The 268,331-nt window shown below is 35.5% G+C and overlaps 4 protein-coding genes across 5 annotated transcripts; 2 read left to right on the top strand and 2 right to left on the bottom strand.

Moving 5' to 3' along the window:
- The first annotated feature begins 37,693 nt into the window (after positions 1–37,693).
- Positions 37,694–54,411, top strand: Prg4 (proteoglycan 4). Its single transcript, XM_027934942.3, has 11 exons — positions 37,694–37,769; positions 41,145–41,267; positions 42,516–42,635; positions 47,458–47,544; positions 49,630–49,698; positions 50,951–51,028; positions 51,829–51,965; positions 52,201–52,357; positions 52,798–52,995; positions 53,451–53,576; positions 54,299–54,411. The coding sequence occupies exons 1-11, from the start codon at positions 37,694–37,696 to the stop codon at positions 54,394–54,396; spliced, it is 1,269 nt and encodes a 422-aa protein (XP_027790743.1). The 3' UTR covers positions 54,397–54,411.
- Positions 54,412–54,445: 34 nt separating this feature from the next.
- Tpr (translocated promoter region, nuclear basket protein) lies at positions 54,446–114,917 on the bottom strand. The gene is made up of 51 exons (XM_027934943.3): positions 114,559–114,917; positions 113,038–113,142; positions 110,553–110,626; positions 106,352–106,448; positions 104,934–105,037; positions 104,159–104,323; positions 103,483–103,575; positions 103,216–103,296; positions 103,048–103,135; positions 102,003–102,143; positions 101,273–101,364; positions 100,987–101,184; positions 99,091–99,198; positions 97,798–98,024; positions 96,523–96,686; positions 95,932–96,065; positions 95,698–95,846; positions 94,599–94,761; positions 93,212–93,346; positions 92,515–92,655; positions 91,282–91,447; positions 89,983–90,149; positions 88,607–88,759; positions 88,078–88,194; positions 86,604–86,807; positions 86,305–86,489; positions 85,433–85,580; positions 83,710–83,847; positions 83,210–83,341; positions 82,036–82,166; positions 80,639–80,849; positions 79,553–79,696; positions 78,808–79,006; positions 77,796–78,001; positions 77,553–77,614; positions 76,697–76,905; positions 75,125–75,397; positions 74,362–74,510; positions 73,646–73,729; positions 70,260–70,460; positions 69,261–69,392; positions 68,937–69,027; positions 67,059–67,243; positions 65,759–65,827; positions 65,551–65,645; positions 62,716–62,822; positions 59,894–59,989; positions 59,621–59,777; positions 57,678–57,796; positions 55,534–55,629; positions 54,446–54,652 (listed from the first exon to the last, which is right to left on the bottom strand). The coding sequence occupies exons 1-51, from the start codon at positions 114,707–114,709 to the stop codon at positions 54,597–54,599; spliced, it is 7,092 nt and encodes a 2,363-aa protein (XP_027790744.2). The 5' UTR covers positions 114,710–114,917; the 3' UTR covers positions 54,446–54,596.
- Positions 114,918–115,392: 475 nt separating this feature from the next.
- On the top strand, positions 115,393–147,215 carry Odr4 (odr-4 GPCR localization factor homolog). Of its 2 annotated transcripts, XM_027935064.2 has the most exons (14): positions 115,393–115,638; positions 116,896–117,015; positions 119,633–119,767; positions 122,143–122,238; positions 124,780–124,886; positions 126,587–126,623; positions 127,529–127,669; positions 128,371–128,466; positions 129,440–129,508; positions 133,108–133,236; positions 133,948–134,038; positions 135,945–136,130; positions 143,842–143,949; positions 145,259–147,215. In XM_027935064.2, exons 2-14 carry the CDS (start codon positions 116,917–116,919, stop codon positions 145,324–145,326), a joined length of 1,362 nt encoding a protein of 453 aa, XP_027790865.2. In that variant the 5' UTR covers positions 115,393–115,638; positions 116,896–116,916; the 3' UTR covers positions 145,327–147,215. The 2 variants fall into 2 exon arrangements, with proteins under 2 accessions (XP_027790865.2, XP_071456313.1); XM_071600212.1 differs by lacking the exon at positions 115,393–115,638 and having other exon boundaries at positions 116,926–117,015; positions 119,671–119,767.
- Positions 147,216–163,742: 16,527 nt separating this feature from the next.
- Pdc (phosducin) lies at positions 163,743–173,434 on the bottom strand. Its single transcript, XM_027935026.3, has 3 exons — positions 173,368–173,434; positions 168,473–168,618; positions 163,743–164,270 (listed from the first exon to the last, which is right to left on the bottom strand). The coding sequence occupies exons 1-3, from the start codon at positions 173,426–173,428 to the stop codon at positions 163,743–163,745; spliced, it is 735 nt and encodes a 244-aa protein (XP_027790827.1). The 5' UTR covers positions 173,429–173,434.
- Between the last annotated feature and the right edge of the window lie 94,897 nt (positions 173,435–268,331).

Below are 268,331 nucleotides of genomic sequence, written 5' to 3'. Positions count from 1 at the left end.
CATTGTACCCCAGGAGCAGGGGAGAACTAGAACCAGATGGCCTTCACAGAAATTGAAGAGCAGCTTCAAATTATCTTAAAGAACCTAAAACTGGAATCATACACAGGAGCCAGAAAGAGGCCAATGAGAATGACTGCTAGAGAAGGATTAGACTTTCCAAAGACTAATCAATCCTAAAATTTTGCAAATGCAAACCTGGCAGTGGCACCATCGTCCTCATCAAAATAACCAGTCACCAAAGACACCACACAACATGAGTGAAAACCAGCAGCAAAACAGCACGGGGGCTTCAGATAGTGGAGTTACCTTCCACGGACTCAGTAAATGCAGAAAAGGGAAAAAAGTTTGATCTCAGGAGCTTCAGAAAAGAAAGGGAATGGTTAACTGAAATTCTGAATTGTTTCTTCTGTACACAGCAAATGCAGGGCTTGTACCCTCTTCTCTAACCCTTCCTTAGAGCCATTCAAAATTCCAAATAGGATGCCCCTCCTTTCCATCTCTTGCTTATGAGCAAGGGTTCCTTCTGCAATGCCTTCTCCCTCGCTTGTAGCAAATGAAATATGTAAGTCTGACTCCAACTATAAGTGCATTTCTTTTCTTTCTATCTGTTCTTTTGGTACTGGGGATTGAACTCAGGGGAACTCGACTACTGAGCCATATCCCCAGCCCTATTTTGTATTTTATTTAGAGACAGGGTCTCACTGAGTTGCTTAGCACCTTGCTGATGCTGACTTTGAACTCAATATCCTCTTGTCTCAGCCTCCCAAGCCGCTGGGATTACAGGAGAGTGCTACCATGCCTGGCACAAGTGCATTTCTTATCCAGGTTTGGCTGGGGTATTTGACAAAATTCAGTGAAAAAGTTAGGATCATTTCCCCCTACAAAGGATAGGAAAGCTTTGATATGAATTTTTTCCAGCAAATTTAGACCTGGTAATTTGAGAATTACAGAATAATCCCAGCAACTCAGGAGGTTGAGGCAAGAAGACCACAGGTTTGAGGCCAGCCTTGGCAATTTAGAGAGTCCCTAAGCAACTTAGCTATACCCTGTCTCAAAATAAAAATTTTTTTAAAAAGACAGGGTAGCTGGTGATGTAGCCCAGAGTAAAACATCCCTCAGTTAAATTCCTAGTACCCCCCTCCCAAAAAAAAGTTACAGAGTAAGACATTATTTTAATATGATGTGGGTCATCTTAATGGTGCAAGACCTACTGATCACATATCTAAAGAGGTTAATAATAGCAACTACATAATTCAGGAATTATTAACACTGATAAATCAATCTGTTCTTAAGAGTAATTAAAATAACACAGATATCAGATTCTTAGCATACCTAACACAGATGAGGTGGCCCTTGAAGTTTTGTAAAACTCCTTTTCACTTCATATTTTAAGTTGTAATTTAGCAGCTTTAAGATAAACTTGCTTTGATCACTAGTTTGTAATTTATTTCTATGGATACTGAAAAGTAACCTTATTTTACTTTTTAAAATTTTAACTTTGAAGACTTGCCCAATTGAGTTCCAGAGTTAACATTTTCATTACTCCCTGAGCCAATGAAATCAAAATCTCTGGGGACAGAGCTCATATTGTCAATATTTTATCCTAATGTAGTGTACTTTAGGAAAATCTTTAAAATTATAATTCTTTACTTTAGTGGCATTTTGGACACAGGTAAAGAAATCAATTGAATTTTGATTTTACTAATCTGAACTTTTATTTTTAGAAACTATAGTTCATTTTTAAAAATACTTTAAAATTTGAATGACTTATATTTGTAACTATATTTGTTATAAATTCTGTTCTAATTGCTCTATTAACTCTATTTACCCAAGCATATGTTCTGCAATTTTTTCATGCTGCAAGCTTTCCTCATAAGTTAAAATATATAATTGCTATATGATCCTATAATTCCACTCATAGGTATGCATCCAAAATATTGAAAATATGTACTCAAACAAGTATAGGCACACAAATGCTCATAGCCATACTATACACAATAACCGAAACAACCCAAACATCATTAAGGGATAAATGGATAAACAAATGATAATTTATATATACAATGGAAGATTATTCAGGAAGAAATTCGGACAGAAGCTACAAAATGGACAAACCTCAAAAACATTATGCTAAGAGAAAGAAGTTAAACACAAAAATATCATATTTTGTATGGTTATATTCCTTTGATATATCTAGAATAGATAAATCCATGCAGACAGAATCCAGATTGGTGGTTGCCAGGAGCAGGCATTGAAGAGAGACTGGTTAATGGGTAAAGGTTTTTACTTTGGACTCATGGAAATTGTTATGGTTTGGAAATGAGGAGTCCCCCCAAAGTTCCTGTGTTCATACAGAAATATTCAGAGGTGAAATGATTAGATTGTGAGATCTATAACCTAATTAGTCCATCCCAGTTTGAATGGACTAACTGATGGTAACCACAGGCAGGTGGGGCATGGCTGGAAGAGGTGGGTTACTGGGGGTGTGCCCTGGAAGGGTTCATTTTCATTGCCCCCTGCCCCAGTTCCCAAGTTGCCATGAACAGACAGCTTCCCTCCACCACACTCTTCCACCATGAAGTTCTGCCTCACCTTGGGCCCATAGAAATGGGGTTGATTGACCATAAACTAAGCCTCTGAAACTGTGAGCCAAAGTAAACTTTTCCTCCTCCAAGTTGTTTTTGTCAGGTATTTGGTCACAGATGTGAAAACTAACACAAATATTTTTGAAACTAGATAGAGGGGGTGGTTTCACAGAATTGTGAATGTACCAATAGCCACATTAATTGGTTACTTTTATGTTATGTGCATTTTATCCTAGTTAATACATTTTTTAAGAAAAAGTGGTATCTGACTTCCACTTCTCTTTCTGGGAAAGAAGGAGTAGATATGCTTTCTCCATCCTGCCCATGAATATAGCTAAAACCACTGGCTGTTATCTGTACGACAAGGATTAAAAAAAAAAAAAAAAAAGACCCTGAAAGTTGGAGGGGGAGTCAGACTGTGTAGGGATCTTGATTCCTAAAAGAAAAAAAAAAAAAAAAAAAAACAGCAAGTATATTCCCTGTGTCTTTATTTTAGTTCATATAGCTTACACTGCATGGCTGAGACATCAAAAATCAAAGTGACAGAGATGTTAGGATTACCTGGAAAGAGTTTTACAGTATCAAAATTAATAACCAAAAGGAAATTTTAGAACCATAATAACCTCAATTTAAAAAGCTAATAGATGGCATCAACAAGAGAATGGAAGGGATGGGGGAGGGTGGGGGGGAACGTGTCAGCAAATTTGAAGGTAGAATAATAGAAATTACCCAATCTGAACTACAGAGAAAATAGATTGACAAAACATGAATAACGGTTTAAGGACTTGTAGGACTGTAACCAAAAAAAAAAAAAAAAATCTAATGTTCATATCATTGTAGTTCTAGAAGGAAAGGACAAAGAGGAAGACCCTGAAAAGGTATTTGGAAAAACAATGATTGAAAATTTCACAAACTTGGCCAAAGACAAACATAGATTCAATAATTTGAGTGACCTTCAAGAGAATAATCCCAAAGATTATTGAACAACATCTTCAGGATCGGTGTCTCAGTACAAAGTGATTACACATGACACCAAAAACACGACCCATAGAAGAAATAGTTGAGCCAGGCGTGGTGGTGCTTGCCTGAAATCCCAGCAACTTGGGAGGCAGAAGAAGGAGCATCATAAGTTTGAGGCCAGCCTCAGTAATTTAGCAAGGCCCCAAGCAATTCAGCAAGCACTTGTCTCAAAATGAAAAAGGGCTGAGAATGTAGCACAGTAGTAAAGCACCCATGGGTTCAATCCCAATACCAAGAGGAGGAGGAGGAGGAGGGGGAGGGGGAGGGGGAGGGGGAGGGGGAGGGGAGGAAAAAAGGAAGGAAGGAAGGAAGGAAGACCTAGTATATTTTGACAATGGAATACTATGTAGCAATAAAATAAACTACTGATATAAACAATAGTTTCCATGAATCTTTAGGGAATTAAGCTGAATGAACAAAAGTCAATCTCAAAAAGTCATGTTAGGAATAGTAACAAAAACGGCATGGTATTGGCACCAAAGACATCTAGACCAATGGTACAGAATAGAAGACAGAGACAAACCCACATAAATACAGTTATCTCATACTAGACAAAGGTACCAAAAAAAAAAAATACATTGGTGAAAAGATAGCTTATTCAACAAAAGATGCTGGGAAAACTGGGAATCTATGTGTATTTAATTTCATTTTTATGAAATTAAACCTCCCTCTCTCACCCTGCACAAAAATCAACTCAAAGTGGGTCAGACTTACGCACTAGAACAGAGACCCTGCACCTAATAGAATAAAAAGTAGGCCCAATTCTTCACCAGGTCAGCTTAGGACCTGACTTCCTTAACAAGATTCCTAAAGCACAAGAAGTAAAGAAAATAAAATAAAATAAATCAATAAATGTGATGGATTCAAACTCAAAAGCTCCTTCTCAGCAAAGGAAACAATCAATAACATGAAGAGAGAGCCTATGAAATTGGGGAAAATCTTTACCACATGCACCTCAGATATAGCACTAATCTCCAGGATATATAAAGAACTCAAAAAAGTTAACACCAAAACACAAATAACCCAATCAATAAGGGCTAAGGAACTGAATAGATACTTCACAGAAGAAACAATCAACAAACATATGAAAAAATGTTCATCATCTCTAGCAATTAGAGAAATGCAAATCAAAATCACTCAGATTTCATCTCACTCTAGTCAGAATGGCAATTATCAAGAATACAAGCAATAAGAAGTGTTGGTGAGGATGTGGAGGGAAAAGGTACACTTATACATTGCTGGTGAGACTGCAAATTGGTACAACAACTATGGAAAGCAGTATGGAGATTCCTCAGAAAACTTGGAATGGAACCACCATTTGACCCAGGTATCTTCAGTTTATACCTAAAGGACTTAAAAATCAACATACTACAGTGATGCAGCCACATCAATGTTTATAGCAGCACAACTCAATAGCTAAACTATGGAACCAACCTAGATGCCCTTCAACAGACGAATGGATAAAGAAAATGTGGCATATATATATATATATATATATATATATATATATATACACACACACACACACACAATGGAATATTACTTAACCTTAAAGAAGTATGAAATTATGGCATTTGCAGGTAAATAGATGGAGCTGGAGAATATCATGCTAAGCGAAATAAACCAAACTCCAAAAATCAAATACAAAATGTTTTTCTGATAAGCGGATGCTGATCCATAATGGGGGGGGGGGGCGGGAAGAATGAAGAATGCACTATGTACAGTCAGAGGAATGAGAAGTTGTGTACGATGTGTCAAAATGCATTCTGTCATGTGTAACTAGTTAGAACAAATTTTTTTAAAAAGTCATATGCTGCCAGACGCAGTGGCGCACACCTGTAATCACAGTGGTTTGGGAGGCTGAGGCAGGAAGATTGTAAATTCAAAGCCAGTCTCAGCAATGGTGGGGTGCCAAGCAACTCATTGAGACCCTGTCTCTTAATAAAATACAAAATAGGGCTGAGGATGTGGCTGAGTGGTCAAGTGCCCCTGAGTTCAATCCCTAGTACCAAAAAAAAAAAAAGAAGTCATATGCTGGGAAAACCGGGGACAGGAATAGGAAAGACAGTGGAATGAATCTGACATAACATTCCTATGTACATATATGAATACGCTACAATGAATCTCAACATTGTGTACATATAGGAGACTGGGAACCTAATTAAAATAAGATATAGTCTGTGCTTGTATAAATTTATCAAAATAGATTCTACTGTCATGTATAACTAAAAATAAATTTTTAAAAATATACTATGATTTAATTTATAAAACCTTCTTGCAATAACAAAATTATAGAGATGGAGAACAAATAGTGGTTAGATAATGTAGGGAAATGGGGATGGGTGTGACATGAAGGAGAAAGTTGAGATGATGGAATATTTCTGTACAAAGTGACATAGAACCAGAGGTACACAATGTCCCAGTGTTAATCATCTGGGTTTGCATGTTGTGCTGAGTTACAAGTCATGTAAACATAGGGAGAAAATAGATGAAGAGTGTGACCAGGGATTTCTGTACCATCTTTACAACTCCCTCTGAATCTGTAATTATTTAAAAAAAAAAAGTGCTGACCATAACTTGACAATCATTAAGTGTGGAAGAGTTTGTCTTAATTCTACTCTCTAATGATTTAGCATAGCCCTCTGGGGCATTTAGTTGAAATTTGAGTGAATTGCCACTAGATGACACCATTGATTGCATAACCAAACCGTTGGATTATTCCCTCAGGGGTTGAGATATTTTTAGATTTCCACTGTTTTCAAAAACATGTTTTTTAAAAAACATAATATATATTATATAAAATATATACATATATGAGACATAATCACAAAAAATAGACATTATTGCTGTATGTATATACATGACTGCATAGCCAATGTGATTCTGCAACCTGTACTCAGAAAAATAAGAAATTATACTCCATCTGATTCAAATGTATGATATGTCAAGATCATTGTACTGTCATGTGTAACTAATTAAAACAAATAAAAAAATTTACTGTTGATTTTAGGAATATCATTTAATTGCTTCAGGCCTCATTTAATCATATCTTAAAATGTAGAGCTTTATAAAATATTTGATCTCACTAAAAAAAGGGTTTTGGGGGGGGAACATTTACGTATTTCTTTGGAGGTGTTAAAGTTTCTTTGTCGTTAAGATTTTAAGATTGGGTAGTTGAAATCACTAAAGAACTCCGAAGCTGTGGATGCTAAGTAACAAAGCTAGTTACAAACCAACTTTAGATCAAAAGTTATCTGCATGGATCTTCCCTATTTGCCTGTATTAATCATGTTTTTCTGTATTTTATGATTTTTTAAAATTAGTGCATATACATATACTATACATAACTATGAGGGACTCAGTTTTATATATTCATCCGTGCACAGAACATGTGTCTGTTTGCCGATTTCATTCCCCACGCTTCCTCTTGCCCTTGCCACCACTACCCCTTCCTCTCATCTACTGGTCTCCCTTCTACTTCACTGAGATCCCCCTTTTTATTTCTTCTTCTTCTCTAGCTTCTACATATGGGAGAAAACACATATGACCCTTGACTTTCTGAGTCTGGTTTATTTTACCTGGCATGATGTTCTCTAGTTCCACTTACCAGTAAATGACATAATCTCACTCTTCTTCATGGTTGAAAGGACTCCATTGTGTATACAGACCACAATTTCTTTCATCTGTGGGCAGATACCCAGGCTCAGTTCGTTCCATAACTTGGCTATTGTGAAGCGTGCTGCTATAAACATTGCTATGCATGGATCACTACGGTATGCTGACCTTCATTCTTCAGGATAAATACTGAGGTCATGTCATGGTTCCATGTCTTATCTTTTGAGGAATCTCCATACGGATGTCCATAGTGGGTGTACTAACTTGCAGCCCTACCAACAATGGATAAGAGTTCCTTTCCCTTTATTATTTGTATTTTTGAAAATTGCTATTCCAACTGGAGAGAGAGGAAATCTTAGTTTTAATTTGCATTTCACTGATTGCTAAAGACATTGAAAATTTTTTCACATTTGTTGAACATTCATATTTCTTCTTTTGAGAAATGTTTATTTCGTCCATTTGCAAAAATCCAGTGTCTTTATTGGATTCTTTGTTTTTGTTGTCGTTGTTTAAGAGCGTTAAGTGTTTAGAGTTCTTTGTATATTCTGGATGTTTATGATGTTTTTGTATCTTAAAACCATCAACAGAGGAATAGATAAATAAAATGTGGTATATACATAATGGAGTTTTATTCAGCTGTAAAGAAAAATGAAATTATGTTCTTTGTAGGAAAATGGATGGAACTTGAGACCATTATGTTAAGTAAAATAAGTCAAACTCAGAAGGTCAAGAACTTTATATTTTCTCTCATATGTTGAAGAAAGTGGAGAAGAGAAATGTGGGGAGTGATCAAATGAAAACAAAGGGAAATCAGTAGAGGAAAGGGACCAGGAGTTGGGAGGAGAGGAGGGAGTGGGTAAGTGATATTGGCCAAATTATATGGTTACATTGCACACACACATGATGATGTAACAACAAATTCCAACATTATGTACAACTATAATGCACCAATAAGAAAATATGAAAGGAACGGATTTGGGGTTGTGGCTCAGAGGCAGAGCGCTTGCCTAGCATGCATGAGGCACTGGGTTCGATCTTTGACCCCACGTAAAAGTAAAAATAAAATAAATGTATTGTGTTTACCCACAACTAAAAAAGCAATTTTTTTCTCCTAAAGAAATATGGAAGGGAAAAAAAAAACCCACAAACAAAACAAAACACATGCTGGTCTAAGATACTGCCCCTCTAAGAGATGGTAAAGGGCTCACTAAGGGTGTCTTTTCATGTGCAAACCAAGAAATCCCATGAAAGGGAAGAATTAGAAACACTCTGTTAATGGAAACCAGCAAGAATTATTCAAACTAGCCCAATCCTGTAATGTTCACTCCGCCCTGCTTTGAATTTCCGGGAAACTCCTAGAGAGAATCTGGCCTAGACTTTCCCCTCACTCTTGCCTCTTCCTTTTATAAAAGAAATTTCCATTAGTAAAGGTGTTTGTTTCAGGTAGAGGTCGCTCCTAGACAACTTCATTGCCTGTGGCACCTTTTGTCTTCATAAGGAGACAATTCTCTCCTCATCCTCCCATAGCTTCCCACCCCCAGAAGCCTCAAACCCCCATTTCTTTCTGTAGTTCAGGATGCTAATAAGCCTCAGTAGTGAGTCTTACACTTCCAAGACACACCTGTGTGTTTGCTACTGAACTCATTTGCCTGCTAAGTAGTTTTGCCTATCACTGAAGTCACGGATTTTGCAAAAAAGTTTATTCCCAAGGTGGTCAAATGAGCGGAGTAGAAGCCCCCAGACTCAAATCCGCAAGGATAGGGTTTAGGGTTATAATCAAACACAGTGGTTTTGTATGTTGGTGGCTGCAAAGCCAATCAGCATGCAAGGAGATAAAAGTGTAAAAAGAGGCTTACTACTTGCAGCAAGTAAGAACACTGGAGTTATTTGCAAAAACATACTCTCCCCAAACAGAAAATGTGAGTCTTTTATTGGGTAGCCTATACAAATTCATATAGAAAAACATGTAGGTTGGGCTAGGATTGTGGCTCAGCTGTAGAGCGCTCCCCTAGCACGAGCGGGACCCGGGTTCGATGCTCAGCACCACATAAAAAAATAAAAGGCATTGTGTTGTGTCCATCTACACCTAAAAAAATAAATATTTTTTAAAAATATGTAGGGCTGGGCACATTCCTGAGCATGTTCAGTTTAAGGTGTATCTTTCTAAGCATTCTCAGTTGAAGGTCATAGATCATATGTTCAAAAAGAAAAGAGACGAGACAAATGCTTCGGAGCAGAGAGTTTAATATTATATGATGAGCAAAGTTTATGCTAGATTTCCTGAAAGAGAAGAGTGACTTGGTAACTTTGGTTTCTTATAGACTTCCTCCAAGAATTTTAACTGAAACAGAAAGAAAGAAAAACTTTGAAGGTTTGTTAAGAGTCTTTTAAAGGGGCAGCAGCTTTCACCCTGTTTGTGTGGGAGTTTGCTCTTAAGTTGGCTTCACTTAGCAGCTGACATTTATGGCATGAAGAAACAAGGTGCTCTGAGGTGTGGGGAAAGTTACTGACAGTAAGAAACGAAGTACTTGGTGGTCTGCACATGCATAAACAAGATTTTACAGCATAGGATCCATGTTCAGAAAACGGCAGCATTAGCATGATCTGAGTATAATGGGGCTTAAAGGCTGCTTTTTCTAAAAGCACTGATTCTTCACTTGGGCCAGCAAACAGAATGAAAGCTTCACATCTCTGCCTTCATACCGCATCTTTTTCCTTTGCTATCTTACGCTTTGGGTCAGATTCCTGCTCAACTCTGCACATAGACATGTTACTCATTTAAAAGGTGTCTAAAACTGATAATGCAAGATAGATTTGCTCTAAATTTATCTAATATTTGTCCTCCCTTTTCAAAGCTTAAGACACCAAAATAAGAGTAAGATATTTTCAAGATATACAGGGACAGGGCTGGGGTTGTAGCTCAGCGGTAGAGCACTCCTCTAGCATGTGTGAGGCCCTGGATTCGATCCTCAGCACCACATTAAAATAAATAAATAAAATAAAGGCATTGTGTCCAACTACAACTAAAAAATATTTTTGATATACAGGGACATCATGATCAAAAGATTATCAACAACCAGCTTTAGCAACATTATGTTCCAGACCACTGGAGCAACACCTAGAAGTCTCCAGTCATTGCCCAAAACCTGAAGGAGGATACAGTTTGTTGTTGCCCCCTCCTAACTCCATTTTGCTCCTCTGGCCTGTTCTTTCTCTGAATCATTTCTCCAGAAGGGACAAACCCTGCAGGCAATCATCTCTTCAAGGGAACCAGACTGCCACCATCAAGCAATAGCAATTTCCTTGGCACTTAGCAGGATCCCCCCCCCCCCCCCAGCCAGATCCTGAGGCAACGATCAACCAGACCACAATTTCACCAAAACTGCTTTTGTCCTCTGTCCCCGCTAATCCAGGAACTGTTGCTAGCACCTTGAAGAGAGTTTCTTAGGAGGTCACAAGACCCCTACCTTCCGTGTATGGCCAAACTGAAAATAAATACCTTTCCTGTTTTCCTACCACTATCTCTCAAGATTCTCAAGGTGGTGAGCACACAAATCTGGTCTGTTGGGACCAGAGTTAGTCCTCTGGCCTAGGACTCCAGTAACTTGAGGGTGGAGATTTTAACCCTGATACGGGGTCATGCATCAGACACTTGTTCAGGTCCAAGTAAAGGAATTGGTGGCTTCAACCAGTTTGAGCTAGAAAAGGCTATCTCCAAATCCCTAAGAAAATGCTTAGTCATTACCAGGGTGACTATGCATCAGAGATAGTTATAGTAAAGCTAGCAGGGGACTATTATTTTATTTAGGTAAACAACTTCTAAAACCAGTGACGAGAGCAAGAAACAGACAATCAAGTGAAACTAGATTTGTTCAGATTTTCAAAAGAAAGACCATCCTCTTTGGTTTTTACACTTTACAGGGAAAGAATAGTTCCTTCTCTTGCAAGAGAAAATGACTGGAAATGTTGCTCATTGGTACAGCACTTGCCTGGCATGTGGAAGGGCCTGTGTTTGATTCTTGCCCCCCCACAGGAAAAAAAAAAAAAAAACAATTTATTAATTTAATTATGGAGTCTCAATAATTAAACATTTTTCTCTTATCAATCTGTCTTATGTTCTTTTAATTTATAGCCCAAAGAACCTGCAAAAGTAGAGCGAAGTCATTTTTCTCTCCCCTACATTAGCAAGACTGTTCCAGTATCATTTCCTGGTATCTAAAAATCTATATGCAAAACATGACTACTTGAGGCTAACAACTTCACATTTAAAATCTGATGAATCTTTTCAATGAATTTTTATATTTATAATAAATTAGAAAAACATTTCTAAAGGGAAGGAAGTACTAAAATACAAAATAATTAGTTGTCAGAGACATGTGCAAATATATAGAAGAGTTACAACTTTAAGTTTTTATATTGCCTTTGCTTTCTGCCAGTAAAAACAAAATATACTTGGGTTTTGGCTTCTCACAAAACTAACAAATGTTTCTTAATATAAAATAAGTATGAACTATGCTAATATTTTTTCTTTTCATGTAGGCAGAATTCTATAAAATGGTTCCATATCAACCTATGAAATTGGTGTTTGTACTTAACTACCTCTTCATCAATTGTTCTACTGTATGTTGAAAAAGTTCTATTTTTAGTAAAAGATTTTGTAATCTCCTTTATTCAAATAATATGGCCACTTAAAAAGTGAATTAGTTAACAACAAACGAGGGCATGATTACACTTAGATCAAAACCACAGTTCTCAAAAATATTTTGAGAATTAATTGAAAGTGTTTCTATAATCTATAAAATTTGACCTGGGAAAAATCAGATACTCCATAGAAATTTTGAGAATACTGGCAAAAATTGTAAAATCAACTTTTCCAGAACCCTGTAAATTAAACCAAAGGCTTACAACAACACAAGGAATATTTATGCAGAAATCTCATAAACTCAACAATGAAGAGACAACTCAATTTAAAAACAAAGGATTTGAATAATTATTTCTCCAAAGAATATAGAAATGATGGATAAGTATATGGGGGAAAAACATCCTTAGCCATCAGGAAAATTAAAAAAAAAATCAAGACCACAATGACATGTGACATGAAATCACTAGAATGACTGTAATAAAAAATTTAAAAGCACATGATAAGGAGAAATTGGAACCATCATAAATTGCTGGTACCACGGTTCAGCCAGAGCTGGGGGTGTAACTCAGTGGCAGACAGAGCACTTGCCTAACATGAGTGAGATTGAGCCTGACTTCAAGCCTACACATTCACACAAAAATGTGTCCCTGATTGTGCAGAGAAAACAATGCTTATAATCAAAAAGTGGAGAGCCCAAATGTTCTTTCAGTGAGTAGATCCAGCATGGCATTGATTAACCCAGCCTGATTCCCTTAAAATTGGGAGCCATCTTGCCACAAAGACATAAAAAACTAATTTCAGCTTTACTATAAATTACTGCAAATTCTGAAACTGCTTGGAATGCCTGCCCGTGCCTTGAACTCACCCATGCCTGGCTCTCTGACCAGATAGCAGCCCTCTCTGACCAGATAGACGCTTCAACAATCTTGGCCTTCCCTGGCCAGATAACCACCCTCTCTGAGGCTCTAATGACCTTCATAAATTCTGATGTCGGGGCCAGCAAAAATATAAACTGGCCTTTATGTTATGCTCTTCAGAGTTTTGTTATCTGTAACCCCCCTTTGTGTAACTTTCTGGGCTATAAAGCTGGCTGTCTTGTTCCCGTGGTTTTTGTTGGGAGAGGCAGCACAGCCGGTGGAAATAATAAGCTTGATTTTAATTGGAGTCAGTGGTCTTTTCTTTGTGTCGTGGTCTAACAGCATCCCCCTAAAGCATTTTACTACTAAACAACAAAAAGGAATGGAGTACAGGTACATATTACAACATGCACAGACCTTGAGAATACTGTGCTAAACATAAGGAGGCAGACACAAAAGAATGGGTATGATTCTGTTTCTGTGAAGTGTCCAAAATAGGCAGATTCATAAAGACAGAAATTTGAGTAGTGGCTTCCAAAGGTCAAGAAGGGGAAGAAACAGCAAGCGATAAATATTTTCTCAAGTTATACAAGGTGATTGTTTTGGTCTGCTATTTCGCTGCAGTGATTAAAAGACCCGACCAGCACAATTATAGAGAAGGAAAAGTTTGTTTAAGGGCTCACGTTTCAGAGGTCTTAGTCCACAGAAGGCTGGCTCCATTCCTTGGGGTTCAAGGTGAGGCTGAACATCATGGCGGAAGAGTGGGGCAGAGGGAAGCAGCTCACATCACGATCAGAGAACAGAAAGACAGAGACTCCACTCTCCAGATACAAAATATATACCTCCAGCCACACCCCACCTGCCTCCAGTTACCATTCAATCAATCCCATCAGGGCTTAATTCATCGATTAGGTTAAGGCTCTAACACTTATCATTTCTCCTTCAAACCTTCTTGCATTGTCTCACATGTGCGCTTTTGGGGGAGAAATGAAAAGGGTTAGAGCCTTAACCCACATCCAAACCATAACAGTGATGTTTGCATAATTCCATGAATACCCTAAAAACCTTTCAATTGCACAATTTAAAAAGATATATTTCATGGTATGTGAATTATATCTCAATAAAACTACTTTAAAAATTAAAAAGAAGACCTATGCAAAAAATAAATATAGATAGAATTGAGGCAGGAAGCAAGAGGTATACATAATTAAATAGTTTTGGTCAAGCTGTGAAAAATAAAAAGGGAAACCTATGAACTAATTTGATTTATTTGGTAGTGAAACGTATCTATTATAATTAACTTTATGCCACTAAGTATGACTACTCATCTATGTTCCTGATTAAATATCAGTTCATTTTTTAATCCTGACTCAGAAATGTTATTTGTTATAAACTGTGTTCATTGTTTAGCATTATAAAGCTCTTCAAGTTCTGAATTCTTAATTTTGAAACACATCTGGTTCCAGGGATTTTTGAATACTAGATAGAAACCTGAACTTCTATTGATAATCACTAGCATAATTATAAATACTGAACTTCAATTTTGGTTTCCCTCTTGTACCCCCAAACCAGGGAGAACACAAGCCTGTGTAATGTAAATGTGGGTATGAAATTAGTTGGCCTGGAAGCACTCTAGACAATTATGGTGAATAGCCAAATATCTATGCAGAGACTTGATTTCAAGTGGCTTTATAGAGCTGGAGATGGAGCTCAGTGGTACAGCACTTACCTAGCATGCACAAGTTGGTTGTAAACTAGATTTGGTACTTGATTCACAACTCTTGGAATTATTTATTGATATTTGCACCATCTCCTATCTTTAAATATGGCCACAAAGAAACTTTAGCACTTCTAAGAATTGTTTAGAACTTTCTTTTTTCCTATAAAAAGAAACACACACAGACATACATTTGTGCTGGGGACTGAACCCAGGGTTGTGCATGGTAGGAAAGTGCTCTATCATGGAGCTAAACCCCAAACCCACAAAATCTGGGTTTTGTTTGTTTGTTTGTTGTTTTATTTTTGTTTTTAGAGGTGCTGTGAATTGAATGAACCTCAGGCTTCATGCAAACCATGCTAGCACTAAAATGTTTGTCAGTGGGATCAAAAATTTGAAAGCAAAACAAGAACAAACCCAAACACATGTGCAATATGTACATTCTAATGCAAAAATCCTCACTGTGATCTGTAGGACTAATGTTTCTCTTCTGAATCATCAAAGGCATAAAATCTGAAACAATAGAATGCCTTAGGTTGATGTTCCATTACCATTGGAAATGTAGACAGTGTCATATTCAATGCATCAATGATTAAAAAAAGAAAAGAAAAAACCTTGGAGCCCTTAGAGAATCGCCATAAATCATTAGTAATGCTTAGTCTACATTTTTGAAGAAAGTAGATTGAGGTTCAACAAAAACAACAAATTCCAGTAAGAGGATATCTAGTTTTTAATTTGCCTCTTGTCCAGAGTTGAAAGATATAAAGAATCCCTGAAAATACATTTAAACTCAAATGGTTTGGGTACAATAAACGCAGGCCAGTGGTCCTCAAAATGGTCCCTGGATTAGCAACATTAGCATCACCTGGGTGCTTGTTAAAGATGGAAAATCTCAGGCCCACCACAGTCCTGCTGAATCAGAATCTTCAGATTGGGTATGGAACAGCAATTCACGTTTTCACGAGCTTTCCAGGTGACTCTGATGCACGTTAATGTTTAAGAACTACGGGATTATGCAAATGTCCCAACATATTCCAACAAAGATTTGGAAAATGCTTTATATGGCATTCTCCTTATTGAAAGTCATGCTACATATTAAGTGCATATCAAAGTCCCTGCACAGACCTGCAGTAAAGGAAACTGATGACAGCTAAGGAATTTGGGACTGAAGCAGGGCATTACAGTGTCTCCCAGAGCAGTTTTTGCCGTCCAGAAGATGTAACTTCAGTATGCAGAGACCAAATCTCCTTGAAGCTGAGATTTTGAAATTCTTTCAGTGATCATCTGTGTTCTTTTTGCCTTGCTAGGCAGCCGTTGGTCTGATGCAGGGCACATCTGCCTGCCTCTAATGGGGTATGGTAAACTGCTCTGATTCCCAGAGGACCCCAGATTGCTTGGCAGTCTTTCCCTGTGGGAGGGCTTGATTTTTAACTGCTGTTTTCCATAAAAGAAAAGTAGAGATGTGAGTCCAACCAGAAACAAGTTGTAAAGACTCAGATGTTGGCACAGACGGGGTTCATTAGCAATATTCTCAAAGGCCAAAGAAAGTCCACAGTGGAACATTCTCTCTCTTGTTCTCCATCATTTTTTTGTATGATATTCTCTTTTAGTTGTACATCAGATTCAGCCTTGCCCTTTAAACGTCTGTTTAAAATTAAGAAAGCGATTTAAGATTGAAGATTCTGATAGTTATACTGTCTTTTTTTAAAACAAATAATTTACTCCTTCAATCCCAGACTTGAAACTGGTTCCACTATTATCACCTAATCACACTCTATTAAGCAAACAATTTTACTTCCCATTTTCAGCAAATGTTTAGATCATCAGGTTACATTTGACCACCTGCCTTATTATTATTTCCATTATATATCCCTACCTCAGTTTTTTCTTTACACCAAATTTACATATTTTGATTGACATTATGTTTTTAATTGTGTGTGTATTGCCATGTTGCTTTAAATTTTCCAGAACAATTTATACAGAGAAGTTATTTCAAATTATCTCATTCATAAATAATAACCAAGTGCTGTCCCCCCCCCCCTTTGGCATCTTTCACAACTTCGCAAAAATTTTTGAGCATCTACTATATCTGGAACAAGTGGCAGTCACTTTGGATATATAAAAGTATGATATTGCTTTTTACTTCAAGCCTGGGACAATTTGAACAATAAAAAAATAGTGATAGTAATAAATTTGAGCCCATTTAATAGATGGGTTCATTCTGAATGAATAGATATGTACAGAACAGCAGTTTTTCTGCTGTAGCTTGTCTTGAGTTACTCTATTTTATATAGGGCAGGAGCACCATTTTGAGTACAAATACTAAGTACAATAACTTGGCATATTTTTTTTTGTGCAAGTAAACAGCCACTCTCTTCCCAGGACAACCATAAGACACAGATTGATAAATGACTCATTCAAGGTAATAAAAAGTCACCACCTATGAACATTCCAAATTAAATCAGGGATAGACACAAGGACTTGTGGGACCGTGATAGAAATACCAGGTACATGAGTTTGTCAAACACACCAGACCAACGGATGACGCAACCACCTTATCCAAGACCCACAAAAGGAGGCACACCTTGGACTGCAGCATGGCACACCAACCTGTCACCTTGCCATGGATCATTCTAGTGTACACATCATGGCCTCTGCCCAGGAGATTGCCAGCTGACAAACCATCCATTGTCCTGGGAGTCAGGTGGGCATCATTCCCGTGCTGTCCTCACCCTTCCCTCTGACATCCTGGCACTGGGTTCCATGAACCTGACCACCTACAGTGACTTTCATTTGAATTGGCCCTTCCCATTGGCTCCTTGCATTGTCTCTTCAAATTCTACTGTTTCTTTACTCCTTGCAACTTTCTATAATTTAATATTACTGTTTGCTGTGTGATGTGGGTTTTCAAGGTGAAGATAGTTAAGTGTTAGGTGTTGGTAATTAAGATTGAGATGGAACAAATAACTTGTGATTACCACGATCCCAGGTGAAACCCGAGTACTTGGTGAAATAAAGTGAAGAAAATGATTGATGTAGCTTGTCAGTCTGTTGATATTCAATATGTTCTGACATTGTGGAAAGACTCAAATATGTTCATCTATGTTAATAAATTAGCTTGCTCACAACAAGTAAATGAATAAATAAATAATAGGAAAACTCTTCCTTTCAGTAGAATTCCAACTAGTAAATGTAGAAAGAATGAAGTAAGAAATTACTATTTATTGAGCACCAGAATAATAATAGTTTTAGGTAGAGACTACCAATAGATGCTGACACTGGAGAATGAAAGTATAATGAGAGCCAGGCACAGTCACACAAAGCCTGTTATCCCAGTGACTTAGGAGGCTGAGGCAGGAGGATCATAATTCTGAGGCCAGACTCAATAACTTAATCAGACCCTATGTCAAATAAAAAAATTAAATAAGGCTGATGATGCAGTTCAGTCGTAGAGTGCCCTGGCTTCAATCCCTGATATCAAGAAAAAGGAAAGAAAGTATAATGAGAAGCAGAACATGTATATCTTTCCACAAGATACTTATTAATTGCAAAAGAAAATATATAATAATTTTACAATGGAGAAACCTGGCAGATACCACCTTAACCATGTGATCACACTGATATATTGAGAAGTGTTCAATATTTCTTCTGTGGTATTAACAAAACTGCATTACCTAAGCTAAACCAGGAGGAAAAGTCAGACAAATCCAAACTTAGGGAAACTGTAAGAGATAACTAGCCCACACTCATCAAAATTGTCAATGTCATTCATTTAAGTAAAGTTTGAGGAACTTTTCCAAATTAAAACAGAATAGAAATGCATGTGGCGATTAGCATGTAGGAAATCTGAGTGAAAGATGGGAAATCTTTGTATCAGTTCACAACTTATTTGTGTGTCTGAAATTATCTCAAATGAAAAGTTAAAAATGACATTTTATAAAATGGTGTCCTTTTATCAATAAGCTGCTATCAATGTTTTTGAGTTATATCAGTAAACATTTTTCCTCAACAGAGCTTTTTTTTTTTAATTGTTTTTTATTCTTGGCACCAGGGATTGAACTCAGGGGCACTTGGCCACTGAGTCACTTCCCCAGCCCTATTTCGTATTTTTATTTAGAGACAGGGTCTCGTCCCAGTTGCTTAGCACTTTGCCATTGCTGAGGCTGGCTTTGAACTCGTTATCCTCCTGCCTCAGCCTCCTAACCCAATGGGATTACAGGTGTGCACCATCATGCCCAGCAAAGAGCTTTTTATTTTTAATCCAGGCAAGTCATAATAATTTTATTTCCCACATCAAAAGAAAATAATGAAAGAGGAGAAAGAAAAGTGTAGGATTCTGTAGACAAAATACAGCATGTTTTCCATGTTGTCATGCATTTCAATACAGAGATATAAATTTAAGTGAATACCAGTGGTAACATCAAAGAGACAAGTCACAAAAAGACTAACCTGTAATCTGGAATAGCAGAAAACGAGAAGGGTGGGGAGGTTTCAGCTAATTATTTTGGTGATGGTGTAAGTCTATTCATTCAACCTTTCAACAGATTCCTAAGTGCCAAGGCTTGGGAGATGATAGGTTTGGGCAACATGTGAGCACTGTTGTCAGGAGGCTCTCAGTAGTGTGTGTGTGTGTTTGAAGTTTAGGACAGTAACAGGGAAATATTGGCTTATACAGGGCTGTCACAGCGTACATACGAAGCTACTAACCGGATGGCTTCCAGGTGGAGAGGACATCTAAGCAGAGGCTGGAAAGGTCCACATGACTAAATCCTTTGAATCCTCCCAGTACCCCTTCCTTCACCCCAATCATCTTCCTCTCTCAATCTCTGTTCAACTAACAAGCTATAGAATAAGAAGGAAAGATCAGCAACAAGAAGAGAAAGAACAAGCACAATGAAAACTCCCGCTGAGAAAGAGCATGAGGGACTGAAGACCAGAGAGGACTCAGGGGCTAGGTAGGCTGCTAGGGGAGAGAGGAGGGGAAGAGACCATAATACACATCAGTACCAGAATACGAGGGGCCTCCTATTCTATCCTGAGGTGTCTGGACATTATTCAGAGGACAAAGGGGCATGACTACAGAAGATTTGTGTGTGTGTGTGTGTGTGTGTGTGTGTGTGTATAAACATTTTGCATTATGAAGTTTTGTTTTCTGGATCCTTTATCTAAGCAATTTCCTTTCCACAGCACCTTTCCAAGGATCAGAGATCTTCCTAACTTGCTGAACCCTATGGAAACTACACGATTACCTTTATTCCAAGAGGGAGATCAAAGGAGATGATTATGGGGAAGACTCTTCTCTCAGAACATTAGCACTCAGAGACTGTCTCCAGGCTTCCTTCTGGTGTGTCAAGGCCACTAAGGCCAGGGATTTGTGGCAAGGAAATATCTTCCATATTCTCAAAAAATAATGGCAAAATTAATACTTTAGAAAATGTCATGCCTTGTGGGATGGTATAATTGCAATTGCTCACTATAATGTTTGAAGATTTCCAAACTGTGGAAGTTCAGGATCAATTTTGGCTGGCTAAGCTGAAAAGACATAACACTACTCAGAGATTGATGCAAGATTTTTCCATTTAGCCTCTTTTTTAACTAGTTGCCACAGGCACTTCATAAAATTACTCACCAGAGATGGGAATGCTTTTCAATTTTATCTTAAGGGTGCAACTCTACTTCACCAGAAGAAAAAATCAAATTACATTTTACCAGTTTCATAAGACTCTGCCTGTATCAGGCTATGCTAACTAGTGTTTGAAAAAAAAATAAATCCTTCCAAATCTCTATAACATGATTAAAGTTTGTCTCTGGTTCATGGCACAGTCCAGTGCGGGGAGGTTGTGAGGGTTGAATCAGAGTCATTCAGAGATCCAGGATTCTTTCTTGGGAATTGCTCTGCCATCACCCAGGGCTTTGGAGTCTTCTGCTTTGTCCAGAATGAAAGGTGTATAAGTCACTTCTTCCTATAATCCATTTCATGGTCACATGACTGCCCAATTATAAAACATGCTGGTAAGTGCAACCCCTGTTTGTGCCCAGAAAAAGAGAAAACAAATATTCCCTTCCTTCGTTCCCATGTGAAGACTCAAACTAACTGATCTCACATTTCTGATTTATTTCAGGTTCCTTTTTTGTCCCCCTGTGGGGCTAGGGATCCAACCCAGGGCCGACACGTCCTAGGCAGTTGCTTTACCTCTGAGCTACATTGCCAGCCCTATTTCAGTAACAATGTTGTGACAGTTATTGCAACACACTTTTCTTCTCAGATTTGGTGAGTAGGCTATCATTTGGATATTGGTAGGATGTTTTCATGACTTTTATGTTCAGGTCGCAAACATTTAATATGCTTGCTGTGTTAGTCACTTGAGACTGCCATAACAAAGTGCCACAGCCCGGGGGACTTGTAAACAACAGATATGTATTTCTCACCATCTGGAAGCTGAAGTCTGAGATCAGGGTGCTAGCAGAGTTGGGCTCTGACAAGGAACCTCATCCAAATTGCGAGCTGGTATCTTCTCATGGATCCTTGGTGGAAGGAGCACCAGAGCCTTCTGAGGTTTCTTTCCCATTAGTGGGGGCACTAATCTCATTCATGAGAACTCTATTTTCATGGCCTAAATTATCTATCAGAGCTCCCATCTAATACCATCACCTTGTAGGTAGGATTTCAACATCAGAATTTGAGAAGGATCCAAACATTTGGTTTATGACATCTGCATTCTCAAAAATTATTTACTGTTCATACTCATTTAATATGTCAGACAAAAACAGGATTGGCATCTGTAAAACCGGTGTTAACGTATCTTCTATGTCCTTTTTTATTTCTTTAAATAATTTATTTCATTGGAGCATTTGATTTGTATTCTACTTGATGGAATTGAGTCACAATTATGTGACTCAAGAGATTCTTATTATATAGTTAAGCCATAAGTCTAGCTGTAAACTTTATAGCTACCAGTATGAATAATTACTACTTTAACATATATGGATCACAATTATTTATCATCATAATCCCTGTCATAATATATCTGGGGAGGCTATAAAGAATGGAGGAAAGAACCAAAGATTTGGCAGAAGGAAAAACAAACAAACAACAACAAAAAAAGAATCTCCTTTCTACTTCCCGTGAAATTGTCTCAAAAGCTAACAAATATAAAAATATTGTCTGTACAGAATTATTGCATTTGTGTGTGTGTGTGTGTGTGTGTGTGTGAAAAACTACAGAAAAAGTTGAGCTTCACATTTAACTATGGCCTAGGGGTTAGATAGGATTGAAGGAATGTGGAGAATCTAGACGAGATTCTTTGAAAAATTGCACAATGTACTGGTAAACTCCTAGGATGCCAACCTGTATGTTTCTTTCTCTACTTAAAACTCTTTCTGTCAGAAAATGCTGTAATGTTCCATATGATAATTTGTTAAGTCTCTCAAGACAGCTTTTTGGTTTTGTTTTGTTTTTTTACTGTGGATTTTGTGTCACATAAATAAATTAATGAAAACCACAATGAGCTGGGTGCAGTAGCGCACACCTGTAAATCCCAGTGGCTCGAGACTAAGGCAAGAGGATTGCAAGTTCAAAGCCAGGACCAGCAACTTAGAGAGGTACTAAGCAATTCAGAGAGACCCTGTCTCTAGATAAATATTTTTACAAAAGGGCTGGGGATGTGGCTCAGTGGTTGAGTGCCCCTGGGTCCAATTCCTGATACCAAAAAAAAACAATGATAGTGGAAGTTGACTTTCATTAGTGTTCATTATAGAGCTAGTATTGTTCTAAGTGTTTTATCTGCATTAATCCATGTGGGTCATTCTGTTTTTCATCTTCTATAATAGGTTTGGCTGGCACAGGGTGATTAAATAATTCACATAAATTCACACAACTGGTGATTGGTAAAGGCTTCTTTTGAACTACTTTATTATAAGGCTTTTCATACAATATCCTCACTATCTACAGAGGCAGCTTTCAATAGCTTACAAAAGCTTATGAGAGACCACCAAGAAGATTAGGAATTCACAGCTCCCTTCTAGTTCACAGTACAGCAGAATGTCTTCAAAGATTCTATAGAACAAAACAATATCTATATAACCTCATGTGGTGACTTTGTTTATTTTTTACTAAATATGCAAATATAGTATATTTATATTTTTAAGTGTTACAGTACCATATAGTGTATTTGTATTTTAAGTGTTACAGTATTATTTGGATTTGCTTCCAAACTTTATTTTTGTTTCTGTTCATTGTTTTATGAGTATAGAAATAAATTGTCTGGTAGTCAAAAGCCTACTGTAGTCTGCTTCTAATTTTCTGTCTACTGAATTGGTCAGAAGCTGTTTTTCCCAAAGTTTAAAGTCAAGATATGACATCTCACTTATCAATTTCACTCAAGGGGTCATGCTAAAGATTGATATTGTAGTTGTAATTATTGAGTTCCTTGCTTTTTTGAAAATATCATCCTCTCTTTGTTAATGGAACATTTGTTAATATTTAAAAATGCAGATCATGGAAAGGTTCAAAATAATATTCAGGTTACATATGAGAAAAAAAATTAGTTCCAGTTCTAAGCTGAAGCAAAAGTTAATGATCTAATGTGATCAGTGGCTGTATCTGAACAGAAATTGGAATTTTACTTGATAGATTTTAATGAGTTTAAGCAATCCTTTTGTGAACCCCATGTCTATCAATCAACCCTAGAAGCAACCTAATAAACTATAATCTTTGATCCCTTGAAGAGTTTGATTATTTATTTATTTACTATCAGGGCCTTGATCATGCCAAGCACATGCTATATCATTGAGCAAGATCCTCAGTTCTGAGTCTGATTATTTTAGACTACATTTTTAAAATTTCCTTACCCAATCTACAGAGTTTATGCTCTCTTCTTTCACTTTAAGTCTTTCTACCAACAGATAAATCATTCAGTTGGCTTTCCAGAAAACTTTTTCCTTGGAGTGGGCTTGAAGACAAATTTTGATACCTTATAATGATTTTGTCTGAGAAATTGCTTATATTTTTAATGAGGCTTAATGATTTTTATTACCACTCAAATTGGACAGAGAGGGCGAACACTTAAATCTTCGTCAGTCACATTGTTGAATTTACTCATTCCTTTTAACAGGAATGACAGAGCATCTGGGGTAGCTCTATTAAGGGGCCAGGACCTCAGAATGTCTGTCCCTGATGGGAAGAGAGGGGAGGGCCTCTTAAGGGAAAATAGTAGTAGATTCAAAAGTCAGCCCAGTTAGTAAATCCAGGGCACAGTTTGATGTGTGATAGAGAATAGTTCCCCCACCTCCACTCTGTAATCATTAACCCAAAGAGGCAAGGTGAGCTGTCACATTGTCTTCTATTTTATGAAAGATGGCTTATGTAATGCAACTTGTGAAAAACACAGTGTAAAGGTATTAGTCAGCGTTGTGTCACTGGGACCAAAAGACATGACAAGAACAACTTAGAGGAGGAAAAGTTTATTTTGGACTCACAGTTTCGGAGGTCTTAATCCATGGATGGCAGATTCCATTGCCTCTGGGCCTGAGGTGACAGCAGAAGGTGACAGCAGAAGGTGTAGTGGAAGAAACAGCCCAGCTCATGGCAACCAGCAAGCACAGAGTAAAAGAGCAGAAGAGACCGTGCACAGATATAGTCCAAGACCACACCTGCAGTGATCTACTTCTCCAGCCACACTCACCAGCCTATAGTACCAGCAGTCCACTAGAATTAATTCATCAAATGGATTAATCCACTACAGCTCTCATATTTCAATCTTTTCACCTCTGAACGTTGTTGCACTAACACATGAACTCTTTGGGGAACATTCTATCATAGTAAATTTCCCTAGGCATCCTAATTTAAGGATATCCTTTGCCATTCAAGAACCTAGAATGATTTAACTCTAGCTATTCTCTGAGTGACTAGAATAATGTATCTTGACATGAACTATAAAAGTCGTATTTTTCAATATGCATAGGTTTTCAAAAATGCAGGAAAACTCTTTGATGTCTTAAAAATTATTGACTATGACTCTTTGAGACACTGATGGAATAGTTTGGACTCAAAAAATAAAAATAAAACAAAATAAAAAAAAGACACCTCTCCCAACTTCCTAACTTTTCAACATGATTCTTCAGTCTCCATTTAGAAAGGGTTGAAGCAATAGTATCTCCAGGTCTTTCTAGGTTGAAGGGTGCCCATTCCTGGTTGAATGTCCTACAGGTGATGCTCTACCTGGTCAGTCCCCAGTAGGATCTCACTTCCTTCCCGGTCAGTCCTGATCCATTCCCATCCTGAGATTGCTACCAGGTGTAACATTTCCACTCACTATGATTGTTTCAGAACTATCCAAGGGGCTGGGTTATGCCCCACCTCCAACCTGCCAGCCACAAGCCACTGCTTTCCCGGATGCCAGTCTCAGAGTGGTGACTCGTCCTCTCTCCCTTCATCCTCTTCACTGATCATTACTTTTATTATGGTCTATAATTCCCTGCTGGTACTTTCTCTCTAAAGCGAACAGATCCAGAGTTCCCTGCTTTTAAGCAAAATATATAATCCTATTGAGATTTTTCTGATTTCTCTGAGGAATATCCTCCTATAATTTCCATATGCCCCATCTTTGACTTCCACAGGATTCTCTGGTGGGTCTGCCAGACGGCTCGGGTGAGCCCATCAGGTTGTCACAGCAAGCGCAGCAACAGCTGCAAATAATTAGTGCTCTCAATTTCTGAAAAGAAATCTTCTGAAGGAGTGAATGGTTTGGTGAGGTGCCAGGGGCAGGAAGCCTAGACTAGCAATTAGGTCACTCCGTTGAGTCTTTGATTCAAAGGCTTGCTTCCTGTAAGACCCTTGAAAAATCAGAAGAGAGCCCAACTTTCCTTGATGCAATAAAGCAGAAGAAGGATGTCCAGGTGAAATCCTAGGAGCAACGGAAGAAGAAGAATAGCTTATGCCAGAAAATATAAAGTGACCTATTATCCAAAAGTTGCTGTAGTTTGTTGACCAGTTTCCCATCATCTTTTCAATGAGTCATCCTGACCAGTAGACATTATTCCAGTTTATAACAGCGCAACAGTTATAAGAATCACTAACAAAAAAGAAGGAACTGGCCATGATCCACCACCAACAAACCACCCTCACCTTTTTCCCCTTTTACAGCAATTTTCCTGTATCTCAACACTTTCACTTGCTCTTAGAATCATGTCTTTATTGCATGATTAGGTATTATTTTGGTCAAAGATAAAAATAAAATATAAACAAAAATCTGAATCGTTCTTTGTTCTGTCCTATATAACTCAGCCCAGGACTCTATAACTGCATCATGGGACAGACCTACAATCATCCTGGCCAGGACCCCGCACCCAGACAGAGGCCCTGAGGCAGGTGCCAGGGATCTGCACCCTGGTCCTCCAAGTCAGAGATGTTCACTAAACACATTAATTACCTTTAATTATTCCTTAATTTATTAGAGTTATTTATGCTTCCACCCATATCCTTCTTTGTGAGTATAAGCCTCTGAACACAAATCTGATGAAGTATCTTTCCCTAATATTTTATATATCAGGGGTAATCTCATTATTCAGCAACTCCAGGGGTGAAGTATGAGGGACCCCCATATATAGCTTCCCGTTTTGTCCAGGGCCATGCATATATCAAAGAGTATCCACTTTTTAATTTTCCTAATCACTACAATAAATCCACTGATTAAAAGCCTCTGTGAACATCATGGGATTCATTAAAGACTTTGTAAGAAATGGGGAGCGAAGGAGTTATGGGACTTCATGAACCTCCTTGGTCAGTTGCTATCTATCTAAATTCCCTCTTCAGCTTTTACTAATATTCCATCTGAGCTCCTTTCCCCTCACTCTCCTCCAACTGTCCTTGACTCCCTCTGTTTCCTCCTACCTTTCTTTTTTTCTTTTTTTACATGTAAATAAAATTTTAATCATATTAATCTTGTCTCAGGCCACAAAAGTACAGTTAACAAAGATCAAGAATACTCTCCTACAAGTCTACAATCACTGACTGGTTTGTTGTTGTTCTAATCAGTTATACATGACAGCAGAATGTTCTTTGATTCATTGTACACAAATGGAGCACAATTTTTCACCCAAAGGACTTAAAAACAGCATAATACAGTGACAGAGACACATCGATGTTTATAGCAGCACAATTCACAATAGCTAAATTATGGAACCAAATTAAATGCCCTTCAACAGATGAATGGATAAAGAAACTGGTACATATACACAATGGAATATTACTCAACATTAAAAGAATAAAATAATGACATTTGCAGGTAAATGGATGGAGTTGGAAAATATCATGCTAAGCAAAGTAAGCGAATCCCCAAAACCAAAATGTTTTCTCTGATAAGTGGATGCTGAACCATAATGGGGGGTGGGGATGGAATGAATGGAGGAACTACCTTTCTTTTTTATGAAGAGTCCCTGAGTGTTAACTTCCTTCAACTTTGTTGAGGGCTTATTTAAATCTTGCTTCAGTAAGATTGGTCATTCTCTGGAAGACAAGATGGGGGTGCAAGGTAAGTTACAGTTAAAAAAATGATTTTTCCAGATCATAACATCTTTAAAACATGTTTTCTTTGCTTTCTTGTAGTAGCCCAATTTCCTAGATCCAAAAAGTCACAAAATAGCGCAACTAGTTTCCCAAAAGTGTTAGGCGATTCCAAGGTTAGTCTTACTGGCATCCATATAAATTTTTCTACCTGCCCCTCATGTTACTATCTGCCTTCTACCAGATATGTGATAGATGGTTTTGTGCAAGACCAACTCATCTATTTATACCAAGACTTATCTTTTTTGGCTCTTCATTTATTTTCTCCGTAAATCCCTCACATTCCTCTTCTGCAAGAAACATGAAACAGATAAAGGGTAGCAGGAAAGAAATGGGTATTTGGCTACATGCCTCAACTCTGACCTTCTACTTTGATTTCCTTGTAACAAGAACTTACTTTTTAATTTTGCCCACCAATGTCCACTAGGTGACAGGATTAAAGACTTGGCATTTCTGCCTCCATGTTGTACCACCTAGATTCCATGAACTACAGGTCTGATGAATAAATATCTTGGGGCAAGTTAAACCTTGGGGCAACCTCAACAGCAACTTTCTTATCAATGACAAGTTTCTGTCTGACCAACTCTGAGATGATGAAAGATCAGACCACATCTGATCCATCCAGATCCCTGCTTTGACAGCTGTGAAAAGCCTGCAGCTATGCAAACCCCTAGCACTTGATCTCATTCCATTTTCTACAAAACCTCAAAATTATTGTCTGCCCTTGGAAGACAGGGCTAAGGTCATGGGTCTCCTTGTTTTCTGGGTGTAGCTACACCGGTTAAAAGTCCTTTCATGCTTTTCGCCATTATCTTTTCTGTTTTGTCTTGGGGGCAAGTGGCATTACTTGATGTGTTGTACCCCCAGGGTCAGGCCTCTGGTAACATGTTAACATTCATATAGGTAGCAATAATGCTTAAAGATAAGAATAAAATAAGAACCAAAGCACACAGCATATGCTGTTGGGAATGCTGCAGAGGGCAGAGTCTGGCTTTTCTGATTCAGTGGAAGGGTCCTTCAGAAGTCAGTGGGGCACCTATAATTCCAGACACTCCGAAGCAGAAGGATTGTGACTATGAAGCCAACCTGGACAACACAGATTCTGTCTCACAAAAAAAAAAAAAAAAAAAAAAAGAAAGAAAGAAAAAGAAAAAGTAAAGTCACTTGTTTCCCCATACTGTGCCATACCTTATAGGGTTTATAACTCACAGAGGCCCCATCCCTCAGTTCAGTCTCCTGCCTACAGACAAAAGCTGTCAGAGGGAAGAATAACTGTGGAGTATGGATTGGACGTGCCAACTCACTTCCATTGTTGGAAAGAAAAAAGTTTTTTATAATGCCCGTCATTCTGATGACAATCCTATAGTTTCATCCTGATATTTTATCAAACACTGCTTAACAGCCAAATTCTCTGCTAGGTGCTGGGGATGCAAACTTATGTGAGATAATTTCTTTGCCTTTGATGAATTTACATTCTAGACAAACAAGATAATTTATACTTACCAAGAATCATAAGATACATTGTTATCTACAACTGTAATGCACCAATAAAAACATGGTGCATTACAGTTGGAAAGAGAAAAAAAAAACAATCATAAAGATTCACCCCCAAAATTTATTTTAAAGGTAAAATTCAATACCACCTACGTGAAAAAAAAAAGTTTATTACAGCATTACTCATTAGCAAGAATAAAAAAAGAAACAACACGTATAGTGATCAATAATAGAGTGATAGTTAGGTGAGGATTGAAATATCATGCCAACAATAGAAATAATGAATGACCATCAGTGGTAGAACACTTGCCTAGCAAGCACAAGGCCCTGGGTTCAATACCCACCATTGAAAAAGACGAAGTAGGAAGATTAACCCTTAGAATATGCCACTGATTGTACACATAGGATATTCACATCAAATTATGTCTTCATACATCTACTTTGGATAATAATGATCATCACATTCAACCATCATTAATTACCCCATGCCCCCTCCCTTCCCCTCCTACTGCTCTGCCCTATGTAGAGTTCATCTATTCCTCCCATGCTCCCTCTCCCTACTATGAATCAGCCTTGCTCTATATATGTAATAAGAATTGTAATGCATCCCCCTGTTATATATAAATTAAAAAAATAAATAAAATATACCACTGATATTTAATAAATTCAATCTAAAGTATGAAGGCATTAACTTAAATATTTAAGGCATTTTAATATGTATTTTTTTTAGTTGTAGGTGGACACAATACCTTTATTTTATTTTTTATGTAGTGCCAATGATCGAACCCAGTGCCTCACTCTGCCAGCCGAGTGCTCTACCACTGAGCCACAGCCCTAGCCCCTATTATAGGTGTTTTTATAATTAAATAAAAAAGCAGATTAGAGGCTGTAGAGTTACTTGTCATAGTCTATTGAATTTATCAAGGCAGCCCATCTATGAAGAAGGTAGATACACCCATATTTTAAGCTGAAAAAAAATGTTATTTTTTCCCAAAGTTTTCTTGGGACCTTATAGTAATTCATTGTTAGAATTTGAAATATAATCTTAACAGAAATCTATTCCTATAATTTTCAGACAAATATAGGCTGGAATCTTGATCTTGCCACTGTCACAGGAAAAGCTACTGAAATTTTGATACTTGCTTCCTTATTTGTAATATGAGACTAATATAAAAACCTAACTCAATGTTTTTGTGTTATTTTGCTTGTTTTTATTTATTATTGCCTTAATCAAAATATATACCTGATAAGTAACTGAGACTCAATAAATGTTGGTGGAGTGTTGTTCAAATTCTACAATATCCTTGGATTCTTGCAGACTGACTATGACCTTGAGTTTGCCTCCTGGAGATCACAGCTCTTCACTTGTTCTTCAAGGAGGACTTGGGGAAACAGGGCATCTGACTTCCATCCATGTCCCCACTATAAAAGAATTCTCTGCAAAAAGAGCAGAGTAGAAATAAAAGAATGGATAAATTCCCATTTGTCCTATTTCTGCTCTCTATCCCTTCAATCTCAAGGTCTAAGTGATACATAGGAGGAACCCATTGGCTTGATCATAGGAAAGTCCTCCTCCCTAGTCCAAGGGAGAGGCACAGCGAGTGCTAACGTTAGCAGTAACATTTACTCATGAATTCTTTTGACCAGCATCCGTACAGCCACTGGAGATGTAGAGATCCTGTGCCGTCGAGTTCAGCAACAAAGGTCAACAGGGAGAAATGTTGAATTTTACTTTAAGCTTCTGGTTAAGTTTCCTGTATCCAGCTTAATAAAAATTTCACAGAGGCAATTCTTCACAGATGTCTTTCTTGATCCATTTGACAGAAATTAGCTCCCTTTACAAGGAAAGAGATTTAAAAATCATTATTATGCAATGCTGTACAAGCAGCCAAAACTACATTCTACTCAATATCTTTGAAGAGCCTGGTGTTCCTGTTCTGGAATGACTCAATGAACTGTCTCTTGAGAGGTTCTTCTCCTGTCCCACCTATCTGTGGTCTTCCAGCCACACCCAGACCTTACCCCCACTCTCTAAATTTCCTGATTCTCAAGTATTTGTCATACTGAGTTATAATAGCACCCCAAATTCACTCTCACTTAAATTGGTTATGTGGGAATTACTCATGTTGTTGGCTACTGGGAAGTCAGTTTGTCATGATTTTGTCTGAGCTGTCACACATATGGTTCCTTGACATCTGGAATCCAAGAGATGTAGACTTGAATTATCAAAGTGCTATAGTAACACAGATGGCAAAATAGCCATTAGAAGGAAGTCAGTTCACCTAATTTAATCCAAGTAACAACTCTGCAGTTCCAATTGCATAGAAGGAGAAACTATAGTAGCTGTGAAAAGGCTACAAAATGAACAATAGGTAATCCTTCTAGAACCCTAGGATGTTTACGACATTGTGCTGAAGATAGGTATTAGTAAGCGTGAGATGCCATTGGAAATATACCAATACAGTAGTAGAGGTGCACAAAGAAGGTAGATATCAACCCTGGGTGTTACAGCATGTGGGTTATAGAACTGGTTAAAATATGGGCTTTGGAGTCAGGCAGGTGTGGGTTAAAATATTAACTTGATCACTTGCTGACTTTCTATTTGGGATCTTGAGCAAGATACTTACTCTTTATGTGCCCCAGCTGATCTCAAAAGAAAAATGGGTTTAATAATAGTAATTATTATGTCACAAGATTGTGGAGAGGTTCATTCATTTCTTCATTGTAACACAATAAATGCTCAATATGTTTCCTGTTACTAGATTAGTAAAATGGTCAATTAGAAAATGCTTGGAGGGAGGTGATTATAAGGCCATTAAAAAAAAATCTTCCAAAGTTCTTCTGTTTCATGAACCAGCCAGATTGTCAGGAACTAAAAATCAAATAGCTAAAAAGAATGAAAAGGATGAAAAGGGGGAGCTATATCATTTTTCCAATTATAATGATCTGGGGCTACTGTCCTTGTTGCTAGGCATAGGGACCTTTGGAAAGCAGACCACAGGTCACTCATTTGTGAAGAGTTCCCTCAGGTGGGGCTGGCACTTCCTAATCCATCTGCACCACAGTTTGTGCACAGTTCTGAAATCACCATCATAGCCAAAGACACGGAAGACCTGTAATTTATCAAGCACTTGCCATTAATGTTCAACATATTTCTCTAATATTTTACAAATTTCTACAATGCCAAAAATAACAGGAATCATTGCTACTATATTTCAAATTAGAAAAGCGAGGTCTATATAGTCAAGAGAATTGTGGAAACTAATCAGGCAGAAAATTTGGAGACTGAGATTTGAACGAGGGTCTAATTATGCCAAAGCCCTACTCCAGCTGCTCACCGCACTGCCCCTCCTTTTGAATAGTTAAATATTTGGCTCCTTGACTAGTCCAAGAAATTCTGGAAATCAGAGATTTTATCTTGCACATATATGCATTTCCAGCAATTAATACTAAGGTTGGCATACAGTAAGCACTACTTGATAACGTTCACAAAGATTCAATAAATGCACTCATTATTAGAAAATTCAGCACGTCTGAGTTAATGCATTATGATGGCCTCAATATGAATCTTGTTATTGCTCTCATATCCTGTGATCTTGATAAATTCACTCGTTAGTTTGTACAGCTACTTGTAGAGTCTTTAGGATTTTCTGTATACCCAATCATGTCATCTGCCAATAAACGTAGTCCATCTCTTGCTTTTCAATATCAATAGTTCATTACAAACAAACAATTCATTCTTTTACATTGTTGTATGGTATCTTGTTTTTAGAATATAATCCCTTTAAATATTTGAGAATTTCTTTTGATTTCTCTGTTACAATATTTTTAAAGACCTCAAGATAAAGTTATTCAAATAAAATAGGTTTTTTTCCCCTCTTTTTTGTAACTCTCTGAGTACAGACAGTATGTGAATCCTACAAAGACTACTATCTACTATTCCCTAGGTTACTGTCCTTGCCTCGATGGTATGCGTTGGTCACTTCTCTTCATTTCTTTTTTGGTACTGGGGATTGAATTCAGTGACACTTAACCACTAAGCCATATCCCCAGAGTTTTAAATTTTTTATTTAAAGACAGGGTCTCACTCAGTTTCTTAGGACCTCACTGAGTTGCTGAGACTGGCCTTGAACTTGGAGGTGCTGGGATTACAGGTGTGCACCACCATGACTGTCTCATCCTTCATCAGAGAAAACACAGTCAAAAGTCACAATAATTAAAAGGGAAGCTGGGAAATGTAGTTTCTAGAGGAGCAACTAGAAAAACTGAAAAGACTGGGATCAAATATCAGACTACCAGTACCCAAAAGCAAATGCAATAATACTTACAATATCTTCATGGTTAGATTTTTTTTTTTTCTGGTGGTGTTGGGGATTGAACCCAGGACCTTACACATGCTAGGCAATAATGGTAAGACTTTGAAACAACAGCAAAACAAAACAAAATAATCCCTTCCAGTTTGTGAAAATGCCTTGAACAGAAAGGCCAGTAGTTGGGGCTGGGGATGTGGCTCAAGTGGTAGCCGCTCGCCTGGCATGCGTGCGGCCGGGGTTCTATCCTCAGCACCACATACAAACAAAGATGTTGTGTCCGCTGAAAACTAACTAACTAACTAACTAAATATTAAAAAAAAAAAAAAGGCCAGTAGTTGTCCCGGAGTCCTGGAGAGGAGGGAGTTTTCCACCTCTGGAGTGCACTCACCCAGCACTGTGCATAGAATCGGCACAGGAAAAGAACAAGCCTGCATCTGTGATTTTCCCTTGGCATGCTTCAGTTTTTCCTAGGCTGCTGCTGGAAGGAAATGAAACAGACCCAAGATGTGGAAAGGTGGAGAGGTGGAGGGAAGCCACTAGGTACAGACGCTCTGGCTACAGGGCAAGGTGACAGCTAACACACCAAGCAGAAGGGGACGACAGTCTGAGATAATCTAATGCAGAGGAAATATCCTCACACACCTTTGAAGGTTCCCTGGCTGTGCTGCTGCCAAGCACGAAGCAAGACACCTGCGGGCACCATGTGAAAGTCATTCCTAGAAGCACGTGCAGGGTGCGGCCACGTGCATGTCCTCCGTACCCCTCTTTGCTCTCCTCCTCCCAGTTCCTCCGCATCAGAAACGAATCCTGCAATATTTTTTTTCTAATCCCAATTAGATGAGATTTAAGTGAACATCGAGAAAAGGCCTTTAATAGGAAATGAAATTGCAACAGGAAAGCTTATAACCTAATAGGACAATTGTTGTGTGACCAATGAGGAAGGCTAAATGGACCAATACGGAACGGAATGTTTAGTGTAGTTTATGAAAATACATTTAATAGATAACAATATTCTCACACTGCAAGGATAAACTTAAAACAACCTCATTCATTATTCAGTGGAATTAGGCAAATCATAGGTAAATATAATTAGGTATATCTAAAGAGCTAGGTATTTAATAGTGTCTCTCTCTCTCTCTCTCTCTCTCTCTCATTGGGGATAGAACCTAGGGGCACTTTACCACTGAGCCACATCCTCAGTCCTGTTTTTTTTATTTTATTTAGAGACAGGGTCTCACTGAGTTGCTTAGGACCTCGCTGACTTGCTGAGGCTGGTTTTGAACTTGTGATTCTCCTGCCTCAGCCTCCTGAGCTCCTGGGATAACAGGCATGTGCCACTACACTTGCTGTCATTCTTTTTCATACTTTATATAGAGAAAATATATTTGATGACAATGGAATATGTAATGGAAATATTAAGGTTGTAGTTTACATTGGCTATAAATACGTCTGTGCTTATTTTCTTTGTCAGTTTTCCAATCCTGGAACTTGGATTTCAGAAGTAGTGCATAGCTGGATGTGATGGTGGACATCTATAATCCCAGCAATTTGGGAGGTTTAGGCAGGAGGATCGCAAGGTCAAGGCCAGTCTTAGCAATTTAGTGAGGCTCTAAGAAATAACAAGACACTGTCTCAAAATGAAAAATAAAAAGGGCTGGCTCAGTGATTAAGGACCCATGGGTACAATCCCTGTACCCCCCCCCCCCCGCCAAAATGAACAAGTGCATATCAGCCAATCAAGTTAAGAATGTCATTTGCCGTCACTATAAAGAATTTCATACAAAGGAGGAAAATGACAGTATGGATAGATCAAAAGGCAGTAATCAAAGAACAATTTATATATTATTTAAGAATAGGAGCCAGATCAGGTGTGGTTGTGCATGCCTGTAATCCCAGTAGCTTGGGAAGTTGAGTTAAGAAGATCACAAGTTAAAAACCAGCCTTGGTGACTTAGTGAGGCCCTAAGCAAGACCCTATCACAAAATGAAACATAATGAGGGCTGGGGATATAGCTCTGTGGTAAAGCACCCTGGGTTCAATCCCAAGTACAAAAAAAAAAAAAAAAAAAAAAAGTTTTTGCTATAATCCCAGCAGCTCAGGAGGCTGAGGCAGGAAGATCACAAGTTTTTCCAACATTTCTAATAAATAATAAGCAATATTATAGAGGTCTGACTTGAAGGTTACAGAGTTTCTTGTTTCCCTCTATTGACTCCAGTAAACCTAAGAATTAAGATAATTCAGTTCAACTCCATCAATAATTCATAAATATATTATGAATTGATTTATGATTTTAAATAGTAAGAAAGCATCTTGCCAGCTATAACTCCAAAGGAAGAATTTATGATAAAAGCATGGAACAAGAAGTTGGGTCTAGGGGCTGAGGATGTGGCTCAAGCGGTAGCGCGCTCACCTGCCATGCGTGCGGCCCGGGTTCGATCCTCAGCACCATATACTAACAAAGATGTTGTGTCTGCCAAAAACTAAAAAATAAATATTAAAAAAAAAAGAAGTTGGGTCTAAAGAATAGTCACCAGGACTTGGAAAGTTTACTAGAAATCTCTCTGCATGGCTGCTTCAGTCATTTCCATCTTTTTATTCTAAGGACTTAGAGATCTCCATTTCTTCAGACCATGGGTAGAAGTTTACATGTTATTAATCTACTTAGACAGACTTGTAATTTCTGAATTAAAATTTCTAGGAATAGGGAAACATATCAGCCCACTTTAGTTCAAGTTCCTACTTCTAGGCCTGTCAGCTGTCGCTGACGTGGCAAGATCACATATGCAACATATGCAACCAAAACTACAAAATCCTGTCAATGGAGAGGGAGGTCCAGGAGAAAGGAATTCTCAAGAGACGGGAAGAGAAGCTCCAAGTTCTCTTTGTATCTAGCCCAGAAATAAGCATCATGGGAACAAAAGAGATGTTCTTATTATAATCCTTATCCTTAAAAAAATCTCAATCTCATAAACATATATAAATATCAAGGAATAAACTATAGTACAATGATTATGTACTAAGCAATGGTTTTGATCAAAAGAGAGTTGGATATAGTGGCAATAACTCAAAGCTATGGAATCAAGTCTGGGTCTTGGCTCCCAGTCTTCATGGATTCTTGGATGGGTCACAAGTTCTTCAGTTGGGGCACTTCATCTTCTTACGTGTAAGATGTGGATGATTACATTTTACTTAAAGGCATTTCATGATAATTAAATATAGCATCTACCAAACAGAGTACAAGGCAGAATCCAGGCTAGATCAGTTTGAATGCTGAGTGTGTATAAATAGACAACCGTGGTGAAGCACTGGATTATATGTTGGCAATAAAATTAAGATACAGGTATTGGTTGACTTTGGGAAAAATCAAAGTCTTTTGTAGGTGGAAGGCAAAGTTACAGATAATTTCAATGAAACATACTTGTTGCCTGATTTTATATGTGGTTTGGATTGGTCTGGGAAGGTTTGTGGGAGGTGCTAGGACATGAGTGAGACTTGTGTTGTAGGTAAGATTTGAACAGGAACAGATTTGATATTCCATATCAAAATGGGATAAAGCCTGGGGCCAGGCTGATTTAGCTCTGCATGATTGATGGTTCACATTTTCTGTGGCAAGGAAGTTAAATTAGTAATTTAGAAGACTTTTTCAAACACTGCTGGTCTTAAATGGAGCTAAGGGAAATAGCCATATAGTTTTTAAGCAGATGTTTTTTACATGGTAAAGGATACTGGAGCCCACCCTCCCTCTACCTTGCCCTGTGGATGATTTACCTGTAGGTAATTGACAGCATATGTATTCTGTGCTTAGTGGAAACGTGGAAACGAAAACACTCAAGACATGTACATTTGATTTATTGGTACAAATTTAGAAAATTTATGCCACAAGCTAACAGAAGATAAATTTTAATACCATCTTTGCTAGATTTAACTTGGGGAGGAAAAAAAATCTACCAGCTTTTGACTATTTTAAACTTGCTACTTTGATCCATTAGTCAAAGCCAGCCAGAGTGATTTACCATCTCAGGACAATTTGTTCACTTCACTTAGAAATTAGAAATGTGTTTTGGCCAATAAATCTAAATTTATTTTGTAGTAGTCATTTTTCTTAATGGAAGTGTTTTCCAGATGTTGCCTAAGTCTAGTCGTCTGGGCTGTCTTCCAATAAATGAGGAAAGTTTGATTTCATAGGTTGTCACTGTTGATTTTGTCTAACCTTTGGACTAATTGGTTCATCCCAATGTATTTGCACTGATATATAAGACTTCCAGGACATTGGAGAAATTCATCTGTCCTTTCACGGGTAAGTGTCAAAGTTAACTTGCTCTGTGGGATTAAATGTGTTTTCATTTAAGGTGCTTGCTTGAGAAAGATTTATAAGGATAGTAGTTGGAGAGTTTTGAAAAGGATAATATTTATGCAATACACCTGTTGGAAGCCTATAAATTCATATTGAGAGTTAAGGAAAAGTCAGAGTAGTAACTCCACAATGTTTATTAAGTTAAATTTTACTGAAGCTGGTTATTTTGTTTCCCATTGTAGGATTTAAAGGTTACTCTGTAAGTACATGCTATACTTGGAATAGAGTTTTTAAATAAGCCCATTTTCTATTTTGGAGGGTTCTAACATATTAAAGTGCTCAATAATGTGATTGAGGTGACTTGATGACTTGTTCTGCCTAAAAGGAAATGTAGTAATCAAATATTTTCTATAGAATTCCTCATGCTGATTAAAGGTTCAAGAATGGAATGGCTTTATTATTAAACTGCATTTTGAAAGTTACTGAAACATTGGGTATAATGCACACACACATTTATTTGATGGTGAGTTTAAAGAGCATTTTTCTGATACATTTATTTTATTTCCAGTGAGAGTACAGTACCGGAAAACAACCATGGAGTGGAAAATACTACCCATTTGCTTGTTGCTGCTACTTTCTGTTTTTTTGATTCAGCAAGTTTCATCTCAAGGTACCTTAACCATCAAAAATATTTTTATTTAACAACTATTGATGAGCATTCAGTTTTTGATCTTTATGACAAGAAAATGAGTTTCAAAAATTGATATTTGCCTGAGTTTAATATTGAGTATAAACTTAAAGTTATGCAAAACATGTAATATATTTGTAAGTGCTTGGGAATTCTCATCCTTTTCTCCTACATAATGAAATCTTTCAAGAAGTTTTGAACTTTTTTGTTGCTGTTGTTGTGTTTGCAAAGCTGGGGCTGGAACCAAGGGCCTAACACGCATTATACATGTTAGGCAAGTGCTTTACTACTGAGCTGCATCCCAGCTCAGAGTTTTGGTATAAAACAATTTTTGCAGTCATTATTCCTATAGTGCCCCCAAATGTTTAAAAAATTCAGACCTTTACATGGCAAAACTAAGCTGGAACTCTATAATATCTCCAAAATAACTGTAAAGAACATTTTCCCCCTCTATTTTGACAAATTTTTTTCCACCAAGAAAATTATTGTAAGTAACTTAATTTGGCATCTTGTAGACCTAGGTATTATATTATATGAACATTTACAATGTTTGATGTAGCATTTTATTAGTATTAAGCATTCTTTCTTATCAGAATTATTCATCCAAATACGAACTGAAGCATCCACAAATGTCATTTTGTATTATAATATTGAACCATTCATAGTCCTCACCAGAGTCAATCCTAGATGAACAATTTTTGTTATTCATTTTTAGAGAGGGTTAAGATATTTTCAGCTAATCATGTTTGCACAGTTCTCTAGCATAAGCTTTAGGTGGATTAGTGGTAATAGTTCCCAGCTTTAGACTAGCCCCTTCATTCCATTTGATGTACAAAACCCAAGAGAAGAAAAATCAAGACTCAGGATCATTATTGTGAAGTTACATTTCTTTCTTTCTTTTCTTTTCTTTTTTTCTTTTTTCTTTTTGTATTGGAGATTGACTCCAGAGGCACTTAACCACTGAGCCACATCCCCAGCCCTTTTTAGTTATTTTGAGTCAGGGTCATGCTAAGTTGCTTAGGGCCTTGAAAAGTTGCTGAGGCTGGTCTTTAACTTTCGATTCTCCTGCTTCAGCCTCCTGAGTTGCTGGGAATGCTCCATCTCACCCAGCATAAAGTTACCTTTTTTTTTTTTTTTTAAAATTTTTTAGTCTTATTTTTTAGTTGTTGATAGACCTTTATTTTATTTATGTTTATGTGGTGCTGAGAATCAAACCCAGTGCCTCACACATGCCAGGCAAGTGCACTGCCACTGAGCCACAGCCCCAACCCCATGAATTACCTTTTTAAAGTTAACATTACTTTTCTTTTCCTTCCTTCCTTCCTTCCTTCCTTCCTTCCTCCCTCCCTCCTTCCTTCCTTCCTTCCTCCCCCCACCTTTTTTTTTAACCCAGTGGTGCTCTATCATCAAGAATAATCCCAGACCCTTTTATTTTATTTTTTTCTTTTGAGACAATGTCTCATTAAATTATTGAGGCTAGCCTCAAACTTGTGGTCTTCTTGTCCCAGCTGTTCCAAGTAGCTGGAATTCCAGGTGTGTGCCACCATGCCTGGCCAAAGCAGACTTTTCTAGTAAAATAACTAAAATTCTCATGAAATCTGAACAGGAGAGATTATTGCTTGCATAGGTATAGGTGTGGAATCACTCAGATAAGATGAAAAAACACAAGCAAACTAGGTCTAGGGATGTACCTTGGTGGTAGAGTGCTTGCCTAGCAAATGCAAGGCCCTGGATTCCAACCTCAGTACTGAAAAAACACAAACACAGAAAAGCAAATATAAGTATTTAACCTGGAGTGATGGCCAGTCTTGTACCCCTAGACCCTACGCTCTCTCATAATGGTGTTCCAAGATGCACATTACCTAGATCACCCTTTCCTTTCTGATATAATTGCTTGTTCACAGAAAGTTGCACTTTCTTTTGAATAAATAAAATTAGAATTAGTGGTTGTAATTAATAGTAATAAAAATAAAACAGACATATCATCTATGAAAATTAATTTTTTCTGGTAAAGAGAATTGATTTCTTATTTCAGAAATCTGCTAAATGTAAAAGAACAATCTTTTGGTGTTGTTTTGTCTGCTTTTCTTGCCTTCTCAACCTCTTCTCATTCTTTTTTCTTTATATATAATATATGTATTTATATACATACACTATATATGCATTTTTATATATGTGCACATATATATGTATGCAAAAGTTCTGAGAGTTATCCCACTCTTCATTGTTTATTTGCATATTAAGACTTTAACATTCCTGGATTCTCTTTTGAGATTTTTTCAGTGTGTTGCAACATCTCTCTTTGGATTTAGGACATTGCACCTGCCAATTTCTATTGCAGAGATGGATTCCACTGTTACATTCCTGTGGTTCTCTCTCAGGGAGGCTTTTGAAGTGTTGTTTTCCAAATGGCTTTTAGAAATATTTGAGGATAATTATGCTTTTAATACAATTTGCCCAGAAAGACTCTGTTCATAACCTTTATATTCATGCCCAGATGCTATTTCAAGGGTTCTCTGTTGTCCCCACTAAAAAAGGAGAACACCTAGCAAAGTGTGTACTGTCCCAACAAGTTTGCTTTAAACTCATCATTGGGAATAAGAGGCAACGTAACTGGGTAGGAGAAGCTTGGGTTTTAGAATCTGGTATGTCAGAGTTCAAGTTCTGGATGGGTTGTTTACTTAGAGTGACCATATAATTTATTATCCAGGGATAATAATTAATAATAATAATAATAATTATATATATATATATATATATATATATATATATATATATATATATATATAACAACTCTTTTAAGGGATACTTAAAAGAGTTCAAGAGATCAGTGTAAATAATTAGTTGGTCTTTGACCTATTAATAGGTAATTGTCCTATAATATACATTGGAACGATTAAGTAGCTGTGTGCCATTGAGCAAGTTATTAAAATTTCTGTTTTGGCATTTTTTATCCAAAAGGGCTACTAAGACTCTCCTGGAAACATTTTCATAAGCATTAGAGACAATGTATTACTCTGTACCTGGCCCAGAGAGGCTCAATAAATGGAAGCTAGTGGTCATCACAGCCACAGCAGCTGTAGTGGCCGCCCCTCCCCCAGAAATACTGTGCTTCACACAAAGCCCTTACTTTGCCTGGTTGTCAAAGGTGTATTTATCTTTTCAGTCTAGTGAAAAATAAAGGGATATGATCAAGGTTCCATGAGATCCACCATTTGTCATCAATCATAGCCATCATTCTCAACATTTTCCAGTTGATAAAATTTTCCCTCGCCCATTGGCTTTATCTTCCATATTAGTTCTCTCCCTTTCTCAAAGTGGTTTGGCCATGTTTACCCTAGTATTGTATGATTTTAGATGTACCAAGCTGTGCAGGGAGATGTGGGGAAGGGTATTCTAGAGATGCCATCTGCAACTGTGATTATAACTGTCAACACTACATGGAGTGCTGCCCTGACTTCAAGAAAGTCTGCACTGTAGGTAAGTCCCGTCTCTGCTGTCGCGTAGCACTGTTCCCTGAGCCTCCCCTGTGCCCCCTTGCAGTGTGGCTTTCCCTCTGTTTCACTTCCTTTGCTTAAGTGCCTTTCCCTTCACTTGCATAAATGTCGTGGTCACTGTACCTAGGGATGGGATGACAGCCTGTGATGACTGGGGAGTGGAGGGACGCCTGGAAATATGTCACTTGCACTAAATTATTTGACTAACTTCCAGTAAAATGCCTTTGTTTTACATAAAGATTTCATACTGTGACTCAGAAGTCATTAAGTAACTAGCAATGTGTGATCTTTAACTGACACAGGGGTAATTGCTTAGTGATGGGGGCTCTCCATAGTTTCGTCAAAGGGGTTCTTGGGCATACAGTAATCTTGTCTACAACCTGACTTTTTCGTATTACATATTTTTAAATTACCTGAAAAGGACACTCTTAAATTTGAAACACCAGTGTTTAATGATGAGTTTCAGTTAAAACTCAAAGGGTCTGAATTTTAGATTTTGATGGTGTTTCACTTGAACATATTTTGGGCCATTTTGCTATCAACTTCGAAACACTTCAAACTCAATTTATGAAAATTATCATTTTGTAAAAGTCATATTTGCTTTAGAATTTGCATGTGAAGCTGGTGAATATTGTTGTATAGTTTATGTGTTGGGTAAAGAAATGATTTCAGGTAGGCCTTGGTAAGTCTCGTGTACCTCTACCCAAGGCTGATTTTGAAATGAGCAGGCTTCTCTTAACATAGTCCACACCATGAGATTAGGCTGAAATCTTTCAATTCCATACCTTGCGTAGTTACATTATCAATTATTTTTGAGCCTCAACAGTGACTCATTTATATTGAACCAGCTCTTTGGAATATAATCATAAAATTTGAGTGTTCAACTAATTTCAACCTATTACAAAGTAATGGTATTGCGGGGGATGGAAGGAACTCATATGAAAGGTTCCCAGCATTCATATATGTAAATGGCTCAGACAGCCTTAGGGTGTCCCTTAGCAACTTGAAGGACAAGTGACATTTTCCCAAATACCCTCATTTCTTTTTTGACTTAGGTTGTCTCCATTTGGACATCATCCATTGTTTATTAGATGATGTACTTCAAATTCCAAATAAAAGACTTAGAAATGCACCTTTGGAACTCTAGTCAATTATCAGAAGGGAAATGGCTACCAAATGCATAAGTATGCCTTCGTATCATTAATTCATGTGTTTGTTTTGCTCCGGGTAGAGCTTTCCTGTAAAGGTCGCTGCTTCGAGTCCTTTGCGCGAGGGAGGGAGTGTGACTGTGACTCCCAATGTAAGAAGTTTGGCAAGTGCTGTTCCGACTATGAGACTTTCTGTGAAGAAGGTAAGCATCATGGTACCTAGCAATGTTTCTCAGTAGTATAGCCAGATCTGAAGCCCTTAGCTTCACTGATGATGTCTAACCTCAGTGCACCTAAGGTCTTGATTTTATTAATGCATTAGCTGCTTAATAATAATTTTGCTCTACAAAGATGAATTAAAGAAGAAAAATATCTTCCAACAACTGCAGCCCCAGGTATTGCTCCAGGAGCACAAGAGATCGCTGGTTGAGTAATGGAGAAGACAGAGATTGAGTGTACAAGCTTTTTTCCTTCTGATGTGGTTCAATTTCAAGTTAAATCAACAGTAATCAGCTCACTTTGTGATTTCTTGTCTCATCCTAATGGTACTGACTCTACAAAATCGACTGTCCTTTGGGCCTCAGTGTTTGAATACATATTTTGGACAGAATTGACACTTTCAGCTTTTCAACAAATAAATTTATGAACTAGTTTAAGCCACTATGTTTACAGGCAAATCTACTAAGAAGTTGTTAACTGTCAGTTATAGGTAACTTCCCATTCATTCCTCAGGTCCCCTCAGTAGTTTCTATACAATTGCCTGTGAATAATGAAGTCAATAAAAAGAGATAGTTTCTTTTAAAAATCTTCTTCCTTGGTCATAAGTTCTGAAGGAATACTCTGAGTATAATTAAACCCTCCAGATTTTGCAAAAAAAAAAAAAAAAAAAAATTTAAATACACTTACCTAATCGATTACTTTCCATGACTGAATGTTTGCTCTTAAACCATACTTTGTTAAAATGAGGATACCTGAAATTAAAAAATAATAATAATAAATGAACAATAAATAAAAAAGAAAAAGAAAAATGAGGCTATCTGTGGAAGTCATAGTGAAAATAAGCATGTTTATATAATCTTATCATTTTATTTAAACAAGGTTGTACTTCCTGCTTCTTTAGAACAGTGGAGAAACAGTGGAAATTGTTAACCAGCAGAGTTGAGGGATATTTCCTAACTGCTCAGTGTTTTCACTGGAAAGCATTCCAAAAAGAACAGAGACAACACCCATATAATCAAAAATCTCAAAGCTCAGCACTCCTGCAGCTTTCAGAAGGCCCCATGGTGGGAGATACATATTTACTCATTATCCTGATAATGGCTTTGGCTATGAGACAGAAAATACCTAAGAATTTATTTTGGGTGGAGGATGGAGGGAGGGAAGGTGATTAGAGAGTCCTGAAGCCTTGAGAGAACATTTAAATAAGGGCCTTACTTCATGCCACCAAGTGTACAGTACTTGAGGTCTAGGCAGAACTCATGACAAAAACTGATGACAGCAAAGCCAGTCAACTTCAATTACAGAATTCAAGTGGATGTCAGGATCCCCACTGAAAATAAAGGCACCACCTACAGTTTCAGTATTTTGCTTTTAAAAGATGGCAAACTATCCTAAATCTCGCTGTCAAGTTGTTTCAGGGTTTGCTCTAGATACTGCTTATAGGCATCTAGATATCTAGAAATCCTAACAGTTCAAGAACTGAAGGAAGTCATAGCTGTCCAAGTGCTTTTGATGCTATTGAGCTCAAGAAGCTGTTTGGCCAAGATGGCTAACTGGTATGTGGCAGAGCTCTTCCTCTCTGTGGGATACTTGGCATCTTTGGGTGGGAGAAGGAAGATGGAGAGGGAAGTGGTCGGTTCATGGAGCAGTAGAGTTCTGAGATGTTTGGAGGGAGCAGGAGGATGGATCACAGCTCTTCTCTACCAGAGGGCCTCCATTGCTGTTTCCTTACCTTCCAAAAGTCCCTTTCCTTTTCTTCTGGTTTCTATTGATCAAAAATGTTCCAAGTCTTCACTTTTAGACATGAAAAGGAGAAATGTAGTGTATGTGTATATGTTTGTGGGGGCAGATAAAAGGTTAAGAAGATACACATGGAATCATTAACACTTGTTTATCTTTGGGAAGGAAAAGTATAATGTGGAAGTGCGAAATTTTCATAATATTCATGTAGAACTTTGACAATCGAAAACATTAACTGGCATCATTTGATTCAAATACATATGAAAACAAAAAAGTATAATTATTATACTCCTCAAGACCATAAATACTCTGCCATCTGCATGCAGTACTATTTTTATAATCATGGAAGGATGGCATAATGGATGAAGCTCAGAATCATTTTTTTTTTTAAGGTGGGCAAACACCTTCAGAAATCTTGAATAAACATCTCAGTTTGCAGATGAGAAAAGTTCATGAAAGGTTAGCCTATTTGCCCAAGGTCCTAATAGTGCATGCTTAGCACTGGCATATAGGTCTACTGATTCCCGAGACTTTGCTTCTGTTATAACCTACTACAGTTTGAGAATCAATATTTTACAGCAATGCAGCCTCAGAATTAGTTGGTTTGGACTTCTCTGTGTTATGGTCTAGAGCCTTCCTGTACTGGATTTTATCAGCATCTACTCTTGAAGCCAGATGCACCCATGCTTTTTACAGTTAGCATTGCTGATGATCATAAACCAGATGTTAACTGACCTGTCTTGCTTGGCCTCAGTGCACAATCCCACAACACCACCACCTTCAAAGACTGCACCTCCGCCTCCAGGAGCATCTCAAACCATCAAATCAACCTCCAAACGTTCACCCAAATCACCAAAAAAGAAGACTAAGAAAGTTATAGAATCAGAGGAAATAACAGAAGGTAGGAAGAAGACAGAAGGTAACTACAGGAGATTTCCTAGATGAAATAACCTGTAGTGTACCAATATAAAGTATTCTCAGAGGCTAATCTTATGAGTCATGAAAGGCTCATTACACTTTTTGTTTACTCGCTTTAAGTCAGTTTAAACCAAAGTATAAATTACCAGGCATTTATCTACATAGTCTTTTTATATTTACCAAATCCAGTAAGGGTCTAGGTTAAAGTTATAAGAAGGAATAAATCTTGCTGTAAAAAAATGGGGGAAAAAAAGGAACCCATGATTTTCTTTGCAGAGTAATTAACTCCTAAGAAATTTTGGCATATGTGGGAAAGTTGAAAGTCATATTGGTAGTGAGTGGATAAACCCAGGGCATCTTGCTTTCAACAGATGAATTAAAAAGCAGTTGATCATATAATAAAGGCAGAACACAAGCATGTAGATCAGTTATCAGCAGTTCTTACTGTATTTGAACTGGCAACTTTTGTTTTGTTTTGTTTTAAATCATAGTTGGTGTGATCAAACTTTTTATTTTATAGAACATTCTGTTTCTGAAAACCAAGAGTCCTCTTCCTCCTCTTCCTCTTCCTCTTCAACTATTCGGAAAATCAAGTCTTCCAAAAATTCAGCTGCTAATAAAGAATTACAGAAGAAACCCAAAGGTTTGAGCATTGATAAAGATCACAGACTATATCAATGCCATATTAACAATAATTTTTAAGAAGTAATGCGTGTTAGTAGAATGAAGATATTTTCATTATGTGGGGGTGGGGGTACAAAACTTCATAAAAATAATTTTAGAAAGTACCAAATGAATACTTCCTACAGGAAATTAGTGCAAAGCAGCTAAGAAGCCACGCTTGAAAGCAAAAGCTAAGAAGATGCTGTAGCAGTGACTGTGGAACCACAGGATGGCACCAGAGATGACATGTTGTACTGAGATTCCTGTCTACCGATAGTTTTGCTTTCTTTCCCTTCCTCCTCTTTGTGTTTTTGTGTGTCCTCCCCCAGGTTTATCTTATTTAACAAACATTTTTATACTGTTTTAAGTGTTTTACCAATAATCAAGAGCCCTCTTCCTCCTTTCATAAACCTCTTCAGAAAAGCAATATATTGTCCACATTTTACACATACTCTTCATTTTCCTAATAAATTATATCTGGATGATTTTTCCTAGAGAATGTGCTAAAGAATAGGCTCTTATCTCCTGAAAAGAGATTGCCTCTGTTCTTCTCTTTGTTATTTCCTGAAATTCTAAAATATGTTCTTTCTCTAGGAAATACTGAATTTTTAAACTCTTATTTCCTAGGTGGTTGTGAAGCATCCTCTCTAGCCAAATAGCCAGATATTTAGTCTTTGAGTCATTCCAAGAATAGAGATGCACAGAGTAGAAATGCAATACATATCTGTTAAATGGAATTCATCTCAGTGAAGTGCCCTTTGGCTTTGCAGTTCTCCTGTTGGGTAGCTGCTTTGGGAACTCCTTTTTGCTGCTCTGGCATCCTAATCTCCTCTTTTGGGACTGTCAAGTTTAGCTGAGCAGGGGAAAGAGAGCACTAATAGCTCTATGTATGGGAACAGGGCTCAGCAGGAACCTATGGGAAGAATGAGGCCCATTCCCAGAGGCGAGTGCAGAGGCCTCTGAGTTAATGGGTGTAGTGACACAAGTTATTGGAACTAGTTTCCTAGGGGGAAAGGGCAGCACTGTGTAATGAGGAATAAGGGTGGGGGTGGGGAAAGTGAAGAGAAAGAACATTAATGTAAAAAGATGAATTAGTATTATTGATCATTTTGGTGACTTCAGAATGGCTTCAATCTATTCATTTTCTTTCCCTAAAGTAATATTTTGAGCTGGTTATAGTGGCACGAGCCTATAATCCCAGTGACTGGGGGTGTTGAGGCAGTGAGATCACAAGTTTGAGCCTAGTTTCAGCAATTTAGCAAGACCCTGTCTCAAAATTTTTAAAAAAGGACTGGGAATGTAGCCACATACAAAAAGAAAAGCAGAAGAGAGGTTGAATATTACCATTTTATAATAAATTATAAAAGTTAGCAATATGTCCAGAAACACACAACTAGTCAGTGATAAGGATCTTTATGTCACTACTGAAGGGGAAAAGAAAAAAAAAAAACTTAAAAAATAACAAGATGTATGTTTTTTCCTTAGTAAACGATGACAAGAAAAAACCACCTAAAAAGGAACCTAAAAAGGAACCACCAGTTGTGGATGAAGCTGGAAGTGGCCTGGACAGTGGCGATCCCAAGCTCACCCCAACTCCTGACACTCCTACCACTCAAAACAATAAAGTTACCACATCTCCCAAGACTCCAATAATAAAGCCAGAAAGTCTTAAACCCAGTCCTCCGCCTAACTCTGATACATCCCAAAAGACATCTTCCACAGCCAATAAAGAGACAACAGTTGAAACTAAAGAGACTACTGTAACAAACCAACAGACTTCCACTAGTGAGAAACAGAAGACTACTTCAGCTAAGGAGATTCGAAGTGCAGAGAAAACATCTGCTAAAGATTTGGCACCCACACCCGAAGTTCCTGCTAAACCTACACCAAAAGCTGACATTACAACCACCCCCAAGGAACCTGCACCCACCACCACTAAGAAGCCTGCACCCACCACCCCCAAGGAGCCTGCACCCACCACCCCCAAGGAGCCTGCACCCACTACCCCCAAGAAGCCTGCACCCACCACGCCCAAGGAGCCTGCACCCACCACGCCCAAGGAGCCTGCACCCACCACCCCCAAGGAGCCTGCACCCACCACGCCCAAGGAGCCTACACCCACCACCCCCAAGGAGCCTGCACCCACCACGCCCAAGGAGCCTGCACCCACTACTCCCAAGGAGCCTATACCCACCACCCCCAAGGAGCCTGTACCCACCACCACTAAGAAGCCTGCACCCACCACCCCCAAGGAGCCTGCACCCACCACCCCCAAGGAGCCTGCACCCACTACCCCCAAGAAGCCTGCAACCACCACGCCCAAGGAGCCTGCACTCACCACCCCCAAGAAGCCTGCACCCACCACGCCCAAGGAGCCTACACCCACCACCCCCAAGGAGCCTGCACCCACCACGCCCAAGGAGCCTGCACCCACCACCCCTAAGGAGCCTGCATCTACCACCCCTAAGGAGCCTGCACCTACCACCCCCAAAGAGCCTGCACCCACCACCCCCAAGGAGCCTGTACCCACCACCACTAAGAATCCTGTACCTACCACCCCCAAGGAGTCTACCACCACCAAGGATCCTGCACCCACCCCTCCGGAGGAGCCAATACTTACCATACCCAAGGAGCCTGTACCTACTACACCCAAAGAGCCTGCACCTACTACTCCCAAGAAGCCTGCACCCATCCCTCCAGAGGAGCCTGTACTTACCACCCCCAAGGAGCCTGCACCTACTACACCCAAAGAGCCTGCACCTACTACCCCCAAGAAGCCTGCACCCATTCCTCCAGAGGAGCCTGCACCCACCCCCCCCAAGGAATCTGCTCCCACCCCCCCCAAAGAGCCTGCACCCACCCCCCCTGGGGAGCCTGCACCCACCACCCCCAAGGAACCTGCACCCACCACACCCAAAGAGCCTGCACCCACCACCCCCAAGAAGCCTGCTCCTACTACTCCTAAGACACCAGCTCCAGCTACCACCATGGAGCTTCCCACTACCCCCAAGACTCCTGCTGAAGCAACTCCTGAGTTTTCTGCAGGACCCACACCAAAAGCTCCTGACAACAGTGCCAAGGAGCCCACTGTACCAACAACCAAGACTCCTGAAGTGACAACCGCTGCTGTACCTAAGATTACAACAAAAGAGACAGCAACCACAGCAGAAGAAAAAACAACTGAATCCGAAATAGCAAGGACCACCATGCAAGTAACACCCACCACTCAGGATTCATCATTCAAAACTACTACTCTTAAAACAACACCAACTGAAGAGAGTAGGAACGAACCCGAAGAATCCCCTGGACCAGAAGACACAGCTACTGATTCTAAAGCAACAACTCCTAAACCCCAGAAGCCAACCAAAGCACCCAAGAAGCCCACCTCTACAAAAAAGCCACCCAAAGCACCCAAAAAACCCACTCCTACCAAAAAGCCCAGCTCTCCGAAAGGGAAAACACCAAAAACTACACCAACTACCCCCAAGACGACAATACCACCTATCTCTCCAAAAGCCGTGCTCCAAACCACCACCAGCCCTAAGCAAACTCCAGACTCAGAAACAGTTGAAGTTAATCCAAATAATGAAGATGCAGAAGGTGACGGAGGAGAAAAACCACACATGATTCCCAGGCCTCCTGTGCTAACTCCTATAGTTATCCCAGGCACTGATCACATAGTGAGAGGACCCAGTCAAGGCATCAGCTCCCACTCCCTGCTTTTAGGTAATAGAATTACTTTCATTTTAAAAACTGGTAATGTTAATTTATATCTATCTGAACTAGAATGCCCTAATTTAGTATTACTCTGAGATACACATACTATCTAGAGCCCCAAACTTTTTACAGCTTCCCTATAGGTAAGCAGACGAAAAATCCAAGTAAACTTATCCAGTCTTTAGAAAGTCAAGTAATAACCTATGGTTAGGAATTTAGCACATCCTCCTAAAAGTACATAGAATGTCAAAAAAAATTGAGGGCTGGGGATATAGCTCAGTTGATAGAGGGCTTGCCTCCCATACACAAGATCCTGGGTTCAATCCCCAGTACCACACACACACACACACACACACACACACCAAAAAAAAAAAAAAAAAAATCGAGTCTATAAAGAAAGTACAATGCAAAGCAAAAATTCTTACTTCCTTTTTCAAAACAACCCAAAGAGCAATGACTGAAAACATCAGTTCAAACATCCAATAAATGCCTAATTTATATGAAGACCAAGATAAACTTGGGCTGGGGTTCTGGCTCAGTGGTAGAGCGCTTACCTAGCATGTGTGAAGCACTGAGTTCGATTCTCAGCACCACATACAGATAAAATAAAGGTCCATGGACAACTAAAAAATATTTGGGAAAAACAAAGCAAAACAAAAACCTGGCCCAGCCTGGTACAGTGGTGCATACCTGTTATACCAGCCGAGAAAAACTAAGGCAGTAGGGTTGCAAGTTGAAGGTTAGCCTTAGCAATTTTTTGAGACCCTCAGCAACTTAGCAAGACCCTGTTCAAAATTAAAAAAAAAAAAAAAATCAAAAAAGAACTGGGGATGTAGCTCAGTGGTATAACACCCCAAGTTTAATCCCTAGTACCAAAAGAAAAGAAAAACAAAACCAAAAATCAAAACAATTCAACAAGATAACCTGGCCAATCCTGGTTCAAAATGTTTTTTGTTTTTTTTTGAATAGTATCATCCTTAGGTAAGATGGAATCACCTTTTTTTCCCTTTAAAAACAATTTTTAGTTATTGATGGACATTTATTCATTCGTTTATCTGTATGTGTTGCTGAGAAATCAACTCACACATGCTAGGCAAGCTCACTACCACTGAGCCAGCCCCCACCTTTTTTCACTTTTGAAATGTAAATACCTCAAACTGCTTTTTAAGAGCTTGGGTAAGTAGGAAGCAATCCTGTGACAGAGGATTTGAAAAGAACATAGTTTTCTCATTCAGATTACTTTTCTGTTTATTTGTTTTAGATGATACCAATTTATGCAATGGCAGACCAGTAGATGGACTGACTACTCTGCGCAATGGGACATTAGTTGCATTTAGAGGTGAGCTATGTACATACTTCTGTCTCTTCCTATTATTTTAATAGTTACAGCATTTAAGACAGCCAAAGTCTTGAGAGAGTGCTAGCAGGGTTGAACTTTCTAGAGGGGAACTTGATTGATAAACCCACTTTCACAAAGTGAGAATTCGGGAGTAATATCCCAAATATTGGATTAACAAAATCAGACACATGAAGATGTGTGGATACTATTAAGATTTTTCCTACTGTTAATATTTAAACTTCACATATGAAATGACATCAGGATTTGCAGGCTTTGCTCTATCTTTAAAAATAACATCTCACTTGTGATGCTTTCAAAGGAGTCACACTCCTTGTGAAAGAGTACCAAGAGAATAGCAATTACTATGTTTTCTGCAGACCCCCTGCTAGTCCAGTCTTCTTAAAACATATATAGATTAAATTTGAAAAGAAGCAAATCATACATAGAAGTTATGGAAATTTTAGAAGTCATTAAGTTGTTAATCCTTTAATTCTAAAAGATAAAGACACTGAAATCCAGAAAGGTGACTTTCTCTTTAAGTTACAAAGCCAAAAGTCTCTTTCTATAAAAACTATAAAACTGAAATATTTCAAAGCTTAAGTTAAATTTCAGACTTTAAGAATATTTCTACTTGGAAATATTTTAATAAGTCCCTTCTGTATCTTATTATACTTTCAGTCAGACCTATTTAACATAGTCTGTTTTTCTTTATGATTATCACTAAAGTTTTGAAAATTTTGGTTTCTTTGGGGATAGTTTAGTATTCAGCACATAAGTTGCCACATCTTTTTAAATTTTAGGTCATTATTTTTGGATGCTAAATCCATTCACTCCACCACCTCCACCTCGCAGAATTACTGAAGTTTGGGGTATTCCTTCACCCATTGATACTGTTTTTACTAGATGCAACTGTGAAGGAAAAACGTTCTTCTTTAAGGTAACAAAACTATACTGCTACAGAATCAACAAATAGTAACTGCAGTTTATTACAATGTAAATCACCTTAAGCTCCAGTTCAGAAGGGTTCTTCTATTTTAATGAACAGTTCTATCATCAAAATAACACAGCTTGATATTATTAATGGTATTCAAACATTCAATTAAGTTAACATCTTCTCCTTATAACTTAAATTTAAGAATGAGTTAAACATAATTTGCTCTTTTAAATATCAGGATTCTCAGTACTGGCGTTTCACCAATGATGTGCAAGATGCAGGATATCCTAAACAAATTGTAAAGGGATTTGGAGGACTAACCGGAAAAATTGTGGCAGCTCTTTCAGTAGCTAAATATAAGGACAGGCCCGAATCTGTGTATTTTTTCAAGAGAGGTATGTATTATATAATTGACAAAAATTACGAAACATTTTAAAGAATTATTACTTAGTACTGTCATTTATTACTGAGCTTACTGTCAAAAGATATCTTTAATGGCTAGAATAAAATATTTTCAATGAAAAGCTAAAAACTGAGGGCAGTAATAAGTATTTAGATCTCTTGACATGCACATGTAGTTCATCTAAGTTTTCAGGTCACTGAGATAAAGAACATCCTCATTTACTTTTGGTTAGTTTACTTATTCAACATGTATTTCATGATTCAGTGACTGTTTTGCCATTACTAATATCTAACCATATTTTTTTTTTATGAAAAACAAGTTGATTTCCTTCATGCTACAAAAGCTCTTTTCCATCTTTTTCTGGGTGGATTAATATCAACTTTACATATTCTATGGTTTTCATATTCTGTATGGTTTTCTGATATACAACAGGTGGCAATGTTCAGCAGTATGTTTATAAACAGGAACCTGTTAGAAAGTGCACTGGAAGAAGGCCTGCTATAAATTATTCCGTGTATGGAGATGCAGCACAGGTCAGGAGACGTCGCTTTGAACGGGCTATAGGACCTCAAACTCACACCATCAGAATTCACTATACACCTGTTGTTAGAGTTTCTTATCAAGACAAAGGTAACGTTTTAACTGTTTAAAATTCCTAAACCTGAAGTAGACGCACTAGTTCCTTATAAAGTAAACCTTATGAAACACAGATCACACTGCCCTAATAATTTAAGTTTATCGATGCAAAATATATCAATTTGCCTTAGTGAATAATCAAAAACCAGTTTATTCTTTTTATGTGTGGGCAAGGAAAGCAGTTTATTCAAGTTAACCATAGTAAGTGTCATGTATGAAGTACATCTTACCAAGAGCATTCTATACAGATCTGTAATCCTCAAGACAATCTTAAAGGTAGATTATATGCCTATCAGAGGGCAAAAACTGAAGCATTGAAATTAACATCTCACCTAAATAACAGAGCTACTCAGTGAAAACAGATAAAACCCTTTGTTTGTCAAGCTCTTTCTTAGACATTGCTTTTAAGATAATGCTTTTTAATCTGACACCTTTCATTAAAAATGCAGGTACCCTCCATAATGAAGTTAAAATGAGTACGATGTGGAGAGGACTTCCAAATGTGGTTACCTCAGCTATAACACTGCCCAACATTAGACGACCTGATGGATATGACTACTATGCCTTTTCCAAGGGTAAGTCCTTAAGGAAAATCTTAGCTGCTCAAGTTGATCTCACTTGTGAAAATATGAATATAACACCTAGTGCACTGGTGACTGAAGGTGACTTCAGATATAATTCTTATTCTAACTGCTGTTAAGGGGAGATTTTTGCTTTAATTTCAGTTAAACTGTGATGGGACTGAAATCCAGTTCTACTCTACCCTTTGTGATGTTATAACATATCCAATTACTTGGGTAAAACCGATGCCTAAAACAGTATTCTACTTCTATCATCTGGAACATTTAACAGATGCCATGAAATAAGAAGGACATTCCTGAGAAACTAATTTTATTTTGAAAAGTGCAGAAATCTAATTTATTCTTCTTATGATTCTATAATATGAATGGCATCAGAATGTATTTTTTTTTAGTTGTAATTGGACACAATACCTTCATTTTCTTTATTTTTTATGTGGTGATGAGGATCGAATCTAGCACCTCACACGTGCTAGGCAAGTGGTCTACTGCTGAGCCACAACCCCAGCCCCAAAATATATTTTTTAAAAAAGGATAAAATAATTCTTTTTTCAGAAAAACCGTATTCTTAAATGCTTATTTCAAAAAGGAGAGTTGAACACTAAATTAATAAAAACATTTCTGATATTAAAAATGCTAAATGCTATATTTTACATCATCAAGACAATTTAGTTCATATATATTCTTTTTAATTAAAAAATAATTTCTCTTTCATTTAGATCAATACTATAACGTCAATGTGCCCAGTAGAACAGCAAGAGCAGTCACTACTCGTGATGGGAAGACCCTCTCCAAAGTCTGGTACAAATGTCCTTAGACTTACAGGCAAAGGAAGAGCCATCTAATTAAAATGAAGAAAAGGATGATCAATTTTGACATTGAAATACATTTTATTAATAAAGAGTGTTGAGATAAGCATACCAATTTAAATACAAAAATGTTTTTCAACTCGACAACCATTACACTAAAACAGATTTGACAATTTTATTCACAGGAACTATATAGTTTACAAACAATTTAATTAATATTTCCTCTATTTATTCCTCCTCTTCCTCCCATTGCATGGCTTACACCTGTAAAAGGAAACAATAAGAAAGAAAAAGAATAAAAAAAGAGGAATGCTTCAGAACAAAATTTCTTTTCTTTTTCTTTTTGGTACTGGGGATTGAGCCCAAGGGTGCTTAATCACCGAGCCACATCCTCAACTCTTTTTATTCATTATTTTGAGATAGGGCCTTACTAAGTTGCTTAGAGCCTCACTACATTGCTGAGGCTGGCTTTGAACCTTTGATCCTCTTGCTTCAGCCTCTTGGGCTGCTAGAATTATAGGTGTGCACCACCAAGCCCAGCTAGAACACAATTATTTCTTCTTTTTTTTTTTTTTTGGTGGGGGTAGGTACCGGGGATTGAACTCAGAGGTACTCAATCACTGAGCCACATCCCCAGTCCTATTCTGTATTTTATTTAGACACAGGGTCTCACTGAGTTCTTAGGGCTTCGCCTTTGCTGAGGCTGACTTTGAACTCGCAATCCTCCTATCTCGGCCTCTCAAGCCACTAAGATTAATTAAAGTAATGTACCACTGTGCCCGGCCAGAACACAATTATTTTCATTAAAGTATCTAAGCACCATGGATATAAAACTGTTAGTCCCACATGCTTAGTAGAAATCATTAGAATACTTAGATTAATATTTTAATTATATAATTTCAATCTGATAGTTAATCAGAACACATGGAGATATTAAAATTTTACATTTTTGACCAACCACAACAAAGACAAAAGCTTCATTTGTTGTACAGCATAATTATTTTACAATATAAAGTAGTGATGTTACAAATGAACCCTATATACTAGATTTTTCAAATCCGACTTCAGACTTAAGGAAGAAATCAACAAAGAATAAACACACATTCCATTTTATTTCTATGGTACATACATCTGTCTAAATTTACCTCTCTGTCTGTTAAACTGACGACCTCGGACACCTTGTCTCAGTGTTGTCTGAAGTCTCACTCGTCTGAAAGGCTTTGGCTGACTACTGCTAGTATCTAAGAAAACAGAAGAAAAGCAAGTTAAAAAAACTTGTTAAATTTTTAAGAAAGCAGTTATAATGGCAAAAAAAGTTACTAAATGAATATATGGATAAAATAAAGATGTTAGCTTTCAATATTTAAGTTTGCTTTTTAACAACAAAGGGACATTTAACAAACAAAAAATGTTTAAGTAAAACAAAACAAAGCAACCCACTAAATTATAGCAAAAAAGAAAAGGTCTGACTTTTTTCATTCATACCCATGTATCAGACATGGTAGTAAATGCAGGGAGTACATTGTAAAACAAAATGTAAGGTGCTGCAGAGACAGATCATTATTAACACAACATAAGTCCTGTCTGACTCTACTCTTTTTTGAATACCTTCAATCCAATTATTAGTAAATCCTGCAAGCTTAAATTTAAATATATATCCTAAATGGGACTACTTCTTAAAAATTTTCGTCTGTAATCCTGTCCAACCCATCTTTCTTTATCCTGAATTACTGAAATAGCCTCCAAAATTTCTCCTTGTTTCTGTCCATTGCTCATTTCAGTTATATTCTGCAGCCAAACTGACAGTCGATCACGCCATTACTCTATGTGAAGCCATTTGGTAGTTTTCTATACCCGAGAACCCCAAGGCAATCACAAAGATCAATTTGATCTATCCTCCTCACCCCACTGTGTCTCCATTCTGACCTCCTTGCAGACTCTGAACACATCAGACACTACTCGATGTCTTATAAATTTTGCATCTGTGATTTATTTTGATCTCAGAACACTCTTCCACCAACCACTGCACAGCTTTGATCCCCTTCCCCCTTTTTTAGGTCTTCACTAAATCTGTCTTAGTGACACTTTCTGTGAAATTGCCTGGAATATGGCAGACACTCAAGTATTTATTGACCAAATGAATAAGTGCTTGGATGGGGAAGTACAGTTTACATTATCAAAGAAATTTAAAGACATCCTAATTTCATAATGAACAACATATTTTTCTCAGAGAATGCAATCTTAAAAACTAATATCAATTCTACTACTGAGAAAAAACAATTGTCATAGATCATCAAAATATAATTTGGGAGTATAGAACCTCAGTAATTTTGTTAATTATGACAGTTACATTTTTTTGAGTCTTCTGTGTACAAAATATTGATTTGTATAATTTACACACATTATTTCTAATTGTGATATTTCACAATAAGACATCCAGAAATTTAAAGCAGGTTTGCCATAAAATTTGATGTTTCCATGGCAGTTTCAGGATTCTTGCTTTATATAAAAAACTTAAAATGAAAATAATCAGGGTGGACAGAGTATTATATTTCTTAAATAATACAGGTGACTCCCTGCCTGAAAATTTTGAGATAGATATGCTACTATAATGTGTATTTAAGAGTGAAATCTGCAGAGCTGAGCTTCTTGAATTTGCATCCTGGCTTGTCTATCACTTACATGTGACCTTGAGAAGTTATTCAATCTTCCTGTATCTCCGTCTCCACATTTTTAAAACAGTGGGTTTTATACCACACTGGGTTGTTGTGAGAATCAGAAGAGTAAATATTTGTAAGAGACTTAGAATACTGCCTGAAACACAGTCATTGCTCAATAAATGCTGTTTTTTTTTTAAATTACAGAAATACCTTATTACAGAGATGCATAATCAAAAACATAAAAAGCCAAACTCTGTAACCGTTTACTCCAGTAAACTTCAAACATATTTTCTAAAGCAACAAAGCCCCCACCCTTCAACCATCCCTATCACATCTCATGCAGAACCCCACTATGTAGAACAAACAAAAATGAAGCTGCTGGTTCAAACAGTGGCAGTAGGTCTGGAGAACTTGTCCTTAGCACTCTCTCTAGTACATATGTCCCCTATGCCCCTGGAGCACCTCTAAGAGACCCAAAGTTTCTATAGAACATTATGGTGAAACGTGAGTGGGTCCATAGTAGCCATGTTTCTGATTATTAATGCTGGCATACTAGAATAATAATAAATATAAACAAAGTTCCCTTTAATGATAATAAAGTTGTACTGTAATCAAGAGCAGTGACTTACCTACAGAAGAACTGGAAGGAGGATCCTGGCTGGTGGAAGGGAGGTCTGACTCATCAGATGCCTGCACAGGTTCTTCTTCCTGCTGACTATCAATTTCTAGGCCTGCTTCTGAACTAATACTATCAGAAAAAAAAAAAAAAAAAGAAACAAAAATTGATTAGAAGACATAAAATGGATTCTGGAATGTTTCCTAAATTTTTCCTAGATTCTTTTTGATACTCTTTTTTTAACTAAAAATCACAGATTCTGTTAGTAGTCATATACATTTTTTAAAGGGACAGTGGAAAAATGAGCTGTTTTCCTCATTCTTTTTCTCACTAAGACAAGGACATGTTCCAATTTTAGTTTTCGTTTTTCCTTTTCTGAGGAGGGGGACAGTTAACAAGGATGTTTTATATTTTTGACACTTAGCTCTCATATTGATAATCAGCATTGATAATCTATTATATAGATTTTGACAAACCCCAAAATACTTTTTAAGGAAAGCAGAGTACTAAAATAATTCACAAGTCATAAGTTTTATCAATATACCAGTAAACCACCATGGGCTGTCGTTCAGATAAGACAGGTTATGGGGATGTGAAATTCTTTGCTCAATGGCTATAATTCCATCTTTCTATCTCATTCAAAAAACAAGTGAGGGAGATAGAGTGAAAGAATAACGATGTTGAATCTCCTCCAGTTTCATCATCTGCAAATATTCGTACAGTTATTAGTAACAATTTACCTGAGAGACATCTCTGAGGATGGTGTGCCAATGCTGGTGAGATGTAAAGAGCATGGGGCTAAAATCAAGGCTTCAACTCTTACTTAGCATCAGCTGGTTACCCAGGAGTACAGCCTAAGCAAATATATTTTCACACAGCTGAGTCTGATCTTTACCATTTATATTAATGGAAAATAATATTCTGCAGGAATATTGTGTAGATTGGAAATGACATATATAAAGTGGCCTACTGGAAGTATGGAGTTAAAATTAACTAGTGCTCTCAGTAGCATCTGTAACCTCCTGATAATCAAGTAGAGATTAACACAGATCTGTATTATACCTAAAAGACTAGACTTGGCTTATCTGAAATGTTTCAAAATAAAACAAAGTCCTAGCTTTTCCTCAGGAAATTTGGGTTCTACTGCTTCTTATACTTCTGACCATGAAGTAGTTGACCTTTTTCCTTTTATAAAGAACTAGGTTCCAGCTTGAAAGTTAATTTGTCTAGGCTCCTTTCATTAAATTACTCTACTCCCTTTGGATTAAAAAAGAAATACCTGCCATCAAATACTTTCTTTGTAAAGCCTTCTTTATAACTGATGTGTTAAAAATGTTGTAATGTCTTGAAAACTACCAGAAAATCTTTAAATTTTATGAAACCAGTATTTCAGACACCAAAGTCTAAAAGCTCGTAAATAAAGAGTGAGAATTATTTGAGAGCCCACTACTAAATGGAAAGTGAGTCATTTCCTAATATTCCCAATTTTCACAGATAGACTTCTTTCTTGGAGAGCAATTCAAGCAGCTATAACAGAAGGGTACCAGTATTTTTAAAGAAATATTATTTTTATTTACATTATGCAATTTTCAGGGAGATAATGGTCTTAAAAATTGCCTCCTATAACAATCTCCAAGTTCTAAATATACTTTTATATCCAAAATAGCTTTTCAAAATATGTGATTCAGTTTATTTTTTTATGTAGTAAGATGATGTTGAAAACTGAGCACAACAGATGGTTTCCTGGCTAAAAGAAAGTAAGCGTGTAGTCCAGTGGTAAGAGCACTTGCCTCGAAGGTGTGAGGCCGTCAATCCTCAAGTACCACATAAAAATAAGTAAATAAATAAATCTAGATATTTGTGTCCATCTACAACTAAAATATATATTAAAAGAAAAAGTAAACATAAAAATGTAGTGAATTTTAAGCAAGCAAAAACAACAAAACAAACTTTTACCCTTCAGATTCTGCTTCCACAAATACTTCATCTCCATCATCACCAGCTGCTGTTTCGTTTGATGTAGATAAAGTGCCCGTGGATGTCGTCACCATTGGAACAGACTGAGAGGCATGCTCTGAAGCATCAGAGGTGGTACTCTCAGTAAATACAGTTACTTTAAAAAGAAAAGGAATTAAGATCTTAACTTTGTGGTGTATTACATTTTAAGCCAAATATGCTTCCATGTTATCAATAAAACATAAAATCTACTAATCTGTCTTTGATATCTACCTGGGGCTGCTACTTGCAGAGGAGTAGTGGGAACACTTCGACCACCAGGTTCTTCTTCATGAGCTAGGAAGAGGGGTGTTTCATACATTCCTAAACCTGAAGATAATTCTCAGTATTAATGAATGAAAAAACATAAAATTGCCAATATAACAAGTATCTAGGAAAACAGAAACAAGAACTAGCAGAGATGCAAAACTTTGTAGAAGCTCACAATCTAATCATTCCATCTAGCAAAAGCTGAGCTCTCAAAGTTTTAAAAACTCTATAAACACATCCATTAAACTCCCTAGCACTGACTGAAAGTACCTTTAAACAATTAGCCAAAAAAAGAAAATATCTACTTTGCTAACACATATTTGGAACAGTTGGCAAAACAAATTCATTTAGAGGTCAAAAGCACAGAAAATTAAAATATAAATATTTCCAAACTTCTGATACGACTTCGTCAAAAGACAAGACTATGACAATAGATTTATTTGGAAAAACAAGAAGTAATGCAATGGTGACTAATGAAAATGTATATATGTATTTTATGAAGGAAATAGTAAAGTATAAAATAGAAAAAAATAAAAAAGTATGTCATGATTTGAAACTTTCAGAATAATATTTCTTGACAACCACTGATGTTCTCACGACAAAAATACTAACTATTTCAATTTGGGGATTTTTAATGTTCACTTGATCTAGATTTGATTTAAAAAATTGGTGCTATGACCCAGGCGCAGTGGTGCATGCCTGTAATCCCAGTCTGTAGAGGCTGAGGAAGGACAATGGCAAGTTCAAAGCTAGCCTCAGCAATTTAGCAAGTCACCAAGTAACTCAGATCCTGTCTCTAAATAAAACACAAAAAAGGGCTGGGGATGTGTCTCAGTGGTTTAGTGCCCCAGAGTTCAATCCCTGGTACCAAAAAAAAAAAATTAAAAAAAAATTGGTGCCATGTTCTATGTATGCTTTTATAAAAAGAAATAAAAGATTTTAATAACTATATTTTAGAAAAAAAAGCTAATGTTGTGTCTATTAGAATACATCTCATTGTTTTTGTCATTTTTGAAAGTTGATTCTTATTTTTATTTAAAAACCATAAGCTCAAATAAATATTGCTTTGTAGTGAAATATTTAATGAAAAATATTAATAATAATTACAGTGAATTTTTTAATATTTGATATATCACTAGTAACAATGTAATTAACTATAAACAAGCCCTCACATGAAGCATTCTGTAAAAGTTTGTACACTTCAGAATAAACTCAATATATGTCCAGTACTGGAAAACATTAAAAATTTAAGACATCAATAAAAGTGCTTACTTTATCTTGACAAATAGGTATGTCACATCATGTCATAACCTTAAAGGGTTGATGACTAAAAAGAAATACATCATTTATATCCATCCCCTTTCTATTAGACTTGACAGTTGAGACAAACAGATCTTTCATGTGAAAACTATGATGGCAAAGATTTTCAATCATAAAAGGAGTATGAAGTTGACATTGTTATTTCTTTTGAGAGGACCAAAGCCATCTATTAATCTGGATCCAGCAAATGTTATGGTACAAATATGAAAGGCACAAAAGCCACTGACAAATTGCTGGACTGTGATTTCCCACTCAATCCAAAATGTTCTTAACAGTTTCAAACAAATTAATTTTAATGTGTTCTCAACTATTAACTAGTACTATGTTAGAATCTATTCCTCATTCAAGCTGCAAGGTATGAATTATCATCCTCCTTTTTGCTAATGAAACTGAAGGTCAACTAACTGCTCTTAACTAACTGCTAATAAGCAGTGATATTCCAATTTTAAGCTGTTTCTGACTCCCAAAGTCTAAGAAGTCCTAATATACCAAGCCACATAAAAATCTGAAGTTATATGAAGCTAATAACACAATTTCATATTGGAAGAGGCCTGCCATGTTAGATGACATCCTTAATAACCAGGTTAACAGGTTACAGTATATGATTTTTATAAGGACTATAGATTAATCCCTTATGTTGGGTCATTTATTATAAAAGCAGTATTATGTTTTACCTATTCAAAATGCTAGCTCACTTTCCAGAAACACTGTGGGTTGTATGGATTCTAACTGCATTTTAAGGTAATCAATTCTCCCAGTGGCTCAGAAGGCTGAGACAGGAGGATTGAAAGTTGAAAGCTAGCCTCAGCAAATACAAGGCAGTAAGCAACTCAGTGAGATCCTTTTGTCTAAATAAAATACAAAGTAGGATTGAGTATGTGGCTTAGTGGTTGAGTGCCCCTGACTTCAATCCCTGGTACTTCCCTCCCGAAAGTAATCAATTCCAAAATAACATACTTCATATGTGATTAACTACTTTGAGTTGTATTATTTCATATTTTGAACTTTAAAAAAAAAAAAAAAAAACATTAATTGAAAAAAATCTAGTCATGCATCTAACTAGGAATATTACATGTACCAAACTGTAAATATGCTGCGATCCTTACAGCAACTTCAACATGGGTGGTAGTATCTGTGTATATTTACTGGTTTAATTAAATTCCTGAATACTTCCTACATGTATGACACAGCACTAGAAGCCAGAAGAGATATGAATGTAAAAGCTAGTCCTTATGCTAAAAGAAACTGGAATTTTGTTGAAAAGATAATATTTATATGTAAGGCAATATTTAATAAGCAGTAAGTATATAACTTTCTCTGTACATTAGCATAGAGGTTATTTAGGTACCAACTTTTAAAATATTTAAATTTGCTTTATTTATTTAATTTTAAAATACTATACCATAATACCTTAGTACTAAATATAGACAAATCCAGGAAATCTAACGGTTTATGTAGTTGTTTACCTCCTTGAGAAGCAAGTTGGCCAAGATCAGAGTGACTAGAACTTGTCTGTGGCATATCTTCAGGTGGCCCAAACCGGAACCTAGGAACACCAGCTACCTGTGGGGAACTAAATGGACAAAAACTCATTTAAGATGAAATTTAAAGTTACCTGTTAAATTGCAATGGTGGAAAGAATATAGGTAAAAGAATGAATGTCAACAAAATGGTAAGAAAAATTGGTTAAAAAAAAAGATGATAAAGGGTTTCTTACTCATAAAAATACTCTTAAAATATCAGTCACCAGGGCTGGGGCTGTAGCTCAGTGGTGGAGTGCTTGTCTAGCACATGTGAGGCACTGGGTTCGATCCTCAGCACCACATAAAGATAAACAAATAAAATAAAGGCATGCTGTCCATCTACAACTAAAAAAAAATTTATATAAAAAAATCAGTCATCAATGAATTTAGTAATAACATAAACAACCTGTGATTTATTAAACTTTCAGCTCTCTTGAATTATGCTCATTTTTTAATCTGTTAGATATCCCCACGTAGATACGTTGAAAGCAACACACACATAGCAAACATAATAAAAAGTCAGAATGAAATTCTAAGACAAAGTTAATCTCAGCTTTCACCATTTAGTCATAGAAACATCAAGTCACCTGTCTGGCCTGTTCCAGAGTTCACAAGCTGGCTCCCAAAGTTTAGAAAAATTGTAGTATTAGAAGGCTAGAAATCTGCTTTCCCCTTATTCTATCAACACTACTATCCCTTGTCCACAAGCTAGGATATGAAAGAGTATTATTTCCTTTGCCCACTCTTTACCCTATCTTTCCTTAGCTAGCCAGCTATTTTTAATGTTTATAGATATACCTTTATAATAACTATTCTCTTTTCTGTTTGAACACTATTGTTTTTGTCAGAGCCCTTTTATTTCAGGTGGACTTTAAAACTTGTCTCCACATAGTTATCCTCTTATGAAAGAACCCTGAGCTCTCCTGAGCTAATGCCACACATTTCCTGAATAACTGGACCAAATCTCTGCTATGAAAAAAGCTCCCAACTTTTACACGTTCATGTATTGGAGGCTTGGTCCTTAGTGCAGTGATGATGTTGGTGGTGGAATTTTAAGAGGGGGAGCCTAGTGGGAGTCACTGGGGGTGCTGTCCTTATGAAGGCACTTGTTAATTTTCATGAGAGGATTGTTGAACAAACTTGGCCACTCCCCAGCTACTACTGGCTTTCTCTCTGATCATGTGATCTATCATTATAACAAAGGCTCCTGCTACTGGAATGTTAAGTACCCTTATCAAAGTTGAGCTGTAAGGCCAGCAACATATAAATGAACTTCTTAAAGTGTGAGCTAAAGAAATCTCTTTTAAGTTACCCAGTCTCAGATATTTTATTATAGTAATAGAAAACACATTAACACAAGGCCTCATTCTACTCCTAACTTTGTCAGATAATCAGACTATACCTCAGTGTCTGACATTAAAAATGTAAAGCTTTTACTTTTATTACTTTCCATAGTAAGGGAAAGTTAGCTTGGCCATGGACATTCTCTCCAAGAGGACTGCTACTGTCATATATGGTTTTTAGGAAAAAGAGTTCAGGGACTAAAGATTTTCAGAGCTTTAAGAATTTGACATACAGAAGCATGTTTATTTCAGTGAGAACACTGTTCACTGGTTGGTGCTCAGAAGTATGTTAATTGAAGGGAGTCTGACATTCAGAAGAAAGGAGGCGACATGATTGATTGGCTTGCAAAAGTGTGTTAGCTAGGCAAATTGTGGTCAACAGATTAAGCAAGTTTAAATCTGGTTCTGATTACCATGTTTTACCACATGTACAGAACAGTCATCTTTTCCAAATTTGTAGAAACTTAAATTCTGATCTTCAAAAGTATATTCTGTTATATGACTAATAACTTGAGGCACAATAAACGTGTACTTTCACCTGGAAAGCCTTTTAATCCTTTAAGAGAAGTGGTATAGCACAACAAAGGTTCTAGAGCCAGACTGCCTGGTCTGAAATCAAAAACTGTTAATTCTCAGTTGTCTGACATCCAGCAAATTAGTTAACATCTTTGTGCTTTAGTATCCTACTTGTAAAATAATAACAACAATAGTGTCTATGCTCAAAGTTATGAGGATTAAACAAATTCATGCATAGAAGTGTTAAATAAATGTTAGCAATTCTAAGACTCAATTTAATGTGGTTCCTTATTATGTCTTCTCAAGATTTTTCCTCCCATAATTGTTGGAATAATTAATTTTTCATTTGTATTAATAAAGCCTATTGCTTTTGCCTGCCTAATCTCCTAGATTGTTTAGGTTATAGTTGTAGCTTGGTTTTCACAATACTACTACCTATCATGATCACTAATTACTAACACCTTCAACAAAATCTGTACAGCATTTACTATGTGCTAGTTAAGAGTCTAAACACATAAACATAAATGAATTAATTTATTTCCCATAACTGACAAAGGAAAAATCACTGTATTATTATTTCCTTTTGAAAAATGAGGCTGCCCACAGCAGACAACCTAAGAACTTCTTATTTCTAAGAAGCAGCAGAGCTAGGTTTTAAACATGGGCATTCTGACCTTCGAGACAATGTTCTTAACCACTGTTAAGCTATCTTCAAGTTTAAAATTCTTTTTAGAAGCAACTGTGTATCATTCACCTCTGTATAATTTTCCCCAACACTATATCCTCAATCCTCCTACTCTAGTGCTAATTCCTACACAGTAGAGAACTCAACAAATAATGAAATCAAACTAAACAAATTAACAGGGAAACAGGAAGAATTTAATTAGTAACAAAATATACGTTCTTTTCATTCACTTACTGAATAGCTTCAGCAAATCCATCAGTACGATGTGGTACCACAAGAGTTGGGGTACTTGGAACTGTTCTGTCTTCATCATCAAAAAAGTGCTGCTGCTGCAACAAAAAGAGAAAACAGGAGTATTAACAGGCACAACAGCACATACATGGACTATATATGTTCTTGCTTAACATATCAATCACTTTCATATGATTAAGTGAGTACTTACCATTCCACCTATTCCTGGAGTCAACTGAAGCCCACGTCCTACAGACTGCCTTCGGGTCATCTGAATTCTCTATGTTAAAAAGGAATTACACTTGTTTTAAGAAATTAAGCAATAAAACACCAAATAGTAATAGATACAGCTTATTATTATCCTGGCAATAAAATAACTGAAATATTAATATATATGTAATGATCAGGCTATTTTCTCAAGGAAAAAATGCCTCTACTCTGTACTAAAGAAATCAGTGACTTTTTAAATTAAATATTAATGGATTAAAATATTTATTAACCAATACTTAAGTTAAAATGAATTAATAATACTATCCTATTTGTATGTAAATGACTTCCATTCCTACCTCCCTAAGTGAAAATGTTAACAGGCATGCTTTTACATCTCAAGGTTTGCTTATATTTTGGGGTTCAAATAGCAATATTGACTTCTTACAGTTTCCCCAGTTCAAGGTAATTCTAAGTTAATGGATTGAATATATTTTGTAGGACCCACACAAGATCCTATAAAACTCTATTTTCACATAATGAAGTTATTTTCAGCAATGGTGTTTTAGTAGAATCTATACTTGACATTTGTCAACTGTCAAGTTATAGGGTAAAACAAAGGCTGTACATTTCCTGCTGTGTTCTGCAAGAGCCTCTAATTAAAAGATATTCAAACCTACTAAATGCTGAATATAAAGGGGTTGTGCACGTCTTCATTAATTTAAAAAGCAGAAATGCATGATCACAAACACATGACAGAAAAAAAATGTGAGGGGAAACAGAAATTCCTTTCTAAAAAATATGTGCACTTCAGGGGCTGAGGTTGTGGCTCAGTGGTAGCATGCTCACCTAGCATGCATGAGGCACTGGGTTTGATCCTCAGCATCGCATTAAAAAAAATAAAGACAATAAAGTCCATCAACAACTAAAAACATATTTTAAAAAACATGTGCACTTCAGAAAAAGAAACCTTCAAAATTAATGGTAGTGAACTACTAAAATCCATTTTTAAAAGATAAAACTCAAGCAAATGTTTTTCAACCAGTGGAGATAGCAACAAAATTTTGTTATGAATACTGTCATTTCAGTTTATATACTAAGTGTCTTTCTAAGTTTCAATCCATTTATGAAAGTAAACTACTGCCATGTTTCAAGGCTAGGAAATCAGATTAGTTTCATTAAAAAAATTATAAAAACATTAAAAATGTATTTAATTTCCGAAAAAAATAAATGTCCAATGAAGACGTAATAAAAGTCAAGATTTTTTGAGGTTCATTTTGCAGAATGACTATTTGCTTTAGTACCTGAACTGGAGGTCCCAACTCTTGAGGTGGAGCATGAATGGTCAGCCGTGGGGGAAGTGGATGTGGTGGGCGTCTTGGTGACTGAGGTGCTCGAGGGGTCTGTCTTTCAGATGCTGAGGAAGGCTGCTGTTCTCTGGAAATCTCCTGGGGAAAAGATGACTCTGCAGCACCTGTATTTCCTTCACCTAAAGGAAAAGTTTATTATGAACTACTAAATTTGCCACAAAATAACTTGTACAGTCAATCACAGAAGCATAAACCTTATCATTAGAAATGTTAATCTAATATTTTCCAAAGTACTAAGTGAGGTGGGATGGAAACAAATATGGATGATTCCAGAATCTAATGGAGCCTGTACTTGTGAGTTATAGGGCCATGGACAAATTATTTAACCTTTTTGAGTCTATTTTTTTGCTTGGTTAATAGAGTAAATTTAATGTACAAATAAGGTTTCCAAAACTTCAAGTAATAGACACAAACCTATGAGCCCAACACATGCTAAAGTAAACATAACATAAATTTTGTATTCTACTGTTTTTGATAAAATGAGCAAATTAAAGGTCAGACCTCCACATATCTATCAAACAAGGTCAAATAGATTGGGGAAAAGCCTCATATAAATACTTTTCCAATTTGGTTTTCCTAAGTTTCAAATTTCAATCACCTCTCAAATATCTAGGCCTTTTACAAACATTGTAAAAGCAACAGAATCTGTCTGCCACTATAAAAGTAGGATAGAATATCATAAAATTTAGTAGTTTTTAAGTCTCAGGTCTAAAATTGGATCCATATTCTAACATATGGTAACTATGTGACCTTAGGTAAGTTACCTCACTTCTCTTTGATTCAGTTTCTTCACTAGTACCTAAGTCTACCAAGATTACTGTAACAATTCAAGACAAATAGAGATGCTAAGAAAAGTACTGAGTAATTTTGGGTAATGTGCCAAAACCATCTACTTCCTTAATTTTACCTAGCCTATTAGCCCAATTTTGTTTGACTGGAAAAATGAAAAGAGAAAAGGAAAAAGTCTCACACAAATACTCAATGAACATCTATCTTGTGCCTTAATTGGGAAAAATGGCTACGAACACTGGCCCTCAAAAGACTTAACTCTTAGTTATAATACCTGAAGAAGAAAACAAAATTTCCCTTGATATCTCTCCAACTATATGATGAAATAAAAATATTTAATCCACAAAATGTTTAACAGGGATACTATTAATTTGTTATACAGCTTAATGCTTTTTGGTTTATTTTTCTCTTAAACAATTAACAGTTGAAAAGGTTGATTGCTCTTATTTTACATTAATACAAACATGCATACATTTTGCCCTTTTAAATATCTAGATGTATATAGAAACCCAGATACAATGTTTTCCCATTAATCAAAACATACAAGGTTTTACTGCATCACTATTACTGATTTTGGTGCAGTATTATTATCTGTAAAACCAGAAATATTACACCAGATGATCACTAATACTTTAAACCACATTTTAAAACAATTATACTAAAAATATTCTGCAATCTTTTAATGTGTAAAGTTTTCAGGACTCCTAGGACTTATCCTTTGAAAGATTTAACAAAAGCTATGTGATTCTGGTTAAAAAATATTTTTTTCATTGCAAGAAACTATTTTTAATAAATAAATAAATAAATAATAAAGGTGAATTTATAACTAAAAATTAGAAAATATTTTTTGTTGCAAGACATTACAAACCTCCAATATCAACAATAATCCACATGCAGCTTGATTAGACTGACCTCTTCTGGTGGTAAACTGTTGTTATAAGTTCTTGATTAAATTTTTCTAGTTAATAGGGGCAGCAGTAGCAAATGGCATTAATAATAAATTAGATTTCAAAATAATCTCACCACTGTTTTGGGAATCAGCAGCTCTCTGATTACTTTCACCTGCACCCATACTTTCTTCTGTTTCTGTACCTGGATCAGTCCCATCACCACCCTAAGAACAAAATGTGATGACATAAACAAAAATAAATCAAATAAATACCTTAAAAGGAAAACCAAATAATTAACCAAAGCAGCAAAAACAAACAAACTGACCAAACCAAACAAAACTGAAAAGTATAAAAAGTTTTAGTGTTCTGATAATATGGGCCTTTCTATATCATAAAAAAAAAGGCAAGTTTTCTAAGCAAGTTCTTGAAGAAAATGGTCAAAACTCTAACCAGTTACCTCAGCATCATCAGCTTCATATCCGTCATTACCATCTGCACTACCAGTTCCTTCATTACTGTCTTCACCTTCATCTCCCATCCCTGTGTCATCTTCATCATCATCATCATCTTCTTCATCTTCTTCATAATCCTAATAGATAAATCCACAAGTATAAATAAGATCTAGGATATGGCCCACATACTCTGCACATCTTTACCACATTTAAATTGAAATGACTCCTCATTGGTTGGGATTCAGGAGTTGTCCTGTGTGATAAGTCCAGCAAACCAACAGCAGAACTGTAATGCTGCATGGAATTAGTACAATGCCAATCAATTCTGAATGAGATTGTGCAAAGATGATAGGCCAGAAAGTATCAAGTGATTCAATTTAATTCTATCTAATTTTAAACAGAGTTGAAGAAAAATAAAATTAGTCCAGGAATTTTAAAATTTTTGTATGCATATCCAAAACTACACATATAATGTTATTATTACACATGTAATTACTATTTTAAAAAGGTGTAGAAAAAACCCTCATTGCTTTATGAATGAAAGAATCTCAAATAAGCAGCTGTCATTATAGGATTAAATCCCCAAACAAAACACCAAATTTCACTTAAAATATACTTCAATAATGGTGATACCTCAATTACTTCTGAAACAAATTACAGGGCTCCAAGGAGGTAAATGGGAATGGGTTTGTTTCTTCTTTTAATTTCCAGAAATCACAGTGCTTATGAAATAAAATTCATTCAGCCACTTACAAGTAAGCTTGAGAAAAAATTCTAAATAGCTCAGCAATCATTAAAAGACAAAATTTAAAAAATTAAAGATTTTCCATCACTGGTTCTATGATTGTTTTCATTATAAAATGTTAATATCTGAAATAATCAGGGTAAAATAAAAATAATATAATAACCTACTGAAACTGACTGAGCAATCAAAATTTGCCCAAGGATTTGAACAATTTCATCTAAGTTTTGAAAATACTGCATAATCTCAAAACCACATTTACCTCATGTTCTCCATCATTTTCATCATCATCATCTTCTTCATCATCACTGTCAATTACAATGACATCATCTCCTTTGCCTTGGCCATCCTGGGATGAAGTTGTTGTTTGCTGATCTGATTGAAGTGGTCCGAGATCTATTTGTAGAGATTGGGAAGTTTCTTCACTGTCTTCCATAGGTGTATAATCTCCCTGGGTGACTCCCTTTAAAAATGAAGAAATTAAAAATCAAATACATCTAACAGTATCAGTGAGCTAAAAGTCGAAGTAAAAACTAAAGAATACTTATAAATTAGTAGGACTTATTTTTAAAAAATGGTTTCAAAGCAGAAATTGAAACATATGGTAAACATCTAATTACTGTCTTCTTAGAAAATATATTATAAATCTTATTGAGCAATAATTTATAAGAGAAAAAATGAACAGAGATGTGTGCATATTCAAAACTACATGTGTAATATTATTGATCAGTGCTGCCTAACAGAAATCTGTGAGCCAAAAATGTAATTTTAGATTTCTTTATTAGACACTTGAAAACATAAAGAAAGTAAAATCAATTTTAAGAAAAACTTTATGAACATATACAGAATACCATTTCAACATGTAACCAAAGTACAAATTAACAAATATTTTACACTTTAAAATTATTACTAAGTTTAAAAAATTCAATGTATATCTTACATTTATCTCAGTTTGGACTAGTTATATTTCTTCCAAGTGCTCAATAACCAATGTGGTTAGTTGACAGTGCACTTACTGGCCAAACTTGGAAAAAATGGGCCTGTAACATTCTGTTAAAAAAGCATTTTCCCCAAACTAGAAATAGTCTAGACACACAATGAATAAAGCATGCAATTTTTATTGTCTTTTTGTTTTGGGATATCGGGAATTGAACTCAGGGGTATTTGACCACTGAGACACATTCCCAGCCCTATTTTGTATTTTATTTAGAGACAGGGTCTCACTGAATTGCTTAGTGCCTCACCATTGCTGAGGCTGGCTATGAACTTGCAATCCTCCTGCCTCAGCTCCTGAACTGCTAGGATTAGAGGGGTGAGTCACTATGCTCAGCTTTATTGTCTTTTTACAAAGAAACTTCTTCCCTTCCCTAAAGTCCAATTAAACCTAAACCTTCAAACCACAACAAAGAGACAGTCAGGGCATCCCCTAACCTGAAAATACGAATGCTCTGAAATCTGAAATTTTTGAGTATTGTTATAATACTAAGTGGGCGAAAAAAAACAACAGGAAAAAATAATTATATACAGTGTCTACAGATTTTTGTACCCTTCAATGTTAGTAAGGAGAAGACTACCACAACTCAAGGCTCTAGCTTTTAAAAGAGCAGGTTAATTCTCAAATTTCCATCTGAAAATTAGGAGGACAGTAATAGTACCAGTGGTTGGATGGGATTCTTCTGAATACTGGGCAAGCAAATACACTTAAAATGCTAAGCATATTGCCCAGTACATAAAGTGCTCAGCCAATGTTAGCATCTATGTGATAATTCTTTTAAAGAAGTAGTCTCATTCTACAAATGAGGCAATATAATGACATTATGAGCAGTGGCATAAGAAAGTGACCCAAAGGGATGCTCAACAGGTAAAGCCTTTATGCAAATATTCTAAAATGTAAACAAACAAAAAACCCTCAAAACACCAAAACTTGCCCCCAAACCTCCCAAATCTGAAACACTGCTGATTCTAAGCAATTAGGATAAAGGGACACTCAACCTGCATCATATATTAAAATAATTATTTGCTCAATTTATTTTCACAATTCTACTCTGTTATCTACTGAAATAAACTTAATCTGTCTTTTTTGGCTTAAGTACTCAGTAAAATCTATTTCATTTTTCATATAAACTTAATCTGTCTTTTTTGGCTTAAGTACTCAGTAAAATCTATTTCATTTTTCATATAAACCAGCAATAATGTCTTTTTGATCTAAGACATTTCATAAAAATTACATATACCATAATGGAAAATGAGTAAGTCATGGTGAAATTAAAAATATGCCCTAAGTGACAAATTTATTTAAGGAAAATTAATAGTTAATGGGAAACTAAAGGGTACTTTTTTGAGTCACAGGACAATTTTGACCATCTTAAGAAAAAAAACTTTTCATACAAGATTTTAGCATAATTTAATGAAGTCTGAAAATAAAGTAGAAATCCACATGCTAATTCCAAGTTGTTTTTATTTTTATGTTCTTTAGATGTGTATCAAAAGATATCATTTGTAGTACCATATATTCATCTAAAGGTTTAGTTTTGTTTTTAGAGCAAAAAATAAACTGGTAAAAAAAAAAAAAAGAAACAAACTGGTAAAATTAACTTTTAAAATCAATGTATCTCAGAAACGAAAAACTTTGCAATCTATATTTACTTATGATTAGCTTAAGACAGTTCCTTTCTTTTACACAGATAAGAATGTTATAATAAAAGATCTCAAGTTTATCCAGAGACAAAATATTGTTTCAAGTTTAAGAGGACATCTGAACACTACATAGACTGGGTTCAAATCCCAGCTCCAATGCTGTGTGAACTTAGGTCCATTACTTATCTAGGCATTAGTTTCTTCACTAACGGTTGTGGTGACAAGTAAATTAATTAATAAATGTAATGAATGTGAGTTAATAAACATAAATTTCTTATAACAACATTTGAATATAGTAATAAATTAAGTATTACTCTTTTACGTATTAATAGTTAACTATTAATGATATTATTATATCTGAAATCTTACCTTCAAGGGCAGAGGGATGGAAGGAAACTAATAATTTTTGAGTATGTAGCAGGTACTATTTTAGGTACTTTACCATCCTTAAAAATGTTATAATTTTCTGACAAGTAAAACCAAAGAGTTAGTGACATGCTTACAGTCACAGTTTCTAAGTGATGGAGCTTGGAATGCAACCTAGTCCTTTGTAACTTCAGAATCTATGCTCCTTCTGCTAGTAAGGCTGCTGGTGCAAAAGCCCCCAATGAGAGTCCAAAAAAAATGAAGAAGTGTAAAATGCATTTCCTTTCATGGATTATTTTAATACTGCAAGGAAAACAATAGAGGACCTAATGGGGCATTATAGACTAACTTAGGACTCAACCAATACTCTTGTCCTTCCAAATAATTAGAATTGAAAATAACTTTTATTTCTAACAACTTATCACTTGGAAAAATCTTTGCTACATATTAACAAAAACATTCTTTAGTGTAAGTTGAGAACATGGAGCACAGGAGTAAATAAAGCAGAAAATCCATCAGTTTATTCCAGTAATATTTCACAAATATAAAAACAAGTTTAAAAGTCCAAATAATGTTTTATTTTATCAAAGCTAATTTCATTCATTAAAAACAACAATTTATTACTTCATGTAGGTTGTTACTTACTTCTCCAATGGAATCTTGAGAATCCTGATTGTATACTTGAGTCTCAACTTCTCCATCAGTACTTTCTTCTGCCATAACTTCTTCCTAAATCATGATACAATTTATTAATGCGTATCAGAACACTAGATGAAGGGGTACCTGTTCTAGCAGTTCTTTCAATAAAACAAAATCCAAATCTACAATTTTATGAAGCTATATATCCAGAAACATTTGCTTTTATTTGTATAATATAATCAATCATATCAATCATACTTTTCTTCAAGATATGATTTATGAACATTTATTAATTCATAGAAGTAAAATTTAGTCTTAATGCTTGCTATAAAATCGAATTCATTACAGTTTAGCTTTGACAATATAATTGATTAGTTTTAGAAAAAAGATGGCAAATGAATTTAAAATGTCCATGAGACTATAAACTTCCCTTGTTCTTCAAATAAAAAAACAACAACTTTGACACGAAATCCAACTTATGGTTTTTTGTTTTTTATTGAACTGGAAACAAATTCAATTAAAAAAATGAAAAGAATATGAAACACTATTGTTAACAGCAATAATATGTGGCTGTCAATGAAAGCTTTGTAGTGATTTCAAAACCAGATTTCCAGATAATATAGTTTGACCCCAAAAGGTTAATTTGCCTTTGGCTATCAACGAACAGTCTCTATTAACTTTACTGGGTAAAAGTAAAAATAAATAGAAAGAACTTCACACACCTCAGTACCTACAGGTGTAACACTCTTCAGCTTCTTTGGAAGAGGCATTTCCACTGCATCATCAGAGACAGGGTCTGATGCTTCCACAGTGCTATCCTCCTCCTCCTCACGGCTGCGCTTTGGCAAAGAGGAACTGGGGGTGGCTGAAACTTTGAAATTAGATAATTTAAATATTATATCAGAGCATAATAATAATCCCATTTAGAAAAAGATAATTAGCCAATATGGTCACTTAATTAAAAGAAATAGTCTTAGATCAATTCCCATCAACAAATTATTGTTCTTGCTAATCACTGAAAAAAATAAAGGCGGCTTATCTTTGATTTAATGGTTTTATACTAACCTTCATTTAATAAAGCCAGCCAAATTTTACAGTATAATGACTCACTGTGATTATACTGACAAATAACTGCTATTTACAAATTTACATAGGACCTTCTATAAATCTCAAGACTCCTTAAATGAAAACAGTTTGTGTATAAATAGGGCTATGGTCTTTTAGTCCTCAGGATCTGCATTAAGTTACATACAGAGTTTCCCCTCTAAAAAAATGTCCAAAAGTAACTGAAAGGGAAGAAAGATTTTTTTACTTCATGATGAAAAACAACTAACCACTCAGTAAACATAAAATAAAATGTTAGGAATATACTCATTCATCCTAATACCTAGTAGAAAGTAAGAAAGAATATTCAAGATATTGGTTATATCTAAAGAAATAAAAAATGTATAGGTCTACTCTAACTTCATAAAAAATTAATCTTACCAGTGCCAAATACTGCTGTAGAAGTAGAAGGTCGCTCAACTGGTGAACTCTGAACCACTTCTACTAAGTTTGGGGATAACTCCTGATTTGCAGGCTCAATCTGAGGATGACTTTGTTGAGTGGGCTGCACAAAAGCTGTAGCCTGTGTTTGTTGCTGAACAGTTAAAATGGGTTGAGAGAGAGAAGGCTGGACATTAGGACTAGTAGAACGAACAGATCCACTTGTGCTTCCAAAAACTGGAACATGTTCCACTGGACCTTCTGACTGCATAGCTGAAAAATAATCACAATATTTAATGTAAATCTTCTACTCTTACCAAAGCTGGGCTTATTTTTTTTTCTCTTTTGTGATATGTCATATTGTGCAGTTCTTGCATACATACCTCTAACCACTTAATACCCCCAAATGCTATGGTTAAAAGTAATGTATTATGTGTTTTTATATTGCCTACATGACTGAGCTGGTAGTATGCAAAAATTTGTTGACTAAATAAATATCTAAAAGGGTTCTTGCATCTACTGTTCCATTTAAATTATGACCAAAAAAAATTAATAAGATCAAAAAGCTCAAAAGTCAAATTGTAAATTTTCATTAAGCATCATTTTTGAATTGACATCATAACACAAACATTATTTTTTTAGGGCTGGGAGAATATCTCAGTGGTATAAAGTGCTTGCTGAGCATGCATAAAAGCAATGGGCTTAATCCTCAGCACTGCAACCCCCCCCCCCCCCAAAAACCAAAGCAACCAAAGTTTTACTGGTAATCTATCCAATAATCACTTTGTTGAAAGTAGCCAAAATATTCTGTGAGCTCACAGCATTTATATACAAAACTTGAAAAAGTTACTAAATTCTAAATTTGTACAGGTAAGAATTTAAGGAAATAAGTTTTACTGAATACCTATTCTGCAATTAGATAAAGGGATTAAACAATAAGAAACAAGAATTGCTTTTGAGGAGCTCCATCTAGTAAAGTAAAAAGGCATCAACAAACTCAAACAAAATACAAAGTTTGATTGCTATAACAAGTATCAAGGAGCCATGGGAACAAAGTGGAGAAAGCAATGAGAAGCTCAGATAATTTCAGTGAAAAAGTGATGGTTGTGTTGAACCAATAATTTACTAGGGTTTTTCAAAGTGGATTTCATACCCTCTTTGTTAACCATTAGAAGTGAACATTTTGGTTTTAGAAAAATGTAATGTAATAACCACAGGAATGGATTTTTCTTTTTTTTTAGCTTAAAATCAAAACAAAAGGGAGGGCAGGAGAAAATCTGCTGTATTAACAAGTATCCTGGGGTCTGGTTCAGTGGTAGAGCATTTGCCTATCATGCACAAGGCCCTGCCTTCAATCCTCAGCAGTGCAAACAAAATGATATAAAATGAACCAACTAAACAAATAAAACCAAATATTCCGGAACACATCTGTTTCAAAATATTAACTACCCACTTTTACTATGTCTGACTTCAGCTTTAGAGGCCTCATTTTATCCTTGAAATTACTGCCATCTACTCAAAATAAATTGAAACAAGCTGTCAATCTGATTGAATTTGTATTATTTTACTAACCTTCTTGTGATTCCACCTGTGTGGTGGGCATCACTGTAGCTGTTGGGGTAGTAGTAGGATTTGTAACGGTGGCAGGTGTAACCATTGGGCGGATACTAGCCCTGGGGGTTGACTTATTTCCAGCCATAGCTGCAGCTGTCACTTTACTTGGAGTGGAAACAACAGGAGTTGGCTTGATATTAGCCGTTGGTGGATCTGATGTGCTGGCACTTACAAAGGGGAAAATCCAGGAATAATGCATTCATAAAAAACTGTTACAAATATTTTTAATAAAATACGTATATTCCATGAAAAGCAAAACACATTTATTTCCTCAAGTAAAAGTTCAGCAAATGTGATCTTAAAATGGTTCAGACCTTATTAGGTATTTTTCCTAACACTGCTCTGAGAAGACATGGTGGATTTATAAAAAGACACTGAGTATAGTTTTATATATTTTTTCACTAAATATTTCAAAACTTAATGAAAAGGCTTGAACTTAAGCATTAAAAATTGCAGGGAATGCTTCAGAGTAGTGTATCCTGACAACGTACACTACATCCAACTATTGAATAGCTGAACCCAAATCTCAACCCAGCTTTTCATCATAAAACATCACAGTGAAATCAGAATTGGTCTATCTTAACAATCAATCAAATTAAAAGATGGGAGATGTGCTGGGTCACAAAGCTCTTCCCGACAGGACTGAAAATATGCTGAAAACAAGCGTTGGCAAATCTCTGGTACACTTTTGCACAGATAAACTGCTCTTTAGTATAATAATTTACAAGACAGTACACAGATTTGTTTTCCCTCAAAAATCACTAGATTTTCCCTAAACTTTAAAAACAGACTATTCATAAGAAGGAAAACTCACATTCCTCTTTCACCAGAAGCTGGAGTGGTTTTCAATGTGATCTGTCTCTGCTGTTCTGGGACCTATAAAGAGAAAATTACTAATTTCTGTGCCTAGCTCACACAAGAGACCACCAAATAATGCCACCAATTTTTTTTTTACCATGGTTTGAAATTCACTCTGAGAAAAGTTCCTAAATTGTCAAGCATTTTCAAATGTACAAAGAAAAGCAAATCCATTGTTTAAGCAGAATTAGCTAATCACCTTATTGGTAGGTTCTTGGGGCTCATCTCTCTGCTCAAGGTGTCTCTCTTGATGCTCCCTGAGTTCTCTTTCCAAGCGACTAATTCGACCTTCATATTGGGACTTCAGAGCAGTCATACGAACATCCAGTTCATCTTTCTGCTGATCTAAGGCTCCATTCCTTTGTTTAAGTTCCTCATTTTCTTTAGTTAGCTGATCTTTTACACCTAGAGTAACCATATGATTACACTATTATAATCAAATATTAGAAACAACATTTATAGATTTAATTTGCACACAAATTATCTGATTCTGTGACTAGAACATATTTATGTATGCTATACATATCAATGACCAGTTTTATATCTATCCATGTTTTCAATATATAATTGAATATATATACACTTACTCCAATATATAAATATGTAAGTTCTCCTACCTAAAGTTTCAAAGAAAGTTTAGTAGAACTTTTTATATTTCAATGTACTACTCAGTTCATTATGATGAACTACAAAAATTTACATTTCACATTATCTATTGCATATATTCAAATATAATAAAGTTTTTAATGAATAAAGCTACTGGGACACTATCTTAGTGATCATTAAAAACAGACTTATAATCAAATCCAACTGACTTGACATTTTATATAACCACTCAGCAGAACTGGCAATCAAGGCTGAATATGGACTTGATGGGCTTTCTCATAAATCTGACATGAAGGACCAGAAGAAACTCCCTGAACTGAAACACAGAAAAATGCTTAGTCAGGTAAGATCCAATGCTATCTAGTTTATAGAAGATGCCTGGGCGGCACAGTCTGCACTCAGATCTGTCACAATACTCACTAAAGCAAAAGGATGGCAATATCCTGGCATTAATTATCAGTCAACAATTATGAAAAGACTTCATAAATAGAGCAAAGGCATTCAAGACAGCGCTGTTCATGTCTAATTAAGTAACCTACTCAAAGCCTTACCACATAATCAACTTTCACCATCAAGTTCAAACCTCAACATAAACAGATACTTACCGGCTAAATGAGCAATTTTTGATTTTGCAGCTACAATAGCCTTTCTAGTTTTTTCCTCCTTTTCAGTTATTTGCTGTCTGAGCTGCTCCTCCTGAGTAGTTCTATCTTGAAGATCCTGTCGAAGTCGTGAAAGTTCAGACTGAAGCTGCACAGTCTGTTCCTGGAGATTTCTTGCTTCTGTCTCTTTTTCAGATAATGTCTTTTAAAAGAAAAAGGTATTCACCATGAAATTCAATAGAAATTATATGACTTAAAAAGAAATAATTACTAATTTGCTTTTTAAAAAATTTTAACATACACAATTAGTTCTACATGTTAATTGGTTACCATGTAATATTCAAAACATTATATATTGCATAATGTATAAATCAAATTAAATATATTGATCTGCTCAAACATTATCCCAAAACATTCATCAATTCTTTGTGGTGAAAACTTTCAAAATTCTATTAGCTTTTTTAAATGGCAATACATAACCTTTGTTTATAGTTGTTATACTATGCAACAGTATCCCAGAGCTTCTTGCTTCTAACTGTAACTAAGTACCCACTGATCAGACTTAGCCCATTCCTCACATTAATTCATTTCTTTAGGATAAATGTGGGTAAACATACAAAAATGGAGGTCAAACTAATTAAGCAGATATTTGAAGACAATAAAATACTATTTATATATACAGTGTTTAATGTACTTCTTAGGTACAAAAAAAGTAGGGACATACACCTTTTGCTGCTCTCTCTCATACCTTCTGAAGATTCTCTACTTGATTCTCCAGTGATTTTGACTTGGTTTCAGCTTGGTTGAGTGAATCTTTGAGCTCCTGCATTTCCTGGACTGAGATATGCTGTTCCTGATGGTCCCCAGAAGACTGAGCTGAAGTTTCCATGACCTAAGATGACAAAACAATGATTATACGCTCATGTATTTATATTTAATAATTTGACTTCTGCAGATTTATCTCAGAAAATAATTAATCAGAGAAATGCAAATTAATTTTGATGAGGTACAAAAGTAAATTTTCTATGTGATAATTTTAATGTCCTCAAATAGGAAATTAGTTATGGTGGATATTACACAGCAAATCAAAAATGACATACTGTAGATGAGCTTCTGACACAGAAACACATTTTCACAATAACAAATCAAGTGGAAAAACAGATTACATAAGAACATATGCAAATGATTAACACTTTGAATAAACATACCAATGACATGTACAAAAAGTATATTATAAAAGCTTACTAAAGTGCTAATAGTGTTTAACAATGAGAGTTAAAGACTTTTGGATATGTTTCTTTATATTTACATAAAGATTTATATATCTATGTATTTCTTTATATATTTTCTAATCCAATATGCAATAAATACATAATCAAATCAGTATGAAAGTTCCTTGTCTTTGAGAACTTAGACCAATACTTAGATTCTAATTATAAAAAAGATGTAAACATTATTTTTAAAAGGAAGTTAACAAATAACCAATTTAAAATTATGTAGTCTGGTAAGTTATAAAAAAATATTTTAAAATATGCGTAATTTTAATTGGCAATGAATTATAAGAACATAACTTTGGAAAGGAACAGTATTTAAAATGTAAAAATGAAACTAAAATACATTTGTAATTTTATAAATACTTTTGGTTATATTAAAAAACTAATCTTAAACCAAATTAACAAATCATGTAAACTTACACTTGGGTTTAGAATGTAAAAATCAATAATATTTTAAAAACAAGATTTTTGTAAAATGCATTCTAATATGTATGTATATATATACATATATACATATACACACACATATACATACTTTAAGGAAAAATTTCTCAACATACCTTATCCTGTTGTGCTTTAAGTTCTTCATACTGAGTCTTGTACCTCCGTCCAATTTTCTTGACCTGAGTAATAGTTTTAACTTTTTCTTGGATATCAATTATTTTGGCATCTAAATCCTTTTGGATGGTTTCTTTTTCAGTTCTTATTTTATTTAAATCTTCCTTCAGACTCTGGATTAAGTTCTGGTTGTTAGTCAAAGATGCATTTGATCTTTAAAAAATGAAGTCAAGGTTTCTTAGACTAAATATATAAGACTTCAAATTTTAAAATACATCAATTTAAAAGTTTATACCATACTGCTTTAATAACAGCTTTTCATTTAAAAATCCTTTCAATATACCTTATGAATTTAGTCCTTTAGAAAGACTTTAAATAAGTTTACGTGCGCATTTTAGAGTTGAGAAACACTGAGCTACAAGTGGTCAAGTAACATGTACTATTTTTCAAAATAATCAAGTGATGATAGCCAGACTTTAATTCAGATCTGCTTAACAGCAAAAGCTAAACTCTTGCTATTATACTGGATGTTGTCAAAGTTTTTCTGCAAAGGGCCAGATAGAGTAAACATGTCAGGCTTTGCAGGGCACAGTCTTTGTCACATGTTCTTCTCTCTTTTTTAAGCAAAGCTAAAATTGCAAAAATAATTCTTAGGGTGTAGGCCATAAGCCATGTAAAAACAAGTCATAAGCCAGATTTGACCTGTGGGATATAGTATGCCAACCCCTATACTATTATCATGAACCAAACTTCAGATCAATGACCTGAATTAAGAATATGGGCTTAAGAATTAACTCCATAAAGCTGAGGTAGTCCAGCTTTTTGAATCTTAGTTTTCTCATCTTTAAGAAGTAAGATCTGCTCTATCTAACATACTCGACTATTGTTATGGACAGAAAGAATATACATGACACAAATTTGTAAACTGTTCAGCATTACATAAAAGAAAGCCATGGCACCTACAAATGACACTAAAATTTACAAAGATAAGCCAGAAACATTAATATTTATTTTCTTCTCTCAGGGGGCTATATTTTACTCTTAAGTCCATTAAAAAAAAAAAAAAAGAAAGAAAAGAAAGAAAACTTAAAACTTCCTTTACTGATCACAAACATATGCTCTATAAAAGCACAATGAAGAAAAACCTATCTACAAGTTATTTTGGCTACTATTTAGAAAATATATTTAGCTTTAGACTTACCTGATATAGCTTTTATAAGAAAACATAAAAAAAAATCCATATATTAAATTGCTTGAGTAGAGAGAGAAATAGAGGGAAGCCACATGTAAGGGCTCTAACACTTTCTATTCTTTCTCAAATCAAGAAGCCAAACTTGTAGAGTCACATAAAGGGTAGAAATAAACTTCTTTAAGATTTTATATATTACATATGATTTACCTTGCAATTTCGGCTTTAAGTCTCCCAATTTCTTCAGTCAACTGTTGAATACGCTTGGTGTGAACTTCCTTTTCAGAAAGAAGCTTCCTATATTCTTCCGTGTCTGGATCTTTCTGCTGACTTAATAAATGCTAGAATAGCAAAAAATATATACTTTGATTTTTTAGATTTTATGAAACAAATGTGCTGTAATAAAGTGGAAGCATACCCAATTAAACTTAGTTTAAGTGTTCTTGCATGCAAGTGATCAAGGACTGAAATAGGAGACATTACTTTCAACTAAGTCAGCCAAAATGAAAGATAGAAATCAAATGTCATTAACTGTTCATTATTTTTTCCTAGTTGTGAAAGAACATTTCAGATTAGTTATACTGAGATCAATTAAAGGGAGATAAGGATGAAAAACTTTTATTATGTAACTAATTTTACTGAAGTGACATTTGTAAGAAAAAAAAAGATAAATAATGCATTAACAAACATTAATCCTAAATGCAACTGATTTCATTAACTAGGAAAGGTAGCAGATTGCAAGAAAAATATATCTTAATTTTGTATAGGTTATCCACCCTTCTTGATTTCTCTGTATGTTTGTGTGATAACATCAGGAATAAAAAAGTTCTCAAATCCTATTCGTACAGTAATGGGTTACCATTCTAGAGCATTTCCTAGGCATCAGATGAACTGCTTTACACTTATAACACGTGAGCACTGGTTTTACAAGCTCATTTTTCAAATGAGTAGAACCATAGCTCCGAGAGGTTAAAAAACTCTCTTAAGTCACATAACTAGTATGTGCAAAGCCAGCTTTGTTTGAGTAAGGAAATGTAGTTTCTAAGTGCAGTATGCTATCTTCCCATCCCACCTCCAAGAGGCTCCAGTAAAAAAAGTGCTTCAATAAGCTACATAAATTCATATTTTCATTTACTTTACAAGTAAAAACTGTTTTTTTTGAATTATGGGAAATAAATTAGCCACTTTTAAGAAATATACCAAATGCAATGAAAATTTCTTTAAAAACTGAGCTATAATTTTAACATCACATGTATACATGTAACATATTTCCATTGAAAATTATAATTTTCAGTGGTTTTCCAAATATTTTTAAACTCCTATTTTTATCCTGTTATTTAAAACCAACATTTCCATGTTTTTGAATGACTTTAGCTTCACTTACCTGGTTACGTGCTTTCCAACGTTTGACATCCTCTTCTAACAACTTCTTCTCTGCCTGCAACATACCGCTTTTCTCACTCAGCTCAGCATTTGCTTCTTGTAAGGGTAAAATATCTAACTCCAGTTTCCTCACCTGAAAACAGTGCCAATTTTTAAAAATAAAATTGTAAAAATTCACTTGTAATGTTATAAAAAATAACACACTACTTTTTTTTAAAAAAAGTGTTTTTATTACTCCAACTTTGTTTTTAATTTTTTTTTTTTAGTTGTAGAAGGACACAGTATCTTCATTTTATTTTTTTATGTGGTTCTAAGGATTGAACCCAGTGCCTCAAGCACGCGAGGTGAGTGCTCAACCACTGAGCTACAATGCCAGCCCCCAACTTACTTTATTTTATTTATTTACTTTTATGTGGTGCTGAAGATCAAACCCAGTGCCTCACACATGCTAGGCAAGCGCTCTACCACTGAGCTACAACCCCAGACCACACTACTACAAACCTTTGCTTGCATCTGCTGGAGATCCTGTTCTAGCCTCTCCTTTTCTTCTCTTAGCATCTTATTGGTCTCCATAACTACATTCATTGTTTCAGTTTTCTTCATCAGTTCTTCATGCTGAGCCATTGTTTTTGCAGTTACCTAATGATTTCAAACATACATATTTATATAGTATCTAGCAAACATACATATTTATATAATATCTAGCAGTTGAAGCAGTCTTTTCCTACCACTTCTAATCTTCCCTAAAACAAAGTAGAAAGAATTGATATTTCAACCTTAACTGAAATTTTTGAAAATTTACCTGTTTATTTTCCTGTGATGTATACTGACAAAGTTTCAAAAATATGAAAAAACAAAGATGAAAGTAAAAATACAGTAGAAATCCCACCAACAAGCAGTAGTAGCATTAAGTTAAAGTACCAATTCAGATATCTAATTGATCTTTCTGTACGTTTTTTATTTTTCCTTGCTGCAATGAATTTATTGCTAGTTCTAAAATAATGACATTTTGATTGTTTTTTACCTCTCAAATCTCTCATCACTTCACACTACTATTTTATTGGTTTGGTTTAAACAACTTGAATTGTTATCCTTCTCATTAAGTGTAATTATCTACCTTCTGCACTTGATGTTACTTTCTTTTCCCACCATTTTTAAAGTGATGGTATTTTTCATGGTTGCCATGCTACACTGCTCATGCTTGAGTAGATACATTACTTCTGACATAATGGATTACTTCTTGACTCTTCTACTATATTTAAGAATAGGTTTTCCCCTATGAACTTATTCATTTGCTTGGCATTTTTCTAGTATATGCTTTTCTACAGCCCAAAGGAATATCAAAATATGCAGAAGAGAATGGGATGATATGCAATCTTTGTTAGAAGCTCTGATTCTGCTCTTTTTCATTCAAGCGGTAACCACTTGTACTTGAGGATCTATTATTTCCCTAGTGATAACATTTGAATTTGGATTGTTTTCTCAATAAGATATACTTCTACAACTATCAACTTCTGCTGCAAACAAATTTAATTATTTGCTTTGCCTTGTTCAATGGTTTCTCCCTAGTAATAATTTTGACTACTTACCAATTAAAAAAGGTTAAGTGTTTAAGGGCTTAATATCATTTGTTTAGATGTGGGGCTATATATCTACTCAGAATGAAGTAAGTCAAGCTCATGTTAAAACCATCACTACAGCACCTTCTTTTCCTTTCACTGGTTTTATTAGTTTTGATTATAGTTTTGCTCCTTGGCTGAGAAAGAAAAATTCTCTAGGAATTTCAATCTATCATTTATTTTATCCTAGAAAGACTATCCAGATGCATACACAATGGAAACTATAATTAAATTGAAGTAAGTGAAATTTATTAAGCACATACTATGCACCACACATGGTTCCAAATGCTTCAAATTCACAAGACTCATTTAATCCTTACAATTATTATCCGTATAATACAGATGAGGAAACTAAGAGCAGATAAGTAAAACAATGCACAAGAGCACACAGCTAACGAGATTCAAATAGAATTTAATACCACACATTCTAGATATACAGCCTTCCCTCTCAATCATTATTCTGGGTCAGCACATAAAATGTATAATGAATTTACAAGTTTAGGAAGAATACTTATTTCAAATTAATTTTTGCTATAATAAAAGACAGAAATATAAATAAGCTTTTTAGATGTAACAACGGATTTCTTTAAGCTTAGGAGACATACCTGGACCTTCTCCCTTTCAGCATTTAAGCTATCCTGTAGTTCCTGAAGTTCTCTTTCTAAAAGTTCAACTCTTTGTCGATAACGCAGACTCTCAACCTGAGCCACCTCAAACCTAGTTTCAGCAATTTCTTTTTCTCGTCGTATAAATCTATAAGAATATATATGTTAAGATTTTGTTTGAATTTTGAAAAGGAATAACATAACATTCCAAAGCTTAGGAAAATTTTGAAATAAGAAATTCATCTACTTTAATAGCTATTTTTTTTGTATGTTAGTTTGATTTAATTATTCCATATCATATTGGTAAATCATAACATCAATTTATACTTAAATATGCACAGCTATAGTTTGTCCATTTATAGTTAAGTTTAAATAAGAAAATAGAAGCATATACAATAAGAAGGCATTTTTTAAAGAAGTATATTTTGTGATTATATTTCTGACTTACTCATATGCTTGCTGTCTCCCTTTATTGCTTTTATATTTTTTTAGTTGTTGATGGACCTTTATTTATTTATATGCAGTGCTGAGTTTAATAGCTATTTTCACATCATATTTTCATTAATGGTAAATAATGATGGAAATAAAAATTTATTTTTTGATACCAGTAGTTTGAAAACGACATCTTTAAAATGATCTATAAGACATTCAGTTTTTCAAGGGGAACCCAAATAGGTTTTCATTATAACATTCAACTTTCAAGTCATCCATTTGATATGTTTAAATATCAGAAATGACCACTAAGTGGGTGGCAGTGATTTTGTTGAGCTTTCTATCTAAATTATGTATGACCTTCTGGCCCAATTTCTGCATTTGTAGTTTTCATGTTGTTATGCCATAGATATCAAGCATGAAGAACATACTTGACTTACCTGAGAATTTCTAAAATCTGTTCTTGAGATTTCCCTTCTTCACTGAGAGATACATTCAATGGACCTTGTACACCTTCCTTCACAGAGGCAACTACCTTGTCACTTAATTTTTCAATCTGATCATGAAGTAGTCTGTTTTGTTTCTCCAGATCTTCACAGCGAGACACACTTTTGGAAACTTCATCCTGTAAGCCAAGAGTTTATCATAATAGCAGATTTTTCCAATATGTATTTACACTGGAGATGAAATTGCCTTCTAGTTCTGACCCACAAGATTCTATTGCGACCTACAAAAATACCTTTAACATTCTCTCTATTTCTTCCCAAGATGCTTTACACTCCACCAACTGTGATTCTGCTTTCTGGGTTGTTTCTTCTAAATGCTGACGAATTGATGTCATTTTTGAAACCTGTTCTTTGGCAGCTTGAAGAGCTTCAACATCAGCAGCATGGAGCATCAATTCTCTCTCATACTTATTCTGAGCTTCCACAGCTATTTTAGCCTGCAAGAAAAATTGTTAATTGAGGCTAAGGTTGTAGGCTCAGTGGTAGAGTGCTTGTCTAGCATGTGTGAGGCACTGGGTTTGATCTTTAGCACCACATACAAATAAATAAATAAATAAAATAAAGGTGCTGTGTCCATCTACAACAACAAAAAAAATTTTTTAAAGAATTATTTCCCCACTGAAACAAAAGACTTTAATCCATGAAGCTAGTCAGTACATTTGAAAAAGATAGTTTATTTTGTAAAATAACAAAAATAATTTAAATGCACTAAAATGGGGATAATTAAAAGTTATGCCCTATTTACTGAATAAAACATTAAAATGAAGATTATGTAGCAATTTGGAATAAACTATGCAGTGCAATTCTAAACGTAACTCAGCTATGTAAATTTTACTCATACAGAAACTTACAGAAAATAAAGAAAAATATCTAAAATGCTCAAAAACTCTCATATTTTGGAGCATTTCAGATTTCAAATTGGGAATGCTCAATTATATATTATTTGATTTGAATTCCCAATGTTATGTTGTTTGGTAATAAGTCAAGGCCAATTCATTTGTTTCTGAAGACTTTCTTTCCTATTCTATACACACACACACACACACACACACACATATATAATGTGTATATATACATTATATGTATTTAAGCAATATATAATAACAATTAACATGCTACCTAAATTAAAAATGGGAATATTACCAATATCTTTAGATTTAGTCCTTCTTCCACCTTATCATGATATATCAGGTTTTATTATTTCTTATTCATAAAACCATTATGAATGATTTCGAAAGTGTGTACATGTATATATACACACTAAAATACAGAAAAATGAGGTACTGCTGTTTTAAAATTACACAGAATGTCGTGGTTTATAAAAATCTGTGCACGATCACCAATGCATTCAAAATGTTATTTGGATTTCCTTTTTTTTGGTGAGCAAAGTACCTTAACAATGTGTCCATAACACAGTTTAAGAACCAAATGTAGTGAAGGACTACAAAAGTAAAATAAAATTTACAAACAAGAGCAAGTACAGATTTAGTTCCTATTCCTCTTTTCATGTTTTCCCAATTGTCAAGGTTGCTTTATTAATAGAAAATGAACTATTTACGTTCATCCTTTATCTGTATCTTTCAATTTTCTTAATCCAAGTTTCATAAAACTGAAAACAATCTTCCACATTTATAAGCTCCAACAATCTAAAAATGCATTCTCGCTGCTCAAAGTTCATTTTCCAAAAACTATGAGGATAATGCTTACTTGTTCCTGACAGTCACGTCTGGCTTGCTGTTCATTACTTAAAGCTGTGCTTGCTCTCTGAAGAGCTTCTTGCACTTCATTCTGCACACTAGAAAGTGTTTTCTTCAACTCAGATAACTAAGAAGGAAGAATAAGATTAAAACAAGAGTTACTGACAAACTTGGAAAATAATGGAGACAGATTTTTAATGATTCAGTTAGCACAAAGAACTGCTGCTAAAATTTAACATAATTATAAACCCTTTTCTATACAAGTTTACAACTCTACATCTACTTCCTAATGTGCGCAAAAGTCAAATTTCAGGCAGAGGTTTCCAAAAGGCAGCACTAATACCTACCTTGGTAAAGTGATTTAAAATTTTCAAAAGGAAGTGCATACAAACACAGCAGAGTAAACAATAAAATTAAAATTTTTGGCTATGTCTTTAATCAGTTTCTGTTGAGATGAAATAAATGTTAACTAAGGAGCTAGTTAATGTATATCCTTACATATGCAAAAGAAGATTAATATAACTAATAACCTAATTTACCTGTTGTTCCATGCTCTCTATGGCTTTTCTCTTATCATCTTGAAGTTCTTGTTTTTCCTTTTCTACTTCCATCAACTTCTTTTCCAACTGTGTCTGAAATTCCGCTGATTCTTTTAAACGAACTTCAATATTCTTATGTACTTCTTCTGTCACCTTCAGCATATTTTAAACAATGCAAAAATGATACATACTTAAAATTATACCATTACTTTTTCCAAATCTAATTGGAGAAATCAGTATTTGCCTTGTATTAACAGATGGATCTTGGAAATGCTGATTAAAACAAGCAAATTTACCATGAAAATCTGTTTTGTTTCTTGGTACTGGGGACTGAACCAGAAGTGCTTTACCACTGTACTACATCTCCATTGCTTTTTATTCTTTGAGACAGGGTTTTGAAGTTGCATAGGGCCTTGCTAAATTGTTGAGGCTGGCCTTCAACTTGTGATCCTCCTGCCTCAGCCTCCCAAGTTGCTAGGATTACCGATGTAAACCACTGTATCCAGTTTATACCACGTAAATCTACAAACATAATTTCTCTCTCACCTTGGCTATTGGCCTTTTTCCTCTTTTGTAGTGAAATATCCAATTTTTCATCTCTCCCTTAATCCTTGAATCCACTTGCCAAATTTGTCTATTCTACCACTAAAAGTATTTTCCTCACATTGATTTCTACTGAAAATAACCCCAAAAATAACTTAAAAAAACAAAACAAAAACCAAAATCAAAACAAACAAACAAAAACCCCTATGGCCTTAGACTACTATTAGAAAGTTCCAAAGTGAACTCTGTAATCTTCTACTTACCATATTATTCTTTGTGGGGGAAAAAAAAATTTGATTACAATGTGTTAAAAACATCGATGGTTCTGCTTCTAATAAGGCTACAGAATACAATTTCACATGATATTCTGAACATTTTATATTTGGTTCTTACCTATTATACTTCTCACTATTGCCTTTCACAAATTCAGCATGCTACCCACACTGTCATCACTGGAAACTCTTTGACCTTGGTTGAGGCTTCCTACCACATAGAACATTTTCCACACACCTTTGACTGTCCAGATGACACCTTTGTTCAAAGCTCTGCATAAATGCTTTTGTAAAGCCTGCCTAGGAAATAAATAATTCTCTCTATATCTTACTCTCCTCAACACTTGATCTATACCTTTCCTACCCCAATTACCCTGGTTGTCATATGAACTGTGTGGTTTTTGTTTTATCTGGATTATTAGTCTTCAGCACTTTCAGGTGGTGAAAGCAATGATATCAGTCCAATTTACACCATAGAACCTTACGTATAGCAAGATCCTAACTGGGGGGAAAAAAAGCTAATAAGTGAGTTCAAAATTGAATTTTCAGAATCATACATACCTGTTTTTCCTTGTTCAGAGATTCTTCTAAAGATGTCACCATTGCTCGGTACTGCTCCACATTACTAGTACTTGTTTTGAGCCTCTCCTTCAAGTCATTTACCTGTTCTTCTGCTTGCCTTAGCTGACTCAGAAGATCATCCACATCTTCTTTGTCACCAGGCTGACCTAAAAAATAGTAGCTCTATTAAAATCAATACTTAAAAAACAAAAACATATTTTGCCATCATTTTACTTCTTTGAAAAATTAAAATATGTGAAAACTGCTGCTATGAAAGTATATTAAGAGAATATCAAATATTACCACTACACCAATGTAGCTATTTGAAGAAATAACCAGATTCTTAATTTATTACTTAACATCATGTATCCTAAGGCACCAAATCTTAAATAATGTAGTCTGGGGGCTGTGTGTGTATTTCAATGGTAAAGTACATGACTAAAAAGCACAAAGCCCTGGGTTCAATTTCCAGCATACTGCTACCCTCTCCTACACAAAACAAAAACAAAATCCTGTAGTTAGTCTAAATTTTGTTTGATCTGAAAAGCACAGAAAAGGAAGAAATTACAGTTAATCGTATAATATCAATAAGAAAACACTACTGGATAGCTATATATTCATTGTGTATCAGATATCTCTGTATCTGCATATACATACAATACACACAGACACACTCTCACACACATACATGTATATGTATATATATTTCCCTTCCATCAAGAAATAAAACCATCTCTGGATTCAAAGACTTTGAATTTGAAATGGTATATTCACATAGGGAAGAAAAATCTAATAAAATAAATATTTTACCTGAAGCTACTAATAAGCAAAGGTTAGGAATATTGTTTTAAAGAAGCAATATACAAATTAGTTATTTTGTAACTAAATCTTATTATAGATTTAGTAAATAATTTCATCTCAAATGAGAAAGGGTTATAAATTCAAATGTTAACTTTCCTCAAATAAATAATTTTCAAATGTCAGTAAATGGTTTCAGGACTAGGATATATAGCTCAATGACAGAGTGACTGCCTAGCAAACATGAAATCTTGGGTTTGATTCTCAGCAATGCAAAAAACCAAAAGGAGGTTTCAATACCCAAAAGGTTTCAAACTACGAATTTGTTGGATATCATCCAGATTATTTTGAATGTTTCAAGACTTCTAAATTTATTAATCTAAGTCTAAAACTGAGCCTTACCATGTGGAAAATGGAAGTGGGTTTCCTCATCTTTTACTAGCATCCACAAGAAAGGGCATTTATTTACAATATATATTATGAACCTAAGTACTTATTTACCTTTACCAGTTCTCTGTGAGGACTGAGAAGCAAGCTGAACTTCCATATTACTAAGGTGCTGTTTCAACGTAGTAATTTCCTTTTGAGCATTCTTTAAGAGTTCTTTTGTGCTAAGATGAAGATTTGTTTCTGTATCTAGCTGTCTCTTTGTATCTAAAAGTTGAACCTGCAAGAAAAAATACATTAACCCTATAAAGACTATCTGCACGTTCGTAACTAAAGGCTCAAGTTATCTTTCTACAGATCCTTAGTACTCTGACCCAGATAGAATAATGAAAAACAGATTCAAATTCTCATGTGAAGCCCCCAGACAAAACACATCGAACAACCATGATCCCTGAGGTGGGAAACTAAAGAGGTGAACCACATGACTGCCAGGTTTATTGACTTAATTCTAGAATATGACACAGGGAAGAGGAAATGAAACAGAGGTCACTGGACTCCCTAAATTAAAAACTGAATCTGAGGGCTGAGGATGTGGCTCAAGTGGTAGCGCGCTCGCCTGGCATGCGTGCGGCCCGGGTTTGATCCTCAGCACCACATACAAAGATGTTGTGTCCGCCAAGAACTGAAAAACAAATATTAAAAAAAAAATTCTCTCTTAAACAAAAACAAAAAACCTGAATCTGAGAGTCCTAAGAGACTAAAACAGCTTCAGTTCACAAGAGAATACCAGAGAAAAGCAGCTGCAGAGAGACAATAACCTGATATATGCAGAGAGTACCTTTGAATACCCAGGAGAGTAGTGATCATTGCATGCATGCATGTGAAATTACCCCTGACAATGGAGAGAATCATCCAAAAGTCTTAGAGTGAAGAGTGCCTAGCACTCATAGAAAGTCAGGAATAATGCTTGTTCCCAGAAGACAGACTGAAAAAGAAAGTTTATGGACAACTGGACTAAGGAAAGTCTTGCTTCAGTAGTAAGGAATAATTAGTCTTAACTAAGCATAGCTCTGGACTTGCCAAATATAACAAAAGATAAGACTCAAAAGAATCAAACTATTTTTAATTAACTTCACTGAGTTCTAGAACAAAGCTCAAGAGAATTAGACAAATAAAATATATTCAGCACCCAAGAGGGTAAAGCAATGTTTAGCCCCCAAATATTAATAGGCAAAATTCAGAGGCTCTAAGATTTTCAAAATCACATTTCAACTTGGATGGCAGCATGTCCCACACACTAGATTATAAAACATAAACTACAGATATTCAGAACTCTGCAAGACTCACATCTAGATTTCTAGTAAGTGTGTGCCTTTGTTCCACCTCATTTTCCAACTTCTTCTTTAGATGAGAGATCTCATGCTCCAGCTTTTCTATCTGGCTACTAAGCCTTTGTTTGGTTTCTGTTTCAGATCGCTCCAGTATTCCCTTGAGAGAAAAAAAAAAAAAAAGAATTTTTTGGTTATGCTTAAAAAAAAAAAAAACACCCAAAAGAAGCAATGCAAACAAAGTTAAAGGCTACAGAGAATTGAGGGATTATAATCCATTTCCACACAAAGAAATTAGGATTTGAATATTTACCAAAAAGCTATTTTGACATTTTTTTATATTAAAACACCTATTGGTGGTGGTGGTGGGGGGTGTGTGTGTGTTTGAAGAAACATGAAAATATTGATTCAGATTTCCTGAACTTTTAGGGCCAAGAAAAGTTCTAAAAAATTTAATCTTGTTAATAGTTAAGCTGCACACAATCCAATAAATAGATTTAAGGATCAAATGTGCCAACTCCATGGTTTCAGTCAATTCTCTTTCAAAGTTTTATTTAAAATATTTCTTAATATCCCCCCCAAATTCAATGATTTTCATACAGGATGACAAAAATGACAGGCAAATTTTCTAATTAGAAAAACTGAAAGGATACAAGGATGAAACTATATGACCTTAACTTTCTTAGTTTTTCTATCTGTGCTTTTTATCTGATTACCTGAATTGTTTGTAGATTAGTCAGCAGCAAGTTTTGCCCTCGTTGTTCAGCTAACAAAGATTCTCTTTGCTGAGAAAGACGGACCTCTGACAATTTAAGCATTTCCTTTTCTTTCTTCAAATTTTCTGCTCTTACCTTGAAAAAAAAAAACAAAAACAACAGAAAAAATATTAGAAAACATGTCAAATGTAATAATGATAATAAAATTTAAATTCTTCTTTCATTACTACATATTTATTAATGCTATTTAAAGACTATACTTCTTCATCATATATAGAAATAAAACTGAGTTTCATGTGTTAAACAATGTGGAGCAAAAATTATTGGAAATACCAATAGATCAAAAGAAAAATCTCCCATTACCACAATACTAATGATTAATTTGCTCTAAACAGACTTTAAAAACAACACTAAAGGGCTGGGGTTGTAGCCCAGTGCTTGCCTAGCATGTCTGAGGCACTGGGTTTGATTCTCAGTACCATATAATAAATAAACAAAAGTCCATCAACAACAACAAAAAATTTTAAAACAACACTAACAAAAATCTAAAATACCAAAATCAACGAACAAAACTGTGTAACTATGCTATAGGCATATTTGCATACTATTAAATGATGCAAATTTTAGAATAATCCAAATTGGTTTCTATGTACCTCTTTGAAAGTGATGAATGATCTGTTTAAACTCCCCCTGCCCAAAGACTATGCTCTAAGTCTTGTGGAATCCGAAAGAATACTAATTTCAAAAAATTAATATTTTCAAAGAATTCTTATTTAAACATGATGGATCATATTAATTATCAATCACAAAACTGATTCTATTAATTTGAAAAGTGTTGCTGCCTACCTCCTGCCATAGAATGAGACCAAAATAAAAATGAAAGACCATAGCCAACTGAGTTAGAAAATTGGGGTCAAGCTCTAATCAACTTATTTGTTATATACAAAAACAGATTTGAATCAATTTTTTACAGGTAAAATGGGGGACAACTGTACCTAGTTTACAAGTGTTGATAAAAAAAAAATGGGAGAATTTTTTATCACTACTGAGCTCAGTATTTATTTGGAAGCATTAATTACAGACATATTTATATTCAACTTAAAATTCAGAAATATAGTTCAATGCAATATAATATTTTATTTTTACTAGAAATGAGCAAGAAATAAATTTATTATGAAATGGAAAATTTGTAAGGAAATCTATTCAATCTTAATAGAAATGATCACCCTACTAATGCATTATATATAATTTGAAAACAATGTAATAAGAGTTTATAACCCACAACTCCTCAATGAGCTCAGTTATTTAGATTAGTAAAATCAAAGTAATAACTAAGAAATATCAAATGCAATTTATAATGCAAGTGAGTTGACAGATATTGTCTCACTTCTGAAACTGCTAGCTTTTCATTTGCTCCTCTCAAGTCCTGAGTCATTGTGTTGATGATCTGTTCCTGCTTTTGAGTAGTTGCAGTGAGTTTCTGATTTCTCTCATGCAAGGATGTTATTTCTCGTCGATATCCTTCAACATTATCTTGCAGCATTTCATAACTGGTACAAAAAGAATAATTCTATAAGCAACAGAAATACTATATTCTAGCTTAGTTCCTCAAGACATTTCACAATAGGTTGATTTTATAAATTAATAATATGAAAAAGTACTTGGGGTAATAATGTGAAACTTTCATTCTTGAAACTGTATTTGGCAGTAAGTTATTCAGTATAAAATACTTTTAAATTCAAGTTTTAAATAAGGACAGTACTTTATGCTGAGTAACTTTTTAATCTTATTCACTATAAACAAAACAAAACTTAATCAAACTAAAAATAATGCTAGTATAATATGAATATACCAGACACCCACCATGTAATTAGGATGGTCATGCATACTTTTGACAATCTTTTTTTCCTCTTTAATTCTTCTTCTTATTTTCTTATGTGCTTGCAAAGTTAAAAAATGGCTGATTTAACTGTTAGATGTACAGAGGTAACTGCCTATGTATTTTTGTCAGAAAAAGTTTTATCATGTAATATGTAAAAATAAATTTTGTCCAAACATGACTACATAAAAATTAAATTAATTTAGTAATGATAAACATAGAATAATTTCTTCATAAGTGGCCAAGAAAACTTTCCTACAATTACCTAGCACTCATTTCTCTTTTACTCAGAACAGAAAAAGCTGAATAAAATTTGATCTCATTTCTCTTAAGATATAACCTATAGAAACAACAGGTACTATGATTTCGGGAAGAGAAACTAGCAATGTTCTTCACGTGAACTTCAACTTACTAAAATAAGTTAACTCATTAGCACTGCCCAGGAGAATCATTAACCAATATTAAAAAGGGAACAACTGTGGCTTTCTCAATCCTGGAGTTTCAAGGAAAAACAACATTATTGCAAATCAACCATTGAACATGACTGATTTGAATAATGAAGTATAACATTTAAACTACATTAATATTTGAAGAAAAGAAAATTTACCGTTTAGAAGCAAAATCTAGCTGGGTAGAAATTTTGGTGTTTTGAGACCGCAAATCTGTGACTTGTTCCTGAAGTTTTTCAAGTTGCTCATTTTGCATTTTTTCATTATCTGCTTTTTCTTTCTTGTAGTTCTCAAAAATTTCCTGCAACTAAGTATCAGAGATCATTGATGCTGATGACATTGTAAAAACCCAAACCAAAGATAATGTGATCTTAAACAGGTGAGATCTTTACCTGTTTAAGGGCAGCCTTAGCTTCTATAGCCTCTGTTGATTCAATAACAGGTACTGGAGCAGGAGTGGAAACAGACTGTGATGTACTTGAACGTTTTGGAGTTGACATAAGAGAAATATCATCTAAGCTTGAAGCTTCAGAAAAGTAAAAAGACTCATTCAATGTTTTGTTAACTTGAGTAAATTAGCTTTAATCTGATGTCTACTTGCAAACATCACTGCCAAATCAACGGTCTAAACTTTTTAAAATGAAATCCTAAGAGTATAGAGTTTTTTTGAAATAAAGATTCTAGTAAACAATGTTATTAAGATTGTTTTGGTTTCTGGTAATTTATTTGGTTTCAGATAATTTATTACAGATAAAACATTAATAAAAACATTGTAATTCATGATTCTAAAATGTACATTTCTCAACAATATTCACTATTTCTTCTTTTATATTAAGCATAAAATAATGTGGTGACTGTTATAATTGATCATACATGGCAAATTTGAAGGTAACATCAGAGTAGCTACTGTTTATGTCACAAAATCCGTTCCCTAATGTATGTTTCCAAAATATTTCCTCAAATTAATGTAAAAAAAACCCTACCTTGTAATGGAATGACAACTCCTGTTGTTTGTGACAATAAAATACGATACATATCACGCTGACGAACTATGGAATCAACAAGCTGCATCTGATGTTGTCGTGATTCACGGAGTTGCTCCAGTTCAGTGAGAGAGTTCTCAAGTTTGAGCTGAAGTTCAGTGATTCTGTAAAGAAAGACATCAATTTATTTTATAGGAATGAGTTAAGAGTTAGGCAATTATGATTTCTATTATAAATTATTATTTTCAGAATATTCTTTTCATTTTTGCTATTTGTTTTTCTCTTCTATTGGTATATATATATAGGACATATATATACACAAATATATATATACATATATATGTATATATATATATTTTTGACGGGGGTTGGTTTACAGAGATTGAACTCAGGGGCACTTAACCACTGAGCCACCTTTCTAGCTCTTTTTTGTATTTTGTTTAGAGTCAGGGTTGCACTGAGTTGCTTAGGGCCTCGCTAAGTTGCTGAGGCTGGCTTTCAACTCGTAATCCTCCTGCCTTAGCCTCCCCAGCCACTGGGATTATAGGTGTGTGCCACCTCACCTGGCTTTTGTTGATATTTTAAGGACTACTTTTTAGTCTCCACTATAAAGGACTCAGATACTTGAACTCATTAATGAAATCTAAAAAAATCTGTTTGCAAAAATTATACTAACTTTACTCACTCCTAACTCCAGTCTTCTTGCTTTCAGAGTCATTTCCACTCCTGTAGGACCATACACATCTAAAAAATCTCTTTTTTTCTACTGAAGTAACTCCTACATATCTTTTCTATGAAGCCAGCTCTATCCCCTGAAACCTAGGTGCTCCAACTAAATGCTTCCACAGATGGGAATCTATTGTATCTATTATAGCATTAGTCACAATGAAGTATTTTTTTTTTTTTTAAAGAGAGAGAGAGAGAGAGAGAGAGAGAATTTTAATATTTATTTTTTAGTTATCGGCGGACACAACATCTTTGTTTGTATGTGGTGCTGAGGATCGAACCCGGGCTGCACGCATGCCAGGCGAGTGCGCTAGGACTTGAGCCACATCCCCAGCCCATGAAGTATTTATTTTATTTATTATTAGCTCTACTATCTGTGTCACTCACAAGCTGAGCTTCCTGACAGTAGATCTTTTTTTTTTATTTTTATTTTTTGGGATTGCTGCTTAATTTTCCCCTCCTAACTTACACTATCCCCAGGATCCAGCACTGTTAGGGACACATTTCAACAAATGCTTCCTGAACAAATTGAGGTAGTCAACAGCTTACTTGGAGGAAGTTGTTTCTTGTTCTTCTCTTTCTCTGGTTTCCCCAAGATCTCTAAGAGCCACTAGCAGACGCTGATTTTGCTGTTGAAGTTCTTCAATATTTCTGTAAGATACTAGATGCTGTGATATTACTTCAGATGAACTACTTATGTCAGCAGAGCTTACTTCCTCATCACGAATTACATGATTACCCCTTGCTTCTTCAAGTTCCATCAAAAGCACTCTAATCTAAAAACAAAATTTTAATGTTACATAATAGCATTAGCTTTGATTCTGAAAATATTTAGAATAAAATAATTTTCCCATGAAAACATTACTTATGAAAACCCTTAACTTGTCCTAAATTACATTATCTTAAAATGTGAACCATAAAGCTTTTAAAATCTAAGTATAGAAAATTTTAATGGAATAAATTTGTTTTAAAATATATAATAAAAGCTGTTATTTATTAAAAATTTGTGAATCACAATTCTGAAATATGGCCCCATTTCTGTAAAACAACAATAACAAACAAAAAACCCACAGTAAAATGTATCTAATTTGTGTTTATGTATATGTTGTATGACAGGGCAGAGGAAAAGCATGTAAAACAGATTTTTAACCAAAAATGTATTTATGAAATCCGAATGAAATTTTTATAAATCCATGCTATGTGTATACTATGAAATAGCCTACATTTACTAACTTGTTCATTGAGAAAGAAAAAGAAACAAATAAAAAACCCCAAACCAGTAAGCTGGGCCTGGTGTTACACACCTATAATCATAACTACTCAGGAAGTTAAGACAGAATTACTTAAGCCCAGGAGATCAGGGTCAATGTAGGTAATATAGTGAAACTGTGTCTCTTTAATAAGTAAAGCAACAGAGTAATACATATAGTATTTTATTTCAGTAAATACAAATTTTACATGTTTATATATGCTTATTAGATATGTGTTTTTAGATATAACAAGGATATGAAAGAATATTCATCAGATTAGAATATTAGTTACACTCTAGGAGATGGGGGTGTATGGGAATGGTGAGAATTGGAGAAAAATTTTTACTTATCTTTGAATTATTTGTATACTTATAGAGAGTATGTAAAATTTAAAAATTTATCAAACACCCGAAAAAATAGGGAGGAGATATGAAGAAATAATGACTGGGCTATAACTCTGCTAGAGTAGTATTCTCAGTTTTTCAGAATTTCTTGTGTGGTAATTCTTAGATATCTTCAAACCAATTAAAACCTTATTAATACCAGATAGCTGGTATTTAAAGAAAGAAAAAAGGAAACAAAATATTCTAACCTGTTGTGAAAGATCTTTTATTTGTATTTCCATTCTCTGATTGTCTCTTTCAAGTACAGATGAATGTTTATTGGCTTTATCAGTGTCCTCCTGCAATCGCTGAATTTCCTTTAAAATGTAAACCTAAGTGAAAATTCTGTACTTCCTTCTAGGATTCTTACAAATAAAGTAAGCATGTGAATAACTAAAATATACATTGCTTAAATACCATATTAATCAATTTATAAAATAAATATTCTACATGATACAGTAGCCTTCAAAAAAGAGAAATTGTATATAGATATGAACATGCCATTTCTCAATATTACAAATAATGTTTATCATTATAGTGTCACTATGAAAACAATGGAAAATTATCTACTTCACCAATTCATTGACTACAATCATATAAGCCACATCAATTCATAATGTATTACCAATATGATGACACATTAATGCCCTCAAAATCTCTATGACTAGGACAAAAAAAAAAGGACTACAATACAGTGATAAACATTATTACACTGGTTATCTGGAAATAAACATCAAAAGTAAACATATGGCTGAAGATACATGCTGTGCTTTGTAAAAAGTTTCATATCACAGTATCACTCACAGTATCAATCACAGTTCAGGGCAAAGGTTTTAAATTCCTTAGCAGTTGTGAAAACTATTTAAAGATTTTAATTAATACATTGTATATTAATGAAGGAACAAATAGTTTTCCACAATAATCAGCTACTGTTCTAATTCTTAAGCCACTCTATCTCAGCACCCACTTCTGAAACAAAAAGAGCTCCAGGCAAACATCCTCAACACAGAGAAAGTGACAGATTTAACTGGACCCATTCGACCCCTTTTCCAAACCATACAGCAGGAATGAGGGGATAAAATATGATGGGAGGGGGGTTGTCAGAAAGTCAGTATCCCATCAGATCAAGACTTTAAAGACTTACTTTGATTCAGAAGAAAGAGATCATTAGACATAACATAAATGGCTTTAAACTGACTTTTAAATTATAATAGCAGCCATGATTTAATTTTGAATTAAGGATATAATTTACCTGTATTCTCCAAAAACAACAAGAAATTTATCAGTTTAGAATGGCAGATACAAATTCATTTATATGAATTTCTGCAATGAACTCATTTAATAAATCTTATAGACATCCCTCAGTACCATTACTAGGTATACTCTTAAAAAAGGCAAAACATTAGAGTATAAACACTTCTTAAAAATCATCAAATTAAAAATCTTTAGAAGGGTATTGATGAATTTCCTTGAATTTTTTTGTATACAAAGAGTAACAAAATAATGTATATAAAAATATTCCAAGGGGCTGGGGAGGTGGCTCAAGTGGTAGCGCGCTCGCCTGGCATGCGTGCGGCCCGGGTTTGATCCTCAGCACCACATACAAAGATGTTGTGTCCGCCGAAAATTAAAAAAAAAAAAATTAAAAATTCTCTCTCTCCTTAAAAAAAAATATGCCAAATTATGAAATGGTATTAAAAAGTTCTTACCTATATTCATACAACATTAGCATTTCTAGATAGGCTATCAAAACCATCTGAGAAAGAATGATCAGGCGAAACTTAGAAGAGTTCTATTACAAACAGATTGTTATTTTAAAAGCAGTCCAAGAAGATTGGCTATTATCCTCCACTAGAGAATCCTAAAGAAAACATATCAAATGCTTTAAAAAAATGTGAAAGGCTGTAGCAATTTTAGCTGAAGGTAGAACATCTTATAACTAAAAGTATTTAATAACGTAGAAAGAAGCTTCAAAATGTTTAATTACTATATCAATCAAAAGTATATTTAGCTTTTTCTGACCCAAATATCTCAAGAAATACCTATCTAATAAACTTTTTTTTTTTTTTTTAATGCAACAACTAAAATTTAGGAGTGGAACCAACCTTCATCGCTTGTTCAAGCTTAACAGACAAACTTGCCACGGCTTTCTGTGCACGTTCATATTCCTCACGCTGGCGTTTCAAAATTGGTGCTTTGGCTTCAACTTCTTTCACTATTTCATCTAGGTATTTATTAATTCTTTTGTTCTCTAGTTTCTCCAAAAGCAACTGATCCTGAGTTTCCACATAAGCATTATATAGCTGAAAGTAGATGAGTTGTTTCAAATTGAAGCTGAATAATAGGAGTATGTAGTCTACCAAAAATAACAAGATTTAATGGCATTCTTACCTCAGTTAATTTCATGCCAGGTTTCACTATCTTAGCTACGGCTGCTGCAGTGGGAGACATAGCAGCAAGCTCTTCTTCAGATAGTATAGCTCCTGTGCCAACACACATAAAAATCTAGTATAATTTTGTAAAATTTCAAACTAACAGCCACTAACATTTTCTTATTTTTATTTCTTGTGATCCTGAGGACTGAAACAGGGGTGCTTTACAACTGAGCTATATCCCCAGCCCTTTTAATATTGAGACAGTCTCACTAAGTTGTCCGGGTTGGCCTTAAGCTTTTGATCCTCCTGCCTCAGCCTCCTGAGCTGCTAGGATTACAGATGTATACCACCATGCCGGGATTATTAATAACTTTTTAAAAAGAAGCAAAGGATAAATGAAAGGAACTATCACATATCAATTATTAATTCCTATGAAAAAATTTAAAAAATGAGAACCCAAAGTCACGTAACACAACCCAATTCTAAGAATCACAATAATTACAGTAACACTAAGTGCCCTGAGAATTGACACCTAATATAGAAATTGATCAAATAATACTTATATCTGATTGGCTCAGTAAAGATATAGATAATTCTTTTTAAAGTAAAACATTCTAATTGTATAACATGATAGTTTCTTACATGGCAGAATGACAGATAAATACTGTCATAATTTAGTGTAATTAAACTATTATGTAGACAAGTTTTAGTACTTCAAGGAATAAACAGCATGTTATCAGCCATACCTTTACGTTTAGTGGCAGAAAGCAAGTCATTTGCATTTTCTAATTCCTTCTCCAATTTCCCTATTTTCTCAAGCATTTCTTTTTCCATTTGATCTTTAGATTCTTCCACTTCTAGAAGATGATCTTGTGTTGCTTTGTTGGCTAAAAGCATTTTTAAAGAGAGAATAACCAAATATATAATTAAAGTCTTACAGTTCATAAACTATAAGAGAATAGTCATTTTCCCCTTCAATAGACAACAGTTAAGTTCTAAAGAGGCTATAACTGACAATTATCTACTGTACCTCATCACTCTACTTAGAATCCCTGAAATGTCTTTGCCTAATGAATCTCTTTCTCCTTTTGATGTCTTATACCCAGAAGGAAAACATGAGGTCTTAAATGGTAAAAAAGTGGCTGTAATATATGTCTGGTTTCAATACAGAAAATGACTGGAGTAGAACCTAAACACTGTTGACTTACCATATCACTGAATTCTGCACCATGAATTCAATTCAAGGATTGAAAATATTTAAGACCAGGTGACTAGCACCTGGTTTAAATCCTTAATACTACACAAAAACATGCAAAAGGTCCAGTTCCACCAAAAATAAACAAACAAAAGGATTTGTGTAGGTTACATGCAAACACTACACCATCTCAAATAAGACACTGGTGCATCCTCAAATTTTAATATCCTTGAGGGGTTGCAGAACCAATCCCTGCGGATACAGAACAACTATAAATACATGTTATTAAGAAGAAAAAGCAAGAATTTAAGGCAATAAAAGACCTTACAATATGCTATGGATAACTTAAAAAAGTTTTCACTTACAAAGTAAGAATTACTACATGAGAATTTTTTTAAATGCTATCTATATTTTCAAATACACTATTTGCTTTAAAATATAATTCTAATTTTCCTAATCCAAGGATCTTTCTTTACTAAATTTTGTTTTTAATAAAAGAAAGCCTGACTTCCAATGCCAATTACCTAAACAAACTTAAAAAAACAACATACCTTTCTCTCATAAACAATAATCTTCCCATAATTGGAAGCACTTACCTTCTCCAGCTTCTTTCAAAAGTCTGTGTAGTTCATCCACTGCCCGAGTTAGTTCATTGCTCTTTGCTTCTGAGTCATCAGCAGCACTCTAAAAGCCAAGGTGAAAAAAGTTACCTACCAGTCAATAATCTTACATTAGGGTACCAACATATGTTGTGGAAGCCTTACCTTGTATAGATTAGACAGCTTTATGTGAGCATTTAATTCATTGTGGAATTTCTCTTCCATACTGGCCTGTTGTTCTTTGGCCTGAGGGGGAAAAAACCCAATTTTAACAAGTGATTTTATTTATTTAGCTATACCATTTAGACTTCTGGTAATTTTATGGTAACAGAGACAGTTTAAAATACGTCATCATTTTATAAAATAACAGCTTCTTAAGTGCTTATTAATATTTCTGTAAAAGAAACAGATCTTTATAGTAGTCATCTATACCTCCTTTAATTTGGTCAACAGATCCTCTACATGCTTTTGAAGATGCTCATTTGATGTTTTTAAACCATTCATCTGTTCTTCCAGTCTAGAAACCTAGAAACAGGGAGGGGATGTCATTAACTGAAATGAATTTGATGTTTATACCACCAAGCAAGAGCAAAACTCTCCCCTCTGTACATACACTCAAAAAAGGTAATTTACACAAGGTATGCATATGCATATTGAAGAAAATGAAACATAACACCTCATGGGCTAAAATGTTTGGATTTAATTCACAAAACTCAAAAACTATTTCTTAAACATGCAACTTAGGAAAGAAAGATATGTTAAAAGACAGTTGATGGTATCAAGAGTCATAAAAATCATAAATTCCTTTCTTTTTAAAATATTTTTAGTTGTCAATAGATCTGTATTTTACTTATTTATATGTAGTGCTAAAAATCAAACCAGTGCCTCACATATGCTAAGCAAGCACTCTACCACTGAGCCACAATCCTAGCCCCATAAATTCTTTATTTAGATGCAATTTATTATTTTCATAGGCTAAGTATTAATAAGTTACACCCTCCACATTTGACCATTAGTCATATATAACAAATAATTAGGTCCACTATTAATAAACTGACACACAAATGTGATATCCAATATGAAGAGAAATGTAATTTTATTTATTTACCTCTTCTTTCTTGTTTTCAAGATTACACTTAAGCTCTAGAATTTCATTTCCTTTTTCTCTTCCAAGGGCCAGAAGTTCATCAGTTTTGGTTTTCAACTCTGTATTCAGCCATTTATTTTGATTACGTAGCAATTCCTTTTCTTGCTCCAAACGTTTTTCTCGATACTAAAGAAATTGAGAAATAATGTTTATAGTTAAAGATAATATATGGTTATTCAAAATAGTTTTGTCTGTGGCTAAGGGATACAGCAGAATTTTATTTTAGAACAAAAATAAGTATTCACACAGATTTTTAAATAATACAAAACAAAGAACCACAACAAAAATGAATGACAGTAGAGGGGGTAGAGAGAGAAGAAGGGAGGGGAGAGGAGGGGAGGGGGGATAGCAGAAGATAGGAAAGGCAGCAGAATACAACAGACACTAGTATGACAATATGTAAATCAATGGATGTGTAACTGATGTGATTCTGCAATTTGTATATGGGGTAAAAATGGGAGTTCACAACCCACTTAACAAAGTGTGAAATATGATATATCAAGAACTATGTAATGTTTTGAACAACCAACAATAAAAAATTTAAAAAATTAAAAAAAAAAAAAAAAAGAACCACAACAACTTAAATTTCAAATTTAAATTGCCCTAATGTGTAATTCCTTGAATTAAAACCAAAACACAGCTTTTAATAATGTTATGGACAACTTGCCTATATTTTAAATTTAGGTGAGTTTTATGCAAAACTTACTTTGTGCACTAGGAATTATTTATTACTTGCCTTAACAGAAACATCAGAAGCTTGAAGTTCGTCCAGTTTTAACTGAAGTTCACCCTTCGTCGTATTGCTTTCTTTTAGCTTTTCATTTAAACGTTTAAAATCCTCTAGAAAGGTCATGTGAAAATTTGAAAATAATGACTTGTTAAATAACAAGAACCAAACATCTAAAAAATCTATAGGATATAAATCTCTAACATAAAGCAAGTAGGTCTCAACTTCCCTATTTCAACTTGTTTCTGTAATATTTAATTACAAATTTAATTTTAATGAATATATTATAAAGAAACAAAATCTGTATACCTATCAAACACATTATTTATATAAATTATTTAAATATACTATTTAAGGTAAATATTGAACCAGTGCCTCATGCATCCTAGGCAAGTGCTCTACCACTGAGCCACAACCCCAGCCCTAAATATGGAATATTAACCTTAATGTTCCAGATACATACCCAAAGAGCTATTAATATTTAGGTTAAAAAGCAATAGTAAATATAAAAACCTTCTACTTAAAATAGCCATAATATATACATTTGATTCCCTAATATCCAGGGTTTTATGAAAATAATTTCTTTAACTCTAATTACTATTAGCTGATCACCATTATCAATAAACACTCTGAAGTTACTGTTCTCTCATACTGAAAAAGCTTAGTTCTCTGGTTGATTATTACTGTACAGCAACATGAATATGTGAAAAACTTTCCCTTATTATAAGGAAATAAGAATTTTAAAAAACCATTTTAAAAAGGGAACACAATACCATTAACTGTTTAAAAGTCATGTTCACCAAAGTATATCAACTGTTTACATAGCATGGTTTATTCTATGTTCATGTATTTTATATTCCTGTGACCTAAATTCCCTTCAGTCTGTTTTTAAACACAGGTTTTCTTTTAAAGTTCTAATATTAAACACTTATGAATTGAAAGGATGTCTGAAAAAAATAAGGGAATTTAGATTCTACATATATCTTTTAAAAGCTTTCAGGCTCTTGCCCAGCATGTGAGAAACCCTGAATTTAATCTCTAGTGCTGTCCAGAAAAAAAAAAGGCGGGGGGGGGGGGGGGGGCGCAATCTGATATTACAAATAGCATTACAATTAACAAAGATCTTTGTATGTCAAAGAATGTATACGCAATCTTGACCCAGATCACCACTATTTTCACCACTATTTTGGGATGTTTCTCTTTTGGGCATTTTCTAGACACTTCTTCAAAGTCTTGATAATTGTTTATAGATAAATGAGACAGAAAAATAACAGGATACATTACCCTGATTAAATTACATTGCCCTAATTTATAATTCCTTGAATTACACAGCAGTAATAAAAAAAATCAGCAACAGAAACACATAGTGCTAATTCCCAGCACTATCACAGGGAAAGGAAAGAAGACAACTAAACATTTCTACATACCTGTTAAATACTCAAGTTCTTGAGATAGTCTCTCATTGGTTCTAATTAAGTCTCTTTTCTCAGCTTCTAATTCTTCCTTTGTTCTTGTAAATTGGCTCTGTAAACCAAATAATAAATTTGAGAAAACAAGGTTGAGCAGTAATACAGGGACTTGAACGTGAAATTATCACTTTAGTTAACATCAGCTACAGTTCAAAATGTTTTCTTTCTCTTATAGCTTATATTCCAAAAAGTTTAAAATACATTCACGATCCCAATATTCTGATTTCACTTTTTAATATGGGAAACATTTTTCTGGTGTCACTTTTTTAGCTAAGTACTTAAACAAGTTATAAATACTATATGTAAAAATCTCAAACAAACCTCATAGTAAATGGGGAAAAACTGAAAGCATTTCCTTTAAAATCTGGGAGAAGACAGGAATGTCCACTCTCACCACTCCTGTTCAATAGAGTGCTAGAAATTCTAGCCAGAGCAATTAGGTAAGAGAAGAAAATAAAAGGGATAAAAATAGGGAAGGAAGAAGTCAAATTATTACTGTTTGTAGATGATACGATCCTATACCTAGAAGATCCAAAAACTCCACTGAAAGGCTGCTAGAGCTAGTAAATGTATTTGGCAACGTAGCAGATTATGAAATCAACATACAAAAAAGTCAACAGTTTTCCAATATATCAACAATGAATCTGCTGAGACAGAAATCAGGAAAAGAAATCCATTCACAATAACTTCAAAAACAAAAGAAACCTAGGAATAAGTAGAAAAGACCTCCCATGTTCATGGTTGGGCAGAATTAATATTGTTAAAATGGTCACTACCAAAACAATATACCGATTCAGTGCAATCCCTATTAAAATACCACTGACATTCTTCCACAGAACTAGAACATACAGTCCTAAAATTCATTTGGGAAGAATAAAAGACACAGAATAGTCAAAGAAATTCTAAGTCAAAAAAGAAATGCTAGAAGCCTTACAATACCTGACTTCAAATTATACTACCCAGATACAGTAACTGCATGGTTCCGGCATAAAAATAGTCACATAGACCAATGGTACAGAATAGAAGACACTGAGAAAAACTTACACAGATACAGACATCTGATCCTTGACAAAGGTGCCAAAAACATACACTGGAGAAAGGACAGCCTTTTTAACAAATGGTGCTGGAAAAACTGGTTATCCGCATGTAAAAGGATGAACTAGACACCTATCTCTAACCCTGCACAAAAAATCAATTCAAAATGGATCAGATACCTAGGAATTAGACCAGAAACTACACAATTACTAGAAGAAAATATAGGGTCAACGCTTTAGCTTTTAGGCAAAGGCAATGACTTTCTCAACAGGATCCCTAAAGCCCAGGAAACAATGCCAACAGTTAATAAATGAGATAGCATTAAAATTTCTGCACAGCAAAAGAAACAATTATGTATGTGAAAAGAAGCTACCAGAATGGGAGAAAATCTTTGCTAACTACTCTTGACAGAGGATTATTACCTAGTAAATACAAGAAGTCAAAAACTTTACACCAAAAAAGTTAAATAACCCAATTCATAAAAGGGCAAATGAATTAAACAGACACTTCTTAAAAGAAAAGAAGAAATACAAATGGCCAACAAACATATGAAAAAATGTCTATTATTTACAAATGTGGAAATGCAAATCAAAACTAAGATTTCACCTCACACCAGTCAGAATGCAGTCATCAAGAACACAAATAAGGGCTGGGTTGTAGCACTTGCCTAGTACCTGAGAGGTCCTGGGTTCAAACCTCAGCACCACATAATGAATAAAATAAAGCTACAAAAAATTTTCATTAAAAAAAAATAATAGGGGCTGGGGATGTGGCTCAAGCGGTAGCGCGCTCGCCTGGCATGCGTGCAGCCCGGGTTCGATCCTCAGCACCACATACAAAGATGTGTCCGCCGAAAACTAAAAAATAAATATTAAAAAATTCTCTCTCTCTCCCTCCCTCTCTCACTCTATCTTTAAAAAAAAAAATAATAATAATAATACAAATAAGCTGGCCATGGTGTTGCATGCCTGTAATCCCAGTGCTAGGGAGGCTGAGGCAGGAGGATTATGAGTTCAAAGCCAGCCTCAGCAACAGTGAGGCACTAAGCAACTCAATGAGACCTTGTTTCTAAATAAAAATACAAAAAAAAAAAAAAAAAAAAGCAGCAGGGGTTAGGGATGTGGCTCAGTGGTTGAGTGCCCAAGTTCAATCTCCGGTATCCACCCCCGCCCCCAAAAGAGTACAAATAATAATAAATGCTGGAGAAGATGTGGAGAAAATCAAATACTTTTATACTGTTTGTGGGACTGAAAAATCAGTATAGCCACTATGGAAATCAGTATGGAGGTTCCTTAGTAGGATAGGGTAGAACCACTACATGACCCAGCTATACCACTGTGGTATTTATTTAACCTGAAGAATGAAAGTTGTCATACATGCCTATCCACATTTATAACAGCACTATTCATAATAGCAAACCTATGGAACCAACCATCCATCAATGGATGAATGGATAAAGAAGATGTGGTACATATATAAAATGGAGTTTTATTCAGCCATAAAGAAAAATGAAATGATAACAATTGTAGGAAAATGGATGGAACTAGGGAACATTATGTTAACTTAAATAAATCAACAGAAGGTTAAGGGTTATGTTACTCTTGTATGTGAAAGCTAGACAGGAAAGAGGAAAAGAAAGCTGAGGGTGGATCTCGTGAAAATCAAAAAGAGGTCAGTAGAGGGACCAAGGCGTGGGAAGTGGGGAGGGAGGGTATTAGTGCTGGGGAGTGATATTGGCCAAATTGTATTGTTATATTATGTATCCCGTGCACTTACAATAGGGACTACCAATCCCGTCAGTACATATAACTATAATGGTGACATTTTTAAAAGGTGAAAAAAAGAATTGCTTTCTACTTCAATTTAAAAACTTTTTTTTCCCCGAATTTAATTTGTTTGCCCAGTTTTTCTGTACTGTGTCCATATTTTTTATCAGATTCATGAAGAATCGATGGCAGCTTTCCTCTGTATTGGGTTGTATTTCAGAAATATATTCTGTTCTTTATGCTGATTCTTATACCAACGTCATAAAATTTCAATGATCGTAGCTTTGTGAAACATTTTAACATGACTAGCCAAGTACTTTGAAACTGATATTTCTTTTTCAGAATTATTCTAGTTATTACTACATGTTTTCCCCCAAATCTCCTTCAGAGCCATGATACCAAATTTCAACCTATCCCATTTGGATTTTAGAGTCAAAATATTTTTAACCAACATATATAAATTTGGAACATGCTATATCTCCATTTATAAAGGTGCACTTTCAGTAGTGTGTTTTAATTTCCTTAATATTTAAGTTTGCATTTCTTGTGAAATTATTTCTAGCTATGTCATGGGACTTTTGTGTTCCTATTGATTCTGGGAGTGGAATTTTGTCTTTCTTTCAAAGATGTGAAAGAAATATCTTTGACCATCCCCCTCAATCAAATGCAAATCTTTTTCTTCTTCTTTTAGAGGTGTGTGTGTGTGTGTGTGTGTGTGTGTAGTGCTAGGGATTGAACCCAGGGCCTTGTGCATGCAAGACAAGCACTCTACCAACTGGGCTATCTCCCCAGCCCTTCAAATGCAAATCTTAAGAAAGAAATGTTAATAGTTCAAAGTTTGATCTGATTAAAGAAGCACTGGGCATGACTATGTTAAACAAAATGGTCAGTAATAGTTACAATCAAATTCAATGTTACTCTTTTTTTTTTTTTTTTTTTTTAATATTTATTTTTTAGTTCTTGGCGGACACAACATCTTTGTTTGTATGTGGTGCTGAGGATCGAACCCGGGCCGCATGCATGCCAGGCGAGCGCGCTACCACTTGAGCCACATCCCCAGCCCTCAATGTTACTCTTATCACTGCTTTAAGGAAATGATTATCAATGTGGTTCCACTTAAAAACCAACTAGATCAAAGCATTTGGAATAATGCACTTTATAGACTTTTTATTGAATAAAAGAAATTCCTAATCTGTCAAAATAACACAAAAATATCCAACTAGAAAATCTGTATACTATTGTTTTTGTTGGTAGCTTCTCCTAGTTGGACATATTTCATTTTACCACTAACATCTAATAAACAGAAACCTTCCTTGAGAATATTAACAATTAACTTTATACATAGAAATATCTTTTACCTGAATGGAAATGTTTCGATCCTGAGCAATTTCAAGTTCTTTGTTTTTCTCAGTTAGTGCCTTCAATTGACTGTCTAGATTAGAGAAAATTTTGAACATATGTACGTTAGCTTGAATCTTGCAATGAGTGTTTCCATCCAGCTGCCATGCTTATACTTTTTTAAAATAAAGAAATTGAAACCCAAAAAGATGGAGTTGTAAACACATTGTAGATTGGTCTTTATATCAAATTTACTGTTTTAGACAAAAATTTTGAACATGCTATTCAATGTCCAAAATCAAATGTGTAATAATTCTACCACTGTCTGTAGTGAAAACATACACAGTTATCAATTTCCTTATTTTTCACCATCTTCTGAAGAAACCAACATATGTTATACAAAACTACATCATAACTAATTTATAAATGAGAAAATCAAGTAAAAATGATAGATTAAGACAAAATATCATTTAAACAAATAAAATACATTGAGTAAATCATAATAACAGACATTTGCCAATTCCATACCTATTACTCTAAAGACTTGCTTTAACATGGAAGAAAAAATTATGCTTGATATTTAATGATTATTCCCTAATATCTACTTCATAATGCTCTTTCCTTACAGTTTCTCTCCTTAAAAAATGCAGATAATTATGAGTAATATATTTTTTGGAACTTCCTCCATAAAACATATCTATATTATATGCTAGCAATTTAATGAACAACACATCATTAGCAATTCAAACTTTTACTTCTATTTAAGTCACAGATTGTAAAAGGGGAAAAAGCCCTGCTAAATTAGTGTAGATTTCTTAATTTGCTTTAATTTATTTACTGCTTTCTAGACTTAAAAGTCTAGAATTATCTTCATATAAAAAAATACAAACATAGCTGGGCACGGTGGTGCACGCCTGTAATCCCAGAAGTCGGGAGGCTGATATAGAAGGCTTGAGTTCAAAGCCAGGCTCAGCAACAGTGAGGCGCTAAGCAACTCAGGGAGACCCTGTCCCTGATAAAATACAAAATTGAGCTGGGGATGTGGCTCAGTGGTTGAGTGCCCCTGAGTTCAATCCCTCGTACCCTTCCCCCTAATATAAACATAATTGTAGAAGATATCTGATCTTTGTGCAGGTTTGCCCCCTATACTCTCACCCAGCCAGATTAAAACTATAAACACAACCATTTTCATGATGAACAGATCTTTTTTTTTTTTTTTTTAAGAGAGAGAGGGGGGGGGGAGAGAATTTTTTTTAATATTTATTTTTCAGTTCTCAGCGGACACAACATCTTTGTTGGTATGTGGTGCTGAGGATCGAACCTGGGCCGCATGCATGCCAGGCAAGCGCGCTACCGCTTGAGCCACATCCCCAGCCCATGAACAGATCTTTTATTTACTTTGTCAAGGAAAAGCTATGTACAGATGAACCAGATCTAGTTTATTTATGCTCCTGCACATATAAACACACATCAGCTATGTACATCATGTTTTAAAAGTGGAGTGTGCTAAGAGTAGCTAAAACACACGTTAAACCCAAAGAGTCAATGAATATTTTTCAGAGAAAGCTGAAATTTTAACATTCCCTTGATTATGAGCTTCCTGCTTCTCCAAATTAAAGTAAAATCAAGCTATATTTAAAAGGAATTAATTATGCCCTTCCTCTATTAAATGTCACCTAACATTTGCTTTCTTTTATAGTAAAAAAAGAACATACACGTCATTTAAAATCTTATATACTATCTAGAAGTTAATGATAGAAGAAAACTAAGAGAACTGGCTACCCATCATTCACAAGAACTAGGCCTGAAAGAGGAAATACTCTGAGTTTCATAAATGTTTATAAAAATAATAACAGAAGTCAAATAATGGAATCAATAGGCTTTAATTTGTCAATGTAAAACAATTCTATCATCCCAATTATTCAGTTATGTACTGCTTTAGCTTTTTCAATAACTTTAAAAATCTTATTTGATATGTAAAGCTGATTATGTAGAAGCCCATGTGGGCCTACTACTTTTAAAACCATCAGACTCTGCTTTGTTTTACATAAGGCCAAACCACTTTTAACAGCAAAATCAGAACTAGAACTCAGGTATTGGTGGGTGCAGTGATGAACGCCTGTCACACCAGTTGACTCTGAAGGCTGAGGCAGGAGGATTGAAAGTTTGAGGCCAGCCTCAACAACTTAGCGAGATTCTCTCTCAAAATAAAAAATAAAAAGGGTCACGGATGCGGCTCAGTGGTTAATTGCCCCTGGGTTCAATACTCAGTACCAAAAAACAAAACAAGAACAAAAAAAACCCAGGTCTCATGATTATTAAGCCCCGTGTTCTTGCAGTCTTTACTGAGTGAAAAAAATCAATGTCACCATAAACAAAAACAGTAATACTTAACCAGTATTTTCATATACAGTAAGCAAATGTTTTCAAACAACACAAAGAGTATCTGGAGATCTCAACACTCCAAGAATGCTTATACTTATAAAGGTATAAATAAATACTTACTGAGTTTCTCTAGCTCAAGCCGCAAGCTTTGGCACTCACGTGTTTCATTTACAAGTCTCTCCTGACTGTGGGATAACCTCTTTTCTATCTCGAAATACTGTTGTTCTACAGAAAGCAAGTAGAAAAAAATAAAATTAAAATAAAACCAAATACACTATTAATACTGCTAATTCCTAATGACTTTGATTTTAAAATCTAAGATACAATATTGGAACTGCACTCCAAAGAAGAGACTCTAACATCTATAAGCACACAAAAGGATTCATTAACATTTCCAACTGACTTACACGACAAAAGAAAATAAGGCCTAAAAGGGGTTTACAAATTAATTTCTTCAAGGCAGGCAAGATATCATATGTGTTAGTATTTTACTCAGACATCAGTAGACTACTTGGCATAAGGCAGATTTTTAAAAGTATTTATTACATGGAAAAAAAATGTTTAGGTTAAAAACTGCTTTGTTTTAAAAGGTTTGTTGTAAAATACTCAAAATAACTGAAAGCATAAAATTACTAAGCTTCTGTAAAAATTAATGTGTAAATTCCCAAGAGAAGAGACTGAGACAGACTGCTTCAGCACAGTATCCAGCATACAGCTAATGCTCAATATTTACTGTGCAAATTACTGGACAGAATGCAGTGTATATTTAGCTGTGGGATTCTGAGAACTGTCTAATTTCAAGATTAATTCTGCTCGAAATTACACTTCTTTGAAGTGGAAAATTTATTTAGATGGAAATTTCTGGGCAATCTAGCAAAAAAAGAAAAAAAAATCAACTTCCCCTAAGGGCAAATTAAAAAAAAAGACAGGAATTTGTATTTTATTATCAATAATCACTATATTCTTAAAGTTTTTTCAAGGATGTTCAAGACACTGTGGATAATTTTCTTATTTGAAGGCCCACTATAGATAAATAGAAGCAGAACTCAACGTATTTTTTATGAAACTCCAACTTTTAGAGAGAAATAACATTAATTTTTTTTACTGCAAGTTCACTGAGTTTCCAGTGCTGTCTTTTGCATCTAAACTCATTTTGGGGCACACTAATTCGATATGGGATCATGGTGTGACATGTATACTAACAAGTGCACGAAGTGGTCATCAGACTCTGCTTTGTTTTGTTTTGAATTCTTAGGAATTCAGGTGACTAGAAAATAGAGCAGAAATTACTGCCATTTACAGTGCAACAAATAGATCAGTTTCTGTAGATATAGAGAGATAGAAGTTGCAAACGTTCAAATGTCTGGTGCAAAAAAATTTTGTTTATTGGACAAACCTAAGACTGCCTACGTGAGATCACCCTAATTACAAGGAAGAGTGGATTCCGATTTGGAAAAACAACAGTGGATCCTTCTTACCAACATGCGGGAGTAGGAAAGAGAAGGCCTTGGGCGCTCAAGGAGCCCTGAAAGAGATACTAATAGAAAACGTCGCAGATGTAAAGAGGAGGGCAAGTGTGCAAAGGCGGAAGATGGGCCACAGCTCAAGTGGAGCCAAGGGCGGGAACAGCGTCTCGCTTACCGCTCTCCACCTTAAATTTCTCGTGCCGTCCCTTCAGCCCATCGATCTCGGACTGCTGATCAGCAAGGAACTTTTCAAGTTTGTTCTGGACGGACTTAGGCAGCTTGTTCAGCTCGGTACGCTCCAGCACTTGCTGCAACACTGCCGCCATGTCGATCGGGCCGGCGACAGGAGCCGACGGAGCACAACCGGAGAAGAAAGGCGAAGGACAGGACCCTGAAGCCGGGGACGCAGCGTCTGCAGTCTGGGCCCGGTGCTCGCGCGCTCCTGCCCGCCGGAGACTCCCGCGGCGGGACCCTGGGAAATCGAGTCCTGCGTTATAGGGTAAGCGCCCGACGCGCCTTGGCGCCCGCGCCCAAAGTGCAGACGCAGCCGGAAGCCGTGCACCCTGGGAGTCCGAGTTCAGAAGCGGCCTCCGACCCCGCCGAGCAATTCAATTTCCGGCTCCCAGTCCCAACCGCTCCACGCCTCGCAGGCCTCTGGGAAACGTAGTGTTTTTCTCATTCCCTTCCGTGGCTCCCAGCCCCGAAGCACCCGTTCCGCTTCCTCCTCTCTCTCCGCCCCCCGGCTCTCCTCATTCGGCTGCAGGATCCCTGTCCACGCGGTGGCGCCATAGACGTACTCGTCAACCCATTTCCCTCCCTGAAGAGCAGGGCGGCCTTACCGTCAAAGCCACGGGATGCCATGGGTCGTCCTCTTTGGCGGCTTCTAGGCACTGAGCCACTAGAGGGCATCGGTCCCGACAGGGCCGCACGGCAGGCTCTGGGCTACCGCCACGCTCTCAATGGCGCCCGGAAGGGGGCGGGGTAGCGACCGCGGCCGCTGTAGCTGCAGAGCCGCGGCGAAGGGAGAGGGGATCACGTGCGTCATCGGTCTGCGCCACCTGACTCGAGACCCTGGGTTTAGGGTGGGAAGTGAGGTGTAAGAAGTCGGTCGCTTTCTGATGAATTCATTGGCTGTGGAATTGGAACCAGAGGGTATTCTGGCCCCTGGAGGCTGGGGCTCGTGCACCTCAGTCTTTTTCTCCGTGCACCGACCGTTCGGGAGATTTATCTGGCAGCGTACGCATCCTGAGAACAGGTGAGTCAGCTAAGCTGGTAATATGCGTGTCTAGGGGTATGTGTGTGAGCGCGCGCGCTTGGGCACTGAGAAGGGACCCAGTGTAGGAAACATATGGACAGTCATTCCGGTGTACACGGAAGTCCAGTTCTGCCGAACTTGCCTCACGTGAGTCCTCCTCCTTAGATGCTTTTGGTGATTCAACAGGAATTCAAGGAGCCCAGTTCGTTGTTGTTGTTGTTTTCCTTTTGGAAGAGGATAAAAATAAACCAAGAAGAGTTTAAATGTAAGCTGTGTTTTAAGGTGACATTAGAATGTTGAGTCGACTTTTAAAAATGAAAACAGTTGTAACAAAAGTTAGGTTCTTAAAAACCATTTGTCACCGAGCCACCATTAATAGAATTGTTTCCAGATCTTAATTTTGTAATGTCTAAGCACAGTTTGTAGTTTGCTTCATGTCTGATTACTCTTTTTGAAAAAATTAGTGATTTCTTCATTGAAAATCAGGCATTCCTGGTGTCATCTTCCCTGTGATTCCTGCAGTCAGGAGGGCCTTCTGTGAATGGGTGATTTAGTTTTACATGACATTGATTATTTTTCTCTTGTCCCTACTTTTGAATTTGTTGTGAAGACATTACAAACAAAAGTATCTAATGACATTTCGTGGTAACTAAGGTAAATTAAATCAGTTTTACCTAGAATAATGTTGATTTTATCTTCCAAATATTATACATATTAACATTTCAATTAAGGTTGTTGGTATGTGAAGTACTACCACTTGAGAAATGCAAATAGTCTGTACTTAGAGTAACAGAATCCTAGAATTAGATAGGTTTTCAAATCTTTCAAGATCCAAATTCTTTACTTTTTAGGTTAGGAAACCAGAGTCCAGGAAGGTTGATTATTTCAAGTCACATCAAAACTAAAACAATTAAGAAATAGATCTAAAGTAAAAAATCAGGTGTTTCAAGTGATAGTTTAGTGTCCTGTCTCTTACTTACCCCAAGTATGAAAAATAGGTGTGATCTCTCATCTCAACTCTGGTTTATTGGTAGTCATTTCCTGTAACACTGTGTTGAAAAGAATTGTGGCACTACATTTGAACTTTGCAAGAAAAGAGTACTTTGTTTAATAAGCAATCACTGCAAGACATGAGGTAGTATCTGGGTAGTACCATTTTTTTCTCACTATACTACCTCCCCCCCCCCCCCCGCTAAAAACATAAAAATTTGTATTTTTACCTAATGATGCTATATACAATTTTTCCTTGTAATATAGGAGTTGAATTAGTTCTCAAAAATGGGAAGAACCTACATCGTAGAAGAGAGTGTTGGCCAATATCTTTCAAACATCAGTCTCCAAGGAAAAGCTTTTATCTCTGGTCTTTTGATAGGACAGGTATGTACATTTATTGATATAACAAATTATTTGTTCATTGAAGCTAATTATGCTATATAAAAGTACACTTAAGATTGGTGGATGGAAGGGTCTGATGTATAAGTAAATCTTAGGTGGATCTTTGAGGAAACATAAATTTAGTAGTACAGACCTAACCCAGGTTTTTTTTTTTTTTTTTTTAAGTCAGACCCATTCCCTTTTGATGACACTGAAAGTAATATAATGTAGAAACTCTAAAATTTAATTTTTACTAACCAGTGCATTTACATTTGGTTATCTTTCCAAAGCATTTTGTACCCCCTTGTAATCTTATTAATTCCTGATTGTCCAGGTCTTTAAAAAAAAATGCTTTTGACATTCTGGTTTGTCTTATCTCAGACTTAGACCAACAGTGGTAATGTTTTTGTTATATGCTCTTATTTCCATCATAGTGAATTTAAAAAAACAAACAAACAAAAAAAAAAAAACTTAGAGAAAGAAAGGGTTTGGGGGAAATTTGAAAAATAGACCATCTCCCTCATAGTTAAGTTTTAAAAATCAACATTGAATAGAACAGAGATTTGGACAGTTATTTTACATAATATAAGCAGCCACTTGATTTTTAAGACCTAGTACTAAATAAAAGTCTTATTGTGCCAGTTTTCTTTCTGCCTATTTTGGTCTGATGGCTTAGAACCTTCAAATTGCATAATTTTACTCCTTATTATGATTCTGTTAACATCCCTAAGCTCTTTTCTCTTAAAATTTGATGGCTCAAGTTAATTACTGATAAAGAATGTGCTGGGCTAGAGGTACAACTTGTGGTAGAGTACTTGTCCAGCATGCGCAAGGCTCTAGGTTTAATTCCCATTAAAAAAAAATAATAAATATCCCTGTATTAAAAGAAGAAAAAGGAAAAGGAATACACTGCCCAGAGGGCTTAGGTCCTTCATGAGATTCAGGTTTTCTACGTCGTTATTCATCAGCTTAGTAATGTCACTTTAGCCTCAGAGAAAGATTTATTTTCAGAGTTTTCAAAAATTAGATTTCTTGTAAGGCAGGGCATATCTGCACTGTTCATCCATGTAGTACCACTCTCCAAGACCCATCTTTAGACAGCCAGACTGCCTGTCTTGGCAGTGACCTGAACTTCTTTTTGACTCAGGTAACTTAGCATCTAATATAGGGGCCTTTTTGTTAGAAATTTTTATTCAAATATTTCCCTTCCCTTTATTTTGAAAAAGAGAGGAGTGGGGCTGGGACGGGGACTCAGGGGTAGCGCACTTGCCTGGCATGTGTGAGGCACTGGGTTTGATTCTCAGCACCATGTATAAATAAATACAATAAAGATCTATCAACAACTAAGAAAAAATATTTTTTAAAAAAAGGGAAGAGTGTTAAAGATATGATCAGTAGAGATTAAAGGTCAGGAATAAAGATAGTCTTCCATACTTGCCTTGCTGGGTGTATGCTACTTTGAGAGCTTAGTACAACTGCCATCTTGCAAATAAGTATCTCACAATTTAATGCCCTTCTTCCAGTATGTTTTCATGCTGTCTTTTTATTCCTTCTGATTTTCTACAGCTTTTCTTTTTACTTCAGAGCTCATCACTTTTCTTCTCCTCAAGCTTCCTTGTTCCCAACTCCTAGTGCCAGTTTTTTTGTTTGTTTGTTTACTTAGTTAAACAGTTGATGAAAAAAGAGGAGCTTCTTTCAGTCAGGACCTGTATTATTTTCCTGTGTACATTTGAACCTGGCCTTCTGAAAGTAACTTCTGTAGAAATAATTAATCTTCCTTTATTTTCTATCCTGAGATGATGCTAATTATCCTTAAGGAGTTTCAGGTCAAATATGAAGATGACAGCATCCTAATGATACCAAAAGCTTAGTTCTTGTCCCACTGCTGAGCCAATAATGAGGATAAGGTTTTGAGAAAAAGAAAGTTTTATTTGCTAGCAAAAGAGAAACACAGGGGACTCTTGTTCCAGAAGCCATGATTCTCCCTCCCAGGGAAAACACAGGGCTTTTAAAAGAGGAATACAAGGAGTGGGTTCCAAACATTATCAGTAGATAAAACTGATTGGTGTCCATCAGGTGTCCTTGAGAGAGCTCTTGTTCCAGTTCCCAGGTTTGGAGTTTCTTTATGCTTGTGGGCAGTGAGGGACTCAATAGCTTAGCCTGGGACAGGAAAATGTTAGTCTTGTCTATCCTGCTGTTAGGGAGCAGAAGAGTGTGAAGAAGAAGAAAAGAGAAAACAAGACCAAACCATGTCAGTTTTAAATAATCTACTTGTAGGCAAGCCAAAATTTGTACTCAAAGCATAAAGTGGACCCCTGTTAAGCTAACTTGCATTATCAGCTTTATATTCAGTCTTTTTAGGAAATTTTCACTGTAATTAAACTGAGCTGTTCAGTGTTCCCTAAGTTTATCATTTGGCAATAAACATTAGTTTTCATAAATGCAGATTCCATTATAATATGGATATTAATTTGGTATAAATATTCCATTATAAAAAGGGTACTTAACTTAGTACAAGTATTATTCAGTTTTTGCATGTCCTAAGAGCTAAAGTATCTGATTTTTCAATCAGATAAGCTCTTATAAAGCCCTAATAAGCTTTTATAATTTGTTTTTGAAGTGTTCTTCACAAAAGGATTATGTGATTCTTGCCACTAGAACACCACCCAAAGAAGAGCAAAATGAGAACCTCAAACATCCCAAAGCTAAGTTGGATAATTTGGATGAAGAATGGGCCACAGAACATGCCAATCAGGTAATGGTATTTATCTCTTTATATAGTTAAGTTTATATTTATTTGACTAACAAGAAAAAGTACTTTGTTCTCAGATTATTAGACTAGGATTTCAGAATACTTGTTCTTAATAAGCTGCTGATGGTTCTGGATTTGAAGGCCGAGTAAGACTTTGCCAACAGAAGTCAGAGCACATTGAATATAGCTAGGACAATATGGATAAATGACACAAAGGCATAGAAGCAAAGAGTATGTTAGGATAACAGCAAGCAATTAAGTATAGTTGAAACATGGAATATGTAAAAGAATGTAATTATACATAAAACTGGAAGGGCCAGTTTTGATGGCTTTTGAGTGGTATCCTAAGGAGCGTATTGGTAGATGTGGTAGACTGTCAAAGCTCCTGATTGTGAGAAGGGGATAGTGTGACTGATTTGCCAGTAATTTAGAAGGTAACTTATATCTTAGAACAATTCGCATGCAGAATAGAGAGTGGAAACAGAATAGAAAATATATACTTGCAATGTATTCCAAACAGTGATGACATGAACCTTAACTTGGGGAGAGGGCACCTGTTTAGTAATTGCTGTATTCTGAGTGCCTAGCATAGTATTTCTATAGTTTATAATGGGAGCTCTAAAATAGTCGATAAATTAATGCCTGAATGAATAGACACAGTGGATAGAACTTTTTTGCCATATGATCTCAGAGAAAGAGCTAGAACCAAAATTTAGTGATAAGTAGATTGGGAATGAAGAGATGTGGGCTGATAGAAGCTTAAGATGAGTAAGGATTTTAGGGTGAGCATCTAGAACAGTGTTGGCAGTATGAGAGGAAGACATGGATTTAGGGGTGAGAGGGGCTAATGAGTAAACTAATTCACTTAAGAGTATTGTAAGAATTACATCACTTAATGGGGGGTTGGGAGTAGAGCACTTACTTAGCATGTATAAGAACCTGGGGTTTGATCTCCAGCACTGTAAAAAAACAGATAACCAACAAGAATGTTTAGATTAAGATAAAAGTAGAATAATAGTATTTCCTACTCAAATTTAAATCCTTTAAACACACAAACTTGTGTAACTGTGCATATACATACATGTTCCTGTATTTGTGATGGAATAGTATGTAGTTCTAAAAAACAAATCCAAGAAATACTTTATAAAGAAAGTATCAAATATTTTTGCATTACATTCCTAATGGTCTATAAATAACTTTTTAAATTCTAATTTTGCTTTTGATTTTCTATAAAATTGTATATGGCATACATATATATATGTCTGTCTATCTAAACACATACAGAGAAAGAATATGAATTTATATAGTAAATTTGATTAACCTTTTTACCTTTGGAAAAAAATAGCAAATTTTGTGTGTTGGTGGTCTTTAGAAAAGATGTGTAGATCCTCCATGCTAAATATGAAAATTGTATCAAATTTAAGGGAGTAGAGTTTGTGAAATCAGAGGGAACCATTAACAGACATAATGCAAATACAATAGAGATTAGATCATGGTATCTAATTTTCTGAGGACTTTGTGATCATTTGATTATACATTAAGCCACAAAAGCTAACTGGAACATTCTGGTCTCTGAATATAGATGGCAGAGAAAAATCTGTGTGGCATTGAGAACTAGCTACAATCATGTGAAGAGAAATAGAGATATTATGGAGGACAAACTGGTAGTTTGTACATATAATACAGGGTTCTGTGATAAAGGGCCATGGGAAAACTATACCAAAGTCCTACGGGAGTTCAAATGATCAGGGAAGTCAGCTTCCTCAAGCTGATTTTGAAGTATTCAATAGAATTCAGACATGTGGAAATATAAGAGAAAGTCAATTCGGAATGAGGGAACAGCCTGAATAAGGGCACAGAATAAGCTTGGGGATAGGTATGTAAAACTGTGAGTAGTTTTTGTGGATACTTTTAGTATTTCAGGGAAAGTAGTGTCAAATGAGGCTTAGAACATCAGATTGACCAGATTCTAGGAAGACTGAAGTATAAGTCTAATAAAAAAAAAAATATATTTTATTTTGCTGATTGTGGGAAACCATTGAAAAGATTTCAGAAGTTATCTTAGTCTTTTAGTCTTTTGAGAAAAGGGCTTATATATTAATGTAGCTGAAGGATGTTATTATTAAGTGGTTTTTATTTGTAAAGCAACTTTAATGTGAAAAGCTAAGGACCCTCTGGGAATATTGTGTACATAATGATATCCCATTCATCTTTGTTGCCATGTTTCTCATTATTTTAACTAATTTTTCAACTGTCCCTACTTTAATGTTATGAATGTAGTTGGTACTTGGTAAGTAGTTGCTGATTTAATATTTGGTTTCTTAAATAGAAAAGTTTGAATATGCTTATGGGAGCTAATACTGTATTTTTGTTTTTAGGTATCCAGAATGCTACCAGGGGGACTTTTAGTTCTTGGAGTATTTATCATTACAACTTTGGAACTGGCAAATGATTTTCAAAATGCCCTGCGCAGAGTAAGTGATATATCAGAAATTCTTATTAAATCAGTTATATATTATTTAATTAATTTTATGTCTTTGCAGTTACCCTAGGCATATTTAGATTAGTGCTGCATAATTCACTAGGCTAGGATTATGTTGAAATACCTTTTCTACTTAATTACTTGGATATCTTGAATGTAAGGAATGTAAATATTATTTTCAACCAAAGCTACATATTTAAAAGTTTTTTATTTTACAGATAGTATCTCAGTATTATGAAACAAGGCATAATGGTTGAAGAAATTTAGTATGTCAGTATTATGAAACAAGTTATAGTGGTTCAGGAAATTTTCTTGTGCAATAGTAGTTTTCTACTAGACCTCTACTTAGTACCAACTGATTGCTATAATGTGAAATTATTCTGTTTGTTCTCTTAAGATCTTGAGAATAAAATGTGAATAGCAAATACTTATTCTTTATTCCTGGGCAGAGTATATATCCTGGATTCCCTGTGTGTTTTGTTTTATTCTTCTATCAGAGAATTGGATAACTTTGTCCCAAACTGTTTTATCTTAAACACAAACCTAAATCAAACTCTATGCAGGCAGCTTTCATCTCTGTTAGTACTTAAGACCCAAGTAAACTTTCACAAGGGTATTTTACATCTCAAGAGAGAAAATAGAACCTTATACTCTTCAGTAGTACAAAATCCCACAGATTCCCCAAGGAAAATTTTTTTTATTTTAAAAATGTGCAGTTTAGCCAGGCACAGTGGCATACACCTGTAATCCTGGCAGCTTGGGAGGCTGAAACAGGAGGATTGTGAGTTCAAAGTCAGCCTCAGCAACAGCAAGGTGCTAAGCAACTCCGTGAGACCTTGTCTCTAAATAAAATACAAAAAAGGGCTAGGGATTGGCTCAGTGACCATGCCCCTGGGTTTAATCCCTAGTAAACCACCCCCACCAAAATGTGCAGCTTAGAACCCAAGGGGCTATAGGTCATTCCAGTTTTGTAACCTCTCCTATCACATGTCCCACTCTCATGTCTTTGATATTTGTGCCTAAGAATGTAAGAAGAAATATTCCCTTTGTAGGCAAATCGTTTACACTTCTACCTCTTTCATTTACCTCTTTCATTATAGTTCATCATCTTTAGCCATTTGAAATATAGTTTAAATATTTATTATATGTGTATCTAATGTTAGGAGCATTGCTTGTGTATGCTTTTGCGGTTGATACTGTGTGTATGTGTACTTAGTGTAGAGAGATCCAGTCAGGTCCTCCTTCCTTTTGCTTTAGTATTTTTTGTTCTTAAGAATGTAATATTTTAGGGGCTGGGGTTGTGGCTCAGTGGTAGAGCACTTGCCTCAAATGTGTGAGGCTCTGGGCTCGATTCTCAGCACCACATAAACATAAATAAACAAAATAAAGGTATTGTGTCCATTTACAACTGAAAAAAAATGTGATTTTTAGAAATTCTGTATCTTAGAAATTGTCAAATTTCAATAACTTTATTTCCATTGGCCTATATTGAGAGACATTGTAAGGAATAGCTATATAAAATTTGTTAATCTCTTCTATGGGGTTTATTGTTAAAAATGTTGGTTGTCATATTCTAAAATATTATATTTCTGGAAAAAATTTCTTTGACATCCTCATCAAGAAAGTTGTACCTCTTTTGATCAGTTGTTTGTTTTCAACTTATAGACCATATTTTTTTAAAAAAATTTTTTAGTTGTACATGGACACAATGTATTTATTTTGTTTATTTTATGTGGCACTGAGGATCAAACCCAGTGCCTCATATGTGTGAGGCAAGTGCTCTGCCACTGAGCCACCACCCCAGGTCTGGACCATCTTAATTAGATAACAAATCAGATTTCTCTCTGCATATTTTTTAAAAATATTTTTTTAGTTATACATGGACACAATATCTTTATTTTGTTTATTAATTTTTACGTGGTGCTGAGGATCAAACCCTGTGTCTTAACATGTATGAGGCAAGCCATTGAGCCACAACGTCAGCCCTCTGCTCTGCATATTTTTGTTAGAAAGCTTAGAGCTACATTTATGGCAGCCCCATTTCACACATGCATTTTATAATTATTTCTGGTACAGATTTATATCTCTATTCTGATTTTTTTTACTTTAATCTGTTATTCTATTTTTTGTGTTCTTATAATTGTCATAAGTCTTTTGTGACATTGAAATAAGAAATGCTCAATTGGTAGCATCCTGCATTTTTGTGGTTAAAATCACGTGTTGTTTCTCATCCAATTAAAATAAAATCTCTATTCTACATTTTATGTAAATGCTGGCTGCCCGAAGTCAAAATTTCATGTCCAACTAATAATTAATGATAGTGAATCATATCTATGTACCCAATTTTTATGTAAATCCTTAAAAATGAAATCCAAAATGGTAAATACATTAGTTCTATATTTTAAAGGAAAGAAAAATTGATTAGACTCATGGAATTTTAAAGATACATAGGAACTTAAGGACATGTAATTATCTATTTCTACACTGAATTTTCATTTTACATTCAATTAATGTGTATTTTCCTGTCTTTCAGCTAATATTTGCCATGGAAAAGTCTATGAATAGAAAAAGACTGTGGAATTTCACAGAGGAGGAGATCTCAGAACGAGTAATACTTCACATTTGCTCATCTACAAAAAAGTATCTTTTATTTAAGAGTTTATAGCTAAATAGTATATGGTACCAAAATAATATTTCTGCAAGTTTTTTAAAACATTTGTTTATATCATTTTTAAAAATAGACATAATTTGTAAGGTTTTTGATAACTGTCACATAATTAGAGTTGCCAATAATAATAATAGCAAAAGTAATAACTGCTGTTAATCCTGTCTCAGGGTTATATAAAGATTTAGAGGTAGCAAGAACTCAGGATTCTGAATTTTTTATCAGCTATATACCCTTGTACAATCAAGCACAGTATATTCTCTTTTTTTTTTAAATGTTTTGGTTTAGTTGTAGTTGGACACAATACCTTTATTTTATTTTTGTGTGGTGTTGAGGATTGAACCCATTGCCCCGCATAATACATTAGGCATGCACTCTATCGCTGAGCCACAATCCCAGCCCTGATTCTTTTTTTTTTTTTTTTTGAATGCAATCTTTCTTCATGTCTGATTCTTTTTTTTAATCCATATTTTTTTTTATTGGTGCATTATAGTTGTATATAATGCTAGGATTTGTTGTTATGTGTTCATATAGGAACACAATGTAACCATATAATTTGACCAATAATATTTCCTGGTATTCCCTTCCCTTTTCCTGGAATTCCCTTCCCTTTCCCCCAGGTCCCTTTCCTCTACTCTACTCATCTCCCTTTGATTTTTATGTGATCTCCACTACTACCTTCCTTTTTTTTTCTCTCTAGCTTTCACATATAAGAGAAAATATATAACCCTTAACTTTCTTAAAATTTGCTATATTTTACTTAATATAATGTTCTCAAGTTCCATCCATTTTCCTGCAACAACATAATTTCATTCTTTATGACTGAATAAAACTTCATTGTGTAAATATACCACGTTTTCTTTATCCATTCATTCATTGTAGATACCCAGGCTGGTTCCATAAAACACTATAGATTCTAGAGAGAGAGAAATGCCAATTGACAGCTTAGGCAAAATAATTTAAAAAAAAAAAATTGTTAAAATTTTCACCTTCATTTCCTAAAGATAACATGTGCAATTTAAAGCACAGGTATACTGTACTGAACAGTGTAGGACATCCAAGAAATCCTTATGCTTTGAGCCAAGATTAAAAGACATTAAAAACCAGCTATAGGTACTTCAAGTCACTGTAACTTTCTAGAACAGAGGGACCCCCAAGAAGCAACCTCACTAAAAAGTAATGCAATCCAAGGGCCCAATAAATTCAGACTTTCAGAAAACAAAATTTTAAAAGCGACCATTCCTGCAGAAGGTAAGCTTTTAACTAATTTGATATTTAACTGGAAAGTTCCATGTATAGGCCTTTGACCAGATATTCTTAGGCTTGATCCCATCCAAAACAACACTCCTTTTTTGTTTTGGAGAATATATTTGTGGAAAATGTCACAAGTGCTTATATTCTATTTATTGTGATTAGCAGTGTTTGTAAACATGAGGAAATAGTTTTCAATTACCACAAGTACTTTAGACCAAGCAATTTATATTCGTGTGCATACATAAATAAATTTTTATATATACATATACATACCTATACATTTATGTATATGTAACTGTGTAAAGCATTGTGATTTGTAAGAACTCTTAGATGTATTATTTTTATTTTTTGAGGATTTATATTCTGTTGATTACCAAGAATTACTTCTTGTTTTGGTCATTTCTATCCTTAATTAGTAAAGAATATCTTGTCGAACTTACGATGTCCGTGACCCAAAGGTAAGACAAAATTACTCTTTATAGATTTTTGTTTTTGCAAACTATTTTTAAGTTTAAATTTATCTTTATATTTAGTTTAAATAATTTCAGTGCCTTTACTTTCTACCGATATCTACAGTCACCTGTGGTTTTTATTCTGAACTATGATTAATTTTATTATAGGCAAGAAAAATTTGTAGTTTTTTTAATTGTTAATTTTTTTTTCCCAGTACTGGGATTGAACCCAGGAGTGTTCTACCATTGAACTACACCCCAAGCCTTTTTTATTTGAGACAGGGTTCTCATTAAGTTACTGAGGCAGGCCTTGAACTTGTGACCCACCTGCCTCAGCCTCCTGGGTTGCTCCGATTACAGGCATGTGCCAGTATGCCTGGATAATTATGAAAATTTAAGAAGTTGATAGTAAAAGTGATGAGGACTGTTAGTAGCTACAGTGTCTATTCTGTTAAATCTAGACTATCATTTTGTCAAGGAGTCTAAAAGGTAATGAGAAAAAGTAATTTTGCAATATGGTTAGTAAGGATGGGACAGAAAGGAGACTGGCTGGCACTTAGTAGTTGCTCAGTTACATATCAGAATCTTCAGAACTGACATTACTGAAGCTACAGGTGAAAGACAGAGGTCCAGAGGATTTCTCAGAATTTTAAACATGGAACTTTATGATCCTCCTTCTACCAGGGAAGGTAGGGGGTTGCCAAGGTTTTCTAGGCTCTACTGAACTTAATACATGCATTACTTTTTATTTTGTAGTAATATATAGTCCTTTGATCGAGGAATTTGGCCATATATATTGTGTATTGGTTTGTTTGAGTTATTAGATTGTACACTTTATGGTGCTATGTTGATACATGTTTTTTATCTAAACCACATTATACTTTGTGTTTTCACCTTCTTCTCTGCTAAAGAGTTCAGCAAGACCAGCCGATTGGAAGTATCAAAGTGGACTGTCTACTTCATGGCTTTCTCTAGATTGTACCATTCACATTGATATTCACATTCCACTTTCTTCTACTTCTGTCAGCTATACTCTGGAAAAAAATACGAAGGTATCAGGGTAAAATCAATTTTTAGTGTTTGCTAAGTGGAAAATCTGCTGTTATTCTGTTTGTGAAATTTATTTTATAATCCTCAAAACTAACATTCTGTTTATAATAATGTTTGTGATATATAAGTAACTAATTCCAGATTAGATTTTTTTTAGAAGTGGAACAAAGTCATAATACTAGTATATTTAGTATAACAGGTATGTAATAAATATTTATTAATTAACATATATAAAAAATAATTATGTAAGTGGCTATACTCTTTGGTCTTACACCTATCTCTTTTTGTCAATTTTCTTTTCTATTTTCCGGCCCTCTTTTGTATTTCTGTTTGCTTCTTTTTTTGTTTATGTCTCATTTTTCTTTCTTTTTCCATATTAAGACAAATGGAGCTTGCTTATATTTTCCTTTTTAACACTGCTTTAGATTATTTGTTTAAGGTTCTTTTTCTCATATTTTGAAAAAAGATAATGAACATTATTGAATTTAATTTTACTGTGGTCATGCAGTTAAAAAGAATCCAGAGTTTGAAGTAAATGATAGTGCCAAAAAGTTAAGATGTCTTCATTTTTATTTTTTATGAGATCTGCATTACTAATAATTAGTGCTTTTCTTTTTTACTGTGTTCAGTGGAAAAAAGTGGAGTCTAGGGAGGTAGAGATGAGGTTATATCTGTAAGATTTCCATGTTGCATTTCTTTTAAGAATGGACTTACACGCTGGGCCAAGCAAATAGAAAATGGTGTTTATTTGATTAATGGACAAGTTAAAGATGAAGACTGTGATCTATTAGAAGGACAGGTGAGTTAATAAAAAATCATTTTTATTTATGAAATAAGAAAAAATAAAAGATGTTCTATCTTTAGGCTTCGACTTCATGAAAACAGGTTTATCTATTCATTTCTAAGATCTATTTTTCTAGAAAATGATGAGAGAGATTATTTCTGATGTAATTGAGATCCTGAACCCTGCAGTAGGAAGTGTATGTAAATTTCAATTTAATCTCATGATAGCAGTTTAAAAACTAGGCATGGCCATTTTATGGGAGGATCTATAGAGGGTTCTAAAATAGGGTTGACCTGAAGGAAGAGGAATATCAGTGATCTTTCTCTCTATAGCGAAAGAATGGACAGACTTTGTGTAAATATTTTAGACCTTGCAAGTCATGTTATCTGGTTACAACTATTTACCTCTGCTATTGTAGTGTGGAGGTAGCCACAGATGATAATATAAATGAATAATAATTGTGTGTTTCAGAAAAAAAAATATTTACAGAGATAGATGGCAGTGTGGATTTGGCCCACAGGCAATTGTGTTTGCCAATCCTTGCTTTAGAGGAATCAAAGTAGGAAATGTTTTTTTGGTACTGAGAATTGAACCCAGGGGCACTCAAACACTGAGCTGTATCCCCAGCCCTTTTTTGTATTTTATTTAGAGACAGGATCTCAATGAGTTGCTTAACGCCTTGCTTTTTGCTGAGGCTGGCTTTGAACTTGCGATCCTTCTGCTTCAGCCTCCCAAGCTGCTGGGATTACAGATGTGCGCCACTGTGCTCAGCAGGAAACAGTTTTAAGAGTACATATTAATTGATACAGAATACATGAAGTAGCTTATCTTTATAAAAAAACAAAATTAAAGTAAGTAGTAAGATTTGTGTTTCCTTTTAGTTGGTTGGTACATGTAGAATAGTTCCTAATTATCTTATGTTCCATTTACAATCTCAGTAGTATGGCTTTTTAACTTTTTTGTTTTTTGATTTTTTTTTTTTTTTTAGAAAAAATCTTTCAGAGGAAATAGTCAAGCAACTAGTCATTCTTTTGATGTGAGAGTGCTAACACAATTGGTAAGTATTTTAAAATACTTATCCCACTTATTTAAAATATATTATTTTGGGGGGCTGGGGATGTGGCTCAAGCGGTAGTGCGCTCGCCTGGCATGCATGTGGCCCGGGTTCGATCCTCAGCACCACATACAAACAAAGATGTTGTGTCCGCCGAAAACTAAAAAAAAAAATAAAAATTATCTCTCTCTCTCTTTAAAAAAAAATATTATTTTTTAACATTATCACAATGAATTTATAGAGAATAAAAGAATTTTAGAGATGCAAGAAACTGTATAAAATATCCAGTTGGAAAGGTTATTCCCAGGAAATTTTTTTTTTTTTTAGTTTAACAAAAAAGTATTTTATTTGATACCTTAAATAGAGAAGTGCTATATTTCATGTACAAAGAGCTTTATTTTTCCCCCAGGAAATGTTATTTTAATAAAACATATTTGAATCTTTTGCCTCAAGGCTATTAAAATTTTAGCATCAAGTAGATAACAGTTTTTTAAGTATATACATATATACATATGTATCTAAATATTTGGAGTTGTAGTTTTTATAAGTTAAGTTTCAACTTTTAGCAACTTTATACAAAGCAAAAAAAATGTATGCATAGATGTGCCAGGAGTTGTCATACACTTAATTTGATGGAATTTTTTTACTTCCTCTGGGTTTGATAAAATCACAAAGTACTAATTAGCAAGTTTCATATTTCTATATGATTATTTCAAAAATTACATATTTTTGGAAATTTAAAGTTGGATGTCTTGAAGAAAAAATGTTAAAAGTACAAATTATTCCTAGAAATGTAAATTGTGTTAATAATAGAGTTGTATCAGAGTACAAGGACACAGAGAAAACAGTAGAAGATAATGTCATAGAAGATAATTTGTTGTAATGATGTATATTATTATATAACATAATATTATTTTTGTCAAACATTCAGTTGGTTTCTCTGGGAATTTTTGAAGTGACCAATATATAATAATTGTCAGTAGGTACTTGTTGTCATTTTTCTTCTACTCAGGTCTCATTGATGCTTTCCTTGCAGTGTGGACTTACCTTTTATTTTCCTTACACTTCCCCTGTCATTAGCCTTGCACAACAGTATACTTTACCTAGATTAGCACAAGTAATTCTTAACTGGTCTCTTTTCCATATATATATATTCTTGCCCAAAGTGATCACCTCTCTGAAAACCTTTATATTGTTGTTTGTGTAATACCTCCCATATTGCTACTTTGCCCTACATGTAACCTCGTATTATCCCTTCTGATTTCCTGTTTTTCAGAAAGTATTTGTAGAAGGATCAGACACTGATTTTACTATTCTCCTTACTCAGATTCCTTAATTGCTCTGTATTGACCAATAAAAAAGACACATTCAGGACTCTTCATAGTCTCAGCTTACCTTTCATCCTTATTTTCTAACTATTATAGCTGTTTGTTTGCTCTGCCTTTAATATTCTTTGCATTTCCTGAATCATGTGTCTTGGCAGCCATATTTTCCCTATTTGCCCAGTCAAAATCTTATCTGTACCTTAAAATCTAGCCTAAAATGCCTCTATATCTGTTGGGTTTCATATGGTTACCATAGCTAGAAGTATTCTTTTTTCCAAAATTCTATATCAGTATCAGTTCACTTATGAACAAGATAGATTCCCAAAGGCTTTTTGTAAACCAGTTTGTTCCCAAGTTCAGGTAACCAAGTGGAGTTTACATTTGTAGAACCCAGCTACATCTTCACCAAAAGAAATGAGTCAGTTCTTGTATCCTTTAGAACTCTTCTCCTTGATGTGTTTGCATAGCGTAGTCTATTTTGGAAAACAGTGCCCTAACTAATACACATATGTATTATAAATGTTTAATATGTGACAAGATATATTTCAAATTATATATTAAATATGAAAAATATGGCATTATTTTTCAAAAAGAGTAGTTTCATCTATAATAATGATTTGTGGTGTGGATGAGGGAAGCCCATTACTCTTCTCCATTATCACTCTATTGATGTATTGATAAAATATGCATAGGAAGCTTATTCCAAAGAGTATCAGCATTGTCACCTTGCTGCTTTGTTCTTTGAGAAGTGTTTTTTGAATGGACTTGGGACCTTTAGAACTGTTTGGTCTGTGAGAAGATTTTTACTAACAAAACCTTGACCGTGATTAAGTTTGAATTTTTTTAAAACTAGACTTTGAATTGTAGTCAAAACTCTATCAGTAGCTATGTATTCAGGGCTTATAGACCCATAGCATTTTTAACAAGTTGTATGATTTGGATTTTGTTTACTCAGAATGGACCCAACTATTAAATGTTTTATTCCAAATTACTTAGAACACAGATTATGTTCTTATCTCATCCAGTTTTTTTTAATCACAATCACAATTTTCTTTCTTTCTTTCTCTCTCTCTCTCCCCCCGTCTCTCCCTCTCTCCCTCTCTCTCTCTTTCTACCAGGGATTGAACCCAGGGATGTTTAACCACTGAGCTACAACCCCACCCTGGTTTTTATTTTTTATTATTTTCAAACAGTCTTGCTAAGTTACTGAGGGCCTTGATGCTGAGGCTGGCTTTGAACTTGCAGTCCTTCTGCCTCAGCGTCCTGAACTACTGGGATTACATGCATGCGCCATCACACTCAGTTTTTATCACAATTTTTTTCCCCATTTTGAAGATAAACCTTTAGAAGTATTTTTCAGTATTTCTTTGCTCTCTTTGTTTAAACACTTATTAAGATGATGAACTTAAAAAATGTTTGTGAACTGCCAGGCTTGGTGGCACATGCCTGTAATCCCAGCCACTTGAGAGACTGAGGTAGGAGGATCACAAGTTCCAGGGCATCCTCAGCAACTTAGCAAGGCCCTGGGCAACATAGCGAGACCCTACGTCAAAATAAAAACTAAAAGGACTGGGCATGCATATGCAGCTAGCTCACTGGTAAAGTGCCCCTGAATTCAATCACCAGAACAAAAAAAAAAAAGAAAAAAGAGTTTATGAAATCTGAAAAACAAGCAGGAACTAATACTCCTAGACTAAAGAACTATGAGATGAAAATGGTAACCATTTCATCTGTTGTAAACTATTAATATCATTTTTAGCTGATAGTCATAGTGGATGTTTTGGTTTTGCCTAAATAAAGCATAGCATTACTTTTGGCATATGGAAGTTATGAGTTGAAAGTTTAAGTAAATGTGAGTCTGTACTGTTTATAATTTTTTTATATTTATCAGATCCTACTTCGTATTCTTTTGTGCATTTCTTATATTACATGCTTTATTTCTCCTAATATCATGTCTTTATAAAACATTTTTTATCTTTTATCTAAGTAATCTGCAATAGTATATATTTGGTGAATATTTTGAATAAATATTGGTATTTTAGATGTTTATGTTAGTGAAAGAATACATTGAGATGTGGATGTCTTTAATTTCAACCCAAATTCAGAATGCTTAGGAAATTATATGTAACTTAAAAATATGAAGACCTATTAATAATTTATAGAGAATATTTTCAAACAGTCAAAAATTCCTGCTTTCTTCATAAGATGGCTAATGTATGTAGTTTCCTGTAGTTAAATATTGTTGACTTTTAGGACTTAAACATATTTGTCTTTCAGCTTCTGAATTCAGACCACAGATCTACAGCCACAGTTCAGATCTGCAGTGGTTCCGTAAACCTTAAGGGTTCTGTGAAATGCAGAGCTTATATTCACAGCAACAAACCCAAGGTTAAAGACGCTATGCAGGTACAAAAAGGAATAACTGGTATATGAAAAATGGATGCAAGTTAACATAACTCTTCAAAAATCCTCAAATTTTATTTCTTTTAACCTCAGATTTTATAATTATTATGATGATCTTAACTGATGGAGGGCCATTCTGTTGGACAGTCCAAATATACCATTTAACTGGTTCCAGGATTTTTACATGTAGAATATATATATAATTTATATATATATATATTTGTTTGTTTGTTTGTTGGCTTCTTTTAAAGTTATGATTATGCAGTCTTAGTAGTACACTACAGTTGTGAAATATTACTACATTTGAAATCATTTATTCTGAGGGAAATTGAATTTTGTAAATAGAAAAAGTATTGATGGGTATTGTTGTATAGTTCAGAATTTTAAAAAATGATGACTGGCATCTGTGTCATAGTTATTCATGTCCTTACTTGGAATACTGGTAAGATTTTTTTAGATAGAAAATTTCATTCATTTATTTGGTTTTAATGTACTATTTAAATGAGGTCCTAGGCAAATTTGTCATTAACTGTAATTGTATTAAGAAGTATAGTAAATAAATGGAAATAACAAATCGATTGATGTGGATGCGTCAGTTGTTGAGTGAATGTAATTATACTGGGAAGCAAAATTTGTAGGGGTTTTATAATTAAATAATGAAATTCTAAAGTTTTGTTGTTGTGTTTTTGCTTGTCCCATCCCCCACCTACTCAGGCAGTGAAGAGAGACATATTGAACACAGTTGCTGATCGTTGTGAAATACTATTTGAGGATCTGCTTTTGAATGAAATCCCAGAAAAAAAAGTTATGAGTATAAAATAAGTACTTTTTTTTGCATGTGTTCATATAATAAATTTTTAAATAGATACTATTTATAAACTATGTTGTTTACCTCTCAACTATAACAGATTTCATTACATCAAAAACAAAGGCTGTTATAGTTTAATAACTATTCAGTCTTTGGGGAAACAATTAATTTATACCAGCTCAGTAATTTGTGTTTAAAATATTTTTTTCACTTAAAAAATGATAATATTGAGTATGCTTTTTTGAAACTAAACCTCCTAAACCTAGTCCCCATTCCTACTATTCTGATATGAGTGGATTTTCAATTCAAATTTGGGTATATACGTAATTGAAACAATCAGAGTAACTTTTTAAGGAAAGATTTTTATGTTTATAGGGAACAAACAACTTTTCTATAAACTAACTTCTTTTAGTATTACTTATAGCCAACATATTAGGTTTGCTAGACTAATCAATCATAATCTTTATATTTTTTAGTATATTAGATTGTTTCTTTGGGATTGCCAGATTCAGCGTTTATCTTTCTCTCTCCTGTGGAGAATATTCCTAAATGATTTTTTTTTGGAATACTATTTGAGATGTGTTTCTTCCAAAAGATTATTCCTTTAATTTTTAACTTCATATCAAATGAAAAACTTGGTCTTACGTAGATAATAAATTGCTAATTGAACCTTTTAATTTGAAAGTTAGAAGAAGTGCTTTTTCTTTTTTTAATGAGCAATTTAAGTTTTTGCAATCATTTTCTTCACATCTGATTTATATTATTTTTTCAGGCAAACTTAGAATTGATGCAGTTTGAAATGGTTTAAAATTTTTGTGTGCCAGTAATACATGTACCTTCTAGGTAGCTTTGAAGTTACTTAATCTGTTTCAAATATCGGCGGCTCAAAATAAAATAATATAGTCCTTATTTCAACACATAGTTTATGTGCTGCTGTACAAATTGTTGTGATGCAGTTCTACAACTAGGAGGCAGTCTGATCAAAGAGTAAAATTATTGCCCTAGTTCTCATCTCTAAACAGGTAATGCATGGAATCTACAGGGAACAGGTGAAATCATGGCATTTTCCATGGCACTTAAGGCATTGTTCATCTTCTGTTTGTAATTAAAGGTACCACTAGTTTCTTAGTGAGGAAATGTAGGTTACTTTAATGTGAACCCCACTTTTCTACTTGATCTTTACATCGATAGCTTTTTAGTCATGTGTCTTTTTGACAGAGGTCTTTCTTCACACAAAATCTATTTTTGTGATAGTTCATTACAATCATAGTGTTGAACTAAGCAGCAGTTATGTGTTTATGTGAATCAGTGACTGTTAGACAGTGAAAAAGTAAGTTTTAGTTTGTAAATATTCAAAGAAAAGTGAAGTACTTATTATTTATATAGAGTCATGTTTGTCTAAAAATTATTTAAGGTTGTATACAAAGAGGCATTATACATAAAACAGAGAAAAATAAATAATGAGGCACATGGAAGAAGAGAAAGCAAGCAAGTTGGGGGTTGGTAGTGAGCTTGGTACACAAAATATATGTGTTCATGTCCTAAACATTCTTGATATTGGACTCCATCAAGTAAGATGTAGTCAGTAGTGACATTAATACAAAAACATATGCTGTCTGTCCTGTATCCTTGATGTAGATAGACTCCAGTTTGACTCCAAACATGCATGATAAAGGGAAAAGTCAGCTTATTATAAAATTCACAGTGTTTTAAGTTTAAAACAAACAAGAAGATGACAGCTTTCTTCTTCAGTGTTCCAAGAGTGTTTTTGTGCCACATCAATTAGGAAATGAAAATTGTCATTTTAAGCTTTATTAGTATTTTCATATCCTTCCCAAGTACATCTTGACAAATGCCAGTGACAGATCTGTCTAAATATTGATAATGTTCCTTCTCCTTTTAGATTCTGAAAAAGAGTTCTACATTCTCCCTCATCGAGTTTTTGTCCCCATTCCTGGATCCACTGTAAAGTTATGCGATTATAAATTTGGTGATGAATCAGCTGAAGAAATCAGAGACCATTTTAGAGAGATGTTAGATCATACGGTTCAAATAGAAGATTTGGAAATTGCAGAGGAAGTCAACACAGGTAATTAACAACCTGATTAGACTATTGCTAAGATTACCCTTGAGATATCTGGTTTAAATATCATGTCTTTATATTTTCTTAAAGCTAACTCTGTTTGCCATTTCAAGTGTTAATCAAGGCATTTAAATGTATTTGACTAATTTCTACATGAATAAACATACAGTAACCATTTTTAGAAATCATACCAAAATTTAAAACATTTAAGGTATTTTCAGGCCTAGTAAGTAGATCTTCATAAGATCAGTTTAACCTTAAATAAGTGAAAATGTATAACTTTTAGGTATTTATTTTAATGTAAGAGCAAGCTTTTCTTAAAACTAGTCTTAGTTATTTGATTAAGCATCATGTCATAAAGTTTTTTAACTACTCTTGTTTATTAAATATTTCTCTATATTTCTTGCCTTTTTCTTCATGTCCTTTTTTATATAATGAGTACACTAAAGTGAAATGAGCATTTTCAAAAATTAGATCAAGCTTATTTTTAGAGAATAGATTTGTCATACTATCCAATTGTGTAAAATAATTTGCTTCCCCTAGCCGTAATTTTAGTCTAAAGACTACTTTTTTTTTTTTTGTTTTTCTATTAAGGAAAAGATACCAAAACTTGTCTGTAAAAACGAAAGTGTATAACAAGCTTCCTGAAACATTCAAAAATATGTAATAAAAGGAATTATGTATAAATGTCAATAAATCTTTAGTAAAAGAGCAATTAGCTGTCTTTGAAACTTGTGATGTCAAAGTAAAAAGTTTTTAGGTTAGTTTTGAATGTGGGTGTTTATGAAATTTGAGTATTTCAATTTTTTAAAGTTCTTTTTCTAATTTCTTAGTTATTCCTCTTAGCATAGCTAATTCTCACCCCCTACGAGGAGTAGAGTGCACTGTTGTTATGGTGAGTCAAGTAAGTATTTGGGGAATTTCAAATCTGTCAGTCAAGTATCAAGTTAGGAAAGATCACCCAGGCTTAGTTTTTTCCAATCAGATTAATGTTGATCATGATGTGAACAATGTTTTGAAGAAAAAAAACTGCACTCTTCTAAAGTGCTTAGTGCTCAGTTTTAAAGAGCAGCTGTGTTTTTTAAAAGTGTAACTCTGGTATATTCTTGAACAGATAGAAAATACCTACTTTTTGAAAGTACACTGGAGCCAGGTGTGTTGGTATGTCCCTATAATCTGAACTACTAAAGGGACTGAGGCAGAAGGATCTCTTGCTCCTAGGAGTTTCAGGACAGATATCCTGGGTTAAATGAAGAGATCTCCATCTCAAAAAAACCCCCAAAACACTACTTCCTTATATGTACTCTGACTTGTCTTTATTGAGATGTTACACTCAGTTGAACATTCTGAGAAATGTGTTTTTCGTTAATTTTATTGTTGTGTGAACATCATAGAGTGTATTTTACACAAACTTGGTTAGTTACTCAACATTTGATGCAGTCAAGAGACAGGTTAAACATGATGTGTCCAGAGTTGATGCTGGCATAGCATGGCATGCTATTTTGTTTTTAAATTTTATTTTTTCATTTATTTTAGGGCCTGGGGTTTGAACCCAGAGCCTCCTAAATGCTGGGCAAGCATTTTACCACTTAGCTACACCCTCAGGTTGTGGCATACTGTTTTATAGTAAACTTTTTTTTTTTTTTTAAATAAGTAGGACTGTACTATAAATATTGATAAAAAGTATAATAAATATATAAGCTAGTGATGTTGTTTATTATCAAGTATTATATACAATGCATAATTGTATGTGCTATGCTTTTATATGACTAGCAACGCAGTAGGTTTGTTTACAGCAGCATAATCACAAACATGTCATGTGTTGCTCTGTGACATTAAGATGAATGCCACAGCTATGACCTCACTCATTGATAGGAACTTTTCAACTTCATTATAATCTTATGTAAGCAATATCATATATTGGGTCCACCATTGACTAAAATATTGTTATGTAATATATGGCTATATTAATATTAGCCATTGTTAATAAAGAACCTACTGTGTGCCAGCTACTGTTTTAAAAACTTTATAAATACTAAATTATTTAATCCTTGTAACAGCTGCTGTGATGTGGATGCTGTTATATTAACCCTGTTTTCCATTTAAGAGGATTTAAGCTCTGAAGGTTTTAGTAATTTCTCATTTATATTACTGTTAATGGAGGAACTAGAAATTAACTTAGGCTACTTGGTTTAGCAGCTGTGCTTTTTTCCTGACAGGTTTATTTATGGCCTTCCTGTGAGCCTAACTAATACAGACTATAGGACTGTTATTTTCCATCATCTAGATACTTATTTTAGCCTGTTGTCCTTCATTCTGTCCTTTGGAACTTGTTTAACGTAAATGAATGTTGTTATAGTATCCTAGTTTAATTTATTATTGATCATGACAATTTAGTTTCTTATTTGTTAGCTGGAATCTTGGATCTGTTATCATATATGGTTTTCATATTCTTTGTCTCACTCTTAGTAAGTAGCTTGTCGTAAACTAAGGAAGGAGTAATAATGGTAGCACTGTTTGCAAAACCTGCCCCACTAATAAGTTTCTTTAAAAATTGGATCTAAAACAGAAAGAAGAGAAAGATTTCATTTATATTTTTTGACTATAATTTTAAATATTTTTAATTCATGTTTGATTTGTTGTTGTATTTTAAATGTAAGAGTGTACAGTGGCTTTTATTTTATTTAGTGCTTTTAAAGTTAGTCTTTAAAAGAGTTAATAACGGGGTTCATGTTCTTAACACTGCTAAGACATTTACCACTATAAGATAGCCTTGCATGAGCTTCCCCAAAACAAACTAAAATCTAATAAATTCAAAATTCTATGAAGCCATTATATTTGTAGTTCAGCAAGCATTTATTGAGTATTTCCTAAAATTCACAAGGCCAAGGACTTTTGCCTTTGTTGTTCATACTGTATTTCTAACGCTTTACTAAGATCCTAGCCTCATCACATCATAGGGACTCATTAAATATTTGTTGACAACAGAATTATTGGTTTTGTCAATCCTAGAGATTGGGATCCAAAGATCAATGAGATACCGATCCTGTCTTCAGTGAATCAACTAGAATTTTTTTTAAACTTGTCGTTAACTTTTATGTGCTCAAACTAGGTCACTTTCATTAAAGTTTTTCATAGTTCCCTGTGTTGTGCATTTATTTTTTACGACAATAGCACACCTTTTTATTCACACTTAGACATGAAGTTTATAAGGTTTTTGTAGTACACTATATTGAACATGATTAGAATTTAAAAAGGACATAATAGTCATAATTTTATGGCTCAATAGTTCAGAACATTGTAAGGGGTAGAGAACATTTAAAATTCTTGAAAATACATAGTACTGGTTGTTGTGCCAGAAATAGTAACTCTAGTTTACAGCATTTAGTATGTCTATTTATGAGATATATATTAAGCATTGCTCTATTCAAGGCTATAATAGATGGGAATCAATAACTGGATTCCTTTCCTCAAGAAGCCCATAATCAAGGCTGGGGTTGTAGCTCAGTGGTAGAGCGCTTGCCTAGTTTGTGTGAGGCACTGGGTTCGATTCTCAGAACCACATATAAATAAATAAAGATCCATCAACAACTAAAAAAATATTTAAAAAAAAAAAAGCCCATAATCTGATTTGGAAGATAGAATGTCATATATATTATTACTTATTCAGAGAATGTAATAAGGTCCTAAGAGTACTGGTACCTAAGAACTTAATCAGAATTAACAAGCAGTAAGTATTATCAATAACCTATAATCTACAGTATCAAAATTTTGGCATTAGCATTTTAAAATTTTAGTAAATTTTTTCCATTTTTTTTTTCATTCTTTATCATGACTACTTTTGTATTTTATTTCCACTGAAAGGTCATTGAAAGCACATAGCTATTTTATAAATTATTCTATATTGTACTGGTTAATCCCAATTATACTTAAAGTTCCATAGTTTTGCATGGTGTTCATTTTTGCAAATAAATGAGATTTAAGAACCAAAACAACATTCTTCTTTTCCATTACTTATATGCATACTAAATATATTTTAACCCTATTTCTCAGTTCTCTCTCAGTAGCTTTATCATTAGCATTGTTTGTATCATATTAAATATTAGCATGAACCCACTAATATGAAGTACTTTTAAACCTTAGATTGTGGATTTTATATATAAATATATTTAAAAAAACATTAAGATGGGCACAGTATCCCATATCTGTAATTTCAGTGACTTGGGAGACTGAGGAAGAAGGATCAAAAGTGTGAAGCTAGCCTTTGCAACTTAGTGAGACTCTTATCTCAAAAAATAAAAAGGAGTGGGGTTGTGCCTCAATGGTAAAGCTTCTGTGGGTTCAATCCCAGCACCTTAAAAATAAAAAAAGATTCACATTATAATATGAAAGTTTTTTTGTAATATGCATAGATTTTCCTAAACATTTGGAATTAGGATTTCCATATAAAGTAAACTACAAAAAGTAATTCAGATGTTCAGATTAAAAAAATCAGTTGCACATTTAGGAACATTCAATTTGTTTTAAGTATCTGGCTTTATTTCTAAGTTATTTGAAATTATTATTTGCTTGATTATTATTTAATTATTTATGTTCTATAATATAGTTGCCAAGTAGTTGCTATGTTTAAAATACATGTTTTGCCAAGTAAGTATTTTAAAATAACATACTTCTAAATGACTTAAGAGATGAAGGACAATTTGTTTGTCAAAATGACTCACTTATGGTAAGGGATAACTATGGCTTTAAAATTTCTTAGATGTGTTAGTCATCCCCCAGTAGACATTAACTTAATAATTCAGACATACTTTATCCATAGTATCAGATTGAAAAAAATGAAGACACACCTTTAAAATCTGGTGAAACTCATCTTTGACGTTTATGTCTGGATATCAAAGCTGAAATTCATTTTTGTTGTTCAGTTAAACATTGAGGATTTAAAGGAAAAATGAGTTAACACTAAAGTTGTATTTTTATGGCTAATTGCCAACTATAGTGATACTTTACTTAGTAAAAAAGATACAGAAGACAATCAACTAAGGAATTCAAGTCTTAACATTTCATTTTAAGCTTCTAAATAGTCCTTTCTACCCGTTAGCAGCTTGGAATGAACAACTTTGAATGTATACATGGCCGTTTTTTCCTCTTTTGTTAAGAGTTGCTCAAGAAGGTTACTTTCTTTCATGATTAATTTAAGATTTGTCTGAATTTAGAATTACTTAATTTTAAGAAATAGTTCTTATTAAGTCATGTTATTTATATCGAAATTTTCAAATAACATTGACAGATTGGTGAAATGACCTAATGTCTTGAGATTTGAGTTTAAATCCTTTATGTTCCCACCAAAACAGACAGACATATAAATTGTGTCAGTCTGTATCAGTAAATAATAGTGATGAACACCTACCATGTTTTAGGCATGGAGTTCAGGTAGATAAATATTTTACCTATTTATGTTTAAAGATCTTATAGGCGAATATGGAAGATCAGCATTTGATATTCAAATAATGGTTTAGATAATTACAAGAATGAAGAATAGCATAGAACAGGGAACTCTGAAAAACCTGAGTGAAGTTGACCTAGGCTGACATATGAAAGTTAATGACAAGTTAGTATCTATACAGATTTTTTTTTTTAATTCTAGTTGGCTCATTAAAGACAGGGATCACTATTTTATTGATCCTTGGATCCTAATCCCTAGAACTTAACAAAATTGATAATTTTTTGTCAACAAATATTTACTGAGGCTAGGGTCTTAGTAAAGTGTTGTGTGTTTGATACAAGGATTTTATTGTCCCAAAGATGGAAAGAACCTAGCCAAGATATTTGCTAACAGAAGATCCAAAGTTTAATATAAATACAATTTTGCTGTCCCATTCAACTTTTAGACCTATAGACTGAAGTTGGAGGAAATTTGAAGCTGTTGGACCAATTATAGTTTAGAACTAAAGTATAATAGCCCTTGAGAAATTGGAACTGTTAAATAGTATAGAGACAGTTCATAATATTACTGTCTCATCTTTTTTGATTAATTTGATTGAGAGTAGAAAAAAGGAGAAAAGGGCTAGGGGTGTAATTCATTGCAGAGCACTTGGCTAGCATTCACTAGCCCCTAGCACTGTGAGAAAAAAAAAAGGGGGGGGGTGGGGTTTGAGGATTGGTCCAAGTTAAAGCACTTTAGTTATATACTTGAAGAAAGAATGGTGGTGCACTTGATCTCAGTGAAGTAGTTACTAGTGATTATTTCTGAAAACCATAGTAAACTTACCTTCATGGGAAATTAATGAGAAGTAGGTAATTTTTTCCCTTGTATCCATTTGGTGCCCTGGGTATCCATTGCTGGAAGTTCATATGTTAACTTCCTGGTCATATGCTAGTAAAATGGGGTACAAACATATCTGTAAGGACATTTTAAATTAAAACAGTGGGCTATTTTACTTTAAATTTAAGCAATGGTATTTACTATGTCTCTTTGCAGTTTTTTTTTTTTTTTTTCTCTTTTTGTACATTAAAAGAATCAATCTGAAACTGTAGTTTTCAGATGTAGTTTCCTAGAATTCTATAGAGCAGCACTCCACTCTCACTTCTGGAATGATGAGACCGGATAGAAGAAAGGAACTAACTTTAGGTCAGGTTGCAGGAACCTCCACCCCTGATGCAAACTCAGTAGTAACTTTTTTCATCTATTATACTGAGATTTTCTGTCAGATTTTTGTTTTCATAGAATTCTTCAGCACTAGAGGGGAAAAAAGAAAATTGAAAATCCCTACCCTGTGTAATCTCTAAGTTATCAGGTCACTTTTAATCAGTGTTCAGTAAATTCTGATAGGACAATCTATATAAGTCACTGTCAGCATAATGAAGTAGAAAGAAAACTTTTCTTTTTAGTTGAATGCTTTCTCTCTCTTTTGGGGAGGGTACTAGGGCTCAAACCTGGGGTTTCACACATGCTAGGCAAGTGCTATACCATTGAGCTACATAGCCCTTAAAAGAAAACTTTTGTTTGAATCCTCACTTGATGCCCATGACCCTCAAGTTATGCACTTTCCTAGGTTTTGTTTTCCACCTGTAAAATGGGGTGATGTACTTGTCCTCTTTAACATTTAGAGTGTGGTTAGGTCACATTTCTAATGTTTGCTTGTATATTTGAACTTGCAGATTTGATCAAGAGTCAGCACTCTTTTTCTGTATCAGGCCAAATAGTAATTTTTTTTTTTACTTCATAAATAATCTTTTTTAAAAAATATTTTTGTTTTATTCTTTTTTTTGATTTTTAAAAAAATTTAATTTCTTATATATGACAACAGAATACATTACAATTCACATTACACATGTAAAGCACATTTTTTCCTATCTCTGGTTGTACATAAAATAGAGCCACATAAGCTCTCTTTCACATTATTTTTGTAATCTATTTTTAGCTCAGGAGCTGTATAAAAACTGGGAATCATTTGATACTGGCTTTGTAGCTTTCTGGTTGGGTCAATGATAAAACTGTGTTAAATAGGAAAGCTATGCCTGTTTAACATATACCATGAGTGGAATATATTTGACATATATTCTATGATATGCAGTTCACCTACATTAGATAAGGAGTAATTTTATAATGTTATAAAAAAGATGAGTAGAAGAAAATCAGTATTGATTGTATGTTCTTTAAAACTCAGTTTAAATGGTAATTCTCATCTTATATTGGATTTATTATCATCTTTTACAGCTTGTATGAGCTCTGTGAATAATGAAGCTTCATTGGAACACAAAGATGATAAACAACTGGAGCAACCAATTAAAACTACAGTAATGTTGAAAATTCGGCAAAACATAGGTATTTTACCTTTTTTTATAACATTGAAAAAATAATATTTGGGTTTTGAGTTTTCTTAGTACTTTAAATTTATTTTTATTTCTTAAAAGTACTAGATTAATACCAGATTATTAGTATTTGTTAAATATTATGGAAAGTTCGGGGTTCTTGAGGAAGAAAAGTTTATAAATAATGTGTTATCACCTAAGTGCCCTCAAAGATGGCATAGCCCATAAGCTTTTGGTGTTTTCAAAGAAAAACATCTAGAGTTTTTGGAATCAATTAGTAAAGAGAAGCCAAAGTGGTATTCCTAGAATGTTTTGAGGTGTTTTATGAAAAAAAATCAAAATACATGTCTGGAAATCTAAAATGCACTTTTGTATTTTAATGAATTTTTTTAATATTTATTTTTTAGTTGTAGTTGGACACAATACCTTTATTTATTTACTTATTTTTATGTGGTGCTGAGGATCGAACCCAGGGCCTCACACTTGCCAGGCAAGTGCTCTGCTGCTGAACCCCAGCCCCAGCCCCGCACTTTTGTATTTTAAATGCTCCAAGAAGTGCAATAGTCCCTTCAATATGTTTTGATTTTTTGAACAAAGAAAAAGTAGATTATTGCTTAGTGGAATAACAATTCAAGAAATGCTAAACATTATTATTTATTACTTATAGTTAGGAGCCAGATATTTAGTTGTAGTTCTTGTCACTCATTAGATAAGCTTTACTTAATTACCTAAATTCTTTGTATCTCTGTGCGTTGGTCTGTATGAACGACTTTGGTTAATTTCTTTTTTTAACTTATCATAATCAGGAAAAACTAAAAGTTGCCAACTGCAACTTACTATTACTTTGAATTTATAAACCTTGGCTTTTATAGTTTTGAATAGCTACACAGACGACTTTGCATTTTAATATTTGAAAACCACTGACTGTTTATTGCTGGTTTTTTTTTTTTTTTTGGCTTAAACTTAGTATTGTGAGATGGTTGGTGTGTACTCTGTGTTGTGCGCATGTGTGTATATTCATAGAAATCTTTGAAAGAATTTATTTTGTCTTTTTGTCCAAGTGCACACCTCTGTGTAAGACATTTTGTCCAACATTTGTAGTCTAATTTTTCAACTTATAGCTTTATTTTCTGCTAAGACTTCACTGGCTTTTAGTATAGACCATATGTGTGTGTATTATGATACAGTGTATGTATAAGTGTATGTCTCTGTGTGTGCTGTGTTATAGCTCATCTATTCCCTGCATTTCAGAGCCTAGGAAGAGTTAAGCCTTTCTTTTTCTCATTCCATTTCCATTTGTTTTGTGTCTGTTTTACTTTTAGGTGTGATTGCAGCATTTGCAGTTGCAGTTCTTGCTGCGGGTATCTCCTTTCATTACTTCAGTGATTAGGGTGAGGCACAAAGAGCTTCCTGATCATCCAGAGAACACTGATCAACAACTATGAATAATAAAGATATACACAGTCCCTCTGTAGTCAAGACACTAGCAGTCAGATCTTCTACCACAACGCCTATTAGGTGTGTTTGTTTCTTACCAACGTGAATTCACCAGCTGCCTTGTTTAGCATCTGTTTGTATTATAGGCAGCTCAGGTTTCCAAAAATAAAGTTATGCATCTAGATGAGAGTTGCATGTAGCAAAGCATTATCCATTTCTGAAAGGGTTCAATATGTGGGATATTAACAGATGTTAGTCCTGTTGAACTAGATCACATATTGATCAGGACATTAAACATTTAAACAGTATTGACTACAATAGCTTACTACTAGACCCGCCCAGGAGAAATTTCTCCCAAGTGGTTCAGTAATTTGTGGGCTTTGTTTGTATTCGAAGACCTTTCTGATACGTGTTCAAGTGATTAAGGGCTAAGGAACCTTTCCAGAGAGATTTGAATGAATAACAAATGACAAATTATGTGCTTTCTCAGGTTAGTGTATTATAACTTTTTAAATATATTAAATAGGACTTTGCTTCCAGCAATATAATAGACTAGATACTTTAAAACAACAAGATCCTGAATAAAATCTGCTTTTGAATGTGCTCAAAAGAAGTAGGAAAAAACCTTTTAAGAAATCACACCTCAGTCTTTCCTCTTCCACAAAAATGAACACCTTTTTAGTTGGGAATCATGAGTACTATTTTTAAGCATTAATACAAGTGAATTTTGGTTTCCTGCATGCCAGGTACCACTAGCAGCACTGTTATAAGCATTTTGCTTAATACCAGATATGAATCTGAGATGCTGCCCTAGCCAGAACAGTTGAATATTAAATAGCCCTCAGTTTACAGAACTCTGTAGCTCCTGGCAGAAACAGAAGGGAAACACTTGTAATTAAGTCCCAAGATTCCCATAGATAATGATTAGCAATACTATTTCATGACCAGATATCATGCCACAAGGTGAAACTAGCTAGCATGAGAAAGAACCTATGGAAAAAATAAACGTTGAATTGAGTTCTCCAAATGGAGAATGAAACCACAAGCCACTTCTGAAAAAGAACAAAATGGAACTCCTGGCAATGAGAATGTATTTGTTGAAATAAGAAAAAAGTAACCGTCAGGTATACTGAGTATTGTAGTAGATTCAGCTGAAGAGACCAGTGAACTGGAAGCTAAGTCTAAAGACATTACCAGGAAGCAGCAAGGAGAATAAAAGGAGCTTGAAAATATTAGGTAAGAGATATGGAGTAAAGAACTGTAAGGACTAGGAGGAGAAAATAGAATGGAGAAGAGGCAATATTTGAAAAGATAACAGAATTTCCACAATTTTTGAAAAATGTGAATTCACAAATTCAGGAAGTACAATATATCATACTTACAATATATGCATACTTAAAGCAAGTCTATGGCTAGACCTAATGGAGTAAACTGCATGATATCAAATACAGGATTTCAAAAGCATCCAGAGACGGCATAAAGATCTTCAGTGAACACAAGACAGACAGATATTTAGTAGGCTTCCTGACAGCAATAGTATCCCCAGTGTGTCCAAAAGGTGATAGAATGGTATGTTCAAATCTGAGAAAAAGTGTCAGCTTAGAATTCGCATGAAGCAAAATTGACTGTCAACAGACCTTCATTTAAACTGCGAATGGATGATCTTCAACAGGGAGAATTTCTCTGAAAGGATGATCTGGAATTGAAGAACCAGTAAGCAATAGGATAATAAATATATGTAAATTTAAAGTGTTGTTTGTATAACACAATCATAAAGGAAGGGCATTTATGATAAACTGTAAACAAATATAGTTGTAAATAAATATTATTATAAAACATGAATGACGTGGAATTTTCAAATAAGGATATAATTGGAAAGCTGCATAGTAGCTTATAAAATGGGAAGAGGGTGATTAAAATTACAGTGTCCTGAGGTGCTTTTATTTTAAAGTGATTATTTACATATATACAGTCAAATTTTAAGGGTGACCTCTAAAAAAAATAGATAGGAGATCGGTCATTCCAAGAAAAAATAAATGTAAAATGTAGAATAGGAAGGCAGTAAATACAGATAAAGGAATATATTGGGGATTTGAGGCAATGTTAGTAAGATAATAGGGTTGGGGATATAGTTTAGTGGCAGAGTACTTGCTTAGCATGTGCCAGCCCTGGCTTCAGTCCTCACCACGCAGAAACAAAAAATAGTAACCAGTCTTGTATTAGTATTTAAGTATACTGAATTACCTAGTCATATGACAGGTTGGTCAGCTCTTTTAAAAAAAAAATTTAACTATAAGCTGTTTTAAAAGAAAAACATCTAAAATAAGACATAGGGAGGTCAAAAGAAAAAAAAAAAAAACCACACCCATAAGTACTGAGAATCTAACTAAGTAATTTGTTTTTAAAAATTGATAGAGTAGAAATACACTTTGTAAGGAAATTAGGGAAAATGACTAAATGTCTGACTTAAAACACTAGAATACACAATGTAGAAGGAAATGAAAGTAATGAATTGATGAATTAGAAAAAGATTAAGATTAGGGCTGGGGGTGCGGCCTGGGTTCGATCCTCAGCACCACATACAAAGATGTCGTGTCCGCCGAGAACTAAAAAATAAATATAAAAAAATTCTCTCTCTCTCTCTCTCTCTCTCTCTCTCTCTCTCTCTCTCTCCCCCCCCCCACCCCCACTCTCTCTTTTAAAAAAAAAAAAGATTAACAACATCAACATTGTTTTCATGACAAAACTAAACTGGCATAATGGAACAGGAAGAAAACAAGCACATGTAAACAGCATAAAGATTGAAAGGGTTCTATCCCACAGGTACAGCATAGATGGGGGAAAAAGTACCAAGAGCTTCTTAGTGCTCACATATTTGAAAACAGACAAAATAGACTAAACTCCAGAAAACTACAATTTACTTAAATTGGCTCAAGAAGAGAGAAAAACTGGACTTAATACTGTTTTGTAGTAAAAAGAAATTTAAAAAATGTTGGCAACACCTGACCAAGGTTTAGAGTAAGTTTTACCCCTTTCAAAGATATACTATTCCAAAATTTATACAAATTTTCCAAGCACACATGTCAAGGGAATACTTTCTCGCTGAGTATATGAGACTTATATAGCTTCCTAAAATCAGACATGTTAGTAAGGGGAAAGAAAACTATAGGCTAATATCAATTCTTATCAATCATAAAAGAAGCACTATTCAAATGAATTCAGTGTCATCTTAAAAGAGAACATGCATCATGACTACTATATGCATTGAAAATGAGGAACACAACAAGGATGCCCATTATCTCCCTTCTATTCATATTGTCCTGTAGAAAAATAAGCAGAAGACAAACCAGGTATTTTAACAGGATGTGACTATACACACGAAAGATATTTAACTTCTTAAATACTTGGCTAAGATCACAATAAATACCATTTTACATTCAATAGATTGAAAAGTTAGAAATGTGACAATACTAATAAAGATGGTGTGCATTAAAAAATATATGTCTGGTGTCACACACCTGAAATTTCAGCAACTTGGGAGGTGGAGGCAGGAGGATCCCAAGTTTTAGGCTGTCCTTGACAATTTGGCAAGGCCCTAAGCAACTTGGTGAGACACTTTCTCAAAATAAAAAAGCTAGGGGCACAGCTCAGTTGTAAAGCACCCCTGAGTTCAATTAAGAAAAAATAATTGAAAGGGCTATGGATGTAGCTCAGTGGTAGAGTTTACTAGTGCTCAGTTTCTAGCACTGCATAAGAAAATATTTAAGTATTTAATTTTTCTCACAATTCTGTGAATCTAGGAACTAGATTGGGGTTGAATCAAACAGGAAAGTTCATTCATATGGCAGTTGGGAATCCAGCTATCACAGTCGTCTATGTAGCCTCTCCATCTGACTTGGTATTCTATCATGGTGCCTGGGATTCAAGAAGTAGCATTATGAGTATTTCAAGAAGAGGAAAAGAGATGTGGAGTTCTGTTGGGGCCCTGGTTTAAAGTCCCAGAATATAATTTCCATTGAATTGTATTGGCCAAACTAATTTACAGAGTCAGCCTAGATTAAAGAAGAAGGAAAAAAACAACCCTTTTCTCTTAATTCACAAAGGAAGTACATACAAAAGAAAGGACAGGCTTGAAGTCAGCCATCTTTGGAGATGTCTAATATACCTTTTGGCCATAGAATGTATTCACTGCATCCCAAGAAATCTTATTTTCATCTCAACATGGCATCAGGTTCAAGCTCAATGCCTAGTTTGATCTAAATCAGTTTCAAGTACATATGAGGAATACTTCCTGCAATTTCTCAATCTGAAGATGCATGAAACTAGGGAAACAAGTTTTTTCCCCATATTCATCTAGCACCCAATAGTCAAGCAGCAGATACCCTTGTTCAAGAGGTGCAATGAGTGACACACAACAGTGAGTAAGCTATGGCAATTCAGAATGCCAATTGAGTACATGTCTGTAATTCATCATGATTCTGGAAGAAGAAAATGTATGTTGATTAAGGCCTAATTCTCCCCCAAAGTGATTCTCAGCTATTAGCTATTTCCTATGAAATACTGACTCTGCTTGGAGTCATCCACTGAGTAACTGTCACTGGTCAGGCACAGTGGTGCACAACCATAATCCCAGTGACTAGGGAAAAATTTCCTGGGAAATTTAGCAAGATGCTGTCTCAAAAGGCTGGGGATGTAGCTCAGTGGTAGAGCACCACTAGGTTCAATCTCTCGTACTACAAAGGTAAATAATAGATGAGAACTAAAGCTGAGTAGTTTTCTCAAACTGCTTCCTGATTTTTGGAGATTGAAGACCCAGAAGTCTCTTCATTTTGTACTTTCTATCCCTTAAAAGAGTGTGTAATTCCTTTAAAAGCACCTTGCGTGTCCTTTGAATCAAGTTATCAACTCCATTGGACAAAAGGCACACTTACAAATCTCTTCAAGATAGGTCTGTCTATACTTTTAGCTGAGAATCAGGAGTGGAGAGACAAGAGTCTTAAATACTCATTATCTGGCTAAATGGTCTACCCTGTAGGTCTGTGAGATCCTTAGAATCTTCTTGTCTGGTTAAGAGGTTTATAGGCACTGGCTTAAATATTTCGGAAGTCTTAAAGGATATTACAGAGGCATATTTTCTATTTTGATCCTAACTTATCCTGATTCTATGGTTTACCAGCAATTCCTTGAATTTGATCTTTACTCTGAGGTCATTTCTTCCTTGAGGAGAAATAGATGGCTGGAAAAGGTGTTCTTGATTCTCTATGTTTCTTCTAGATTTTTGTTTCAAAACTGAACAGCTTATTTAGCTCATTTTTTTTTCTTTTCAGATTTGATCATAGGCAGGTAAAAGTCATTTGGCATTTTCAGTATCCTACCTGGAAATCTTAGCTAGAGTCATAAATATATTAATCTGCCTTTTCCCTTTAGCAGTTTTCACAGGCTTATTAGTCTTACCTTTCACATTACTACAGGTGAAAGTATTTATTGCCTTTCATAACAAGGGTTGCCTTTCAATTTCTTCATTGTTCTAGACACCACTGTTAGTTAAAACCCTAAATCCTCTATTTCTTGCCCAGTTCCAAAGTTAAGGGTACATATTCTGACTTTGCTTCAGCAGTACCCTGTGTCTAGGCACCATTTTCTATTTTGGTTATCTTTTGCTCCATAACTTGCATCTTCAAAATTTACTGGCTTAGAACAACCATTGTCTCTTCTGATTCTGTGGGTATGAAGGGCTTAGCTGGCTCAGCTGGATGGTTTTTGGGCCACATGATGTTGGCTAGGGCTTTCATTATTTAAGGGCTATAAAATCCAGGATGGCTCATCCACATGGTTGTTTTTCTGATTCTCCTACACGACCTCTCCACAGAGTCGTGGCTGAAATTGTGGCTGAAATCCAAAAGGAAGGGTCCCAACATTCAGTGTTCAAAGAGAAAGTAAGTAGATCTCATCAATTATCTTAGGGCCCGGATTAGGAATCTCCAGAATATCACTTCCTTGAATTCAATTGGTCAAAGCAAACACAGGTCCAGCCAGGTTTCCTTGCCAAGGGGAAAAGCAGCCCAACTTTCAGTGGGGGTGACCAAATGGTGCATGCATGTAGAAAGGGAAGAAATTAATGATAGTGGTCTTTAGTCATGACTGGATTTATAACTACACGCATGTAAAAAAAAAAAAAAAAGCTTGAGAAAGAAGAGACAAAGGAGTTCCCTAAGGAAATAGTTAATATTAAAAAATACTCCAGGGATGGAGCTGGGGCTCAGTGGTAGCGCACTTGCCTGGCACATGTGAGGCACAAGTCTCAGCACTGCATATAAATAAATAAAATAAAGGTCTATCAACAACTAAAAAAAAAATTTTAAATACTCCATTTATTACCCTTAACACAGTTTGCCTTTTGCCATAGCGCCTCCCTTTGCCTTTCTTCTGTGGTATTTTGTGGACATACGTAATGTCTTTTCATTGTACCTACTGCTAGAAGTTCAGCAGTTAAGAGGTTCATAATGTATTACCAACAAAGGATTGATCTGAGCTCTATTACAAGCTCATAATATTTGTTGATTCTCACCTTAAGAATTTGACTAAATATAAATTAACCAATGCATAATAAATAACTGCTCTTGATTTCTTACTTTAACCTCATGAATACTTATGCTGGGAATGTCAACAGTGTTAATGAATATTCACTAAAGGTAACCAATGAGTTGTAATGAAGTTTATAACCGTTTAAAATGTAAATTAAAATAGTAATAAATTTTTACTTATTAAGGACAAAGAATAAAAGTGACTTAGAAATGACAGAACATTTGTCCTTGCTTTTGCCATTTTGAAAGTGCTTTCATATTCATTATCTCAATTGCTTTTTACAACCTTCTTGGAAGTTGGGCAAAAAATTGTTGACTAGATCCAAATTTGATGAATACAATTGAAATACACATTAATTACTATCCACAGGACACATAGAGTAAATATTTGGGTAAATAACTATTATATTTGTCTTAATAATAAAAATAAGTTCTTCTTTTTTCACATTTAAAAAAATATTTTAAAATATATTATACACTTGACACCATCAAATAAAGCCACATTTTATGTTATACTGTAGGACTTCTGAAATTCTAATCCTGAAAATGCCCTGTGCAAAAATTCTTAATTAAGAAAACTTGACATTTTTGGAAAAGATCCTTCATTTAATTTGTTCAGTTTGTTAAAGAGTTCTTTTGTATATAGAGTTATGGAGGGGAATTAATGATAGGGATGAAGTAGTTTAATCAGGTCTTAGGTTCTATTTTAGTCAAATCCAATTTAGTTGTAGATACACGAGATACAAATGCTATGATTAAAATTCTGAATGTCAATAAGCTCTGGTGCTAGATTGTAATATCCTTGTCTAAACAAGAATAATTGAAACAAAGATTTTAAATAATTCTTTCTATGCTTTCAAGTTAGCATTATTGAAAACATTCTCATTTTAAATTATAAATAGCTATTAATTATAGAGAATTGAGGCATACCTCTAGATCTGCCAAATAAGAAATAAAGCCTTGGGAAGTCAGTTAATTCCTTTGCTCTCTAGGTTAGAACAAATTCTAATAACATTAAACTAACTCTCATCAGAGAGTACTTTACAAGTTACAAAATATTTTCATTTTTATTACACTCTTTTCAACAGTTCAGAAACTGAAATTTAAGAAAGTGACTTGCAACCTAATGGGACACGCATATTAAGGGGAAAGATACTAATGGAAGGGAGTGACTGAGTAGGAATATAGCTCTGTGAAGAACAAAGAAAATATGAATTTAAGACTCCTGAGAAGGTGGGAAGTCCAACTCTAAAGCATAAGTGAATCAGTATTCAGAGAAGGAATGTCTCTTCTTATATAACAGCTCAGAGGATGAAGAAAATTGATGCAAATGTTTATGAGTTTGATAATGAAAGTTGAAGATGATCTCATCTGATACCTTCAGATTTCTATAAAATTTGCAAGGTCATCTTCTGAGATTGAAGAAGAATGAGAATAATAAGTATTTAGGAAAATTGTTGCAAAGAATAGGAGATTGGGTTGATCAAAGAAACGTGGTGGAATTGTCACACAGTGGTAAATAAATGAATGAAATTGTACAATTTTTTCTCTACTGGTCTCCAACTTCTTATAGGATAGAATAGAAAAAAATAAATAGCAGTATTTGGAAGTCTCATTTTATGAATAACTTGAAAGCAAAGAAGGGCTAAGAAATGGAATGATGGACCATGAAATCTAAAGAAAGTGAAGAGTGTGGGGCAGAGGAACAGCACACACGAGAAGCATTATGAATGTAGAAGAATAAATGCAGCAGAGGTCCAGAAGAAATCAAAAAACCAAAATTTTGGTAGTAGTCCACAAATAAATAATAATGCTTGGAGTAGTGATTTGGGGAGAAAGAATACACATGACAACGAAGGAGGTAGGTGGCCGAGGTGAAGTAGCAGGTTAAGATCAAGACTGTTCCTTGATGGGAACAGTACTGAATATGGCTGGGTTGTCAAACCAATGAAAGGAAAGTGTGCCCTCTTTGAAGAGCCTTTTCAGTTCTGTCAAAGATGTGAAAGAAATGCTTAGAGGAAAGTTGAAAATAAAGGGAAGTATGTAGATTATGGAAAACAAGAAAGCATAGACTATCGTGGGGATGATGGTATATAGCTAAGAATGAACTGGGAGTGGTGAGAAATAGGGAGTGGGAAGAGGTAGCAGGAGAAGCTTACATTTTGTATGTTCATTGTGATAAATGTAAAGTTAAAAATCATGGCAGATTTTGTTTCAGTGTTTTTTGAGGAGGTTGGATTCTGAGCCTAATGGTTAGAGGAAATAGCCTGAATGAGTAGTTTACTGCACTTGAAACAAGCTTTAGTTGCTGCTCCTGTGTAGTTTAGAGATGGGAGGGGGCAATGATGCCAAACTAAAGACATCATGGCTAGAGTAAGTGCATAATGTACAAGTGTTATCTTTATATTCTTAAATCCTTCTTGATTGTACTTTATCTTTTACATATACTTTTGGATTTAATTTACTAATATTTTATTTATTTTTGCATATAAAATGGCACTAATTAGTCACTTGTCTTTGATTTTCTTTTCTTTTGCTGTATTTGTCCTGGTTTGGTAATCAAGACTATACTAGCTTAATAAAATGATTTGGGGATTATTATGTTTATATTCTCTGAAGAAACCAGTATTAAACTATCTGATTCTAATCAATTTGATAGAATTAATTCATAAATACATCTAGATCTTCTGTTTTGAGGGGGTTAATATTTTGTGACTTCTGTTCTGGTTTTTCCTAAATTCTGGTAATTTATACTTTTCTAGGAATTTTTCTGTTTTGAAATTTGTTGGCCTTAAGTTGTTTATAGTGCTTTATATCTTTTTAATCTCAATTCTATCTGTACATATTTTGGGGAGGGTACCAGGGATTGAATTCAGGGGCACTCAACCACCAAGCCACATTCTCAGCCCTATTTTGTATTTTTTATTTAGAGATAGGGTCTCACTGAGTTGCTTAGTGCCTTGCTTTTGCTGAGGCTGGCCTTGAACTCACAATCCTTCTGCCTCAGCCTCCCAAGCTGCTGGAATCACAGGCGTGGACCACCACACCTGGTTTATACTATGTTTTTTTTTTTTTAAATCCTAATATTATCTATTTAAGCTTATTCTCCATACCACTCTCTGCTAACAGTCTGGCAGATACTTCTATTTTGTTAGTCTTTTTTTTTTTTTTTTGTACTGGGGATTGAATTCAGGGGCACTCAACCACTGAGCCACATCCACAGGCCTTTTTTGTATTTTATTTAGGATAGGGTCTCACTTAGAACCTTGCTTTTGCTGAAGCTGGCTTTGAACCTGAGATCCTCCTGCCTCAGCCTCTGGAGCTGCTAGAGCATGCGCTACCATGCCTGGCATCTGTTAGTTTTTTTAGAGAACCAACTTTGGCATTATGGATTCTATCTATAGAATTTATATTTCATTGATTCCTCATTTATTTCATTTTTCTACTTTGTTGATTTACCTTATTTTATTTTTATCAATTTATTGAGTTGTACACCCAGATCATTTATTTTAAGTTTTTCTTCTTTTGTAACTTACATTTTTAATGGTAAAATTTCAGTTTTGGGTATATTCCTAAAGATTTATTATAAGCTACCTTATTATATTTCAACTCAAAGAATTTTAGATTTCTTATTTGTTATTAATTTCTATTTAATTTATTGCATTCCTAAAATGTGATTGTCTTATAATGTCCCATTTTATTATTAAATGTTTAGTTTATCCTTAAAAACATTATTTGTGTGGTAGAGGGGGAAAATGTGGTTATTTTATTAATTATGCATTGCAATGCTTTATATATATTCCTTAGATCAAGTATATGGTTAATGCCCACATAGATACTTTTTCTACTTGATATAGCAAAGATTAAAAGAACGATACTGAAATATATGATGGAGAATTGTCACTTTGTTTTTGTATTCTATCAATTTTTACTATATATATCTTATGACATTAGGTATATAGAGGTATAACATTATATGTTCTTGCTAAAACATACCATTCTATTAGTAGATGATGACTATTTCTGTTTAATAATTCTTCTTTTTTAAACTTAGTTATCTGATATTAATTTAGCTATATTCACTTTGTAAAGATTGTATTTGCTTGACACAGCTTTGCCATTGTTTTATGTTTTACTTTTCTATATCCTTATGCTTTACAGTATCTCTTTTGATACCAAATACCAGGGTTTCTAAAACAGTTTAATTGGACAATATATATCTTTTAACTAGAAAATGTAAACCATTTATGGTTTTTGTTACAATTATTATGTTTGGAATTGCTTCTTTAAATTTTCACTTGGAAATGGACTGGGAAAGAATAGTAAAATAACTGGTTTCAAATGGATAACAACTCACTGCTGCTTCTTTAGGAAAAATCAAGTAAGTGATGGTTTACAAGTTCTCCCCATTTAAAAATGTGTGTCTGTCTGTCTGTCTGTCTATGTATGTGGATCATCAACATACTTTAAGATGGGAAAAAATAAATTGGAAGTAAAATGTCAAGAATGGTAACTGCATTTATTTTTAACAAAAGGTAAATGTAACATAGAGCCTTAGGCCTTATTCTTCTAAACTCTGTAGGACTTAAACAATTTATTATGTAATTCAAGTTACCTAGTAAGTTTAATTTCATGTGTGATTATGATTGCCTATGGCAAGTGAATCTAATTTGTTAGAATAGGAGCCCTGTAGGGGAGGTAATTATGTGCAGTGAGCAATGAATAAATGAAAAAATTAAAAAATGAATTAGTATTTTTGAGGTAACATGTTAAATATGTCCACAGATTGGGAATGGAGAGTGGACATTCTGAGAAATAAAATAGGCAAGGTCGAAACATTGGTTTTGTGAAAATTAATTTTTCTGAGCATTTTCTCATATACTGTGGCAAATAGAAAAACAAACAAAAATTCCTGAAAGATAAACAGACTTCAGCAGTTTTTATAGCTGACAGCCTCCAGTAATAATAAAATTTAATGTTTTCCTTGAATGCTATTGCTCAAATAATGAAAATGTATAATTGAAAATGAGATTACCATATAATTTGCTTTGTTTTCTCTGCCAGAGCTATGCCTACTGCATTAATTTTTCAGTTGTGGGGTTTACTGAAGCTTTATTTGGTAAAAGGTGAAAGATTTATATGATCTGAAGAGAAACCAGAGTATTGAAGCTTTGTTTGGATTCCAGGTCTCTCACTCCCTTCCTTCTTCCTCCTCCTCCTCCTCCTCTTCCTCCTCCTCCTCCTTGATATAACAGATTAAAAGAAGTACTGAAATATCTGATGGAGTACTGAAATATCTCCTCCTCCTCCTACCCCACCCTCCCTCCCTCCCCCCTCTTTTTCCTACAGACTTGACACTACCTGAAGCATATTAAGATAGATCTTAGAGAATACTGAATTTGTTTGCTAATGTATTCTTTGTGCTGGTGACTGCCACAAAGAAGTATGATATAATGTGTGAAGTACAGGAGCTAGAAGTGGGAGGCACAAGACGAAGTTCAAGCTCTGCATAGTTCCAGCTGTATATAAACCTGAACAAGTCAACTAACCATGAACACTTTAATTTCTTCATCTTTGAACAGTATATATTGAAAACAATTCTCTGCCTACCTAAGAAGACAATTGTATTCTCATAGTTTTTCAAATGAGATAATAATATATATGAAGTTATTTATACACACAGTCCCTGATTCAATGATAGTTTGATTTACCTTTTTTTTTTGCTCTACAATAGTACAAAAGCAACATGCATTCAGTAGTAATCATAATTCAAGTTCTGAATTTTGATCTTTTCTGGACTTGCAAAATGTAGTATTCTCTTCCAGTATGCACCTTGGCTCTCAGGCAACTGCTCAATCAGAAGGGTAAACAAGCAATGTTCTACAGTGTACTATTACTAAACTGTGGTATTCTGTAGGTTAGATGTATTAAATGCATTTTCATCCATTATATATATATATATTCATTGAGTTTCTGGGGAGTTATGGGGAGATAACCCCATTATAAGTTGGGGAGCATGTGTATAATACATTATAAAAATATTAGGTTTTATTTGGGGTCTCCAAAGCTCCTATTTCACAGGACATATTGTACTGCCTTTACATAAATTCTTTAGTAATCATGAACTTATATAGTTATTGGCTTTTAGATGTCTTTCAGGAACTTAATATTTAACTTGTTCATGAAGTATATTATTTCATAACACGGCAAATAACTAACTGCTCATGACAAAGGTATTTGTTTTTAAATTACTTCCAACTTTTTCTTATTAAAGGGACAAAGATATTGGAACAATGCCTGTCTTTAAAAATAAAGATAAAATTATTATTTTGTATTTACCTACACAATTTTTATGTATGTATATATGTGTGTGTATATATATATATATATATACACAAAATTTTACAAACTATCAAAATTTTTCAAGTTTAGTTGCTATAAAATAATTTGTCATTAAATCTGCATTCCTTTATCCAAATTCATATCAATACTATTTTAGTGTTTATACTGTTTTCAGATTTCAAATTTTCAAATGAAGATTAAACTCTTGAAAATTGTCTAGTGAAACATTACTGTTGAGTTTATATTCTTTTTTCTTTTCTTTCCTTGGTACTAAGGATTTAATACAGTACTTTACCAATAAGCTACATCCCCATCCCCCATCCCTTTTTTAAAATTTTGAAACAGGGTCTCAATAAGCTGGTGAGGGTCTTTCTGAGTTGCCCAGGCTGGCTTCCTCCTGCCTCAACCTTCCAATTCACTGGAATTACAGGTGTACACTACTATGCCTGATGAGTTTATGCTCTTTTGAAAGAATAAGTTTCCCTAATAATGGGAAATATAATATTTCTGTACATGGTTACTGCATATCCACAAACTACAGGACATCAAAAAAGAGTATCTATATTCCCAAATGTTTCAGAATGAAAATTAAAAATTCTTAAAATTCCACTTCTTGTTTGTCACACAGATGATCCCCCCAAAATTTTCAGCAGTGTATGGACTACAGCCTTGGGGTTTCCCCATGCACTGACAGTCCTTTAAGGGTCAGTCTGGTATCCTCATGAAGACTGTGAGTTGTGAAGCCCACCCAGTTACAAAATGATTGCAGTGGTTCAAGCAAAAAATGCTAATAATTGAATTTCCATTGACATGGAATGCAGCAGCCAGAAGATATATATTTTGTAAAAGGACATAAGTGATTCTTGACTGGGGGTGATTTTTTGCTCTCTGGAGAACACTTGGCAATGTCCAAACATAGTTTTAGTTTTCACAACTAGGGGAGGAGTGCTATTGGCATCCAGTGGGCTGAGGCTGGGGATGGAGCTAAACATCCTACAGTGCATAGCACAGACCTCCACAATAAAGAACTGCCTGACCAGAGGTGTCAAGAAGAGTGACTTTCAGAAATCATGGTATAGGTAGTACCTGGCGCCATCCTACTAATATCCAAGGGCCATTTTAAGAAAGGCCAAGGAGCTGGGGATATAGCTTAGTTGGTAGAGTGCATGCTTAGCAGTCACAAGGCCCTGAGTTCAATCCCCAGCACCATGAAAGAAAAAAAAAAAAAAAATAGGCCAAGAGATAAGACTGAGAAAGAATGGTCATAGAAGCAGAGAAGGATCTGGAAAGTGGTATTCCGAAAGCCAGGTGAGGAAGGAATTTTCCATTTGCGAGTGGTCACTAGCAATCTAAAGGCCCCAAATTACATAAGGTGGACTGTAGAGTGTAAGGTGTTTGGTGGCTAGGTGATTGTGTTGGGTACTATTCATTTGTCTCAGTTTCAAAGCCCCTTACTCTTTCAATTCAAATATTATATATAAAATATTTAATAAATTCCTTATCTGGAAGAATGTGAGAAACATGTTTGGTATAAATGAATTGCATTCTGACTTCTTCATCAATTAGTTTCTTTTTACATAAGCAGGTTTAATATCTTATATCTATGCCTATATGTGTGGTTTTACTTTATGTATATTTATTAATAATACCAACTAACATTTGAGTAATACTGGTGTGTCAGGTATTGTTCTAAATAATTTAGATGATTTATTTTTTTCTCTCACACACAAAACAACCAACCCAAGGAGGATGTGCATGCTGTTACTATCCTTATCTTACAGATATAAAAACAGGTACAGAAAGGTTAACTAATTTGCCCAAAGTCACAAAATTAGTGAATGGATTGAAACATAGGAAGTCTGATATTATTACTTAAAATATTCACCACAGTATACAGATCCAAATGTAGATGCATTTATCCATTCATTCCCTGTATAAATCTTTGTTTTCAAGGACACTGCATGACACGTTGCAGATTATCAATATAATTATTTTGTAAGCCATGAGTGAATGAGATTCTCAATTTATAAGATAATTTTGCTATTCCCTACAAATTTTCCTATTGCTTTATAACTAACACTCTCAGCTTTCTTTCAAGTCTATTCTAGTTATTATTTGAGTGGTTTGTTATGAGACGTGTTATGGCATTTTAAGCCTTTACATTTTAAACTTCATTCTTTTGCTGATCTCTTCCTCTCCTCCTACCAAATGAAATAGCAGATTAAGTGTTTACATGAGGGGAGTTTGTAATCCAGGATTTCTGCAGCATCGGACTTCAAATAATTCTAGTCAAATCCTGCCTTTTGTGTGATTCTTCCCGATGAGTGTTATGATCAAAGCTTCACTGTGGCAGCCATTAGTCACCGAGTGCTTATTTGGAGAATGGTTGCTAGCATCACTCACTCTCTACACAGGTGCCACCTAGTTACTTTTGTTTTTGCAGTTATGGGTTAACTACATTCCTGGGCTTAGTCCTGCTTAAGCTTGCTAGCTCCATATTCTAAATTAAAGTGTGGTGGGGAATTTCTTAAAAGAGTAAAGCTTTCTCTGAACAGGAGTCTTTCAAAGCCATTTTTATTCTTTTTCTTCTGTAAATGAGACTTTTCTTTCAAAGGAAAGTTTCACTTTCTTTTAAAAGGAGTTTTTACTGCCCTTGACCTATAAAACTCTATTACACTTCAGTTAACAATAATTAATGATTGAAAAAAACCTTATATTTTATTCTTAAAATATTGTTCTCTTTTGAGACATTTGACTATCATTCCTCACTGCCTTGCCACCATCCTTTATGTACTTACTTCCAGTTCATGGAATTAACGTCAATCTAAAGAGCTGTTCTACTAAGGAGCTTTGAATTATAAATATCTCATGCAAGGACCCTGTTTTTTTGCTATACTTTTTAAGTCCAGTAATTCCTTAGCAGAGAACTCAGTAGGGGATTATTACATTTGCTAGTCATTACTTGATGAGAGAAAGCATTTTGAACTATTTTTAAAAACTCCTCATTTTGTACATAATTATCCTGCATGTCTCCCTCCTGGTGGTTTTCCTTCATGTGATATGCCTGTTGCTCATCAACTTAGAAATAGGCAATTGGCTATTTAAAATGCCTTTCCCAATTTATAAAAGGGATAAAGAATTTTAGGTTCACGAACAATAATGTATTGGGGACTAGTCAGCATGAGCTCATCATAGTAAAGAATTCTATCTTATTCATCTCTATATTACTGATATCTAGTACAATTGCAAAGGTTCTTTTTCTTTACCTCTTCTTTTCCTTCTTTCCCCACTTTGTCTAGGTGATATATAAGAATTTGAAGTCTAGTAGAGAGGTAAAGCCAAAGGTGTGATTTGGGGACTATTGAATTTAAATGGTGGTTGGGATTACACATTTGAGGAGATTACCTAGAGCAAAGATTTAGAGAAGAAGTCAGTGAAAGACTTGGATGGAATAATCAGTAGGATAGTAAGCAAATGAGCAGTGTGTTGTCAGAGCCAGAAATGACTCAATAAGGATGGAGACAGTCAATTTTGACATATGCTTACAGGAGACAGAATAAAATAAGGAGTAAGAATTGACCATTAAGTTTGATAGTACAACTGCAACTGTAATTAAAGTGCTTGAGACAAAGACCTGATTGGAGTACAGTTTAAAAATAATTGAAAATGAAGAATAAAGGTGGCGACTTTAGATACCTCTGTTGAGAGACACAATTGTAAAGAAAATCAGAAACTGAATGGTAGTTGGAAATTTTAAATTATAGATAGGCATATTTTAAATAGTGTGCAAGGTTAAAATTTATAAGCCAATATGAGTAATACAACATCTATAAAGAGAGAAACGGATAATGCAAAGGAGGGGAATAATTGCAAGAGAAAAATTACTGTGTAGATGAGAAGGATAGAATCTACAGCATGGGGTGAGTTTGGTAGCTGCATGGACCTTTCTTCCATCATAATGTCAGCAGAAAGACTTTACATATAGGTACACATTTTAGTTCTGATGATGGAAAGATGAAGTAGGTCTCAAGTGAAAGCAACTTTTTGATCAATGAAATGTGGAAAATGTGGAGTTAGAGAAAGAGGTGCAAAAAGTATCAGAAGAGAAACTATGCAGTAGTCATTCAAGAGTGTGGAGACTAAAACTTGTGTCACATTTATAGTTTCAATACTGGGCTACCAGGGAGAAACATTTTAACACATCTCTTTTAAACACATCTCTCACAGGGAGCCCATTTCTGGGTACTTATCAAGCACCATGTCTTCAATAGAAAGCCATATTGCTTCAGCTTTACTCACCATTAATTTCCCACTCTGATTCAGACACCTAGAAATTTCTTTTATCTTGCTCTTTAATATATTTAAAAACATTATAAAAGATCTTTGTTTTTCGCTTCCATATATTCATGTGGGAAGATGAAATATCAAATATTTTCAAGGGAAATAAAAGTAGAACTTCCACTTTATTTCTCTGAATCTTAGCTTCATTGTTTAAAAATAAGGATAAGACTACATGTAAATTTGTGGTTACTAATTAGAGATAAAACTGTATAAAATAATTGGTTATCAATAGATGATAACTGAAGTTATTATTACTACTATATATATTTTTCTCATCCAGAGAATAAGCAAACATTTCTTGTATCCTTTTAACAAATGCAACTTTTCTTTTCACAACATTAATATTGCACAATATTTCAAAATTTCTTATGTTTTGGTTTGATTGGAATATAAGATAATTTATTGAATGAAAACGTTTTTGTCTTTACAAAATATTTAGAACTTTGATAATGTAATACTTGAGAAAGAATAAATACTGAAAATTCATTTCCATGTGATATTTTATTCTTATTATGCAAGGAAAATTGTAATTAATTTGAAAATTAGTTTGAAAAGCACAAATAAAAATAACACTGAGGAAAAAACAAAGAATAAAAAAGCTAACACATAACTTGAAAGAGAGTTTCAGAAAATGACATAATATTATCCACAGCCTCTTTGTTTACTAAACAATGTTGCTAAGGACTACAATGTTTTTGTTGTAAAGCACTGTATCAATTTGAATAACTAACATTAATATTAACACTGAAATTTTTAATCTTTTTTTGCAAATTACAATAATCATGACCATATTTGGTGTTCTCTAAAGGAATATGGATACTACCAAAATCAATGTTTAGTATATAAAGAATAAATATGAGATATTGACACTGTGAGTCTTTTTTTTTTTTTTGGTACCCAGAAGTGAACCCAGGGTGCTTAACCACTGAGCCACATCCCCAGCCCATTTTTATATTTTATTTAGAGACAGGGTCTTGCTAAATTGCTTAGGGCCTCACTAAGTTTATGGGGCTGGCTTCAAACTCACAGTCCTCCTGCCTCAGCCTCCCAAACCTCTGGGATTATAGGTGTGCACCACCACACCCAGCTAACACAGTGAACTTTATTCCATATCTTCTTCCTCCATGTTGGTCTGCTCTAAGGCTTGTATCTCTCTTTCAGGTAGCAACCCATATTCATTCAGGAAAGACTCCACATCTCCAGCAAAAAATTCTTCAGCAAACTGTTCAGCAATACTAATAAAGTTGCTTATGAGTTCCCCACCTTTGTAAACAAGTAGTGTGGGGAGTACCTCTGAGGAAAAGCGGTCCCTAGCACCTGTATTAGAAGCTTTTATTTTACAAAATTTGACCATAGGGTATTCTGCTGCAAGGTATGTAAAACTATTGTTTAGAGCATCACAGCCCTTAATGCCATCTTCATAAATGTGAACAACAATTGTGGTGATCTTTTGCTCCTTTTCAATTGTTTCCAGGAATTGCTCCCCAGTTTCCAGCTCATATACAAACCCGTATCTAGGCCCAAAACTCAGCTTCTGATGCATATCCTGCATGCACTGTCTTCTGTATTTACGTAGGCAGTTTTCATCCTCTTTGTCTTGATGGATTAGTTCATATTCTTGAATGCTCATCTGAGAACAGATGAAAGAAATGATAGAGATTATTCAGCCAGAAATGTGTATTCCTTAGGCATACCACACCCATTCTCCACTCTAGGAGTTTGTATTTGCTATTCTCTCTGCCTAGATCACTTCCTCCCCACTCCTGATATGGCCTTTACCTCATTTGAGAATTTATTCAAAAGTCACCTTCCTTGATTACTTAAAAGGGTCCCTGATCTACTCTTAGTTCTTTATACTGTTTATTATATCAATAAATACTAACCAAGCTTATATATTTGATTAATTTAATATCAGTTTTTCTAACTATGTTTAACAAGAGAAGGAATTTTATTTGTCTTAATGTATCTTCAACATCTAAGATAATGTTTGGTACACAGTAAGAGTTCAATAATTATTTCATTCTTAAATCCATATATAATTATTGCTGAATGCAGTTGAGCCACAAGAAGCTCACAGTCTCAGTCAGAAATATGACACTTAACTACTCACCACTTTGGGTGAAAAAAAAAATCCAGCAAGGTCTTTTATCAAATAAGAAACAAAACAACAACAACAAACCACTAAACACACACACACACACACACACTTAAATGTGTCTCTAACAAATGCCTCTATATGTTCCCTCCACAAAAGTTGTTAAAGTCTTATAATTTACTGGACTTTTAGAATATGTAGAATGGAATTCAAACAAGACAGAGTTAGAGTTACTTAGAATTCATAAGATTTAACAAGAATGCCAACTGCTGGACCAGCAACCTCAGCATCACTTGGGAACTTCTTGGAATGTATATTTTGGGGCACCACCCAGATCTACTGAATCAGAACCTGTAAGGGTGAGGCTCATCCATGTTTTAACAAGCCCTCTAGGTTATTCTTATCCACTGGTTTAGGCTAAAATGAGAAAAGACCTAAATTTCTTCTTTCAAGACAGCTTCTTTTCACTGCAGCTAGGATTTAAAATTACCTGCATAGTCTTTCATGATATCTTCTCTGTTATTAATGTATTTAGAAAAATGTCAAGCACCCCTTACCAAACCAAACCAAACCAAAAGAAAGTATAAAGGAGCAATGGGACATAATGTTGTATGGGACACTAATAAATGTGGAGAACCCCCGAGTCATGGAAGTTGGATAGCACCCAAGAAGGATCAGCGTCTACTGCCTTATCATCATATAACTGCTCAAAAAGCAACTGCTGTCAATTTTTTTTAAGTACTGGGGATTGAACTGAGGGGTGCTTTACCATTGAGTTACATCCCCAGACCTTATTAATTATTATTTTAATTTTTTTTGAGACAGTTTCTCTAAATTGCTTAGGGCCTTGCTAAGTTGCTGAGGCTGGCCTGAAACTTGGGATCCTCCTGTCTCAGCTCCTGAGTCTCTGGGATGACAGTCAATTTTTAAAGGAGAGAAATTAACTCCTCCAAAACAGGTAATGTATAAAATTGGCTTTGGAAACCAAAGGCCAATTTTATAAAGCATATTTATAAGCACATTTCCATCTTTGGGAAAACAATAAAGTATAGGAAAATTAAGATGGCAAAAAACTAATGTTTATGGTATATCTACCATGTCTTAGGCATTTTCCGTGGATTATATTATTTAATCCACACAACAAACCTCTGAGATAAGCATTATTAGTGTCATTGTGACTACGAATATACTGAGATTCAAGTTAAGGAGAAATATCTTATGCTTTTATTCCTTCTTTCTCTTGTTTCTCCCTCTTATATTTGTTTTCTTAATGTCTTCTTTCTTTTTCTTATCCTATTACATTTTCTCTCTTAACAGTATTGTCTCAATTTGATTTGTTTTAGCTCTAAAATTAATGGATATTTTGCATAATTCTTAAGTTGCTACCGGAGTTCTGATAATTTAATAGACTAACCACACAAATATTGATTTCAAGATGAATTTGAGCATTCATATGAGAACTTGTTCTATTTATTTATTCAGGTGTACAGATATTTAGGCATTAAGGTACATTTCCAAAACCTAGCCTAGACACAAGATTTTTACATAACACATTTGGATAGTTTTTTATGTTTTAAAATACTTTCATACTTGTTTTCTCTCTACATCTGTTCCAAACAAGAGTAGGTATTCTTGCAGTAATTCAGATGGGAAAATTTGTCTCATCCACAGCATAGTGACTCAATAAAGAACCATCCTCTGCCCCCACTCCCCAAAAATATTTGACTTGAAGATCATCACTGTTGCCAGAAGCCTTAGACCAAGGCTTATTTCTGACTGTAGTTGTCTGTTGACTCTCAGTATACAACTCATATGCACTGGTTTAGAGATAAATAATTCACTATTGTGATTTTTCCCCACAAATGAAAGTGACTTATGGTTTCTTTTTCACAATCATTGTTATTTAAATAATGCATTCTAATTATGAAGATAAAAACAAGGCTTAAAAAACAAACAAAAAATACTGAAATTTTACTACTTTACTACTCAGATAATCCCCATTAACATTTTAATATATCTCTTTTTGACAAAAACATATACATTACATAAACTAAATAAGGGAAATCTTTTAAAAATACAACTTTTTAGCAGAGGTGTAAATATATAGGCTTTGTTGTTGTTATTGCTGTTTTAATATTTATTTTTTAGTTGTAGTTGGACACAATACATTTATTTTAGTTTTTTATTTTTATGTGGCGCTGAGGATTGAACCCAGGGCCTCACATGTGCTAGGCAAGCACTCAACTTCTGAGCCACAACCCCACCCCCCTTGTTGTTGTTTTTGAGATTTATTTTTCCTCCTCCTTTTTCCCCAATCTCATTCTTTCAAATTATCAATATTGTCAACTTGGTGAATGTCTCTGTAATTTTATACACAAACTCATATGCTTATAATCACATAAGCATTAAAAACATACAGATCTGGGCTTAGTGGCACATTCCTACAATTCAAACTACTTGGGAGGCAGGAGGATCACAAGTTCAAGATCAGCCTTAGCAACTTAGTGAGATCCTGTCTCAAAATTTAAATTAAAAATGGACTGGGGATATAGCTCAGTGGTAGAGTGCCCTGGGTTTAATCTCCAGTACCACAAAACAAACAAAAAACATAGGATGTTTTAAATAAGGGACATATTTACGACTCATGCCTTGTTGATGGGACTACAAACAAGGTACAACCACTTTGGAAAGCAAAATGGAGATTCCTCAAAAGATCAGAAATGGAACCACCATATGATTCAGCAATCGAACTTCTTGGTATTTATCCTAAAGAACTAAAATCAGCATACTATAGTGATACATGCACATCAGTGTTTATAGCAGTGTAATTCACTGGAACCAGCCCAGATGTTCATCAACAGATGAATGGATTAAGAAATTGTGGTATATATAAACAACAGAATTTTATTCAGCCAGAAAGAAGGATGAAATTACAGCATTTGCTGGTAAATGGATGGAACTGGAGAACATCATGTTAAGTGAAATAAGCCTGACTTGGAAAGTCAAGGGTCAAATGTTTTCTCTGATAATGCGAAATTAGACCAAAATAAGGAACAAAAGCAGGAGTGGGGGATTCCATGAGAATAGAAGGGAAATCAGTGGAACAAAGAAAGGGGATTGAGGGAGAGGGTGGAGCAACTGGAAAAGGGAGGAATGGAGGAATGAAATTGACCAGATTGTGCTATGTGCATAAATGAATATACCACAATAATTTCACTTTTATGTATCTCTATAAAGCACTAATTTTAAAAAAAAACTGTAAAAAAAATAGAAGGAAGACCAATATAATAAAGGAAGAGGAATAGGGGGAGGAAGGAAAGGAAAGAGGAAGTACCGGGTACTGAAGTGGAACAAATTATATTCCATAGATGTATGATTATGTCAAAATGAACTTCAATATTATATATAACTATAATGTACTAATAAAAACATAAAAAATTACAATGTGTGTTTCTTTCTTCTTTAGAATAGAATTATTCATATAATTTAAAACTCTGTGCACTTAGCTTCTCATATTGTGAAACTTCCCCGAAATCAATTCATGTATTTGTAACTCATTCTTTTAATAGCTGTATACATTTGTTAGTATGGAATGCTTTGATAGAGATTAACTTCATTTCCATTTTTGCCAGTATAAACAATATTCTAATGAATATGTTTCATAGTGTTCTAAAGTAATTATTTAGAGTGACTTAGCACATTGTAAATCTTTAATAAATATTTTTTACTTATCTTACCTTTCTGCTGAATCTTTCTTTTGAGTCATTTCTGCTCTGAGGAGAAGACATTTGCCTGAGAATCTCCTTCTTGCTAGGTGGGATGGATTCACTCTCTTCACTCCTTAATTTAAACTTTCTCCAATCATTTATTACTCCTTTGGGACCTGGAATAAAAAAAAATCCCATCTGCATTTTGAAAAGAACTATCTGCATAATTGAAATTTGTGTACATATTGCCGTGGGAACAGACTTCTTATCTCCTGTGTCAGGAAAAAAACATTTTCTTTGGCCTAGAAATTCCTACTGCCTTGCTCGTAAAAGTGTTCTTTCAGATTAATCTTGTTAATTGGATATTGGCAAAGAATCTTTGTAAAATAGTCTGCTCTAATGAAAATATAAATTACGCACTTTGAGCTATTGGCAAAAAGAATGGGATAGAAATTTTTAAAAATTAGAATATATGGTGGAAAGGAGAATTTTTTAAAAATAGCACTTTCATTATATAAGAAAGAAGCTTTAGCAATAAAGTAACATTGGTATTACACTATTAATAAAGGAAACCAGGTCTGTGATTATTGGGGAAAGGATAGATAACAAGAATGACTAAAGACAACCAGTGAGAAGGAGGCCTGACCTCAATTAGCAAAACTAAGATCCTTTAGAGAAAGTCATTACATAATCACCCAATTTCTTCTAAGAGTCTTAAGAATCTTCTACAGATACAGGAGAGATGGAATCTGCAGATTTAAGAAAAGTTAATTAAATCAAGGATGATCCAACTGGAATTCTGATATTCAGTTGCCCTGAAAAGTAACAGTACTGGGTGGGGCGGGGTGGGTATCAGTGCTTACAAGGTCATAAATTCTTGAAAACATGAAGAAATAAACTGAATATCCTTCACTCAAGCTTAATCTTTCTATGCCTTTAATGTTATGTTCTATATGCAAGTATATTCAGGCAATCAATGTTTTTAAAATTTTCTTGTATAGTCTTGATCTTCCAGACATTTTATGCAGATACAAAACATTTTATATGTGTGGTTTTGTGTGGAGAATCTTTTTTCTCCTGTTTGCCACAAATGGTAAGATATTATATGCACACATTATATACACAATTTATATGTATTACACATACTTTTCCTTACTTAATGTTTTCACTTCATAATATGTCTTTGAGATTTCTTTCATCTACACACATAACAAGGCTCTTTTTTTTTTTTTAAATGGAGGTATGGTATTCTATTCTAGAGATACATATAATTTACTTGGACAGTTTCTTGTTGATATGCATTATTATTTCCACAGTTTTTTCTATGACATGATGGTGTGTGAAGAACTCTGCACATATTTTTTTTTTATATATCTATGCAGGTATATCTATCGTTGTAGAAGTAAAACTGTTTGGTCAAAGGACATTATACATTTCAGATTTTGCTTTTACTAGACTGCCCTTACAAAGATTGTACCAACTTAAACTATTCTCAGCAATGTATGAAGTTGTCTTATTCCAAAAGTGTTATTAAGTTTTTTACTTTTTCTAGTTGTGTGAAAAAAAATGCATCTCACCAAAGTTCTAAATTTATAAGTGTTTTTTTTTTTTTTTTTTTTTGGTTTGTTTTTGCTTCCCATCCAATCTTTTGTCCCTTGTCCCATTTGGTTGATCATCTTTTTCTTATTAATTTGTAAGAGGTCTTAATACATATTAAGAAGTTAATCTTTTGTTTGCCTATTGATTTGTAAATTTTTTTTCCTAATTTGTTAGTTTTTTAAAAATTTTTGCTCCAATTGTTATTTCCTTTGTTTTTCCTTCTTCTGAATTTATCAATTTTTTTATGTTGTACTTAGAGAGCTATTGCTTACATGACCTTTAAAAAATGAATTGCCACATATTTTGCCTAGTACTAGTGTGAATTCAAACTTTTAGCTAAATTTAAAGGTTCTAAATCCATATTAAAAAGATACAGGAAACTACTAGTCAAATCAGATTCAATAGAGTTAAAAGAAATTTGATTTTTAAAATTTAATGGCATTTAACCTTTAAGCTCTTTGTAGTGGCATATAGATAGTTATACACCACTTAAAAGATTGTAGTGGGGACAGGTTGGAGGAGAGTTGAGCAATGAAAATCAGTTAGTTATATTGTGGATAGAGAGCAAGAAAATTGGGCAGCAAGAAATTATCAGTAATTTGGCACTGGGGCTGGGGCTCAGTGGTAGCACATTTGCTTGGCATGTGTGAGGCACTGGGTTTGATTCTCAGCCCTGTATATAAATTAAAATAAATAAATAAATAAATAAAGGTCTATCAACAACTAAAAATTATTTTTTTTTGATAATACTGTTTTTTTTTATTATCAAAGATGCCAGAAGAAGAATATAATTTCAGGTTATATATACATATATATATATATATATATATATATATATATATATATATATATATATTTTAACTTTACCAAAGAACAATCACCAAGTGTTTATTATTGTTATGTATTTACTTATATGTTTACCACATATATATTTATGTATGGGTATTTCACCATATGTATGTGTTCTGATTATCTATTTTTGTATGAAAAAAATTATACCAAAAAGTACTATGTTAACCACTTCATTATACTTTACTCTATCTCACTTGGAGGGTAATCGAGAAAAGCTTGAAAGATAAATATTTGCCAAGCAGATTAGGTGGCAGTGTCATTACATACCTATATTTTAGCTGGAACAAAGAACTATTATGGGAAATGGAAAGAAGGAACTGATAGTCTGAGTTATTATAATTGAAGACAGACCCAAGAATCTTGGGGAAAGGAAGAAATGGCATGATACTGAGATGAAGTGTCAGAGAAAACTGAGATTCAACTACCAAAATATAATGATGAAACTATTCTAGTGGCAATGAAGAATATAATTTCAGGTTATATTTTAAACATAGGAATAAAAGTATACAACATTTTAATACTCTTCATTTATTAGTGAAGTACCACAAGGTGGATTTTGTTTTGCTAATTTCTATCAACAGACAGTAAATTCTCAATAGCATTAAAATATCTTGTGAAGATTATAAGTGCCCTCTACTAAAGCTGTTTTTCATTCTTTGAATACATTTGGCAAATTTACTGTTCCATGAATCAGTAAGATTTGACCTCACAAATAAAATAATTAAAAAGGGCTGGGGATGTGGCTCAAACGGTAGCGCGCTTGCCCGACATGCATGGGGCGCTGGGTTCGATCCTCAGCACCACATAAAATAAAGATGTTGTATCCACCAAAAACTAAAAAATAAATATTAAAAAATTCTCTTTAAAAAAAAATTAAAAAAATAAAATAATTAAAAGATGGAGTGTGCAAATCACCACTCATAATTAGTGTTTTCTAAAGACCAAGTAGATCTGAAATATTTGTCATTTGAAATCCACCTAATGCATTTATATGAGTATCTTAGATTATATATATTGCCTCTTTTTAAAAAAATTTTATTTATTTATTTTATTGTGCTATTTTTTATTTATTTTTTTATTAGTTGCTCAAAACATAACAAGGATCTTGACATATCATACATTTGATTCAAATGGGGTACCTAATCTTAATCTTATTTTTCCACGTGTACAGATTGCAGGATCACATTGGTTCAACTAAAAATTATTAAAAAAAAAAAAGAAAGAAATTATCAGTAATTTAATGACAATGCCCAGAAGTGTGGAAAACAGAGAAACTTGGTAATGCAATGACCATTGTTTTCCCTGCTGCAATGTTGCTGCAGTCTTTCTTTATATTCCTTAGAAGAGCACATTGTAATTGGATGAATAATTGTATTAAATTTTAATTGAAATAACATTTTTCTTAAAAACAAACAAAAAAGAAATTATCAGTAGTGTTTTTCTCGTTCTTTGACATTAAAATGAAACTGTTTTATTTCATTTCAAGTTAATTTATGGAGTATTTTTAAATTTTTCTGTATTACCATATGAAGATATTACTCAAATTCCATGATGAATATTATTGACAAGAACATTACATATTTGTAGTTTTTTAAAATCTTATTTTATTTTTCACACAAATGGAGCACAACTTTTCATTTCTCTGGTTGTACATGATGTAGAGTCACACAATTTGTGCAACCATACCGGTATATAGGGTAATAATGTCCATCTCATTCCACCATCTTTCACCACCATACCTCCTCCCCTCCCTTCCCTCCCCTTTGACCAATCCAAAGTTCCTCCAGTCTTCCTTTGCACCCTCTCCCCATTATGGATCAGCATCCACTTATCAGAAAACATTTGGCCTTTAGTTTTTTGAGATTGGCTTACTTTGCTTAGCATGATATTCTCTGACTTCATCCATTTACTTGTAAATGCCATAATTTCATTCTTCTTTAAGGCTGAGTAATATTCCATTGTGTATATATATGTATACACACACACACACACACACACACACACAATTTCTTTATCCATTCATCTATGGAAGAGCATTGGGGTTGGTTTCACAGTTTAGCTATTATGCATTGAGCCGCTATAAACATTGACATTGTTATATCACTGCAGTATGCTGATTTTAAGTCCTTTGGGTATAGACGGAGGAGTGAGATAGCTGGGTCAAATGGTGGTTCCTTTCCAAGTTTTCTAAGGAATCTCCATATTGCTTTCCAAAGTGGTTGCACCATTTTGCAATTCCATCAGTAATGAATCAGTGTACCTTTTCCCCACCTCCTCACCAGCACTATTGTTGCTTGAATTCTTGATAATTGCCATTCTGACTAGAGTGAGATGAAATCTTAGAGTATTTTTTATTTGCATATCTCTAATTGCTAGAGATGTTGAACATTTTTCATATATTTGTTGATGGATTGTAAGATATTTGTAGGTTTAATCTTAATTTAATAATTATTTTTCTTTCTAGCTTTACTTACCTGTATGTGTGGCCTGTCCTTCAAAATCTTCCTCAAAACTTTGGCTTTTGCCTTCTTCCATTTTAGGGATTGGTCTTTATATAATCTACAGAATAAACAAAGAAGCAAAAATGCAGATGAATGCCAGAATATACATGCATTTATACATAAATATAAAAATAAATGTGTGTATGTATATGTATTTATAGGTCCCTGCTGCCAGGTTCCACTGTAGGTCAACTGCAAGTAATTAAAGTGATACGGCATTATCTAACATTTGTTTTGCTAAAGATGTCTGGAAAATTCATGTTTTTTTTTTTCAATATACCTTCATTTTAGTTCTTTATGCTTGATGAACATTGTCAGTAACTGACTTTTTAAAAATTATTGTTATTAAATTATATATAATTATGCTCTAATATTTTATATAATAAACATTTAGTTAATAATCATTACATACTTAGTTCAGATATTTACTATGTGCTAGATGCTTTTCCAACTATTTTATGAGTTAAAACTCATTTAATTCTCACATAACCATATATGGTAGGGATAATCCTTAATGTCACTTTGCAACTGAGGAAATTGAAAGGGAATTTAAGTTACTTGCCCACCATCACATAGAAAGTGCTGGAGCAAAGATTTTAATCTAGACTATTTGACTTGGGAGCCTACTCTCAACCATTCCACTGTTATGGAAATTAACTCACTATAACAAAGTTATTTTTTCTGTATGGTTTGGTGAAAAACTAGCCTCTACCTCAGAGCAAAGCCTGTCCAAGGAAGGGACATGACCTTTGTCCTAGGAAAGACCCACAGAGCACTCCTAGGCACATTCCCACCCTGCTAAGTTGTTTATCTACAAATAACAGGAAAGATCTGCTGCGCCAGGTGTCCCTGACTCAGTCAGGCTAGGTGGGGACCCATAACAATCCCCTAGCAGCCATCAATCAGCATGAGATAGGAAAATACCTGGGATGCCAGATGACCCTCCCAGTAGTTTATGGTGTTGGGAAACCATGTAGTTCAGCATGAACACCCCTCTTGGCTTAAACCAATCAGTTCAAATGAATCCCCCTCTCATAGTAACCAATCACCCCTACCCAACTTGTTCCCGCCAGTGAATGTGCTAATCATGTTTTAGAGTTGTTATTTGATTTTCCCGCGGTGTGTGATGATTTGCTAAGAGATGCTATGATGTATGTCAAGTCCCTGCCTTCCCCAAAGAGTGTATAAAACTGATGCAAACCCTGGGCTTGGGGCCTCTCAGTGTCACCAGTTCCTGTGTGCGTACGGAGGGCTGAGCTAGCTCGCAATAAACACCTCTTTGCTGCTTACATCGATCTTGGTCTTTGGTGGTCTTTTGGGGGTCCCGAATTTGAGCATAACATTGGCAAATCCCTTGGCTAAACACCACAGCTTCTCTTCAAACTAACGAGTAGGTTTGAAAGGTTCAGAATGTATGTTGAGAAATCTCTCCTGACCATTTGGTTGCTCTGTAAAAACAACCCCTCCCAGAAACCATGCAGCTCAGCACGTACACCCCTCAGGGCTTAAACCAATCAGTTCAAATGTATACCCCTATTTTGTACTGACCAATCACCCCTACCCAACTTGTTCCCGCCAGTGAATGAGCCAATCATGCTCTGGAGTTGTTGTTTGATTTTCTCGTGGTGTGCGATGATTTGTTATGATGTATGTGAAGTCCCTGCCCTCTCCAAAGAATGTAAACTCTGCTTAAGTTGTACTCGGGGCTCTCTGCTCCTCTGAAGTGAGCTCTGAGCCCCAGCATGCTGGACCCCCAATAAACCCTCTGCTGTTGCATGAGACAGTCTCTTGGTGGTCTCTTCCTCCGACGCTCGCCCGACCTTAACAGGTTTTAATGAGGTTAGCCACCCAGCAAATGAAAACATCCAGTAACTGAGCCTGGAGTACTTTTGAGAAGCTAAAATCTACTACACACTTGGACATTTTTATTCATGTGAAACTGCTTGCTACCCTTATATCAAACCTTATTTTTTTAAGTTCACCGTCAAACATACTTGCATCATTAGCTGTTAAATATTTGGAAAATACAGTTATTATGCAAACTAATATATGCCTCAAGGAGTCCTCAGTTGTGTTTTTTCTGAACATTTTGTCAGGGAATATATATTAGCAGTGGATATACTATTTCAAAGTCAGTTTTAAGCCATGATATCATTCTGCTTGTGCTTTGAATTTCTTCTCCTCCTCCTTTACTTCCGCTTCCCCTCCCCCTCCTTCTTTTCTCCTTTTTTTTTTTTTAATTGATTTGATTTACATTTCAATACTGGACTTGGTGTCTTCAGTGTGTTTCCAAATTACAAGATAGTAAGCTAGAATTCTGCCTTTATCTTCATCCTAATACTTGGACTGTTCCTATTATTTTATTGTTTCAATTACCACAGTCCCTATTCAGAATCACTGGAGGTCAAAGTTTTGGCAAATTTGATTTTCCTACTTGAATAAGAACAGGCTTTTAAGCAAAGTGTCTCAGGGGAAAACCAGTTTATACCACAATATTTTCATAACTATAAAGGTAAAAAAGAATATAGAATTTGAACGTATTTAATAAGTAAAAAGAATAATGGAAATGAACATAAGTAAAAACTGTTGGACAAAAGAAGCAATTTCATGACTTACTGAAATTATTTAAAAATAATTTTTGCATCTAAAAAAATGAGAAAATCTTTGCTTAAAAAAATACCTACAGAACTAAGAAATGAAAACTTATCTGATGACTTCAATAGCTATTTAGTTCCCAGAAAAGCAGAGACTCAAACGAATCTCTTATTTGCAAGAGCAGATTGTTAATTTGGGAGAACTATGATTCTCAATAAGTATGCACAAGATTTAAGAAAGTCTGGGAGTTCATAACCCACTTGAATCAAAGTGTGAAATATGATATATCAAGAACTATGTAATGTTTTGAACAATCAACAATAAAAAAATTTTAAAAAAAAGAAAATCTAAAATTTTTGTTTCAAATGTTGAAGAGACAGAAATAGCTTCCTCTTGACTTGTTTCTTGCTAATCTAATAATGGGGTGGGGGAAAAAAGAAATTCCATTTTTAGAAAAGACTTTCTGTAATTTCAAGAAATCCCTTTACTAAAAAGATAATCAAGTTACTTAGGACAAACTTGATTCATTGATTGGATTAACATATATTAAGAATAGACATTTCTCTGGGCTCTGAATTACATGAAGAACAAACACCAAGTCAACTGTGTTGCCTGTTTAAGAAAAAGATTGTCTTTTAACCTATTGTCTACATTTGAGTTGAATACAAAGATTGGTTATTGTACAAATATTTGTTATTGTTTACTGCTGGGGGAAGGAATGAATGAATTGGAAGAAAAATATTGAAAAGCTGGGTGCAGTGGCCCACTCCTATAATCCAAACGGCTTGGGAGCCTGAGGCAGGAGAATCGTGAGTTCAAAGCTGGCCTCAGCAATTTAGCAAGGTCCTAAGCAACTCAGTGAGACCCTCTCTATAAATAAAATATAAAAAAAGGGCTGGGGTATGTGGTCCAGTGGTAAAGGCCCTTGGGTTCATTCCCTGGTACAAAAAATAAAAATAAAAAAAAATATTGAGACATGAGCATGTGTTCTTGCACTGCTTGTTGCCTCTGAACAGAAAGATGTATAAAAATATCGTTAACTATGCCCAGTTATCAGCAATTTAAAATTGAATATTTGGTTTGCAATGATATTAATACTATTAATTTATATTATTATATTTAATATTATATTTTAAAATATTCCATGTCTGCTTTAGGTTAAAGGATTTAAAATAGTAATAGGATTTTTAGAAGAATTTGAGTGGCAGTAAGCACATCTTTGTCCTTGGAAACTGGTGAAAGGTAAGGCAAGAAGACAGAAAAAAAACTGCCTTGATCAAGATTTACTGTAGTTCAGGAGTTTCCGTATATTCCATCTTACATAATTTTAAAAACTCTGATGCTGTTACTTTTTAAATTTTAGATTGCTATAATACTATTTTAACTAATAAAATCTGTATTAAATAATTATATGTTGATGACTTTTGACACAATATCATTCAGTTAAGGGCATGATATTACTCTCCTAAGTAAAAGGAAAAAGTTAATTTTGGCAAAAATATGGTATAAAATATAATTTTACCAAATTGGGGTCTTTTTTTTAAGAGAGAGAGAGAGAGAGAGAGAGAGAGAGAGAGAGAGAGAATTTTAGTGTTTATTTTTTAGTGGACACAGCATCTTTGTTTGTATGTGGTGCTGAGGATCGAACCCGGGCCGCACGTATGCCAGGCGGGCGCGCTACAGCTTGAGCCACATCCCCAGCCCAAATTGGGGTCTTATTTTCCTTTTAATATAGGATTTTAATAATAAATTTAAAATAATGACTTATATGAGATAACATTTCTCAAATGTGTCCTCAAAGTTCTAACACCGCCAAATCATGGTTTAGCAATTTCCAAGAAATAAGATGAAACAAATAGAGGGGATTCTGCTTGTTGTTCTTGTATCCAGTGGTTAGTAGTAATCTAGAATAGAAAGGGAGTGAGTATAATTCTTATCTATCAGTTTTAGAAGACTCTTGAAAAAATCTAGATCCATCCCTAAACATTTCAATATCATCATTATTCTTGTTCTAATGACACTGCTGTATTGACAATTGTTAATCATTTCAAATATGATGACCTAATCAGAGCATATAGTTTAGAATTAACTTATAGATTCTCAGTGTTCCTTAAGAAGGGCTTTGTTTTCAAAACTCTCTTGTAGTTTATTGGTAGATTTTCCCCCCAATACTGGGAATTGAACCCAGTGGTGTTTTCCATCTCCAGTTTTTGTTGTTGTTGTTGTTTTAAAGTTTTTATTTGGGAGGCTGGCCTTGATTTTGTGATCCTCCTGCCTCAACTTCCTGACACATTGGGATTACAGGTGCATGCTACCATGCCTGGCTACTGAAAGAACTAACTCTACACTCCAAAGAATAGTATTTGATTTTTAAAAATGTGATTGAAATAACAATTCTATGGCTTCAGAAATGTGTAAGACCAGCTTCTAAAATCAAGTCTGTTTATTTCATAGGCCTGTTATTATCTAGCCCAAGTTTTATATAAAAATCTTTGTGTGTGTGTGTGTGTGTGTGTGTGTGATCTTTGAAAACTAGCACTTGAATATTTCTGTGTGTTAAAAGTAAAAAATAAACACAGTTGTATGGTGCCTTTGCTTCTGCTACTATAAAAAATACCCCATTCGTTTATACTGAATGTAACAGAAGAGTCCATTTATTTCAGGTTAGCAAAATTAATTCTAAATGACTGATCATGACCCTGGGAAGTCAGTACAAAAAGACAAAATGGCTTTGCCTGTGGTTGGTTCTTGATTTTTTTTTTTTTTTTTTGGTGTGTGTGTGTGTGTGTGTTGTATGTGTTTTGCTGGTGATTGAACCCAGGACTTTGTGCATGCTAGGTAAATCACTCTACTGCTAAGTTTCATCCCCAGCCTGGTTCTTAATGATCATATAAACTGATGGAGAATTTACCATCAATCCTGTGTCTCTTGATTATTTTAAAAAACAAATGTAATAAGCAATATGCATTATTATATAAAACAAGAAAATTAGGAAATGTCCTTTGTAGAGCTACTCTTACACATATGGCAAAATTATGGAAATATTACATGTGAATTTTGTGTTGAGATTTGTATGTGAAATGAGATTTTATTCATCAATCATTTGAAAGAACTAACTCTACACTCCAAAGATGTTAGTATTTGATTTTTAAAAATGTAATTGAAATAACAATTCTGTGGCTTCAGAAATGTTTAAGACCAACTTCTAAAATCAAGTCTGTTTGTTTCATAGGCCTGTTACTATCTAGTCCAAGTTTTATATAAAAATCTGTGTGTGTGTGTGTGTGTGTGTGTGTGAGAGAGAGAGAGAGAGAGAGAGAGAGAGAGAGAGAGAGATCTTTGCAAATTAGCACTTAAGATTTCTATGAATTAAAAGTAAAAAATAAACACAGTTGTATGGTGCTTTTGCTTCTGCTATTATAAAAAATACCATAGACAATGATATTTAAACAATAGAAATGTATTTTCTCACACTTCCAGAGGCTAGAAGTTCCTAGATCAGAATCCAGCAAGTCCACTCTCTGGTGAGGGCTCTCTTCCTGGCTTGCAGATGGCCACCTTCTGTTTGTGTCCTCACATCACAGAGAGAGAACAAGCTCTCTAGTATCTTTTCTTATGAGGACACTAATCCTACAGGATCAGAGCCTTATCCTTATGACCTCTTCGAGGCTTAATTATTTCTGTAAAGGTCCTATCTCCAAATATATTTCATTGGAGATTAGGACTTCGACACATGAACTTGGGGGGATATAATTTAGTTCGTAGTTCCGGGCTCAGGCTTTTTTGGTACAGATGCTGGCCACAGTCCCTGTGTTCTGGCTCCCATCTCCAGCCCTTTCCTTAATGTCTAAAGCTTTAGAGGCTCCAGATTTCTCAGGGCTCCCTCCCTATCCTTTAAGTAAGGCCACAGGCAGGGAAAGGAGAATTGCCTAGAATTAACTCTCCCATTGTTTTGGTGTCCTTTCCCTGCTTCTGGACCCACACTCCTGGGATGCTGCAGAAGGTCCCACAACAATATATAGGGCATTCTCATTCACGTTAGGTAATATGAATGCCTGTCATTTCTTTGTCAGTTTTGGGTCACTCTTACATACTAAGGAATATATTGGTGTAAATATACTAACTGCAATAGAATCAAGGACAATTTATGTTCTGAGATGGCAGGGACCAGTAAACCTGTTAAGTGGGCAAAATCAAGAACGTCTTGCTTCACTTTCACTGCTGTTAGAAAGCTAGATTTTGTCTTGATCTGTGCCCCATTCGGGGTCATACTAGGCCACTCACCTCACCCTTGCAGCACTTGCTATTGTTTCCACCTCTAACCAAACATCTCAGGTCTCTGTGTTCCAAGGTGACTGAGATAATCTGGCCACTAAGCCAGGCTAATGTGCTCATCAGTACTAACATATTAATGTGAGAAGTTTTACCCCCTGCCATGAAGAGCACCTCCCAATGTCATATTGGACTTCTAGAGAAAGCAGTTTTGCATTTTCTTTCTTATTAAAATAAGTTATCAGTGTGGAATTTCATATTAGATAGGTCTGACAATACCATGTCAAATAGAGGGCATATTACTAGGCTTGTGGAGACCTCATTGTCTTTCAAATCATAAGGATTGATGTCATTATTTCACCCAAGTTTCCTTTTTGCTCCCTGGTCCCACTATTCAATTTATTGACTTTGGGAATGGGAGATGGCGAGCTAAAAGTGATATGCCCTTAAGGTAATAACAATATAGAGGGGATTTTATGGCCCATAATATATGTATTAATTTCTTAAATTATTCTCTAATTTTTAAATTTATGTTTGTCTTCTCAAAGGAGGAACTAAGCTTTTTGTGGGTAAGAACCACAAATGCTTCCAAGTGGCAATATAGCACAGTAATTAGTACTTGGACACTTGAATTCAAGTCTAGTTTTGCAAATATTAGCTGTGTGACATTGGGCAAATCACTAAAGCCCTCTGTGCTTTAATTTCTTGTTTTTAAAGTTTGGAGTAATAATAGTGTATATTTCAAAAGGTTGCATGATGATTAAGTGAGGGAAAATATGTAAAGTGTACAGTATGTAACACTGGAAACTTCATAGGTTTTGAGTAAAGACTTCATAATTAGTACCTAAAAATACTGAAACAAACATTTAAAATTAATAATTCATATAGTAAAACTAACTTAAATTTTATTTAGGAATCAACACACTTATGCACTGTTTATGTCTAATTATCTCTCCCACCCAAAGAATAGGTATGTGTGTATATAGTTATATATTATACATATTACTTTTCAATTGTTTTATATTCTATTTCATTACTGAGGTCCTGTATTAAGTAATTTGATTTACTTCTAGTAAGGACTATTTGCCACAAAGCATTTAATACCACGAACAGGAGATAAATTTGGAATTATGAAATATAGGCTAATAAAATGTACATGAATGTGCTTGAAAGTAGTAGTTGAAAGATTTTCTGAAGATGTGTGCCCAAGTGGGAAATGGGAGTGATTATTTAATTTGAATATAACATACTAGTTTTCCAGTGAATTGAATTTCCTACTCAAATTGTTATGTGGTTTTTCTATTTGATTTTCTTTTTTGCATTTATGTCAGTGCCTTATATACATTCTCTGCATTTCAGTTTTGAAATGAAGTAGGACTTTGTAGAGATAGTAGCAACACTCGGGGTTTCTTTTGCCACATTTAGTTATTTTAAGTATTAGTTTTGGAATACTTCAACTTGTATATTTTGTGGCATCATAATGAGAATTTTCTTTAAAAATAATTCCCAGAAGGATGAGTGAAATAAAGGACACATAGTCCTCAAAATGTTTATCATAAAAAGAAATGCTAAGAGAATGGCTGGCACTCAGCAAATATTAGTTTCCTTTCATTTTCATAACACATACCTTGATGCTACCAGAACATCCCTTAATTTATATACTACTCCTCCCCCCATATAGATTCATTCAAGCTCATGAATTGGATAGAAGAAGTGGGATAGAAACTTTGATGTTAAGATACTGCAAAACAGATATAATGCTTTCTCAGCTCCTACCTTACTCAAATAGTTTTACTTTTTAAACAAATGATATGGGGAATTCATAGAAAATAGCCATTTCATTCTTGTCAACTTGCATCATTAGTAAAAAAAAATATTCAGAGAAAACATGAGCTTTTAAAATTAGAATTGAATTCTTGCTCCTAATGCAAAGACATTCACCTATCCAGGTGTGTGCTTAATACATAGCTATGGCCTCTTATGGTTCTGGAGGAAAGAGAAGTGTCAGAATCTTACAGGAAATTCAGAGCAGCTATCTCTTTTTGAGTATGTCTTACATTATAAATACACTTATGTTAACATACGAATATTATTATGAATGGTTTACATACATTTTTACAGTAACATATAATATCAAATCCAGTTTATAAATGCAATAGTTTTGCAAAAGTTGCCATGATGAATTAAATAATCTGTAATCTTTTTTATAGCTTTAATGTTAAGTGATTCTAAGTATAATGTACAAAAACAAAATATTTTAAATGGATGCTATAGTTGAAAGCTATTTTTACAGTAATAAAATAACTTTTTTTGCAAACCAGTGGGAAAACCATACTAAACTCACTTTCATGATGCAAATAGTAAGATTTATTTATAATAAAAATCATCTTCATGTGAGCAAAAGAGAAGAGAAATAAACCAATTGAAAGAAAAAGTTCACCTAATTTAATATCAACAAACTCTCAATATTCTTTTCCTTTAAAAACATCACTTCAGTCTCATTAAAAATTTAAAGTAGTCATTTGAAAAACACATTATTATTGCTATTTGAATTCTAAAAGAAACAACAACCCCAAAAATGTACTTTTAAGTAAAAATACACAACAGATTAAGTGTCTGACTTAGAGTTCTGACAATACTATATATAGCATTGTATAAAATACTCCCTTTCTTTTACAGTTGGAGTCAAATTCTCAAACACAAAATGTGAGGAATTATACTTTCTTCCCTTTAGGAATTATAGTTTCTTCCCTTTAGTTCCCCCTTCATTCAAAGGAAGAACTGAAGAATTTTTAAAATTTCAAAATGAATTCTTTAGTCATTGTTCTTTTTTTCAAAATCTACAATATCATACTCAAAACTGTGTAGTTCACTTTGAATTTTTATTAGTAAAGATGACTAGTACAAATCACTTTAAGAAGGAAAGGCACACAATTTTAATTGTCTTTATAGCAGAGAAAACTTTGTTAGTTTGAAATATTTTAAAAGAACACAATTAATAGACTAACACTGAAATCATTATTCTTTCCCTGAAGGTAAAAATTTCAAACTTATACTATGAAAAAGACTATTTGCAGACTCACAGTTTAGCTCTCTGTGCGTGATGTCCTTGTCAGTGAGTGAGAATCCCTATCTACTCAACTCCTTTTGGACTTGGATAAATTTAAGCTCTTCAGATTTAAGATCCATGGATATTGATGACCCTTGCAGAAATAGCTCTGTGCACATAATAGGATTGATGTAAGAGAATTAACAAAGCGTACCCATTAAGAGTAGAGCAAAAACAAACTAAAATACAAGGAACTTCAAGTTCTGTGTTTATCATAATCTTTGTCTGCTTCTTTTTATGTTACTTGAGAAAAAAAATATGTCTTTCCAGCATGGACTTCTGATATCTATTCTTGGAAATTTTTTTTACCATTTCCTAAAAGAAAAAAAAAACATTTTTTTCTGATTAAAAAATTTTTTCTTGATCTAACTATAATTAATATCCTTCTCAACATCTTTGACATGGTCCATTTTTTCCTTTATACTTACCATCAACCAATTTCTTTTCTTTTTTTTTTTAATACTCTGAAAAGCTTTGTTTTAAAAAACAAAAACTACTATAGTAAACTTAAAAAAAAAGGTGTGTGTATTAAATCTTTGGCATTTTTTTTGCAACAAAATTCCTGAAAAAGTTAGAATACAAATGTTGATGCCCTCTGTCTTATTATATCTTCCCTTTTATATATATATCTTTCCTAGTTCTTATTTGTTTCATTATGTTGGTCATTTCACATTCTTTCACGTGCCTATCAAAACAATGAACACTTATTAAGGGACAGTTTGTTGACTGCTTCCCTTTTGCTAAGGGATGCTTACAGAAAGTACAACTTCAATGTTCAGATATTAAGTTTTTATAATAAGGCCATTGGGTAAAGGCTACACCATATTGTATATACTCTATTATGTAAGAGTAGTCAAGTTTATAGTTTACAGGATTCATTGAATGGATGAAAGACAGAAATTACATGAATATTTCCTTATTGCAGTAGTCTGAATATTTCTTCGCAGTTGCTTGGCACTGAAGTTGCAAAGAAAAATATTCCCACTGTAGTGGGGCTCATGGTCCAATGAGGAAGATAGTCAAGTAAAAAGACAATCACAATAATGTGATATAATTACCATAAAATCTGGAGTACAGGAGAGATTCCATGAGACAAATTGTGTTTATTTTCATCTTCTCCTGTTACAGGGTTTTAATAAAACCTGTTCAGGTTGGTTCAGTCATTTGTGGGTCTGTTTGCTTTCCAGATGCTAGAGTTCTATGGGTACTTTCTTCCTTTCATTTCTCTTCACTGTAGCTGGGTTTTACCATGAAAAATATGTTTTCTGTTGTTCCTTAAAGGCATTAAGAAATGAAGGGAAAGTAGATGATGTGTTCAATCCACCATCTTTTCCTGACATCTTTAATCCTCATGGCTAAATGTATCATCTAACTTTGCCAACATAGGAGATTTAATTTCCTTTCAGTTTAATATTGAAGAATTTTAATTAGCAAGAGCACAAAATTTGTAATATTAATGGAAATTAAGCTGAAAACATCTAGATTCAATCTCATGTAGTTTCATCCAAAAAATTTAAACAGATCTTGTTGCAATTTAAACAGTGATAGTACTTACACACATTCTAATAGTTGTGTTTTGTTACTCTAAATTAATTTGACATTTATTTATTCTCTCTGAGCAGGAGGGAAGGAAGTGTGTCACATTTCACAATGTTGTTGGTTTGTGCATCCCCTAGGACACCCCACCCCTGCTGCTACTGGAGATGGAACCCATTGGTGCTCTACCGACTGAACTCCATTCCCAGCCCTTTTCATTTTTTTGAGTCAGGGTCTGGGTTAAGTTGCCCAGGCTGGCCTCCTGCTTGCTATCCTCCTGCCTCAGCCTCCAGAGTCTCTAGGATTACAGGAGCACCATTACCCCACGGCTGATTGTGCATTTTTGTATGTTACCTGTAGAGGTCACTACTTTCCTTGTAGTAACAATCTCAAGAACAAGGTGATTTTTAAGTTTCTCATAGCAATTCACATTCATTTGTAAGGAGCGGGATGTTTTCTTTTTAGCTAAAGAATCTAGAATGTAATAAGATGCAACACCAGTGTAATTTAAACAGTGGCACACTTTGTAATCCTAGAGACTCGGGAGACAGACAGGAGGATCGCAAAGTTCCAGGCCAGCCTCCACAACCTTAGTAATGAGACCCTGTCTCAAAATAAAAAATGAAAAGGGCAGGGGGGGGGGGGGAAGCTCAGTGGTAAAGCGCCCCGGATTCAATCCCCAGTACAAAATTAATAAACAAATATTAAAACTTTTTATGCCTTTTGGTGGAAAATGTAAAAAAAAAAAATACTGAAAAATTTTCATAATTAATGGTTTAATGTTCAAAAAAGACATATTTAAGTTTCTGTCAATTACAAACTTGGAACTCACATATTCACATATATTTTCACAACTGTAGAAGCTTATGGTAAAAAATGACTTAGAAATTCCTACCCACACCTTCCCAACACATATAAAGCTATACTTTGCTTTTTATTTTTTGCTACCTTTGACACATGTTTACTGGAGGGATTTTAATAGCATTATGGACACTACACACTTACTCCAATTCTGACAACATTTTGATTTGATTGCTCTAATTATGGATTGAGCAATTTTTGTAGATGATGAAAACTTGTCAAAAAGAGTCAAAAGTTAAGAGGTCTGTTATTTTACATATGTGATTCATGATTAAGGCAAAAATATTTGAAAGTGTTAGAATTATATTGAGATCTTATATTCAACTTAAAAAATATTAAGATACAAAGCACAAACATTACAAACCAGATGAAAATGTCTTTAAAAATGAGAACAATATTAACAATGAGCACACTTAATGGAGTACTTAACAGGTGAAGTACTCAATATTTACCTTACTTAATCTTCACAACTATCCTCTGAGGTAGGACAAGAATAATTTTATTGATGAGAAAACAGGTTTAGATAGATTTTATTTAGATTTGTAACTTATCCAATTTTATGCATATATTCCACAATATTTGTGAAATGTCCATTCTGTGACAAGCATTCTTCCATGGACAAGAAATAAAGCAGCAAGAAAATGAAAATTTAAAAAATTTATTTATTTGTTCTTTCTAGATATACATGACAATAGAATATATTTTGACATGTTATACATACATAGAATAAGAATAACTTGCTCCAATTAGGACCCCATTATTGTGGTTGAACATGATGTGGAGTCACGTTGGTTTTGTATTCATGTATAAGAATAGGAGAATTGTGTCCAGAAAATGAAGTTTTTATGTTCAAAATGTTGATAGTATGTCTATGAGGAACCCAGGGTGGGAATTAAGGTATGACTTAATCCCATGGCTCATACTATCTCCTGCAAAGGGCAGATTAAGCAACCTCCAAAATTGAAATTATCAAATCTTCTTTAAATCCTAGATAATCTCCAGTGAAGATTTTTTTATGTACCAGAAATGTCATAAATACATATTTATGTCATAAATATGATATTTAGTGTAGAAATACTTCCCGTTTTTTGCATATAAGAAGGTTTATTATGAAGATTGTATTGATGGATTTCTTAGGAACCCAAGGACAGCTATATTTACTCTGATCCTAAGGGAGTGGAATAGCACTTTTGGAACTTGGAAGAACAATTCTACTCTGAGCATTTAACCTGAGAGGTCTGTTGACCTTCCCAGAAGAATTCAACTACCAAGGTTACAGCTTTCTCCTGATGGCTCCTCCTATCACTAGTGTTGACTTCCTTTTCCTAAATTTGATTTAAGTTTTCCCTCCTTTACAGCCTCTGCTATGCATTTTTGCTACTTATTCTATTTGTCAGGACCCGTCTCCTGGTTCTGATGGGTTTATCTCAAAACAATTTTGCTTTAAGCCGCTTCAATCTTCAGTCAAAGTGTTGGCATAATTTGGCCAAGGTCACATCTGTCAGTCTAATCAGCTTTGGCCAGAGGGCAAGATTATGTGGACTATATAAAGATACCTGTTCACTACAGGGAAGAGGTGTTTTTATAAATGCTATTGGTGAGACAGGGATGGTGATTGACATGATTTTCCCTAAAAATAAATTCATCCTTAGTTTGAGCTTGAACACATTTCCCTCAGTCTTCAAATGACAGAATAAAATTTAGAGCTGGAAAGAAATGTTAGAAACAGAATGAGAGAGAACTGTGATTCTTCCATTTAGGATTTTATTTCCCCTTTCCATTATGTCGTGTGTGTGTGTGTGTGTGTGTGTGTGTGTGTGTTCTATTTTTTTTTCCTGAATTTTATTCTTGAGAAGATGAAAATAAAGTAGAATTCTATAGTTTGTCTTTCTCTTTTCAATTTACTGTTTATTTAAAGAAGAATATCTTCCTTCATTTTCTTTCTTGTTCTGCACAATTATAAATCTCCTTTTATTCTCAGCATTTTTCAGAAACCTTGTTTATTTGGACTGTCATATTAATATTGATTCATACTTGATTTCAAGTATGATTTGTTATCATACTTAATTTCATGCCACCCCATCTTTTTAGAGTTATCCTTAAATTAACTGAGTTCACCTGGACTCTCACTATGATGGTCCAATGTCAGTCACCTTATTGTTCTCAATTCCTGGAGATATGTGAAGGTAGTTACTGTCAGAATTTTATTTTGTCATCTCCCAGTTGTTTTTTCTTTTAGAGTCTTGGGCCAAAGAAGATCTGACACTTGTCTAAAACTTACAGCTTCCCATGAGTCTGCAGTTCTTGTTTTCATCCCTTGCTTTTCCTTTTGGAAACTCCCAAGTCCCTTAGTTACATCTTTTAAAGGTTTATAATGCTTCCTTGATACCTGCTAACTATTCTTTGCTGACCACAATAAAATCTAGAGTACCAGCTTACCTTGGTTCATCCTCTATTTTCTGAAAAACATGTTACCAGTGAAACTAGTCAAGACATTTTCATTGGTATGAAGGAAATTTCTAAAAAAAAAATGGAATCCCACCCAGCTATCCTGTTAGTTTTGTAATCTACAATAGAGAACATGACAGTCTCATTTTATTTTTGCTGCATGTATCAAAAATAGTATCGCTTTATTTCTGTTGCTCTTTTGCTCACACCTCAACATGTTACCTCTAGTAGGCCTACAGATTTCTTGGGTACCTAGGGTATAATCTTCCTTACCTTCAAAGTATCTTATATATATTTTTTATTTTTTTATGTAAATTTTAAAATTTATATATGACAGCAGAATGCATTAGAATTCTTATTACATATATAAGGCACAATTTTTCATATCTCTGGTTTGTATACATAGTATATTCACACCAATTTGTGTCTTCCTACATGGACTTTGGATAGTATCTTATATTTTTTAACAATATTTTACTGCTTCATTTTCATTCTCCCTCAGTTCTGTCACAGAAAATGTTGGTGGAAAATGACAAATTACTTTTGCTTGTTTTTGTTGAAATTTAGTTTAAATTTTATAATACATAGTCCAGACATTGGTATATAGAAATTTTGTGTGATGTAACTTAGGAAAAATGACTCGGAATCTGGGTTAGAATGCCGACTGTCATTTGTTAGCTGTGAGACCAATAACTAGCTCCTAGACTTTTCTAAAACAGTCTTCTCAGTAAAAGGAAACTAATAGTATATTGTATATATTGTTTTGTGGATTCCATGATATTATAATTATATAGTATCATAGCTTCTAAAGTCCTGTGTGAAAAGTCCTTATCACTATTTACAACCTTTCAAATTAATTTGAGTTTTTTAAATTCCTATGACTGTGATCATTGCTTTTCTTCTGGCTTAATTCCTGATACCTGTCAAGGGATTATTATTATTATTATTTTATAATTTATTGTATTTTTCTCATTTACTTTTCTTGTCCCCTAGTTTGAATCTTCATTTTTTTTGGACTGGAAAGTGTCCAGAACAAAACACATTTCAGTCTGTTTCCAGGCCTGTAGAGCCCACTGGCAGGATTAAGTGTCTTTTTCGTGCAGTCAGCTCTTGAGATATTTTGTTTTCTCATTTTATGTCATGGTCTTTAAAAGAAGAAGATAAAAATACCACTTGGACCCTGAAATTCCTTGGTTTTCTGCCAGGGACTCATAGAAATTTTTCTGAGTTCTCTTCTGAGAATGGCATTATTTTTCTGAAAAATATGAATAAGAGAATTTGAAAAGCATATTGGTTTAAAACCACATCAGAAAATTAAAAGGACTAAAGTAATTCTAAAAACTAAGGCAAAATGCTTTTGGAAGACTTGAATTTAAAAGGATCTTTAAATTTCCAAAGGATGCATATAGGATATTTTGGAACATCATCCCTGAAGAAAAATCAGTTAATGTTTTACTTAACAGGAAACCCATACAATCCACAGGGATAAGGCATAATTAAAAGAGCTCATCAAACTATTAAAATGTATTTATTAAAGCAAAAAGAGGGAATTGGAAAGGGATATATACCCCCAAAGATAAACTTAAAATAACCCTTTTTACTCTAAACTTTTTAAATTTGGAATCATCAGGGCTTAGTGCTGTGGAAAGACATATGTATCCAAAAAATGTACATAAGCCTAAGGTACTTTGGAAAGATATTCTAACAGGACAACGGAAAGGTCCTGACCCAGTGATTGTCTGGAGTCAGGGTTCTGTTTGTGTGTTTCCACAGGGAGAACAACAGCCGATTTGGATTCCAGAGAGACTAACCAAAGCAATTTCTACAGACCAAAAAGAAGATGATTTGACTCAAATCCATAACAGCTGATATCCAGAGCCCCAGCTTGGCTATTCTTACATCTGCGACAGTGATTAACCAGGATGCTTTTTTCAATATCTATTTTATTATTGCCTTTTCCCACATCATAAAGTTCTATTTTATTTTTTGAGCTCATACAGACCTAGGTTAATGTTTTTCTGATCAGTTTTATGTTTTGACTGTGGAGTTTTTAAACATTGCAATGGAGATTTCACCTAGGTAAAGCTACAAGGCCTTTACTATTGTCTTATGTGTTGTATGTTATGTGTGCACACTTGTGTTTTGTGTTGTATGTCTGTATGTGCGTATGTCCATATTTCATATACGAGGAGCGCTCATGAAAAAATGGATCCGAATTTTTTTTTTATTCACGTGATTTAAATGGTTTAATTTAAATTAGGTAAACAGCTGTTAAGGATTGTTTTTAAAGGAGGTTAACAGATCTGTTTGTTTACTTTCACCTTTCCTTTTCATTATATTTAATAATTCTGTTCAGGATAATGTAATGTTACATAATTTCGTTTTAGCATCATTGCCAGAATTCCTATCTTCATCCTAGTGCCGGTGAATGAAAGATAAAACCAAACTACAGCTTCTTTGATAGCTATCACAGTAAACTGTATAAACTGATGCATCAATGAATAATAACTCAACAAGTAATGCTCAATCAAGGAGTCGATTTACTTTGGGAGGAAATGGACATATTGATAGATTCCTCTGCTTTGAACTGCTTGCAGAACTTGCCTGGACTACGTATCACTTGTACGCATTGTGAACTATCTGTTGGTGCAGCGAATTGTGGTAGTGCTGGCATATCTTTGCTGATGGTGTCACCAGTGATGCAATTTTTCCAAAGGAGCCGTCAATTGGCTTGGTGTCGTGGCATTTCTGTATCCTCCCCCCTTCTGCTAGTGATGGTCTAAAATTTGGGAGCCAACAGAGGTGAGGCAAAGAACCTCACCCCCCCACTGGTGCATAGGCCTATCCACAAGTATGGCTATATGCTGGACCGGTAGTCAGTGACGGGTATGATCCAATTGCAGTGGTATCAACCTAAGACAGGAGGCTGATGCCTAGAGGTCAGTTCATCCAATGACGGGTAAGAACCATATGTTGAATTGGACAACCTAACAGGCACGGTCCCTAAGCCACATTGCTTGTTGTTTAATTAATCAGAAGGGGGGAGATGCTGAGAGCCATAGCCAAGTAGGAATGACTCATGGTAATTTCCTTGTCAGCCTACCCAATGTTGCTTAGAGGGAGGACTCTCCATTGTGGAAATGGGCTTGCCTTGGACCCAGGTCATTTGCAGTGACATTGCATGAAAGGTGACCTTGCTCAGGGATTAGGGCAGATCCAGGTTTAGGGCGGATCCGGGTTTAAGGTGGATCCTGCTGGGAATAGGGCATATCCTGCCGCCTCGGGCGCCCGCTCCTTGAGTTCCCGTTGAGTTCTCGAGGGATTCAGAGAGTATTTGGTATGCAGAGCCCGGTGGAATGTGTGGATTTTCCCAGAACGTGCGTGTAGAGCCAGTGAGAGTCGGGAATAAAGAGTTGCTGTTGGAATCTACAAGTTTGTGGGGTGGCTTGGTTATTTTGTGCCCAGCCAGACTGCGGCACATTAAAAAGAAGGTACCCCCCCTCCTTTTTTTTTTTTTTGGTTTTTGTGCTGGGGATGGAACCCAGGGCCTTGTACATTACACTACTAGCTGAGCCATATCCCCAGCCCAAGGTGAGCTCTTTCACAGCCTTTAAAGCCCTTAATTTATCTGTTTCAAAAAAGCAATGAAAGTAAGGGCTGCTTTTACTAAATTTATCTTTTAAATTTAATAAATTCAAACATCAAATTTAGGTTATGGGAGATATAGTGAAAATATCTGTGAAGTATATGACACCAGATGCTTAAAATTTCAGAATTATTGTTTTGATTGGTCTGCAACATATCACATAGACCATAACATTGTTTGAGGAAATAATTCACTTCTTAACCCTTGCTTAACTTCTTTCATTTAGTTTACAATTTCTATTTTGTTTTAGGAGAGAGAGAGAGAGATTATTATTATTATTATTAAAAATATTGTACAATATAATTTTCCAAACTTTTTTTTTGCTGTTTATATCTGAGGTTTTCCAACTATATTTGTTACTTTAAAGAATTAAGAAATTGGGCTGGGGCTATAGCTCAGTGGTAGAGCAGTTACCTTGCACATGTAAGACACTGGGTTCGAGCCTCAGCACTACATAAAAATAAATAAATAAGATATTGTGTTCATCTACAACTAAAAAAGAAATTTAAAAAAATAATTAATAAATTTATGGAGATTTCAAAGAAATTTGAAAAAACAAAACAAAACAAAACACTACTATTCAGGCTTCCCCAGGGACTAGAATAGTCTCTATATAGATATATAAGAGGGTATTTCTATGTGAATTGGCTCATGGGATTATGAAAGGTGAGAAGTCCCATGATACTCTATCTTCAAGTGGTAGAACCAGGAAAGCTATGGTATAATTCAGTACTAGTTCAAAGGAATGAGCACCATGGGTGCTGATGTAATTCTCAGTCCTTGGGCAAAGTCCTGAGAACTAGGGGTTGGGAGTGGGGCTGTGGTACAAGTACCAGAATCTGAAAGCCTTGGCTCGTATGTCCAGGGCCCGAAGATAGAGGTCCTAGTTCCTGAAAAGAGAACAAACTTGCCCTTCTTCCACCATTTAGTTCAATTTGTAGCTTCAAGGAATTGATGTTGTCCATCTGGATTGGTGAGGGCAATCTTCTTCATTCGGTTCACAGATACAAATGGTAATCTCTTCCAGCACCCCTCACAAATAGAGAAATAATGTTTTATGACCTACCTGGATATCCCTTAACTCAGTGAGGTTAACACAAAAATTAACCATTACAGATACTAAAATTATAATAAAAATCAAATATATTTCTGCAAGCTATTGATGCCTTTTGGTGTACTTGATCTTTGCATATACATTATTTTTAAGTGAAGAAGTGTTCTGGTTCCTCCACATCTTCACTACAACTTGTTTATTGTATTTTATTTTTGATTGACACATAATTGTACAAATTTATTGGATGCAATGTGATGTTTTGATACATTTATGCATCGTATTATGATCAAATTAGGGGAGTGGCATATATGCAACCTCAGACATTTATTATTTTGTTGCAGTGATAACACCTAAAATCCTTTCTTCTAACTGTTTTGAGATATATCATATTGTTAACTATAGTCCCTCTTCTCTGTAGGAGAATAATTTGCACCATTTTCCATCCTTTTCCTCTTCTTTCCTCCATCATGTTCTCTACAACTTCTGCTTACCACATTTTCTTTCTTTCATTTTCATACCAGGTATTGGACTTACGGGAGCTTGACCACTGAGCCACAACCCCAGTCCTTTTTTAAAAAAATTGTTTATTTACTCTAATTTGTTATACATGACAGCAGAATGCATTTTAGTTCATAGTACACATATAGAGCACAATTTTTCATATCTCTGGCTGTTCACAAAGTAGAGTCACACCATTTGTGTCTTCATACATGTACTTAAAGTAGTGATGTCCATCTCATTCCACCATCTTTCCTACACCCATGTCCCCAATCTTCTCCTCCCTCCCCTTGCCCTACCTAAAGTTCCTCCTTTCCTCCCATACCCACCCCAGTCCCCATTATGGATCAGCTTCCTCATATCAGAAAGAGCACTCGGTCTTTGTTTTTTTGGGATTGGCTTACTTAGCATAATATTTTCCAACTTCAACCATTTACCTGAAAATGCCATTATTTTATTCTCTTTTAATGCTGAGTACTATTACATTGTGTATATATACCACAGTTTCTTTATCCATTTATCTACTGAAGGGCTCAAAACTATTCTAAGATTTCATCTCACTCCAGTCAGAATGGCAACTGTTAAGAATACAAACGGCAATAAGTGTTGGCGAGGATGTGGGGGAAAAGGCACACTCATATATTGCTGGTGGGGCTGCAAATTGGTACAACCAATATGGAAAGCAGCATGGAGATTCCTTAAAAAACTTGGAAAGGAACCACCATTTGACCCAGCTATCCCACTCCTTGGTCTATACCCAAAGGACTTAAAAACAACATACTATAGTGACACAGCCACATCAGTGTTTATAGCAGCACAATTCACAATAGCTAAATTGTGGAACCCAGTCCTTTTTTATATTTTATTTAAAGATGGGTCTCTCTGAGTTGCATAGGGCCTCACTAACTTGCTGAGGCTGGCTTTGAACTTGTGATCCTCTTAACTCAGTCTCCTGAGCTGCTGGATTACGGTATCCATCACCATGCTCAGGTTGTTAACCACTTTTTAAGATTCTAAATATGGAGTGGATAATGTAGTGTTTGTCTTTATGTGCCTGGCTTATTTCACTTAAGTTTCTCCAGGTTCATCCATGTTAATGCAAATGACAATATTTCATTAATTCTTTCTTATGCTGACTAGTATTCCATTGTGTATATATACCACACTTTTAAAATTCATCTTTTGATTCATCTTGGCTGTTATGAATATCAATAAACATGGAATGTTCTTATCTGCAAGGTACTGATTTGTTTTCTTTTGGATGTATACCCAGTAGTAGAATTGCTGGATTGTTTGATTAATTTTTTGAGGAACCTCCATGGAGGTTTCCATATTGGCTATACTAATTTACATTCCCATCAACAAGGTATAAATGTTCCTTTTTCTGTACATCCTTGCCAATCCTTTTTTTGTCTTTTTTTTTTTTTAATAATGGCCATTCTAACTAGAGTGAGGTGATATTTCATTGTAGTATTGATTTGTATTTATCTAATTACTAGTGATGTCAACATTTTTATTAGCACATCTCAATGGTACATATTAATAGAATTCAGTATGATATTTCTATACATCATACATATATATTTACTTTTTGGTCATTTTTTTTAAAATGAAAAAATGCCTATTCAGGTTTTTTTATCCATTTTTAAAGTAAGCTATTTACTTTTTTGCTATTGAATCATTCCTTGTATATTTTTAGGTATGAAATCCTAGTCAGATATGTAGTTTGAACATATATTCTTCCATTCTGCAGATTGTTTCTCCACTGTATGCTTATTGCCTCACTTGCTGTTTGAAAATGTTATTTGTATATTTTTGCTTTTGATGCTAATAATTTTCAGATTTTTCTTTTCTTTTCCTTTTTTTTTTTTTCCAGAGGTGGGGATCAAATCCAGGGCCTCACGTATGTGAGGCAAGCGCACTACCATTGAGTCACATCCCCAGTTCCTCCTTTTAGATCTTATTCAAAAAAATTCTTGCCCAGACCAATGTCATGTTGACTTCCTCCTGTTTTTTTTTTCTAGTAGTTTCATATTTTACATTTAAGACTGTGATTTTGAGTTGGTTTTATATGTGGTATAAAAGTCTAATTTTATTCTTCATTCATTGATGAGACTATCCTTTCTTCATTTTGTGTACTTGGCAATTTATTGCTGGACTCTCTATCTGGTTCCATTGGTGCTTCTTTCTTTCTTTCTTTCTTTCTTTCTTTCTCTCTCTCTCTCTCTCTCTCTCTCTCTCTCTCTCTCTCTCTCTCTCTCTCTCTTTCCTCCTCCTCCTCCTCCTCTTCCTTTTTCTGTTTTGTAGTTGTAGATTGACATAATCCCTTTATTTTATTTATTTATTTTTATGTGGTAATGACGATTGAACCCAGTGCCTCACACATAGTAGGCAAGTGCTTTTTCACTGAACTACAACCCCAGCTCTTCCATTGAATCGGTTTTTATGCCAATGATATACTATTTTAGTTACTATATATTTGTGGTATGTTTGGACATTGTGATACCTTCATCATTGTTATTTTTAGTAAAGATTGTTTTGAATATTTGGGGGTCTTGTGGTCCCATATGATTTTAGGATTATTTTTAGTATTTATGTGAAAATGTCACTGGTATTTTGATAGGCATTGCATTGCACCTATAGATAACTTTGGATACTATGGACATTTTAAAAATACTTAAATTTCTAATCCATGAACATTGGATATCTTTCCATTTACTTGTGTTTTTTTTTTTTTTTTCAGTTTCTTTCATCAGTATTTTGTACTTGTTAGTGCAGAGATCTTTCACCTCCTTAAATTTACTTGTAGGTACTTAATTTTATTTTTGTTTTATGTAGATATTATAATTTTTTTCTTATTTTTAAAAAAGCTCAGTATTGGTATAAAAATGGTACTGATTTTTGTATGTTGATTTTTTTTTATTATCTTGCTACTTTGCTGAATTTGCTTACTTGGATCTAACAGTTGTGAGTGTGTGATCTTTAGGTTTTTCTATATGTAAGATCAGATAATTTACCAACTAGTGAAATTTAACTTCTTTCTTTCTAATTTGGATACCTTTTATTTTTTTCTCTTGCTGGTTGGATCTGGCTCATACTTCTAGTACTGTTTTGAATAGAAATGGAAATCTTTGTCTCATTTCAGATCTTAGGGAGAAAACTTTCATTTTTATTTGTTTGATTTGATGTTAGTTGTAGTGTCATATATGGCCTTTATTGGGTTGAGGTACATTTCTTCTATACCTAATTGAGATATTTTATCATGAAGTGATGTCCATTTTTGTCAAATGCTTTTTCAACATTTATAGAAATGATATGATTTCATTTTTTCTTTCATTCTATAATGTGAAGTATCATGTTTATTGATTTGTATATATTGAAACATCCTTTCCTACTTGGGATGAAACCTTCTTTATTATGGTAGATGATTTTCTTTGATAAGCAATCAAGTTAGTTTTGATGATAGGTTGCTGAGGATTTTTGCATCTGTGTTCATCAGGAATGTTGGCCTGTGGTTTTCTGTTTTTGTTACTAGTATCTTTGATTTTGGCATTAGAGTATAATGCTGGATTTGTAGAATACATTTGAAAATATACCCTTCCTCCACTAGTTTTTTAGAATAGTTTACACAAAAATTATTTTCTTTTTTAAAAATTAACAATTCAACTTCTTCACTTGTCATTGGTCTGTTAAGATTTTATATTTCTTCATAATTCAGTTTTAGTAGGTTTTTTGTGTTCAGAACTTATCCATTTCTTGTAGGAAAAAAAATCCTAAAAATTTATTAGCACATAAATTGGTTATTAAAGTCTTATGATCTTTTGCAATTCCCTGTCTGTTTTAATGTCTCCTTTTCATTTCTAACTTTATTTATTTAAGTCTTCTCTAATTTCTCTTTAGTCTACCTGAATGTTTATTGATTTTATCTATCTTTTCAAAAAAACAACTCTTTGTTTCATTGATCTTTTGTACTTTTTACCTCTATTTCATGAGTTTCTTCTCTGATATTTATAATTTCCTTCTTTGTATTGATTTTAGGCTGAGATTTTTCTTGGTTTATCGAGTTCCCTGATGTGACATATGAGATTGTTTATTTGATATTTATATTCTTTTCTGATGTAGGCATCTACTGCTATAAACTTCCCTCTTGATACTGCTTTAACTATGCCCTATAGGTGTTGTTTCCATTTTCATTTGTTTTAAAGAACTTTTACATTTCATTTTTAGTTTCTTCATTAACCTAGTTTTTTTTTTTTCAGTAATGGGTTTAATTTTCATCTATTTCAAAGGTTTCTGAATTTCTTTCTACCATTGCTTTTTAAATTTTATACCATTATGGTTAGAAAAGATACTTGGTATTATTTCAATTGTTAATTAGTTACGATTTCAGTGAACTGATATTGGATCTATCATGGAGAATGTTTCATATGTAGTAGAGAAGAATGGGTATTCGATAGCTTTTGGATGAAGTGTTCTGTAAATATCTGATAGATCAGAAAGTAGAACAAACAACAACAAAAATCTGTTGGGTCAAGTTGGCATGAGACTGATGTTTCTTTGGTAATTTACATGTTGATGATCTCTATTGCCAAAATCTCCTATTTGTATTACAGTCTGTTTCTCCCTTTAGACCTATTAATATTTGCTTTATATATTTAGGTGCTCTGATGTTGTATGCATATATGTTGCTAATTGCTATATCCTCTTACTGAATTGATCTCTAACTCCACTCTTCCCTCAAACACACATTTTGAAATTTTATATAAAATTTACACATTTACATTGTTTATTCTTTAGATTGTGGTTATTATTTTTAAGTGTTTTGTTGTTTACTGTTCACACTAAAGATTTAATGTGATTTACACACTATCAATACATTTTTAGAGTCTTCTGAATCTGGCCAATAACTTACTTTTACAAGTCGGATTTTTTTTTTTATGTTTCTCATTAGCATCCTTTTATTTCACTACAAATAAATTTGTTTAGTATTTCTTGTTAGTCAAGTCTGGTGGTGATGAACTCTCATTTTTTGTTTGTCTAGGAAAGTCATTATTTCTGTTTCTTAAAGTCAGTATTTTTCTTGACTGCTTTTTTCCCCTTACTTTCTTTTTCTTTGTGGTGCTGGGGATTGAACCCAGGGCCTTGTGCATGCAAGGCTAGGACTCTACCAACTGAGCTATATCTCCAGCTCAAAGCCAGTATTTCTCAAAGATAGCTTTTCTGGGTATAGTATTCTCAGATTTTTTTCTTTATTTTTCTTTTTGCTTTTATACATCCTGCCACAAATGTATTTGGAAAAGCATTATTTCCTCTTCTGGTTTTTAAATGTAACTTGAGCAATTTTTAGGAATTGATGGCAGTGAATTCTATTGCAGATCAGAATAAATATTATTAGATAATTGCACAAGAATAACTTTACAAGTGCTACATACCTTGTTATTTCTTGATTGACAAAATGGTGGCTTATATTAATCTAAAGGCTTGATCTAATAGCAACAACAAAATAAATTGATATGTATAGATTTTTGACAGATGTTTTGTTGGGAGAAGTTTGTATTTCTCCAGTTGTTTTTAAAAAATTGGACATATAACCACATTCGACATGTCTATTTATTTATTTATTTGGTACTAGGAATTGAAACCAGGGACTTTGCTACTGAGCTACATCCCCAGTCCTTTTTTTTTTTTTTTTTAATTTTGAGATAGGATCTCACTAAGTTGTCAAGGATCTCACCAAATGGCCCCAACTGGCCTCAAATTTGCTATCCTCTTGCCTTAGCCTTCTGAGTCGCCGGGACTACCAGCATCGGCCACTGCGCCCAGCAACACATCTTATTTTGAACAAGAGGATTAGCCCTCTTCTCTTCCACAAACTCTTCTGGGTGGTGTCATTGCTTTGCAACTTACCAGTTTAAATGCTAATTTAAACATTTCATCCCAATAAAATATTTTACAACAAAATATGTGAAAAGAGCAAGGAGAGTGATTTTCCCAGGATCTTAACTCACTTTCAAATGGCTCTAGACTTCAGTGACTCTAGGTCTGAGTAAGAATCAGAAGTATAAAGCTGGAAATGATGGAAGGGTAGAGGAAGAAAAACCTAACAGTTAGCATTTAAGAAGAAGGATAGTTTTTTAGTGAATATCTCTGGAGTTACAAAATACTGTAATCACAGAAACAGCAAGATGTTTGACAAAAATAGCTTCAAACTTTATGAATAGTTGGAAGTAAGTTAGGTTTCAAAAAATAGAAATGTCTCAACTTCCAAATACTAAATTTAGCAAGTGGTATATAATCACTATCATCAGAGGCTGGATCCCTCAAAACACCATCTTACTGAACAAACATTTTGAGTTCTATGGTCATATTCCTACTTCTTTATGTGGTGGAGAAAAGGGATTTCAGAGCTAGTTATGGTAAGGTCTAAGTGCTTCCCTCGATTATATACATTTTTTTGTCTCAGTGAGTAAGTCCAACATAAATATTTAAAACATAAATTCTTCTACAGGGAAGGGAATTTCCATGTGAACCATTTTTATAGGGACTTTTTTTTTTTTAAAGGGAGAACCTGAACTCTAAAGGAGACAATGGTATCAAATTAGAAGATCGCCAAGAAAATGGCACTGCAAACATGTTGAGGTACAAACTTGGAAAAAACGGAAATTTCAAAATAATCTCATTTATGATTCATTGCCCTTATGACCTCTTTAAAAAGCAAGATGAAAACGTCCCCAGACTACATCACCATAGAGTCATTGGTATGAAGTTGTTTTACCCCCCACAGTGATGTCATTGCTGGTTTCAAACCACTCTAAGCAAACACTATGTGGACAGATAAATGTATGCTGTGCCTTCTGGTTTTATGGTATTGAGAGTCAGACTACATAAAGGGTAATTTGTTTATGTCTGCTGTTTTTGTTAGATTAAAAGAAGTTGGATTGCCTAGACAATGAGTGTTCTGCTTCAATGAGTTTTTTTTAAGAAGCTAGTATTTATAAAGAATCACAATAAAAAGTTTCCCTTTGTAAAAGAAAAATCCAAAGCAACAGTTGGTTATAGATTGAGTGAAACAGCTTCAGTCATTAGGAGGTGGGGCCCCAGAGTTAGACAGATATGTTTTAAATCTTGACTATGGCCACTTATAGCAGTGCAATTTTGGAAAAATTATCTAACCTCTTCACACCCTAGTTTGTTTGTTTGTTTATTTATTTATTTCTGGTACCAGGGATTGAACTCAGAGACACTTGACCACTGAGCCACATCCCCAGCCCTATTTTGTATTTTATTTAGAGACAGGGTCTCACTGAGTTGCTTAGTGCCTCACTTTTGCTGAGGCTGGCTTTGAGCTCGTGATCTTCCTGCCTCAGCCTCCCAAGCCACTGGGGTTACCAGCATGTGCAACCATGCCTGGTTAGTTATTTTAACAACAACAACAACAGCAATAATAATTGCACCAAACTTCTAGGTGGTTTGTGAGAAGCAAATGTCCATACATTTGCTTCTCACAAACGTACTGCACTGCATTGCCAAGTGTCTAACACATACATTGCTAAGTGAAAGTAGTTATTATGGTTATTGTTGCTGGATCGACTTCATGATCCAGGTTCCACAAACCCCAGCATTCTATTCCCAGTAAAGGAGAAGAGGAATGTATTGTGGAGGATGATGTCTTATCCTGCCATCAGCCTCAGAAGCTAAGGAAATCTTTTATGTTATCTATGAAGCCATCATTCATAACTTTTTCCAAAAAAAAATTTCATATTTTCTATCTGTAGTAGAAATGCTGGGCAATGTTTTATACATTTATTAAATTTATATTTAAATTTAAAGCAATGTTTCCTTTGGTCTGACACTAAAGCCACTATGAATTTAAAGACTATCTACTTGCCCTAGAATCTTTTGATTTATTCTGAGTGTAGTTTCTATACTATTCACAACTGAAAAGAAGTAATACAAATCTGTGTGAACTCTTACTGTATTTCAGGTACTGTGCTAGACATTTCACGAAATTCATTTTATTGAATCTCCAAAATAGTCTTATGAGGTAGGAAATATTTTTATTTAAACAGAGAATTTAAGTTTATAGATTCTAACCATATTATCTTTCAGGTACCAATTTCTAGAGTAAAGCTTCTATGTTTTTTAGTATTCATACAGTGGCCTTTAATCTACTGTAGTTTTTTCTTTGTTTGCTTTCGTGTGTGGTGGCTGTGTAGTGAATTGGTTCAGAATAGTAGCTATGAATTCTGAAAGACCATGATTCTAATTCTGACTCTAGACTAGTGTTAACCTCAAGTAAGCTGCCTAACTTCTTTGTTATTTCACTTGTAAAACGGAGCTAATGTTATCCATTTTGGATTTACTTTTGGAATCAGATGACTCAACTTAGTGTAAAATGTTGAAGACACAGTCTAGATGTAATAAGCATTCATTCAATGATAGTCATTATTTTTGGTCAACCATGAGCTACTGATGGATCTCACACACACACGCACACATGCATGCATGCCTACTGCTAGACACTAGAGTGGGTGCCAAGCAAAAAAAAAAAAAAAAATAAATAAATAAAAATGAGATGCTTATAGTATTTAGACTTAGAATGTGATGAGAAATCAGCAGGCATCTGTGAAAAAATATTCTTAGACATAAAAACGGGTTCTATGAAGGTATAGAAAGTAGCTACAAATTCTTAGTTTGGAGTACAGCTCAAATTAAAACAGGTGGAGAAAATGGTATCTGAACTGGATTTGGAAACAAAGAGCAAGGCAAAGTGGCATATGCCTGTAATCCCAGTGACTTGGGAGGCTGGGGCAGGAGGATCCCAAGTTCATGGGCAACTGCCGCAGTCTGGCTGGGCACAAAATAACTGAGCCACCACAAAAACTTGTAGATTCTAACAGCAACTCTTTATTCCTGAACTCTCACCGACACTCTACACGCACGTTCTGGGAAAATACACTCCCTCCACCGGGCTCTGTGTACCAATTCTCTCAGAACCCCGTGAGAACTCAACGGGAGCTCAAGGAGTGGGCACCTGAGGCAGCAGGATATGCCCTAATCCCAGCAGGATCCGCCCTAAACCTGGAGCCACCCTAATCCCTGAGCAGGGTCACCTTTCAACCCCAAAATGCCATGCATCATTCCTACTTGGCTATGGCTCTCAGCAGGCAGCCTTAGTAATTTACGGAGATAGTAAGTAACTTAGCAAGACCATCTCAAAACAAAGAATATAAAACAGACTGGGGATATAGCTCAGTGGTAAAGTGCCCCTCTACCAAAACAGGAAAATTAAAAAAAAAACATGCTACTATTTAGAGAAGGAAGAAGGCTTGCCCAATGCAGGAAGCAGAACAACTAAAACCCCTCAACTATGAAGTACCGTGCTTAGAATAGTGAGTATGGTGTGACCATGTGTGGTGTGACTGGGAAGTAGATTTTGTGGCTGTCTTAATTTAGTAATAAGACTGAAAGACAGATATGGCCTAGTTTGTTAAGTGCCTTGCTAAGGAGTATTAATCTTACTGTCTTGTTTAAACTTCTCTATTAGAAATGTGGGAAGTATAAGAAAAGAACCGAATTAAATAGAGAGGAGACGAGGTTCAACCGTAACACAGGTTTTTTTTTTTTTTTTTTTTAGGATAAACCAGCAAGTGGGGGGGCCTGGGGACTGAGACCCATCTTTGGCTTACAGCCTGGGGTATATATAGGGGATTAGGTGGGGGGATTTTTTTTTGCCCTTAGGCTATTGCAGGGTTTATAAGGGAAGGGTCCTTGTGGTGTCACTCTTAGTGTTTTCAGGATGTCAGTCCCAGATAACAATTTCCTTTCTTGTGATGAGGGGGTTTTGGGTTTTCTTTGCATGGTAATGGATTATTGATGGGGGTTTAGGTCAGGCTGAGTCAGAGTGACCTCGGATGATTCTTGTTCTAAGGTGGAGGATAGGTTTAAAGATGGTGTTGGCTGTGTCAAGTTCTTCCTAGCAGAAAGTGTACTTGGAAAGGTAAGAGAGAGCACCATTAAGTGAGCACCATTAAGACATTCATTGTGCTTGTTGAAACGTGATGAATTCCTGGGCAGAGACAGGGACACAGGAATGGAACAGAGGAGGAGTGCGTGCAAAAGAGACAAGGAAGAGAGAGAGAGAGAGAGAGAGAGAGAGAGAGTGTCAAAGGCATTCCTTCATGACTTGTGGAAGTGAGGATGAGGGGTTCAAAGATGATATCTAGTTTTAACCAGAGGGCTAGAAACTATTCACCAAGATCAAGCCCTCACCAGGAGGTTTGAGGACAGTGGTGTTTCTGGATATAATGCAGATGAAGTAACTTTGGGTAATCCAGGTAGCAATGCCCTAAATACAGAGGGAAATCTGGGCCTGCAGTTTAAATGAAGAATCTAATACTAGATGTAAAATAATATTACTATGATTGACACATATAATTTATTTTATACTTGAAAACACCAGATAGTATTTTCAAAATCAAGGTATACAAAATACAAATATTCTTTGAATAATGTACAAAAGTATTTTAGATGGAATCTATCTACTTAATACCAGGCTCACTTTTTTTGTTGTTCTAATCTAGAGAACTTTTTTTTTTTAATAAAGAATAGGGTATGGGAGAGTCAGTGATTCTGGAATTCTCTTCTACAAGTACTTTGCCAGAACCTGCAGAACCTGTTTTTATCAGTTCACATAAACTCCACCTGCTGGGGCTTTTGTTTGATTGGCAGTCTTGGAATCCTCTTGTGAGAATTAACTGGGCGGCTTTATCTATAAATAACATTCATTTTCAAGTCTGAGGTGTAAAGGTGTAGTCATGGTGATGAGAGATTGTCTAGCCTGCCCGCCTTTTTAATCCAGGGTTAGTCCCTGAAGCATTTGTCAAGCTTTTACATTCTTGTCCCATTTTTAATATTTTGAGGAATAGTTCATGAAGAAAATAACTTTTCTTGGGGGGAATATGAAGTTGTTTTAGAATTTAGCCTATTAGCAGTATTATTATTTTAATGCTTGCTTGAGTGACATTTGAATAACTTTTAATAATGTATAAAACACTTTCACTGACCTGATTTCATTTTTACATTCAGAATAAACTGTCTGGAGGGAAAGTTATGATTACCATTTAAAAGATGAAGAAACAGACTAAGAGAGGTAGGGGAAATTGCTCAAATTGCTCAAAGCTAATTAGAGTTGGGACCAAGACTGGGACATTATTTTGACTCCAGATGAGTTTTTATATAGCTATCTCTACTTTTTCTAGTAATATTTCTAACATACTTAGTATCCTTTCTTAGTCTCAAATGTACAGACTATAAATTTCAATGTTTTTCATCTTAAAAATTTTCAATAGGTCATTCAATATGGTAAATGGGCTATTCACTGTGAACAACCCATTTGGAAAAAATCCATATGTTAACTCACCATGTTATCATAGTTGTGACAGTTGTAGGTTCTTGTTTGATTTTCAAAGTGTCACAGTTGTAGATTTGATTTTCTTTTACAAAATATTATATGTAGCTGTAGACTATGTGAAGCTTAAACTCAGTTAAAAGTAATCTTTGCCTGGGTTCTGTGACAAACACCTTTTGTTCCAGCCTATTGGGAGGCTGAGGCAGGAGGCTCTCTTGAGCCCAGAAATTAGAGATCAGCTTGAATGACACAGTGAGACACTGCCTCTTATGTAAACAACACACTCTTTGGCTATAATTGTAAGAAATAGACATGTTTTAAAAACAGACATCATTTTAAGTCTGGTGTTTAAATTTTATTAAAATTGAAAACTAAAAAGAATAAGAAATGAAACTGAGATGGAGCAAAGGTGAAGTGGAATCTCTTCTGATTAGTCAGTATGCCACCTGGCTTTTTTAAAGAGAACAGTTTGAATACCACTCTTAGGGATTTGAAAGTAAAAATCGATCTTTTATCCACAGTACATTGTCTTTTCTGAAGCCAGCAGAGGACATGCAAAGACTTTTCTCTGGGGACGACCCCTGCAGCTATAGCCTCATTCTTTGCCCTGGTTCTGATGCTGGAGCTATTCAAGCAATCTGACATTGTTTCCCTTCATGCTTAAGTTTGTATTCTTATTATTCCTTGAGGTCTTCCTTGGTTACAAAGAGAAGAATTTAAACAGGAGGTATCTAAACTGAGATCTCAGACTTTTTGCTTTATATGTTAAAGAGTTATAATCACTGAAACAGGTGGTTCAGCAGGAGATGAGTGTAGACACTATATCACTATTTCCTGTGGAAAGAAGATTATTAGGCTACAAAAAGCACATAATCTAGAAAGGAGAGTATCAGAAAGGACCAGCTAACAACTGCTTCCTGAGATACACAAAGCAAAAGAGCTCTTGTTCTGATTGGTTAACTTTTAAATGTTCACTTTTGGGACAGTGGAATTAATTGTAACGGGTGTGATAACCCTTTCCTTACCTGGCAGTGCATTATTTTGTTTCTCTCTTTCTACTTTTATTTGGTTCCTTCTAAACATATAGTGAGTGGATTCTTTAGAAACAGAATACGGCCTTTTCTTCATCTTGGCCAAAAAGAGATGGAATAATCACTTCAGTACTCAAGAGTCTTTTATCACTTCAATACCACTTGGTATTTCTATGTATAACATTTTGTATTAAAAAATGATTTTTTTGTGTGTGGTAAAGTCATCAATTTTAAGGTTCCTTGAAAACAAATTTGGTTATTTTCACTCCATACTTTTTGATCTGTAAGTGCTGATTAAAAAATGTCCTTTTTTATTGGATTATTTCCAAAATCCAGTTTGGGACAATTGGACTAGTCTTACATAAAATTCTCAAGTAGTCCAAATTTGTCTTCAGCTTCTCACTTTCTCTTTTACAACTTGGATTCTCTTGCCTGGCTGATCTTCCTGGTCCCACTTTACTAGCCACTCTGCCTGTCCTTCTTGGCCTCTGACCTTTCCTCTCTCCTCCTGTCCATTAAATACTATCTGTACCTTGACCTCTAACCTCCAGGTCTTATTTACTGCTTTCTTTCTTTTTATTTTTTTTAAGTGGATTTCAAATGGAATAACACTTACCCAGGTTGTAAAATTCCTGAGATCAATAACTACCAGTATCTTATAAATGCCTGCCTATAATACTATTAAATATTTAATTATCTTCATTATCATTAGAATTTAATATGCTTTCATTCCCATGATCAAAACAGTACCTTTTTATACTTGCCATAATTATTGAGCATTTTTATTAGTTCCTTTTCATTACACATAATATTAGGTCTCATTTTGACATAATTATGCAAGCATGGAATATAATTTTACTGCTTTCTTTTTCACAATAAGTATTTTGAAAAATTAATCTATGCTGAAGAATTTATGATTTATAGTGCCTTACATTTTAAGGTAATGTATATTGATATTTCAAAATCACACTATGAAAGTGTCAGTAGAAAAATATATATTAATGCCAAGAATTGTAGGCTCTGGAGAGGCCAGTTTGAAAGATAATTTGAAGGCACCTGAAGGCCTTTGGTTACCTCAGATTAAATATTGTAGGTAGCCACCTACATAATTTAGCATGTAATTCTGATGTTGTTTGTAGATTTTAACTCCACATTCAGTAAAGCTTTCATAAAAATTTATGGCAAAAAATAACTTTTCAAGGTAATTAGCTATTTGTCAGTGAGGAGAAAAGGATCTTACTGGAGATTTGCCTTGAATTTTGTTATATGGCACATTTTATCTAAGTATCATAGGCTATTTCTGTACTCATAATTATGAATAGGAGGGCTTTAAGTTTACTGTCATAAATCTAATGTTTCCAGGATTAATATTAAAAAGAGCAGAGCTTGTCATGTTGTATAATTATATAGGTAAATTATGTATTTCCCTGGAGAAATTTAAAAACTTTCCAGTTTTTTTTTTTTTTAGTTGTAGTTAGACCCAATATTCTTATTTTATTTATTTATTTTTATGTAGTGCTGAGGATGAACCCAGTGCCTTGCTTGTGCCATGTGAGTGCTCTACTGCTGAGCCACACACCAGCCGCTTTCCAGTTATTTTAAATATTATTGTATAGCAAGTTTCCCTATTAGCATATTGAGTTCATAGGAAAAGAGCATTTCTGATATTACCTACTATTAAACTGTAAATACAAAGTATTGTCAACACCTGTACTAAATGAAGTTTCCTACTTGGTATATACCCTCAGTAAAGTAAATTAAGGACACGTGAAAACTGCATTGAGGTTTTGAGGTCACAGCTGCAAATGACTTTGAAAGTGGTTGGTAAGCCGGTAGAGAGGATAGCTGCAGTTCACAATTATGTCACATGAGGGCAGCATAGTCACATACAGACTTGCTGTCTGGTTTGATCTTAAATCAAAAAACCTGATTCCAAAGGCAATTATGCAGCTCCCAAACATGTAAATAAAGCCAATTACATGTTTCCAAACTGATGGAGACACACGATGAAAAAACTGAGAGAGTAAATATGCTTATAAATAGTTTTTTCGACTGAATATTTTTATTAGCAGTATATATGATTTGCATTAGAAAAATAATTTGCAATTATAAATAGACATTATGTTATAGTTAAGAATGAGAGAGAAAGAGAGTTTTCCTTTTTGTGAGTGGAACCATACATAGCCTTTACATGTTGGTATCAGACTACTTGTGTAGTCTGTACATGGTATTTGGGGCATTATTTAACATTATTATTAAGGATCAAATCAGATAATGCAGGGAAATGAATTTGAATATACTATAGATATAAGTTCAATATAAATGTGAGTTTGCATTATATTCACTAGGCAAATGCTGAACTCAAGTATGGATTTTTTTTTTCAAAGATCTTCCTTAATTTGGAACTTGAAAAGGAAAACTCTCTTTCTCTCTCATTCTTAACTATAACAAGCTATCAGAGACCATACACAAGAATGAATTTGAGTGGGAAGCTTAGATTGTATTTTATGGTATTTATTATCAAATAATTCTGGAGAAAAAGAAATACCTGGGGATTGAATCCAGGGACACTTAAGCATTGAGCTACATCCTCAGACCTTTCTACTTTTTATTTTGAGACAGCGTCTTGCTAAGTTACCTAGGCTGTCCATGAATTTATGATCCTCCTGTCTCAGCCTTCTGAGTAGCTAGGATTACAGGATTATTGGCATGTGCTACCATGCCAAGAATGGGAAAAAAAAAATTGCTTGAAGGAATTAGTTAAGGGGATTTTAGTAAGAATAGAAAGTTTAAAATCTAGTGTGAATTAGAGAAGAGATATCACAAGTGCTATACGGAAGAAAAATTTTTCTTCTCAAAGATTTGAATCCTGGTATCAGGGTAGTGATTCTTTCCTACTTAGGAACTAATCCATGGTCTATGAAAGCAATATCGGAGAAAATAAAATCATGGAAACAATTTTCAAGAGAGGAAACACAATCCTTTTCCAGTTTATTCAGCTTTTTTTCTTGCTGTGCGACAGAGCAGTGACTTCATGCTTCCTAAATGGTGGACCTGAAACTGCAAGTTTGAGCAAAGAAATTTGATCTTGTTGAATTCTGAGTCCATATGCAGTAACCACTTACCCAGAACCTAAAGAGCTTAAGCTTCTGGAGAAAGAAGAACTGCAACCAGGAAATGAAACTATACATGTGCCAAAGTGAATGATACAGAGCTTAAAGGAGGAAGCGGGAAGTCAAGCTAGAAAGATTAGGAAGAATCGGAAGTGGGATTTGAATGTGGCCTTAAATGTTGCTTGGGATTTGGAAAAGGAATAGGCAGAAGGAGAAAATTTAGTGGGTGTTATGGGCTGGATTATATCACTCCAAAATTTTTATGTTAAAGTCAATTTTAACTCCCAGTACCTTAGAATGTGATTATTTGGAGACAGGGTATTTAAAGAAGTGGTTAAGGTAAAGTGAGGACACTAGGGTGCACATAATCCAGTGACTGGTGTCCTTATCAGAGGAGGAGACTAGGAGACGCAGATGCTTGCAGAAGGATGACCACATGAAGACACAGGTTGAAGATAGCCACAAACCAGCCAAGGAAGAGGCCTCAAAACCAGTGCTGGCCACACCTTGATCTCAGATGGAGTCTCCAGCATTGTGAGAAAGTAAATGTCTATTGTGTAAGCCACCCAACTGGTGGGCCATTATTCTGATAGTTTTAGCAAACTAGTAACAGTGGGGGAAATTATAAAACAAAGGTGTGGAAGTAGTAATTGGTGTTTCCCTGGAGGACATCTAAAAAGAAAATTACAGTTTGTTATTAAAGGATGTTTGGTTGGCTGCTTATAAAAACAAAATGATATGACACTGTTCTGAGAAAGTTGGGGTTTAACCCTTCATGGTCTGGTCAGAAGTTTGGAGTAAAGATGGAATTGCAAATGCCCTGTGTTTAGAAGTCAAATCTGGCAGTGATATGAAGGGTTCCATCAGAGACTGAAAACAAAAGTCACATTTTGATGAAAGGAGTCTGGCCTAGGGAAACAAAGCCAGTGGGGCACATATCAGTTATTAAAGAGTAGGCAGTCCTTGATGGCAAAGGGGCACACCTTAATGTACTAAAGTGGTTTTGAGAGAGGTTGACCCGTACATATCACAGAGGTACCAATGATAATGCACATGTCTGAAGCCAGATTCTGTCCCACAGGAGGCAATGAGACAGGCTGGATTCAAGGTTAAGAGTGTTAATGTTGGAGCTAAGAGATGGGGGAAATCTATGCGACAGTGTTTAAAAGGGCAGGCATCTGTGGCCACCTGAATCAGCATGCCTGAGTGATGGTCTCACAGCCAGCGACTCACCCGTATGGGGAGTCTGAGGTTGGGTGAACTGTCTCACATCCAAGCAAACAAAAGAAATTTGTAGGTTCTGTGCCACATTTGAGTTGAAACAATGAATGAACACATGGAAACAAGAGGAGGGAGGAACATGAGAGAAAAACATCTGGCAAGCGGGGTGATCAAAGAGTTGGGTCATTATTCCTTTTTTTTTTTTTCCTTTTTGGCAAGGTCTCCTTATGTTGCCCTGCTGATTGACCTCCTGGGCTCAAGTCATCCTCCCACCCCAGCCTCCGAGTAGCTGGAACTATAGATGCACATCACCACACCCAATTTACATCTTGAATATATAATATTTTTATCAATTAAATATTTTTAAACATAAATAAAGGGTGATTGAGATTTTAAGGGGGAAAAAAGGCAGAGGACTAAAGATGACTAAAGGACTTTTAAGAACAAAGGTGTCAACTATATAATTCTACAGTGATGCCCATTATGTTAATTAAGTCATTTATATTTCTTGAGATGTAAGCATCCTCTCTCGTTCCAAAATTATGATAAACTTCGATACAAATACAAATTCCTTTGTGTGGCTAGTTTTTCCAAAACTAGGATAAGGAATTATGTTTCATGTTTGAGTTAGTCCTAAAGACGTAAAAGAATTTATCCACAGAAAGTAAGAATCAAGTAAGAATAAATATTAATTAAAAACAGAGGCTCTGAGCCTGGGGTGACCAGGGGAAAGTGGGCATCCAACTGCTTTTTTCTTTTTCAGTTGGGTAGGGTTGCTAGTTCATTTTCTGTTGCTAATGCCATAACACCACAGACTGGTACAAAGAGAAGAGGTTTATTTTGGGGTCAAGTTTCTGATCCAAGGTTGAAGGGAAGCATCTGGTTATGGTCTTCTTGCTGGCAGAGTCCTGGGGTGGCACAGGAAGTCACATGGTGAGAGGCAGGGAGTGTGTAGGGGTATGTGTGTTCTGGTTTCTTTCCTTCTTCTTTGAAGCCCTTGGCTTTCAATCATGGGGATTCCATCCCTGTGACTTGACTTAATCCAAATCACCTCCCAGAGGCCCCACCTCTAAACACCTAAGTTAAAGTTCCCACTCTCTGAAGACCTCAAAACAGGGATTCAACTTCAGCGTGAGTTTCTAGTTCCGAGTTTTGGAGGGGACAACCCATGTTCAAACCATAGCTGTAAGTCACACGGGCGTAGTTATCCTCCAGCCTGGATGCCACTTGGTATAGTAGTTCATCCTTGGCAAACTCTTCCATATGCACTTATAGAATCTGTTTGAAGGACCCTTAAGAATCAGAAAAATAATTTTAAAAAGCAACCAATGTGGCAATGACTTATTAAAAGATCTTTTCTTTTCCAAGAAAGCAACTCATTTTACAAGAAAATTGCCAGTGAACTCTATTAAAATAAACTGTTGACTTTAATTCAAACTTTTTTTTTTCTTCCCATGCCGCTCATTCCTGCCATGACTAGTTTACGGGAAGGTAAATCCCTGACATTAGAAATAACAGGCCAAATCATTAAACTTTAAATAGAAGGAGAGTTACGTGATTGGTCAGAGGCCAAAAATCATAGCACTTTTGTTTGTTTTTATTCTTAATAGGATGGCCAAGCAATGGAAATTGCAATATGAATTACTAGAAATATTATTCAAACATTTTATCTGGAGAAACAATTCGGTAGTTTTTCTTTCCCTCTTCAAAACTTATTATTGATGAAACCAGTACTGTAGTAGATAAGATCTTGGAGAAGTTTTTTTTTTTTTTTTAAAAAAGCAATTTAGAAAGAAAAAGTAATATTTAGTAGGTTTCTTAACATATAAAGCAATCTAATAGTTTTGTAATAGAATACAAATTACAAAAAAAGAAATATTAGCAGTGTTATGGTTTGGATATGAGGTGTCCCCCAAAAGCTCATGTGTGAGACAATGTAAGAAGGTTTTGAGGTGAAATGATTGGTTTATGAGCATCTTAACCCAATCAGTGAATTAATCTCCTGGTGGGATTAACCGAGTAGTACTGAAGGTGAGTAGGGTATGGCTGGAGGTGGGACCCTGGGGGCATGCCTTTGGGGTATATATTTTGCATCTGGGAGTGGAGTCTCTCTGCTTTCTGATCATCATGTGAGCTGTTTCCCTCCACCATAGTCATCTGCCATAATGATCTTGCCTCAGCTTGAGCCCCGAGGAATGGAGCCTGCTGTTCATGGACTGAGACTTCTGAAACTGTGAACCCTTACATAAACTTTTCTTTTCCTAAAATTGTTCTGGGCAGCCTTTTAATCATGGAAGCCAAAAAGCTGACTAAAACAAGCATCGAATATAAACATTTGATTCCTTGTTATATCATTGAGATGGGTTATCATCGAATCAAATCTAAATTACATAAAGTAGGCTGGGGATGTAGCTCAAAGGCAGAGTGCTGGCCTAGCAAGCATGAAGCCCTAGGTTTGACCCCCAGTATCATAAATAAATATAGAAAATAAATGCAGAAATACAGAAAGTCTGACCTGTGAAGATGTCATTGTGGGTTGATCTGATAAAGTTTCATAAAAGGGGTGGTAGCTTTAGTTGGGCCTCCAAAGATGCTAAGGATTCTCTGAAAGCTGATACAGACTATCATCTAGCTACATTCTATCATCTAGTGCAGGATTTTCAACCTTGGCACTATTGACATTTTGGACTGGGTAATTCTTTGTTTGACTGTCCTTCACATTGTGAGATATTTAGCAACATACCTGGTCTCTACCATCTAGATGCCTATAGCAAGCCCTGTCTCTACCCCAAATTGTGACAATTAAAAATGTCTGCAAACATTGCTGATGTTACTAGTGAGGGAGTGGGGGCAAAATTGCCTTTGTTGAGTACCACTGATTTAGCATAATGGACAATAATGTATAATTAGAGAAATCAATTTTATTTTAGTATCTTTATACACAAGTAGGAGAATAGTGGTACAATTTGGGTATAAAAGAAATTGCTTAGTTCTTTGAAGGAGGTGGCTTTGATTTCCTCTCCAAGTGGCATTGATTAGTTCAAGAAGAATAACAACAGATTATGCTAACAGGAGATACTTCGGCTGTTATAGAAATCATAAAATCTTTTACCTGTTTTACTGAGGGCTCCAGTGATGACTGTACTTTTCCTGAGATTCCCTGAATAATGCATACAGACACACTAATTTCTGATGATTCATTAAAATTACAGTTTAGGAAATATGAAGCACATTAAAAATACACTTTAAAGCCTACTCATGTTTTACTTTCTCACTTGAAATACCAAGTGAATTTATACTATTTCCATTTACATCGATTTCAATAAACTTAGACATCGCTTTAGTCATGTCTAGCCAAACATCAGGGGGTCTGACTGTTTTAGATTGGCTAGGCAGCTTTGGATAGCTTTAAAATTCATATTCAAAGAATGATGAGGTGACAGAGACTTAAAATGGAAAATACTCACCTTAAAAGAGCTAAAAAAAAATGAAAGAGAATCAGGTCAGCATAAATATCTGTGGATGTGCATGATGTGCACAATATTTAGCCTCACTTTCATATCTGATTTCACAGATATTATCAGAGTTTCATAAAGAAGATAACTTCTTCTGGTTTAATGTCTTTGAGTTATAGCATGAACTTAGAATGAATTTTACCTGTTTTAGTTAGAATAATCTATCAAAACAGGAAGTCTGGTCCTTATGAACTGATTTAACAAACACCTCTTAAGTACTTAGCATGAGATGAGACCTGTGATAAAAGGTAGAGACTAATATCCTCAGAATCTTATAAACCAAATAAAGGAGGTGCTATACAAAAAGAGTATAAGTAAAATTAAATGTTACAGATAGCTACATTCTATCATCTAGTGCAGGATTTTCAACCTTGGCACTATTGACATTTTGGACTGGGTAATTCTTTGTTTGACTGTCCTTCACATTGTGAGATATTTAGCAACATACCTGGTCTCTACCATCTAGATGCCTATAGCAAGCCCTGTCTCTACAAGGCAGTCACAAAGGAAGGGGAGATCAGTGAGACCAGGTAGATAATAGGAAAAATGTGGAACTATGTCATATTCCTATCAATAGTGTATGCTGTCTCACTGGTCCCTTGTCAGTATGGAGTGTTATCATTTAACATATTTTGTTGATTTGGTAAGCAAAACTTGTATCTAGTTTTAGTTTGCATTTATATGTTTGGGGTCCATTTTTTAAAAATATATTTGTTTTCCGTTTGTATTTCCTTCTTTGTGAATTGTCTATTTATGCCCTTTCCTGCCATTCATTTTTAAATTTAGTGCTCTTAGTGCCTATCTTCCCATTCCTACAAGTACCTACATGACTGTTTACGTATTGAAACACATTTGTTCTGGAAAAGATCACCCAAAAGAGCATAAATTCTAAATCCAATAAATTGGTTTCATGTCTTGCCATATTAGATATCTTCTAGTATTGTCAATCTGCTTCCTTCTTTACAACCTCTGCACCCAGAGTTTCCACATTAGCTTAATTTTTGTTCTTATTGCATGTCTCCAGCCATTTCTTCTCAGTCATTGTTTGTGGCCCCTTTATACATATAAACATTTGATTCCTTGTTATATCATTGAGATGGGTTATCATCGAATCAAATCTAAATTACATAAAGTATGTTTATATGTTTCTTAATTAATGGTGTTTTTGAGGACCTTGTTCTTTTTCTGATTCTGGATCACATTCCGGTTTCCTTCATGCTCACTGTTACCAACTTCATGCATTATTCTCCTGACTTTCCTACCACCTCTGTGTTGTAGCTCTGAAATGCTCATCTCTACCTTAGAACTCTTTGTTTGATTTTCTGCAATCCCACTGATTACTGAACCATTCTGTAGAATATCCCATACACATCACATTTAACAGCTGTGAAATCAAAGCCATTCTTCTCATAGAGAAAGATTTAGCAGATGAACCCCCGACCTATGAAGAAAACTGACTGCTCTCTTTATGCCTCTATATTACTTCGTATATTTTTTATCAGAGTAATCAATGTGTTTTTTCTCTTGTTTTCCTTTTCTGTGTTCTTTACTAGGTTATAAATAAGCTCCTTGAGACTAAATCTGTGCTGCAGCTTGGTGTCCCCAGTGCTTATCACAGAGTGAATGCTCAATAAGACCTCAATAAATATGTGCTTCTTTAGTTAAATAAAGAGTACCCAGGTCACAGTAAATGATCATCTTATTGTATTAGAACATGTGTAGAGTATCATGCTTAATCAGGAACTCCAAATAGCCATGCTCTTAAAAGAACATGAATGAAGAGGGAATTTCACAATGGGAGAAGGTGCCCATGACGGTAGAAACCAGACTATGTCTAATACCATCCCAAACAGAAATACCACTATGTTCATTGGGAAGAATTTCTTTCCAGAATTCTTTTCTGTACATACTTCTTTTTTTCATAAAATCTATGCTTTTATGTCCTGCTTTTTTTCTTGACAAAATGTCTTTAGCATTTCCTCATGTTATTTATCATTTTTTGAAAATGTGATTTTCAATGACTACATAATATTCTATTACATAGACTAGTTAGAACCATTTTTTTAAATCTCTTAAAACTTACTTTCAACTTATGGTATGTACTTTTATTTTTTTCTGGGGTTTTCATGCATAGGAACACATATATGTGTGTCTCTGTATATATATATATATATATATATATATATATATATATATATATATATATGTATGTATGTGGGTGTGTATGTGTATCTAGAATTTATAAATTTTAAGAGTATCTCATCTTTGGCAAAATGTATTTTCATAAATGGAAGAGATGTTTTCAAAAATTCCTCATGGAAGATTTTATAACCTTTTAATGTTATCATTTAGTTCGTGTTTAATTGGTACCTAACAGGAATTTAAGAATGAAACTATATTTTCTACCTAGAGACTGTTTTATTCTTTTCCCAATTTAAAAATATGCCCTTAGAAGATAAATTAAGGAGGGCAAGAAAAGTAACTAATCACTAATCTATATGATAACCTGACCATCAAAATCCAAAATTGAAATAAATAATAAAATTTAAAATTCTTTGATTTGGGATCTTTGATAATTCAGACAGACTTGGACCTGGTCTATGTATAGAATTAATTTACAAAAGCTTAAGTAAGATTAATATTTTTCTTTACTTGTATGTATTTTAAAAGGCTCATTATCAGCATTTCACATTTGAAGTTTTATATCCTATGTGTTATTGAAAACAACAGTATTTAAAATCCTTATTGATCAATCTCTTTATCAATTTTATCTTTCCCTTATTATCACAATTTAACCAGATGTTTACTATTAAATCAGTGTTTTAAATATTCTATAATTACATCCTTTTCATGTTCTTTAAAAAAAATTTAATGAAACCAGGTGTAGAGGGGCATTCCTGTTATCCCAGTGATTCAGGAGGCTGAGGCAGGAGGATTTTAAGTTTAGGGTCACCCTCAGCAACTTAGGGAAACCCTGTCTCAAAATAAGAAACTAAAGAAAGGACTGAGGTGTAGTTCAGTGGTAAAGCACCTGTGGATTCAACTCTAGTACTGCAATAAATTAATCAGTAAATAAAATTGTAATTTAAAACATGGTTGTTGAAATTTTCAAATCCTTGGTTTTGCTGATGCCATCGTAAATGATGGGACAAGTTGTAAAGAAGTTATGATTTGTTAATACAACCAAACAGGTGTTATTTTTACAGTAAAATGGAAATAAGTGAATTATTGCCTCAGACTTCTTAACTTGTGTTCTGTGGTTTCAGTTACCAAGGCGGTCTGAATAGTGTGTTCCTTTCTAATATCAAGTGGAAGTGAAAGCAGCTAAATGCTAAGAACCATATCCAAGTGGTATGATAAATATTTGCAGATTTACATCTTGAGCAGACATTGCTGATAACTGAGGCTTTATTCACTCGATGTTCTTTGGGGAGACAGATTTATTGAGAAGGGTTACTGTTAATGATTGTAATGCCCATGAAAATAGAAAATTGTCTGTTATAATGGAAAGATCAAGGGAGATTTAATATGCCAAATGTTTCCTCTCCAAAGGTAGAAGGAGGTGTTGATAATGTGTGAAATTCTTGTAAGCTTAACTCACCCCTTAAGGAACAGATGACTATATAACCACACTTATAACTCCAAGTTATACTTCCTGGTCTGCTTTTTCATTGGGAATGTCAAGGAGTAGAGCAGTAGTTCACAAATTTTAGTGGGTATCAGTCTCTTGGAAAGCTTGTTAAATATGTAGATTTCTGGCCCATCCAGAAAGATTCTTCTTTAGTAGGTCTGAGGTGAGACCCAGGAAATTTGAGTTTAGAAAACATCCCAGAAATTGCAATATAGATGCCTCCTGAGCCAAATTTTGTGAAATGCCAGGCAAGTAAATAAAGCTCTGGTAAAGATCTTGGGAAAGGCACAGTTAGATATCTCACAGCTGGAAGAAAATGGAATTTTTACCTCTACTGAAGACTCTACATGAACAAAGGGATTGTTCATATGGAGGACTCACAGCTAGAGTCATCGACTCATGAAATCAAAGTTAAAAGAGTCCTTAAAAATTCATCCAACCTCTTTCAATTGTGTACTGGTTCATTTTTTGTTTTGTTTTTTTAACATTTCCAGTAATGGGGATGTATTCAGTCCTATGGCTTTTGCAACCTCGCTTTGGACTTTTTAAATCATCATGGTGTTCATCCACAGAAGTTTGTGTCTCGTGGCATCTATTTTTTCTAAAACAAATAACATAAATGTGTGTTAGATGTTTAATGAGCCATTAGAAAAGAAGGGAGATTAAAAGATTTAAATTAAAAGACAAGTTTCCACTTGTGCCAGTGCTGTCAAGTTTAGACTTCCATGTTGCCAGTATCAATTTCATTTAAAATCTAGACTTCACAGCCAAAACTGCGACTAAGAGAATTTTTTTCTCTGCAGTATTGGGGATTGAACCCAGGGTCTTGCACATACTAAGTAAGTGCTCTCTGTTGGGAGTCTCCCTGAGAACTCCCCGGGCCTTTCAAACATGGTGGCAGGCAAATTGCCAGTGGGTGGCTAGAACTCCCCGGGGCCTTTCAGATAAGGAGCCCCTAATGCACCATGGCAGCGGGCTAGTTGCCAGTGGGTGGATAACAAGTTGTTTTGAAAACCTTCTAATTGGTCCTCCTGTCTTCTGCGCTCGTGGATAGTTCGTGCCCCCCATGAATCTTATGCAGGGCGGACGTGTGTGCACCGTAGGTGATGACCTGACCTTTACTATGATTGGCCCTGGGAGCTTCCTGGTTTAAGATAACTGACTCTCACTTTCTATATAAGCTAGAACCAGCTTGCAGTAAAGTGCTTCATCTTTGTCACTGCTATCTGTGTGTGTGCATTTTAATCTCCGACGACGAACCTTGGCCTTTCACTCTCCAATGAGCTAAATCCTCAATCAAAGACTATTTTCTATATCTATATTATTCTTATTTTTCTTCTACATTAAATCAAATTAGAATGTAAATAAATATCTTTTCTTCCAAAATGTATTTTATCTAGAACATCTGTTTTTTTGTTAAGAATATAAAACTTAAGATTGCCTAAAAGGTCATGAATTCTGTTCTCATGCCTCTGGTGCATCCTATGCCCTTTATCTTGAATGCACTTTCTTTCTTCAGGAGGCCTTCTCACATTTATTTAATGCCATTTTGACCGTTCTTATATCCTCTTTCCCATAGTCTTGTTATTCAACACAATGTGATTATTTCTTGTTCCTCTAATTACACTTGAATTGTGACACACACACACACACACACACACACACACACGGGTGTGTGTGTGTGTGTGTGTATTCTCCTTTATATGTAGGGTCCTCATAGATGAAAGCCAAATCTTTAATTTTATTTGTTTTATTTATTCAGAGAGAATTGTTGATGGAGCAGTAGGCATTTATATTTCTTCACCTCCAGTGAAGTGCCACAGTGCCCAGTCATATACTGTATTAAAAAGCTATGAAATCAGAAGGGAAGGGTCTACTGAGTAATTCACCATTTTCTGAAAATTTTGTTATCGTTTGGATCTGGAATGTCCCTCAAAGTCTTGTGAGGGCTCTGACCTCATCAGTGGATCAATCGTTTGATGGTAGAATGGGCTGTTGGGAGGAGGAATCTAATGGGAGGAAATAGGTCACTGTGGGTATGTCCTGGAAGGATTTATCTTCTCTTCCAGACCCTCCCTCTTTTCCCCCTCTCTCTTTCTCTTGGTTTCCTCGCTGCCATGAGCTGAGCAGCTCTCCTCTGCCAAACCCTTCTGCCATGATGTTCTGTACCACCGTGGGTCCAAAGCAAAGGAGCTGGGTGACCGTGGACTGAAAACCCTGAACCATGACCTGGAAATAAACTTTTCTTTCTTTAAGTAGTTGATGTCAGGTATTTTGTTTATAATGATGAAAAGCTGACTAGCATACCTGTAGCAGTAGAATCAATGACTACCAGTATAGTTGTGCCAGAGGATTGATTGCTGGGGAGGCAGTGTTGACTGAACTACTTAGGATTCGGAATCATGAGGACCACAGAAAGGAGACCTGTGAGAGCAAGTTGGTAACACTTGCTTTTTGAGAACAACTGATTCACAGAACACTCATTTCTGTCTTCCCTGAACTTAAGGTGGTTGTTTATTTTTCTAATATTTGCAGAACCTAAGCAAGGATCCACAAGGTTTCCTTGAGGGCTACTTCACTGGTAACTTTCAGAGGTGTATTCATGTTCTTTGCATAGATATTTTTAAAGCATTTCAAAGACCATGATTTAAGTATGTTGGAATGTCTAGCTTTGGTGGAACTTTGAGGTAATGAGGTACAAATCTTCCCTTCCTTGGAATCTTATGCATATCACAGCTGGGGAAAATTACCTCATATACACCTAGTCAGGACAGCACCTAGACCTACCAAGGCTTCTTAGAGCTGCTTCCAGAATTGGAATTTCCACTTCCCAGGAAACATTTTGAGCACCTTAAAGCTTTATTCTCTTATACTAACTTTCTTTCTTCCATAATGGTTGACATATAGTGCATAGATGCTGAATAACTGTTATATTAAATAGAAGTTTGCCCTTTTAAATTTGTTATCCCTTGAATTTGTTCAAATTCATTTTTGTAAAATATTCTCTAATAGTGTGAATTAAAAATGAGAAGAATTAAAAATGAGGAATCACACTCATAACCTGCAACATCATACATGTCTAATAATAGTATTGGACATTTTTCTTTTTACTATTTATAAAATGTTATAGAGTTATCCAGATTGAGAATATTTTATTGGGCTTTAGCAATACCAAACCTAGACTTCTGTTTGGAAATGGTATTTGCAGTGCAAATAAAAAAATAATAAATCTTTTATGTGGGAGGCCAAGCTTATGGGTGACTGAGTTACACTCCCCAGCTGGGTGCTGAGGCGCTCAGTCACAGAAATGGGTGTGTCTTGCTACAGCCCCATGGGTGAAGCTATGCTCACCTGTCCCTTTGTAATATAACCCCTTGCCCTGTTTAGGATAGAATCTTCCATGGAAGTGCCTTGTGTGTGTCCCCTCCTCTTACTGTGCCCTTGGGTGTGGCCTACCCAGGTGTCAGTCAACCTGCTGACAGTGGACATCATGAAGATAGACTCAGCCCCCTGAAACCTGACCCCTTGCCTAATTTGAATAGCTTCTCCTCAATAAAAGGGGTCAGCGCGTGTGCTCTCGCTCTCTCTCTTTCTGCGGACCCTTAAGGTCAGAGGAGCTGTCACAGCAACCCCAAAGAAAAAGATATTTGTGTCTCTTGTGTGGTTATTTCATGCAGCCCAGTTAGCCCAGTTTAACTAGAGTGACCCCTGAGCCTTTTAGTCGTGAGAACAGAAACCCGGCACTTTTATGATATAATAGACCTAGATAATGAGAGCTTTGGGGAAATATGTGACCTCGTTTTTAAGAATTCCTTAGAATCAAGTCTTTAGGCTTTGTAGAATTATTCTTTTCTCTATTGATTTATTTAAGAATTTATATATTAAGTTTCCTTGTTTAAAAGTAATGTATACCACTGAGGAAACTTGAAAGCTGCATAGCAAAGCCATTGAACTGGTTCTAGGAACTGTGAGGAACCAGTGTATTAGTTAGCAGGTGGCAACACAGAGGCTGGGGGAGATTTGCAGAAACCATTAGTTAAGTGGAGCAGGAGCAACTTCTCCAGAGGGCAGCCAGCATCTCCCGTATGAAAGGTTTTGCTTGCTCCTATACTTCTGGAAAGGGACCTAGGAAAAGAGGGAGTAAAGACCTGGCAAGGAGAAGGTGAAAGGAGGGAAGTGGGCTTGGTTCTGACTTTAGACTCTTTCCCATCCATAAGGAAGGAACTCAATTCTGCCACTGCCTCATTTGCCCATGGGAGACATTAGCACAGCTCCTCTATCTGCACTAATGAGGTAATGAGGTACAAGTCTTCCCTTCCTTGGAATCTTATTCATATCACAGCTGGGAAAAATTACCTCATATACACCTAGTTAGGAGAGCACCTAGACCTACAGTAATAAAGTAATGAAGCATAAATCTTCTCTTCTTGATAATCTTATTCACATCATGACTGGAAAATTTTACCTCACACACACCTCCACTTACACACATGTGTGTGCACATACATTCCTATGCCCACACGTACATAAACACACACATGTACACCTAGGTACACATATGCACATATGTATGTTATTCCAACTCCCCAAATGTGTTCACAAAGGGTCTTGTCCTTGCTTAACCAAACCACGTTTCCTTCTTGCAAGAGATAAGTGAGGACATCTTCCCATTGTGTGAATGTGTGTGAAGGATAGGACCCTCTCGTCAGCACCATTTTTTGTTATCTGCTCCACTGAGTTCAAAATTCTGATTTTTTTTTGTTAAATTGTTAATATTCAAAAATCTTAGTTCAGCTTCCTATCCACAGTTTTCAGCCATCTTCCCTTGGATTTGGAATGATGAGGTAACTTGTAGGAGAAGCTATGCTCATTTGTTTCACTTTAACACGTTCCCTTATAGTAAACAGAACCATAAGGAACTGCCAGTTTTATAGGTTAAACATGGTCCAATAATAGCAATTTCATTCGGTTAAACCTAAATATTACACACATTTTTATTTAGGGATATTATTTTAACCACTTATTTTTAAAATTTCTTAGCTACTCTGTTTTTTTCCATAATCATTTTGCCCCCAGATTAAGGCTTGGGCTTTTTGGATCATCTATTGTTAATGAGACCACCAAATACAGTTAAAGAGAAGGAGATTATTGCTTACTGTCTTTCTTCTTGGATAGGGTCTGGATAATCTTTTCCTTTGTGACCTTTAGCCACTCTTAGTACCATGTTTATCCAAGAGCCTCTTGAGAACTCTATCTGCCTTTAGACTGGAGATTGTGTTTCATGGGACTCTTGTTTATGAAAATTTATTCATGTCTAAGTACATGCCATGTTACAGAGAGCCATTTGTCTTCCAAAATTCAAGAGAGCTTCTGAGAAAACCTACTGAGCGGTCCTTATCTTTCTCGCATTTGCTATCCTCATGCATTTGAACTTTGGCAGTGAGCATTCGATTTACCTGTGTCCAATTTCCTGTGGTTGGCCAAAGTGCTCTTCTAGCATTGTTCTAGGAGTGGACATCACCAGTTTATAGATGATCAGCTCATCTTTGACCAAATTTAAGATATTAATAGGAGTAATGTTGTTTGCAACATTACTGTTTTCTTGGGTGTCAAAACATACTTTTCTCTTGCTATAGCAGAGGATTCCTTGGTAAGGAGCCTCTTCTAAAGTTTGAGTACCTGACTACTGGGACCTGCTGCTTCAAGTTTTACACCTACCACCGTATCACTCCCATAGACTCTATCTCTGGTACTTTCTCCAAATGGCTTTAATAGCCTTATAAAGTACTTCACTGAAGTCAGAGAAAGAACAATTTACCTGAATAATAACATTTATCAGAGAGAGATGGTTAAGTATATACATAAACTTGGCTGGGTTCAGTGCTCAGATACATTATTCTGGATATTTTTGTAAGAGTGTTTTGGGGTTGGGCATGGTGGTACATGCTACTCAGGAGGCTGGGGCAGAATTGCAAATTCAAGGCCAACCTAAGTGAGCAACTTAGACCCTATTTCAAGATATAAAGTAAAAAGAACTGGGGCTATAGCTCACTGGTAGAGTTACCTAGCATATGCAAGTCCCTGGGTTTAATTCCCAGAACAACAAAAACAGTATTTTTGGATGAGATTAACATTTATATTATAGACTTTAAGGAAAACAGATTGCTCTCTATAATGTGGGGGAGGCCTCATTCAATCAGGTGATGACCCAAATAGAAGAAAAGACTGACCTCCCCTGAACAAGAAAGAATTCTGCAATAGACTGCCTTTGTACTTGAACTATAACACTTGTTTCTCATGGTTCTTTAGCCTGATGGCTTTGGATTTAAACTGTCCCACTGGCTCATCTCTAGTTTCCATCTTGCTTATCCACCCTGCAAATTTTGGACTTTCTAGCTTCCATCACTGTGTGAACCGATTCCTTAAAAATAAATTGCTTTATACACACACACACACACACTATTGGTTCCGTTTCTCTGGAGAACCATGACTAATATAGAGGGGATGAAAACCAATGTTTATACAGTGCAGGATGTGTGTCAGGCATTCTACACATATTAACTCAGAATCTCCAGATGATTCCTGAAGGTAACAGAGATCCAAAGATGTAAAGAACTTGCCCCAAAGCATCTAATAATTGACAGATCCTTGTTTGAATTAAGGTTTGTAAAGTGTCTTCAACTACATGACTCTGCAAGAAAAAATTGCATTTGATAAGTGAACACTTTATGAGTTCCTGTAATAACCTCATAACATAATGAAGCCATAAACCACTCTCATGAGGGACCATATTATAATCTTCTCTCACTTCCTTGGTGGACAACTATCTTTTTTGATCTTGTTGTTGACTAGCATCCATTCTTCTCTCTAGCAGAATCCTATTTCTATGAGGACTTAACATCCTTCCCACTTTGTGTAATAGTGGTGGAAGAAAATTTCAGGCCCATCCTGGTCTCTAAGAATTATACTTGGAAGACCAGACCTTTTCTACTCCCTAGAAACGCTAGTGGGTGAGCTTGTGATCTAAACTTCATTGATTGATTGGAACTGTTTCCTAAGATGTGGAAGTCTTAGCATATGGTATAAGAAGGCAGAGAACAGCCATAGGCCTCATGGGAACAACAGCTTTTCCAGCGTTCACGTGGTTATTACTTCCTGTTTCTTCATTTCCTTTTTGTTTTGAATTTTCTCAGTTTCTTTCCCATACCAAGTCTGGTCCCTAATTTCCTGCCATCCCCAATATCCTTCCACTAAATTCCTCTTGTTTTCTAGGGTCAGTTTCTGATGCTTCTAAGCAAGAAATATAGTGATAAGGAATTTCAGGGCATAGATCCTCAGGGAAAGGGGAGATACAAGGTGTGATGTCCTGTGATGATCATCTAGGTAAGCTATTGCCTATAGTCACCCCCAAAAAATATCAATCAGAGGTAAAGTTTGGGACTTAGAATGGTTTCTACAATGAAGCAATATAAAGAATGAAAGAATTCAAAGATATCAGGGTGGGGAGGCTTCTTCTGATGGCATTGGATGAATAAAAAGCCAAAGAATGATAAGTTATTAACGTTATTAAAGTCTAATATTGCTGAGAGCCATAGCCAAGTAGGAATGACGCATGGCAATTTCCTTGTCAGCCTACCCAGTGTTGCTTAGAGGGAGGACTCTCCATTGTGGAAATGGGCTTGCCTTGGACCCAGGTCATTTGCAGTGATATTGCATGAATGTTTGAGAGTTTTGGTTGAAAGGTGACCCTGCTCAAGGACCAGGGTGGATCCGGGTTTAGGGTGGATCCTGCTGGGAATAGGGCATATCCTGCTGCCTCAGGCGCCCGCTCCTTGAGTTCCCTTTGAGTTCTCGCGGGATTCAGAGAGTATTTGGTATGCAGAGCCCGGTGGAGTGTGTGGATTTTCCCAGAACGTGCGTGTAGAGTGCCGGTGAGAGTTCGGGAATAAAGAGTTGCTGTTTGAATCTACAAGGTGTGGTGGCTCGGTTATTTTGTGCCCAGCCAGACTGCAGCATAATATAATCTCAGGGACCTTTGTCTTATACATGTAAATATTAAATTAAATAAATTAAATTAACTGAAATAACCAAGAATCAAACTCAGCTTTTAACCACCTGTTGAATTCAAAGTCAGCATAGACTCAGTTATGTTGTGATGACAACAAACTCCACAGTGTCAGTCTCTTCAAACAAAAAGCCCCAGTGCACCTTTCCTTTCTTCCTCTCTCCCTGCTTCCTTTCCTTTCTTTCTTTTTTTTTTTCCTTTCTTCTAGTTCCAGGGATTGAAGCCAGGGGTGCTTTTCCACTGAGCCATATTCCCAGCTTTTTAAATTTCTTATTTCCAGACAGAGTCTCACTAAGTTGCTGATACTGGCCTTGAACTTGAAATCCTCCTGCCTTAGCCTCCTGAGCATCTGGGATTACAGAAATACTCCACTGAACCCTGCAGCCCCAGGGTGCCTTTCTTGACATAAAAGTGATTCTTTTCTGTGTCCTGAAAAGCTACTTCCTTTCCAACCACTGAGATAAAAAGTCAACAATCTTAATGCCCCATATGGTTTCATCTACGGACCATTGACTTGAATCATTCCCTTGCATGACCCAGAGTATAAAATCAATCTTTGAAAGTGAAATTTTACATAAATATAAACACACACACACACACCACACACACACACACACACACACACACACACAAAATGGTGGGCAAGAACATGCCAATGTCTGTTAACCCCAAAGTGGGAAGTACACCTATGTACGAATGGATTTTGTGACTGCTTGGTCAGGATGATTTTAGGTTTACTGAAGTTGTCAGCATGGTTCATACCACAGTTTTATATGAAATAGACCAACTGGGTTGATAGACCAACTGGGTTTATTTTAACAACCCTTGTCTTGGCTAACACACGTACATAAACACACACATAAAAGTATATCTAATAGTCAAAAAAGTTGACGTGTTAGGGTAATAGAAATGTCTAATTTTAGAAATGATAGAAATAACCAAGTCTAGAGGGTCTAGATGATAGTTTTTTTCACCAAACACCTGAAATATATGTTGAAGGAATTGTAGATCTTTAAAGTGTCTGGTTTAAAACATTGTTCTCTCTAAGCCAGAAACCCTGATATGAAATACTGCATTCAAGTGCACTGTTCTGTGCATGGGAGTGGCAGAGTCCAGGCAAGACCATAATAGGAAGTGAGATTGGCACAATCATCAGACTGGTCTGCTTGGAAGAACTCTCTGGGTATACCCGATTGTGGATGAGTTCTCTAGGAAAAAATTGGGAGTGGAGCAACCACATAACATAAAGCATAAAAACTCCAGGTCTAGTAATCAGAGGTCTTAACTTAAGTCGTCAGGGGAAAAAGCCCTTAGTCAATTCCCAAACGTAATTGTTTACATTATCAGATTCCCTTGAACCAGCAGAAGGCCAGACAACTTTGATGTCAGATCCTATTCCCACACTGAAAGTGTACCTTGGAGATATCAAGATATGCCCACCAAAGGAAAAACAACTTACTGTACTTTTGGCCCTGTACCATTAAGAAAGAGTCCCCACACTTGGAATGCTTTGGAAGGAGCTTGTACCCACTTTGTCTTTCCTGCTTTGGCTATTTACCAGGTGACCGGAAAGGCTGCCAGTTTTGAGTAAGGCCCAGAAAAAAGAGAAGATGCCCTAAGCAAAGAAGCATAAAGTTCTACTGAGCTGTTACTAACATATGCTGAATGCAGGAACAGAGCTAAGAGTGAGAGGAGGGAATGAGTGGGGTATAAACAGTGGAAGACAGTACAAGCAATTACATGTGCATTTAGGGTTTTTTTTCTTGGAAACATTGGCAGAAGTCTCCTTATATGGGAAACACATGTTCTCTAATATGGCAAGTAATACTAATAGTGACCTTAATTCCTGAAGTGTTCTGATGAATGGAGAATTGGAGCTGTTTATCTACTCATTAAAATAGACATATCCATTAAAAGCACAGGCTGCATATTCTGACTTGCTATCTGGTCGTCCCATACTTGCATGGAACTCTCACAGAAATCAAGGACACAGAACTGTTTTTCTTTGGCATTTAGTCTCTTTACAGGTTGTAAGTTTTGCCATTAAATGTGAATTTTCAGACAGAAATTCCTTTATCTTAGGGTGTTATGGCCTCAGGTTAGATTACCAGAGTAATGTACATATAAATACCTTCAGCTTGTTGGATCTCTGCTCTTGACCATAATTATTGCTTTACATTTATATAAGATTTTACTGAGCTTATTTTTAATGGTAAGCTGTGTTTTTCTGATATATCACTTTCAATTTAGAATTTTTCTAGTTATTATTTATTGACGTAGGCATTAATTTGCATCTCCCATCATTTTATATACGTGTGTATTTCTGCTTTAAATTATTCATTTTAATATTTCAAAAGTTTTTTAAGATGCCCTATTACCTATAGCAATTGTGAATATAATCTTGTTGAACATTCTTTAGGCTTCCATTAAAACAAAAGCAATAAAGACTGTTTTCCTTAATGTGGTCAAATTTTATCCATATTTACTGTAGTACTCTATAATAGGAACACTTCTGGAGGAAAAAGTAGTGGGATTTATGAGAGATTAATTTAAGGAAAGTTAATCAGGGCTTTTTGTTTTTGTTTTGTTTTGCTTTGCCTTTTGCTTTTGCGAGACAATGATCCTGTACATACGGGGGAGTAATATTCTGTTGATGGGGGCGTTTTGTGAATATGCTTCATTTGACTTTTCTTTTAAGTTTCATTCCACTTCTTAGAATTTTTCTATTGACTTATGAGAAGAATGAGTTTCTAAAAGTTATTTTGAGAAGGGAAGAGTGAGTAGAGAGTGAATCAAAGGTAATGTGACACATTTGGGATACAAATTGTAAAGATGAAACTTTTCATTCTAGACAAATGACCAGGTTTGCCATGTGAGGTAAACAGCAAAGAGTATTCCGTTATCAGCAAAGGCTTATTTGAAATATATAATATTCAATGGAAGTCACAAGAGAGAAGAATTTACAGAATTTTTTAAAAAGTTAAAAATATATCTAGATAGAATATGAAAACAATGACTGAAAGTGGGACATAGGACTTCAAATCCTGAGTGAGGAAGAGGGAGAAAACGAAGCCCTCACTATTGGCTAGCCCCAAGTCACCTTGTATGAAAATAAACTTTTCCTCACTGTGAAGATTAAATTCTTATTCAGATTTCTCAAGTGTGCTTTTGTATAGGAAGTGTTTGTGTCCCCAAATTGGAATCATGTTGTGAGTTCTACACCTTTTATTACCTTAGCTTCAGTTACCCTTGTAAGACCTAGGAAGAAAAGTGGTGGAGGAAGCTAGAAAGTCTACCCATTGTGTATTCATCTATTTCTCCATTCATTCATTCATTCATTCAACATTCATGGAGCATGCGCTTATTCCAGGAGCCATGCTTGTGGCCAGACTGATAGCAGTGAACGAGTTGCCCTCATCCCTGCCCTCCTGGAACTTAGAGTTTGGGAGAGAAGGTAGGCAAATAGTATTTTATCACAATTTAAGCAAAGTCAGATTAATGTTCCAAATTACAGGTGCTGAGGTGCTTCATAAGAATGAGATCTAGAGCTGGGAGTGGTGGCCCATGCCTATAATCCCAGTGGCTTGGAAGACTAAGGGTTCAAAGCTAGCCTCACCAATTTAGTGAGACCCTCTCTCAAAATAAAAAATAAATAAAAGGGCCGAGGATATGGCTCAGTGGTTAAGCACCCCTGGGTTTAATCACTGTATCAAAAAACAAACAAACAAACAAACAAACAAAAAAACCTGGATCTACCTCTGGGGTTCAGAGCCATCTAAAGGAGTAGAAGTCGGGGAAGTAAAAAGGCTAGCAACGTGTGGAAGTCCAGGGAGTTGAGGAGGTATCCAGTGAGAGTTTTACAAAGAAATAACAATTTTACAAAGAAAGACAGCGGGCCAGAAGCACAGTGAGTGTGGACCTCATGAGGATCAATACCCCTGGCACATCACATCTGAGAGGACTACCATGGGAACCCAGTCTGGGAGGAAAGGCAGGGTCCAGATCAAGAAGGACCTCCTAATCAAGTCCACTCTTGCTTTTGTCTATGCCTTCTTTAAACTCTTCTCTGTCTATACAACCAACCTCCTTTGCTAAGGCCATCAAAATGCTTATTCTAGGGCTGAGGATGTTACTCAGTGGTAGAACATTTGCCTAACATGTAGGATTTGATCTGGAGTGCTGAAAAGGAAAGAGGAAGTAAGGGAGGGAGGGAGGGAGGGAGGAAGGAAGAAAAAAATGGGGAGTGGGGAGAGGAAGGGGGGGTGAGGGATTCCATTTTATACAATGAAGTGTTATTTAATTCCAGAATTGAAAATAAAGCCAATTAAAATCTTTAAACTAAATTGTTGCAGTTTTGCCATTCGACACCCTCAATTTGCTTCAAAATTTATTCTATATTTTATACTCAATTCAGTGTGTTCACTTTCATTCTTGTATAGCATTTCATCATGTAATTGTGTCACTGTGTGTTTATCCATTCTATTACTGATAGGGATAGGGGCTAATGCCAGATTTTGAAAATGGAATAATGCTGCTGAAAACATTATTTTATGTATCTGTTAATGTACCATATACTTGAATTCTAAGTCATAACTTCAATAATAGTGGATAAAGCCAAACAATTGTCCAAATTACTGGATTCAATTTATGCTCCCATCTGCTGTCTATAAGAGTTCCTGTCAAGATCCAACATGGCGGCCGGCAAGGAAGCAGCACTTTCAGTATCTCCACATTAACCGGATCAGAAACACCCATTAAAACAGCTACATTCTACCTACTGAGGAACTTCTAGCAAAATTCCGCTGAAAGGAGACCTGCCAGGAAGTAGTAAGTTATATTAGAGGTGACAGTTGGCCCCAGACAAGTGAATCTTGGCCGGCCACGCGGGCGCAGAGGTCCAATCCCGCAGCCACCGCCCAACCTGCTCTGCAAGCGGCCCCCGGCGGCCCGGGGCAGCGAGAAGGGTCCCCGCCTGGCCCGGCAGACGGCCCCCGCCATCCTGGCTCTCCTGGCGGCCCCGCTCGCTCTGTGATCGGCCACCCCGCCCGCCCGGCTCTTAGCCACGAGGTCGCTGCCTACCGGGTTCTACAAGCGGCCCCCGGCGGCCGGCGCGGCGAGAAGGGTCCCCGCCTGGCCTGGCAAACGGCCTGTGCCCTCCCGGCTCTGCTAACGCCCCGCCCGCATGGCTAACGGCCCCCTGCCCGCCTGGCTCTGCAAACGGCCCCGCCCACCCGGCAAACAGGCCCCCAGCCCTCCGGGCTCTGCTGGCGCCCCGCCCGCGGCCAGCGCCCCAGGCTCTGCAGGCGGCCCCCAGCGGCCCTGCACGGCGAGAAGGGTCCCCGCCCGGCAGACGGCCTGTGCCCTCCCAGCTCTGCTAACGGCCCCGCCCCCACTGCGAACGGCCCCGCCCACCCGGCAAACAGCTCCCCCCCCAGACGACGTGAAGGAAATCTAACCAAGCCTTTATGAAATAGCGAACTGGGAACTAAAACCAGAGATTGGGTCAGACCAGAGACAAGCCAGTTCCACCCCTCCCTTCGGACACTCCAGCAAGGAGGCAGGGGCCCGCCATTGCAGAGAGGGGAAGTCACCAAAGTTCGGCCAAAGAGATTCCTTCCCAGCGGAATCTACTTTAGCAGGTGTGTGACTCCCACCCGCATCAGATACAAACAACCGGGAAACTTCAAAATCTCTCCATGGGCGTGACTGTAAGGGCCAAAGGACTCTCGACCCCCAACTCCCAATACTGCCAGTGATGTGGGCGTGATTGTAGGGGTGGAGGGAAGCAGAGAAGACTCCCCACCCCCAACTCCCCCAACCGCCAACTGAGAGGGCGTGACAGTAAGGGCGGAGGGAAACAGAGGACACTCCAGACCCCCAACTCCTCCTACTGCCAGCAGAGTGGTCGTGATTGTAGGGGCTGAGGGAAGCAGATGGGATCCTCGACCCCCAACTCCCATTACCACCAGTGGCGACACCAATGGTCTTAGCCGCCAGACTCCGAAGGTGTGCCCACCAAAGGGGTCTGGAAAAATTAAACTATTGACTCCCAGAACACAGCTCCACAGCACTGGGGCTTAGATGAATGACAGAGAGAGTGCTCAGTCATTAGGGAAATAGAGCACCCAGAGGGGCTGAAAGTGTAACCAAATCCTTGGAGAACCTCCTCCGGTGCACAGGACCTGGCTGGCTGGCAGGAGGAAGGGGAGGAGGGGCTGTAGAAGTGAAACGGCTCTGGACCAACAGGATTGAGAGACTCCCAGGAGCCACCTTACAGGGATTGCTGTTGACACATTGAGGGCAAATCTCAGCCCGGAGGGCACAGCTTTGCCTACGGGAAGAGAAGAAAATGGATCTCTAAGACCTAATTTTATTTTATTTTTTCTCTCCCTTTTTCCCTCTTTCTCTCCCCTTCCAAGTTTTATTGTTCTTTGTGGTGAGCCGTTCTAATTAGACTGTGGTCGCCATTACAAGATGGCGCTGGCTCCGCTGTGGTCTGCAACAAACAACTCCTTATTTGGGAGAGTTGGCGCATGGTTTTTCACCACCCTATGAGAAAGCTCCACGTGGCAGCTTTGCATTGGGGCTTGAGATGCTTTATTAAGGCTGGGAGGGGCATCCGAGGGTTAGAAGAAGAAATATCAAGGGCCTGAATAAACTGCTGAAAGAAGATTCCTGAGTTGCGTCTTCCTTGCGGGCAAGGGGTCGCGACAGTTCTTTCCATTCTCCTCTATGCTATCTAACTCCCCCTCCTTCTTTCTTTTCAAGAGCACCTTCCTTCCCCTTCCCCCCAACTTTCATCCCAAGCATTACGTCCTCCATTTCGTGTAACTGTCTAAATGCAAACAGGTGAATGTTTCGAGGCTGTCTATAGTGCTCCTAAATACCTAGCTACTACCAACACCCTGATCCAATTGACGGTTAGCATCCCCCTTCAGTAGAGCAATCTTCTAAAGTAGCCAAGACATACTAACCCTTATACCTTCATAGCACCCAACATAAAGTCCTAAGAACAAAAAACAAATCACTATATGCATACAAAATCCGGAAGCCCTTTATAAATTGAATGAATCAGCTCTAAAGTACAATAAAGCCCAACATCTATAGGCATAATCTCCCACCACAAAGGAGAAACAACAGATATAAACAAAGCCAAAACAAATGTATAGGAGAAAGCAGTTACAAAGCAGTCAAACAGAGCTGGAAAGTAACGTGAACAACATGAAAAAACCAGGGAAAAAAGGAGTACAGATAATGCAGGACAACTTAAATCTACAGGAGGACCTAGAAGCATCAGAAACATGGACAGGGAAAGAAATCAAGGCATACCTAACTCAGATGGAACGGAATTTTAGAGAAGACAAGAGACAGCAAATCCAAGAATTGAAAGTATATTTTTGAAAACCAACTAAACAAACAAATTCAAACTGCAAAGAACGAGCTTTACCAGGAGATAGAGATCTTAAAAAAAAAAAACCAAACAGTGATTTTAGAAATGCAAGAAACCATAAACCAGATTAAAAATGCTAACGAGAATATTACAAATAGACTAGATCAAGTAGAAGTCAGAACATCAGATAATGAAGACAAAGTTTATCAACTTGAAAAGAATATAGTCAATACTGAAAAGATGCTTAAAACTCATGAGCAATCTATCCAAGAGATATGGGATCTCATCAAAAAACCAAATTTGAGAGTCATTGGGATAGAAGAGGGCACAGAGATTCAAGCCAAAGGAATGGACAACCTATTGAATGAAATAATCCTAGAAAACTTCCCAGAGATGAAAGATGGAATGGATTGCCAATTCCTGGAAGCCTACAGGACCCCAAACATCCAAAACTGTAATAGGCCAACTCCAAGACATATAATTATGAAGATAGCCAACATACAGAACAAGGAGAGAATATTAAAAGCTACGAGGGAAAGGAGGCAGATTACATTCAGGGGTAAACCAATTAGGTTAACGGCTGATTTTTCATCACAGACTTTGAAAGCGAGAAGATCCTGGAACAATGTATTTCAAACACTGAAAAATAATGGATTCCAACCAAGAATACTGTATCCAGCAAAATTAAGCTTCAGATTTGACAATGAAATTAAAATCTTTCACGATAAACAAAAGCTAAAAGATTTCGCAGCCAGAAAACCAGCACTGCAAAGCATTTTGGGCAAAATTCTACAAGAAGAGGAATGGAAAAACAGTGCCCAAAACCAACAGCGGGAGGTATCTCAGTAAAGGGGGAGGAAAACAACCAAAAAGTAAAAACTAGGCAAACTAAAATAAATAAATAAATAAATAAACATGACCGGAAGTACAAATCATATTTCAATTGTAACCTTAAATGTTAATGGACTAAACTCACCAATCAAGAGACACAGGCTGGTAACCTGGATCAAAAAAACAAATCCAACAATATGCTGCCTTCAGGAGACTCATATGATAGGAAAAGACATACCCAGGCTGAAGGTGAAAGGTTGGGAAAAATCATACCACTCACATGGCCCTCGGAAGCAAGCAGGAGTGGCCATACTCATATCGAATAAAATCAACTTCAAACCTAAGTTAATCAAAAGGGATAAAGAAGGACACTATATCCTGTTAAAAGGAACTATTCACCAACAAGACATAACAATTATCAATTTATATGCACCAAATAATGGTGCAGCAACATTCATAAAACAAACTCTCCTCAAGTTCAAGAGTCAAATTGACCACAACACAATAATTATGGGTGACTTAAACACACCGCTCTCGCCATTAGACAGATCCTCCAGACAAAAGCTGAATAAAGAAACTATAGAACTCAATGACACAATCAATAACCTAGACTTAACCGACATATATAGAATATATCAACCATCATCAAGTGGATACACGTTCTTCTCAGCAGCACATGGATCGTACTCAAAGATAGATCATATATTATGCCATAGGGCAACTCTTAGTAAATATAAAGGAGTGGAGATAATACCATGCACCATATCTGATCATAATGGAATGAAACTGGAAATCAATGAAAAAAGAAGGAAGGAAAAATCCTGCATCACATGGAAAATAAACAATATGTTACTGAATGATCAATGGGTTACAGAAGACATAAAGGAGGAAATCAAAAAATTCTTAGAGATAAACGACAATTCAGACACAACATACCGGAATCTATGGGACACAATGAAAGCAGTTTTAAGAGGGAAATTCATTTCCTGGAGTTCATTCCTCAAAAAAAGAAAAAACCAACAAATAAACGAACTCACACTACATCTCAAAACCCTAGAAAAGGAAGAGCAAAACAACAGCAAATATAGCAGAAGACAAGAAATAATTAAAATCAGAGCGGAAATCAACGAAATTGAAACAAAAAAAACCATTGAAAAAATTGATAAAACTAAAAGTTGGTTCTTTGAAAAAATAAATAAGATCGACAGACCCTTAGCCATGCTAACGAAGAGAAGAAGAGAGAAAACTCAAATCACTAACATACGGGATGAAAAAGGCAATATCACAACAGACACTACAGAAATACAGAAGATAATTAGAAAGTATTTTGAAACCCTATATTCTAATAAAATAGAAGACAGTGAAGACATCGATAAATTTCTTAAGTCATATGAGCTGCCCAGATTGAGTCAGGAAGACACACACAATTTAAACAGACCAATAACAAAGGAAGAAATAGAAGAAGCCATCAAAAGACTACCAACCAAAAAAAGCCCTGGACCAGATGGGTATACAGCGGAGTTTTACAAAACCTTCAAAGAAGAATTAATACCAATACTTTTCAAGCTATTTCAAGAAATAGAAAAAGAAGGAGCTCTTCCAAATTCATTCTATGAGGCCAACATCACCCTGATCCCGAAACCAGACAAAGACACTTCAAAGAAAGAAAACTACAGACCAATATCTCTAATGAACATAGATGCAAAAATTCTCAATAAAATCCTGGCAAATCGAATACAAAAGCATATCAAAAAAATTGTGCACCATGATCAAGTAGGATTCATCCCTGGGATGCAAGGTTGGTTCAATATACGGAAATCAATAAATATTATTCACCACATCAATAGACTTAAAGATAAGAACCATATGATCGTCTCGATAGATGCAGAAAAAGCATTCGACAAAGTACAGCATCCTTTTATGTTCAAAACACTAGAAAAACTGGGGATAACAGGAACTTACCTCAACATTGTAAAAGCTATATATGCTAAGCCTCAGGCTAGCATCATTCTAAATGGAGAAAAACTGAAGGCATTCCCGCTAAAATCTGGAACAAGACAGGGATGCCCTCTCTCACCACTTCTATTTAATTTAGTCCTTGAAATACTAGCCAGAGCAATTAGACAGACAAAAGAAATTAAAGGCATAAAAATAGGAAAAGAAGAACTTAATATATCACTATTTGCGGACGATATGATCCTATACTTAGAAGACCCAAAAGGGTCTACAAAGAAACTACTAGAACTAATAAATGATTTCAGCAAAGTGGCAGGATATAAAATCAACACGCATAAATCAAAGGCATTCCTGTATATCAGTAACAAAACTTCTGAAATGGAAATGAGGAAAACCACCCCATTCACAATATCCTCAAAAAAAATAAAATACTTGGGAATCAACCTAACAAAAGAGGTGAAAGATTTATACAATGAAAACTACAGAACCCTAAAGAGAGAGATAGAAGAAGATCTTAGAAGATGGAAAAATGTACCCTGTTCATGGATAGGCAGAACCAACATCATCAAAATGGCGATATTACCCAAAGTTCTCTACAGGTTCAACGCAATGCCAATCAAAATCCCAACGGCATTTCTGGTAGAAATAGATAAAGCTATCATGAAATTCATATGGAAAAACAAAAGACCCAGAATAGCAAAAGCAATTCTAAGCAGGAAGTGTGAATCGGGAGGTATAGCGATACCAGATTTCAAACTGTACTACAGAGCAATAGTAACAAAAACAGCATGGTACTGGTACCAAAACAGGCAGGTGGATCAATGGTACAGAATAGAGGACACAGAGACCAATCCACAAAATTACAACTTTCTTATATTTGATAAAGGCGCTAAAAGCATGCAATGGAGAAAGGATAGTATCTTCAACAAATGGTGCTGGGAAAACTGGAAATCCATATGCAACAAAATGAAGCTGAACCCCTTTCTCTCACCATGCACAAAAGTAAATTCAAAATGGATCAAGGACCTAGATATCAAATCAGAGACTCTGCACCTGATAGAAGAAAAAGTTGGCTCCGATCTACACATTGTGGGGTCGGGCTCCAAATTCCTTAATAGGACGCCCATAGCACAAAAGTTAATAACTAGAATCAACAAATGGGACTTACTCAAACTAAAAAGTTTTTTCTCAGCAAGAGAAACAATAAGAGACGTAAATAGGGAACCTACACCCTGGGAACAAATCTTTACTCCTCACACTTCAGATAGAGCCCTAATATCCAGAATATACAAAGAACTCAAAAAATTAAACAACAAGATAACAAACAACCCTATCAACAAATGGGCGAAGGACCTGAACAGACACTTCTCAGAGGAGGACATACAATCTATCAATAAGTACATGAAAAAATGCTCACCATCTCTAGCAGTCAGAGAAATGCAAATCAAAACCACCCTAAGATACCATCTCACTCCAGTAAGATTGGCAGCCATTATGAAGTCAAGCAACAATAAGTGCTGGCGAGGATGTGGGGAAAAGGGTACACTTGTACATTGCTGGTGGAACTGCAAACTGGTGCGGCCAATATGGAAAGCAGTATGGAGATTCCTAGGAAAGCTGGGAATGGAACCACCATTTGACCCAGCTATCGCCCTTCTCGGTCTATTCCCTGAGGACCTTAAAAGAGCATACTATAGGGATACTGCCACATCAATGATCATGGCAGCACAATTCACAATAGCTAGACTTTGGAATCAACCCAGATGCCCTTCAATAGATGAATGGATTAAAAAACTGTGGCATTTATACACAATGGAGTATTACGCAGCACTAAAAAATGACAAAATCATGGATTTTGCAGGGAAATGGATGGCACTAGAGCAGATTATGCTAAATGAAGCTAGCCAATCCTTAAAAAACAAATGCCAAATGTCTTCTTTGATATAAAGAGAGCAACTAAGATCAGAACAGGGAAGAAGAGCATGAGGAAAAGATTAACATTAAACAGAGACGAGTGGGGGGAGAGAAAGGGAGAGAGAAGGGAAACTATGGAAATGGAAGGAGACCCTCATTGTTACACAAAATTACATATAAGAGTTTGTGAGGGGAAAGGGGGAAAAAAAACAAGGGAGAGAATTAAACAACAGCAGATGGGGTAGAGAGGGAAGATGAGAGGGAAGGGGAGGGGGGATAGTAGGGGATAGGAAAGGTAGCAGAATACAACAGTCACTAATATGGTATTATGTAAAAATGTGGATGTGTAACCGATGTGATTCTGCAACTTGTATTTGGGGTAAAAAATGGGAGTTCATAACCCACTTGAATCAAATGTATGGAAGATGATATGTCATGAGCTTTGTAATGTTTTGAACAACCAATTAAAAAAAAATAAAAAAATAAATAAAAAATAAAAAAAAGAATCAAAACTAAAAAAAAAAAAAAAGAGTTCCTGTGACTCCACATCTTCATAGGATTGTTAGTACTTTAAACTTTTTGCCAATGAGGAGATTGTGTAGTTGAATTTCATAGGGTTTTAAAATGCCCTCCCCTGATGGCTATAAAAAGATACAGTAAGTCTTTATGTTTGTTGTCACTTAAATGTTCTCTTTAGATAAGTGCATGTTCTCTTCTTTATCTACTGTACTATTGAGTTATTTGCTTGTTCTCAATCATGTGTGGGAGCTATTTTTATATATATTCTGAATTAAGTTTTTGATGATAAAATGTTTTATTGATGTGAAATGTTGTTATCTCTTTAAAATTTAATTTTCTAGTAGTTTTCCTGTTGCATAAAATCTCAATTGATTTTTGTATATGGATTTTGTGTCTGGAGGCATTGCTAGATTCTCTTACTAATTTTTAAGGGTTTTCCATAAATTCTTTTAGATTTGTCTACATGAGCACCAAGATTATCTATGAGTAATACAGTTTTACATTTCCTTGTCAATTTTCATACATTTCATTTCTTTTTCATGTCTATTGCACTGAAGGTGATTTCCAGTACAATGTTGAACACAAGTGGTGTTAATAGTCATTCTTGATCTGTTTTGGATGACAAGAATCAATCAATCTATCTATCTATCTTTCTATCTATCTATCTATCTATTAGTAATGGGATCCTGCTTGTGCTAGGCAAGTGCTCTACCACTGAGCTACATCCAACAAATTCTCTGAACTTTTGGAACTAATGAAGCTAAATTATCTTCATCAATCATTGGCCCAACAATGCTAATAATTAGAAAAAGAACAGAAAATTAAACTCCCAGGTTGTCGCAGTCTGGCTGGGCACAAATCACGAGCCACTGAAGCAGGAACAAACTTTATTTCTGAATTCCACCAACACAACTCCACACATGCTCCCCGGGAACTATCCCGAACCCCATGCAGCTAGTCCAGGAACCAGCCACCAGAAATATCTCCTCTGGAAATCCCTCCTCCTGCACTTCCCCAACCAATGGGATCTCTCTGAGAATCCCCGGGAATCCCCACGAGAACTCCAAAGTAGCGTGAGAACTCCAAAGTAGCAGCTGAGGCAGATAGTAATGCCTTGCCTGTCAACCAATACTGTTGGCAAAATGCCAGGGGCCATTCCCACTCGGCTGTGGCTCTCAGTATCTCCCCCCTTCTGTTTAATTAAACAACAAGCAATGTGGCTAGGGACCGTGCCTGTTAGGTTGTCCAATACAACATATTGTCCTTACCCGTCATCGGATGAGCTGACCTCTAGGCGTCAGCCTCCTGTCTTAGGTTGGTACCACTGCAATTGGATCATACCCATCACTGACTACCAGTCCAGCATACAGCCATACTTGTGGATAGGCCTTTGCACCAGTGGGCGGGTGAGGTTCTTTGCCTCACCTCTGTTGGCCCCCAAATTTGGCCTTATGCCAGTGGGTGGGTTGAGGTTCTTTGCCTTACCTCTGTTGGTCCCCAAAATTTAGACCATCACTAGCAGAAGTGAGGAGGATACAGAAATGCCACAACATCAAGCCAATTGACGGCTCCTTTGGAAAAATTGTACCACCAGTGACACCATCAGCAAAGATACGCCAGCACTACCACAATTCGCTGCACCAACAGATAGTTCACAATGCATACAAGTGATATGTAGTCCAGGCAAGTTCTGTGAGCAGTTCAAAGCAGAGGAATCTATCAATATGTCCATTTCCTCCCAAAGTAAATCGACTCCTTGATTGAGCATTACTTGTTGAGTTATTATTCATTGATGCATCAGTTTATACAGTTTGTTGTGATAACTATCGAAGAAGCTGTACTTTGGTTTTATCTTTGTCTTCACTGGCACTGGGATGAAGATAGGAATTCTGGCAATGATGCTAAAAAAAATTATGTAACATTCCAACAGGTACTAAGAAAACAATTTTCTGAACAATTTACATTATCCTGAACAGAATTATTAAATATAATGAAAAGGAAAGGTGAAGGTAAACAAACAGATCTGTTAACCTCCTTATTTGTTCACATATTAAAACAATCCTCAACAGCTGTTTACCCAATTTAAATTAAACCATTAAAATCACGTGAATTAAAAAAAAATTAGGATCCATTTTTTCATGAGTGCTCCTCATATATGATATATGGACATACGCACATACAGACATACAACACAAAACACAAGTGTGCACACAAACGTGCAACACATAAGACAATAGTGAAGGCCTTGTAGCTTTACACAGGTGAAATCTCCATTGCAGTGTTTAAAACTCTACAGTCAAAAAATAAAACTGATCATAAAAACATTAACCTAGGTCTGTATGAGCTCAAAAAATAAAATAGAACTTTATGATGTGGGAAAAGGCAATAATAAAATAGATATTGAAAAAAGCATCCTGGTTAGTCACTGTCGCAGATGTAAGAATAGCCAAGCTGGAGCTCTGGATATCAGCTGTTATGGATTTGAGTCAAATCATCTTCTTTTTGGTCTGTAGAAATCACTTTGGTTAGTCTCTCTAGAATCCAAATCGGCTGTTGTTCTCCCTGTGGAAACACACAAACAGAACTCCGACTCCAGACAACCACTGGGTCAGGACCTTTCCATTGTCCTGTTAGAATATCCTTCCAAAGTACCTTAGGCTTATGTACATTTTTTGGACACATATGCCTTTCCACAGCACTAAGCCCTGATGAATCCAAATTTTAAAAGTTTAGAGTAAAAAGGGTTGTTTTAAGTTTATCTTTGGGGGATGTATACCCCTTTCCAATTCCCTCTTTTTGCTTTAATAAATACATTTTAATAGTCTGATGAGCTCTTTCAACTATGCCTTGTCCCTGTGGATTGTATGGAATTCTTGTTATGTGAGTAATACCAAATGATGAGCAAAATTGTTTAAAAGAGGTCAAGGTATAGCCAGGACCATTATCTGTTTTTAACTGTTTTGGAACGCCCACAGTGGCTAAATTTTGTAAGCAATGAGCTATAATGTCTTTAGTTTTTTTTCTCCGGCATGAAGGGAGCCCATCAAAAATCCAGAAGAAGTATCAACTGTAACATGCAAATATTTTAATTTTCCAAATTCTGGCAAGTATGTGACGTCCATCTGCCAAATATGGTTAGGTATCAATCCTCTAGGACTGACTCCAAGATTAACTTTTGGTAAAAAGGTCACACAATTTTGACATTGTTTTATTATTTGTCTAGCTTGTTCCTTAGTTATTTTAAAATGCTTTTGTAAAGTATTAGCATTGACATGGAACCTTTTATGAAAATTTGTAGCTTCTTCTAGTGTAGAGAAAATATGTATGTCATGTGTAGTCTTATCTGCTAAATCATTGCCCAAACTAAGGGCTCCAGGCAATCCTGTATGTGCCCTAATATGTCCTATAAAGAATGGATCTTTTCTGTCCCAGATTAGACTTTGTATAGTGGAAAACAAAGAGAAAACAGTAGAGGAAGGGGAAATCCTACCAGCATCTTCAAGGGATACTATAGTATTAACTATATATTGACTATCAGAAAATAAATTAAATACAGAATCTTTAAGCATCACAAAAGCTTGCATAACTGCATTAAGCTCTACCTTTTGAGCTGATTGTTTGGGTACTAAAAATGTAAAAGTTTGATCAGGGGTAACTACTGCTGCTGTACCATTATTTGACCCATCAGTGAATACATTTGGAGCATTCATGATAGGGGTTTTTCTTGTCATTTTTGGAAAAACTACAGGATGCAAAGACCAAAAAAACAACAAAGGATTAGATGGTAAGTGATTATCAAATGAAACATTAGATTTACACATGATTATTGCCCAAGTATTTAACTCATTAGCTAACTCATCAATTTGATCCATAGTATATGGAGTAATAATTTTATTGGGAGAAATTCCAAACACTCCCTTTGCTGCTTTTATTCCTTTGAGTATTAATTGTCCTACAGCCTCAGGATACCTAGTAAGAATAGTGTTAGATGAATAAGATAAATGTATCCACAATAATGGACCTTCTTGACAAAATACTCCTGTAGGAATATTTTTTCTTGGTAGTACAATAAATAATAAAGACAAACTTATATCAATTCTATCCAAATGCATATTTTCCATATATGTTTCAATAATTTTTAATGCCTTTCTTGCTTCAGGTGTTAACATGTGGGGTGAATTTGGATCTGATGGACCTTTTATGATATTAAATAAAGGTCCCAACTCTCCTGTTGGTATGCCTAGATAAGGCCTTATCCAATTTATGTCTCCCAATAACTTTTGAAAGTCGTTAAGTGATTTGAGTTGATCTACTCGTATTTGAATTTTTGGTGGACGGACCATGGTTGAAGATAATAGAACTCCTAAATAATTAATTGGAAAATTTAATTGTACTTTATCTATTGCTATCTCTAGATTATAATTTTTTAATAAATTTGTAAGTGTGGCATAACATTCTAACAATCTGTTTTTATCTTTATGTGCTAATAATACATCATCCATATAGTGAAATATTTGTAGTTCAGGATTTTGATTTCTAAGTGGCTGGATTTCTTTGTTAACATAAATTTGACACATAGTTGGGCTGTTAGCCATCCCTTGAGGGAGTACTTTCCATTCATATCTCTGATCAGGACCTTCGTGATTCATTGCAGGGATAGTAAATGCAAAACGTGGACTATCCTCAGCATGAATTGGAATTGAAAAAAAACAATCTTTAATATCTATAGCTAAAACATACCAGGTTTTTGGCAAAGCAGACAATTGAGGAATCCCTGATTGAGCAGGTCCCATAATAACCATCTCATTATTAGTGGCTCTTAAATCTTACAATAATCTCCATTTACCAGATTTATTTTTGATGACAAAAATGGGAGTATTATGGGGAGATACAGAAGGTTGTATATGTCCCTCCGCTAATTGTTGTTTGACCAGGTCATGGGCTACTTGTATCTTTTCTTTAGTCAGGGGCAACTGAGGAACCCATACTGGTCTTTCTGATTTCCAAGTAATTTTGATTGTCTCAGTGGCCCCTTCTGAAAACCCAATCCATGTCTATTTATTCCTTGATCTATTTGAATTGGTGCTGCTATACCTTGTTCTTGTTCTCCTGATCTTTTTTCTTTCCTAAAACCTTGTCTAGCCCTAGTAGTGGGCGCATTAGGATTGATGTTATTTGTTAATGTCAAACCTAATTGACCTAGGACATCTCATCCCCATAAATTTATAGGAAGATGATCCAATACATATGGCTGTATAGTTCCTTCAGATCCTTCAGGATCCTTCCAATCTAATACCATTGCACTTTTATGGGGATTAGTTGCCACTCCTAGGCCTCGAAGCATTTGGGTGGCTTGTTGTAATGGCCAATGTTTTGGCCATTCTTGACGAGAGATGATGCTAAGGTCAGCACCTGTGTCCAGTAGTCCATTAAATTCATGTCCGTGAATATTTAGTTTTAGCATTGGGTGAGAATCTAAATTTAAAGACAGCATAGCCCAATCTACACCTGTGGAGCCTAATCCCCTGGAACCTCTTTCTACAGTATGACTGGAAAATTTATCATGCCGGCTGGGTATTATTAATAACTGTGCTATTCTATCTCCTGGTGAAATTACTGATATACCTCCTGGAGAATTAGCTATAATTTTTATTTCACCTACATAATCGGGATGAATTACCCCAGGACTTATCATAAGTCCTTTTAGTGTAGAAGAACTGCGTCCTAATAATAAGCCTACTGTTCCTTGGGGAAGAGGTCCTTTTACTCCTGTGGGAATGATTTGAACTCCCATCTCTGGAGTTAGTACTGCTCTGGCGGAGGCGTAGATGTCCAACCCTGCGCTCCCTCGGGTTTGTCTGATGAGGGATTTAATGGATAATGTGTCCTGGGCACTACCCTGATGGAGTTGCTGGGTTCCTCCATTGCCCCGTGTATTTGTGGTTGTGGGCCCCAGAGCATTGGGCCACCCAGTCCGTTTTTTGGCAATGGAGCCTGATGCTTTTCTCCACGATATCATGGGTAAACACCTGGTCCTTGTCCATTTTTTGATAATGGAGTACCCTCTATGGTGGTTTGAGAATGGCATTCATAAGCCCAATATCTCCCTTTACAGCATAGTGGGCAAATACCCAGTATTCTACTCCTTTGATACCTAGCTTTGTTAAACCCTCCTCCTATGGGGCAACTCCTTTTAAAATGTCCTGTTTGTTCACAATTATAGCATGTTTTTGGCCTGGCATCTAAAGCCTGTTGTACTGTAGCTGCCAAGACTTGCCCTTGTTCATTAATGTCTCTACATAATTTAATATATGAGTTTAAATCTCCATGTTTCCATAGTCTAATGACCTCTCTGAACCAACGATTTGCTTGGTCATAAGCCAGTTGTTTAATTAATGGCATTGCTTGTTCTGTATCCCCAAAAACTCTTGTAGCTGTTTGAATAAGCCTATCTACAAATTCAGCATAAGGTTCATAAGCTAATGAACAAGATAATTGACCTTGTAAATCTCCATGTCCTTGTAAAGTCTTCCATGCCCTAATTGCATCTGCAGCAATTTGTGCATATATAGCAGGATCATATTCAATTTGTTGCCGTTGACCCTCATAAGATCCTTTTCCTAACAACATATCTAGATTTCTTTGAGGGTAACCGGCTGCTGCATTTCGCTTAGCCGGCTCCATGCAAAATTCCTCATTGGCAACCTTCCATAACAAATATTGTCCTCCATTTAGCACAGATTTACACATGCTAGCCCAATCTGCTGGCGTCATGTCCATGTTGGTAATAGATTCCACTATGTGTACAGTGAAGGGTGCTTGAGGACCATAGGTTGTTACAGCCTCCTTTAACTACTTCACTGTTTTGAAATCTAAAGCACGGTGAATTCGCTTCCCTCCTGCCTGCTCAAGTACAGAGCATGCTAATCTTTGAGGTCCTGTCTCAGGATCCCATCTATCAACTACGGGGGTTGAGGGCCACTCAACTGTCTCCATAGGTGGAGCTGTTGTTTGAATTACGCCCTCTGGTGATAGAACAGTGTTAGTAACAGCCTCCTGTTGTAGCTTTTTCCCTAATAGCTGTTTCTCCTCTAAGCTTTCTTCCTTTAAATTTTCTTCCTCTATCTGACTAGCTCCAGAGACCTTCTCTTTTTCTTGATCTAAAATGTCTTTCTCCATGGTCTGAACCTCTAACAATTTACTTAACACTCTTTCAGTTTGTTTTTTACTAATTTCTAATCTACTATAAAGATAACGCAACCCAATAAGATAACACAAAGCAAAACCGAAACAGAATGAAACAAAAACGGAACAAAAAGTCGTTGTATCAATTTTCCTATTTTCTTGACCTGTGCATTTGTCGTTTATTTCTATCTCTTCCTTAGGGGTGAACAACTTCAAACCTTGAGCCAACCATTTTTCCCAGTTTGCCTGAGAAAGTTCTAGGGATAGGCAGCTTGAAACAAAAACAAAACAAATCAAAACAAGAACACATTGTTTTTTGAAATGGTCACCCATTCTCTTGCCTTCCCTTAGGGGCGAGCAATTTCACTTACCCCTGAGCTTCAGGCATTCCCCGTATGGGCCGCCAAATGCCGCAGTCTGGCTGGGCACAAATCACGAGCCACTGAAGCAGGAACAAACTTTATTTCTGAACTCTACCAGCACACCCCACACGCTCCCTGGGAACTATCCCGAACCCCAAGCGGCTAGTCCAGGAACCAGCCACCGGAAATATCTCCTCTGGAAATCCCTCCTCCTGCACTTCCCCAACCAATGGGAACTCTCCGGGAATCCCCGGGAATCCCCACGAGAACTCCAAAGTAGCGGCTGAGGCGGATAGTAATGCCTAGCCTGTCAACCAATACTGTTGGCAAAATGCCAGGGGCCATTCCCACTCAGCTGTGGCTCTCAGCACCAGGTAGCAAAAGGAAGGAAAATAAATGGGAAATTTTTAATAGAATAGAAAATAGATATACAGTTATTATTTACCAAGCAATAATTTGTTCTTTTTAAAACCAAAGAAATTAATTGCCAACACCTCTTAGGACTCATTTAATAAAAAAGTAAAGTAATTCTCAGAAATGAGAAAGAAGACATGACTATAGATGTTTCAGGTATTAACGTTTAATAAAATGATATTATGAAGAAATGGAATATTAGTCAAAACACTTGGCACAAAGAAAATTCTAGGCTCAGATGCCTTTTGTTGATGAGTTCTACTTCTACTCAACATTCAGGAAAGAAACAGAGGCACTCTTATACAAAGTCTTTCAGAAAATAGAAAAAGTGGGTCTATTCTCTACCTTATGTTAGGAGGTTTTTATGGTTTAGATATGGTGTCCCCCAAAATCTCACATGTAAGGCAAGTCAAAAAGGTTTGGAAGAGAAATGATTGGGTTACAACCTTAACATAATCAGTGAATCAATCCTCATGGGATTAACTGAGTGCTAACTGGAGGCAGGCGGGGTGTGGCTGAAGGAGGTGAAAATTGGAGGCCTGGCTATGGGGTAGATATTTGTATCTGGAAGCAGAGACCTCTCTCTCTGATTCCTGATCCCTGTGTGAGCTGCTTCTCTCTGCCACACTCTTCCTCCATGATATTCTGCCTCACCTCAAGCCCCGAGAAATGGAGCCAGCTTTCTATGGAAATACCTCTGAAACTGTGAGCCCTCAAATAATAAACTTTCAGTCCTCTACAATTGTGCTGGTTGGGTCTTTCAGTCACAGCAGTGAAAAAGCTGACTAAAACAGAGGCATAAATGCAAAATTGCACTGGATCAATTAAATAGGCAAGAAAAACTTTATTCAATACTGTTCCAAAATATCAGATTTATTTCTTAAACCAGAAAATGTCGAACATTTATGATTATATACTTATATGTTGGCCACAAATTGTGACTATTCTTTTTCTGTACTTTAGTATTCTTTTATCACTTATGAAAAAAATTAAAACAAATAATTAAAAACAAGACTATTCCAATAAGAGAAAGACTGGGGAGAGGTAGCTCAGTATGATTAGGTTATCCGTGTTCAGACTCCTGAATCTGTGGATATTCTTGTTTTTTAGATTTCAACATTACACTCTTTATGTATTTCAAATTTGCCTTTCTTCCTGTTTTCTTCTCTAGAGCTCTATCAGGGTCTAGGTTAACTTCTTTCTATCCTCTAACCCTCTTTCACATTTTCCATATCTTGTTTTCTTTGATAAGCATTCCATGAAATTTCTCAAGATATATCCTCATTAATCTCTTTAGTTATATTTACTGCTTAACCCACTGGTTGAGTTTTTTTAAATTTCAACTTATATTTTCATTTTTATTTCATTATTTTTTAAAAATTTGAGACAAGAGATCTTGCTAAGTTGCCCTGGGGGGCCTTGAATTTGTGATCCTCCTGTCTCAGCCTTCTGAATCACTGGGATTACAGACAGATGTGTACCACTGCACCATCTTCAAGTTTTCAGTTTTAGATGTTTCATTTTTTTCCTTTCAACTCTGTGAGTTCACAGCCCTTAATTGGTTATCTTTGTGAAATAATTCTTTGTTTACTTTAAACATGTAGTACATATTTCCTCAAAATTCTTTTTTATAACTCCATGCATGAATACTTGGGGACATAAATGTATTATTGTTTTTGCTGACTTTAATGTTACCATTGTTTCTTTGCAACCTTTGAATATGAGCTAATTGCCTTATCTTAGTATGTGTTATTGCAATGGTTCTAAAAAGGGCAAAAATCCCACCTGAAAGGCTTTCCTGTGCTTGGGCTACTAAGAGGTTCTAATAGCAAAGTACTACTTTAGGCCCATTTAAGTATCCTGGATCAGCTGCCAGTTAAGGCTCATCTTGAAACTTTGTTAGTAACCTAAAGCTGAGTGTCCTTAATTCAGTGCTGCCGCAAGAGTCTGCCTAGGAGCACCCAAACTCCTCTGGGCTGCCTACTGCTCCCAGCTCTGGATAGTTACTTATATCCACAACTCTTCTCTTCAGAAAGACACTAATATAACTCCAAACCTTTTGTAAGACTCACAGTGCCTCAAAAATTATTGTTCTGTCCATAGCATCTAATCTATTGGGTAAAATTCCTCAAAACAAAATGAACAAACAAATAAAAAACTATTCTACTAGAGTGCTAGAAACTAAACACTGAAGTCAATGTTTGAACTTGATTCTGCAGACAGAAGTATCTGCAGGGCTATCAACAACCTTCTCTGTCAGGGACTTTGAGAGAAAACCACTCTGAAAAGTTGCTTCATTCATAAAGGAAATAGACATATTTTAGGGGTGTCAGCTAAGACTGTTGTTGGGCACTCAGTAAACACCAATTAATATGTTGACACTTTATCATTTGCTTTTTCTATTTTCCAATTTCTAATTCTCCTAATGCCATTTCTAACTTTTCCACCCAAAATCATGGTTTTACTTTATATTCCTATTTGCTTGAATAACTTTAAGAAATCCAGAAGCTGTTAGTAGAGAGCAAAGGTAGAGATGAATGCATGAAAATACATTCCATATCTAACTCAATAAGTGGACAAAATGGAACAAATTCTTAAAGTACCAACAAACTTTCATTTGAACTTAATTTGAAAGTTTAACTTCCAAATAGATCCGTGGGAACATTTAATTTATCATGTGGTAGATGGAATGTGCTCACTCATTCAATAAATGATTACCAAGTGCCTATTAGTTGTCTGGCACTGTAATGGGTGCTAGGGATACAATAGTAATAAAAATAAAGTTTATAATTTGTATAACTTGTAGTGTAGCCAGATATACAAACTAGACAGGAATAACAATTAAAATGCAACCATTCCTGAAAACAGTGGGGAAAGACGGTCATATGCAAGCACACAAAATATGGAGGGGACAGCCTGGCAAAGAAGGGACAGTGAGAAGTATGGGGAAGAGCCGTGGAAACATCATTAGGCAAGAAGAAAAATTAGCAAAACTAAGAGTGGTTCAATGGAAGAAAATGAAGGATCACTTTTGGGGAAGGATTATGAAAGATGTGTTTGGAAAGACACTAAGGCCAGGTCATTCAAAACAATGTTGAAATGTTTTGCTTTATCTTAAAAGAAATGGAGAGACATTAAAAGATCTTATGCACAGACATACCTTGACTACATTTGCATTCTGCCAAGTTTCTCCCTTCCAGTCCTCCTTCTTCCTCTTCTTCCTCTCCTTTCCCTTCTCTTCCTTTTCCCTTCTTTCTTACCCTCCCCACTCTCCTTTCACTGGAGATTGAACCCAGGGGCAACCCACCACTGAGCTACATCTTTAGCCCTTTTTATTTTGTCTTTTTAAAATTTTGAGACAGATGCCCAGGTTGATCTCAAACTTGCAATCATCCTGCCTCAGCCTTCCGAGTAGTGGGATTATAGGCATGCACTACTGCACCTGGCTCAAAGGTTTTTGGGTAGCATGCCAAAACGGAGAGGAAAATGGTCCAAGTGGGAATCAGGGAAACCAGGTAGAATGCGTGTTTTAGTAATTCAGGTGATAGCAAGATTATTGAGGATGAGTATGGAGGGAAATGGATAAATTCAAGTCATTTATAGGTAGGATATGCAACTTGTATGGAAATAAAAGAGCTGAGGAGAAGAACAGTTCAAGAGATGACTCCATGAATTTGGCTAAATAAACTGTCTCTAGGGGGAAAATAGATGCGAGTTTAACTGGAAAATTTGGATCCTAGTAACAATTGGTCCTCACTGCAAACCAAGCCTCCTCAAGATACTTTTGTGGAAAAGAGGGTTTCTTTCCCTTTCTGTTTCCAACCCAATGAAGAAGAAGATTCCTCTGCTATCAGATCATTATCTGCAATATGGCATTAAGTAGGAAAAGCACAAGTCCAGTTGTCAATCTGATTCCATGAAGATGAAACAAGGACAAGGAAGAACTCTGGGGTTGTTGCCCAGAAATTGAGGAAAAGAGAAAGCAAGGGTCCCAGCTTCTACCTCAGTCATGGTTACTGCTATGCAGTTTTTCATGCTGGGATTGATAGATAGGTCCATCAAGGGCCTATTTTCATGGCAGACTCAAGGTCTCCTAGAAGAAGACACATCCATTAAAGCCTTAAGTAATACATAGAAAGGGTGAGTCCAAGTACTTCAGAAGGCTTATTGTACAGGGATTAAAAGTATGGGCTCTTCCCTGCCTTACTTGAGATAAGGCTCTGTCCCATCTCACTACATGTGAAAGTGACTATGAAAGAAGTAGGCCAGATTTCAGTACAGTTAAAGTTGTGTCCAAAAGTAGTTTTTTGCCAAGATTACTAGGATCTCAAACAGGGAATTATGATGTATAACCCTGCCAGAATTCAAGGTAGCTATTATATAAGCTAAATATGTTTTTACCCTAGTTAGTTTTGCTTTGTAGTTTGCTTATAGATGGTTTAAGGATTGCCTGTTAATTTTTTAAAGAGGTACTGCTTTAAGAACACAACCTGGGTCAACATAAGATAAGGAGTTATCACCTACAGGATAGAGAGATAGACATTAAAGCCCAGTGCTCTTAATATAAGGCTGTTAACTTATTTGCTGGATGTTTAAGATTAAGTTCTAAAATTAAAAATTTGGCTCTTGCCCTCTGAGTCAGTCTGAATCAGGGAATAGGGGACTTCTCCAAAGGGCTCTGCAACTCTAGGCCACATAACCTCCTGAGCAGGGAGATTAATGAGACCAGTGGAGGACAGAAAGCCAATCAGTGCATTTGCTATGAAGAGGAGGGTCATCAGAAAAGGGAGACATCCCTGATGCTTCCAAGGGAAGCCACATGGTCAAGCAAGGCCTAGACCCATCCTAGCACAAATGGCACTAGCGGAACTGAGAAGCTGCTGTAAGTTCCCCGAGGACTCCCAGGGAAACTCAGCTGACTGTTAACAATAGATAGAAACAAAAGTCAGTTTGACTTGCTTCATCTTAAACATTTAGCAAAGACAGTCAAAGCTATCCCTGGGCATTTTAAATAATAATAATAGTTAAATGTAATTTCCAAAAATAAGTAAACTGGAGGCTGCAAAAGAGATTCTCAGACAGGAATGCCTGATACTATCAAAAGGAACTGCCAGAGTAGTTTTTAGTTTAAGGCCTTTATTTCTAACCTACACAGGTAGGCTTAATGTTTGCTAGTATGGTTATCCAGCCCTAAGTAACAGAATTAAAGATTTCTCTATTAGACACAGAGGTCATGCTAGTAAAAGGATTTTACAAGACCAGATGACATTAAATTATTAAACTGTATCTTAAGGAAAAGGACATCTGTAACCCTAAAAGTTAAATGTTGTGTTTACATCCCTGACATTTCTCGCAATGTGACAAATATCCTTAAAAATTTACATGCTCAGATAGAAGCCATGTCCTCAGCAACTTTGTCATGGAAACAATATCTTAGCTCCTGGTTCTTGGTACTTCCTGGTGGAAAACATTTTTAGTCTTTGTCTTTGCCATCATACTCATTGGCATATTCCTGTGCTATGGCATTTATTGCTGCATCAATATGGTTCCAGTACTAATGAATTCTTGTTTCTCTTATAGACCATCCATCACTCAAATGGCCCTCCAGCCTATTACTTCTCAATCAGACTTCTATCATGGACCACTCGATAGACCCGATTTTTAAAGGGGGACTCCAAACTGCTTGCCCCACATAGTCCCTTTTCAGCCTGAAGAAGCCAGAAAGATCTTCTTTGCCCCCCTTCCTTACAGCAGTAAGGAGTTCCCAAATTAGAGGGGGGAATGAAGCCAGATTTAGGTAAATCGGGTCTAATATCGAGTGAAATCTAAAATGGAGGCCGTGCGGAGAATGACTCAGGGAAAACACAGGACAACTCATGGAATGTTAATGAAGTCCCAAAAGGCCCTAGGCCAAAGTCCACCTCAAAGAAATGTTAATGAACAGCCCCCAGCAAAAAGGTGCTGACTCAGAAGTCCTTCCTGACCAGATTACTTCTTTGGCCCACCTGTGTCTCACCCCTGGGGCCTTCCCACCTACATTCCATCACTGAAAGAACTATAAAAAGGGGAGACAACATCCCTTCCACAGATTCCACCTCTTGGGTCCCCTTCTTCCTCTGGGAGAAGTCTTTTCTGTTGTCCTTTAATAAACTTCTAATTTCTACTCTGAAAAAAAAAATAAATAAAAGTATGGGCTCTAAACTGGGCACAGTAGCACATACCTGTAACCCCAGTGACTCGGGAGGCTGAGGCAAGAGGATCACAAATTGGAGGCCAGGCTCAGAAACTTAGATTCTGTCTCAAAAAATGAAAGAGGATAGGGACTTAGCTCCATGATAAAGCACTGCTGGGTTCAGTCCCCAGTAGCAGACAACACCAAAAACAATAACAAAAAAACAAAAAATGTATGATCTCTAGAGCTATTTTGTGATGGCTATTATGGAGTAATTACTTATCACCATATCCCCCAGTGTCCTTATTTGTGCCAAGGATAACTTCTCTATTTATCTTATAGGGTTGTTGTAGGATTAAATGAATAAATACATATCAACTCAATAAATATCAGCTATTATTATTACTTTAACTCAGCTCATCATGGACTTTGGATCTGAGCCTTGAGGTGGGGCTGGGCAAGGTGGGGAGCAAGGGGGAAACTACAATAACACACAGTGGTCTTGACTAAACCTCACTAATAATTTAGGGCATAAGAAACATCGAACAAGAGTGTGCTGTGTTGTCAGATGTGCCCTGATGCCCACTGCAGCTGGCTGTCTCTGGAAGGTGGTGACTCACTCTGGACATGGGGCTTACACAGACCCCAGGCAGGAGGGCTCACTGAAGGAGGCCAGGTCCCCAAAATGCAGGCCAAAGGAATCACTTAGTAATGCTCCTTTGGTGTTTTAATTTTAACTGTTTGCACAGGATATTTAGGTAGGCATAAAAATATAGTGAAGTTTTTGAGCCACAAATATGGTAACTGGGAGCTGGGAGCGTTCTGAGAAAGTTCTCAGTTGTGTTCTGCTGTAGTACGTGCGTGAAGTACAACCACTCGCTCGGGAGGAAAGGCTACTGGCAGACTTACAAGATGAATCATTGCTGAAATGTATTCAAATAGAATTATAAAGGGACGGAATATAACAGGAAATAAGCCTCATGGGTCATTCTGAGTTATAACCTTTTCTTTTTTTTTTAGTGTGTCTGAGTTTGAGTTTATTTGAATAATTCTAGGATGTGCTGTGTTGAGTAAGGGAAGGACGGGAAGTTTTGATCACTCAGGTTTTATCATCTGGTTTTTCACTTTTTATGAAAGATTTTTCCCCTTTGTGTTAGAATAATTTTGGTCAATTTTTTTCAAGTAACACTGTTATTTTTTAAGAGTTAGAGTCACAGTGCCTTTGTTTTATCAGAGTAGAATCTGTTCTGCACAAAATTTAAAATTTACTCTTGATTTTCATCTGAAACTTGAGAATAGAAACCAAATTGATACTTTTCTATTCTTCAGTTTTTCCAGGTACTTTTTACAATCCACTTTCCACACTGTTTCCAGAAAGTTAACTCAAATTTTAAAACTTGGTTTTGACTATGTTCTAATATTTGTTGTATAGACAAAGAATGAAGTAGAAGAAATGTAGTACCATGTGCAGTGGCACATGCCTATAATCCCAGCAGTTTGGGAGGCTGAGGCAGGAGGATCGCAGGAGGAATATAAGTATATAATTTCCCTGCCTAAGTTTCCTTAGTGTATCCATTAAGCTGATGTTTACCAGGCCTGCTACATCTGGCACTTTGATACTGTGAAATATGTATTTGGTTGGCCTCTACATTTCCTGTACACAGTTCCAATCTTTTGTATGCTAACGAGATGACTATGGCTGGTGGATGAGGGAGGATCTCTTTGCTAGGAAACCAATCCTAAAATTAAAGTATTGGAGTTTTCAGTCCTGCCCTCTGACCTCTGGGGAGGGGACAAGTGAAGAAAATTGAATTGATCATCAAAGGCCAGTGTTGTGATCAATTATGAATACTTAATGAAGCCTCATTAAAAAACCAAAAGGACTGGATTTAGAGACCTCTGGATAGTTGGAAAAGCAGAGGCACCTAATGAGAGAGCAGCTGTTACTTGGCTCAGCGGAGTGTTGCCATGTGTCAGTCTCCAATGATTTAGGACTTGGCTCCCCCCTCACTGCTGCTGGGGCTCAAACCCAGGATCCTCACACATGCGAGGCAAGTTCTCTACTACTGAGCCCCCTGCAATTTTTAAAGAAAATCTGTAAATATTTTTTTCTTTTCTGGTGGAATCTCAAAGCTCTTACATGATGGCAACTTTACTTTTTTTACTCTCCAAAAGTCAGCTGTAATGCCAGATTTGTGGGACCCCAATACACCTCCAGGAGCCGAATCCGATGCAATCACACGAGAGTCTTTATTGCATGCTTGAGCCTGGACTCACAACCCTTTCGATGCAGCGGTCCCAGGGAGTGAGTACTGGTCCTTTGTTCAGTGAGATTTTATAGGTTTTGGGAGGATACTCTATGCATCACAACATCACACAGCAAATCATTCCATACCATGGGAAAATCACACAACTCTTAACATTAATTAGCACATTCACTGGCGGGAACTAGTTTGGTAGGGGTGATCGGTTAATATAAGAGGGCGATTCTTTTGAACTGATTGGTTTAGGCCACGAGGGGTGTACGTGCTAAACTACATGGTTTCCCAACATGTTTAATCAACCACCATAAACTACTTGGGGGTCATCTGACATCCCAGGTATTTTCCCTGTCTCATGTGATTGGTGGTTGCTAGGGGGTTGCTATGGGTCCTCACCTAGCCTAATGAGTCAGGGACACCGGTGCCGCAGACCTCTCCTGTTATTGGCAGACAAACAACTCAGCAGGGTGGGTATGTGCCTAGGAGTGCTCTGTGGATTTTTCCAAGGACAAGGGTCACGCCCCCTTCCTTGGACAGGCTTTGCTCTGAGGTAGAGAGGCTGGTTTATAAAAAATGGAGTCACATAAGTTTCTCAAAGCGAATTTTGTTCTGTTTGCTATTTTTATTCTTATTGGCAGTCAAATTGATAACTCTTAAAGATACCAGTCCTTTTTCCCATTATCTACTCTTCCTAAGCCTGAACCCCTCATCCCTTCATAGTTAAATCCCAGGTTCTACAGCTCTCTTAGCACCCTGTATATTTTCTTTTGTAACATTTGTTGTAATTTTGTGAGTCATAATTCTCATCAATCTCTTATAAATTCCAGGAAGTTGGACAGCATGCACATCTTTCTTTGTTGTATCTAGAATAATATTTGGGATGCAAAAGGGCACTCAATAAATATTTTGAGTCTAATGGAAACATGTTATAATATTATATTATGTTCATTACATTAATGTTAGACGTAAAGTATAAATATCACCCCGCCTTTTTTTTTTAAATCGAGAGCCTATAATACTGTGGATTTAAAATGACCTTTTGAAGTCATTCAGCTTTTAGTGATAAATCCAGCTTCTGACTCAGAAAACATGGCTCTCGCCATTGCACCATGTTACCTTTCTTAGTAATTCTTAGATTTTCATAATATTGTAATTCTGAAAACTTTGACTACTCTAAGTTGTTAAAACTGGGTTTTGACTGTTTTAATATTTGTTGAATAGACAAAGAATGAAGTAGAAGAAATGTAGCGCCATGTGCAGTGGCACATGCTTGTAATCCCAGCAACTGGGGAGGCTGAGGCAGGAGGACTACAAGTTCAAAATCAGCTTCAGCAATTTAGTGAGGCCCTAGCAATTTAGGGAGACCCTGTCTCAAAATAAAGAACAAAAAGGACTGGGGGTGTATATGTGTGCCAGTGGTTAAGTGCCCCTGGGTTCAATCTTCAGTACCAAAAAAAAAAAAAGGAAAGCAAAGACCATTAGCATTGTTAAAAGACAAATGTTTTTAATTTGGAAGAATGCTTTTAATTTTTTTTCTGGATTCAGTATTTTCATCTGTTATTAATACTTGATTATAGTAATGATAATAGTCTGATGCTCCATACATTCATCTGAATCTCTTTTCTCTGTTGTGCTAGATAAGAGTAAATCTTGATTACCTGAACAGCCTGTTTTTCTTTATTCCCACACTTGCTGTGTTGCTGGCATCTATCAATTCGATAGAGAGTCAATAAGAGAGAAAGAGAAAAATGTAAGAAAATACAAAAGGAAATTACAGAACTGCTAATATGACTGAATTATAAGAGTATAATCGCCAATTATCGGTCATTTCCTAGGTTTATGTTAAAATGGCAATCAGGACTGGAGATATAGCTCAGTAGTAGAATGTTTGCCTAGTATGTGCTAGGACTTGGGATTGAGCCTCAACACTGCAAAAAATTAATAAACAAAATTACATAAAATCACAATCAGAAGGTATTTAAGAATAAAGAAGGCCATTTACCACTATTCTTTAAGACCCTGAGAAAAAGTGTAGATTTTTTAAACCAACAATGTTACTTCTGGTAATTTCTCCTGAGGAAATAAATATGTCCAAAATAGCAAATGGTTTACTATGTTACGACATGTCTTAATAATGGGATATTATGAATGATGATCAATTATGTTTTGAAAATATTTAATAATGTAAATGAATGGTCATTTCACAGTAGTAAGAAAAAAAAGAGAGAATCTAAATATTTTATAAAATATTTTCCCAATGTTGAAGTGAAAATAAAAAGCTTAAAATAAATTTCCGGATTGTTTTATGTTTGAGCAATGGAGCTATGGGCAATTTTTATTTTCTCTTAAATTCTTCTATACTTACATATTTCTATATATAGTTTATAGCCTTTTGTAGATGTTAAATAAGGAAGTTAATTAAATTCAGAAATATATCCTTTTAGTTAAATCATAAACAAAGTGATGAAGACTTTGGCCTTCTTTCTTCACTCTTATTGTGTAAATACTTTCTCTTCATCTTCTGTTTGAGCCTTTGGATGAAGTCCATGTACCTCCTGCTGATAGATGTGTTAATATTTTAAAGAGAAATCTCCTTGATTGGAACAGAATAAGCCCCAGAGACTATGTTTATAAGGCATTTAAAGCAGGGTACCCCAAGATTTGAAAGATGACATTGATATTATTCTTTTCATTTAAAGTTCAAAGTATTATGAACGAATAGTGTTTTTAAAATACTTTCCTAACTATACATTTTACTTATTTTCTTTCCCCCACATGTTAACATCCTTCTTCTCTCTCCACTCTAAATTCTATCTCCAATTTTATTCTTCAGGCAAGTAGGCAGGAGTTGGGAATGAAACAGAAATGACACAAGTGCCATTTTAAGAAGGGAGACAGGCATATTTGAGATTTCTGATTCAGACATTCAAGATGAGACTATTTTATTTCCTAACTATATCTGTACATGTTATATCCCATCATAGAAATCATATGTCAATAAATCAGCTTGACTCTTAGCACTAGTCTTTCTTGGTTTCTTGGCTTTGTGCTTGGTTTATTAGAACGAGCTAAGGTGACTTCAAAACAGATTCCCTGCATTAAATACTCTGCCACACACTATTTTATATAAACAAGCACTGTTACCTTGGAGGTTTGTCCCTCAGAGCTTCATGTGTTGGAGACTTGGTCCCCAGGGTGGTGGTGTTGAGGTGGTGGAATCTTTAAGAGTTAGGACCTTGTACAAAGCAGGTAGGTTCTGGAGGCTCCACCCTCACAAGGGAATCAGTGCTGTCTTGGGGGAGTGAGTCAGGTCTCACGTGACTGATTAGTTCCAAAGAGAATGACTTGTCATAAGCAAGTCTGGCTCCTTCCCTGAATCCTTCTTCCTCATCCTACGTTCACCACGTCTTTGTGCACCCCTTGTGCACCACTTCTGGTAATCACCAGTTGCCAAAGATTTCATCAGTAGGCTACTGTGATGCCATCTGTCATGAGGCCCTTACCAGAGCCAAGCAGATACTGGCCCCATATGTTTGATGGACAAGATATTCATTGCTTTATTTCATAGAAAGAACACATTTAGTTTTGTGCAAACTATAAGACTTCAGGCAAGAAACTAACTTTTCTAAAAGTTAGTTTTCATCTGAAAAATAGAAATAATAGTATTACTTCAAAGTTTACCTTCTTTGTGTGTGTGGGGAGAGAGTAACTGAATTATATAAGCATATTTACCATATTATAGGAATTTAACAGATGAGATGATTATTAGATAGGATATACAGTTAGGGAAAAGTAGCTCCACATTAATTAGGATATGGGATCTGTGATATTGTGATTTGTAATAAATACATGTTTGGTCTTTGTCTCCACAACTTTTAAAACCCCTGGAGTATCTAAAAAAAAGTTCTTGTATATTAATGAGATGATTGATGACTGGAGCTTCTTGGATGGCCTTGGATGAGGGCAGGTTGCCAGGATAACCAACCCTATCATTGGAAGATTGGAACTTTTAATTTCACCCTCTGACATAGGGGGAAAGAGAGAGAGTCTGAAGGTTGTGTTGATCACCAATCACCAACAATTTAATCAGATATGGCTATATAATGAAGATTACATAAAATCTCCTGAAGATTGGGTTTGGACAGCCCTCGGAAAGCTGAGTTGTGGAGTCTGGAGGATGGCACACCCAGGAGGGCATGTGGGCTTCCTGCCACTTCCCATACAGCTTGCCCGATTCAGCTCTTCCAACTAGCTGGGAATTCATGTACTTTTACAGTAATTGGGCAAATTTAAGTAAAGTGGTTCCCTGAGTTCTGGGAGCCATCTAGCAAATCAGAGGTCATGGGAATGTTTTGCTTTACAGCCAGTTGGTCAGAAGTACAGGTTAAACAACTTGGAACTTATGACTGGCTTTTGAAGTGGGGGACAGTCTGATGGGACTGAGCCTTTAATGAATGGGGCTTATTGACAGTTAGTGTCAAAGTTGAATTAATAAAACATCTAGAGAATTGATCAGTGTAGCAAATCCCCCACAGATCTGGTCACAAACGTATTTGGGTTGTGTTTAGAATATAGTAGGGTTTTTTTTTTTTCCTACACAGTAATCCCCTAGGTAATCTGAAGAATATTGCCTTCTACATAGCAAAATCATAAAAATGCCTATCATGGTCTTTCATTACATGTTCAAGAGATTCTTTTATGTTTACAACTTTTTTTTTTAAATAAAAAAATCTCTTTTCTATAGAGGAAATAGGGAAATTCCATTCGTGGCTAGATTGATCAGTAGCCCCAGATTATATTATTTCCTAGAGTACCTTAGGAAATAAACCATAATCGTTAACATTCCTGATCATATTAATGATCTTAATTATTATAATTATTACATTATAATAGTATGAATCTCACTAATTTCTTTATGTTTGGAATCAAGACTTTTATTTGAGAACTTTTTTTGTGGTATTAATGATTGTTATGGTTTAGTTGTGAGATGTCCCCCAAAAGTTCATGTGTGAGACAATGCAAGAAGGTTTAGAGGTAAAATAATCAGGTTAGAAGAGTCTTAACCCAATCAGTAAGTTAGTCCCCTGATAGGGATTAACTAAGTGGTAATTGAAGGCATTTATGGTGTGGCTGGAGGAGGAGGGTCCTTGAGGGCATGCCTTTGGGTTATATATTTTATCTCTATAGCCTAGTCTCGTTCTCTGCTTTCTAATCATCACATGAGCAGTTTTCCTCTGTCACACTCTTCCACCATGATGTTCTGCCTCATCTGGTGCCCTGAGGAATGGAACTGGCAGTCTATATGGACTCAGGGAACCACTTTACTTAAATCTGCTCTGAATCTGTGAGCCCCCAAATAAATTTTTCCTCTTTTAATTGTTGTTCTTGTCAGGTCTTTTGGTCACAGCAGCAATAAAGCTTACTAAAACAATGATTAAACCCAGTTTTGCTCTACCACTGAGCTACATCTCCAGCCCTTTTTCTTTTTGAGACATGGTCTCACTAAGCTTCCCAGCCTGGCTTCCTGTCTCAGCATCCTGAGTAGCTGGGATTACAAACTGTGCACTACTATACCATGTAAACATTTAATAAACATACATATGAGGCCAGGCTAAGTGACACACGCCTGTAATCCCAGCTGCTTGGGAAGCTGATATATGAGGATCACAAGTTCAAGGCCAGCCTGAGCAATTTAGTGAGACACTATCTCAAAATAAAAGACAAATCTGGACATGGTGATGCACGCTTATAATCCTAGCGACTCCAGAGGCTGAGGCAGGAGAATCTCAAGTTCAAAGCCAGCCTCAGCAATTTAGTGAGACCTTAAGCAACTTATCAAGACTCTGTCTCAAAAAAAAAAAAAAAAAAAAAAAAGAAAAGGACTGGGGATGTAGCTCAGTGGTAGAGCACTTGCCTAGCATGCTTCAGGGCCCTGGTTTCAATCCCCAGTACCACAAACAAACAAAACCAAAAAGACAAAAAGGAAAAAAAATATGAAAATCAATATTTAAAACTATAATCTGGATTCAAAGACAAACATTGTGTTAGCTTTAACATAAGAGGGGAAAAGGAATATCAAAATGAGTATAATTGGTGTTTTTCACATTTATCAAAATCACATATTCAAGTAGCGATTTGGTATAAGTACAAATATGGTATGAAACTAAAAATGTTTATGGACTAGTATGTCAGATCACAGTGAGGTGCATTCATTTTGCACTATTTTTCTGAATTCTTTACATATTACAGAAAACTTCATCATCCAAACAAGATTTTTGGATGGTTCGCTCAGTTCTGCAGCTTCCGTTTGTCATCATTCTGCCCATTAGAGAAGCATGTCAGGCAGAGAACTTGCCCTGAGGCCAAGGAGGTTGTGTGGGCTCAAGTACCTGCTTGTTCACTCTGAGTGAAAACACCTTCCTGGGAAGGAGTTTATAATTAGTAACAGCTTGAATACCTCATTTTAAGTGAGGAGAAATCATCTGGGCATTAGATTGGGAATTGGGAAGAAATGAGGAGGTAATAAAAGTTTGGTGCCAAGTTTTTCTGTTATGGGCACCTACTGCACTATTCCTGCTAGATAAGACATTTCTCCTCCTTTCCGTCTTTTCCAGTGATGAAAGTGACTTGTCTCTTCTGGAGGGAAGTTACTGGAGAGGGATTGGCTTGTGAGCAAAGCAGGTTTGGTGTGTGAGATTTCATCCTGGATCCATTAAAGGTATAGTTTTCTCCAGTGCTCCTTTATTACTATACCAAACCAATAGTTTTACACAAAACTGATATAATTTGCCCTTTTGTGGGGTCCATAGCTCTTTCTGTTCACATTCAGGGTTGGATATAATATGTTCTTATAAGAAGTCTATAAAGTGCCAGTGACTTAAAAGCTCAAGAAGATGTTTGTAATAAACTCTAAACTCTTGGTTATTAATGTTAGGTCAGTAAATTGTCCTCAACTGGAGATTATAGTTCTTCCTAGGGGTTATTTGTCAATTCCTACAGATATTTTTGATCATCACAATAGGGGGAGATGGTGTTACTGGTACCTACTGGGTAGAGGCCGAGCAGGCTGTTAAACATGCATTGCACAGAATACTCCATAACAAAGAATCATCTGGCCCAAAATATCATTAGTGTGAAGGTTTAGAAACCCTTTGTTAAATACATGTGATTTCATGGAGAAAGGATGGGTTATTTTTGAACACATTTAGTCCTTTTTTTTTTTTTTAAATGAATTTGACCTTTATTTATTTATTTACTTTTTTTTTTTTAATTTTTTTAATGTGGTGCTGAGGAGCAAACCCAGGCCTCACCTGTGCTTGGCAAGTGCTCTACCACTGAGCCACAACCGCAGTCCCACACATTTATTCTTACACCCATAGCAGCAAATAACATAAGCTCCTTTGCTTAAGGTGTTCAGTCTCTTGGGGAAGCAGACTGAAATTTAAAGCCATTGTAGTATGGGCTTTGACAGATAGAAGGAATTTAGGATCACAAAGGAGAAACTATTCGACTTTGAGAGATTAAGGAAGGCCTCAGTAGAGATCACTGGGATGATTCAGTGTGGTGTACTGGCTGCTTTCAGTCACAAGTTGCAGAAAAATGTGTCACTGAAGGAGCACATAACTTGAGAGTCCTGAGGTAAAGTGAGTCTTGGTGTTGGTTACTTTTAGCAGCTCAGTCATATCACTGGGGACCTGACATCTCCTTTCTCTCTTCTGCCTTCCCAAATGTCAAATTTTAGTTTAAGGCTCATTTTCTTTGGGCACGGTGGTACATAGCTGTAATCCTAACTACTTGGACTGAGGCAAGAGGATCACAAGTTCAAAGCCAATCTGGGCAACTTAAGAAAGGGCTGAGGCAGGGTGCAGTGGCACATGCTATAATTACAGCAGCTCTGGAGGCTAAGACAGGAGGATCACAAGTTCAAAGCCAGCCTCAGCAATGATGAGGTGCTAAGAAACTCAGTGAGATCCTGTCTCTAAATAAAATACAAAATAGACTGAGGATGTGGCTCAGTGGGTGACTGTCCCTGAGTTCAAGCAAAAAAAAAAAAGGGGGTGGTGGGGCTGAGATGTTGTTCAATGGTAGTGTGCCTCTGGGTTCAATCCCCGGTACCACAAAAATAAATAAATCAGTAAGTACTAATTTTCTTCATGTTTGTAAATGGTCACCAACTACACATTTGAATGATTGAATGGCAAGAGAAAGTGTTAATTCTAGCACTCCCTAAGAAGAGTCAGAAAAATTTTTTCACATAAACTTCCCCTATGCCTCACTGGCTCTAATTGGGTTATCTGACTCAAGAATTGTAACTAGGGTGTAAAATCATGCTAACTGGGTAGAATTGGGCCAAACTCAAAGCAGTACAACAGGGAAGTATGGATATTCCGACTACTTCTATTTATTGGTGATCTTGAATATATCAGGTAAAATGTGTCCAGCAGGATTTTTGACATTGTTGATGATGACCATGAGCATGTTTCTGGATGACACTTATCCATGATAAATTCTTGTCATATATTTGCTTTCCAGTTAATGTGATAAATTGATGTATATCTTATATCCAGACTACCTGTCTTTGTAACTAAAAAGCATCTGGAAATCTGGTGATTTCATGTTTGTAGTACTCCACTCCCCCAAACTATTGTTTTACGCTCTGATGGCATGTAAACCATACAAATCATGGTTCTTTAGTCTTTCAAATGAAGCTCTGGTTAAAAAGCTTTAAATAAAAGCATAAGAAAAATATGCTGTCTTGTATTTACTTTAATATTTAGATATCACTGTTTGGCATCAGTGAGGTTGTCTAGTAAAGGACATTGCCACTTGATGTTAATTGCATAAAATGTGACTAATAAACTGGTCTTCTGTGAAAGCTTAAGTAGCAGTGGGAGCTTCCCAGTATTCACATCAGTAATTATTTAAGTCATGAGTCTTTCATTTATTGGTCCTTGTATCTGGGAGTTTCTTCTGTACCTAGTTAACTCTTATTTCCTTCTGAGACTTCAGCTCAGGTGTCACTTGGGGAAAACTTTCCTGACACTTCCTGAACCAAGATAGATCCCCTGATAGGCTCTTTTATAATATTGTGGGTCATTTCTAAGATACTTTCTTTGTGTGATTACATACACAACTGACATCTGCTCTCCATTAGAGCAAAGGCTCCATCAGGGCAGAGATCACATTTTTTTTTTGGCAAATGGCAGATGATAAATATTTGTTGAATAATTAAATAACACTTGGCCTTCAGACTAAAAAGCCAGGTCTCTTTCTCCCTCTCCCTCTCTTTCTCTCTCATTTATTTTTTACTTTATTTTATTTTTTGGTACCAAGGATTAAACCCAGGGACACCTAACCTTGGAGTACGTCCCCAGCCCTTCTGAATTTTTTTAAAAAAAATTTGAGACAGGATCTCGCTAAGTTACTTAAGACCTCACTAAGTTGTTGAGGCTGGCTTTGAACTTGAAATTCTTCTGCCACAGCCTCTTGAGTCTCCGGGATTACAGGCATGCACCACTATGCCTAGTTAAAAGCCAGTTATGTCTAATAAAAGTGTTTAAGTATTAGTTTTTGCCTTAAGATAAATATTTTTACTTATGGCAGGTTTTTATATTAAAATATTATCTCATTACATTAGGATACACAAGACCTATCCTTTGGCAAGCAGAAATAAAGCAATTCTTTTGATGTTAGAAATTATATTTTGAATTTAGAATCAATGAGTGTATAATGTCCAACTCACTTCACATTCCATATAACCTCTAAAGCTGCATTGGAGATGAGGAAAGAGAGAAAACAATACTTTCCTGATATATACAAATAAAATACATACTGATATTTGGGCCATTAGTATCCTTTGTTGTCATCACAACACCGAGTTATTAGTCACTGCAATGCTTAGTAACATAACTGAGAGAAATGTGTTCTGCTACCAAAAGTTCCTATATTTCTTCTTGCCAAGATTTGGATCTTTGCCTTCAGTATAGTGGTACAATTTTTTAAAAAATGCTACAAATAACAGTGTTTTTGAGTTTTGATCCTGGGTATTGAATCCAAGGGTACTCTGACACTGAACTTCATCCTTTTTATTTTGACACAGGGTCTTGTTATGTTGTGAAGGCTGGCCATGAACTTGAGATCTTCTTTCCTCAGCCTCTCAAGTATCTGGAATTATAGGTAGGCACCACTGCACCTGGCCTCATAACTAAGCTATTCTCAGATCTTCAGGGATATGATAGAGCATGGAAGAACAATGTTGGATATTATTATGGAAAAAACTTCCACAAAATAATCCATAAACTTTATAAGTATTAGCTGATATCTCAAAATACAATTTTATGTTATTAATCTCTGAGTCCAACCAGGAAGTTCAAAATTTTATCATGTATTTACAATAAAAGGGAGGCTATTTGTAATCTAGGCTCTGCCTTCCTCATCAAGTACATTTCAGACCTTCTCTTCTTCCCACTGATGCTGCAATTACCCTGGATTCTTGAGTTCATAAGAATGAGTTCCATAAGAAAAAGGACCATGTCCCCCTGTTCACCATTATTTGCATAGTGCCAGTGGAGTGGAGGTGGAAACTCAATAAGGATTTGTTGAATATATAAATAAAGGGAAATTGCTTTCCTATCCATCCTCCTTCCTCCTACCATCAATATCTTTCTCTCTCTCTCTCTCTCTCTCTCTCTCTCTCTCTCTCTCTCTCTATCTAATCATCTATTTTTTGGTACTGGGGATGGAACTCAGGAATGCTTTACCACTGAGCTACAATCTCCAGTCCTTTTCTTTATTTAGTTTGAGTCAGCATCTCACTAAGTTTCTGATACTGGCCTTCAACTTGTGATTCTCCTGCTTCAATCTGCTGAGTTGCTGAGCTTACGATCATATGTCACTGTGCCTGCTTATAAAGACTTTGAGTATAAAATGCAGATGAAATTTAAGTAATTTCTGAAGTATAATCAAAATATTTTCAGTTTCAAAAAGAATACAATTTGAATTAAATTTTACATAAAACAAATAGCAGGGAGATTAAACCTAAACCTAAATATTATAATTATTATTATTACATTAGGTAAGAAGTTACAGGATTCCATAGAAGTCCTGATATTTATTTTGAAAATTATTTTTTAGTATTTATTCTGTTTTTATACTAGAGTCACATGTGAAGATTACAACAAAATACTTCTTTTTTAATCAACTGTTAATATATTCATATTTAGAAATAGTTTCCGGTTACCACCTCACAGCTTTCTTTCTCTGACAGTATCTACACAGGCATGACTTACATGTATACTGATGATTTATTTGTGACTTCTGTTTGGATATATCTTTTATTTATCTGTTTAACTATGTGGGATTTTTTTCATCACAAAGGAAAGATAAGGGATTTTCCAATCTTTAATCTTCAAATATTTCCCTTTAAATTTCTCATAATTACACAATTGCACTGTGGGATAGCCCCATGGCTCCTTTTTATGAATGACACATTAGAAAACACCTGGCAAGGTGTGTTCTTGGGTTCACTAAGATCTTTCTCTACGCTTGATGACTCACAATCACATTTTAGGTACAAACACCAAATTCTTAAGAAATAAACTTTATAGGGAGCATGAACTGGGAGTTTAACAAAACGTTTTGAATGTAGTAGATGATTCTAGTGCTCCTGAGTTGTTCTATAGTAGTTTTTATCATGCATTTATTTCTTAGAATAAATCAATATAATGAATATTTAATTAAATTCCAAAGTTTGGCCAGTAAAATCTTTGTGGTCTAACAAATACATGTAGCTTTCTTATAAACAAATCCACCTAGATACATTTTTAGCCCTTAAGCCTGAAAACTAGCTTGGCGTTCTTTGGAGAAATTGTATCAAATTTCTACAAAATCCTAGTTGCCTCAGAAATGTAATGAGGATAAAGTATTCAGAACTTTAAACAAGGTAGGATTTGCTTGAGTCTGACAAAAGATTGATTAGAGATGAGATTGCAGCCTGTTTCCCAGCTTGCCCTGGACCCTCTGGAAATTGTCTAATGAGCCCAAGACTCTTTCCCATCCTGAGTTTAGGAAATACCCAGAGGCTTAAAGAGTTTAAAAGCACCTGAGGCAGAAATAGTCATAAAGGCCTTATTTGCTAGCTAAAAAATCAAGTTCAAGTCATTAAAAAGGAATAAGTTCAGAATGTGAACAATTTCCTGATGTTTATAAAGAATAATTGCTCTGAAATCCTTAGAATAAAAATATATATCATGACTCTCCAGGAGAGGGCTGTAGTTTGCTGATTTTTCTTTTTTTGCGAACAATTTTGTCTTGGGACAATTGGTAGTTCTAGTCCTTCAGTGAATAAGTGTCATTTAGAAAATTTTGTTATATTGTAACTCTTTGCTTATTTAGCTGTTGCTTAGCCAACTTTTAAGATACTCTATCTTGTTGTAATTTGGTGAATTTGTCACTTATTTGATTGATGAGAAATAGCCTACCTCCATGCCCTTTTCTGGAATTTTCCATTTTTCTTTTCCAGAAATTGCCTCCCTTCTCTATTGAAGCAAAGGAAGGAAGTATATTGGGGCTGGGGATGTGGCTCAAGTGGTAGCGCGCTCGCCTGGCATGCACGCGGCCTGGGTTCGATCCTCAGCACTACATACAAACAAAGATGTTGTGTCCGCTGAAAAAAAAAACACTAAAAATAAATAAATATTAAAAATTTTCTCTCTCTCTCTCTCTCTCTCTCTCTCTCTCTCTCTCTCTCTTCTCTCTCTTTAAAAAAAAAAGGAAGGAAGTATAAAAATGAATGGCACGTTCAGGAAGTGATGGATGGACTCTTTGGGTAGAATGTAAGAAACTTGATTGATAGGATGAGGGTGGAAAGATTGGTGGAAATAGATTGTAAATAGCCACATGCAGTGGAAACAAGTTTTAACCACTAGTGTGACACAAATTGATGTGGTCTTCGAGATAAAGGATTTACTATGAATGGGAAGATGCTGGACATTAATTATTACTGCTGATTATTTAATGCATGATAAGTGACTTGAACTAGAGCTAGAATTACCAAGAAGGACTGTATTTCAGAGGCACTTTGGAAGAATATTCAACCTAGTTTAATAAGTAATGTTGAAAATTTGATGTTGACAGTGAGAGAAAGCAAAGTTGAAGTCTGAGGTTTTTATATAGGGAAGTGGGTGAAAATTGTCTTAATAGAGATAGTAATGCAGAACTGTGTGAACAGAGGAAGGGAACGGGTTTTGAAAATGTCAACTCGAAATCTCTAATTATGGCTGCTTTTGAGACCATCCAAGCTTACATTTAAAACAGCCAATTAGAAATATGGTAATGAAATATAGTAAAGAAAGAAGGAAAGGAAGGAAGAAAAAAGAAGAGGAAAGAAGGAAATGTATATTTTCCCTGCTATAAAAATGATCAGGGCTAGAAATATAGACATGAAAACATTTTCTTTGAGAAGTAAAGTAGAAAGAAAACCAGGAGAGAACAGTCTTGGCAAAGCCAAGAAAAATGAGTTTCCAGAAAACAGTCCTGACTATATAACGCTGAGGTCAAGCAAGTGAAAACTGAAAAGGCCTAGCAGGTCAGGCCACGAGGGCTCTTCAGGAAGCTCTGCCAGTGCACTCCGAGAGCAGAGTGGGTGGGAACACACCGGACATCCTGTGCCAAATTTAAGGAACATTTCCCTTTTTCTATGGAGTAAAAACCTTAATTTGTGAACCCTGTCTCCTTAGGATTCAAACATATTCATTTGGAGGACTGCATTGGAAAGACCTAAAGGGGTCAATTTTGAAAGGTGACTGAGGAAGCCACCTGGAACAAAACTCACTCTGAGAGAGGACAGTCTGCCCCAAGTTAAAGGGCAACGTGATATGCAGAAGGGAGACTCTGAGTGAAGCTCGGGAGGATGCACCCCGCAGTGTGCA

This window comes from Marmota flaviventris, chromosome 12 (genome assembly GCF_047511675.1).
Source record: "Marmota flaviventris isolate mMarFla1 chromosome 12, mMarFla1.hap1, whole genome shotgun sequence".
Lineage (NCBI taxonomy): Eukaryota > Metazoa > Chordata > Mammalia > Rodentia > Sciuridae > Marmota > Marmota flaviventris.
The sequence above is the reverse complement of the archived record's forward strand: the minus strand, read 5'-3'. Positions and strand labels throughout refer to the sequence as shown.

Excerpts from the sequence above, each read along its gene's own strand:
- Pdc (XM_027935026.3), bottom strand. The coding sequence starts at position 173,428 with ATGGAAGAAGGCAAAAGCCAAAGTTTTGAGGAAGATTTTGAAGGACAG. Across the intron at positions 168,619-173,367 it reads AGGACAGGCCACACATACAG|GTCCCAAAGGAGTAATAAAT; the intron begins GTAAGTAAAGCT and ends TTTTTATTCCAG. Across the intron at positions 164,271-168,472 it reads AAGAAAGATTCAGCAGAAAG|ATGAGCATTCAAGAATATGA; the intron begins GTAAGATAAGTA and ends ATCTGTTCTCAG.
- Tpr (XM_027934943.3), bottom strand. The coding sequence starts at position 114,709 with ATGGCGGCAGTGTTGCAGCAAGTGCTGGAGCGTACCGAGCTGAACAAG. Across the intron at positions 79,007-79,552 it reads AAGTAGAGAATCTTCAGAAG|ACATTATCTGAAAAAGAGAC; the intron begins GTATGAGAGAGA and ends TTCTTTTAAAAG. Across the intron at positions 59,778-59,893 it reads TCTGCAAGTAGCAGCCCCAG|TAACTGTATTTACTGAGAGT; the intron begins GTAGATATCAAA and ends TTCTTTTTAAAG.
- Prg4 (XM_027934942.3), top strand. The coding sequence starts at position 37,694 with ATGGAGTGGAAAATACTACCCATTTGCTTGTTGCTGCTACTTTCTGTT. Across the intron at positions 37,770-41,144 it reads TCAGCAAGTTTCATCTCAAG|ATGTACCAAGCTGTGCAGGG; the intron begins GTACCTTAACCA and ends GTATGATTTTAG. Across the intron at positions 52,996-53,450 it reads AGTTTCTTATCAAGACAAAG|GTACCCTCCATAATGAAGTT; the intron begins GTAACGTTTTAA and ends TTAAAAATGCAG.
- Odr4 (XM_027935064.2), top strand. The coding sequence starts at position 116,917 with ATGGGAAGAACCTACATCGTAGAAGAGAGTGTTGGCCAATATCTTTCA. Across the intron at positions 124,887-126,586 it reads ATTTGCTCATCTACAAAAAA|AATATCTTGTCGAACTTACG; the intron begins GTATCTTTTATT and ends TAATTAGTAAAG. Across the intron at positions 127,670-128,370 it reads CTCTGGAAAAAAATACGAAG|AATGGACTTACACGCTGGGC; the intron begins GTATCAGGGTAA and ends ATTTCTTTTAAG.